At 45.5% G+C, this 288,358-nt stretch overlaps 1 protein-coding gene across 2 annotated transcripts; it reads left to right on the forward strand.

The window, feature by feature from the left end:
- Window positions 1–118,306: 118,306 nt before the first annotated feature.
- Window positions 118,307–234,365, forward strand: PPM1J (protein phosphatase, Mg2+/Mn2+ dependent 1J). 2 transcript variants are annotated; one of them, XM_088475409.1, is made up of 10 exons: window positions 118,307–119,028; window positions 177,184–177,334; window positions 183,041–183,355; window positions 189,713–189,825; window positions 194,070–194,154; window positions 199,680–199,798; window positions 223,841–223,904; window positions 225,006–225,113; window positions 227,944–228,049; window positions 229,337–229,435. In XM_088475409.1, exons 1-10 carry the CDS (start codon window positions 118,772–118,774, stop codon window positions 229,348–229,350), a joined length of 1,332 nt encoding a protein of 443 aa, XP_088331535.1. In that variant the 5' UTR covers window positions 118,307–118,771; the 3' UTR covers window positions 229,351–229,435. The 2 variants fall into 2 exon arrangements, with proteins under 2 accessions (XP_088331535.1, XP_088331534.1); XM_088475408.1 differs by lacking the exon at window positions 227,944–228,049 and adding an exon at window positions 233,104–234,365 and having other exon boundaries at window positions 118,323–119,028; window positions 229,337–229,488.
- Window positions 234,366–288,358: the final 53,993 nt, after the last annotated feature.

Genomic DNA, 288,358 nt, shown 5'->3' on the forward strand with positions numbered 1-288,358 from the left:
CACAGTTGCCAATTGTCCCTAATTTATAGATACAATGCTAGGGGTCTATTTATCATTATTCTCCATTTCCTTAAAGAATGTTTTGCTGCTTTTTGACAATATTTATCAACATTTCATTTGGCATACCTCCCAACATTTATGATGTGCAAGTCAGAACTCTGGCTGGAAAAAGGGGATGTAGCCGTGCAACAATGGGTGTGGCCTTGCAATAAATGGGTGTGGCTTTGCAGTAAATGGGTGTGGCTTTGCAGTAAATGCCATGCCCTGTTGAGTGACACTCCTCCCGTTTTTATCATGCTTAGGACATGCTCAGCGCTCCGGGAGCATACTCCCTGTCCCTCCCTCCACTGAATAGATGCCACACGCATCCACATGCCATCTATTCACCACTTGTTCTGCTAAGCAGAGCAGCCTCCCACCGCAGGACACTGTGGCTCGCTGGTGGGATGGTGACACAGCAGTGATGTGTGCTGAGGTAAATGGCTGGGGAGGCATTGGCTAGCATCAGAGCCAGATTTACAGTTACATATATGAACCCAAGGGTTCATGTGGCCATTATACAAAGGTGTAGCAGCATATAGTGCTGGAAATTTGGTGTCTTTTGATCAGGGAAGAGCGGAAAAGGTAGACAGGGGAGGCAGTGCCTAACCTGCCATACACTTTTTACTCCAGAGTTTTGACCAGTGGCGGATTTTACCTAGGGGCTGCGAGACTGCAGCCCCCTTAGTAAAATCCTCCACTTGTTCAGTGAGCCAGTGCAGTCCTTAGCTGGCTCCCTATTGGAAGCGCCACCTGCCAGTCACGCACAGGACAGGCAGCCCCAGGGGGAGGTGTCTCCTCCCCCTGGTACTGCCAGTCCGGGCTGCCATAAGCAGAGAGGTGCTTCCAGTGGAAGCCACTGCTCTGCCTGTCGGGAAGCCCTACAGCCCTGAGAAGCTAGTCTTGTGTTAAGCGCATGCGCGGTGCTACCGCCACTCATGCGCAAGTCCCGATGCCTGACATTTATTCTGCAGGCACAGGGACCAGAAGCAGTGGCAGCTCCCCTCAGGTAAGAGGGCAGGAGCCACTGCTGGTTTTGACTTTAAAAAGGATTAGAATAATACATTTTTTCTTATAATTTTATAGTCAAAGGTCTGGAGTATACCTAAGTATGACAGGAAAGGCTCTGCTAATCTGCCTCACCTGACCGCACATCACTGCGACACAGTGCATGAAAAGCGGGACTGTTTGGAGGTTAGCGTACAGTCACTTTTCTAACGTTTTGTTTTGGAATTGCGCATCAGAGTCATGCTGATGCAGTCTCCACAATACTCCACTCCAGGCAGCAGGTATCAGTGCATAATGCTGTCCAGTGTTATGTTTCTCAGACAAGTGATTTGTTGCTTATTAAAGCAGCCTATGGGGGCGGTATTTGTATATGAAAATAGAGGCGCCGATGGAGAAATCTGAGCTATCGTCACAGAATGCCTCTTGTTAAATTTTGAGAAGTTTTTACCTGAATGGATGAGGGAGGAGGCAGAAAATTAAGAAAACATGGAGAGACAGACACTTGAGGGTAAATGTACTAAGAATCATGTCTGGCTGAAGTGACTGTGAGCTGCGATTTCTGCTGTAGCACTTCATAGATCAGTCAAATCTGTGCAGTGCTTCTGTGTGTACAGTGTAAAGAAAGGGTTAAAATTTAGAAAAATAATCGGCATGGGGTCCCCCCCCCCCAATAGCATAGCGAGCCCTGGACCCATGTATATTAGAGAAACAGTACGCAGAGATTAATTAATTGTCAGACTCACATATTGTTTTCAAGCTGCACAGTATCCAGAAGGGTGTTGTTGTGTAGCAGGTGGCTAAACAATATTGTCCCAACAGGCAGAGGACAGCTAGAGAGTGGTCAATACCTAGGCACAGGGTCACTAACAATAACAAATTTAACAATTTACAAAAACCCTATTGGCGAGATTAAACATTTTTTATAAATAAATTAGACTAAAATAGGGACACACTCTGCCATTACAGTCCAGGTTTTAAGGATATCGATGTTTGAGTCCAGATGGTTAAATCAAATTGACTGAGGTACTAATTAAGTCACCTGTGCTCTGCGTTAGTGTATTTTACACTGTTTAATGGACACTACCACAAGTTGCATGCTATTTTTAGGCCCAAACTCCAAGATTTACTATTTTGTAATTTGGAGGCTGAAATCGCAAACCACATGTGATGTGTTGTGTGTTTAAAACCCCTATTGCATGTGGTTGAGTAGAGGTCTTTCAGCTCTGAAAACCCCACGCAGCATAAATAGAAAATAAAATAAAAATCTTCACCTATCTGCCCGGGGGTCTCTGGTGGTCTCCACGGCTCGCAGTGGCTTCCCCTCTCTCTTCTTACTGGAGAGGGGGCTGCTGGTAGTCCTGGGGGCTTCAGGGAGGCTCCAGTGGCTGGTGGGGGGGCAAGGGCTGCTGGGAGATGTAGTTTTCCAAGCGCCCATTCCGGGGGCCACACGGACACTACATACCCTCCAACATTTTCCTGTAACAACCCGGTACATGGGGGCGTGGCTGCAGATAAAGGGGCATGGTCATGGATAAAGGGGCGTGTCCATGGGGGCTGCAGGCATCAGGCGCTGGCTGGTTTAGAACTTGCGATAAGTGTTATACTGCATGTTCTGTATGCCGACGCTGGCGACGGTCAGGGCAGAGAAGCATGGAGGCAGAGAAGATCCGGCTGTCACTCAGCAGCGCTGCCGGAGTCCTGTATCCCAGCAGCGCTGCTTAAGAAATCTGGTGAGTGTACTGTGTACCCACCCGGTACAATCGGTACAGCCCCTGTTTGCCGGTACAGACCAATAAAAAACGGTACTGCACCTGCTAAAATGGTATAGTTGGAGGGTATGGCACTAGGGGGGCACACTGGTAGTGGGGGTCACACACAGACTCATACACTCACTCATACACACTTACAAACACCACATATACTGACATACTCACCCTGCTGCAGAAGAGCCGGCTCCTGACTCTGGATGAAGAAGACAGCGCTGCAGAAGGTAAGTAATTATGGACTAATTAAGCTAACTGGAATATTCTAAATGCTTAATTAGTCCTAGGGGGGGGTGCCGCCGCCGGGGTGCCAGACCAAGTCCCACTGATTTTTCCTAAAATTAACGTTTTTAGGAAAAATCAGGCTTGCTCTGGAGGTGCATGAAAAAGACCTCCCAGTGCGCACAAAAAAATAAACACTCACCTACTTGAATATTAAAAAACCCGCACCTGCAGGAAAAACCTCGCAGGTGCGGGTTTTTTGCTATTCTCGCACACAATTGAATATGCCCCATAGCTGTTGAAAAAGAATATAGCTTACTGTTCCAAAATGTTTACTGAGTAATTTACAGTGGTAATCCATGTCCCCTTTCCTAATAAATACCCCCCTCCCCAATGCTTTTTCCTGCTTCTCCCCTATAATACAGACCTTTTTGCCATTTAAAAGTATTCAGTTCTGTGTCTTGGTTGGGTCCTCAGTTTTTTCTGCCTTACTGGAGTCAGACAATGACCACTGCCACTAATACCCCTGTTACACAGATTTGAAAATCTCGGGTTGATGCACATGAGCGGTCTGATCACAGTTCAGACCTGGGATTCAGTGTAAAAGGAGTATCAGTGTCTAAGAAAACAAATTTAGTTTATTTCACTGTTTCAATTTCTCTTACATTTTTTAACAAGATTTATTTCTCTTTGTTTTGTTAGTAGGATGTTGTAAGTTAAAATATATCAGCATCTAAAGTATGATGTAGGTTGCAGGGCACCATGTCTGTGTTGTCTGTGCTACATATAAAATGATTACATATTCCTGCCAAGAAGTAACCAGTTGTGTTAAGACACAAGGATGTGTGTCGTATTTAGGGCCTGATTCAGACCTGGACGCTATTTGTGTCCGCTCGCTGGCTAAAAGGGGCCGGCTATTTAAATCATGTGCTCGCACTGCGTCGCGTAAAGCCGCCCACTAAGTAATAGCGAGCGGCCGCACTATGCGCTCGCACCTGTATATAGACGCCCCTTTGCCACTCGCAACACACGCCATCTCCGGCAGTTGTAGGATTAATCGGGAACATCGAGAGCCATCGGAGCTGCTCGCAGCGCTTGTGGTAGCCTTTTCCCACCACAACATTGCGAGCAGTTCTGGCTAAAATAAAACCCAGTCACGTGTGTAATGACGCTATTTTGCTAATTATGCACACACATTAAACGCCGTTCTGACGGTCGGGCACGCGTACGTTCGCACATCCACACCCCCGTTTTCAAGCACCTTCCCGTTACCACCCACAAACGGCACTATCTGTCACTCAAAATAGCGGCCCGACTGTGGGCTACAGACGAGCACTTTCCCATCGCAATGACTGGTTCACGCACGCGCATTGCGACGCATGCGCAGATTGCTAAAAATCACTCAATGCGAGCGAGCGCAGCATAGCGTCCAGATCTGAATCAGGCACTTAGTGCCCTGAATATGTTGTTCCTTGTCAGGTGAGTGCAGGACTATCAGTGCCAGGTCCATGGAGGTTATTTATGAATTCACTGAGGCGCATCACTTAATATACCTAATGCACAAGTTCTGTGCTAGTCTGTCTTGCAGATATGCCCAGCACGGGATCAGTATGGTTCAAATCCCGACGCCGGAAGATCGGCAGCAGTGAAAATTCTACAGGTAAGTAAATACACTATCGCTAACCCTTTCCCCCCCCTAACCCTCCCTTAGGGGTGCCTAACCCTAACCTTCCCCCCAGTGCCTAACTCTAACCCCCCCCGTAAGTGCGTAAACCTAACCCCCCGTCCCCGCAGCCTGAACCTAGCCCTCCCAGGGGGGTGCCTAACCCTAACCTCCCCCAGGGGTGCCTATGCCTAACCCCCCCTTCCCCTAGCCTAACCCTAACCCTTCCGGGGGGTGCCTAACCCTAAGTTCCCCCCAGGAGCACATAACCCTCCCCCCGCAGCTGTCTGCGCTCGCCGCCTGGCTTACCTTCGTTCGGTATGCCGGGCGTCGGGCTCCCGGCGTAGGGATAATATTAGGCGTCGGAATTCTGACGCCTATCATTAGTCCCCTGTCGGGAAGCCTGCGGTTGGCATTTCGACCGTAGGCTTCCTGACTGCATATCGCCCAGCACACATCATGGTATACACTACACTCAGAAATGGCCTTCGTGAACCTCCTCCCCTTTAGTTCCACCCTAACATTTTATTTTTTGTCCTAACATACTGCCCAGTCTAGCCTTATTCATGACTTAGGTTAAACATGAAATTGAGGAATCATTGTTGCACTATTAAATATATCATTAGAATGGATTGAGGGGGTTTTCACTTTGTATGTGTGTGTGAAGCTTTTTAATACATTGCTTGGAGTGTACCTCAGCTGAAGTGCAGAATGGAGGAAAAAATAGTTTCACCAAAACATCTTTTCACCACTCTATTAAATATGAAGAAAAAAAATATTTTAGAACCTAAACTGACAATGATCCAAATGCTATTGAGAAGAATGAATATTTCCTAATAAAAAAAAAAAGGGAAAGAACAAGAAATCCTGGGTGTGAATTGTTATTATGTAGAAGAAAAACAAGAAAAAAACTTGGCTGTGAATTGTTATCAAAGAGAAAAGACAAAACTAAGAACAACTCTGTGCTTATGAAATATATATTATCTCAAAGGGCGCGGTAGAAAAAGAAATGGACAAATCCCTCAAGATTAGAAAAAGTAATATGCAGCGCTGTAATAGATAGTGAGGTGTCTATTGAAATAGAAATAACATAATAAAAATGTAAACTTGCTCAAGAATCCAAATTTTATTAAGTAAAACACAAAGGGCAAAATTTACTAAGCTGTGGTTTGACGGCAGTTTCTATTCTATTCTAAACCCCGGCGGTTTGGTGGTGGGTTCTATTCTGTTCTAAACCCCGGGGGTTTGGTGGCGGTTTTGCAGCGGTTTCTAAATGAAGAGGGATCAATCACTTACAGGGGTATTCAATATGGGTGCAATAACATCGTTTTTGCATTAATATCGCAGTTTTGATGTCATTATCGCAGGTTTGACTTTTACACCGTATTTAATTTCAAAGACTTATCGCAGTATTGAAAAGTCTTTGATAAAAAACGGTGATAACTTTTCACCATTGAATAGGTGTCGAAAAAAAGTGCAGAATTGGGGTTTAGGGGTGCAGGCTTAAAAAAAATAGCCTGCACCCCTGGGAATGATATTTAAAAATGAACTGTGTCAAAAAAGTTTTTTAAAAGAAAGGGACACCCCAAAAAATGTATTTAAAAATGGGGTGAAAAAAAAAAAATTGGGAAAAAATTGTTTAACAATAGGGAAATAGGTTCAGGGCCATTCTGCAAGTATGCGGCAGATGTTTTCTAGAATAGAATTATAGCGGCAGGTGCACAAATGCAGAATTTTTAAAAACTTACTTTAGGGACATAAAAATATGCTAGTACCCATTTTCATGTACCCCAAATTTGATGGGACCACTTAAAAAAACGAAAAAAAAAATAACTTAAGTGCTCTTCTGCATCACTTCTTCAATGTCGGAAAAAAACACCTGCTGCGGCTATTTAAATCCCGACTTTCAATTAAAAGCTAAAACGGGGGTACCCATAGTGTTCCCCCATGTTTTTACTACTTTAGGGGGGGTCTTACAATTTTTTTTAGGAAAAATTCGTAACTTTACGCAAGTCCAATTCCGGAGTTTCCCGTTTTTGTTAATTTTATATTGAATAAGGGAGCGCGCCCGATACTTTAATGCAGGTAAAAACTCTGATATGAAACGTTAACTTCGACAGTGAAGTTAACGTTTCATATTGAATACCCCTTTTAATGTCTTATGCTTTGCTCTGACAGGCTCCTTTCAGAGAACATGTTATAGCATTTCAGCAATAGACTCAAAAGTAAATCCAAATCACTACAATAAGGAATGTTATTTTTCGAAGCTTGGTCACAATACTTAAATTGTTAATTAGGGTGTGGTACAAAATTTTACATTCACAATTTCGACATGGACATTATTTTGACATTGTGAAAGTCAACAGTCAGCATGTCAACACAGCATATTTGAGCCCCAACCATACCCGAAACGTAACCATAAACCTAAACCTAACACTAGCATGGAATGTTGACAATTGTGCCTGTCAACATTCACAATGTCGACATTATGAACATACAGAGCCAGATTAAGGCCCAACGTGGCCCTAGGCAAGATACTCCTTTGTGGAAGCAGCAGATTATAGAGTGTATTATAATAATATTATTAAGTTTTGGCTATTACAGCCCATTCCCCACCCTTTTTAAAAGATGAGACCTCAGATCTTTCAGGCGACCCTAACAAATAATTAACTCAACCTGACCAGTCCCGCATGGGCGTAACTACCATAGGTGCAAGGGGTGCAGCTGCCATGGGACCAGAGCTGAGGGGGGCCCATCTTCCTTGTCAAAGTTACATTTGTTGTAAACATTTTCCACCATTGGGTGGTTCATGGGGGCTCTTACAAACTTTTGCTATGGGGCCTTCAATTACCTAGTTACACCCCTGGGTCCCGGTTTACGCTGGACTCTCTATCGGAACTTTCTGCAGTGCACACTGATTGATGGATAACTTCCGACGTCCAGCAATTAGTGTGTGGAGTCATCCCAGCACTGTGATTGGTGGTTGTGAGAGACATCCACCAATCAGATACTTCCTAGACCTAGCATCACAGGTGGCTGGGCAAACTCTATATGCCTGCAGCCTGCTGCAGTCAGGAGATAGGCAGAAGAGATGCTGTCCAGTGGGTCTAACTGTATTTATACCAGAATCAGAACTACCCAGGAGCATCCTCTGCCTACTTTCCAGCTGTCAGACAGGCAATAAAGCGAAAAAGATGTACCAGTCTAGGACAGATGCTGCACACGCCACCCCGCCCCCACCAGCTCAGCTCTGCCTTGTCTCTTAGTAATTGTGGAAGTGGCACCAGGTCGTATTCTCCATCCTCTCTGGGGACACCAGGAGATATATAACAAAATATTTGATCGCAATGTTCTAATGCTGGCTGCTGCACCACCAGGCCATAGACGTCCTATATACACTAGAAAGAATAGCAGCGCTGCAATAAATATGTGTAAATAATAGTACATAAATGAACATATAATAAGCACTTTAATGAATCAATAAAATATCAGTTGATTGTAACACTAAAATATAAGCAATAAAATTGAGCAATAAAAAACAATAATATGCAATTTGCCTCTTCCAATGAATCAATGAGTTAGAACAATGCCTGTACCTATAGGCGCTTCCGCATAATAAAGTACGTTTTGGGTCTCAATATGAAAAGGGGATGTCATGTATCCAATACATGTATAGTTACCAAGTCCTAAACACCAATAGAGGGATGGTCCTATTGGCATACAGTCCATATGCTGCACTCGGAGCCCTGAAATGTCCATGGTGTGGATGGTTGTTGATTGCATAGGAATATTTCCAAAGCAGATCCAATTCTATTACCGCAAAGCTGGTCCAGGCTTGTTAGGGTGTCGAATAATAACACAAAGTCACTTGTAGGATAGAGGCACAACCTCTGACGCATTTCGCTGTATAAATGTAGCAGCTTTTTAAAAAAAGGACTGTATGCCAATAGGCCAATCCCTCTATTGGTGTTTAGGACTTGGTAACTATACATGTATTGGACACATGACATCCCCTTTTCATATTGAGACCCAAAACGTACTTTATTATCCGGAAGCGCCTATAGGAACACGCATTGTTCTAACTCATTGATTCATTGGAAGAGGCAAATTGCATATTATTGTTTTTTATTGCTCAATTTTAATGCTTATATTTTAGTGTTACAATCAATTGATATTTTATTGATTCATTAAAGTGTTTATTATATGCTCATTTATGTACTATTATTGACACATATTTATTGCAGCACTGCTATTCTTTCTAGTGTATATATGTTGTTTAAGGTCTGACTAACCCCTTATTTAGCAGCTGCTTAGTCAAATAGACCGTCCCAGCACCTGTATTTCACTCTTTTTCCATTTAGGCCCTAGACATCCGCCTGTGGCCACATCAACTCTCCAGATCTGTGACCATGTCAACATTTTTACGACACTTTGTCCATGTCAACATTCTGGATGTCAACATTCAGACTATGTCGACATTCTGGTGTGTTGACATAATGACAGCATGCCATTCAATAGGTTAAATATACCCTTTGGACTTGCATTGCTGTCCCCCTCACAGCCTATGGAGACGCGATAGTCACAGATTCTCCAAAGAAATGATAGATTTTTTTTTTTTTTTACTGTAGCCCTTGACATGAAACGGATGAAGCGGCTCTTTTTTCATCTGCAAAAACAGAAAAACAGGTTATCTCCACTTTAAAAATAGAGTCCCTGATCACAAAAATAGCTTCAGTATTAGAAAGCCACCAGAACATGAAGTTTGCTTGTAGGATGTTAAATGAGTACAGCTGCCAACACTAAATTATCATAGCCAGCTGTAGTCTTGTGATATGCTATGAAAAGATCAATTGTAAGAATGTCTCTCTCAGAAATATTCTCAAAAGAAAAGCCATGATGTAATGCTCCCACCATCCTCAACATGTGGAAACTTCTGTTCAATAGCAAGCGGTAAATTTACTAAAAGTTAATTGTATTCGTTTTTATTCTATTTAAAATCAATCCAAATCGACGAACATCAATATTGTGCTTCAGGGGCTAAATTGCACATTTACTTATATATGTTTGATGAAGCCCATGTAACACAACATTCAGGTTGATTGATTTTTAATCAAATAAAATTGATTAAATTCAACCTTTAGTAAATTTACCACTATGGGGTACAATCGGCATTGCATGGACATGGGAGATTTATTTCCGTTCAAACACTCAAACTTACTCAGTGTTTCACTGTATTGTGTTTTCCGATGGTGTATCGTATGCAATCGTGTTTCATTGTGTGAGAGTTCAGTCATGTTGGACTGAACTGAATAGACCTGCCTGTCTGCAGCGTGTTTAGCAGAAGCCTGCATATATCAGTGAGATCTGTGCAGGCTTGGGAAGTGGGGATCCCCCAATAAAGGATTCCCTTTTCTTGAGTACACCCCAGGCCTAGGCTGAAGGTGGGATGAGGGTGCAGGGTTGTTGGGTGTAAAGATTAGATTTAAACTAATATTGTCCTTTACAGTAGGACTACAGATCCCAGCAAGTCTGTCCCACTTGCTGGCACTTGGAGAACCACAAGTGCCAGCAAGACCTATAGTCCCCCTGTAAGGGAAACATTAAAATAATGACAGTTAATGCTTTGACCAGGGGACCTCATCAAGTGTGTTCCCTGGTGGTGGCATTACCCTCCACTAGTTAACCTGGTGCTGATTTATGGGAATATGGGGGACCCCATGCATTTTTTTCTATGTATTTCCTGAACCAGGGCCGACTCAAAGAGCCCGGTGTTGGTTTATGGCAATACGGGGGACCCCAGCAAAGTTTTTACCCCATAGTTCCTGAATCAGGGCCTGGTGCTGGTTATGCTTTTGGAGGAAGGACCCCACATAATTTTTTTAAAAATTTAACCATTTAATGCCTGATTTACACACAGAAGTATGCACAGATAACACTTATTTGTAGATGCTTCTGCTATACATGCTGCTGAACTTCTATTTTGTCTCGAGTCTGTGTTGCTGTTGATTGTTTTTTGTTTATTAATGTGAACCTGCACCTTTTTCTCTGCAGTATACTATATTGTTTATCTGTCCAAAAAATACTCTACTGTAACTGCTGCACCAGATGACATCTTTGTTTTGAGTTTTTTTTCCCCCCAGTTATTTATATATAAAAAAATCCTGTTTAAAACAAAAAAATCTGCAGTATTTTCTGATTTATTATAAAAATTATACTGTTCATTTCAAGAAGTGTGTGTTCAGTTCAGATGAGGGATGCAGCATATATTACTGTTCTGTGGGCCTGATTCAACATTGCGCGTATGTGCAATGCTAAACGCAGATTCCCGATTATCAGGAAACTGCGCGTGTGCAGGGCCCATTCTACAAAAGTGCAGAACGGGTCCAGCATGTTTGCACGCAGCCCCTTCTATACCTCTGCCTGATTGACAGACAGAGGCATTTAAGGGGTGGTGCAGGGGCGGGGACGGCTGGCATTCCCGGAAACGGGGGTGTGTAGGTCCCATTTTCCGGGAGTGTCAAGGCCAGGGACTGTGTCTATGGACACAGTTTCCTGGCCTCGCAAGCCGGGCAGCCTGAGTAAGCCTCATCTAACTCAGCTAGCCGGCAGCATAGCACCGCCCACCATCGTGACCATTGACCACCGGTGGTCGCTATGGTGATCCCAGCCTGCGACCTCGGTCGCAGTGCTGGGATCACAAATGCAGCAGGTGGTGTCATACACCTCTCGCTGCATTTGCATATTAGCAAGGACGGAATTGCAGAGCGGTCTGCGTGCAGCTTTGCAATTCTGTCTGAAGCTGAATCACCCCCTGTGTGCGGTGGTTTTTCCCCACCCTTAATATGGACCCCAAAACATTTCTCACAAAGGGCTCTATTTACTACAATCCGCATATTGAATGCGGATTGTAGTGTGATATTACCGAGTGAATTCACATTGCGAATTCAGGTAATATCACAGGGATTTACTATAAATCCCTTGCAGGGACAGAGCTTGCGATAAAGCTCTGTCCCTGCGGATCCCATCCGCACTCTAGTCGCGGTATTTTCGGAAAAAATACCGCGACTAAGAGCACGCGCATGCGCCGACCGACCACCGCTACTACCCCCCACCGACGCTAAGCCCCGCCTCCCGTGATCGCGGACCCCCGCTACCCCCCCTCCCCCCCCCCGCGACCCCCCCTCCCTTCATTACACTTACCTGCATCCTCCTGGCCTCCGGTGGTCTTCTCCGGGCTTCCCGATCAGGTGATCTCCCATACTGCACTGGGGCCCGATCACCTGATGACCGGGCAGCAGTGCACTGTGGGAGACCAGCTGACCGGAGAGGAGCCATCACCGGAGGCCCGATCACCGGTCCCTGGATTCAGGTAAGTGAAAAAAAAAATGTTTAATTTTTTTTTTCTTTTTTTTACAGCAATCAGCTTGTGGTCTCTTTAGACCACATAGCTGATTACTGGTACCGGCTCCCGCCTCTGCTCTCCCCGTTAGAGCAGAGTGGGAGCCCGGTAACCGGGGGAGACCCTGGATAACGCCACCTCCAGGTGGCGTTATTATCACAGGGCTTCCCCCGGTATTTTTTTACAATTTATTTTTAGTAACTTGCACACAGATCACATTTCCCATTACAATTATGGGAAATGCGATCTGCTTTACTAAAAATAAGTGATACTGGGGGTTGGAGTAGAATTTTACTAATTCTACTCCAATTGCCCTGTAATAAATACAGGTGAAACTAAAATAATGTGAAAAGGGTGTGAAAACACCCTTTTTCACTTTATTTTAGTAAAAATAATGTTAATAAATAGAGCCCAAAAGGATTAGTAAAATTCTACTCCAACCCCCAGTATCACTTATTTTTAGTAAAGCAGATCGCATTTCCCATAATTGTAATGGGAAATGTGATCTGTGTGCAAGTTACTAAAAATAAATTGTAAAAAAATACCGGGGGAAGCCCTGTGATAATAACGCCACCTGGAGGTGGCGTTATCCAGGGTCTCCCCCGGTTACCGGGCTCCCACTCTGCTCTAACGGGGAGAGCAGAGGCGGGGGCCGGTACCAGTAATCAGCTATGTGGTCTAAGTAGACCGCAGGCTGATTACTGTAAAAAAAAGAAAAAAAAATTAAACATTTTTTTTTTTCCTTACCTGAATCCAGGGACCGGTGATCGGGCCTCCGGTGATGGCTCCTCTCCGGTCAGCTGGTCTCCCACAGTGCACTGGGGCCCGGTCATCAGGTGATCGGGTCCCAGTGCAGTATGGGAGATCACCTGATCGGGAAGCCCGGAGAAGATCACCGGAGGCCAGGAGGTGCAGGTAAGTGTAATGAAGGGAGGGGGGGTCGCGGGGGGGGGTAGGGGGGGTCGCGGGGTCCGTGATCACGGGGGGTGGGGCTTAGCGCCGGGGGGCGGGGCTTAGCATCGGTGGGGGGGTAGTAGCGACGGTGGGTCGGTGCATGCGCGGGCTCTTAGTCGCGGTAGTTTTTCCGAAAATACCGCGACTAGAGTGCTGATGGGATCCGCAGGGACAGAGCTTTATCGCAAGCTCTGTCCCTGCAAGGGATTTATAGTAAATCCCTGTGATATTGCCTGAATTCGCAATGCGAATTCACTCGGTAATATCACACTACAATCCGCATTCAATATGCGGATTGTAGTAAATAGAGCCCAATGACTTGTTCTTCCAAGTGCTTGGAAACTATCGTCAGTGTTGTCTGTGTCTAAAAAACAAAGACATTAGTGCAAAAAAATGTGCATAGTGTGTCATCCCTCCAGTGTAAGTGATTGTGTGCAGTGGTGTCCCACCCTTAATCTGCACCCCAAAACAATTCTCACAAAGACCTTTTTCTCCAAGTGCATGCAAACAATTGGCAGTGTTGCTTGTTTGTAAAAAACAAACCCATTAGTGCAAACAAAAATTGCATAGTTTGTGTTATCCTTCCGGTGTAAGCGACGGTGTGTGTGGTGGTGGTGTCCCACTCCTGATCTGCTTCCCAAAACAATTCTCAAGTGTATATAAATTATTTCTGGCTGGTGTAAAATATAAATCCAATCATGGATCAATCAATAGAAGAGCAGAAGCAGCAACCAAGAACTTCAACATCTACTAATGGTAGTCACGGGGAAAGAAGGTTTAAGAAAGGGCACCTGAAATCTAAACAATATTTCCCAATGTTAAAGAAAAAAATATCACCTCTAACAACCAGTATGCCATACACTACACGCAGTGGCAAGGAAAGGCTCTGTCCATGGCCTTTCTATGTGTGTGGTGGTCCTGCTACTGCTGTTTCATGCACTAGAATGCCTATTGCAGAAGCAGGGACCAAACACAGTTAGGCATGTTCAGTAACCTCTCATGCACCACCTTCTTGCTCTGGGTCTAGGGGTGTCACCTTTAAAACAGGCAAAACAGTGCACAAATAAACACTAAGGGCCGGATTCAATTAGACGCGAAAAGCCATAACCGGCGAAAAAGTTTCCCCTATTGTCGCTTTTCGCCTGTTTGCGTCTTATCTCCAAATTCAATTCCAGTACGTTTCCGCCTAAGCAGAAACTCAACGCACTGAAATAGGCAGCAAAGTTTCTCCAATGAATGTCAGGCGGAATAGGTTTCTTGGAGGGCTGTATGAATAGGACAGGTGTTTTTAGGATTGCAGGTGCATGCAGCAGGTGGAATTTTCACATTTTTTAAAAGTGCACTTTAGAGACACAAAAATATGCTAGCACCCATTTTCAAGCACCCCAAAAATGACTGGACTAATTATTTTAACCAAAAAATACAGTTTTCTATCATATTTCACCACTTTTACAAATATGCTTTTAGAAAACATTTAACACAACTTAAGGACACAAAGTACATTTATTAGGGCTAATAGTACACATCTGTAATGATTTCCAGTGTCATTGCATCTTATTTTGGGGTACAGACTGATTCCCATTCTGCAATTGAATAGGGCAAAACGCGGGGACCCGCGCACCGCAAATTGGTGTCCCAAACAGACGAATGCGGCAGAAAGTATAACAGGCGAAAACTCCAGGACTTTTCACGGCTAATTTAATACGGGCCTAAGGCTGATAAGAAGGCAAGAATGCAGGCAGAATTTTCCTTATGTCTTCTAAGCACATCTATGGAGTGTCGTGCAGCCGGCCAAGAGCATTCAAATTGTACTGGGCTGTGCAAAGAAAAAGTTAGAGTGCCTTACTGTATATCACTGAAGATATAGGGCCTGATTTAGAGATGCACACTAATGTGATCGCAGCTGCGAAAATATGCTAGAGGCTGCAAAGTTTACCTGAGCATAAGGACATCGCTTACATGCGTAAATATCGGTAACATTCACGCACATCAAGCAGCCATCTTGCCCTTGTGTCAGGTCTGACCTGCCGCAGCCTTGGTAGCTCTTCTGACATGCAGAGCTGCGTTTGCAATCACAGTGGCTAATTTATGCACGCCCATGAAATGGCATTCAAACGGACAGACACACCTGCATTTTTTAAACCACCCACATCACCACCTCCAAACGCTGACAGCTTGTCACTCAGGGGTCTATTTACTAAGCAGTGTTAGGAGACAGAGTGAAAAGTGATAAGGTGCCAGCCAATCAGATCCCAACTGTCATTTTTCAAACACAGCCTGTGAGATAGCAGTTGGGAGCTGATTGGCTGGTACCTTATCACTTTTCACTCTGTCTTCTAACACTGCTTAGTAAATAAATCTCTCACTCTGTGATGGATTCCTTTGTATGTCTGTAGTCGCAAGGCGATTGCTGCCCACTGGCAGTGAGGCTTAAACACATGCGAGATGATAAACAATCACTCGATCTGCCAGGGGCATTTTAAGAGAGGAGGAGGCCCGTGTGCAGCCTCCGTTTGGGCCCCCTCCTCTCTGACGGGGGCTCAGCAACACTGAGCGCTGTAGATTCTGGCTTCATGCCAGAATCTACAGCGCATGCGCGGGTCTCCTGGGAAATGGTGCCTGCGCCTACTTTCCCAGGGACATCTTTTCTGGGCATGCGCAGATCACTGGGAAAATGGCCGCTGCCATTTTCCCAATGAGTGTTTGCTGCTCTACAGGGCCAGTCCGGCGCTGCGGAGCAGCACTTTGGGAATCGTCGGAGAGGTAAGTATAATTACTTATGGGTGCAGGGTGTGCAGTGTGGGCCCCCCTGGACCCGGTGGTCGTATGCCCCGCACACCCTGCACCCATTATAGATATGCCCCTGTGATCTGCGTGCGTAATCGCTTTTGCGTCCAGCTCTGCATCAGACCCACATTTCTTACATTTGCACCTGGACTTCTTTCCAGACAATTTCAGAGCGGTGAGTGATGAGCAGGGCGAATGATTCCATGAAGCTAATTCCACAATGGAGCATCAATATCAAGGGAGATGGAATCCAGCGATAACGGGTTGTTATTATTATTGCTGGGGGGTTTCTTATAAGGGAGGACCACAGTACTCATATGCACATATCAGAACTGTAAGCAGTATATTTTACTTATTTGTTCACCCACCTTTAGTGGGAGATTTTATTATTTATCTATGTGTGTCTTAAACATGCTTTTTTTTCAAATGTGACTGTTTTTCAGTATGATCCCTGCTTTAAGACATTCAGTTAATTTGCATTGGTAAAATAATGAAATTTTTAAAATAAAGAACACAAAACTGTAACATAACTGTAACATAAAAATTATGTGTTACAAACTGCCAAATTCAAGTTCAGCGTGTAAAATGTAGTAAAATATCACCCTATTGCGTTCATGTTGTGAAAAAAAATGGAAATTGTTGACTGGTGTAATTAATTCAAAGCAACGCATCCTGCAAATGTCAAACACAGCTCACCAGAGTAAGGTGCTTAACATTCAGGTTAAATGCGCAAACATGACTATATCGCATATTTGCATAAGTTGCATAATTATTCCCCACCAAAGCAAGGGAAGCCTATTTAACAAGCACAGTGGCAGCGCTTAAAACACTATGACAGCATACTGTATTAATTATTAATTTAGATTATTTAGGGTCTCGGACCAGCACTATAAAATCTCCTCTTACCCATAGTTGTGTTCTTTTTTGAGAACTTGGCAAGTGCCTCTCAATTTATCAGCAGCAGAGTATTTTCATGGACACTCTCTCATTTACTCTCTCAGTGTAGGGGATAACCTAAGTGTGGGTTTACTTTACACCTTCAGCAACTTTTTCTGGTTTTCCTTATGAATTACATAATTCCACTCAGGGGCGTAACTAGAACTTTGTGGGCCTCATAGCAACATTTTTAAGGGGGACTCCACCAACTCATGTCTCAAACAGAGTGAATACATATATAAATGTATATACGTATATATATATATATATATATATATGTATGTATGTATATACAAATATATACAGTGATCGTACAGAACGAAAAAAAAATGTGAGCCCGAGGACCCCTCGCTTTAAAACATTGTGGTCCTACTCCACTATTTCTGGGTCCCACTACATATTATGGAGGGTGAGGGCAGGCAGCAGTTGGGATATGGCTGGGGGCAGATAGCAGTTTGGGTAGAGCTTGGGGGCAAAGGCAGGGAGAAGTTAGGGTAGAGCTGTGGTAGAGGGGAGTAAGAGCAGGTAGTGTTGAGGATAGGGAGGGGGCAAGGGTAGAGACCAGCTGGGTCTGTACTGGGGTGGTCAAGGAGTGGGTTATGGCAGTACAGGGTGTAGAGAGGGGGAATTGGTATAGAGCAGCTGGGACAGTACTGGGGGGCAAGGAGGATTTTAGGGGCAGGCAGTGCTGGGGCTAGGAAGGAGGTAAGGGTAGATAGAAGTGCAGCTTAAAGTAGTAGTAGTAGAGGCAGCTGCCCTCCCCCACAGCACCAAACAGCCAAATTTACTTTATTAAACTTTTGTTAAATTACTTTTTGTACCAGGGCCTACCTCCCGCTGGGTGCTGGGGATTGCCGCTGGGTGTCGGGGACTGCCGCTGGGTGCCGGGGCCTTCCTGCCACCGGGTGCCAGGCCCAGGGGTGTAGCGAGGGTGGTTTCAGTGGAGCATGTGCTCCAGGCACCAGAATGGACAGAGGGAGCCATCCAGGGTTCCGAAATTCATGGGGCGCTACACAGTGTAATGGCCGCCTGTTATTTTTATCTCGGTCTGTTTGCTCTATATCCTAAATAAGTTATGAATCTGAGATCCGTTTCTACATTTCATGCTCCCTCAAGCAGCACAGATTGCCTCCCCTCTGGCCCTCCCTCCTCTGTGATCATCTTCTGTCACCTCCCCTTTACTGTCAGATTGATTACATTCACTTCTCACCGCTTTAATTTCCTCCACTCTCTACCCTGAGATTGGCTCATTGCACCTGTTCACTCCATTCTTATTGGATTATGTCACCTCCACTCTACTTTCCTTTTTTTATTGGCTTCTGTCACTGGCCTTATCTGATCAGCCTTTTGCCCCTCTCCTTTCAAATTGGCCTCTATCATCTCCCCTCTCTGATCGGCACTTTCCTCTCCCCTCTCCTCTTTGATCCCCTCCCTCCTTCTCTCCTCATTCATTCATTCATTGTGCTTCAATGGACTTAATAGTTACACATCTGAGGTAAAATCCTAAACTTCAATTATAAGGTATGAGTAAAAAAAAAAAGTCACTGCTTTGCTATTTAGAGTAATGGAGGTGTTCCCATGTATGGCCACGCAGTGTTATTTGAAAGATCTTTTAAAAACTATTAGGATACCTAAAATAATAATAATGGTGGTAGACAAAACATGATTTAGTAGTACTCACATTAATATAGATAGATGTAATGTATACTTGCAAAGTAGGAGCATAGCTGAGAAGGGAGCTTTCCATAGGAGTTCCCACTCCAGTGAAAGCTGCTTGGGGCAGTAATTGCAGTAATAATCTGTGCACCCTGTGGAATTTCACTCTACCACATGTATTCTGTCAATTTACGTTAAATGATCAGAATATATAATACAATCTCCTCTATTGACTAATAACAATGATTCTAAGGAGATAAAAGTCAGATCCTAGGTGCTATACATAAATAAAATAGTTCCAAAGGAGTTAATCCTTAATATCAGATCCCCCAAATCATTCTATTCCCCCAAATGGACCTCTATGCCCAGCACGATACTGTCACTGTTTGCTGTTTTTCTCTCCACTTCAGTATTCCCCTACAGGCTAGCCATACCCCACTGGCACAGTTCAGTACAGGTGGGGGGGGGGGGGGCGCTATGACATGCACTTTCTCCGGGCACCATGGTTCCACGCTACTCCTCTGGCCAGGCCTACCTCACGCCGGGACTGACCTGCTGCCGGGTGCAGGGGCCAGCCTGCCGCCAGGTGCCATGGCCTGCCTCCTGCCAGACCCGTCCTTACACCGTGTGCTGGGTCCAGCCTGCCGCCGGGTACTGGAAAAGCGGACGCTTGTCCCTGTAGTGCTGGCTGCTCGTGCTGCAGCTTCCATCAAGGAAGGCTAAACTTGGGCTGGCTGACTCCACTTCCTGGGCCAGGGAGGCATCAATCAGTTGATCAGGAGGAGCAAGGGGATTGGCCGCAGCAGTGATGGCAATTTTTAATGGAGATCCAATACACACCTGGACCACCCCGTAGTTTCACCTATGGGTGCAGGGGGTTGATTGCTGGGCCGCCGGACCCCCTAATCCGCCGGGCCCCATAGCAAGCGCACCCCCTGCCCCCTCTATAGTTACACCACGATGCCACTTGCCCAGTATGTTTAATGCCATCATCAAGTTTGTCAAGGCTCCACATCCCCCCCTGCCCTTAAATATATCGCAGTTGCCTGAAAAGAAGTTAGGATATAATATGGCACTGTGCCAGAGTCTGTGCACTCTCTTTGGATGTAATGAGGTCTCATTACCTCTCCTAATTACCACCATAAATATGGTGCCATCTACCACAGTTGGTGTGTAGTGGGTGGCATGGGGCCCACCCCGTAGACTCATGGACCCATGTGCACTGCACACCATGCAGCCATTATAGATAAGTCACTAGACACCAGCATTACATGAAGGAGAAGCAGGCAGCAGCTTATCACATGTGTAAGCAGCTGACAGCTACTCTTCCTTGTCAGTGTTATGCTGGGAGTGTGCGATTGGCTATGACCCTCTAGTTAAGTTCCACAATCCTAGCCTGAGGAACCAAGGATGCCACTGATGTGGTTGGGGAGGTTGTGATCTCTGTTTTGTGAGTCACAAGAATGCTCTGTGTATTGTATGTCAGTCACATCGATGCTGAATGCTACTCCACATGATTTTCATCAAGGCCCATTTATGTATTGCTGGAGCATTAGAAGAACAGCCTGGGGATGCTTTCTTGTGTTTGCCCACAGGCTACAAGTAGTCAACCCTCTCCTGCCTGCTTGAAGTTCCTTCTTCCAAATGAAATACCCGCTTATTATTGTCTGATGATTGCATGTGATTAAATGACGCCCAACGCTACACAAGATATGACACTTTCAACATATGGGTTATATAATTATTATTATTATTATTATTATTATTATTATTATCATTTATTTATATGGCGCCACAAGTGTTCCGCAGTGCCTTACAAAGTACATAAACAAATAAGTGACCAGCGACTTACAATACAATACAATGCAGGACATGGATAATAAACATAGCTATATTAGCGACCTTTACACACACATAAGCAGCCAAGTGTTAGTTGCCCTAGTGGGGAGTAAGAGATAAATGAAATTACAGTAGGGAGAAGCACAAGAGGGTGGAGGTCCCTGCACAAAAGAGCTTACATTCTAAAATGGAGGAGCAGAGAAACAGGACTGACACAGATGGGTTAGGCAGGGAGGAAGCAAGATATAGCAGCAAGTTAGGATGACAGCTGGAAGGCTTTAATGAAGTAGTGGGTCTTGAAAGTTTGTTTGAATGATTGTAGAGAGGTGCAGAGTCTAATGGGGAGAGGGAGGGAGTTCCAAAGGTGGGGAGCAGTGAGGGCAAAATCTTGGAGGCGGGAGTGGGAGGAATTGATCAATTGGCATGAAAGGCGGCAATTACGTGAACGAAGAGGACGGACAGAAGAGTGAAGGGAGAAGAGATCAGAGATGTAAATGGGAGAGGAATGGGCGAGGGCTTTGTAAGTGTAACCCTGGTTAAGGCTTAAAATAAGTACTGTACTCATAAATGATTGTAATATTTATAAATGTACAATTTTTGATGTACAGTATATGTATTTAATTGTATTCATGTACATAACCCTTCTATAATTTATGTATACAGGTATATCTATTTTGTGAATTTACATGGAAGTTTATACGGTACTTCTTTCTTTGGTGGGGATGTGACTCATTGTATGGGATACACACACTAGTAGAAGAGGCGGAATTATCTAGCTGGGATTGGTTAGGTTCCTGTCAGAAAAAGAAGGGCCAGAAGCACTCTCACCCTCTCCAAAACGGCTGGAGGGGTAGCCTTCCCAGACTTGGAACGCTATCATTCAGCTTGTATTCTTAGTCAGGCCAGAGATTGGTTCATAATTGACTGCCCCAAACCCTGGGTACTTATTGAAAGGGAATTTATGCGTCCCTTCCCTCTTTCTGATTTATTCTGGTTGCCCCCCTCTGAAATTTCCTTCAGACCGGGATTTTGTAAAGCAGTTCGGACTACAATAATGTGCTGGCATGCATATGTTTCCTTAGATGAAGAAATTTCCTTGCCTTCTCCTAATCTGTCTCTCCAATCGATAGCTAATTTGATTCCAGATTTGTATTTAGGTTCATGGGTTGGGGCGGGCCTTTCTTCCCTGAGTGACGTATTTACAGAAAATGGTCTTGCCCCATTTGTGTTTCTTCAAACTCAATTTGGACTAATGAAGCAGGACTTTTATAAATACTTACAGTTGAGACATTGGTTGCAAAGCCACCTCCCTTCTCCAATTAAGAAACCTGCCTTCCCAGCGTTGCTGTTGCTTCGTTTCCAATCTCCTAATCATAAAGGAGGTATCTCTTGGTGGTATCAGTGTCAGATAAGAATAAATAAAAAGGGGAAATTACCATGCCAGATCAAATGGGAGAGAGATTTAGCTGTAGATCTTTCTGAAGATTATTGGAATATTATTTTTTGTTCTGGTTTTACAGTATCCAAATGTATTAATCATTCAGAAATGTATTACAAGCTACTTCAGAGAGCATATTTTACACCTGAGAGGCAACATAAAATCTGGCCCTCTGCCTCCCAATATTGTTGCCGAAACTGTGGCTTGGTTGGAGACATTCTCCATGTTTTCTGGTCATGTCCCCTGCTTCGACCCCTATGGAATGCAGTGTTTTCCATGATAAGTAATATAATTCCCGCTGAGCCCCTAACCGCTTTATTTCATTTTTATCCTGGGACATTATCCTGTGGTGAGAGATACATCATGGGACATATTTTAATAGCTACGAAGGCTGCAATTGCTCAGGGGTGGAAGTCTGCTAACTTGCCCAACATCACAATGATAGAAAACAAGGTTCATAAGCACTTTGTTTTTGAAACATTGGATAGCAAATACTCCTCCTCTGCTAACTCCATCCATATGAAATGGTTTCAATGGGGAGAATATAGGGAAAAACAAGGTCATTCCACTATTTATAGGGTTCCTGTTGATTTAGGTGTTCTCTGCTCACCTCATTCAGATTCGGGGTAGTTCTACTCATCATTCCTTTAGTATCCTGTTTCTAATTACTTTTATGTGTATTAAAAGTTCTCTTTTTTTTGTCTATGAATCAAATGTTTGTAAGCTGACCAATGATATTTTGTTTTGTGCTATGCGATATGTCTGGCTTCCCCCTTTTCCCCTTTTTTTTCATTCTGTATCCTCATTTATTTTTCTATACTAAATTTTCAATAAAAACTATTATGGAAAAAAAAAGAAAAAGAAGGGCCGGGACAGAGAGAGATAAGAGGAGCTGCCAGCAGACTGAGAAGGCTGGAGTACTCACCCCCCTGTGTCCCAGGTGACAGCTAAGCGGTGGACAGGCCCCTGGTCACAGGGGGTGAATTCAGAGAGGGAGCATGGAAGCTGGTAGCAGCAATGGTTCCTGCCTTGCCAGAAAGGCGGCTATGTGTGTCAGGAGTGGGTACAGGACAGTGGCACTCTGGCTGGCAGCTCTGAAAAAGCCATCTCCTGGACTGGTGAGCAGTGGCAGTGATGGAAGCTGCTGGCAGTGAGGATGCAGCGGCTGTAGCATCCCGTGACCAGGGGTAGGGAGCTGTAGTTGGAAGGCAGAATAGCTATTTGTCATACAGCTGATTGGCTATCCTATCCGATGAAGGCTCCGGAGGGCTTAAGTAAATGGCTGGACCAGCTCTAAGCAAGGCAGCAGCTAGAAGTAGTGCTGGGGGCAGGTTGGCAGTGGCTGTGGCGCCCTACCACTAGTGAGTGATTTCCTTACACTGCCATCACCCAGGGCTTAGCAGCAGCACAAGTAAGAGTGTGGAGGTATATTGGAATAACAAGGGAAATTACCCTGGGCACAGTTAGAGGAGAAATTGGGGGAGCCCTTTCAGGTTCTCCTCAGTGAATATTAAAAGCAGAAAATACTAACAGATATCTACCTGTAACTAACAGGTAGCGGTTGGAAATAGAGTAAAGCCCCCTTCAGCTGATCAGACAGGTATGTCTTATTGGGCCCCAAACCTACACTAAGGTTACCTTGATCTAATCCCAGAACTTGAGTGGGGGGGACCAAAAAACAATACCCTGTTAGGGGTAAACAGTGTTCTTGCATGCAAAAAGTCTTGTGAATCCTTTTGTGGTAGCTCTAGTGGTAGTGGAATATGGTGTAGCTCCCGGGTGGAAGCGTTGGATGTGGGGTATATGGTGAACCCCCTCTGAGCCTTCTCTCTCCTGCAGTGGTGGCCAGTATACTCCGTACTTCTGGGTTGCCTAGGTAGCGGGTCTGGGACGTGGTCTGCTGTTTCTGTCCCAGCCCTGGCTCCCGTGTCTCTAGTGGCTGTGTCCTCCGATGTATTTTCTGCAGTGGTGGTCAGTGTGTTGCTGGTGTCGGGCTTTCCTGCTGTCAGAGCCAGGACACGCTGGGCTAGCATCTCTCGGCTGTGACTTCCGGGTCAGTCTACCCGAGACTTGCGAGCCCGCGGTCACGTGTGCGCTGGTATGTACCTTCTCTGGTGTGGAGAGGTGTGCCTGTCTGGATACAAGGTGGCGGTCACATGTGTGCTGGTATGTACCTTCTCCGGTGTCAGCATCTATCGGGTGCCGGTGCCGGTGTGCCTTGGGGCCGTATGTGCTGCGAGCGTTACCGCCGGCTCGTGGCTTCTGGGTCTGTGCCCACATGTCCCGCGGTCACGTGTGAATCGGTGCGCTGTCCATTCTCCAGCTGGGGGAGGGATGCGCTGCTACAAAGTATTGCAGTGCAGTACGGACCTCGTACGCACTGGGGTGAGTGCTGGGTATGAAAGTCTTTCCGACGCATTTCAGCACATGCGTGCATTTGTCAAGGATGACTCTCCTCTGATGTGGGTGGGTTCAAACACCTATGGTTGTATGTGAATTGGTCATCTAGCATTGCCTTTAAAATGACAGTTAGAAGCTAATTGGTTGATGTGGGAACAAGGGCGGATTGGCCGTTACCTACAGGTGGGAAGATTCCCGGTGGGCTGATTGGGTTGTGGGGCCGCTTGTCACCTGTGGCCCCGCCCCCTATAACACGTCACCCGCCCAAAGCTTAGTCTCTTCCTTGACAGGCAGCCCGATGCCTGTCACAGCTAGCAGTGCTGAGGCCCGGGCCGCTGATAGTGTAAGAGAAGTGGAGAGACCCCAGGACCGGCAGGAAAGGTCAGTTAAGTAGCAGCAGCACAGGTTCGGTTCATCGCCCTCCCCTCCTCGTGCCCCCCCTTCACTCTGAAGGCCCCCCCAGTCTTTGATCGCAGCTACAGCAGCTGCGATCTGAAATTAATTGAGAAGAATGGTGGAGGCGGAGTCAGAGTAGGGGGCGGAGCTACACGGCACTCTCTGAAGTCAGGGCCAGGAGCAGCATGGATGGGAGCACTGAGAGGAGGAGGAGGAGGAGCAGCAGCAGCTGCAGAGTGTAATGTAAGTGGGACTCTATAGTATTGTCTAATGGTGCATACACACTAGACGATATGCTCCCTGAGCGATATCGTCTAGTGTGTCCCCGGCAGGCTGTGCTCAATGTCGTTCATGACATTGAGCACAGCCGCTGAACGATATCATTAGCGATATCGTTCAGCGCCGGGCTCTCTCACCCATTCCCTGACATGCAGCAACCTGACGAGGTCGTCAGGTTGGCCTGCATGTCAGCCCGATGAACGAGGATGACGAACGACCCGCGGGAACGCGCGTCGTCGTCATCGTTCACCTTTTTGGTGTTAAAAATGGACGATAAAGTGGACGACTGAACGATAACGATATCGTTATCGTTCAGTCGTCCACTTTAATCGCCCAGTGTGTACGCACCATAAGTGTATTTGTGACATGTGTGTGAGACAGTATGTATGTATATGTGTGTGATTGCATGTGTGTGTGACAGTATGTATGTGTATAAATGTGACTGTGTATGTGACTGTGTGTCTGTATATATGTATGTATGAGTATATGTGTGTGATAGTATGTATGTGTACAATATGTGTGTGACAGTATGTATGTGTGACTGCATATGTGGGTGAAAGCATGTGTATGTGTGTGACAGTATGTATGTGTGACTGCATATGTGGGTGACAGTATGTGTATGTGTGTGACAGTATGTATGTGTGACTGCATATGTGGGTGACAGTATATATGTGTGACAGTATGTGGGTGACAGTATGTGTATGTGTGTGACAGTATGTATGTGTACAATATGTGTGTGACGGTATGTATGTGTGACTGCGTATGTGGGTGACAGTATGTGTATGTGTGTGACAGTACATATGTGTACAATATGTGTGTGTGATAGTATGTATGTGTGACTGCATATGTGTGTGACAGTATGTGTATGTGTGTGACAGTACGTATGTGTGTGACAGTATGTATGTGTGACTGCCTATGTGGGTGACAGTATGTGTATGTGTGTGACAGTACGTATGCATGTGACAGTATGTATGTGTGACTGCATATGTGGGTGACAGTATGTATGTGTGTGACTATATAGATGTGTATAAGTGTGACTGTGTCTGTATATATGTATGAGTATATGTGTGACTGCATATGTGTGTGACAGTATCTATGTGTGTGACAGTATATCTATGTGTGTGACAGTATGTATGTTTATGTGTGTGACAGTATGTATGTTCAAGTGTATGGCAGTAGCTATGTGTGTGACAGTATGTATGTTTATGTATGTGACAGTAAGTATGTTTATGTGTGTGACAGTATGTGTGTTTATGCGTGTGACTGCATATGTGTGTGACAGTATGTATATTTATGTGTGTGACTGCATATGTGTGTGACAGTATCTATGTGTGTGACAGTATGTATGTTTGTGTGTGACAGTATGTATGTTTTTGTGTGTGACAGTATGTATGTTTATGTGTGTGACTGCATATGTGTGTGACAGTATCTATGTGTGACAGTATCAATGTGTGTGACAGTATGTATGTTTATGTGTGTGACAGTACGTATGTTTATGCGTGTGACTGCATGTATGTTTGTGTGTGACTGCATATAGGGGGCATATCCATCAGCTAATTAGCGGTGGGCATGCCCCCAGCATAACAAAAATGGGGAGAGTGGCCTTCAGGAATTTCACATAAGGCCACACCCCTTGCTACGCGGCCACACCTACTTTTTCGGTGCACGCACATGGGGCCACTTTCAAACTTTTTTCCAGGGCCACTTTAAATTCCCAATCCGCCCCTGTGTGGGAAGTTACTTTATCTCCCTCTAGGGTAGTATTCAATTGTTTTAGTGCACCCAATCTCCCATCTACAGTGACAGGAGATCGCGGGGCTCTATTCAATTAATGCCTGTTATCACGCTGATGGCGCCCATAGAGGTCGGGTTTAGCTGCGTAAAATGGCTACCCCTGACCAAAGTGCTGGGTGCGATCAACGAAAAGTGCCGCTTGGGAGCCTAAACGGGTCACTTTTTGACAATTTCACCTCGCACCCACCGGTGGGTGCGAGCTGAAATGGTGCGCCGGCAGCTGATCGCACTCGACAGGAGCAACAATTGAATAGCTCCTGACGGGCGAATAGGGGGGCAAAACAATTGAATTCCGTCCTAAGGTTTGATACATCTTCTCCAAAATATTAAAATAGGGAAAGTGGTATATTTTTTCCAAAATTATAATACTTAGCTTAAATCACTATAATTATTTCACAATGTAATTATATTTGCATTTTGAAGCATTTTTTGCTATCTGTACAATTAATAAATAGGAAAATTAACATCAAAACTTATTTATTACGTGGTTCCTTCACCAACTTTTTTCAGTTATAAAATATTCATTTATAAACTTTTAAACTTTTGTCATGATTCCTGAAAAAGTACATTACTGCAATGTGAAATTGGACATCCATTTCTGTGTTGTTTTTTGCTGTAGCTCATTATGGGCCTGATTTAGCAAGGATCGCAACTGAGAGTTACACATGCAATCGGCCGATTGTTACGTTCTGCGTATGTGTATGCATCGCAGTGCACATGCGCATAGTATCCACTGCGATTGGGACTGCGATCGCAGTGACTACACAGACCCATTGCAGAGTGTTTGACAGGAAGTACCGTTTGGGGGGGGTGGTCGGCGAAACACAGGCGTGCCAGTGCGTTCAAACGCCGTTGCATTGGTGTGCATAAATTATCCACTGCAATGCCATTCGCAACTTGTGTACTCACAGCAGCCGACAAGGTTAGCAATTTCTGGGTAAGGTCAGAGCTTGTTACCGATGGTTTCGCAGTCTTGCTAAACATTACGGATGTGTGTAAGGTAAGGTAGACGTCCTTATGTTGTGCTGCGATGGATTAGCATATCATCGCAGTGAGACTGCGTGCTTAATCGCTATTGCATTCACAGTTGCGATCCGTAATGAATCAGGCTCTATGTTAACAGTGGGGCTATATCTTTACCCTTCTTGAAATACATTGTTGTAAGCTGTGAGATATCCTAAAGTCTGTTCTGGAGATTGCAATCAAAGAATAAACATACAGGCGCTAAACCTACTAGGTAAATATATTAGTTAATGGTGCATACAGACGGTCAGATTTTTCATAAGCTTTGAACGATAACGATTTTAAAAATCGTTCAATTGTTCAATCTGATGGAAAAATCGTTCATGTGTGCAACCATGAATGATGGACGATGAACGATGCACGTTCATGTTTGTCTGAGAACGATATCTGACATGTTTGCAGTCAGATTTGTCAGATATCGCTCATAGTTCTTCAGATATCGTTCAAATCGTTCAAATCGTTCATTGATGAACGATGGACGATTTTTTCAAGGTAATCACTCCCCGGGTTCCATTCTGTCTTCAACGCGACGCTGACAGCACACCGACGCTGAAACTTTGGCACCTCAAAATAAGGTAAGTTGTTTTTTTTTATTATTATTTTAACCCAGCATGTCCAAACCGGGCTATGTGGGGAGGTGGCAGTGGCGGGGGCAGGCACCATGGGGGCACATTTTAAAGGTGGTGGCTTGATTGGTTAAAATTGCGGTGGGGGTAATGGAGAGCCCAAGGGGACTATGTTTTGGGGCTCCCCAGCGGTGGTTGGGGGGGGGGCTTGGAGGGAATGGAGACGCCAGCGGGGCCCATGTCTGAGGCCTCACCTCCCCTCCCCTGGGGGCACTGCATATAACTCTGGGGGCACTGCATAAGGGGCCAGCCTGGGGGCACTGCATAAGGGACACTATTAACCCTGGGGGCAGTGCATAAGGGACACTATTAACCCTGGGGGTGCTGCATAAGGGGCCAGCCTGGGGGCACTGCATAAGGGACACTATTAACCCTGGGGGCCCTGCATAAGGGACACTATTAACCCTGGGGGCACTGCATATAACCCTGGGGGCACTGCATAAGGGGCCAGCCTGGGGGTAATGCATAAGGGACACTATTAACCCTGGGGGAAGTGCATAAGGGACACTATTAACCCTGGGGGCACTGCATAAGGGATCAGTCTGGGGGCACTACATTGGGGCACTACTTCAGCCAGGGGGTAATGCATAAGGGCAAAGTTAAACTACAGGGGGCAATGCATAAAGGGCAAAACTACAGGGGGCACTGTATAAAGGGCACAAATACAGGGGCCACTGCATATGGGGATAACTACAGGGGGCACTGTATAATGGGCACTTTTGATTGAGAGCCAGTGGGGGAGCAGCCTAAGACCTGTCAGACTGGATTGGTAAGGGAGATACCCCTTTTCCCAGCGTGCGCATAATTGCGAAGGCCCCCACCTGGCTACTTTTGGATGCCACCCGGGTAGAAAAAATTTCTGGGGAGAACACTGCATGTATATAAATGAAAGCAAAACCTGGCTTGTTTGTATATTTAAATCTGCTATGTTATAGAAAACCTGGCATGTCATACAGAACCTGCCATGCTTATGCAAAACCTGGCTTGTTTGTATTTTTAAATCTGCTATGTTATAGAAAACCTGACATGTCATACAGAACCTGCCATGCTTATGCAAAACCTGGCTGGTTTGTTGTATTTTTGAATCCACTATGTCATAGAAAACTTGGCATGTTATACAGAACCTGCCATGCTTATGCAAAACCTGGCTTGTTTGTATTTTTATTTTTTAAAGTAAATTTTAGTTTCTGTATTTTTAAATGTTTTTTTTATAAACTTTTATATATCAGTCATGGCTGGTAACAAGGAATACTGGACAGGATTTCTGGAGCTGTACCAAGCCAATGAGTGTCTGTGGAATATAAAGATGAAAGAATACTCAGATCGGGGTTTGAAAAACAAGGCATACGCCAAGCTGCTGGAGTATTGCCGGCGCCTGAAGCAAGATGCTACAGTTGCCTGGGTAAAGCAGAAGATAAATAATTTCCGAACAACGTTCATGCGGGAGCACACAAAATATGAGAGTGCCAAATGTTCGGGAGCAAGGGCAGATGAGGTGAAGAAACCAACATTATGGTATTATGACATCCTGTCCTTCGTCCTGGCGAAAGAGCCGGAGACTCGGTCTGTTAGCTCACTGGATAAGAACGTGGAGGTGGTTCCTCCTGCTGAAGTACCGGAGACTCAGGATTCCGTAAGCAGATACACTATTATATTGTATTTTAATCATTTTTAGGACCAGTTAAATTTATTTTACTTATGGTATGTAGTGATGTAGGTACCACTTGAAATGTTTTTTTTGTTAACCGCAAACAACATTTAATCCTGAAAGTTTTTTTTTTTTTAAATAGATAATACTTATTATTTTCTCTCCTAGCTTCATCCAACGGAGAAAGTGGATCCTGGGCCTCCAGCTACTGAGCTAGTGGAACTTGAGGCGAGCATTGTGGAGTCGCCACCATCACCACCACCTCCCCAGCCAACGGCCAAGAAGTGGAGATCGGCAGGCAAGGCGGCGCAAGCCTCAAGTTCCGGATCGGGTCGGACTGAAATTTTTTTAACACGTGCTGAGGAGGTTCTTCAGACGAGTTAAGATGATTTCACAGTTTTTGGTCTCAACATGGGCAATGAGTTGAGGAAGATGAAGCCCCAAACCCAACATCTTTGTAGGCGGCTTATATATGGGGTTATCTATCGTGGTATGGCAGATGAGGTGGATGAAACCACGACGATAAGCCCATACATACCCCTGCAAAGTGTACCCACGGTGACCAGTACCAGTCACCTCCATGCGCCAATTCCCCTGAATCCTCCTCTGCAAATGTCTCCCCGTTCTGCGTCGGGATCCCCTACGTCACCATTCAACCTTCCTGGGCCTTCCTCAATTGGCTTACACTCTGCTGTTAGGAGTGCATCGGCCACCCTTGCCTATGATGATTTTTTTGAGACCTAATTTTTTTAGAGACGTTTTTTGATGGCATGTTTGTTAATTAGTTTTTAGCCCGATTTCTCCTTCTCTTTCGCCAGGATGTTGGACACTTGGTCATAATATCATAATGTTGGACTTTCTTCACCTTTTTTGCCCTTGCTTTAGAATGTGTTGACTTCCGCTGACATTGTTCGGAATATTATTCTATCTTCTGCTTTACTCAATTATGGGTGCATTTGTTTATTGGCCCCTGCAATACTTCAGCAGCAGCTGATGAAGCCTTGTTGCCCCGATCTGAGTATTCTTTTTTAAGGCACTCATTGGCTTGGTACAACCCAGAAGATCCTGTCCAGTATTCCAGGGCTATTTTATTTATAAGAAAAATTATAAAGTTGTTTTTTTTTTTTAAATCTTCAAAAATTGTCTGTCTTTATTTTTTAACATATTTGACTTAAATGTTTTTATGCAAACTATTAATGTACTTGGAATTTAAAACAAAAACATGTTTGAAATCATTGACCAGACAGTGGGCCTGATTCAGACCCGCTTGCAAGCGCACAACACTTGCAAGTAGGTCGATGTTCCCCCACTGTGCATTTGCATGCCGGCGACGGCCACTCCATTGCTCCGGGTCTCACACCAAAACGGGGCTGCTGTCGTCATTGATCGACAGTTTGCGCCATTTTGGAGGCGGGCAGGTGGGGTGGCTGTTCAAATGGAGGTGTTTCTGAAGGAACGCTGGACATTTGGGGGCAGCTACACTGACATCGCGAGTGATGTCATTGGCGAACTTCCGGCTCTATTTGAGCCGAAAGCTCACTGCAGCTTGCAGGAATAAGACCCTACCACAAAAGTTTTGTCGCAAGCCCTGATGGTCGCGATGGTCTTGACCATCATCCTGGCCGCTCGCTAAAGCTGTGGGTGGTCACCCACAGCTTAACGAGCGGACAGGAGGCCTGGTTAAAAAAAATAATATGCCACCCTGATTCAGAGCGAGTGCTCTGAAAGAGCGTCCGTCTCTAAATCAAGGCCAGTGTCCCTGCATGTTCTGGATAGTACATCAAGGAGTTAATGTTGCATTTTGCAATGCAATGAGGAGCGTTACTGGCATGTCCTGATTGCATTTCAAAAACAATTATTTTGAAAAAATGGAGCTCCAAAGTAACATATTGGGTGATAATGGACTGTGCTCCTGTATCTCTCCCCCTCAGTACAGAGGATGTTGGGTCACAGGAACACACCTCTCTCGGGACCTATCCAAATTCATAAAACCCCAATGGTACAATACATTGTACAGAATTGATGTTGAACCCACAGACAGCGATATTTTGTACTTCCCCCGGGGCCTTTTCTTGGCAGCAAAGTTCACGCTGCAGTCGTCTTTCTTTTTCAAAGTCAGTATCATCTCTGTTGCCAATCCCTCACCATTTTATAAAGAATTATATAAAACACAATGCCTCCTCGGGGACACAGTCCTATTGAATTGTCCATTTGATATCTGTGTGTATTTTTCATTAGCATACTTCAAATAGTAGGCCGCAAACACAATTTGGGTTATTTAAAGTTTTAAAAGCATTCAAAAAACAAATCCGTACACCACAAAAAAACAAAAATTTAAATTTGTGGGTGATAAAAAACAATGTTGGGGACAAAGTTAAAAACTAGCCAACTTGACTCTGGGGGGGTTGTCGAAATATGGCCCTGGTCAGTAGCGCACGCAGGGGGGGTTTCTGAGTACCTAGAAACCCCCCCTGCCAGGCCAATCCATCCCAGCAGCGCACAAGTATTTATTTGTTTTTTTTAAGTGAGACAGAGAGCTTTGTCTCTATCTCATCAGGCTGTTCTGTGAGCTCCAACTGGGCAGCTTCCACGTAGCTATGGGGATGGCTGAGAGCAGTACAGGTGAGCTGCTGTGGCTACAGCTCCTCCCTGACAGCTCCCATGTGCCTTTGAGTGCCGGTGATGTCACTTACTGCACTCCTCATCTGCACTCCGGGCAGCATGTAATTAGCACAGCCACAAACATCATCACAGGTACTGTACCTCACAGCTCTGTTTATACCATGGGTGTGGGGGGAGATGGTCTGTAGTCCGAGTGTGTGTAATGTGCAGTGCATGGTGTCTGTGTGTAATGTGCAGTGTATGTCTATTTGTAATCTGCTGAGTTTCTGTGTGTAATGTGCAGTGTAAGTGTCTGTGTGTAATGTGCAGTGTAAGTGTCTGTGTGTAATGTGCAGTGTAAGTGTCTGTGTGTAATGTGCAGTGTGTGTCAGTGTGCAATGTGCAGTGTAAGTGTGTGTAATCTGCAATGTAAATGTCTGTGTGTAATGTGCAGTGTGAGTGTATGTGTGCGGTAGGGGAGGAGGGGGGCATTCCAAATTGGGAATACAACTATTCTTGCACAATACATTGCAAAAATGTAACTATCCATGTGTGACGGGCATGTGGGTGGTATATATATATATATATATATATATGTATACATATATATATATATAATATATATATATTGTGACACAGTCAGATTAGGAGGTCCCTCTCCTGGGTAGGGGACTCCTTCCTTACACACACGGCAGCCGGGAAACAGTACGCCAGACTGGATTCGAGTACAAGCTGGTCGACGCCAGTCTTTATTGTACAATGTCAGAAATAACAAAAAGAAAACATAAACATAAATCCTAGCCCTGTCGGGGCACTAACTTCACAGGTGGTTCCCTCACTACCAGAACCTGGCAAGGCCTAATGCCCTCACCAGCAACAAAGGCACAGCACAACACTCACAGGATAGGTTTTCCCAGTGTCTCTGAGCAAACTCCCTGTCTGCTCTCCCAGGTGAGACACTCAGCCCTAAACACACAAGGCTTATATTGGCCACTCTCAGGTGGGAACCCTAACAAGCCTGTTACCAGGCTGCGAGAACCAAAACCTGGAGTGGCCGTGGGTGGAGCCCTCCCTCTCCTCTCACCCACAACCCCCAGGTCCCAAACCGGCTTTTCAAAAAGCCGAGACTCAAGCCTGCTACACTGCAGACTTTCTCCTGGGGGTTTAGAACACATAAGACAGGAATCTGGGACAAATGTACCTGCCACAGACCACTTTACCAGTGATCCTATCACATATCCCCCCCTTTGTTTCGACCTGTGGGGCGGAACAACTGAAGCCCCCAAACAATGAACGCGTGACAATGCGTCTGCATTGGCCAGCTGGCTTCCTGGCCTGTGTTCCACTGCAAATTTAAAAGTTTGTAACGCCAAGAACCATCTCGTAATTCTCGCATTACTGTCCTTATTTTCGGACATCCACTTCAAAGGGGCATGGTCAGTGATCAATTTGAACTTTCTTCCAACCAAGTAGTACCTGAGAGCCTCTAACGCCCACTTTATGGCCAACGCCTCCTTCTCCACTGTGGCATAGTTTCTCTCATGTACATTCAACTTTCTGCTAAGATAGAAAATAGGGTGTTCCTCACCCTCCTTGTTCTGGGACAGGACCGCTCCTATACCTACTTCTGATGCATCAGTTTGTACTATGAATTCCCTTTCAAAATTAGGAGTCATCAGGACTGGTTGGGAACACAACGCTACTTTCAACTCCTGAAAAGCTTTCTCTGCCTCAGGACTCCATTCTACCATGACTTTTTGTTTGCCTTTGGTCAGGTCAGTCAGTGGGACTGCCATGGTGGCAAAGTTGGGTATAAACCTCCTGTAGTACCCCGTAATTCCCAAGAAGGCTCTCACCTGCTTCTTATTCAGAGGCCGTGGCCAGTTTTGTATGGCATCAACTTTATTGAGCTGAGGCTTTATCAGGCCTCTGCCAATGGTGTATCCCAGATATTTTACTTCCTCCATGCCTAGACAACACTTTTTTGGGTTGGCTGTCAAACCTGCCTTATAGATGGAGTCCAACACTGCTTGTACCCTGGGTAAGTGAGTTTGCCAATCAGGACTATGAACGACCACGTCATCCAGATAAGCAGCCGCATACCGTCTATGGGGCCTTAGAATCCTGTCCATCATTCTTTGGAAGGTAGCAGGTGCCCCATGTAGCCCGAAGGACAACATCTTGTACTGAAACAAGCCCTCTGGCGCTGAAAAAGCTGTCTTTTGTTTGGCGCTCTCGGTTAACGGTACTTGCCAATACCCTTTGGTTAGGTCAAGAGTGGTTAAATACCTTGCCATCCCTAGTCTCTCAATCAGTTCATCCACTCTTGGTATCGGGTAGGCATCGAATTTTGAAACACTGTTCAACTTTCGGAAGTCATTGCAGAAACGCACACTCCCGTCGGGCTTTGGAATCAACACAATGGGACTTGACCATTCACTATGTGATTCTTCAATAACCCCTAACTCTAGCATATTTTTAATTTCTTTCGACACCGATTCTCTTTGTGCTTCTGGTAACCTATAGGGCTTTAGATTAACTTTAACCCCTGGGTCAGTGATGATGTCATGTTTAATGACCGAGGTTTTCCCAGGTACGTCAGAGAACAGCACCCTATTTCTGATCAGAAACTCCTTGACCTCTTGTTGTTGAATTGCCGACAGGGTTTTTGCCACTGTCACTTCGGGAACTAAGGGCCCTGGATTAACTGGAGGGGCTCGGACGGCCGACAGTACCGTTCTATCTTTCCAGGGCTTTAACAGATTTATATGGTATATCTGTTCCGGCTTTCTTTTCCCCGGCTGGTAAACTTTGTAATTGACCTGCCCCACTCTTTCTAAGATTTCAAAGGGCCCTTGCCATTTAGCCAAAAGTTTATTTTCCACAGTGGGAACCAATACTAACACTCTGTCCCCAGGAGCAAAGCTGCGTAACCGAGCATTGCGGTTGTATACCCTCTGCTGTGCCTGTTGAGCCTATTCCAGGTGCTCTCTCACTATCAGCACTACCGCAGCAATTCTCTCCTGCATTTGAGAAACATGCTCAATCACCGTTTTGTAAGGACTAGACTGCCCCTCCCATGTCTCTTTGGCAATGTCTAGTAACCCCCTTGGGTGTCTCCCATACAACAAGTCGAAGGGTGAAAACCCGGTGGAGGACTGGGGAACTTCTCTTATGGGCAACAATAAATACGGCAATAAGTAATCCCAATCCCTACCACCCTTGTCGACCACTTTCCTAAGCATGTGTTTTACCGTCTTGTTAAACCTCTCGACCAGCCCATCGGTTTGGGGGTGATAAACCGAAGTTCTTAACTGTTCGATTTTGAACAGGCGGCATAACTCTTTCATGACTTTTGACATAAACGGTGTACCCTGGTCAGTTAGTATCTCCTTAGGTATACCCAGCCTGCTAAAGACATGAACTAGCTCTCTGGCAATGGTCTTGGTTGATGTATTGCGTAACGGCATCGCTTCCGGGTACCTGGTAGCGTAATCCATTATGACCAGAATATACTGGTGTCCCCTGGCAGACTTCATTAAGGGTCCAACCAAATTCATCGCTATTCTTTCAAACAGCACTTCTATAATAGGCAATGGAACTAGTGGACCCTTAAAATGTGGCCTGGGAGCATGATACTGACACTCAGGGCAGGATGCGCAAAAGTCAGATACCTCTTTATGAAGCCCGGGCCAGAAAAACCTCTGCATTATTCGCTCAGTGGTTTTCTCTACCCCTAGATGGCCTGCCGTTATATGACCATGGGCCAGATCCAACACTGTTCTTCTGTAGGCTTTGGGAACTATTAGTTGTTCCACAACATCTTCCCCCTTCTTAGTCACCTGATATAACAAATCCTGCCACATTGCCATGTGGGGATAGGACAAAGGACTATCAGGGTCTACGGGTTTACCATCAACTACTTTTACATTCTCCCTGGCTTTTACCAAAGTAGGGTCATTCAACTGCTCCACGGCAAAGACCTCTCTTCTGACCTCTAAATCAGGCAGACGATCACCTGGCCCAACAACACTTCCCACCTCAATGGGAGGCACATCAGTTGGCGGGCCACCGTCACGCTCCGCATTCTCTAGTTTGCCAATCATAGTAGAAAAAGGGAATAACTCTGACTCAGAAGAAACTCCCTCCTCCACTACATCGACAACCTTCTCAAATGGATCGGGGTTGTTCACCTCTGGAACAAAACGGCTTTCCCACAACTTCCAGAAGTGAGCAAAGTCTCTCCCCAATATTGCATCGTACATCAGACCATGCACCAAACCCACAGAAACTATAGCAGAACCACATGGTGTCTCGATGTTCACCTCGGCAGTAACATAATATCGAGTATCCCCATGTATGCAGGTCACACCAACAGTTTTCCCCTTACGCCTCAAGGGGTTCACCAGCTCAGCTTTCATCAGTGTCACCAAGCTACCAGAGTCTAACAGTGCCTCTACGCGGTTGCCATCTACAGTGAGTACACACATATGCTTATCAGTCTCAGCCTGCCGGTCAGCCGTACAGGCTGTCTGTGCAAAGAAAGACCCCCTGCGGTAGACATGAGCAGTATCACATTGCATAGGTTCAGTTGTAAGTGAACAATTAGCGGCAATATGGCCGAAGCCACCACATCGGAAACACTGAGTCATATTAATGTCTAGTCGTTTATGGGGCAAGAACCTTCCTGGCCTGACAGGCCTGTCTCCAGGTTCTACACCCTCAGTCTTAGGTACATTCCACCGCCCAGCACCCTTCTCCCCTGGCACAGTCTTACCAGTGTCTGTGGGAGTTCGCCGGTGCGCCATCGGGGCTCGGTGGGGCATACTCATCAGCTCCTCAGCTGCCACGTACCTCTCCACCAGCTCGACCAACTGGTCCGCGGACTTAGGGTCTGCATGGCTCACCCACTTGCGCAGAGTCGCAGGTAATGATCACAGGTACCGGTCCATCACGACCCTTTCCACGATCTGTGGTCCCGTCAGCATCTCGGGCTGTAGCCATTTTGAGAACAGATGGACGAGGTCATGCATCTGTGAACGTGGAGGCTTGTCCATATGGAACTCCCAGCGGAGGACCCGTTGGGCACGAACAAAGGTGGTGACTCCCAAGCGAGTTAGGATCTCCTGTTTTAGTTTTTTATAGTCCTTGGCATCAGCCAGGCATAAGTCGAAATAGGCCTTTTGTGGCTCCCCAGACAAAAAAGGTGCCACCAGACTTGCCCACTGCTCCTTGGGCCAACTCTCCCTTTCGGCCAGTTCTTTCAAATGTGGTGAGGTAGGCCTCCACATCATCACCCGAAGTCATCTTTTGGAGGAAGTGACTGGCTCGTATGGAGTGCGTGGTGGTGGGAGGACCAGTAGTAACATCTCTGGGCTGGGCGACCAGGTGCTGTACCACCTCTTTTATGGCCCAGCTGTTTTCCGCTAAGGCCTTGCTGTTTTCCGCTAAGGCCTGGCGGGTTTCCTCGACGTCGACCTGTTGTTGCCTCTGGGCTGTCTCCAAGGCCAACAGTTGCACCCTGGTGGATTCCTGCTGAACTCTGTCTCCTGCTGAGCTGCTGTAGCTTGGAGCTAGGCCTTAATAATGTCCTCCATTTTGTCCTGGGGTGTAGGTTGGAAGCTGAACCTTGCCTCTCTGAGCATTGGCTGACGCCTCCTCTATGGTACTCCAAGGACACAGTGTTATTTCCTCATTCACCAATTGGGTGTCTGTCCCTTTAATTTTTAAACGGAAAGTTTTCCTCTCGCTGCAACTTCAGTGTGTGTGGGTGCCCGCATTCTCCACCAAATTGTGACACAGTCAGATTAGGAGGTCCCTCTCCTGGGTAGGGGACTCCTTCCTTACACACACGGCAGCCGGGAAACAGTACGCCAGACTGGATTCGAGTACAAGCTGGTCGGCGCCAGTCTTTATTGTACAATGTCAGAAAGAAAACAAACATAAATCCTAGCCCTGTCGGGGCACTAACTTCACAGGTGGTTCCCTCACTACCAGAACCTGGCAAGGCCTAATGCCCTCACCAGCAACAAAGGCACAGCACAACACTCACAGGATAGGTTTTCCCAGTGTCTCTGAGCAAACTCCCTGTCTGCTCTCCCAGGTGAGACACTCAGCCCTAAACACACAAGGCTTATATTGGCCACTCTCAGGTGGGAACCCTAACAAGCCTGTTACCAGGCTGCGAGAACCAAAACCTGGAGTGGCCGTGGGTGGAGCCCTCCCTCTCCTCTCACCCACAACCCCCAGGTCCCAAACCGGCTTTTCAAAAAGCCGAGACTCAAGCCTGCTACACTGCAGACTTTCTCCTGGGGGTTTAGAACACATAAGACAGGAATCTGGGACAAATGTACCTGCCACAGACCACTTTACCAGTGATCCTATCACAATATATATATATATATATATATATATATATATATATATATATATATATATATATATATATATATATATATATATATATATATATATATAGAAACCCCCCCTGCGTTTGCCCCTGCTGGTTTTTTTTATAATTGCATCTGTTTGCAGCAGGGGGGTTTTCCACACTGTTTTCTAAAGACTTTAGCATCTTAAAAAGATACTCATCCCTAATTTCAAGTTCCCCAAATATGATGGGCATAGTTATTTTTCCCTTAATAAAATTAAAAATGCTCTTCTGCTTCACCTTCTTCAAAGCCACATTTATGCACCTGGCGTGGCTATTAGAAACCCTGTCTTCCTTCAAGAGATAAATACGGGGGTACCCTTAGTAATGTCTACACATCTATAGGGGGGTCCCTGCAATATTTCACCAAAATTCCTGTTATGATTAACCAGCAAAAAAAATCTGAATAAAACGTTTGAAATTTAAACAACATAGGGTCAACCCCCCCCCCACCAAAAAAATAGTGTGTTTTGTCCTTATTTAACTATTTATTTTACAGTGGTTACAGGTGCCGCATGTCTGCTGGCACTTGTAGTTCCACAAGTGAAAAATGGCAGGCATGCTGGCACTTGCAGTTCCACTGTACTATACAACAGATTTAGATTATTTGCCCACCCCATTACCCCCACGGCTTACGCTAACTGATTTAGGGTGGTAATGCTTTGGACCTAGAGCCCAGGAGTTTGGGTCTCTAAAGCTTTGGCATTACACCCTGATCTGTTGAATTTGGTAATGTACAAGAACAAAATAAGTAGAGACACGAATTCAAGGCCAACACAGGAAAACTTATAACAAAGTGTTTAATTTACCGTTCCTTGTAATTTCAAATTAAGGACATTTTTACTGATAATAGTTTACAAACTTTTAGGCACGGTCTGCCTGCCAAGGAACGGCACCTTCAGCATTAAAATAAGACAGGTATCGCTCCCTGATTTGCTTTGCCCCTGCTGTGCCACCTTGCGGAAGCTAAGGAGGATTGACAGAGGGCCAGTTTTGAAGTCCAGGTTCACTGGAAACTCCAGTTGTAAAACTGAGTTTTCCTTGGGTTTTACGCAGCAATAGATTATGTAATACACAAGCTGCCAGAACCACCCAATTTATCTTGTCAACATGGAGATTTATAGGTGTGTGGAAAATTCTAAACCTATTACTCATAATCCCGAAGGCGTTCTCCACTGTTCTTCGGTCTCGGGATAGCCGATAGTTAAAAATACGCCTTTCTGGCATCAGTGTCCGTTGGGCAAATGGTTTAAGGACATGTTCATGCAAGGCAAATGCCTCATCAGCAACGAAAACAAATGATAAACCATGGGAACAAACATTAGCAGTAGTAAGATTTAAGGTCTTCTTGTCCATCCTGTCATAAAATGTAGTGTTTTTAAATGATCCACCATTGGACGCTCGACCATTCTTTCCAACATCAATGAAGATAAATTCATACTTGGCTGAAACTATCGCCATTAGCACAATTCTGAAATAGCCATTGTAATTAAAGTACAAGGACCCACTGTTGCTGGGTTGGGTAATCCTGATGTGTTTTCCATCAATGGCACCACCGCAGTTTGGAAAGTCCCATCTCCTCTCAAAATCCGCAGCAATGCTCTGCCAATCAGCAACACTAGCAGGGAACTGAAATTAAAAACAGAAAATATGTGTCAGCAAATTAATTATTAATTTTATGACAAAAAAATTACAGTATTTAAAAGGGTCTATTTACTATGCAGTGTTTACAGAGACAGAGTGAAAAAACAATAAGGTGCCAGCCAATTGGTGTGTTTGTAAAATGACAGTGGGAAACTGTTTGAATGCCATCCTCATATAAGATAAAACTTTGTGGCCAAAATAGTGCATCGTAAAAAAAACACTTAGCAAGGCCGGATTAATGGGGGGGGGTGTAAGAGGAGCGGTTATACATGGGCCCCCAAACACTGAGGTTCCCCAAACTAGCGGCCCATGTCTGCACTTGCCTCTAGTGTCCCCTAGTGTAGACCGCAGGGAGCGCAGGCCCCACAACAAAAAATGACATACACCCAGCCAGCAGCTACCCCACAATCCAGCTTCTCCTGGAGACGGCTAAAATGGGAAAGACGTCATGACATTTCACCCATACTGTAGTGCAAGAGAAGAGTTGAGTCTCGGAGCGGTCATTTACGTTTGTGTCAGGTGCGGGAATTAAGGTTAGTTTTTGTGAACAGTTTTTTTGATGTGTGTGATAGGGGGCAATGTCACTGCATTAGGGGGTGCAAAAACAAGCATCACAGTATAGGGTGGCCACTATAGGGCTGACTGTATAGGGGGACCACTTCATGGGGGCACAGTATAGGAGGGGGGAAAAACTACTGTGGGCACTGCATAGGGGGGACCACTACTGTGGGCACTGCATAGGGGGGACCACTACTGGGGGCACTGCATAGGGATCACTACTACTGGGGACAATGCATACAGTGGACTACTATTGGGGGTTCTATATAGGGGGGAATACTACTGTGGGCACAGCATAGGAGGTACTAATAAAGAAGGCACTACTTATAAGGGTGAAGTAGGGAAATTGCAAAAAAGGGCCACATGTACTGCTGTCTTTACTACTGGAGTTATTCAGGTGATTTTAAATACAACATATTTCTTTTGCGGGTCTGCCGTAAGGCTGCATGGGGGTTCCCTAACATTTCTAAACCCCAAACACAAATACAGCACTTTTTGCATAACTCCATTGATATGCAAAGGAATTAATGCAATTTTTTTGCAAAGATTTACCTCACCACATAATTATCTAAAGACATTAATATGTGAATACATTTTGGCAGTGAAAAATAAGATCACCGACTAAAGTTTTCCACACACAAAAAAAAACAATACTTTGTAAAAAATCAATCACAGTGTGTCATTACATGCAATTAACCCAAGGCCTGATTCAGAGCCAGACGCTCTGACAGAGCGCTCTCTCTGAATCAGGGCCGGCCTTCTGGTTTTTTCGAACGGTCTCCTGGCCGCTCCCATAGCTGTGGGTGACCACCCACAGCTATAGCGAACGGCCATGATGATGGTCGCAATGGTCAAGACCATCGTGACCATCGGGCTTGCGACGAGACCCTTGTGGTAGGGTCTCGTTGCCGCAAGCCCCAGAGAGTTTTCGGCTCTAACAGAGCCGAAAGCTCTCCCACTGACATCACTTGTGATGTCAGTGGGGCCGGCCCCAGACGGTAGGCGTTCCCATGGGAACGCCTCTGTCTGGGCAGCCACGCCCCCGGCCCGCCCACCAGAGGGGGCGTGCTGTCACTCAACATCGACAGCATGCCCCCTTTGGTACGAGACCCGGAGCGACGGTTTGCCCGACGCTATCCGGGCCTCGCACATGCGCACGATGGAGCCGGCTCTGTCGTGCGCATGCGCACTGGGCCATCATCGACCCGCTTGCGAGCGCATAGCGCTCGCAAGCGGGTCTGAATCAGGCCCTCAGTACAAAAAGTACTAATTTAAATTACCTTTAAGTACTGGGACTTGAGGGCCTGGTATATGGCCTTGCACGTCTCCGGTATGATGACGCCTAAAGCCTGTGATGAAATGAGGGAACCAAATTTCAGGTCAGCCAAGGATCTTCTGGTAGCCAAATATCGTAAGGTAACCACCAGCCTCTCCTCAGCCGATATGGCCCTCCTCATATTCGTATCCTGTCGCTGGATAACAGGAGTCACAAGCCGAAGCAACTCCTGAAAGACGACGTTGTCCATCCGCAAGAAATTCCAGTAGTCATCTGGATTAGTCTCACGGATTTCCATCAACAAAGGCATATGGGACATGGTATCCCTTCGCAGTAGCCACTCCTTTATCCAGCAAGAGCAAGGCCTCCTCCTCCTCTTGGCCCTCTCCCTCTCAGACAAAATTGCGACTCCTGCGTAGGCCATCATCATTCGCTGACGAATGGGTTCCATGTCACAATAGCACAATAAACACACTTTGTAAAAGGCAAGCCAAAAACAAAGTGGAGCAAATTGGCAATGCAACGACGTTTAACTGGTATAAACCGAACCAAACTAGCCACAGAGCAAGAAATGCAAAGTTTTAAAATGGCCCCCACCTTTTTATTCCCTCAGAGTAGCCACTCCCACCATATCACACACACACACACACACACACACACACACACACACACACCTGTCAATCATTGTGTTTGGACCATTCATTCTCATTTGTTTTTCCCTCATTTAAATACTGTCAGATTTGTCCAATATCGTTCAAATCGTTGATTGTTCATAAAAATCGTTCAAATCGTTGATAAAATTGTTCAAATCGTTCATCTGACAAATCTGACCGTGTATATGCTCCTTAAGCTGCATACACACACAACGATTTTTTCAACGATTATCGTTAAACAATATCGTTTAACGATAGTCGTTTGAAAAAATCATTCACTTTCTGAGTCAAACGATGAACGATAATCGTTCATGCGCATTCACGTTTGTAGTTCAGTCAGACTTGTCAACTCAACGATTTTCATTAAGGGAAAATGCAAAAATCGTTTGTACAGTAGTTCAAAAAAATTGTTCATTACATTTTAGATAATCTGACAGATAATCTGACAGATATTCTGACAGATATTCTGACAGAAAATCGTTCAGAAAATCATTGGTAACAAAATTGTTGTGTGTGTATGCAGCTTTATATAGTAATGCTAATTAGCATGAACTTACCGACAGCTGCTGTTCTGGAGATTGATTATTCACTTGTGTTAGATGTATTGCCCTGGATATACTGTATTACTTTTATAGCACCTTGGTCTAAAATACAGGACTTACCATTAGTACAGTATACAGTATGTTGAAATACCAGTAAAGTATATCTATCTAATGTGTATTTTGCATTATATTAAATCCCCTTTCACAGTGTATTCTTCACTATTCCACAAATAAATAAACACAGATAAACAAAAATAATATGAGATATGGTAAGAACTTACCCTTGTTATCTCTATTTCTACGAAGTCCATAGGGTTCCACAGGATACCTTGGGGTATAGGTGTGACGTCAGTCGCAGGGCACCAAAGAGTTAAGCTTTCAGCCTCCCAGGATGCACTAGGTCCCCCTCCTATACCCCGCCCCCAGGCCAAGGCACCTCAGTTAGTTACCAAGCCATAGGCCGGAGGAGGAGAAGGAAGAGAGAGAACAAAGATCTGGACACATACAAGAATCACATTCTCACCAGAGGGAGACGGAAAACCGGTGACCACAGCAAAGCCCATCTGCAGCACAGGTGCGACAGGGCGGGAGTCCTGTGGAACCCTATGGACTTCGTAGAAATAGAGATAACAAGGGTAAGTTCTTACCATATCTCATATTTTCTACTTCAGGGTCCATAGGGTATCCACAGGATACCTTGGGGATGTCCCAAAGCAGTATCCTTTAAGGGTGGGGACGCTCCTGTGCAGAAAGGAGAATCCGCCGCCCGAAGGAAGCATCCTGAGAGGCGAAGGTGTCAAACCTGTAATACCTCACGAAGGTATGGACAGAAGACCACGTAGCAGCCTTGCAGATCTGAACTGCCGAGGCACCACGTCAAGCTGCCCACGAAGGACCCACAGACCTAGTGGAATGAGCCTTCAGAGAAGGAGGGACCGTTAGGCCTTCATGAAGATAAGCTTCAGAAATAGCCATACGGATCCAGGCTGCCAAAGTTTGCTTTGAAGCAGGCCAACCCTTTTTACAGAAGCCATAGAGGACAACAAAGCGTCCGACTTCCTAAACAAAGAAGTGCGGTCCACATAAGTCCTTAAGGCCCGCACAACATCCAAAGAGGCCTCACCCACGGAAAGACCCGGTGAGTTAAAGGCCGGAACAACTATTTCCTCGTTAACCTGAAACTGGGAAACAACTTTGGGGAGAAACTCGGGCCGAGTGCGGAGCACTGCCCTGTTCCCATGAAAAAAACCAAGAAAGGGGGTCTACAAGAAAGAGCCCCTAACTCAGAAACACGTCTGGCTGAAGCAACGGCCAGAAGGAAAACAGTCTTAGCTGTTAGCCATTTAATATCCACTGAGCCCAGTGGTTCAAACGGCGGTCCTTGGAGAGTCCTCAGGACCACAGCCAAATCCCAAGGCGCCACAGGTGGAACAAAGGGCGGCTGAATACGGAGAACACCTTGCATAAAGGTGCGCACATCCGGGATTGTAGCAATCCTACGGTGAAACCAGACAGATAGGGCCGAAACCTGTACCTTCAAAGAAGCAAGGCGAAGCCCATGATCTAGTCCCGCTTGCAGGAAGGCGAGAATCCGAGACAGACGAAACTCCCGCGGTGCATAACCTCTCGGTCGACACCACTGGAAGAACGTATGCCACACGCGATGGTATATCCTCGCGGAAGACGGTTTCCGAGCTCGTAACATGGTACACAGCATAGAGCTGGCAAACCCCCAGGACCTCAGCATGGCCGTCTCAACAGCCACGCCGCCAAAGACAGCCGAGTCAGGTCCGGGTGAAGACAAGGACCCTGAGACAGAAGGTCCGGTCGTAGCGGCAACCGCAGAGGACTGTCCACGGACAGACCCTGAAGGTCTGAGAACCAGTGCCGTCTGGGCCACGCGGGAGCTATCAACAGGAGCGTCCCTCCTTCCTGTTTGAATTTCCGGATTACCCGTGGAAGAAGGGAGACCGGAGGGAACAGGTATGCGAACCTGAACGTCCACCGGACGGACAGAGCATCCACCAGAGACGCCCCTTCGTCTCTTGTGCGAGACCCGTACACCGGCAACTTGTTGTTGTGCCGGGACGCCATGAGGTCGATTTCTGGAAGACCCCACCTGTCCACCAGTAGTTGAAAAACGTCCGGGTGCAGGGACCATTCCCCTGGATGAACGTCCTGGCGACTTAGAAAGTCCGCCTCCCAATTTAGCACTCCCGGGATGAAGACCGCTGATATGGCCGGAAGATTGCGCTCCGCCCAAACCAGGATCCGAGAGACCTCTACGAGAGCCGCCCGACTGCGAGTTCCTCCTTGCCTGTTTATGTAGGCCACGGTGGTAGCATTGTCCGACTGGACCTGCACCGGGTGACCCTGGAGAAACCGCTGTGCCTGCAGGAGAGCATTGAAGACCGCACGGAGTTCCAAGATATTTATTGGAAGCTCCGCTTCTGTCGGTGTCCACCTGCCCTGGAACAAGTGTGGACCCGAAACTGCTCCCCAGCCCCGAAGACTGGCGTCCGTTGTCAACAGGACCCAATTTGGAACCCAGAACGGACGTCCCTTGTTGAGGTGGGTCATCTTTAACCACCACGCAAGGGACAGGCGAACCTCCGGGGTGAGCACAATCGTCTGGAACTTCAGAGACTGAGGCAGCCCGTTCCACTTGGACAGGATCAGGTGCTGCAGAGGTCTAGAGTGAAACTGGGCGTATTCCACCATGTCGAACACCGACACCATGGAGCCCAGTAACCTCATCGCCGAGTGTAAGGACACCCGGCGGCTGTGCAGACAACTGCGCACCCTTGACTGTAAAGCAGAGATCTTGTCCTCCGTCACGAAGATCCTTTGCTGTCCCGAGTCCAATAAGGCTCCAAGATGCAGAATCCTCCGAGACGGGATTAGAGTGGACTTCTGCCAGTTAATTAGCCAGCCGTGCCGTTGCAGCAGTGCAATGGTCAGGTCCAAGTGGTGTAACAGGAGCTCTGGAGATCCTGCCACCAATAACAGGTCGTCCAAGTACGGCAACATGCGGACTCCTTGCAGCCGCAGAGAAGCCGCCATGACCGCCATAGCGTCCTGTATGTCCAATGACACCATGTAGTCCCCAGGTTCCAGCGCCAGAATGATGGACCGTAGGGTCTCCATCCGAAACTTCGGGACCCGCAAAGACTTGTTGAGTGCTTTGAGGTTGAGAATCGGACGATATGACCCATTGGGTTTCTGTACCAAAAATAGATTTGAATAGAAACCCTGGCCCCTCTGGGAGAATGGAACAGGCACTATAACTCCAGCCTGGAGCATAGTGTGCAATACCTTCCGCAGCTCCGTAGCCTTGTTCCGGTCTGATGGTAGACCCGTGGTGAAGAATCGAGCCGGGGGTCTGTGCCGGAAGGAGAGGGCGTACCCGTGAGAGACCACCTCCAGAACCCAAGTGTCTGTCGTAGTGAACGACCAACACCGGGAGAACTGCAGCAGGCAGCCTCCCACCCTGGGATCCCCCAAGGGGAGACCCGGACCGTCAGGCCGCAGGCTTGTCATCTGGCTTGGGGGCCGGACGTCTGGTACTCCATGCCTGTTTCCGGGGCTTGCCCGATTTCTTAGGGCCAGCCTGTCGAGGAAACGACTGTGGTTTGGGCCTGCCCTGGGCCCTAGATGACCGAAAGGACGATGGTCCAGAACCAGAAGGAGCAGCGGCCGACGGGAGACAAGCAGATTTGGCTGCCGCCAGCGTGGCCACAATCTTATCCAGATCCGGACCGAAGAGAACTTCTCCGGTAAACGGCAACGCTTCCAGACCTTTCTTGGATCTGCGTCCGCCTTCCAGGATCGCAGCCACAAGGTGCGACGAGCAGCTACCGCTGCTGAAGAAATTCTAGACACCAGAGTACTAATGTCTAGAGCCGCCTCGTTGATGTAGGTGGCCGAATCACGGAGATTGCCAATCAACTCCGCTTGTTCGGCCGGACAGTCGGATTCAAAAGAAGCCTCTAATGAATCCGCCCAGCGCTCCATCGCTCTGGCAACCCAGCAAATGGCCATAGCCGGCCGTGCTGCCCCCCCTGCAAGGGAATAAGCGGACTTCAGGCAGATTTCTACCTTGCGGTCCGTAGCATCCTTAAGGGAGGACATGGATGGCATCGGCAATGTGGCACTACGGACAAGACGGGTCACTTGAGAATCCACCTGTGGAGGGGATTCACACTTAGCAAAATAATTATCCGCGAACGGATAAGCCACCGCCAGGCGTCTCTGCGGCTGGTATCTTTTGCCAGGTTGTTTCCACGCCTCCTCTAAATGGTCCACCAACTGACCCGAAAGAGGAAAGACTGTGGCATCGCCCTTCACATCTTTGAAAAAGGCATACTTAGATTTAGCCGCTGGGGGAACTTCGTCCTCAATCACCAAGGCTGTGCGGACCGCCCGAATAAGTCCAGGAATATATACTTTGGACTTAGCATCAGCGTCCTTAGTATGGAAAGGTTCCTGATCGTAAGGATCCAGAATCTCCCCATCATCAGACGTCCCTTCGTCATCCTCATAAGGAGCGGACAGAGACGCCACCGGCCTTTTATGAGGCCGCATCACAGACTCCCCTTGCAATACATCCGACAAGTGCTGTAAAGAACTCGTCAGGGAGTTAACCCACGCTGGCTCCTGAGAACCCGGGAGCGGGGAAATAGGGAGACTGTGGGGTACCACCAATTGTCGTGGGAACCCCTGCATGGGTGACGACACCACAGACTGCTGGGACAAACCCATCGGAGTAAACGCGGGCTGCGGAGCTAACTGGCCCACTAAAGCTGTTAACGCCTGAGCGAAACAAGCCCAGGGCGGCTCCTGTACCGGTGCTGTAACCGTAATAGGCCGCGCCATGGACAACACTGCCGGCAAAGGCCCTCCGCGCTACCCTCCCCCTCCGCTAACGGTACTTTGCACGTGGTACACTGTAGCCGGAGGGGAAAATCACTTTCAGACATGATGGCACCACGTATGTGACCTCTCTCACCAATTAAGTATTAAATAGGCGAGAGACCACCCTGCAGCACCGCACCGCAAGGGCTTTAGCAGAAAGAACAGGGACAGTAATAAAGCTGACAGTTTAGTGAAGAATAGTTACAGGCAGCGCTAGCACAGTCACATACAATGCAGAGAAATAACAATTCCTGCACTAACAGCGCTGATCACTCAACTACACAGACACAGGGCCTGGTAGGACACAGCGCTGCATACACAGACCTGAGCCACAGCGGAGGAGAGGTATGCGGGGGGACCCAGACCACGATGCTTCCTTCCAGACTTCCAGCAGCGTTCACCATGCGTTGCAGAGAAGATGGCCGCCGAGGAGCAGAGAGAAGCTGGCCTGGGGGAGGAGCGCTGACACAGGACCAGTCAGCACAGTGCAGAGAGGGCTGTGTGCAGCGGGGGAGGCGCCGGCTGTGAGACAGGGAAGGCGCGCTCCCCTGGCATGCATTTAACCCCTGGGACGCCGCAGCGCTACCGCTCTGCTGCGGTCCGCTGTCCCAGGGGGTAGTGGAAGCGCAGGTTGGTCGCCTGGCTCCACGCTGCAGCCAGTCCCCAGGGAGCCCCCTGCCTGGGGACTTAGGACCATGTGATCAGCGGGGACCCACCGCGGGACCCCGCTGCTTACCTCTGTCCCCCTTGAATCCGGCCATGGTCCGGAGCATCTGGGGTCACCGCTAGCTGTGACCCCAGACGCCCACCAGCATCCCCGGATCAGTACCGGCGTTCTGGTACCGGCGGGGTGTAGGGAAGACAGCATGGACGTCAGGACTGACTGTCCATGCTGTTCATCCAGTTGTGCAGCCACAGCTGCATGAAGAATAAGCTTCAGGGGCTCTTCTAGCCCCCACTCCAACAGGTGCACCCGACTCCGGCCGGGCACCAAACTAAACTGAGGTGCCTTGGCCTGGGGGCGGGGTATAGGAGGGGGACCTAGTGCATCCTGGGAGGCTGAAAGCTTAACTCTTTGGTGCCCTGCGACTGACGTCACACCTATACCCCAAGGTATCCTGTGGATACCCTATGGACCCTGAAGTAGAAAAAAGCTATTTTTTTATGATTAATGACTACATATTTTATTTATGACCTGAATCTTAGGAGAATGTTCTAAAGCACAAAGTAAAATAAAGCAAAATCTGTCTCTTCAATCAGATAACATACTGCCAAGTGAATACGCTCTGCAATAAACTAGTAAAAGTTCTTATTCAAACTAGTCAGTTCTAAAAAAAAAAATTGTTGTCCTTTAGGCTATCTAGCGCATTCAGCACAGTAGAAAAAAATAGAACCTTAGTGACACACTGTGGCTACACAAGGAACTTTCACCAGAGTGTGTTGCACTCATCTACAGGCCAGGAAACAAAAAATGAGGTTACAGATTTGTTCATGGGAAGAGCTTTTTATTCCACTGCATGTCCAGCTTCCTCTTAAGCTGGGCACATACTTTGAAGACGGATCAGACTGATCCGCCATCAGAGTGGCCAAATGGTAAGATATACACACTTACCAATGGGACGCTCGATGTGTCTGGGCAGACATCACTACTGGGCAGGCATTTAAATTTGCTCGCCCAGCTGAGATGTCAGTTTCGACGGTCTCTGCAGCAAGTGTACGGGCAGGTGGCAGGTCGCCCACACACACAGCCCGATGCACAGATCGGTATCATCTGTGCTGCAGGGCCAACCTGATAGGCAGGGAATTGAAAGTGGCCCTGGAAAAATCTCTGAAAGTGGCCCCATGTATACTTATTAGCAGTGGCGATTGGGACCTTTGCGCACGTAAGAGATACTACGCGGGCTGCTTTGCTTGCTATGACAGGCGCTGGCAGACTGCCTTTCATGCAAGTGCATCACTACTTGCAGGGCCGGTTCTAGACCAAGTAGAGCCCAGGGTAAAAAGTCCCATTGGTGCCCCAATTAAAAAAAAATCTATACTGTTTTTTGTGTGTATTAAATAAAAAATACACCTTACCTATATTGTGATTTCTCTGAAACTGGGAACCTCTGAGGACATTGATTCTCCCTGGGAAGGCAGTGTCTTCAGTTGGTGTACACTATTCATGTAGGAGATCACATGGTCCCGAAGATGCCTGTTTGTGTAGAAATATATCTAATGTCATCATAATAAAACAGAGGTTTAATCAGACTCCTATGCCAAGTGTCACCTACTGTCCTCCAGCCTCCTGCCCTGTGCTCTCCTCGTGCCCCCTTTGTCACCTCTGGTCTCCTGGGTGTCTCCAACATCGTGTGTCTCTCCATCCTCCTGCCCCATGTGTATTTCCAGTCTCCTGCCCCGTGTCTCTCCAGCCTCCTGCCCCTTGCGACTCCATGCTCAGACATATATATATATATATTTGCCATTCTCATATATTATATCAACAGCACCATTACATGTAACAATACCTTGTGCACAACACTAGTAGTGCCCATACACCTAGGGGTACCCATGTATAAAACAACAGTGCTAACCCCATAACAACAGGGTCCACACATTGTTCTAACACATGTAAAATCTGTGCTAATATCTATGGCTGTACCAGCAGTTCCCATATACATATCAGCAATGCCCATATGGCTATACCAGCAGTGTCCAGATGCATAAAAGCATTGCCAATATACATTCCAGCAGTGCCCATATAAGTACTAGTATAGAAGATCCCCCATCCCCCTTAGGCAGAGCTTCCCCAGTGCAGCCTGGATGCGGTCTGTCAGTCTTTAAGACAATGTCCTGCAGGTGCCGATGACTGTGCTACCTGCAAAGTGCAATCAGCTTTGCTGACGTCCCCCGGCCAGCCCTGATTGTTCATACTCCCCTCTACAGTAATATGATCAATGTGGCAGCTAATGGCGGCCCTGAGAGCTCTTACCTTACTGCCGGACAGGGTCAGATTAAGCCCACGGAGCACTTAAGACAGGGGAGGCCTCCCCCTCTTTTCAGGGCTCCCCCCTGAATTTGCGAGCTGTGTGTGCCTCCCCCCTGCATCTCCATGAGGCAGCATAGGTCCTACCTGCACTCCTGCAATGGGGAGGGGCAGACTCCAGACCCTCCTCTCGGATACTGCGGGACCAATTCTGCACGTCTCCAGCCTCCGCTGCCAGCAGCAGCACAGCAACTGCAGCTGGGAGCGGAGGCTGGAAACAAACAGAAATGTCCCCGGACAGCAGCAGGGCCGGTAACAGAAATCTTTGGGCTACACTGTTTCTTGGGGACTCCCATCCCTCCCCGCTAGTTACAGGCCGGTCGGCTCGAGTCTTTTCTTACTTATATGGTGGTTGCTTTGCAGTGGGAAACCTATGAAGAATCTGATCCTCCCTGGCCAGACGATAGCTTCAGTCTGTATTCACTCTTCATGTAGGCCAGAAAATGCCTATAGTCCGGAAGATGCCTGTTTATGTAGGAATATAACCAGTGTCATCATCATACAACAGAGGATTTTTATTTTTTTTTAATTTGTGTCCTAATAAAGATTTTGTGCCCCAGTCATTTCCTACTAATTGTGAAAGTTGTGGAAAATATCCAGCCCCCATTGTGTCTCTCCAACAGTCTCTTGCCACCGCATATCATCCCGCCACATATCTCCATAATCTCAGCTTCCCCATCTTTTCAGCAGCCTCAGCTCATCCCTACTCCCTCCTATGTCTCTCCATAGCTCCAGAGCACCCTTGTGTCTCTCCAGAAGCTTCAGCACCACCATGTATCTCCATAGCTTCAGCGAGCCCCCCTTCCTTTGTCTCTCCATAGCCTCATTAGTTAAATGCTGTAGAACTACACCTTGTTTGTGATTTTATTTGCAAGTTGATTATGAGTAGTCAGTTATGTGGTACAATGAATATGTTGACATCGAGGGAGTGTAATATAGTCAAGAATTATGGAGCATATAGTATCAGCCCTCTACCCCTGTGTGTCTCTCTATAGTGTCAGCTCACCCCATCTTTCTCTAGAGTCAGACCTCCCCCGTGTGTCTCTTCATAGTGTCATCCCTCCCCTGTGTCTCTATAGTGTTAGCCCACCCCCTTGTGTGTCTCTATAGTGTCAGCCCTCCCCCTGTGTCTCTATAGTGTCAGCTAACCAGGTCTCTCAGTCTATAGTCTCAGCCTCACCCCCCGTGTGTCTCCATAGTGTCCGCCCTCCCCAGTGTGTCCCTAAATTGTCAGCCCTCCCCCTCTGTGTCTCCATAGTGTCAGCCCTCCCCCTCTGTGTCTCCATAGTGGCAGCCCTCCTCCTCTGTGCCTCTACAGTGTCAGCCCTCCCCCTCTGTGTGTGCCTCTACAGTGTCAGCCCTCCCCCTCTGTGTGTACCTCTATAATGTCAGCCCTTCCCCTCTGTGTGCCTCTACAGTGTCAGCCCTCCCCCTCTGTGTGTACCTCTATAATGTCAGCCCTTCCCCTCTGTGTGCCTCTACAGTGTCAGCCCTCCCCCTCTGTGTGTACCTCTATAATGTCAGCCCTTCCCCTCTGTGTACCTCTATAGTGTCAGCCCTTCCCCTCTGTGTACCCTACAGTGTCAGCCCTCCACCTCTGTGTGTACCTCTATAATGTCAGCCCTTCCCCTCTGTGTGCCTCTACAGTGTCAGCCCTCCCCCTCTGTGTGTACCTCTATAATGTCAGCCCTTCCCCTCTGTTTACCCTACAGTGTCAGCCCTCCACCTCTGTGTGTGCCTATACAGTGTCAGCCCTCCCCCTCTGTGTGCCTCTATAGTGTCAGCCCTCCCCCTCTGTGTGCCTCTATAGTATCAGCCCTCCCCCTCTGTGTGCCTCTATAGTGTCAGCCCTCCCCCTCTGTGTGCCCCTATAGTGTCAGCCCTCCCCCTCTGTGTGCCTCTATAGTATCAGCCCTCCCCCTCTGTGTGCCCCTATAGTGTCAGCCCTCCCCCTCTGTGTGCCCCTATAGTGTCAGCCCTCCCCCTCTGTGTGCCCCTATAGTGTCAGCCCTCCCCCTCTGTGTGCCTCTATAGTATCAGCCCTCCCCCTCTGTGTGCCTTTATAGTGGCAGCCCTCCCCCTCTGTGTGCCCCTATAGTGTCAGCCCTCCCCCTCTGTGTGCCCCTATAGTGTCAGCCCTCCCCCTCTGTGTGCCTCTATAGTATCAGCCCTCCCCCTCTGTGTGCCTCTATAGTGTCAGCCCTCCCCCTCTGTGTGCCCCTATAGTGTCAGCCCTCCCCCTCTGTGTGCCTCTATAGTATCAGCCCTCCCCCTCTGTGTGCCCCTATAGTGTCAGCCCTCCCCCTCTGTGTGCCCCTATAGTGTCAGCCCTCCCCCTCTGTGTGCCCCTATAGTGTCAGCCCTCCCCCTCTGTGTGCCTCTATAGTATCAGCCCTCCCCCTCTGTGTGCCTTTATAGTGGCAGCCCTCCCCCTCTGTGTGCCTCTATAGTGGCAGCCCTCTCCGTGTGCCTCTATAGTGGCAGCCCTCTCCCTCTGTGTCTCTCTATAGTGTCAGCTAATCTAGTCTCTCTACAATCTCAGCCTACCCCCCCCCCCCCCCGTGTGTCTCTAGTGTTCGCCCTCCCCCTCTGTGTTTCTAGTCTATACTAGTGTCAGCTCACCATCTGTGTGTCTGCATAATCTTTCCCTCACTGTCTTCCTCACTTACCTGAATCTTCTCTTACTCCTAATGGCGGTTGCAGGCTCCTCACTGACAGTCTCTCTTCTTCAGCGCTCTCACGATGACGTCACGCGCGCGGTGCAGAGTAGGAAGAAAAAAACAACTTTATTGTGCCGGGTCACATGATCCCGGCTGTCTATGCCTGATTACTAGCACAGGGAGGCCTGGCCATAATCAGCACAGTGCGCACTATCCTGACTTCCTGTCATGGGAGGAGGGGAGGCAGCAGCCAGAGCTGAGTTGGAACAGTTTTGGCCGGGAAGCCCCGTCTCCCACCTAATCCAGCTCTGTTGAAGGACATTGTGGACCCGCTCTGCCTCCCACTAGCGTGTGTGCGAACTTGGAGGCCTCATTTCCCGGCCGGATGCTCTGCTTGATGTGACAGCCCTGTCATGCAAAAAAGCTAAGACTGGTGACGCGATAAGGGGGCGGGGCCACATCTGACAACCAGCCCCACAGAGCAATCGACCCACCGGGAATTTTCCTGCTAAAAGTAACGGCCAATCCGCCCCTGCTGATAGGTCTGTGATCAATGATGTTCATAGGCATATCGGGTGTACACACCCACCAATGCACTTGTGAAATATCACAAAGTGTGTACCCAGCATGTGTCACTGCTGATGTGCAGCCATGAATATACTATGCAAGTAGTTGCATGTTGGAAAGATTTTTTTTCTTTAAATCACTTTTAAAATCAATCTACTGTGATATTTTGGGCTATAATAATTTCTACATTTTAATTTTCTATTATGAAATACTGGGCCTGATTCAGAGCCACTCGTAAGCGGCCGCTCGTTCGCTATGAGCGATGTTCGCACAACTGCGCATGCGTATGGGTCATAATGCACATGCGCAAACCAGTCATTGCGGTTGGAAATCGAGCACTCGCAAAACAGCGAGGGGCTGCTAATTTGATTGACAGAATGTACCATTTGTGGGTGGTAACAGGGGAAGGTGCTTGAAAACGGGGGAGTGGAGATCCGAACACAGGCGTGCCTAACAGTAAAAGGGCGTTTAATGGGAGTGCATAATTAGTAAAGGAGCGTCATCGACCACGTCACTTGGTTGTCTTTTAGCCTGAACTGCTCGCAGTGATAGCGGTAAGAAAAACCTACCACAAGCACTGCGAGCAGTTCAGATGCCTTTCGATGTACCCGATTAATCAAATAAATACCGGAGATGACGTGTGATGCGAACGGCAAAGAGGCGTCTTTACAAAATAGGGAGCGCATGTTTCGTTTGCTCGCTCAGACATAGAGGCGTCAACAAACCGCAATAAGCGAGCGCTCATTTTAAATTGCCGGCCCCTTTTTAGGAACGATCATCCGCAAATAGCGTCCTGCTCTGAATCAGGCCCACTGTTCATTTGAGCCTCACTTATCCCTTAACAATGAAATTGCGGTAACATAGAGATTATATTAGACTTGTTTATCCAGTTTAAAATTTATATTACACATGTTTAAAGATGCAAAGACATCCCACACAAAGTACAGGCCAAGGTCTGATCTTCATCACCTTTGAGGACACATAAGGATAAAGTGCTTTTGCAGGGAGAAAAGTATACCTCCCAACTTTGAAGCTTAGGGAAAGGGGACTTTGTCACACATCACAGGGTTGTGGTTACATCACAGTGCGGTGTGCATTGTCAGTGCTGGAGGCGTATCCAACACTTCCAAACCATTTTTCAGGGCCACTTTAAATTTCCACTTTGGTATCACATGTGGTACATATTAGACTTTGCATCAAATAAGACATAACTCCCAACATTTTAGATTCCCGAATCCTTGCATGCGCCAAAGGTGCATGAACTTGAAAGGGGACATTTTCTCAAGTCCACAAGACCACACCCACTGGTTGATGATGTTTTGGGGACATGACTGCTCATCATACCCCCCATTTTTCATCATGCTGCGGCGAGCCCAGCACTTCGACACTCTCCACTTTATCACTTTCCAGAGCTTCATACATCTGCCCCGTGGATAGGTATAGCATGCAGGAGACAAGAGGAACAGATCTCTGAGATCCATTCCAAAGTCTAGTTACGGCTCTGACTTCCACACTCAGTCTGTGCCCACCCCTCTTTCCTCCAATTGGCCAGAAAAGTTGTAGAGGGACAGGGTGATATAGTAATACAAGTAGCACTAAAGCAAAACAATTTTTCTATTGTTCTATGTAAGGTACCCCAGTCTCTATTTTTTTAAGCATTTTATTGAAACACCTCAGGAATTTACAAGGTTGTCAGTGACAGCATATATAGGAGTACATGTGAAACAGATGTAACCTCATATATACTATGAAAACATAAGGTGAATTTTGATGTTATTTTTTTTTTCTTGTTCCCGACATATAACAATATAATATTATCAGCTGAGCTTAACAAATAGATTGAAAATAGGAACAAAGGAGGAGGGAGGTTAGTCTGAGGGGAAAAAGAAAAACAATAACCGGGGTAAAATGAAAATGAAGAACGAAAAAAAAAAATTACATTAGCATTACCCATACTATTAAACCTTAAGGCCAGTCTTTAATTAACACATATGAACGTCTTCTTTTTTATAAGTAATGGGGTGACACTCCAGGACAAAAAGCAATAAATTTGAACCCATGAAAAAGTAGTTCTTAAATGGGGTGCACATAGGTCTTGCATAGATTCAGCACCTTATTTAAAATATAACTTTTATTAATTTGCTTTAATAACCATATCTATATAAATAGACTGGTAGTGTGTATTTAAAATCAGCTAACTAAAATTATAGGTAAAAAAAGGTAAAAATTAAAGTAAGGCTGTGATCTGTCACAGTACCTAATGGTTATTATAACATAACCTTAATCTCCCATTAAATCATTCCAATAATGCTTCTGATTCTGAATTAGGACATAATATGTATCTAAATGTTGGTAACTTGTATTGAAGCAATATAGCATTTGTGTGGTCTTACACACGTCTCTGCAATCTCCTGTGAGATTATTCTACTGAGACTTGTTAAGGAGTTCTAAAACCACACTCCATTTGCTTCTGTTTCTATTCACAGCTACTTCACAAATTTGTTAGTAATGTGTTTCCAGTGTATACAAAATGTATCAAAGGTTCAAATGTATCTCTTCTTAGGCATCTACAATGTCCGTTGAAACATACTAATCATATCTATTTGTGATACTCCAGAGTTACAAATTATCACTTCAATGTCCCCATTGTAGCTGCAGATGTCTGAAACCTTAGGTGTCCTAGGTTACAGGAGAGATAAGTGTGAAACTTGGGAGGAGGTCTTGCAAGAGGATGAAACACAGGTGAATGTAGTTATGAGACGGGAAGCCGCATGGCCGCCAGTCTCACTCAATCCCGTCAGTGTCATCCCGGCAAGGGATTTAACATAGGCATTGAAATACCGACGCCTATGTTAACCCCGACGCCGGAACGCCGAAGGACGCCAGACTGATCATCCTCCTGCTGGGTAAGTATGCACTTAGTCCGGGGATGGGGGAGGGTAGGTTTAGGGACCCCCGGGGGGACTTAGGGTTAGGCACCCCCCTGGGGAAGGTTTTAGTTAGGTTAGAAAAAGGGGGGATAGGGTTAGGCACTAGGGGGAAAGTTAGAGTTAGGCACCCCCCCGGGTGACTTAGGTTTAGGGTGCGTGGAGGGGGGGTTAGGTTTAGGCACCTCTGGGGGTAGGTTAGGGTTAGGCACTAGGGGGGGAGGTTAGGTTTAGGCACCCCTAAGGGAGGATTAGGGTTAGAGGGGGGAGAGGGGAGGGTTAGTATACTTACAGGCGCCCGTCGGGATCTTCAGCCGCCGGTCTCTCACTGTCGGGATTAGAACCGGCGGCTATTAAGCAGTCGGTATTTCAATCACATTCTGGTGAACCAATTCATAGAAGGAACCCACAGAGAAGCCATGAAGACCCAGCTGCATATGCTTTGTTTACAGACTCCAACCAGTTCTTTTTCAGAATTTAAATAAACCGTTATCAGAGTCTTGAAGGTCCAGTCAAGGCCTGGGAGTTTCTTTTCCTGAAATGCCAGGTCACCAAGACAAGAGTTATCTCCCAGACATCAGTTCAAGAGGTGAGATGAACCTTCTTGCACCAATGGAAACTTTCAGCCAGCATGCACAGGCCTCCATGTCTGACCCGATTAATGCTCTGAAAAGCCATCTGAAAAGTTGACCCAGTGCTTGAATGAGATGCACAAGGAGGTTCAAAACCTTCAAAAGCAGAAATCCTAATTTCAAGAAGAAAAATGGTGTTCAGAGAGACCAAAATATGAGAAGATTTTTTTACAGACCAGTATGATGCACAAGAAAGGTCTATATGTATACGCTGCAATAGAAGCAGCCATATTGAAAGGAACTGCAATCAATTAGAGCCTTCCAACACTGAGCATTCAAGGTCAAGGATCAGTCCTCAGAAAGATCAGATAATAGGTCTAGGACAGCAAAGAGATGCAAATCAAAGTACGGTATTGCAGAATCAAATTAGAGTGGCTGTTCCACCAGTTGCAGACACTGATCCTCAAGGCAGTGCAAGAAAAGTTGTATGGTTTAATGTGTATCATGATGATGTCTTCATAAATTAAAATGATACCAAGAGAGATATATTTGTGCACTATACTGCCAACCAATAGAGCAATTCTACAAAGTATATTCAAAGCCTGAGAGAAGAAGAGATGGTCACAGCATCCATTCATCACTGCTATGCTATGCAGAGTAGTGGTAACGGAGTGTCTGCCAATCTCCTGACCACCTGTGGAATACTGAGGCCTGCGGGTGGGACAGTCTCCGAAAAGCAGAACTGTCCCACTGAAATCGGGATGGTTGGGAGGTATAGATAAGACCAATAACATAAGGGTCAAAAACTTTTGGCATGCAAGGATGTTAGGGCTCGCACCTGATGGGACCTCCAACGGGTCAGACACCAATTTCCACCAGTTGCGGGAAGCTGTAGGCGACAAGAGGAACAGATCTCTGAGAGAAAAGATTGCTGGTATATTTTCAGGTGCAACAAGGCATTTCAATGTGACCATATCATAAGGGATTGGCAAGCAAGAATTTACAGCTACAAAAGTAGAAATCATTAAAGCCTGTCTTAAAGTTGGGACTAACATTATAGCCACAAAAATCCAAGATGTTCTTTACGTATGTACCAGAAATGGGAACAAATCTAAAACCCTTAAGTGTCCTAGAACAGAGAGGTCACAGAGATCACTTTGCTAAAGGAAAGTGCATTGTGTGAAACCGAAAAAAGACAATAGTAGCTACAGACAGAAGGTTTCAGCAATTGAACGTCCTTGATACACAGTACTGTTACACAATGATAAAAAAAGAACACAACCCAGCGCTAATAAATTATAATCATAAATGAAATTGTCCACAAGAAAATGAGAATATGGATCAATAAAGTTTTCATTTTAAATTAGCAGCAAAAAGACAAAATGTGCTTGTGGCAGCACACATAAGCACCTGATTTCCAGGTGCATCTAAGAATATAAATAATGTAGATCTTTGTGCTTAATTATATGAAAAGATCGATATAAATGAAGTACAATTGACACAATGTATAAGAATAATTTTACTTTTACTAATAATTGATAGGTTGACCGATCAATAAAAAATAAATAAACAAATATAAAACATTCAAAATAACAATAGTACTATGTAATAGTTATTATGAGACACAATATCTCAATATAAGGATGAATTGCTGAAAGAGGTGGAACCAAAAATGTATATATAAAAAATACAAAATGTTAAAATATATCCAATGAATGTAGTGTATACGATATTCCTAGAAAAGTCCACACCTGCGTATAGTTCTAACGCATTGTTCTCACCAATATAAAAGTGCTTTGGTGCTCAATCAAACCTGCTCCGTAGAGTATTAAATCCTGAGGTAAATCTCATGCAAGAATAGATAAGATTATTAAAGATACGTCCATATCCAAATGTAATGGGAGCGTGCAGGTGTCGGAGGAGGCTGTTGCACCCGGAGAGACAGATAATGCAGTGGCTCACCTTGCGGTGCAGTGATATTGTTCCAGCCATGTCTCGATCCTGGCCTCTACTCCGACTTCCAGCGTGCATCCACCACGATCGCTGAATTGTACTGTTTGGCAGGTGCTCAGGTATTTCCAGGTAATTCCAATGTATTCAAAAAGAGTTCCACTGACGTGTTTCGCTCCACAATTGTGGGGCTTTATCAATTTGATAAAGCCCCAGAATTGTAGAGTGAAACGCACTCCACAAATAAATTGCAGCATGCTCGGTGCTATCCACAGCAAATAGATTCCAGACAAAAGATGGTGGCATTTAGAGTCTTGTAGAAAAAACTGTATTGATGTGTCACGAATAATCCAACGTTTCAGGGCACTAATCCCCATTATCAAAGTGTGAACAAATAAAACAAATAATAAGTGAAATCTTGCCATATATATATAGAGAGAGAGAGAGAGAGAGTTCTTGGTTTGGCACTCAGATAATGAAGTGAGGAGATGGGTGCCTTCCCCGTAGAGATTTAGGTATTTTCTCTTAGGAGCTATGCAAGCCCCAAAGCAAAAGAATGGGCGGCACTCCAAATAGTGAAAAACAATTACATAATACATAATATGTGTCTATGTTTCAAGTCCACGGCAAGTCTTTTCCTCAGGACTCTTGCGATAAGAGCTGACCTTTGCGAAGCAGCCATCGCCGGGTGAGGGGGTCTCCGTTGGACCACATCCACTTCGATCACCGGGATCTTCCTGCTGGTGACCTGTGCAGGAAGGCCCGGGCTCCTCCTCCTCCTTCATGCCCCCGGAAGATTAGGAGGAGGCGAAGGACCCAGGTGGAGCACGGCCAGTGACCATGGAGAGTCAGGTGAGTAAGGGCCATTGCTGGGAAACGGCGGCGCAGTGGCAAAGTGTCAGTTGCAGAAAGAAGCCCATAGGCTTCTATAGGGTAACACCAGGTTTTTCTGGCATTACCCTCCGCACCGATAATAGGGTGGCCAGGGCTATATGGAAATGCGGTAAAAAACCCAAAAACTGTGGTTTTAGCACATTTTGCCTTTAGTACATCCCGCCCCATGTCACTCATTGCTTCCCCCTGATACCTTCTAGCTCACCTTGTCACCCTCTGCCTCTTCGTCATCCTCTACCTCTCTGTCACCCACTGCCTCTCCATATTACCCTCTACCTCGCCATCACTCTCTGCATCTCCTGTCACCCTCTGCCTCGTCCTGTCACCCACTGCCTCTCCTCATCAACCTCTATCTCTCCCTGTCACCCACTGCCTCTCCCTGTCACCCTCTACCTCTCCCTATTACCCACTGCCTCTCCTCGTCACCCTCTATCTCTCCCTTTCACCCACTGCCTCTCCCTGTCAGTCTGCCTATCCGTCACCCTCTACCTCTCCCTGTCACCCATTACCTATATCCTGTCATCCTCTACATTTCCCTATCACCCACTGTCTCTCCTTGTCACTCTTTACCTCTTCCTGACACTACCTTTCCCTGTCACGATCCAGTGCAAGTGTTTCTCTGTGGAGGACGGTGAACCAGGGGGTTCGGGTGACTATGGGAGTGACTGGACTAGGTCTCCTAGTTGCGGCCGAACCCAGGTTTGGCTAGACCTGCCCAGATGCGTGGAGTCTAACTCACTTGGTTGTTTTCTCCAGTGACCCCTCCAATTGGGATTTGGTTTTCCGCTGCACCAAGTGAGCAGGTCGCAGCCCTCTGGACAGGTACCTGGGAATGGCAGAAGACTGAGACTATAATGAATGCTATAATACTGGAGGTGAACGGAATGCTAGAACTCTGGAGATGAATCTGAATGCTAGAAGACAGGCATGGACTGGAAACAGTTAAAAATGTGTGTGCTGATTTGCACAGACAAGACACAGAGCAGAGTGGACAAAGGCAAATACTGGGAGTGCTAGAAATGCTGGTACTGCTTTGCACAGACAAGACACAGAGCAGAATGGACAAAGGCAAATACTGTGAAAGTGCTGGGAGGACCAGCTGAGAGCTAACTAGTGATTAGCACAGTGAGACACTGAGAGAAGTGGACACAGGCACATGTACTGGGAATTGTTACAAAGCTGGTGCAGATTTCCACAGAAATACACAGATGTAGACAGGCATATACTGGGAATGTAAAAAGATGCAGCTGGAAGCTAATTAGTAAAAGCAGGTAATCTGACACCTTAGTAACACAGAAAGCTGCAGTAGAACTAGCAGCACATATACAAAACACACAGACATAGAAAACATGAAAGACTGAATACTGGGAGAGAACTAATCTCTCAGACTGAGAATAGCATGGAAGCTATACTGGAGAACTGTGAGCAGGCTGAAGCAACTCTCCGAAGGAATAGTACAGAGCAACACTGTTATCACAGGCACTGGAACAAAGAAGTTGAACAGCAGTTACTTGTTCCTGGAGTCAGACTAAAATACCCCTGGGTGGCTGATCATTGGATCAGAGGACCAGCTGTGACCACAGGACTATCATTGGGAGAGACTAGTCAGGTGATATAAGCCAACATGGCTGCGCCCATGCCCGGCACCCTGGAAACCAGGACGCATGCATGGAAGCCCTTAGCGGACCCCAGGGAGAATACTCAGTCACCACTCACCTCCACTCCCAGCATCTGGACACCTAAGACCAAGGACACCAGTGCAGAGGTGAGTAGCGGCCGATCCCAGGCCGCATCCTGACACACCCTCTATTTCTCCATGTCACTCTCTCCCTGTAACCCTCTACCTCTCCCTATCACCCATTACCTATATCCTGTCATCCTCTACATCTTCCTGTCACCCACTACCTCCCTGTCACCCTCTATTTCTCCCTGTCACCCTTTCATCCTCTACCTCTCCCTGTCACTCTGTCTCTCCCTCTTACCCTCTACCTCTCCCCTACACTGCCTCTCCCTGTTACCTTCTAACTCTGCTTGTCACCCACTACCTTCCCCTTTCACCCTCTGCCTCTCCCTGTCACCCTTTGCCTCGCCCTGTCACTCATTTCTTCTCCTTGTCACTCACTATCTCACCTTATCACTATCTACCTTTCTCTGTTACCCTCTATTTCTCCCTGTCACCCACTGCCTCTCCCTTTCACCTATCCCTGTCAGCCACTGCCTTTCCATGTCACTCTTTACCTCTCTCTGTCACCTACTGCTTCTCCCTGTCACCCTCTATCTCTCCATGCACTTTTTACCTCCCTGTGACCTACTGCCTCGTATCACTGTTACCTGGCCTATGAGCCATCATTTTTGGTTACAGGTTAAGACATATTAGATCCACCTCACAAATTATGTCCCATTCACTGATGAGTGGATGTTGCTGGGAATCATTCCTCTGGGCAGCGGGTGAGTAGAGGTTGCTGGACATGACTGGAGGCTATATGTGCTGTGAAGCCAGTCCTTCAGTGTTCAAAATAACACCTTTTCACCTCTATAAATAAAAACTGTTTTACTTAATCTGTACAGTATGGAGTGGGTGGATGCCTTATTTCAGAAAGTAAAATGGTTGGAGTTTGGGAAATCACATGGATAGTCTGCCACTCAGTGGGATCATTTTGGTCGGTGACACCCAGTGTAGCCAACATACGACCTAGATATTCTAATATATCAACATTTCATCATTGACATGTTGACATGACGAATGTCAACATATCATACCCAACCCCTAATATACAGTATGGTACTGTAAATTAGACTTAGTTCCAGCCAGTTTTAACTCTTTAAATTAGTATATTTACCAATTTTTTATCTGCATAATATACTTATTACCAGGAATGATTTGTCTTTGCATAATTGGCTTGTCTTGGTATATTTGGCACCTGGCATGGCTCAACATACAACACCTTGAACTGGCTCTTACATTTTGTGCACATTTGTTGACAACTACTTATCTTATATATAAAATTAATTGTCTGTCCAGTTATGCATTCAGACACCCCTGCACCGATTGGGATTAAACCAATGCAAGATGGTCCAGTTTGGATCCTGGACAGGTTTTAGGGGGGTTAGGGTCCCAGGTGGACCTCCTGCTGGTGTACGCTGGGCAGAACTTTGATTCAGGGAACCTGTTCTTGGTCTTCCACTGGATGGATTTGGACAATAACTTTACAGAGGGGAGGCAATTGGTCTGGAATGCCTAATGGAGTGGTAACATTGGATCCCAGAAGACATACTAGGGGTTTGAGGTCCCAGTCAGACCTCCAGGCCTTCCAGTGGATGGTTATGAAAACTTTACAGAGGGGAGGCAATTGGTCTGGGATACCTAATAAAGTGGTTGTGGTCCTGGGCGGACCTCACAGTGGAGTGTGCCTGGCAGAATTTTGACCTAGGGAGCCTGTCCTGGGCCTTCCACTGGATGGATTTGGATGACATCACATAATTTGGATGAAAACTTTACAGAGTGGTAACATTAGATCCCAGAAGACATACTAGGTGGTTGAGGTCCTGGTCAGTCCTTCTGTTGGTGTATGCTGGGCAGAACTTTGACCCAGGGAGCCTGTTCTGGGCCTTCCACTGGAAGGATTTGGATGACATCACATAATTTGGATGAAAACTTTACAGAGTCAGTGGCAAACACAGGATTTTGAAAGGGAGGGTTTCCAAATCCTTGGTTACCGAACCAATGAAAAAACATCTAGCCACAAACAGTGCCCCCAGTAGTGGTCCCCCTATGCAGTGCCCCCAGTAGTGCCCCTTATACAGTGCCCCCAGTAGTGCCTCTTATACAGTGCCCCCAGTAGTGCCCCGTATGCAGTACCCCTAGTAGTGCCCCATATACTGTGCCCCCCTATGTAGTGCTCCCAGTAGTGGTCCCTTTATGCAGTGCTCCCAGTAGTGTCCCTTATACAGTGCCCCCAGTAGTGGTCCCCTATGCAGTGCCACCAGTAGTGCCGCTTATACAGTGCCCCCAGGAGTGCCTCTTATACAATGCCCCCAGTAGTGCCCCTTATGCGGAGTCCCCAGTAGTGCCCCATACACAGTGCCCCTATACATTGCCCCTTATAAAGTACCCCTAGTAGTGATCCTCCCTATGCAGTGCCACCAGTATTGGTCTCCCCCTAAGTAGTGTACCCAGTAGTGGTCCCCCTATGCAGTGCCCCCAGTAGTGGTCCTCCCTATGCAGTGCCCCAGTAATGATCCCCCTATGCAATGCCCCAGTAGTGTCCCTTATGCAGTGCCCCCAGTAGTGGTACCCCTATGCAGTGCCCCCAGTAGTGCCCCTTATACAATGCCCCCAGTAGTAGTCCCCCCTATGCAGTGCCCCCAGTAGTGGTCCCCCCTTTGCAGTGCCCCCAGTAGTGCCCCTTATACAATGCCCCCAGTAGTGGTTTCCCTATGCAGTGCCCCAATAGTGGTTCCCCCGTGCTGTGCCCCATTAGTGCCCCTTATACCTTGCCTTCAGTAGTACCCCTTATACAGTGCTCACAGTAGTGGTCCCCCCCTATGCAGTGCCCCTCATACAGTGCCCCCAGTAGTAGTCCCCCCTATGCAGTACCCCAAGTAGTGCCCCTTCTATAGTGCCCCCAGTAGTAGTCTCACCTATGCAGTGCCCCCACCCCCTATGCAGTGCCCTTTACATATATAGGACAAAGACAAAATAAAACAAAAAACAACACCTGAATCCCTGCACCAGCCGCTGTCTGCTCCTCCCAGCCCACTCTGCACTATGGGAGAGACATCATGACGTCTCTCCCATCACCTACTGCAGGAGCCGGAAGGTGAAGCTCATGAGTGAGCTCCAGGCCGGCACCGGCAGTGGGCACAGCAGCCAATGAGAGCCTGTCTGACTCTCATTGGCTGCCAAGACAAATACACCGCCGCCGGGTAGTACGAGTGTAGTGCAGACCTCACTCACTGTAGTACGCACTACACTAACTGATCAGCGGGCAGGGGAGGTTTCCGAGTACTCAGAAACCCCCCTGCGTGCGCGTATGAGAGTGGTAACATTGGGTCCCAGAAGACATACTAGGGGATTGAGGTCGGACCTCCCGTTGGTGTACGCTGGACAGAACTTTGACGTGGAGAGCCTGTTCTGGGCCTTCCACTGGATGGATTTGGATGAAAACTACACAGAGGGGTGGCAATTGGTCTGGCATGCCTAATGGAGTGGTTGGGGTCCTTCAGCTAGTACTGTATATGTGTGTACTAGCTATTTTTTGAAACAAAGCTGGACCAAGAAGCTGGTGTGCAAACAGATGTAGACAGCCTGGGTTTAGTAAAGGCCGACTCTGTGAGGCATTAGGCATTTGCAAGTATAATTGGCACCAGCACTTTCACTTTTTTTTGCACTTATACCCCTGGTGCTATAACAGTTGTCATCTCAGCAGCAGAATGGCCATGACATTAGTGCAGCTTTACATTTTAACAGAATTCAATAGTTCTCATAAACATTTAGGATTTATACAGTGCAGAAAGAATACACCATGTTCTCATTTATTTCTCATTACATTTAGATGGAGTTCCGTATATTATGCCTCCAATCATCAGGTCAACATAAGAACGTGGACATGGTCATGTCAACATGTTCAGAATGTCAACATTGACAACATTACTTAAGTGTGAACATTGTGTGTTTACTGTGAATCTAACCCTAATGCTAACCCTGAGCATAATGTAAATGTTGACATTTTGACAATGTCAACATTTCATATGTCGACATTCTGTCAAATTTTCCAGGTGTCAACATTTTACCCATGTCCACATCATGAATGTCTACCTTCTGATGACTGCATACTACACTGCAGACTCTCATGCTGTTATTTCCCTTTAACAACACTAGAGGTCTGCACATCTCTTGTTTTTGGGCAAATGTTAAAGTGGCTTAATGACTCGCCTGAATAAAAGAAACAGTAGGATCTAATATCTGTTCTGTGTGCACTCAAATCAGAAAAGGAGGATTTTCTTGGAATCATTATCAACTACTCATAACATTATTCTGGCAACACAAATCATTTTCCAGGTCGTTTATAGGACAATTTTTTGAAAGTTGAAATGATGTATGAAAAAAGTGAAATATTAATAATTAGCTACTATTCCAAAAATAATCCAGCAAAACATTGTTGAATTAAATGAATGAATATATAGAGGGGGTCTAGTCCCTTCCCCCTCCCCCATGTCCAAAGGTCCCCATTGAAACATTAACCTTGATTCCACTTAGTGGCAATATGTTCCCAAGTGGCTTTAACATTAATCCTCCCAATTGTAACAGAGGGCCTGATTCAGAGTCGGACGCTATTTGCGGACGCTCGTTCTAAAAAAGGGTCCAGATATTTAAATTGAGCGCTCGCTCTTTGCGGTGTGTTGATGCCTCTATGTCTGAGTGAGCGTCCAAAAAATGCGCTCGCTATTTTGTAAAGACGCCCCTTTGCTGTTCACATTACACGTCATCTCCGGTATTTATTAGATTAATCGGGAACATCGAAAGGCATCTGAACTGCTCGCAGTGCTTGTGGTAGGATTTTCTTCCCGCTATCACTGCGAGCAGTTCAGGCTAAAAGACAACTTAGTGACATGGTCGATGATGCTCCTTTACTAATTATACACTCCCATTAAACGCCCTTTTGACCGTTTGGCACGCCTGCGTTCGGATCTCCACTCCCCCGTTTTCAAGCACCTTCCCCTGTTACCACCCACAAACGGTACATTCTGTCAATCAAATTAGCAGCCCCTCGCTGTTTTACGAGTGGGGGTCCGGCGCTGTAAAATGACTGGAAAATGGCCGCAGTGGTCATTTTCCCATCGTTTGCGCATGCGCAGTACAGGGAAAATGGCCGCTGCGGCCATTTTCCCGGTGACCTGTGCATACATTATAGACTCTGGGCACACTCTAGTGCCCAGGTCTATAACTCCAGCGCTGGCCAGTCCGCCGTGCGGATAGGAGGGCGCCCGTGTCGGAGACTGCACTTGGGCCCCCTCCTCTCTAGAAACGCCCCTGCCTGCGTGCATCTTTGTAATTCCGTCCTAACCTGAGTCACCACCATAATGTTCAAGAATAGTTTATTTATTTTTTTGTGTATGTGACCAATGGAGATAATGTGACTTGTGTGAGGTCTCAGGAAGCTACGGCTGTTTAGAACAAGAATCTAGAATTCCAATAAGAGATTTAAGTTTTAAAACGAAGGAAAGTCCCCCAGACTTTTAGATTGTAAAATGCAGTAGCTCAATATTAGAAACTAGCTGGGATACCCGGTGTTGCCCGGGTTGAAGTATGGACCTTGAAGTACATCAGCAGCAGGAGGGCAGGTCCGGCAGAGTGCAAGCTCCAGGCGCCAAACAGTTTAGAGGGCACTGGCTGCGGCTGTAGTCTGACACCGGCATCTGACCAATTGAACATAAATGTAAACACAATTTATGTTATAGTAGGGATCGCGCTCTCTTTAGTGAATGTTGTAGATGTTGTAAATTGGATCCCACTTGCAGAAACACTGTGAGTGAAATAATGCAGACTGGATATATACCAAGGGGGATGTACAGAGTAATTTATTGATGTCACTCGCAGTATAGTGAGGACTAACTGTTTAAAATACATGCATGTGGCAGCTAATAATCTGCGTGATTTATGCAGGTGAACATATGCAGGTGGTGGGGAGAGATGGGGGGAGGGGGAATGGACAGGCACTGGACAGATGGATCGTGCAGGGGACAGTCCAGTGACGTGACTAAGTGTGCAGGGGCAGGGCGTCCCGCACCCCACTGCACTGAGCAGCTGATGGTAGTTATCAGCTGTTAGTATCACAAAGTCACGGTTGAAGTATAACAAGTCTGGACACCGGCATCTGTCTAATCACTGTCAGATTGCCAGGTGCTGGGTCCAGGAGCACTGCTTCTGGCAGCGTGGTGCATATAACAAGCGTATGACAACACACGCACAACTAGAGGAGCCCAGACCCGATGTGCGGCGGTTCTCCCTTGCATCCCAATTCCCACCTAGGAGCAAGCGGTGCACCATCAGGTTCCCAGCAGCACCCATCAGGATGTTCCAGACTTCCAGTTGAACTGCTCTACAGTTTTTACATCCCCTTACCGCAGCTGAGTGAGAAACTGCATGGGTTAGGGTTGGTAAGTTATAGCTTCTCTAAATCCCTGAACTGTTATGCTTTGAGAGGAATCTGCAGGTGGCGACAGTCTGACTATGATATTATAAATTATGTGTCCTATAAATGTGTCCTATTATATATTTTCACTTTGTGATATGGGCCATATCACATGGTGAAAACAATTATATATAATAGACATATTTATAGGACACATAAATTATAATTTTATAATCAGACTGTCGCCACCTGCAGATTCCTCTCAAATAATAACAGTTCACAACAAGGTTAGCAACCAATAATCCAGTTGATTTATGATGATTGCTTTTATGATATCTTAAGTAAAAATGAAGTAAAAATCCTGGGTATGTTCTATAACTATGATGTTGCCAAAATCTTTACCATGTACAGTACCTGCACACTTCTTTCACTCTATGGGGTCTGTGTATTAATAATCAATGCACTGCCGCAATTATTAACAATCAGTATTGTGACAGATATTTTAATTTTGAATTAAAATATCTCTGCCATGCACTAAGGAGAAGTCGCAGGGACAGCGGTAGAGCTAACCGTTGTGCCTGCAAGTTACATCTACGGCATCCTCCGGGGAATCTGACACTTCATATGTGCACATTGTCAGTTTCCGGAGCCAGCTGGTCATGCTCACATTAGCAAAATTCAGTAAGGGGGAGGAGGGGTGCCGTAGCATAGGCATGCTCTGGGCAACATGGCTTCACGCTACACCTCTGATCTGCAGCCTTTATTTTTTCCATTCATTGTCCTCACCTATAACCCCATTTCCTTGATCCTGAAATGGACCTCACTGTTTTCTAACATGGTTTTAGCCCTGAAAAGGCCCTATGTATCCATTTATATAGAGTACTTAGACACTGTCACATCAGTGCAGAACAGAAATCATTGCCGAGCAGAAATCTCTGCAGACCAACATTGGAGACCATTGTACAGGTTGTGTCTCCCATATCCAAAATGATTGGGATCAGAAGTATTCTGGATATCAGATTTTTCCGTATTTTTTAATATTTGCATACCATAATGAGATATCTTGGGCATGGGACTCAAGTCTAACACAGAATGCATTTATGTTTTACAGTATATACACCTTATACACACAGCATGTAGGTAATTTTATACAATATTTTAATCATTTTGTGCAATAAACAGCTTGTGTACATAAACAAAAATTCATTTATGTTTCATATACACCTTATACACACAGCCTGATGATAGTTATACAATATTTTTCATAATTTTGTGTAGTAAACAAAGATTGTGTACACTGTACCATCAAAACTGAAATGTGTAACTATTTCAGTCACATTCAAAAAAAATCTGTATTTCGGAATATTTGGATATGGGAGACTCAACCTGTATATGAAATTGTGCTTGGAGCAGTGGTTCCCAAACTTTTTTGAATCACAGCACCCTAGAGTATCGTCATTTGTACCATGGCTCCACTGAGCCAAAAGTTTCTTATTAAGAAATTTAGCAAAATTGTGCTTATATGTCACCGTTAGGTTCAGTTATGTGGTGGCTGACAGGGCTGCGCTTCTTTTTGTCCACATATTTTTGATTGGCAGTCATCAGCACTGGTTTTGCCTATTACACTAACTAAAAACTATTTTAATCGGTACTGGACCACCAACCCGAGGCACCCCTTCAAGTGCCCTGAGGCACCCAAATTTGGGAACCACTGGCTTGGAGTAAATTAGAAACTGTCAGTGCAGGTGCAGTGTGACAGTTGATCCTCCGACACTGCTCTTCTGTTGGAGCTCTTCCTGAACCCCCCACCTACTTAGGGGCCACGACGAACTTCAAACATAGCTAAAAACCTAAATCTAAACCAAATATGGCACCACCATGCCATATTTGGTGGAGCTAGGGCCAAAACTTTGGCCATGCAAAAAGGACAAATACACACGTTCTCGCTTATTATATAGATTTATTCTGGGTAAAGCTCATACTTGCTTACTCGCCTGAAATGGACCGGAGGCTCCTGAAAATTGGGTGGTGCTCCAAGCCGTCTGGAAGAGTGAGCAAGTCTCCTGCAGCCGGCTTGATTGCAAATATCAAATAATCAGTTTACAAATGTCATTGCACTGGGTACAAAAAAATATGGATAAAAAAAAAACATAAGGTAATACTGTACATCCAGATGTACACGGTGCATATTAAAATGAACTAAAATATAATAGTGAGTCAAAGTGTATATAAACTGAAGAACTTATCAGATCCATGGTAAAGAGATAGATAAAAAGTCTGTTGACTGTAGATAATACATGTCTTCCCCTGCCACTTTACTCTGCTCATGGACCGAGATTTTCATCCACACCAATTATGTGCTCCCAATACTGATTACAAGACTTTCTCCTTTCTCATTTTGCACCCACTCCCTCCTTTGTACAACAGGATTTTCCTCTGCCATCTGAGCAGATCCCAGAAAACTCACCTCTTTAGCCAAACTTATCAAATGCTAAGCCATCTTCTTACTTAACCTAGGTTATTCCACCCAATAACCATCACTCTGTACAGTTCACTTAAACTTAAATGTATTCTCCTTTCACACTCAACAAACCTCTGTGATTTATTAAGTACATTTTCCCACTACAATCTGACTGGACCAATATGTAATATATGGCACTTATCCTATGTATAAAACACCAATTTCCCTGTTGATTGTAAGATTGTGAGTAATGCCCTCTTACATATTTTATGTTTTATTACTGTATATGTTCCCAATTATAAAGCACTGTAGAGTATGGTGGTGATGAAAAATAAAAATAAGTGGAGCTCAGATAAAAATAAAGTGAAAAACACTCCACTGTTTTACTTAATATCTTACCAATATATATTTTAAATAATAACATATGCTGGGATGATATTAAAAACTAAACATTAAAGGTTATGGAAGCAAAACTGGCAGAACTGTGGACTTGATTCATAGCCGTTCACTTTGGCGCGTTCGCTCACAGCTGCTTCGAGTGAGAAAATGCAAAACAAGCGATCGCTCGAAACGCACAGCGCAAGTGGGTAGACACCCATCACAATGAAAACACACCTACCGGACCACGTAACAGAACGAGTGACGACTACGCATGCAGTAGTCTGACGGACGCAGCCATCACCCTACGCGGCCATCGCGATTATTTGGCAGAGTCATGTGTTCTCATCTGATCTTTCGATGTACCCTTTAATTGCTTATGATGCTATTGCAGTCAGTGTAAAACCGCACTTTTTTTTTAGTTTTTTCATTTACTGATGCTGGAATTTGCAATTTTAACTTCACCCAACTTTGTATGTCTAATTATATATTCTCTCTCTCTAGATATGTATATATATATATATATATATAAATATATAGATATATATAGATATATTATACATATAGATATATATATAGATATATCTAGATGTATAAGTATATACTATCGACACATATATATCATATATACATATATATATATATGGCATGAATACGATTAATACAGGATGTTTTCTGCGGCCCAAATTGGGCTGTTTTAAATGTTTGAACTGTTTGACCTGTCGTTCATTGACGGTAGGCGATAGTTTTTGCCACCCGTATAGTGGACATAGATTTGCTATACGTCATAGATTGACATGTACCACCTGATTTATTGTTTATGTCATTACTTGTCCCTGTGGGCTTATATACATCGGAAAAACCGACAGAACATTAAGAGAGAGGATGGCTCTGCACCGGTCGGCCATTCGGGCCGCTATTTCATCTGGAGGCAGTGACCATCCGGTGGCACGACATTTTGTTTCCTGTGGCCACAATGTGGCATCACTTAGGTACATGATCATTGACCATATACCTAAATCCCCACGTGGAGGGGATAGATCTCGCAGGTTACTTCAATGCGAAGCTCGCTTGATATTTAAATTAGATGCTTTGGCACCACGAGGCCTTAATGAAAATCTGGGCTTACATTGTTTTCTTTGATACACTTGTGAGTTATAGATTATCAGCATATAATAATGAGGTGATAATATGTGGTAGGTAGAGTTTATATGTGCTTATAGATGTAATTAGCACTGGGTGATCGGAGGTATACATCTATATGTTCTGTGATACTAGGTGTTTTATATACATTTACTATATATACTTTTTATTTTGTATGTATAGGGTAATAATACATGATCATTTTTTGTGTCTATATTATCCATGGGACATACTTCATATGGCCTATAAGATGTGATATATGTTATCTTAAATATTTATATGAATATTTATATGGAGCTGTTTGTGATATTTATGTGTATTTTGGTAAGGTTGTTCTTCTATGTTTTTGTGCCAGGCTACAGTCTCTTTGTAAAGTCCGGACGCTGATCGTCGCCTGGGTGATGAGGATCCAGGCTATGGGCGTCTCCTCTGTCCTAGGATTGACGGGCTGAACGTCGATGCGGGGGACAGGAGTGATGACGTCATCAGCAGGAGACCCGCTCCCGGAAGCAGCACAGGGCGGACTACACGTGGGGACCTGTGAGTATAAATGTTTTGTTATATGTATTTGTAAATGTCTTTACCTTGATGAAGGGACAGGAATAAAGCTCAGAAACATTGGTGATATTCATCACATTCTCCTGTATCATTTGATATTTATCTGAGGGCCACCGATGTGGACTATATATTGTTAAAGCCATCAGCTGCTGGCTTTGACTCGAAGGCACCTGCAAGTTTCTATCAATAAGGGAGTGCCACCCTTGGTGACTTTATATATATATATATATACACACATATTAGATAGATAGATAGATATATATATACATAATATATATATATATATATATATATCTTTCTTTAATTAAAATTAACATATCTACAGATAGATAGAATAAGATAGATAGACTTTATTATTATTTAAGTAATGGAATATCTTAACACATAATAAAAACACAACGCTTTTTTATTTTTTTTATATTTAATTATTCATTTTTTTTCAAAGTGCATTTTGAATGCAGGTAATGGCCTCCAGGATTTGCTGCACAGCTGTGCCAATGATCGCAACCTCCCTCCTTAGTACATTCCGCACTGGCTCCTCTTGTGCAACTGAAATATACATTTTAAACCAATTAATTTATGAAGTATTTGTGAGTAAATCATAACAGTTTTACATAAAACCCACCCACCATAGCCATGAATATTTTGTGTGTATCCCTTCGCTGGCTAATACTGCACAGTGTGGCACATTGGCTACTGTGGTTAATACTACTTTCACATGGCATTATTTGCAGGTTCCTAAATTTCATATAAATTGCATTATGGCATCCGTGACATATGTACCTTCATCTCCTTGGCCCAGCACTTCTTGGGTGGAAGCAGCCCAATTGAGCTCCCAGAGGAGTTGTGTGGGGAGGCAGCTTCAGGGATGGGTGATGAGGAGTGGGGGGGGAGGCAGCTTCAGGGATGGGTGATGAGGAGTGGGGGGGGGAGGCAGCTTCAGGGGAGGGTGATGAGGATTGGGAGGGAGCCAGCTTCAGGGATGGGTGGTTGGATGGATGGGGATTCAGGGGTGGTTGGGGAGGATAGTTGGTGGATGCAGAATCAGGGGTGGTTGGGGAGGATGTTGTGGGGAGCCAGCTTCAAGGGTGGGTGGGGAGGACGGTTGGGGGGAGGCGGCTTCAGGGGTGGGTGGGGAGAATGGTTGGGGGAGGCGGCTTTATGGGTGGGTGGGGATTTGCCACGTCGTGGCCTTTCTCTACATCAACGTAATCCTATGAGATAGTTTAAAAAAATAAAAAAACTTGACATGAATCAGTATACATTTCTGAATGTTGTTGAATTATATTTGTTCATCAGTGTTTTTGTGTTTGGTTAACCCCATCTAAATCCTGACTGCAGAATTACACATGATTTTGGAAACATGATATCCAGATCTCCCTGGTTTAGCAGAGCAAAGGCATGAGCAAGGTCCTTTTTTTTCAAAAAAATTTAAGCCTGAGGATTACATACAGACACTTGTGTCACCCTTGTTACAGTAATGCAGAGACACTGTTGAAACTGTAGCCTGACACTAAAATTGTGAGGCATCTTCTACATTTAAACAGATCTGGCAAAAACCATGATGATTAACAAACACACACACACACACACACATCTAATGTCTACAACTGTTAAGCTACTTTTTAACTCACAGTATTTTATTTAGGACTTTTAAATTGTTTGCAGCCATTTAAAAAAAAATGGCTGCAGACCTTAATATGAAAAAAACAAACAGGCCATTAAAATCAATAAATCTAACATATACACGCACACACACATACAGAAAGGCATACACAACACAAAGCATACACCACGCAATGCATATACAAAGCATTACTTACTTTGGCGGTTGCCCGCACGCAGTTCATCCAGGAGGATCGGGGTCCACCTCTGGAGATCAGACCACCTCCTTTCGAGCTGGACCACCATCCTGCGGAAGCCCATTCTGTGCAGCCTCTTCCGCACCTCCGCGTATGCCCACATTTTTATGCAGTTCGGCACATGCGGGCCTACGGGCCCCAGGCAACGGTCCATTACCTCCGTCAGGACGCGCAGCTCACGCCTGCAAAAGCTGGAAGAATTCATGATGGCAATGACAAATAGTGTGAAAACTTTATACTATGGTGCAGTCTGATTGGTTGGCCATTAAAAAATTGTGGATGGACATAGGACAGTTGTTGATTTACTACATCTATATCAACACAACACCTATCATACAGCATGTGACTCACCTAATCCCACAGCTAGGATATGCCTGTGCGGAATTTACTACACTCCCAACACTCCGCAGCTCCTTGTGAAAGTGAGTTGAAGTTGGAGGGGCGGTTTTATAGGGTGTGTTGGTCACTTGTGCATTGTGTTGTGCACTGCGTGGGAGTGGCGCACAGTAGCAGCGGCGTACGCATATGGCTATAAAGAGTAATGACTGGCTTTTTGGAATTTGCAGTCATGGATTCTCAGGCCAGTGTAGAGGACTACATGGCTTGTGCATGAGCACTGCGAATTATATGCATGCGCACTGAGCAACAATCGCCCGGCAGCGAGCGATCGCGCCTTAGCGAACGGCTCTGAATCAGGTCCTGTGTTTTTGTTCACTACAGCACAAAATAAACTGTGGTAAAACACAAGAACATAGTTCATTTCTTATGTCACCTTTATCCACTATATAGAAAAACTAGGTCACAGATTGGTGCTTAGGCCAATCTTTTGTTATCACATCATATGCATTAAGTATACATGCATTATACTAATTGTTCCTGCAGTTTATATGAGTTCCATTTTCATGCGCATCAAATATAAGTTGATACTTAATGTTTTGCTGTGAACAAGCCAACATAAGGTGAAATACATGTCAGACATATGTGTGATCTAGTCTGTGCGCGGACCATACTACGGAAGCCTACACTGGTATATTTAATTATTTATATGGTGGTTACTAACTACTACTCCTTCTCCTATTTCTGGAGGGACTCTTTTTGGGTCCCTGATTGAGTTCATGCTGCGCTGGTTTTCCCAACAGGATCCACACCCTGGTACTCCCAATAGCAGATCTGTCCTCTCTACCTTTTTTCAACCAGTGTTGGTCTTCTCTCTGCTCTCTCCCCTGTTCAGTGCACAATTGCCCACACGGGAGCAGACACAAAATGATTTTCCTTTATTCCTAAATGTTTCACTTTTATAACATTAATTTCAAAATTAACATTGTTTATGGATGAGGCATAGTAACAGACAGCAATAACCATTTAAGTATAGTTCTCATTAAGATTTGTCTTAAAAATATTTATGGATTATCTATGTCTTTTGTTATATATGTATCACTATTGAATGAGTCAAAGCATATAGGCACATATCTGATACATTGTAATTACACTAAACTGCAACAATTGTGCTGTAGTGTATTTAACAGTTGCAATATCTCTGTGTCTGTAACAGTATGTGGTAACCTTAAAAACACACAGATATAAGGAGTCCTGCTGATACTAAAACACCAATTTCACTGTACTGTTTTACCATAATGTATATTGTATTGTTTATTTGTAAACCAATGTCACAATTAAGGACATAAACAAGAATTTATTGGTTTGTGAGATATACGAGAATATGCTCATACTGCTGGTACGCAATTTGCACCGCTGCTGCATCTTTTCACATCAGCAGCGATGTGAAAAAAAATGCTAATGCCGCAGGAAGCGTCTGAAGGCTAAAAACGGCCACTGCTGGCATAGCAGATCTGAGTGCTGCATCTGAAGACACATCATTGGATAACCATCGTGGCGCCATGGGCCATCTGAGTAAGCCTAAGCTTACTCAGAATGGCTGCTGCAACTCCTCTGCTGGGACCAGTAAATCTGCAGTAGAAGGATGCAAACCCAGGCCTCGATGTGTCTACAAAACGAGGATGACATGCCCCCATTTTGTAAAACGGCCACAGTCGCTACCTCCCATAAGATCCTGAGAGAATAGACAACCATCCTGCATCCTGTCCAGTGCTACAGTGAAGTGGGCAGGACAGGGCAGTGGTCAGGTGATTTTCTGTGAATATCATAGAAATCCTACCTTTCCAATGTAAAATGCTGCAAATGGGGTGATGACACGATTCACCCTGAATTTTCCCCTGGGACCTTTTCCTTCTGGATCCCCACAAAGATAGCAATTATGCCTTGAACCCATTTTATCACTGTGTTCCCAATTGTAAAGCTATTACCAAGTTTTCATTCCAACCAGCCAGATTGGATAGATAGCTTACAGAAAATTGTATAGTGAATGCCCAGCTTTACCTTTAAAACTCACACAGCTTTCAATTTCAGTTTAATTAGGTGCGCCCAATAAGACCCAACCCATAAATGAACCTTGCTATCCCAGTGATCTAGAAAGGGATCACATTGGTCTGTGGCAGCCCTAAAAACACACCACAAAAGGACATTTTTCCCCCCTTCCCTGTAAAAATTATTATTATTATTACCAGTTATTTATATAGCGCACACATATTCCGCAGTGCTTTACAGAGAGAATATTTGGCTATTCACATCAGTCCCTGCCCCAGTGGAGCTTACAATCTATGTTCCCTATCACATGCCCACACACACATACACACTTGGGTTAATTTTGTTGGGAGCCAATTAACCTACCAGAAAAATAGCACAGATAACCCTTCCATTTCTGTAATAAGGGGGGAATGAGACTACATGGGATGGGAGCACAGCAAAATGGGGGAAGGAGAGCACAGCACAGAAAGACCACACCTTCTTCTGTGAGGTCACACCCCTTTTCAGGATCCCACATGGGGGTAAGGATGTCCATCAGAGGGGTGTCCATTGATGGTTACAATCGATGGGTCCATCGGTGGTTACCATCTTTGGCTCACAAACCATCTATGGTGAACCATCTATGGTTTGCACCCCCCAATGGCCACAACTGCGGTGGGAAATGTCGAGCTGCGGACCAATCAAAAACATGGGCGGGACTTAGCAGGCATCGGGGGCAGGGATAAGCTCCATTCTGGCCAGAAAAAAAATATTGGCTCCCACTCGTCCATTGATGGCAAAGAACCATTGGTAAAAGTATTTGAGATTGGCCATAAACTATTGATGATTTTGAATCATCGATGGTCGATGGCCATAGTTACATGGGGGGGCACCAACAAAAATCTTGCCTAGAGCAGTAATTTGGCTAGGGCTGCCTCTGTCTAGCCAGACTAGACTACACACCATCTGGTGCACCACACCAGAGATACCACACCTCCCAAGTGGAGAAATACATCCAACCATAAGAAGCCTCTATCATTAAATATTTGTGGAAAATTCCCAGAAAACACCTCTTTATGGTGGATACCCTCAAATATTAAGTATCCCCTAAATGTATCATGGAGGGATCGTAGCAGATATCTGATGCGGTCCCTCGATTTCCAACAGCAGCAGCAACCCCCTTCGGTTTCTATGGGGTATACAATGCTGTCAGAATTACCAGGCTCCAGAATGGTAAATATTCCAGAGTTTTGCTCCCGCAGCTTACACCATCTAAAGATGGCATTAGCCGCTGTAGCCTATAAGCTACACTTCACAAAATTTACTGGGGGAATGGTCGGTGAACATTTGTGGTCAGTATATTGGGTGGGATACCTTACGCTCACTCACTTGGGTTTCCAAAAGGCAGCAAATTTTTGCAGATGGAGGGACCCCATAGTCCTCCAATCACAATATTCAAATAACAATTATTGCAAATCGCACCAAGAGAATTGTTGTGTGTATATGATATTTGTGCTAATCAATGAGGATGCAATTGGTAAACTTAATGATGGTTTTACTATATAAATGTAACAGGAAAATACATTAAAAAAAATCAATACACACAAAGAAATTATATGATAAAATTAAGCACAAAACAAGATATTCAAATAATAATGTAGTAAGGATGTCTACACTTGCTCTGTGGACAATGCTGCTATTAACAGATAAGCTAATCTTTGACTATAAGTCACAAATGGGCAACAGGGAGGGGGGAGGACAAGAAGGGGGGTAAAATCACAAACAAATAAATGGGTCAGACTAAAGGGGTGATGGCAACGAATTATAGAAGAAAAATTGTATGCCAGCAATGTGGAAAATATGCCTTTAAAAAGTTACAGGTGAAAAAAATGATGAATGATTCCCAAAGTCAATATGAATCACAATATCTGAAGTATTTGGTTGTTAGCGGTGTTCTGTTAGAGAGTGCCATCCCACACCTCTAATACAGAGAGTGTTTATGGTAGTAGTCGATATAGAGGTACCTCAGTCTGCTGATGTTAGGGTAATTGGAGGTTGAAGGTCTTAATTTGGGGTTGTAAGTGTTGGTGTTTTCAGACGAGTAGGACTGCCGTGCAGGGACAGTGGAAAAAGACTCTGGGCTTACTGGTGGTTGGTATGTCAGGTAGCAGTGTTAAGCCACTCATGAACGGCAGTAACCCTGATCCTGAGCTGCCGATTGACCGTGGTAGTCTTGGAGGGGATGACTCTAGTGTATGGCCTTGCTGGGCCAATCATCAGGCTCTCCCTCCTATGGCGTCTTACCTGTGTCCGGTGCGGGCGTCCCGATCCTCATCTGCCTCTCTGTCTTCACAGCAAGCACTGTCCGCTGCTTGCTGCCTTTGCTGTACACTTACTGGTAACTTCTCGAGACTCCAACCACGTGATCACGCTCTCGATGCCAGTGGTTGCAGCTGACTTTGCCTCTCAAATTGCAGATGGGTTAGGGTGTTCAGTCTCAAGTCCCTCTATTTCTTGAGTTTGCTGTGATGTGTTTGTAAGTGCTCCTACGTGGATCAGCCCATTTGGGCCTTCGTCAGGGAGTTAGAGGTGGCCATCTTGGGTGTGATCATTATATTCCCAAAGGGTGTGATGTCACTTAAACGTGATTGTACAGAATTACTGTCTATCATAATTGACTGATTTCTGGCTATAGTCTGTTGTGAATACTAAGTTATTGTTGTTATTGTTGATGTATTTAAAAAATTCTAGGAGTTTTTCTTCCTTCTCGTGCCATATAAAAATCACATCGTCGATATATCTTTGCCAGAGGACCAGGTTTGCCCCAAAGCCATGCTCACCCTAAATGTTCACCTCCTCCCACCTACTCATGAACAGGTTCACATAACTCGGGGCAAACCTGGTCCCCATAGCGGTCCCAGTCGTTTGTATGTAGAATGTATCATAAAACCAGAAATAATTATATTTCAGAATAAACTCTATGCAATTTATGATGAAATCTGCCTGTGTTTTGTCCATATTTGGGTCTTTATTCAAGTAGTGTCGTGTTGCTTCTATCCCTTGTGTTTGGTTTATCACTGAGTACAGCGAGGTGATATTGCTCGTACAAATCCAGTAATCCGCCATCCATTCTAGTGTGATGTCACTTAAATGTGATTGGTCCAGAATTACTGTCTATTTATTTATTACCAGTTATTATAGAGCGCACACATATTCTGCAGCACTTTACAGAGAATATTTGGCCATTCACATGTCCCTGCCCCAGTGGAGTTTACAATCTATATTCCCTAACACATGCTCACAAACATACACACTATGGTCAATTTTGTGTGGAGCCAATTAACCTACCAGTATATTTTTGGAGTGTGGGGGGAAACCGGAGTACCCGGAGGAAACCCATGCAAGCACAGGGAGAATATACAAACTCCACAGTTAGGGCCACAGTGGGAATCGAACCCATGACCTCAGTATTGTGAGGCTGTAACACTAACCATTACACCGCCTGTGCTGTCTATCATAATGACTCATGTCTGTAGAGATTTCTTAAGCACCACTTGATATACAGGGTACTTGAGCTGTCATTAGCTCCTCTGTCATAGATAAAAAGGCAGTAAAAAGTATCCTAATAGCTGAAGTGGAATATTAAGGACATATGAATAATTTATAATGTAAATAAACCACAATGTGTTAATCAAAAGGAGGAGGAAGGGTAAGGCAAGGTCGAATAAAGCACCTAAAACCTACCTACAACCTTACATGAAGACACAAAAAGCGTACATCCAAGATCCGACAGATATAATAAAAACTTTGAGTAGAATAGAATGGACAGAGGATTACTGTATTTGTACGAGCAATATCACCTCGCTGTACTCAGTGATAAACCAAACACAAGGGATAGAAGCAACATGACACTACTTGAATAAAGACCCATATATGGATAAAACACAGGCATATTTCATCATAAATTGCATAAAGTTTATTCTGAAATAAAATTATTTCTGGTTTTATGAGACATTCTACATACAAATGACTGGGACTGCCATGGGGACCAGGTTTGCCCAGAGTTATGCGAACCTGTTCATGAGTAGGTGGGAGGAGGTGAACATTTGGGGTGAGCATGACTTTGGGCAAACCTGGTCCTCTGGCGAAGATATATCGCCGATGTGATTTTTATATGGCACGGGAAGGAAGAAAAACTCCTAGAATGTTTTAAATACATCAACAACAACAACAACTTAGTAGTCACAACAGACTATAGCCAGAAATCAGTCAATTATGGTAGACAGTAATTCTGGACCAATCACGTTTAAGTGACATCACACCCTTTGGGCATATAATGCCCACACCCAAGATGGCCACCACTAACTCCCTGACGAAGGCCCAAATGGGCTGATACGCATAGGAGCACTTACAAACACATCACAGCAAACTCCAGAAATAGAGGGACTTGAGACCAAACACCCTTACCCATCTGCAATTTGAGAGGCAAAGTCAGCGACAACCACTGGCATCGAGAGCGCGATCACGTGGTCGGAGTCTCGAGACCCGGAAGTTACCAGTAAGTGCACAGCAAAGGCAGCAAGCAGCGGACAGTGCTTGCTGTGAAGACAGAGAGGCAGACGAGGATCGGGACGCCCGCACCAGACACAGGTAAGACTCCATAGGAGGGAGAGCCTGGTGATTGGCCCAACAAGGCCATACACTAGAGTCATCCCCTCCATGACTGCCACGGTGGATCGGCAGCTCAGGATCAGGGTTACTGCTGTTCATGAGTGGCTTAACGCTGCTACCTGACATACCAACCACCAGTAAGTCCAGAGTGTTTTTCCACTGTCCCTGCACTGCAGTCCCACTCATCTGAAATACCAACACTTACCAGTGGGCTTTGGAAAAACCCCAAATTAAGACCTTCAACCTATATTCTATATCAACTACTACCATAAACACTCTCTGTATTAGAGGTGTGGGACACCACTCGCTAACAGAATTCCGCTAACAACCAAATACTTCAGGTATTGTGATTCATATTGACTTTGGGAATCATTCATCATTTTTTTCACCTGTAACTTTTTAAAGGCATATTTTCCACATTGCTGGCATACAATTTTACTTCTATAATTCGTTGCCATCACCCCTTTAGTGTGACCCTTATATTTGTGACTTTACCCCCCTTCTTGTCCTCCCCCCTCCCTGTTGCCCATTTGTGACTTATAGCCAGATATTAGCTTATCTGTTAATAGCAGCATTGTCCACAGAGCAAGTGTAGGCATCCTTACTACATTATTATTTGAATATCTTGTTTTGTGCCTAATTTTAATTTTATCATATCATTTCTTTGTGTGTATTGATTTTTTTTAATGTATTTTCCTGTTAAATTTATATAGTAAAACCATCATTAAGTCTACCAATTGCATCCTCATTGATTAGCATGAATATCATATATACCCACACACAACAGTTCTCTTGGCACAATTTGCAATATTTGTTATATGAATATTTGTGGTCAGTAGACCATGCATGCACAGAAGTCCTGATAGAGGAGTGAGCAGACTGCTGATGTGGTCACTTCACTCCGAGCAATTCGCAGGGATATGCTATTTAATACATTCAGGCAGTATTATCGCATACTGCAATGTGATCAGGGGTGCTAATATCATGCCCAGATCACACTAAGTATGTAATTATTTATAAATGGGCCCCCAAGAGAGGAGTGTAGCACCATGGGTTCTCTACAGTACAAGTGGGAGTATAACAGTCTCCTACTGTTATACAAAGAATGCATGCTTCCTGACAGAATCCACCTGAATTTAGCTCTAGAGCACTGTCTCTCTCACTGGTCATACATTTACATCAGATGTGGCAATAAAGAGTTGTCCCCAACTTATGCATTTGTCTCTCATCATTTACACACTCCCAGAAAGACGCATAATTAGGTGTAGTGCTTATACTACCACCCATAATAAAGGAATATATTTGATAGTAAGTGAGGATGAGGGTGTAAAGGGACTTGTATAAAGAAGAGGCACTAAGTATTTGTCATTTGACTTCTTGTCACTCCTGTCATCCAACATAGATAAATTGTAACAGGAAATTCAGTCAACAGGAAGATTTGCACTCGTTAGTAAACAAGAAGCTTTATCGGAAAATAAAACTGCAGTCACCACAATCACTTCCTCTGAGTGACCCACATCACATCATCTCAATATGTTCTTTGTGACTTTCAAAACCGTACTAAATTATTATAGGAAGTTTGTAGTTTCAAGAGTTTGTGTATAACATTAATAATATAATACGAAGTTTTTATACATAAAGCAATTTTTTTATAGTTGATCGCAATTTTTCAGTCTAAACATATATGTTAAGTGGTGGCCATAAAAATGGGCATACTGGATATGCCAGTCATCATCAACATGCATGGCTGCAATTGTTTTTATGGATTCGCAGCTGCGATAATGTGCAAATGCTAGTTTGAGCCTTCCCTTTGTGTACTAGCATGCAGTGCAGGTCCTGAACCACCCATGACACTCCCATAACACGCCCATGACACTCCCATAACATGCCCATGACACTCCCATAACACGCCCATGACACTCCCATGACACTCCCATAACACGCCCATAAGACAGCTTTTTTTGCAATCCCTTCAAGCCGCCTCCCAGTCACCTCCCAGGAATGAACATAGCTTTCCGCCACCAGCTCAAATGGGAGCAATCACATAAGCAACAGTGATCTGTATACAGTCAGGGGTATACGTGTGCCATAGGGGGTTTCCATGACTTTTTCGCACAGTATACACCACGCAGACATCAACACTGCATCCACCTCTGAATCAGGCCCAGTGTTGTTAATAATGTGAAAGCAGCATTTAAAAATATCAAATATAATTAAACATAAAAGTAAATATAAATTAACCACAAACATCTGTTGCTGTCTACTACAAAAATCAAATGGTAAATTACCTTTAAGTCACAGTCAGTATTGAACTATCGATTAAGTATATTGATTAAATGTTGCAAATATACAGTTAAGATACCTCTTAATCATTCCTGTGTAGAAAGTCTAGCTAAGACTAAAGCTGGATACACATTAGCCGATATGTAGACAAAATGTCATTCGATCTGGCAGATTGGGCTGACACATCATCAATATTGGGCAGTCACACTACTAACTACCAAGCGCACTACCATTTGGTCATCAGCCGCATCGTCAGGTCGGCCCAACATGCATCTCAATCTGACAATGTGACTGTCGACCCCATGCAGCGGGATGCAACTGGTACCACATCGTTAAGTGTGTACCCAGCTTAAGACAAAACATGTCGAATATTGCATGCACCAACTCTGCATATATCTGTAAACTGCAGGAGGACCCAATCTGCTACTCACTCTGGGTTGCCAGCTAGGCAACAAACAACAGTGGCATGTACAAGAAACCGACACATGAGTAAACATCTGTGAATGCTGTCTGAGTATCGCACTACTGATTTGGCACATAAACCTCAGACTGCATCTTCTGGACCAAGCCTGGCATGAAGACCACTTTCTATATGGTAAGGAGGACATATTCCCATCAATCTTTGGCCCTCATTCAGAGCCGTACGCTCTGAGCAGAGCGCACGCTCTGAATGAGGGCCGCCCTCCATAATTATGGAGCGTCCTCCTGGACGCTCGTATAGCTGTGGGTCACCACCCACAGCCTATATGAGCGTGCAGTTTGATGGCCGCGATGGTCGTGACCATCGAAACTGCGAGCCGGAGCCTGCGGTTGAGGTTTTCAACCGCAAGGCCCGGAGTGATTTTCTCTCTATCAGAGCCAAAATCACTCCCACTGACATCACTAGTGATGTTAGTGGGCCGGTTTCTGACGGTAGGCGTTCCCTTGGGAACGCCCCTGTCAGGGAGGCACGCCCCCGGCACGCCCACCAAAGGGGGCGTGCTGTCAATCAACATCGACAGCACGCCTCCTTTGATCAGACACAACGAGCGAAGGAAAGTCCTTTGCTCGTCGCGTCTGGCGCATGCGCACGACGGAGCTCCCGCCGTCGTGCGCATGAGCAGTGCACAACATCGACCCACTTGCGAGCGGACAGCCGCTCGCGAGTGGGTCTGAATCAGGGCCTTTGTCCTTACTTTGATCCACAGGGATGTGATTCATTTGGTTGGCCTAAACAACAGGCTGTGCTAATTAGCAAACTTACTAACCCTGACTGTTATTGTACATACTAATTTTAGTAAACAAATTGATCAATATAACTGAGATTTGTATCCTTTGCTATCGAAGGAGGTTATACAGTGCATCCGGAAAGTATTCACAGCGCGTCACTTTTTCCACATTTTGTTATGTAACAGCGGGATTCCAAAATGAAATAAATTCATTTTTGTCTTCAAAATTCTACACACAATACCTCATTATGACAACGTGTAAAAAGTTTTTTTGTACTTTTTGCAAATTTAATTAAAAAAAAAAACACTAAGAAATCACATGTACATAAGTATTCACGGCCTTTCTCATGAATCCTCTTCCACTGATCATCCTTGAGATGTTTCTACAGCTTAACTGGAGTCTATCTGTGGTAAATTCAGTTGTTTGGACATGATTTTGAAAGGCATACGCCTGTCTATATAAGGTCCTACACTTGACAGTGCATGTCAGATCACAAACCAAGCTTGAAGTCCAAGGAATTTTCTGTAGACCTCCAAGACAGGATTGTCTTGAGGCACAAATGTGGGGAAGGGTACAGAAAAATATCTGCTGCTTTGAAGGTCCCAATGAGCGCAGTGGCCTCCATCATCCATAAATGGAAGAAGTTCGGAATCACCAGGACTCTTCCTAGAGTTGGCCAGCCATCTAAACTGAGCGATCGTGGGAGAAGGGCCCTAGTCAGGGAGGTGACCAAGAACCCAATGGTCACTCTGTCAGAACAACAGCATTCCTCTGTGGAGAGACGAGAACCTTCCAGAAGGACAACCATCTCTGCAGCAATCCACCAATCAGGCTTGTATGGCAGAGTGGCCAGATAGAAGCCATTCCTTAGTAAAAAGCACATGGCAGCCCGCCTGGAGTTTGCCAAAATGCACCTGAAGGACTCTCAGACAATGAGAGGCAAAGATTGAACTCTTTGGCATGAATGCCAGGTGGTCTGTTTGGAGGAAAACCAGGCACCGCTCATCACCAGGCCAATACCATCCCTACAGTGAAGCATTGTGGTGACAGCATCATGCTGTGGGGATGTTTTTCAGTGGCAGAAACTGGGATACTAGTCAGGATAGAGGGAAAGATGAATGCAGCAATGTACAGAGACATCCTGGATGAAAACCTGCTCCAGAGTGCTCTTGATCTCAGACTGGGGCGACAGTTAATCTTTCAGCAGGACAACGACCCTAAGCACACAGCCAAGAAATCAAAGGAGTGGCTTCAGGACAACTCTGTGAATGTCCTTGAGTGGCCCTGCCAGAGCCCAGACTTGAATCTGATTGAACATCTCTGGAGAGATCTGAAAATGGCTGTACATCGATGCTTCCCATCCAACCTGTTGGAGCTTGAGAGGTGCTACAAAGAGGAATGGGCGAAACTGCCCAAAGATAGCTGTGCCAAGCTTGTGGCATCATATTCAAAAAGACTTGAGGCTGTAATTACCGCCAATAGTGCATCAACAAAGTATTATTGAGCACAGGCTGTGATACTTATGTTTATACTTATCGTACATGTGATTTCTTAGGTTGTTTTTTTTATTAAATTTGCAAAAATCTAAAAAAAACATTTTACACGTTGTCATTACGGGGTATTGTGTGTAGAATTTTGAGGAGAAAAATGAATTTATTCCATTTTGGAATAAGGCTGTAACATAACAAAATGTGGAAAAAGTGACGCGCTGTGAATACTTTCCGGATGCACTGTACTAATAACTAGCATCTTATCCTAATATTATTATATTAATATTATTATGATAGTCTTCCAGCGGACCTAAAATATTTGAGACATAGGCCTAAGAGACTCTGGATTCTATTTAAATATTTCATTTATTAGAACTGTTAGAACTTTATTGAGGAAGATGACTGACTAACTGACTGACTCAAACCCCAGGATCTAGAAAAAATATGAGCTATGGTAAGAACTTACCCTTATTATCTCTATTTCTACGAATTCCATAGGGTTCCACAGGATTCCTTGGGGTATAGGCGATGGCGGCAGTCATCGGGCACCTCAGAGTTAATTTTCATCTCCCAGGATGCACTGGGGTCCCTCTCCTATACCCCGCCCCCGAGCCAAGGCACCTTCAGTTACGTAACAAGCCCTAGGCCGGAGGAGGAGAACCAAGAGAGAGAAGAAAGTCTGGAAAACACAAGAATCACATTCTAACCAGAAGGAGATGGAAAACCGGTGACCAGAACAAAGCCCACCTGCAGCACAGGTGCGACAGGGCGGGAGTCCTGTGGAACCCTATGGACTTCGTAGAAATAGAGATAACAAGGGTAAGTTCTTACCATATCTCATATTTTCTACTGCAGGGTCCATAGGGTATCCACAGGATACCTTGGGGATGTCCCAAAGTAGAATCCTTTAAGGGTGGGGACACTCCTGTGCAGAAAGGAGAATCCGCTGCCCGAAGGAAGCATACTGAGAGGTGAAGGTATCAAAAGCATAATACCTCACAAAAGGTATGGACAGAAGACCACGTGGCCGCCTTGCAAAGCTGAACAGCCGAGGGGCCACGGCGAGCTGCCCACGAAGGACCCACAGACTGAGTAGAATAAGCAGTAACAGAGGGCGGTACTGGAAGGCCCTCATGATCGTAAGCCTCAGAGATCGCCATGCGAATCCACCTAGCCAATGTTTGTTTGTTGGCAGGCCATCCCTTTTTATGGAAACCATAGAGGACAAACGAGTCCGACTTCTGAAGAGAACTGGTACGGTCCACATAAATCCTTAGAGCACGTACCACATCCAATGAGGCCTCCCCTGCCGACAGGTCTGGAGAGTTAAAGGCCGGCACTATAATTTCCTCATTAATGTAGAAACTAGACACCACCTTAAGAAGAAAGCCAGGGCGAGTCCAAAGCACTGCTCTGTCTTGATGAAAAATTAGAAAAGGAAGGCGACATGAGAGAGCCTCCAAGTCAGACACCCTTCTGGCTGAAGCAATAGCCAGAAGAAACACAGTCTTCGCTGTAAACCATTTGAAATCCACTGAGCTCAGCGGTTCAAAAGGTGGTCCTTGGAGAGCCCTCAGGACCACAGCCAGATTCCAAGGAGCCATTGGAGGGACAAAGGGAGGCTGTATGCAAAGTACACCCTGCATAAAGGTGCGCACATCAGGAAGAGGAGCAATCCTACGCTGAAACCACACCGACAGGACAGAAATGTGCACCTTCAAGGTGGCCAGGCATAGACCCTGATCTAAGCCTGACTTTAGGAAAGCCAGAACCCTGGGGATCGTAACCTTTAGGGCAACACCATTCAAAGTCAATATGCCACACCCTGTGGTAAATACTGGCAGATGCAGGCTTCTGAGAGCTCAGAGCATGGCATTAACCACAGAGCTGGAAAAACCCCTGGACCTCAGGAGGGACGTCTCAAGAGCCACGCCATCAAAGACAGATGACCCAGGTCCAGGTAAAGGCAAGGACCCTGAGACAACAGGTATGGACGTTGAGGTGACAGCAACGGAGTGTCAATGGAGAGACTCTGAAGATCTGAGTACCAGTGATGTCTGGGCCATGCTGGAGCCACCAGCATTATTGTGCCCCCTTCTTGCTTGAACTTCCAAAGAACTCGAGGAAGAAGGGAGAATGGAGGAAACCGGTATGCAAACTGGAAGGTCCACCTTACCGACAGAGCATCTACCAGGAGAGTGCCTGCGTCTCTTGTTCTTGACCCGTACACTGGCAGCTTGTGGTTGTGTCGGGGGGCCATGAGATCTATCTCGGGAAGGCCCCACCTGTCCACTAGGAGTTGAAACACTTCCTGGTGTAGAGACTATTCCCCTGTATGCACGTCTTGACGGCTGTGGAAGTCCGCTTCCCAGTTGAGTACTCCAGGGATGAACACTGCCGAGATGGCTGGGAGATTGCCTTCTGCCCAAGTCAGAATGCGGGACACTTCTACCAGTGCCGCCTGACTTTGAGTTCCTCCTTGGCAATTTATGTAAGCCACCATGGTGGCATTGTCTGACTGGACTTGCACGAGTTTTCCGTGAAGAACGAATCTTGCTCACTGAAGAGCTCTGAATACTGCCCGCAGTTCCAATATGTTGATTGCAGATACTGCTGTCGTCCACCATCCTTGAAACAAGTGTGGACCCGTCACTGCGCCCCAACCTCAGAGACTGGCGTCTGTCATCAGGAGGACCCAGTCCGGGATCCAAAAGGGGCATTCCTTGTCAAGGTGAAAAGTCTGTAGTCACCAAGCCAGAGTCAGACGTACTTCCGGAGAAAACACCATCGTCTGTGTCTTTATCTGATTTGGCAACCCATGCCATCTGGAGAGGATCAACTTCTGCAGAGGTCTGGAATGAAACTGGGCATACTCCACCATGTCTAACATCGACAGCATGGATCCCAGGAACCTCATTGCCGAGTGAATGGACACTCGGCGATTGAGAAGGCAATTGTGTATTCCTGCCTGCAAAAAGATTCTCTGCTGTGGAGAGTCCAACCGTGCACCGAGATGGAGCATCCTCTGAGAAGGAATCAGGGAGGACTCAGCCATCTGTGAGTTCTGCAACACAGATATCATAAGTTGCAGATGGCAGTGAAGCACCTCTGGAGACAGTAGAGGGTCGTCCAGGTAAGGTAACAGGCGGACCCTTGCATCTGCAAGTGGCCCGCCAAAACTGCCCTGACCTAGGTAAACACTCATGGTGCTGTAGAGAAATCTGAGGAAATGCTGGTGAGCTGAAGCCAACGGGACATGCAGGAAGGCATCCTGAATGTCCAAAGACACCATAATATCCCTAGGTTCCATAGCCAATATAATGGAGCACAGGGACACCTTCCTGAACCAAGTTACCCTCAGAAACTTTTTGAGGGACTTGAGATTGAGGATAGGCTGATAAACTCCGTATGAAAAAAAAAAAATCAGAGTAATGACCCATTCCTCCCTGAGTGCACGGGACAGGTACCATGACTCCTGCTAGAAGCAAGGATTGTATTGCTTTCTAGATGTGTAGGGCCTTGTCATAGTGTGACTGAGGGCCTGTGCCGAAAAACTGACGGGGAGGCCCTCTTCGTAAGAAGAGGCCGTACCCGTGAGAGATCGCTTCTCTTACCCAATTGTCTGTGGTGGTCTTGACACCAGCACTGGCCGAATTGAAGAAGGTGGCCTCCCACCCTGGGATCCCCCAAGGGGAGGCCCGTCCCGTCAGGCTGAGGACTTGTCCTTGTACTTTTTGGCCGGAGTTCTTGTACTCGAGGCCCGCTACCTGTCATGACAGTCTGTATAAGGACTGTCTGCCTAGGAAATGGCTGACCCGTAGGCTCAGCTAGGGAACAAAAGGACGAAGTCCAGGACCCAGAAGTTGAATATGCTGAAGGCAGACACGCATATTTAGCTGTTGCCAACATAACAACAATCTTGACCCAGTCCGGACTAAACAAGATATCACCATTATAAGGCAAACACCCTAATCCTTTCTTAGAGCTCTACAAGAGCTCAGCCATAAGGAACGGCTAGCTGACAGCTTCCAGGATTTCGGCTGCTGAGGTAAGAGGCAGTACAAGCAGTGTCATAAATAAATGCGGCTGTATCACAGAGCCTACCCACTAGAGAGACCTGATCTTTGGTAACATCTGAAAGAAGGACTCCACTAGGGAGTCTGCCCAAAACTCCAAAGCATCAGCCAGGAGAATACATCGACATTAGTATTCGTCGTATCTTCTAGGTAAGATATGGACGGTAAAAGTAAAGCAGCACTTTTAAGCAAGCACAGCACATGAGAATCCACCACATTTGAAGGTGGTACAATGTTCCTCCAAACCGGGATAGGTATAAGTCAGGCGCCTTCAAGGCTGGTATTATCGTGCGCTCCACTAGCTGATCAGATAAAGGAAATTCCACAGAAGTAACCGTTATATCCCTGAACAGCGTATGTGTGGGCCGAGTAGCTGGGGTTCAGCCTCCTCTAAAACCAAGGCAGAATGGTAACTTAACTTGGTCTCCACCTCACGTGGAGAGGACTCCAAAATGACTTTGAGGTTAGAAACACTTACCAGGAGGTTTCCACGCCTCCTCCAAATGGTCCACTAACTGGCTAGATAGAGGAATTACAATGGCATCCCCTTTACTATCCTTAAAAGAAATTAAAAAAAGGAATATTTGGACTTAGCCGCAGGAGGGGCTGCATCCTCAATAACCAAGGTCACACGGACAGTCCGTATGAGACCGAGTATATATATATATAATATCCACTGAAACCGGCACTCCACCTATATATAAAATAAATGCTCAGGTGCCTTCCCAAATGAAAATATATAGACCATGGAGCAGGCGACACTCGATGAGACTTCACAATAGGCAAAAAAAACTCAGCAAGACTGTGCTTCTAAAGTCAACGTTTCAGTGTTTCCACTTTTATCAAGACCAAAAAGTGGAAACACTGAAACGTTGACTTTAGAAGCACAGTCTTGCTGAGTTTTTTTGCCTATTGTGAAGTCTCATCGAGTGCCGCCTGCTCCATGGTATATATATATACACATATATATATATATATATATATATCTTAGATCTAGACTCCACCTCCCTGGGAGGGGGCTCAGAATCAGATATCCCGTCATCAGATGTCAGTCATAATGGACATCCTGAGATGACAATAGTGGCCTTTTAGAAGGTTGCAGCGGTGACTCCCCCTATGGAATGTCCATCAAGTTCTGTACCGTGGTGGACAGAGACTCCGAAAATACCTGAGGAGGTGTTGAGGGAGGCACTGAGGTATCATCATCTGCCCGGGGAACCCCTTTTTAAGTGCCTGAGCAAAACAAGCCCAGGGAGGTTCCTGCACAGAGACAGGGACAGGACTCAGTCGTGACATAACATGACACTAAACCCTCATAGACCACATCCCCTTCCCCTATTCTCACCTTACACTTGGTGCAGGATAGGGGGGTAGGGACATCATTATGTGCAGAATCCTCACTCTCAGACATGGCCATGAGAGTATATAGGATGTATGTGACTCCCCACACAGAAAAACAATGTTTGCTGTGAGGCAAATTGCACCCTCACAGTACTGCACCGCAAGGGCTTGTAAAATGAAAAGGACAGGGAGAGTAAAATGGCTGACAGTCAGAATAGAAATACAGTCACACAGCGCTAGCATATAATCACATTCAATGCAGAACATTTCACCTGCACTAATGGCACTATGATCAAATACACAGACCTGGGTCTGGTAGGAAATAGTGCTGCACACTCTGACCTGTTAGTGGAGGAGAGGTATGCAGGGGGACCCGGACTGCGATGCCACCAGAACCAGCGTCTTGCACATTAATTAAAATGGCCGCCGAGGAGCTGAGAGGAGGCAGGTCCGGGGGAGAAGCGCTGTGACAGCCCACCCGACCGCTGTGGAAAGGTGCTGTGAGCAGCGGGGTAGGTGCCGGCTGTGTGACAAGGAAGGCACTCTCCCCTGGCCTGCAATTGACCCCTGGGATGCTGGAGCTTCCGCAACGAGCTCCAGCCCGACGTCCCTGGTGGTCCAGTGGGTGCGCAGGACTCAGTGCCTGGTCCCACTTGGGCCGTCCCCAGGGAGCCCCCCACCCAGGGCCAATTTATACTGTGAATCGGCGGGTCCCCACCGCAGGTACCCGCCGCTTACCTGAACCCACGTAAATCCGGCCACAGTCCAGAATTCCTCCGGGGTTCCTGCTAGCTGAGACCCCAGAATCCCACCAGGATCCCCGGATCAGTACTGGCGCCCTGGTCCGGCGGGGGGGAGGAGCAATAGCACGGACGTCCTACTGGACTGTCCGTGCTATCTGCTCATATTCTGCAGCGTCTGCTGGAGTAGAAAATCTTCAGGGGCTGTGCTAAACAGCCCCCCTCTGAAGAGTGACCCGACTCCGTGCCGGGCACCTACGAAACTGAAGGTGCCTTGGCTCGTATAGGAGAGGGACCCTAGTGCATCCTGGGAGATTAAAATTAACTCTGATAACGCCCGGTGACTACCGTCATCGCCTATAGCCCAAGGTATCCTGTGGATACCCTATGGACTCTGCATTAGAAATTTAATTTGGGGAGTATATGTCTTCCATGACATAAGCACCAACTAAGCAGGGATTTTTTGAAATTCGACTCCTAAAGGGCTAAAATGTTTCCTCCCCCTGTGCAATGTCCTGACTGTCTGACTCATCAACACCTAGCCTAAACCACTTGACCAAGAAACAGGAAAATTCTGGGAATATAGGGCCTGATTCAGAGCCGCTCATAAGCGGCCACTCGTTCGTTCCGAGCAATGTTTGCACAACTGCGCATGCGTACGGATCCTAATACGCATGCGCGAACCAGTCAGTGCGGCCGAAAATCGTTTGTTCGCTAAATAGCGAATGCCTGCTATTTTGAGTGACAGGAGGAGGCGTATGTGGGTGGTAACAGGGGAAGGTGCTTGAAAACGGGGAGTGGAGTTCCGAACGCAGGAGTGCTTAAAGGTCAAAACGGGCGTTTTATGGGTGTGCATAATTAATACAGCAGCGTCATTGACCACGTCACTGGGTTATTTTATAGTCAGAACTGCTCGCAAGATTGCGGTAGGAAAAACCAACCACAAGAATAGCGAGCAGTTCATACGCTGGTCGATGTACTCGATTAATCTAATAAATAGCGGACATGACGTAGGATGCGAGCGGCCAGGGGGCGTAGTTTTCCAAAAAACGACCACAAGTTTTGTTCGCTCGTTCAGACATAGAGGCGTGAACAGACCGCAAAGAGCGAACGGTTCATTTGAATAGCCACCCCTTTTTTCTGAACGAGCGAGCGCAAATAGCGTCCGGCTCTGAATGAGGTCCATATTCCTTCCATGACATGAGCACCCACTAGGCAGAGATTTATTGCCGTTCAACTCCTGAAGGGAGTGAAAAGTGGTAAAATGATTCCTCTTGACCGAGATGATTGGGTGACAAAGCTACATGTCCTAAGTGCTGTGGGAGTACAGGTCTGTGTACTCGGTGGTGCTAATGGATGACGCAGTCCATTACCCCAATGAGTTCCTCAACACCCTCAACCCTCCTGGCCTCCCAGCCCACAAGCTTCTGCTCAAAGTGGGGGTTCCAGTGATGTTGCTGCAGAACCTCAACCCATTCAAACTCTGCAATTGCACCAGGCTGTGAGTGAAGGCCCTCCACAGCAACATGATCGAGGCTACATTGTTCACCGGCTGGACTCAGGGGGAGTCGGTGTTCACATAACTCATACCATCAGAGTACCCCTTCAAGTTCAAGAGGCTGCAGTTCCCCGTCAAGGTCTGCTTTATGACCATCAACAAGTCCCAGGGGCAGTCACTGAAGGTAGCAGGGATTGACTTGAGGGAGAACTGCTTCTCATATGGGCAGTTCTACGTTGCTTGCTCGAGACTGAGCTCACTCAGCAGCCTGGTGATCCTAGCACATGAGGAGAGAACCACCAATGTGGTTTACAAAGAGATCCCTAAGTAGAGAAAAAAAGGTTTACTTATGTCTTATAATAACACACCTTCAATTCATTCATATTATAAAAATGAATAATTCATTAATTTGTTTACATACACTGTATCTGTTGGTGTATTTTCACTAATATCTTTGTATGATGTGTGTTTTACTTTAATGTGAAGTTTACTTATCTTTATTGAACTTGATAGCACGCCTTTGTACAAATGTGCTTCTGGTTTTTTTTTCTTTCTCTTAATGCCCATAAAAATTAGCAAAAAACCCTTAATTTTCTTAATCTTCATACTAGCATGCTCCTTTACACCAAAGGCATAAAATAAACTAGGCATATAAATTAAGACGGTATGAAGGAAATTAAAATATCTAAGATCTACCCAGGTGAAACCGGGTACATCAGCTAGTGTATATATGTATAACCCTATGTGTTGTTCTCTACTAACTTTGCAGTTGGAAGCAGCAATCTTTTAAACAAGCAGCTGAGGTATTGGGCACAGATAGTGCCTCTAGAGCAGGAAGAAGGGAGAGTCAGAAGGTAGGCAGGAGCAGTGGCGTAACAAGGGCAGGGCGAGCGGGGTGCGTGCCCTGGGTGCCGTTGGACCCGCCCACCCTAGTTAGCCAGTGTAGCGCCGACCGCAATGAGTGCGGTCAGCGCTACACATTTACACAGGACCGGCGCTAGGCTTCCAGCGCCGGTCCTGTACTGCACACCTGAGCCAGTTCCCTCCTCCTGAGCGCTTGCCCAATAGAGCTAGGAGGCGGGCTCTGGCTGTGCATAACACACGCATCGCCGCCATGGCGATGCGTGTGTTAAACAGCAGCCAATGAGAGTCAGATAGACTCTCATTGACTGCTGCAGCACCCACTGCAAGAGCCGGGCTTCCGTCCGGCTCCTGCAGTGGGTAATGGGACAGACGTCATGACGTCTGTCCCATAATGCTGAGCGCGCCAGCCCGGGCGGACTGGCGGGCGGCTGCGGCGGGAGTGGCGTCGCGGACCGGAGCAGCAGCAGCGTGGATTCAGATAAGTATATTTTTATATATATATATTTTTTATTTACCTATCTGCACTACTGGGGGCACAACGGGGGAGGGGGGTGGCTACTACTGGGGGGACCTCTACTGGGGGTGGGGGCACAACGGGGGAGGGGTGGCTACTACTGGGGGCACCATTATTGGGAGGACCTCTACTGGGGGGGCTACTACTGGGGGCAGTTAATCAGGAGGGGGAACCTCTACTGGGGACTACTACTGGGGGGGGAACTACCACTGGGGGCATTATAAAAGGGGCCTACTACTAGAGGCACTGCACTGGGGGGACCACTACTGGGGGCAATAATGGGAAGGGCTACTGGATAGGGGGATCACTACTGGGTGCCTGCATAAGGGGCCCACTACTGGGAAAACTGCATGGGGGGGGACTACTGCTGCGGCACTATATAAAGGGCACTGCATAGGGGGGGGACTACTACTGGGGGCACTATATAAAAGGCACTGCATAAGGGGATACTGCTACTGGGCGCACTGCATTGTGGGGACTGCTACTGGGGGCACTGCATAAGGGGGAACACTACATGGGGCACTGCATTTGGGGGGTCACTACTGGGGGTACTGAGTAAGGGGAACTAATTGGGGGCTGTATAAGGGGGACCACTACTGGGGATACTGTATAAGGGGCACTACTATGGGCCTGCATAAGAGGGACCACAACTGCATACTGGGGGTACTGTATAAGGTGCACTACTGGGGTTAAGGTGCATATGGATAGGAATGTTCAGTGTGAAAATAAAGGGGTGTGTCATGTTGACATGCCCCATTTTTAAGTGACCACGCCCATTTTTGCCACGCGCCTTCCGCGCGCACATTGGGGGGGGGCTCCCTTTTCAAATTTGCCCTGGGCTCCAAATACCCTAGTTACGCCACTGGGCAGGAGACACCACAGGGAGGAAGCTGTGGGGTGAAAAGGGTGGGGAGACTATGGGGGAGCTGGGAGGAGGAGGGGAGACAGGAGGAGGTCTGGGAGTAGGCAGCTGCAAGTGGAAGAGAAAAAGGTTATGGATGAGAAAGTTATAGAATGTAGGGAGATAATGTGAGTTTTGGTAGAAAGTGAGGAAAACAGAAAGATGGAAAGGTAGAAGGCATGACAACAAGGTGGGTGGCATAGTCATAGAAAAAGGCGGGAGTGTAGGGATGATGAAGCAGTGAGAGTGGGTAATAGATATGGTGTAGGAAAGGGGATGTAGTGAATTTACCGATGGCCAGGATGCCGGCCGTCGGAATCCCTATGTCGAAATCCTGACTCGGGATTAACGATAGGCGTCGAAATATCAACGCCTATCTTTAGCTGGACGCCAAAATCCTGACAGCCATCACCGAACGAAGGTAAGCGGTGACAGGGTAACGTTAGCTGCGGGGAAGGGGGAGGGTTAGGCTAAGGCATCCCCAGGGGGAAATTAGGGTTAGGTACTCCCCGGGAGGGTTAGGCTCCGGGGAGGAGAGATTAGAGTTAGGCACCTAAGGGGGTTACGGTTAGGAGCCCCCCCAGCAAGGTTAGGTTTAGGGTGAGGTCAGAGGGGGTTAGGTACCACTGGAGGGAGGTTAGGGTTAGGCACCACCAGGGGGAGGTTAGGGTCAGGCATCACTAAGGGAGGGTTAGGGTAGGTAGAGGGGAGGGTTAATAAACTTACGAGCCCCTGTCGGGATTTTGAATCTTCTGGATGCCGCTGTCAGGATATGAACTGGTGGAAATAGGGGGACATGCAATAAAAGCCTAGATGGCAAGATATAAGACTGTAGTAGACGTGGTCAGAGGACATTAAAAGCTAAAGATAAGTGAGAGGAATTAGCAGTTGGGAGTAAAACAGTAGTAGTGAAGTAGTGAAGTATGTCAGTAATAAGACATCAAAATAATAGCAATATTAGTAAATACAACATAATAAATACACCCAGGAGTGTTTTAAGAGAGCGGGGGGCCAGTGTGCAGCCTCCATTTTGGCTCCCTCCTTTCTGTCACCCCACTGAGCGCAGTAGATTCTGGCTTCATGTCAGAATCTACTGTGCATGCACAGGTCTCCGGGAATATGGCGCCCGCTCCTTTTTTCTCTGGACATCTTTTCTGCGCACGCGCTAGTCACCGGGAAAATGGCCATCGCCAGAGCAGCACACCTGAATCTGCGGAAAGGTAAGTATAATTAACTATGGGTTGCAGGGTTTGTGGTGTGGGTCCCCCTGGACCCAGGGGCCCCGTGTGCACCACAAAGCTTGCACCCATTATAAAGACGTCCCTGAATACACCATGACTAGGGAGTAGGCAATACCCAGATGTATCTGTAATACCCCACTATGTGAGTTATTATGTCCAACTTGGCATTACATAGGCAGACAGTTCCCAGCAGTCTCTGCAGCTGCTGAAGAAGTCACATGACCAGTGTCAGGCCAGTGACAGTTGGAAGTAGGCAGCAGTTGATCAGGGCAGTTCGTGAGACAGCTGAGTGGAGACTGGTAGCCCGCAACACCAGCGCTTACCATTAACGACAGCAAAACTCCCTCATTAGCGGGCGGAGTGCAAGGTGGAGGCGGCAGTCACATCTGAAGGCAGTGCAGCCTAAATGTTTCCTCTTCCATCCAGCGGAGACAGGCTGATAGGTGGAGTGGCGGATAAGAAATAAAGCTGGAATGGCTGGTTGAATAACAGGCGGACCGGAGGTGGGACTCCTGGGATAAGAGAGCCAGACACTCACCCTCTCATCTCAGTCTCACATAGACAGCACCCGTGCTTTAATTAACAATACTGCCTCAGTATAACAGTTACCCCTGAGCCTCCATTAGAGACATATTGCTGCCTTATAAAGTGAGAGCCTGATCAGAAGCGGAGACTAGCCCAGAGACTTTAGGTTACCCCTTCATTGGAGGACATATGCCTGTTACTCTCAGAGATTATACGAAAGTATAGAACTGTGGATAAACAGCCTTCAGGTAGATTAAAGTGCCTCCTTCCCTGGACAATCACATTGAGGGATATTGTAGACTATAACAGATTAATTCCCAACAACGAGGGACCTGCTCCAAATAGTGCACACTAACAACCAAAAAGCATTCAACAACCCGGGCAACGAGAAACGCAACTTTACTTAAATTAGACAGCGCTGAACTGTGAACCTTAGTGACAATTAACTAGTAGAACGGGGAATTAAAGCTACTTTAAGGGTATATAAATTAAAAGTTCATAGCATAGGTAAGGTAATGTGTTGTACACTGTACTAGGAATTAATAACAATTGTATAAATTGTATATATGTGCTGATTGTTACCTGATAGATGCTAACCTTTGCAAGCTCATAGATTCCTTCCAGTTATCAGTAGCCGAGTTCCAGTAAAATAAATGATACTCATTACTGTGTGTCTTGACTATAAATGAATTCTATTGATAATATACATTGAATGTAGGAACTATTATTTGTTTTGTTCTAAGCAACCAATAAAATTAATTAGGTGAGAAGATTTTGGAGATCTTATTTGCCTGGGTATTGACCTTTACCCATCTGTGCAATTAATAAAGAACCATAGACCTACACTTTCCCTGTAGTAATTCAAACAACAAAAAGGATTAGTTTATTACATATCCTTTCTTACTGTTGTTTCAGCCATGCCAAATAGCCCCTCTCGGCGTACCAGGTCCCGGCAGCTTGGCCCTGCCGAGCATCTTATCGCTCAACATGTGCATCTTATTCGCACATATATATAGCAACAAAACTACATTGTCTGCTTACACTTATCAATTTGGTGTGCAACATTTGTATATCTGTGTGCGACTGAGTCTAAAAGGGCTCCGATGCAAACGGCCACAGCTTTTCCTCACGCCAAGTTCCAATATGCTTCAAATGCAACTTTGTAAAATTAATTCCTATTCCATTAAAGTCGCAGCCTAGTTTCCCTGGTACAATGTGAGTGGCTCTTTGCTGCATCTGCAATGCGAATTAAATACAAAATGTAAAGTAAAATGCGGTATGCTACTCCTCTCTGAGTGTCTCAGTCACGCCAAGCATCTCACGCCATATGGCATACGGACAACCAATAAGTGAGGACACGTGTATATAATATCACAAACACACTGTATTTAGTGAAAGGTCAGGGGAGATTAGTGTGAAAAGTGAGGGTAGGCAAAATACGACCTGCAAAGCGCCTGGCAATTGGGTCTATACAGTTACCTCTTATCCAACCTGTATATGGTCTGCCAAGTTATTACTATTGGGAAAAGAAGGGTTGATAAGGAACAGCACTGCCTTGGTACTCCCTCTCCTTAGGCTGGGTACACACGTAAAGATTTTCTGTCCAACCATCCAACTACTTGATTGGTTGGAATGAAAATCTGGTAAGGTACGAAAGCAAATGACAATCAGCAATTTGCTCCTAAGCGCCGGAAAGTGGACAAAAACTGTTTGAACAAATTGTTTAGCTCAAACATTTAACAAACTTGTCTGACGACCATTTTCATCTGTTTTCTGGCATTTAGGGGCAAATTGCTGATCAGTTCCTCCCAAAAGTTACCAGATTTTCATTCCAATCAATTAGTTGGATGGTTGGACATAAAATCTTTACATGTGTATCCAGCCTTAGCCTCTATTAGCCTGCTGGAATTAAATGATAAATCGATTTTTCAACCACAAAACATTCAACCATGTGCTACATAGTATATAATATTCCTTGCAGAAAGGAGCGCAATAATATACTACCTGTGATACAAATCACAGTATTACAATTTTAATAAACAAAAACATACAAATTAAATATATTTGAAAACATAGCACACATATCCTGTAACATGAGACCAATGTTAAAGGGAAACTAATGTATGTGTTATATAATCCAATATGAGCCAACAGGCCACCTCTGCCTCTGCCTATAGATTACTTCACGTTAAGGTTAGATGGGAGTAATAAAAGAATCCAATGATTTTTGTAGACCAATCCAAAAAAGATCACTATGATCTGTGCATGCTTCTTAGGATGTTAAAATAGGCTAAATAAAGAAAAAATAGGCATTGGGTCCCCCCGAAATCCATAAAAGCACTGGACCTTTTAGCCTGATCTGGTCATGGAAAATCAGGGTAAAAACCGGCATGGGGTTCCCCCTATTTTCCATTAACAAGCACCAGGCTGAACCAGCCGGGGCTGTATTGCCACAGTATGTGATCCTCCTGCCAAAGCATTAACCAGCCCCAAAATTGCCAGCCCAGGGCTCTTCTCTGCACCCCTGGCCAGTGGATGGGAGGGGTAATGGGTAAATTTAAATAATAATATTGTTTTTGCACAGTGGAACTAATATGGACAGCCAGCCTGCCCTTTGGCACTTGTAAAACTACAAGGGCCAGCATGCCAGTGGCACCTGTATCCTTACTGTGAAAAAAAAAAAATTAAACAAACCACAGTACTCGGACACCGAATATTGTAAGTCTTTATTAAACATCTATTCATTAACTCACCCACTTACCTTCTCACCCGCACTCACACTCATACATACACTATTGCTTCAGTCTCACCAAACACCTTGTGCCAATCGTCTTTTTCACTTCATTTTGCCAGAAAATGTGTCTAAAAAACAAACCGCTTCACAAGACTGCGCTGATTACTTTGATATGCGACGCTTGTATATCAGTGTGTGACTGAGTCTGAATCTGTATACAAAGTGTTCCAATGCAGCAGCAGTGTTTGTTTCCCACGTCAAGTTCCGTTATGATTCGTATAAAGATTCAGACTCAGGTGCACACAGATATACAAGTGTCACATATCGAATTAATCAGTGCAGTCTTGTGAAGTGGTTTGTTGCATCCGATTGCGACTAAGGGCCATATTCAATTAGAGTTGAAAAATCAGAGGTTGGACTTTTTGCCATCATCACCGTTTTTCCAGGGGATAAAGTATCGGGGGCGGGCCCGGCGGAAAGGTAAGTATCGAAAAGTCCTGTCACTTTTGGAGAATTCAGCCTGTCACCCCCCAAAGAATGGTCTGACATGGGGGATCACTATGGGTACCCCCGAATTGGGCAGCTAAAGGTATTTGGGCTTTTTAAACGGTGTTGGCGGGTGCTTTTATGCACCTTTGTAAAGGTGAAGAATAGCACTTAGCTTTATTTTTTTGGGAAAAAAAATAGTCCCATCAAATTAGGGGTACATGAAAATGGGTGCAAGCATATTTTGAAGTCTCTAAAGTGATTTTTTTTAATTCTTCAAAAATCCACCTGCCGCAACCACCCGCATTCTAGAAAATACTTGCCGCATACTTGGGGACCTCCCCTGAGACAATTTCGATAGTTTTTAAGTTTGTCCCCCAACTTTTTTTTTTTTGCCCCAAAATGAAAACACTTTTTTTGGGGTGTGCTATGCTAAGTTTTATATTTTTTTTGACAGATAACTTTTAGGGGACATTCCAAGGGGTGCAGGGTACTTTTATAAGTCTGCACCCCAAAACCCCAATCCTGCACTTTTTTTCGCCACCTATTCAGTGGTGATAAGTTATCCCCGTTTTTTGACACCTGTGAAAAGTCTTTGAAATTGAATATGGGGATAAGTGAAAATGGCGAAAATGACGTCATCGGCGATAAATTATCGCCGATAACAGACTTTTTTCCTCTAATTGAATATGGCCCTAAGACGCTATTTTTTGGGCAAAAATGTTGTAAAAATAATGCTACACCACTCGGCACTGCTCACTCGCACCAGACTTCTCGCGCCACATGGCGTATTGAGGCTAGGTGTATGAGGACACATATGTACACCTCAACATCATGTCACAGAAAATTACATATTACACCTTCCTACAAAACAAGGTTGCAAATCTGTTATTAATGCAGCCATCCTCAACTTTGCTGAGCAAGAAATGCAATTGAAATCAGAAGAATTGTATTTAGAAGCAGAGCAAAAAATGCAACTGAAAGTAGAGAAACACCCCTTAGAGGTAATTATGGAGAAGCTTGCCGCAGAGAAGGAAGCCACAGCTTCCATAGCTGAAGCAGAGTTCTTAGAGGCTGCAGAATACCCTGATATAAAAAGAACCATCAATGTACTTGGTTCAGAGCTTGGATCCCAAGATTTTGTGCAACGCATATCAGAATATGCCTTTCAAGCCTCCAAAACAAGTAGCAATCCTGCACCAGTGCAAGGAATGCAACCAGATTAAATTGGTGAAACAAACCAAACACACTATGCAGTGATACCGCAAGTCAGTGACAAACTGCAAAGTTAGAAACAAGAGAACTCTACAGAAGTTAAATCCATTAATGGACAACACTCCCCCATGCCAGGTGTTTGAGTCTGCAAATGACATTAAAAGCAGCTCCTCCTGCGCACAAAGTGGTATGATACAGGCAGGCTGAACCAGACAATCCTAGCAGGTATGACCACACACCACTTATTTACCATGTTAATAAACCAACACATACCTCCTAACACGGCCTATTCCAAGAGGGACAAAATGCTCTGTTCCAGGACTTCCATCTTAATTTATGATTGCCGTCACCTTTGTCAAACTAGTTAATTGATAAGAACAGTGTTTCAACACATGTGATGGCAATCATAAATTAAGATGGAAGTTGTCACGGCTACAGACACTTGGGACTCCTGAGGACAGGCAGGCTTAATAGGCAGTACAAACTGAGGTGATTAAGGAATGACCTTCTCATGAAATAGCACTGGCACGAAATGTTAAAGGTCAATGGGATTTATTCAAGGACAAAAACTGTGTTGCAAAGTTCAAAATATTCAAACAAAGTCCAAACAAGACAAAGTTCATAATATTACGACCGGCAGGTGCGGGGGTGAGCCCTGTGAAAAACTAGTCCAAACAGTATAAAGTTCATAGTACACAACAGGCATGTGACTGAGATCCGGTATAGGGTTGAGCCCCAAGACGTGACTGAGATCCGGTATTGGGTTGAGCCCCAAGACATGACTGAGATCCGGTATGGGATTGAGCCCCAAGACGTGACTGAGATCCGGTATGGGGTTGAGCTTTTATTATGCAGTTGACAACTGTTGCTTGAGATGAACACAGTAGTGAGACCAAGAATCAGTAGCAGCGCTGGGCTAATAGTGCAGCGAAGAACTAGTAGCAGAGCTGGGCTTTGTAGTGCAGCTGAAAACCAGTAGCAGAGCTGGGATTTGTAGTGCAGCGAAGAACCAGTAGCAGAGCTGGGCTCTGTAGTGCAGCGAAGAACCAGTAGCAGAGCTGGGCTCTGTAGTGCAGCGAAGAACCAGTAGTAAAGCTGAGCCAGGATAAAGCACAAGTGTTGGAAGGACCACAGCATACACTAGGCACAGCGAGGATCTGGCAGGAGTCCACAGGAAAACCTGGAGGTAACGTTAAAATAATAGGGCAATCAGACTCATAATATAGGTGAGTCCACCTTTCACACAATACAAGAATGGTACAAGTCTAAAAATTTAAAGACAAACCAAACACATAGAAATTGGATAAATCAATTTCCGGTGAAAAATGTACCTATACATATGTAGTTCATTCATATGTAGCCACCACCACATTGTTTTGTACTGATTTATCTTTCCATGCTGAACCAGGGAGTTTATATGGTATATGGCTTACTGATAACAATTTTGTTCTATGCTGTAAGTACAAGGAGACCTATGCAATATGAGAATAATATATGTATGCATATGGAGAAGTGCAGATATGTAGGCCAATATCCTTAAGATTTTCCTGGCTGTTAATGAATATATTTAAACTTTGAATTTGGTGGTGGCTACATTTGAATGAAATACAGATGTGCAGTATAGGTAAATTTTTCACCGGAGACTGATTTATGCAATTTCTATTTGTTTGGTTTGTCTTTGAATTTTTAGACTTGTACCATCTTGTATTGTGTGAAGGGTGGACTCACCAATATTATGAATGTGATTGCCCTATTATTTTAGATTAATACGAATACAATTTATATTTTAATATTTATCATATTCCAATTGTCCAGTTTGGTACATCTTTCTTCACAAAAGAGTGCCCCTAAAAAGGAATATTCTTTTTTAGCTTCTTGCTAAAATATTTCTATTACTCAGTCTTGCTTACCCTCATGTTATAACTTGCATAATTGAGATAAATGTTAACATACCATGTTTGATGTAGAAATTATGTACGGTTGTCTGTACTTAGGTTAAAAAGTTATGTGGGCAGTCCTGGTATGGACCCTGGGTGAAATAACAAGCTAACCAGTCGCCAAGACCTGGGTTATGACATTGCTATGGGGTGGGCAGTTTATAACAGTTATGGGAGCCTTTTGTTCTATATAAAATCATGGGGGATAAATTCTGAGTTGAAGCCTGGACCAGTATTTTCCTGCTGTGCCCTCCGGCACAGAATAAGCCGAATACGTGTACGTTTTTTTACCTTTTTACTTTGAAACTGCAACAAACGTTTGTCCATGTAATCTGAAACCCTTTTATTTATATAATTTATATAACTTAAGTATTGTACTTCCTTTGTAAATAAAGTGTTCCTTTATTTGTCTATGTTCATATATGCTCCAGAACCCAGTCTTTCAAGAGGTTGTTAGATCGCTAAGGTCACACTATAACTATTATTTATTGCTAGAAGCAGGGGGAGATCAATTAAGTTGTAGTTTGTGTTGCCCAGCTTGAACAATTGTAATAAAATGTTATGGGACCTGTGGCCCCTTGGTGTATTTACTACTGGCTGTGGCAGTAGAGTGGAGTATGGTATAACAGGGAGAGAGAGAGAATATTCATTGTAGTATATTTGGCTCTCACTACATCAGGACTTGGTGACCTGTGCGATCCCATACCTCCCAACATTTGAACATCTCAAGGAGGGACAGGTCGCGCGTCGTAGGTGCGGGTGAGGCTTATACAAAAATGGGTGGAGCCTATTGAAAACGGGACGGAGCCTCACGGCTTCCACCATTTTCGTCATTTTGGGGGCGTACCCAGCATTCTCCGAGATGCTGGGCAGCCCCCAGGCAGTCCGTATACATGAGAACAGATGCCGTGCGCATGTGAACGGCATCTGTTCTCCTCATGCATACCCGCTGCTCTGCTATGCAGAACAGCGGTTTGCGCTCTCCCCAACTTTCCCCCCACAGCGGGACACTGCGGCCCGCGGGTGGGACAGCGGGACAGTCCCAGAAAAACGGTACTGTCCCGCTGGAGGCAACTTTTAGCCTGGGGGGCAAGTACAAGACAGTGGCCCTGATTTACCAATAATCACTCCACTCCGTAAACATTCGAATCAGGCCCTCTGCTAATATTCTTATGCAGGTCTCCAGTAGTGCCCCCAGTAGTGATCCCCCCTATGCAGTGCTCTCAGTAGTGGTCCCCCCTGTGCAGTGCCCCTTCTGCCCCAGTAGTAAGTCCATTATATAGTGCCCCCAGTAGTAGTCCCCCCCATGCAGTGCCCCCAGCAGTGGTACCCCTATGCAGTGCCCCTTATATAGTGCCCCCAGTAGTAGTCCCCCCCATGCAGTGCCAATAGTGGTACCCCTTATGCAGTCCCCTTTAAATAGTGGCCCCAGTTGTACCCTCCTATGCAGTACCCCCAGTATTGCCCTTCATATAGAGCCCCCAGTAGTGGTCCCCCGATGTAGTGCACCCAGTGGTAGTTCCCCCCTATGCAGTGCCCCCAGTGGTAGCCCCCCTCTATGCAGTGCCCCTAATGGTAGTCCCCCCTTGTAGTGCCCCTAGTAGTAGTCCCCCCCTTGTAGTGCCCCCAGGAGTAGTCCCCCCTTGTAGTGCCCTAGTAGTCCCCCCCTTGTAGTGCCCCCAGGAGTAGTCCCCCTCTTGTATTGCCCCCAGTAGTCCCCCCCTTGTAGTGCCCTAGTAGTAGTCCACCCCTTGTAGTGCCCCTAGTAGTAGTCCTCCCCCTTGTAGTGACCCCAGTGGAGGTCGCCCCCATGCAGTGCCCCTAGTAGTTGCACCCAGTAGTCCCCCACCTTGTAGTGCCCCCAGTAGTAGTCCCCCCTTTAAGTGACCCCAGTAGTAGTCCCCCCCTTGTAGTGACCCCAGTAGTAGTCCCCCCACTTCTAGTGCCAGCAGTAGAGGTCCCCCTTGTAGTGCCTCCAGTAGTGGTGCCCCCCCCCACAGCAGACACACACACACGTAATAAAGTAAATAAAAAAAAACACTTACCTGAATCCACGCTCCAGCCGCCGCCATCCGCTCCTCCGTCTGTTCTCCTCCCAGGCCGGCCCGCTCTGCATTATGGGAGAGACGTCATGACGTCTCTCCCATTACCCACTGCAGGAGCCGGAAGATGGAGCGGCTCTGGCAGTGGGCGCAGCAGCAGTCAGTGAGAGTCTGACAGACTCTCATTGGCTGCTAATTACAACAAACACACAGCTGCCGGTGCCGGCGGCTGTGTGTTTGGCCCTGTGCAGTGCTGACCGAACTCCGTCCGGTCAGCGCTACACACGTGGTGCAGCTGTGTCACAAAGACATAGTATGCCCGCGGCCCGGGATGGTATATGGCGCTGCGGCCCGGGGGGCACATGGCACCCTGCCCCCCGGCTCAGCCCGCCTCTGGTGGGGAACCTTTTTTCTGCCGAGGGCCATTTTGATATATATACCATTATTCGTGGGCCCAATGCCGGCCATGCCCTCTTCGTGTGATGTCACACGTGGGCGGGCCACAATCGCCAGCGATTACTGCAATGCCCAGAGCATCGGAGCTGTAAGGGCAGCGGTGTGACCGTCTGAAGCGTCCTAAGGATGCTCCAGGCGGCACTGCTGCATAGATTCTGGCTGCAGGGTGCCATTCTAGATACCATGCTAGTCAGATTAGACTAGCAGAAAAAAGCTCAGAGGGCCAGACCAAATTATTCCATGGGCCTTATACGGCCCCCGGGACTGAGGTTCCCCATCCCTGCTCTAGAAGCATTAATATGTTGCCAGGGGGCCCACAAAGTTCTAGTTATGCACTTGCCTGGAATAAAGTACTTAGTGCAATTTTAATAACACAGCAATAAATACAATGTTAAAATGAAAATAACAGCAAAAATACAATTAAATAGCAGCAAAACATCACAACACAGCAACCACGTGACCGCTGCAGGATGCTGGACCGCTCCTGTGTTACCATCCACTAGGGCATAGAGGGGGAATAATTATCTGTGGCGAGGGCAGCGAGCCACCGTGCCCAAAGCGTGGCGAGAGTAGCGAGCCCGCGAGGGGACACTTTTGGCCCCCCCATTCTCATACTTGCCCCTCCCCCTTTCAGCGCCTGTCGCGTGGATGTGATGTCACAGGTCCCCTGCATCCCCCTATTCTAGTCATAACCGTAAGGGCAGCAGTGTGACCGTCTGACGCATCACAAGGATGCTCCAGACGGCACTGCTGCATAGAATCTGGCTGCAGGGTGCCAATCTAGGGGCCCCATTTAAAAACGAAATATAACGCCTTTAGCGCTCGCTAAAGGGTTTATACCATCTTGCTGTATTTAGTATACAGCGGTAATCTTAGATTACCGCTGTTTGTACAGCATCGCTATCGCCATCTAAAAGATGGCGAAAGCGATGCGGGCCCCATTGCCGGCAATGGAGACCCGGCGGTGCCTTTCCGGCTTCAACGAAGCCTTCCAGGCACTGCCGGGTCTCCCTGCCATGCACATGCGCAGACGGACCGTCGTACATGCGCATGACACTCGAGCCCCGTCGCTGGCAGCGTTAGGCTGCCAGCAGCCCAGCAGAGGACCTCGTCGAGGACGAGGATTCTGCTGGACTTCGCGGGACCTCGCCGGAGGGGTAAGTATTACTGAATACCAGTGGAATTTTCGTATGTATCACAGTGATACTAATAAAAGCGGAGGATGCCATAATGGCGCCGTAGTCCTGTAGGGGGGAGGGGCGCGAGGTGGCCCGCGGTGCGAAAACGGTGGGGACGGGCTAAGGGGCCCGTCCGTAGTATAACACATAGGAAGGCATACTGACCAGTAGGGGCAGCGTGGTCAGTTTAGGGGGTGGGGAGACAACAGGAGCGATATAAAGGCAGGTAGAAGGGGAGGGGGCAGTGTACTTGTGGGAAGAAGTTACACATGTGCAGATGCACAGGGACAGAGAGGGAACAGACAAGATAAGTATCATTGTGAATTATTACTTTGAATACCTTCTATAGCTATATTTCTTTGTGCTATCCTCATTGTATTGTCCACCTTCATAGTTACTGTATGTATTTACTGTCCCAGTGCTATCCTATTAATGTTAGTTGTTTACCTCTTGCCCTTATCACATTCCCTCAGTGTTGTGTTTCCCCCAGCACTGAGCAACAGCAGTTATAGCTGTAACATCCATCCCTTTACCAGCATCAATATTCCAGATTATGCAGATCAGTAAGTGTAGTGTTTGCAGTATAATTAGGGTATAGGTCAGGGTGTAATATAGGCCAGGGAGAAAATTGCAGCGTATGTATATGTTTTTCAGTTCAGGAGGTAGTATAAATATACAGTATAATACAGATCAGGAATCGCATTGCTGTGTGTACATATTTCAGTGTATGTGGTATAATAGAATAAGATATACAGCATCATACGGATCAGGGATCACATTGCTGTATGAACATATTTCAGTGCATGTGTTATAAAAAAATAAAATATATTACAGTATGATACGGAGCGGGAATTAATTTGCTGGGGGAGAGCAGTTTATAATAAGGTTAATATACAATATACTGCAGATCAGGGAGGGGTTACATGGCTCTGTGTTAATTGATATTACAGGTATAGCAGTAATACAGAATAATACGGAGCAGTGATTACATGGCGGTGTGTATGTATATTAGGGAGTCAGGCATAATAGTGATATAATATACAGTACAAGGCGGTTCAATTGTATGATAGGAGCAGAATAGGCATTAGAAATCATGTCAGTGAGTGTGTGTATATATATATATATTAGGGGTGAGCGGGTTCGGATTTCTGAAATCCGAACCCCCCCGAGCCCCCCCGATCCGAGTCCGATCCGAGTCAGGCTCGACTTTTCCCGCCAGACTCGGATCTGAAATCGAGGCAAAACGTCATCATCCCGCCTTCCGAGTCTCGCGGGTTTTGGATCCTATATAAGGTACCCGCGTTGGCGCCATTTTCTCACTCGGCTGTGGACAGTGAAGAGGGAGGGTGGGAGTTAGGGCTGGCTGGGCTGTGTAGTGTAGTGTAGTGTAGTGCAGAGTAGTGCTGTGCTGTGCTGCGCTGCGCTGCTGTTGTCCACTACTTCAAAGTCCATAGGGGCTGGCTGTGTTGTGCTGTGCTGCTGTTGTTAATAGGGGCTGTATCCACTACTTCAAAGTCCATAGGGGCTGGCTGGACTGTGTTGTGCAGTCAGTTCTCTATAGGGGCTGTGTCCACTCCAAAGTCCTGTGCAGTGTCCCAGTCCTAAAGGGGTGCTGTAGTGTTGTCCAGGGTGTGCTCTGTCCATCAGGGGTGCTCCCCCCAAGTGCTAAAAAAATAATATATTTTCTGTGTTTGTGAATTGTGTGCGCAGTAGCCGCACGTGCATCAACAAAGTAGTGCCAAGCGTGCGCCTGTGTCATAAGTAAAGGGCCGGCTGGCTTGACCGTTAAAGGGTGCTGTAACCCCCAAAGTACACTCCAGTCCAAACCAAAAAAAAAATTATTTTCTGTGTTTGTGAATTGTGTGCGCAGTAGCCGCACGTGCATCAACAAAGTAGTGCCAAGCGTGCGCCTGTGTCATAAGTAAAGGGCCGGCTGGCTTGACCGTTAAAGGGTGCTGTAACCCCCAAAGTACACTCCAGTCCAAACCAAAAAAAAAATTATTTTCTGTGTTTGTGAATTGTGTGCGCAGTAGCCGCACGTGCATCAACAAAGTAGTGCCAAGCGTGCGCCTGTGTCATAAGTAAAGGGCCGGCTGGCTTGACCGTTAAAGGGTGCTGTAACCCCCAAAGTACACTCCAGTCCAAACCAAAAAAAAAATTATTTTCTGTGTTTGTGAATTGTGTGCGCAGTAGCCGCACGTGCATCAACAAAGTAGTGCCAAGCGTGCGCCTGTGTCATAAGTAAAGGGCCGGCTGGCTTGACCGTTAAAGGGTGCTGTAACCCCCCAAGTACACTCCAAACCAAAAAAAAAAATATTTTCTGTGTTTGTGAATTGTGTGGGCTGTAGCTGCACGTGCATCAACAAAGGAGCAGCGCCAAGCGTGCGCCTGTGTCCCATAAGTAAAGAGCCGGCTGGCTCATTTCTTAAAGGGTGGTGTAACCCACAAAGTGCACTACTCTCCAGCAAAAATAAAAAAATATTTTCTGTGTTTGTGTGCGCTTTAGCCGCACGTATATATCAATATAACATAAATGGAGGACCAAACTTTCTCCGATAAAAATAAAATAGGGAAAGATCAAGAACCACTTCCTCCTAGTGCTATTGCTGCTGCTGGGAGTTGTTCATCATCCCAGAGAGGAAGTAGGAACATCACTACTTTTACTAAACAATTGACCCTCCAACAGTCCCTAGCTTTGAGGATGAAGTACGACAGCAGTCATCCTGAAGCAAAACGTATAACTGAGGCCTTGACTGCTATGTTGGTGTTAGACGTGCGTCCGATATCCGCCATTAGTGCAGTGGGATTTAGACAATTGATGGAGGTAGTGTGTCCCCGGTTCCAAATCCCGTCTAGATTCCACCTGCATCCTCAAAGCAGCAGCGACAAGCGTGCGTCTGTCTGTTAAAGGGTGGTGACACCCTCAAAGTGTGCTACATAAACAATAAAAATATTGTTCTTTTTTTTTCTGTCTTTGTGAAATGTGTGGGCTGTAGCCGCACCTGCATCCTTAAAGCAGCAGCGACAAGAGTGCGTCTGTCTGTTAAAGGGTGGTGACACCCTCAAAGTGTGCTACACAAACAATAAAAATATTCTTCTTCTTTTTTCTGTCTTTGTGAATTGTGTGGGCTGTAGCCGCACTTGCATCCTCAAAGCAGCAGCGACAAGCGTGCGTCTGTCTGTTAAAGGGTGGTGTAACCCTCAAAGTGCGCTCCACAAACAATAAAAATATTCTTTTTTTTTTTTCTGTCTTTGTGAATTGTGTGGGCTGTAGCCGCACTTGCATCCTCAAAGCAGCAGTGACAAGCGTGCGTCTGTCTGTTAAAGGATTACATCGGTGACAGCATCCAAGTAGGCATGTCAGACAGTCCGTACCTGTACTGGCAGGAAAAAGAAGCAATTTGGAGGTCCCTGTACAAACTGGCTCTATTTTAACTGAGTTGCCCCCCCTCCAGTGTGTACTCCAAAAGAGTGTTTAGTGCAGCCGGGAACCTTGTCAGCGAAAGGCGTAGGAGGTTGCTTCCACAAAATGTGGAGAAGATGATGTTCATAAAATGAATTATCAACTCTTCCAGGGAGACCAGCCTCCAGAACGTACAGAGGGACCTGTGGTTCCAGCGGGGACGAATTAATACTCTGTGAGGATGAGGATGTACACACTGAAGAGGGTGAGGAATCGGTGGATGAGGATGACATCTTGCCTCCGTAGAGCCAGTTTGTGCAGGGACAGATTAATTGCCAGCTTGTTTTGTGGGGGCCCAAATGAACCAATCATTTCAGCCACAGTTGTGTGGCAGACCCTGGCGCTGAAATGATTGGTTTGTTAAAGTGTGCATGTCCTGTTTATACAACATAAGGGTGGGTGGGAGGGCCCAAGGACAATTCCATCTTGCACCTCTTTTTTTTCTTTGCATTATGTACAGTTTGGGGCCTAGTTTTTCAAACTGCCATCCTGTCTGCCACTGCAGTTTCACACCTAGATGGGTCACGTGTTTGTGCCGCCCACTCGTGTCGCTTAGCATAGTCATCCAGCTACCTCGGTGCAACCTTTTGGACATAAAAACACTATTGTGAGGTGTGAGGTGTTCAGAATAGACTGGAAATGAGTGGAAATTAAGGTTATTGAGGTTAATAATAGCATAGGAGCAGAAAAACCTACAAATTCTGTGATTTTAGCTGTTTTTATGCTTTTTTTCAAAAAAATACAGATCCAAAACACAAAACCCAGAACCCAAAACACGGAAGGGTGGTTTTGGCAAAACCAATCCAGATCCAAAACACGAAGAAAGATCCAGATCCAAAACCAAAACACAAAAAGTGGCCGGTGCACACCCCTAATATATATATATATTGCAGCGCAGGACAGGAGGTAATGTGATATAATAAACACTACAATAAAGATCAGGGAACGTATTGCTCAGGGTGTATAAGCAAATTACTTCAAGGTAAGATTTTCCTCCATAGGTTTTATAATCTAATGGTACATTTGGTGTGTAATAATGTGAAGCCAGGAATACTGGCCTGTGTTTACTCTGTGACACTGCAGGGGGTGAGCTCAGGAACTACCAGATAACATTGTCTCCTCTAGTGGCAATAGAAAGGCCTCAGGGAATCAGCCTCGTTCTGGTGTGACACATTACACCTAAAGAGCCATAGAGGTACATCCTATGGGGAGGCCAGGCACACAAGGACACGTGCTGTAAGTGGATTTCTATTGTTGGTATAGGCAAGTAGATATGTTATATATCCCACACACCATGGAACACCAATGTGAACCACTCAAATGCCAGGACAGGGAAAATGTATAGCATGGTACAGATCAGCGGTTACAGCATATGCTGTATATTGAAAACACGGTGTTATACAGGTTGCGGGCTATGTGTGTATATAATGTATTGCAGTGCATAATGGATAATAGTGTTAAAAGATAGTTTATTACAGTTCAGTGACCACATTGCCAGGTATGTGTACATATATATATATTGCAGTATAGGAATAGGATATACAGGGCAATGCAGGGCAGGGATTACATTGGCATAGGTGTGTCTATTATATTTAGAAGTTCAGTTGTTGTAGAATTCAGTTCAGTGAGTACACTGCTGTGTATATAGGTGGATGGCAGTGTATAATGCATAAAAATAGTATAAGCTATAGCATTTCACAGAACAATGATTACACTACGACATATATACATATATTTGTATAGTTAAAAGATGGGTATGTATGTAGGTGTGTATATATATATATATATATAATATAGATAGATAGGTATTGCTGGGTACGAGGTATAACAGCCTTGTATTGGGAAGTTTGCACGTATCTGATTCCAATGCTGTGTGTATGGGTATATTGCTTGGTATAAGGTAATATAAGGTATAGTAGGATATTAGGTAGTACAGGAGTCATAATAGGGAGACAATGGTCAATGGAATTCAGATAAGTGGTTTCAGGGTTGGGTGTCTGCATTGCAGCTTGGAGGGGTGATAGTAATAATATAGTGTGCAGTAGAGTGCAGATCAGTAATTGCACTGCGGTGGGGATATATTGCGGTGTATAATTGTGATATGAATCAACTGATACATCAGTACCGCGCCAAACACACTAGTCAATGGGCGGTGTAACCGTGGACTTTCAGAGAATAGTAAGTAACCACTTAATCAAATTTGCCTCTCCTGCAAATGTCTGCACTGAGGAGAATTGAATGATAGAATTCGGTTTTCAAAGGTGCATAAATAAAATGTTTTATTATGTTTCTCTTGGATGCAATGATTGGGGTGCGATAACTATTTAGGTCCACCTTGCATTAAGAAATTCATATTGCTTTTTACCAAGTCACTCAGTTAAGGCTGTGCTATCCAATTAAAGTTTTCTTTATCAGTTTGCAGGCTATCAAGGCACAGGAGGCATTGTTGGACAGATCGCTTCGGGAGGCTATATAGTTTCTGAGGAAGGCGCGGTGGGCGCACCATGCAGCAATTACCGTCTCAGAACGGCGGAGTCAGCTATTAGTACACATATGGGTCATATGTACAGAAACAGTTCAGCAGCAGAGGATATGTGGTCTCTGAGGCAAGCAGGGTGGGATACAGCATATAACGTCCCAATACACATACAGCAAAGGTGGCGTCTTTGTCTGCATAGCCGGTGTGCAGGAGTATGGCGGCATGGTCAAGGCCAGCCACAGAAGCAATTCATTAAAGGTTGTTGCCATGGCCAGCACAGCAAAGAACAATTACGCCTATCACTGACGCCATGCCCAGCTCAGAATCATGCTTATTGCTGATGCCATGCCCAGCACAGCAAAGAGCAATCACTCTTATCACTGACGCCATGCCCAGCGCAGAAAAGAACAATCATTCTTATTGCTGATGTCATGCCCAGCACAGCAAAGAGCAATCACTCTTATCACTGACGCCATGCCCAGTGCAGAAAAGAACAATCATGCTTATTGCTGACGCCATGCCCAGCACAGCAAAGAGCAATCACGCCTATCACTGACGCCATGCCCAGTGCAGAAAAGAACAATCATGCTTATTGCTGACGCCATTCCCAGCACAGCAAAGAGCAATCACTCTTATCACTGACGCCATGCCCAGCGCAGTAAAGAACAATCACGCCTATTGCTGACGCCATGTCCAGTGCAGCAAAGGCAGTCTTTATCTATGGGACTCGTCCAGCGGGAGACCTTCAAGTACATTTTGGGATCACACAGGAATGGTGAGATAAAGAATATCAATAGAAGAGTAAAAGGTCAGGTGAGTAAAGTTTGCTACAAGCAAGTTAGGGGTGACACATTTAATAAGGAAATAAGCAGAGGAAGGCTACATGGGGCGTAGGGGGCAGGGTTGGGAAGTGCGGAACAATATTGTTTAGTTACTTAATCTAGTTGTGAAGCGGCAGTAAAACATAAGGGCACATACATTAACCTTTAGGCGGGTGAATTTTAATCACTGTCTGACAGACCAGATGTCATTTGGTTAACTTTGCATAAGGCAGACTCAAGTGAGGGCTGACAACCAGAATCACTGACGGCATTGGCGGTTTCAGGGAGACAAATAGGGACCATTGGCAGGGTGGATGGCGGAAGGGCAGGCAGTTCTGCATCGCAGTGCAGAAGCCTGGGGAGCAGGTTCCACCAGGGTCCTAATAAAGTGTAGTCAGTAAGTTGTTCCACAGTTATAAAGCAAAACGGTCGGCAACCTGAAAGGGAAATGGGAATTGGGGTGTGTGATGCAGCTGCATGCGTTATACTGGGGAGCAGTGATGCCGGGTTGCCGGTCCAGTCGCAAGCCCGTTGCTGTGTCAGAGGCACAAGTCCAAGGTTGGAAATTGAGGCAGATCCAGCTTGGGAAGCTTTCAAACTCAAGGGGCCACCCATGTGCCAGTGAGGGTGTTGCAGAAGTGAAACAAAAAGAAGGGGTTAACTTTCTCATAAGCAGAGAAAGGCCCATCCTAAGCATGTGGTTAGGTCCACTGGACTGGCAGCAGACGTAGATGGTGTCCCTGAGCAAGGAGAGCTGTGCGTTAAGATGAAAAGTTGACAGGTCAAGCTACAGTCACAGGGGCATTGAAGCTACAAGGCAAGACCGGGTAAGCTAAAATCTCTTTGGCCTGCTCAGCTGCATGTGTCAGAGGTGTGATGAGACAGACAGGTTGTGGAGCTGGGCTCAAAATTATATGGATCAACATAATCAGGAGAGTCCCGAGGGGCTAGAGAGGTCTTATATCAAGAGAGCTGGAAACAGTGTCGAGGCAGCAAGGTGGGCCGGCGGCGTCCAGCAAACTGACATTACGGTATGGAGCAGGAGGGTAGGCAGTCCAACAGAGGGCCCCTAGTTAGCAGAGGGATAGGGACCAGGAGGGGAAGGTTTCATTGAAAGCGGAAAAGGGAGTAGAATGGGCCCCGGATGCTTTGGTGATACACCTGGGGGGCAACGAGTTGGGTAAGATAAAGTCCCTAGACCTCCTAAAGAGCATGGGGCGATGGAGTGACCCTCACAATAGAGGGTAAAACATCGTTCCAAGGTTGGCATGTAGAGGGGCAAGGAGTGGGGCTGGTATCGAGAGGGTTGCAGGAGGCATTGGAGCGTCTCAGATGGTAGAGGTCGCTGGGTGGGGCTTCGGTCCCCAGCTAGCAGGGGACCTCGAGTGGCGGGAGGAGATGGTGAGCAAGGTATGTAGGGTGATTTCAGAGGGCTAGGCATACTCGCCAGTAAATAGGCTGCACACCTGGCACCAGCTTGAAACGGCTGGGCCATACGGGAGGCGTGCCAAGCAAAAAGGGGTATGCGCATGGTAGCTGGTCCCCAGGTTGAGAAAGGTGGTGCGGCTTGCTGCGGCCTCCAAGGTGGGGCCGAGCACGCCCCCCGTGAGAAGGGGGTGCGGTTTGTTCCGGCGTAAAAGGTTGGGCCGGACACCCCCCCCCCCGTGCACGTACGGACGTGCAATTTTTAGGCCTTGCTCATCAACTCTCCATGTCCAGTGATCTCTGTTGTGTGTTTTAAGTGTGCCGTGATTTAATAAAAACTGTGACCGTTTGCCCAAAACAAATGCTTGGTCTAAGTTATTGCGTAGCGCAAGGTAAAAGCGGGGCCACCGGATAGTCGGCCTCTCCCCCTTAACGAAAATTCCCGCTGGATTTTCCCTTCGTTTGTAAATGGGGCCCTAGGCACCCTGCTAGCCAGCTAAGGCTAGCAGAAAAAAGCTCAGAGGGCGCCACCAAATGATTCCGGGGGCCTTACACGACCCCTGGGCCTGAGGTTCCCCACCCCTGGTATATACATAGAGTAGGAAGCAAAATCCTAGATTTCAACAGCGGGGGCTTTTACTGGTATACTCCTGCACAAGGAGGACACTAGCACCAGCCGGACAGCGTGAGCAAGTGCAGCGTTAGCTAAACACGACTTTTAGAGACGTCACATTGGAATTGGCAAGCAAATGACTCAGGAATATGTGGAAATGTAATGTGATGTAATGTGCTGTATTGTGCTGCGTCATGTGATGTGCTGAATTGCTGCTAGTGAGCCATAAAGAGCATGGACTCGGGAGTAGCCGCAAGGTGAGCACGAAGACCAGTGACATGATCAGCATAATGACAGTGGGCAGGGCAGAGTCTTGTCTTGTGAACACAACTGGGTGTCACCCAGGCAGGACTCACCCTCATTAGCCCCAAGGAGGAACATATCCGGGTGTCCCAAATGCAGCGGCAGGGTGCATAGGGGCTGAGCCCGTCCATGTGTACATACACCTGCGCATGACCGCAGCTCGGATGCCCTTGCAGATAGCGCCGGCCGCTAGCTGCGTACAGCTGGGTGTTCCACCCGGTCACAGCTGCTGGATGCCACTGACAGCTGCTGGGATCCGGCGTGTCCTCGCCTTCTCCAGGGATGATCAGTAAGGTGAAAGCAGCTGTATCCGGGCTGGTGGGGTCTCTGTCCAGCAAGCACAGCGCCCTGCCTGGCCCCGTGACTCCACCTGAGAAAGAGCCCCCAAGCGCAGTCACCGCCAAGCCGCAGCCCCCCTGCAGACCCGGCTTCCTGACGTTGTCACCGGAGGAATTACAGAAATCGGGTGATCACAATGGCCGGACAGTGCTGAGTCCAAAGACCCCCAGGGAGCTGCACTGGGGTACCGGTTATGCAGAGTGAGTACGCTGTCAGATAATAAAATATTAATATGCTGTATATAACCTGTACTGATACCAACTATACCTAGTGTATTGCTATCTCTGGATTTCATGAAAGTAATTTTAAAAGCCATTATATATACACAATTGTATGAATAATCTTAATATGTAGAACAGTAACTTCAAAATAACTATACATGTCAAATAAGTTTACAATTTTTTATCAACATAACACATCAATAAGGGGTATATTTATTATCATTTGCGGTCAGCCCCGAAAATAAACATTATTTATTGCCGCATTTCACCGCAATAAGGAATCTTTAAGCAGGGACCATTGGGGATCTTGTGAAAGGTAGCCCATAGGCTATTATAGGCTAACGCGGCAATGTCATCATCTCAAGATGGCATTAGTGGCTGGGGCCAAGCTGCTTGGTAAAGAAACCTACAGTCCCTCCTTGTTACATCTTGGGTATACTTAGGGCCCCATGTATTAATGAAGCTTAATACTAGCAGCATATTATGTTTAGTATCGCAGTGATACAAACAGCAGAGTAGCGACGGGCTACTCTATCATATGCATGCGCGACGGTCAGTCTGCGTATGTGCATGACTGATTAACCCGACGGGGACCCAGCCATGCCTGGAAGGCTTCGCTGAAGCCGGAAGGGCTGCTGCCGGGTCCCCATTGCCGGCAATCTAAAGATGGCGAGAGCGATGCAGTGACAAAAAGCGGTAAACTTAGATTACAGCTGTTTGGTAAATACAGAATGAATGACATAACCCCTTTAGCGAGTGCTAAAGGGGTTTTGCATCGTTGTTAAAAGCCCATAATATTTGCAAGTATCCCCCAAAAAGAGGTGTTTTGGGGGATATGCTGCAAATATACTTTGATAAATAAGCCCCAAAGACTGAAGTATCTCCTGAGCCCTTTTGGCTACTTTCAAGTAATATTATTAACCAATATCTAATTTTCAGTAAATTGCTAGTATGTTATAGGAATGTGGAAAGAAATTGGACACCAGAAAAAAATCCACACAACCATTGTGAGAACGGGATGTAGTGAATATACCTACACCCGGCATCCTGGCTGATGAAATCCTGGAGCCGGAATGCCACTACCTGGCCAGAAGACCGGCAGCGCAATACCGACAGTAGTTGTCATGCTGACGCCGGAATCCCGACTGCCCCCTGGGGGTGGGTTAGGGTTAAGCACCACTGGGGTGGGGTTAGGCACTAAGGGGGCAGGGTTAGGTTTAGGCACTAACCGGGAGGGTTAGGGTGCGGGGTGGGGAGGGTTAGTGTTAGTATGTAGGAACAGAGGGTTAGGGGGAGAAGTGGGGAGGGTTACCATACTTACCGGAACCTTGTCGGGATCCTTAGCATCAGGATGCCGCTGTCGGTATATTGACAGTAGGTGTCCTGACTGCCGGGATTTCATACCCATTCCGATGAGAACATACTGTACAAACCACACAGATGGTGCTGTGGTCATAATCAAACCCATGGCTCCAGTAACCACTGTGCCATCCATTGTCCCTTTTTTTATCAGTTTATTATCTGATAATATAAATAAGATTTTTAGGAAAAAAAGCTATTGTTTGTATTGATTCAAAATAATTAAATGTGAAGTGGTATATAAATTATAACAGAACTAAACCCACAACATCCACAAATATTTTGACATCTTGTGGTCCATAAGGTATCAACCGGTCCCTATAGATTTTGAATGCATGTTAGAACAGCCCGTTTCTTCAATCTTAATTTGATCACTGCACATTGTCATATTTTTGTGAAGTAACATAGCACATCCCCAAACCGCTGATTAACAGTAGCAATCTACAAAATCACAGTAAGAACTGATCTAAAGTCAATTATGCCACAGATTTGAGGACTAGGGTGTCTGTTTATTAAGCCTGAAACCATACGGAAACAACTGTTTCCATATGGTATAGGCATATTTCTTAATATTAGAGATATTTAACAAAAGTCTACTGCAGGAGATGTCAGAGGTATCTCCTGTGTAAGTTAAATGAAATCAGAATACAGCAGTCCCCATAATCCTCTATGGGTACTGGTTCAAATGATCAAGCTCAGAAAGCATAGCTTACGCCATCTTAAAATGGCGTTGGCATGTACAGCCTATGGGTTGAATATCGCTGGAGAAGGATCTTCCGATTCCTCAATGGCAGGCTCCATGTTCCTCCGTTGCCTCCTTAAGCTGGGTACACACTATACGATATGGGTACCCAGCGATACATCGAGCGACCTCCACGCCGACGGCCTGACATATCGGGGCGGCCGGTACACAGACGATCCTGTGCCCGACCACCTGATATGTCGGCCCCTGCCACATGGGGTTGTCATTCACGTCGTCAGGTTGAGCTTCATGTAGAGACCACCTGATGATGTGGCTGACAACCAAACGGGAGCGCGCAACAGCCGACATAATATGTACACACTAGACAATTTTGACGATCAGAATTTGGCCTATCGCCTGAGAAACTGTATAGTGTGTACCAGGCTTTACACTCATTTTCTTGTTTGCCCTGTGCATGCACAGTCAATATGTCGGGGCAAGCACATAACAGAAATGAGTTGTTTGATTAAATGAAACATAATTTGTCTCTTTGTGATGTGCAGCAATAAGAATTATGCTTTAAGGGGCAAAATGTGATGTAAATAGACCCCTAGATTGTTCAGTGGTCTTGTTGAACTGCTTATTTGCAAATGGTAATATACTTTGTTGTCATCTGATGACCTCATGCATATTCTGACGCAATCACCACCCAACCCAATTTTTTTGTCCAATACAATTAGATTTAGATTGGACTGGAAGGGCCTTATGTTTATCTTGTGAGATTTATGCACAGGCAGAATATCAGCATTAGCCTGTATTTCTAAAGTATCTATAATTTCAACAGCAAAACCAACTTGCTTTTGCTTTTTACATTATAGTCGTTTAAAAATAGGGTTTAACTTCCTGGAGTCGCACACCTGCCAGAATCCCGCAGGCTATTACCTAAGGCCCAATATCTGTTTTGGAGCTTGCACATCTACAGTATCATCCCAGTCTGTTTGCAAACTGCCAAATTGGCAACAGATTCTTAATATGCTACCAGGATGGCTTTAGATAAATAAACAGTTCTGTTAGTGTAAATTAATGCCATAATAGATGTACGTGTGAGACTAATACTAGCAAAGCATTTCTATAGGTATTGCAGTTTCTTAGTTGTCAGAACAGTATATACAGCAAAGTACTGTCTATTTTCATCACCACATTAAAGATTCCATGTGGAGACCTGGAAAACAAGCACAAAACGAGGCTGTAGAACTACTTGGTAGCCAAATGGTTATGGATTTTATTCCATCTAGGGCCTTATCTAGGTGGTGTTAGTAATACCCCTTTTCGGGAAAAAAAAAAAACTACATCAATCCAGGACACTGAGCATGAGTCGGAGCCTGATTTTACCCCTTTCACATCGGGTTATTTCCCAGGTCCACCGTGCCTGGGTCTTCCAGCGTTACAGTGGACACTTGGAGATTATGGGGTCTATGTACTAAGCAGTGATAAGAGACAGAGTGAAAAGTGACAAGGTGCCAGCCAATCAGCTCCCAACTGCCATCTCACAGGCTGTGTTTGAAAAATGACAGTTGGGAGCTGATTGGCTGGCACCTTATCACTTCCTTATCACTTTTCACTCTGTCTCCTAACACTGCTTAGTAAATAGACCCCTATGTCATCTCCAAGTTTGAGCCATGACCCAGGTCATCGTGACCCGGGTCGCGCCATTTACACTACACCCTTACCTGGGTCCTTACCGGGGTCAACCCTGGTGGCATCAAGGGATGGATTCCTGGGACCCTTTTACACAAATCCACGACACTTGTAGACCTGGCTGGAAAAGGGGTATAAGTTGTCAGCATGTTTGCATCAGTTTCCTCCCATGATCCAAAGACGTAATGGCAGGTTAATTGTCTGTCTGACGTCACTGAGCCTAGTGTTTTCCCTTGTAACATGGAATATACAGTAGATTGTAAGCTCCACTGGGGCACGGACTGATATTAATGATTAAATATTTTCTGTAAAGTGCTGTGTAATATGTAGGTACTATAGAAATAACTGGTAATAATAACTAAACAACTGGATAGTTGCCAACAAATAAAAATAACTTTGTGGTGCTCTTCACTACTTGGTAGATGTATCTGATCATTTATTTATTTATTACCAGTTATTTATATAGCGCACACATATTCCGCAGCGCTTTACAGAGAATATTTTGGCCAGTCACATCAGTCCCTGCCCCAATCTATGGGGGTCATTCAGACCCACTCGCGAGCGGCAGTACGCTCGCAAGTGGGTCGATGGTCCCCACTGCGCATGCGCACGACGGAGGGAGCTCCGTCGTGCGCATGCGCGAGACCTGGCGAGCGAAGGACTTTCCATCGCTCCGGGTCTCGCACCAAAGGGGGCGTGCTGTCGATGTTGATTGACAGCACGCCCCCTTTGGTGGGCATGCCTACCGTCTGAAGCCGGCCCCACTGACATCACTGATAGAGCCAAAATCACTGTGGTGCAAAATCACTCCTGGCCTTGCGGTTGAGAAACCCGACCACAGGGTTTCACTCGCAAGTCCGATGGTCGCGATGGTCAAGACCATCGCGACCATTTTGTTGGACGCTCGTATATGCTGTGGGTGGTGACTCACAGCTATACGAGCGTCCAGGAGGACGCTCCATTTTAATGGAGGTGGGCCCTGATTCAGAGCGAGCGCTCTGGTCAGAGCATCCGGCTCTGAATCAGGGCCTATGTTCCCTATCACATGCTCACACACATACACACTAGGGGTAATTTATGTTTGGAGCCAATTAACCTACCAGTATATTTTTGGAGTGTGAGAGGAAACCGGTGCATCTGCAGGAAACCCACGCAAGCACAGGGAGAATATACAAACTCCACACAGGTAGGGCCGTGGTGGGAATCGAACCAACGACCTCAGTGCTGTGAGGCAGTAACGCTAACCATTACACCGTCTGTGCTGCCGTCATGTGACCTGTGTAGTTTCTGTGCAGTACTGTCTAGATATACCTTTTTGTGGTGCAATTCCTATTATGAGATGTTAGATGAGGTTGACCATGGAATAATTAATTTTTAGTTTGTATACTCCTATTCAATTAATACAGCATATAAAGCATGATAAAAAAAATGATAGATAGAATAGTATATACAGTAGATGCAGCTGGTCAGTATTGAAAATATGTTTTCATGATTTGGGGTTTTAATTCACTATCAATAAAGTGATTTGGAAGTAGTATAAAGCCAAAATAACTCCAGCAACTTTACTATACTATGCATCAGGGATGGGGAACCTCAGGAATCATTTGGTCTGGCCCTCAGAGCTTTTTTCTGCTAGCCTCATCTGGCTAGCAGTATGCCTAGAATGGCACCCTGCAGCCAGAATCTATAGGTAGTCCCGCCTGGACCATCCTTAGGGCGCTTCAGACGGTCACACTGATGCCCTTACAGCTCCCTGGAACATCCTCTGGATGATCTGGGCATTGCTGTAATCACCGGTGACATCACACTGAGGGAACGTGGCCTGCTCCAGGCCCACGAATAATGTTATATAGATCAAAATGGCCCTCAGCAGAAAAAAGGTTCCCCACCCCTGCTATACATAATTGAGGTTATCCTGTTATTGTGATCATAGAAATGATCCTTTTACAAGGGCTTTCCACATCAGATTATTTTAATTTTCTGGTTCATACTGTCCAGCAACTTTTACTAAACACATTTCTTTTCCTTTCAAACTATTTTCTGTTATGTATTAACTTGATTAAGCAGAGTTGTTTGTTTTACCTGCCCCAGGGGATAAACCTGATCTGACCTATCTGCATTGAATACAGTTGTATCCATGGAAAATCATATTGTATATGACTTGATATAAAGACATACCTTAAAACCACATACAGAAGGTAGAAAGAAAAGCAATACAGTTAGTAAAAGTAGCAGGAAGTCATGTACAAAGCAATAAATTAGTGTGGTCTAGCTTGGAAGACCTATTTAAATATATTTTCCCTTGCATCATCATATTTATAGAGACTGCAGAAGTGATTGTTTGCATGTTCATACATGACAGAAAAATGCTATAAGACAAGGGTCTTTATTTATGAAGCAGTGGCTTTTGTAAATGGCTGCTTCCTGGCGGGTTGAAGGTGAAAATTTAACACGGCATCCACAGTCAGTGTAAAGACCGGCGTGACTGTGGGTGCTGTTTTAAATTTTCACCTGCAACCCACCGAGAAACAGCGGGTTGCCTCTTCGTAAATAAAGCCTGTGGTATAAACAGGCAAGAATCTTATACTGGATAGATACTTGTCGATGTATTGTACGTTTGATCAAAGAACAATATATAGTGAATGCATTGCAGGGTGTGTACACCCGATATATCTGTGAACGATGTTGTTCAGACATATCAGGTCGGCCCTGCAGCACAGCCGATGCCATCTGCATGTGTGTACGGGTGACCACCCGTATACTTGCTGCAGGGACAACTGACACTGACATAACAACTGCTCGGTAAAATTGAAATGCTGCCCAGTCGTAATGTCAGCTTAGACATATCGACCAACCGATTGGTGAGATATTTTAGCTTACCAATAGGCCTTCCGGATGCAGATCGGTCTACTGACTGATCATCGTTCTAGTGTGTACCAGCATTTCAAGACGCCGGGCATTTCACCCTCGCCGGGATATGACAGTCGGGAAGCCGGCTGTCGGTATAATGTCAGCCGGCTTCCCGATTGCATCCCGGGATGAGGAATACACTAAATATGTAATGTATATGTAGTGGGGTTAACAGTACCAAAATTTGAACCTGTTTTACTGACATACAGGCCCGTATTCAATTAGGGAGTGAAAAGTCCATGCTGGACTTTTTGCTCCACATCGGAGCTTTTTCTGGGGATAAAGTATCGGTCGTGCGCCCGCTTTATCCCCGTATTCAATTTAAAATGAGCAAAAACGGGACCCGGCGAATTGGGATCTACGAAAAAAACAGGAATTTTTGGGAAATGTGCCTGGGACACCCGCCTAAAGATGTCCAGATGTGGGGGATCGCTATGGGTACCCCCATTTTTACCTGCAGAAGAAAGTCAGATTTTTAAATAGCTGCGGCAGGTGTTTTTTTCCCAACATTGAAGAAGTGATGCAGAAGAGCACTTAGGTTTTTTTTATCGTTTTTTTAAGTGGTCCCATCAAATGTGGGGTACATGAAACTGGGTACTAGCATATTTTTAAGTCCCTAAAATCATTTTTTTAAAATTCAGCAAAAATGCACCTGCCGCTAATAGCCTATTCTAGAAAACACCTGCCGCATACTTACAGAATAGCCCTGAACCTATTTCCCTATTTTTAAACACTTTCCCCCTTTTTTTTTTTTTTTTTTTTTCACCCTAAATTATTTAATTCATTTTTTTGGGGTGTCACTATTTTTTTTTTTTTACTTTTTTTTGACAGTTTATTTTTAATGACATTCCTAGGGGTGCAGGCTATTTTTTTTTTAGCCTGCACCCCTAAACCCCAATTCTGCACTTTTTTTTCGCCATGTAAAACATGAAAAGTTATCCCCGTTTTTTTTTCAAAGACTTTTCGAACCTGCAACAAGTCTTTGAAATTGAATACGGGGATAATTGAAATAGGCGAAAATGATGTCATCGGCGATAAATAATCGCCGATTCCGACTTTTTGCAGCCTAATTGAATATCCCCCATAATGTTCCAGATATAATTTTCACAGGCCAGTTGTATAAACATTTTTTTTTATTTTTTTTTTGCTGCATTCAAAACGACTTTCAATTGATACACATCCAAAATTGATTGTTGTGGAAGCCAGGAGTGCCACTTGGCAGAAGTGCTGCTAAAGCTTTCCATTGTCCTTCAGATTGCAGCAGTGAGCCAAACTATCTCTGAAGCATGATCTTGCAGCAATCCAGAATGCCACAGTGACCCAAAATGTTGCTGGTTACCAGTATGTCACAGAGTGTCAGATAGCAAATGACATGCACTGACATACATTAACATTACTTTTAAAGAGCATGTAAGGCCATTTCTGAAATGATTACATACCAAAGGCTGTGCATTATGGAGCTAAATAGTATTATTTAAATAACCAAATGGCTTATAAAAAAAAAAAAGAATATATTTATCTACAGTAGGCTGCCATATTAGAATACAGTTGCCTTGCTAACAAACAAAGGGCCTGATTCAGACCCACTCGCGAGCGGCTGTCCGCTCGCAAGTGGGTCGATGTTCTGGACTGAGCATGCGCACGACGGAGGGAGCTCCGTCGTGCGCATGCGCCAGACGCGACGAGCGAAGGAAAGTCCTTCGCTCGTTGTGTCTGATCAAAGGGGGCGTGCTGTCGATGTTGATTGACAGCACACCCCCTTTGGTGGGCGTGCCGGGGGCGTGCCTCCCTGACGGGGGCGTTCCCACGGGAACGCCTCCCGTCAGAAGCCGGCCCACTGACATCACTAGTGATGTCAGTGGGAGTGATTTTGGCTCTGATAGAGCCAAAATCACTCCGGAGCTTGCAGTTGAAAGCCTCAACCGCAGGCTCCGGCTCGCAGTTTCGATGGTCGCGATGGTCACGACCATCGCGGCCATCAAACTGCACGCTCGTATAGCCTGTGGGTGGTGACCCACAGCTATACGAGCGTCCAGGAGGACGCTCCATTCTCATGGAGGCCAGCCCTCATTCAGAGCGTGCGTTCTGCTCAGAGCGTACGGCTCTGAATGAGGGCCAAAGAGCGGGATGCATCAAATAACTTTTTCAGAGGTTTGTCCGCTTACCGCATATGTACCAAGCTATTCTGGGGCTTGAATGATATGCCCAGTAGAAGCCTATGGGCTTCTATTCACAAAATGCTGTGAAAGGGATCCCTCCAAGTACCCCCCGCAGCGTGTGTGTCACGTGTCATAAACCCAGAAGTCCTTCTATCGCAAAGGAGAGCTCTTACCGGGAGAGCTGTGCTTTGTGATTTTATACCGGCATTACTTGCACATGCATGTGATGAGTGGCGAGATGCATTGTATGCAAAATCATCATGCATCCCGCTCAAAGTGAGTTACCGTTTGGCAGACGCCATCACCAAACTGTTCTAAAGGTGTGTTAGGGGCTTCAGCTGTCTGTTTTGGAGGGTGTAGGTAATATACTTTTTAACAAAACTGCAGTGGACAGCGAGCTTAACAATTTGTTCTCATTTCATAACAGATTCCTTTTTTTTTTTTATTATTCTTTTTTATTGAATCATAGACATATACGCAAACAATTCAATTCAACAATAGGTCAAAAAAAATGTTTGTGAGTAAAGAACATATATTTTCTATTTGATTTAACAAAATGTCAAGATGTATATAATGCAATACATAAATATCATTATATTAAGAATGTAAATAATATAAATAGTATAAATAATATAGGTAATATAGTTGAAGGGTGCATCGTGTGGGATATCACCACTGAATCACTGGGGGATCATTGTCAAGTAAACGTAAAAGGTACCACGAGCAAGAGGAAAAACATTTAGTGAGAAGTTGTTGAGTAACTAAAGGAAGTGTGGAAATATAGCTCTCCCATAATTCTATCTACCCTGGATTCCTTATCCAAGGAAGTCTCCACCCAATCCATTTGGAACAGATAAAATATCTTCTCTTTAAATAATGAGAAGGGGGGTGTACTTGGCTGATTCCAAACCTGTAAGATGGTTTTCTTGGCGGCAGCGCTGACTGCCAACAGCAATTTGCGGCAACCTTTTGTAATACGTTGATCTTGGGGGAATATACCCAATATTGCCCATAGGGGATCAAATGGCACAAAATTAACTAAGTTATCGATAGCAAATTTGCGAACCCTTAGCCAAAATACTCTGACTAGGGGGCAGGACCACAGACAATGAAAAATATCTGCATTATCCTCCCCACAGCGGCGACATGTGTGTGAAGTCGAAGATCCCATCAGGAAACTACGATGTGGGCTAATATGTTCTGTGGTAGACATTAAGAAATAATTCTGTGATATGAGCTGGCAGAAATAAGTCGACAAGAATCATATAAATTCTTGAGTAGTATATCAGGTGTGAGTTGAGGGAATTGACGTGTCCATAGAGGCAGACCTGTTTGAAGAGTGTCATATTCTAAGCTATCTTGTAAAAATAAATAGTGGTGTGATATCGCTTTACATGTGGGTGGGGGGACAGATAATAATGCATCTAGATTGTTGACCCAATCTTTTTCTGAAAAATATTTTGTGACTTGTCTTATATAGTGTTGTACTTGGAAGTAGGCAAAAGGAAAACAGGATAAAAATGTAAATTTTTCTACCGCCTCATGGAACGTGAGAGGACCCCTAAGATCAGAATCTACCAGACATCGTATAGATTGAACACCCCGGGCTGCCCACATTGAGAAAGGGAAAGTGGCATTCCCGTCTTGAAATTCTGGGTTTCGGTATAGAGATACATACAAAGTTTTATGAGCGTTCAATCCCCTTTTGTATCTTAGTATGTGCCACATCCTACGTGTGGTCCATAAAAGAGGGTTGGCTTTTTGATCTAAGGTAACTTCACAGTCATGAAGATGTAAGAATGAGAGTAAATTATAATTTGTTAAAAAATTTTCTTCCAGGGCTAGTTCAGTGTAAACCGATGTGCCATTCAGCCAATCTCGTAAATGGCGTACTAAAGCGGAATGGTTATAGTGAACAATATTTGGGAAGTTAATTCCTCCGTTAGATTTGCATTGTTGGAGCCGAATCAGGCCAATTCTACTTCTTTTATTATTCCAAATAAATTTAACAAACGCTGTGTTAAGTTTTTTAATGTCTTCTTGAGACAGTAGTAATGGTAGGGATTGGAATAAATAAATTAATCGTGGGATCGCTATCTTTTTTATGCAAATTCGCCCTTCGCAAGTAGGAGAGCCGGAGATGCCCCCAACCATTCAGAACCCCAAACAAATTTTTAATAGCCTTAGATATATTGGTATGATAGATAGATGAGGGATTCTTAGTTATCTGAACTCCCAAATATGTAAAACATCCCTTTGCCCATGCATAACAGATATCTTAACATTTATATTTGGTGGTTTAGCTGTTATGTCATTGTACATTTAGCTTTTACTGGCCCATTGCGAAATAAATATGTTTTATTCAGGGGCGTTTTCTAGAGAGGAGGGGGCCCGTGTGCAGTCTCCGACATGGGCCCCCTCCTCTCCGCCCGGCGGCCGGCAGCGCACTGAGCTGTGCGCAGCTAGCGCCGGAGTTATAGACTCTGGGTACTAGAGTGTGCCCAGAGTCTATAGTGTATGCACAGGTAACCGGGAAAATGGCCCCGGTGGGCATTTTCCCTGTACTGCGCATGCGCAAACGACGGGAAAATGGCCGCCGCGGCCATTTTCCAGTCGTTTTACAGCGCCGGACGCCCGCGCCGACGTGGGACTCCAGAGAGGTAAGTATTATGGGTGCAGGGTGTGCGGTGCGGGGCCCCCCTGGACCCAGGGGCCTGTGTTCCCCGAACACCCTGCACCCATTATAGATACGCCCCTGGTTTTATTCCTGTGTGCTTTAATATGCTTTTTTAAAACATTTTAACAGCTGACGCAACCTTTGGTTCTTAATTGGGGGAAGGTATATATGTACCGTGACATCTAAACTAACAACAACCCTGGAGTTGCTTTTCTTGATTTTATCTAGTGAGACGTCTCGGTCACTTTGCAGAGGAATACAGAGCGAGCCTTAGCAATAGAGGAACAAGTTCAACTGAGAAAGGAATCTGGGCCTCCTAGCCTACAGTCACAAGACAGAATGTGTAATGACTAGTAAAGCAATAGTTTCATCTCCTACCCACAAAGGAAGTCTGACAGAGTTTCTTAGCACGGCATTTACTACACACATTGTTATGGTAGATTGTGTTATTATACATTCTATTTCTTACTTATTTTGTAAGCTTGGCCTTGTAATCTAGGCATATACAATACAATGGCCTCTGTTTAGGTGTCATTTTTATCACATGTTTGGAAACTTTATAAACTATCAAGGCACACATAATGCCAAACCAAACATAATCTAAGTGTCAGTACAGCTAAGGCTGCCGAGAGTCAGTTTGGGCCCCAGTACAACTTCTTCTTGGGGCCCCTTCATATTCCCTCCACAACCAAAGACAGCAAAACTAAAGTTTGACTTGATATTGTGAAGTATAATGGTTAACTTGGAACTCTGTATGTTCTGCATATGGGCTGGTCAGCTCCTTCTCCCATGATACCATAATGACTTGTCTACCACATCATTTCACAAGCCAGTGACATGTGTGACTCATGAATATCACGTGACTCACGTGTGGGCTGCAGCTCATGTCTTGAAATGGCTACCTGACTTCCTGTTTCCCAAAGTAATGATGGGTACACACTACACGATATGCTCCCTGAGCGATATCGTGTAGTGTGTCCCCGGCAGGCTGTGCTCAATGTCGTTTATGACATTGAGCACAGCCGCTGAACGATATCATTAATGATATCGTTCAGCGCCGGGCTCCCTCCCCCATTCTCTGACATGCAGCAACCTGACGAGATCGTCAGGTTGGCCTGCATGTCAGCCCGATGAACGATAATGACGAACGACCCGCGGGAACGCGCGTCGTCGTTATCGTTCATCTTTCTACTTCAGGGTCCATAGGGTATCCACAGGATACCTTGGGGGTATAGGTGTGACGTCAGTCGCAGGGCACCAAAGAGTTAAGCTTTCAGCCTCCCAGGATGCACTAGGTCCCCCTCCTATACCCCGCCCCCGAGCCAAGGCACCTCAGTTTAGTTTGGTGCCCGGCCGGAGTCGGGTGCACCTGTTGGAGTGGGGGCTAGAAGAGCCCCTGAAGCTTTTTCTTCATGCTGCTGTGGCTGCACATCTGGTTGAACAGCATGGACAGTCAGTCCTGACGTCCATGCTGTCTTCCCTACACCCCGCCGGTACCAGAACGCCGGTAATGATCCGGGGATGCTGGTGGGCATCTGGGGTCACAGCTAGCGGTGACCCCAGATGTTCCGGACCATGGCCGGATTCAAGGGGGACAGAGGTAAGCAGCGGGGTCCCGCGGTGGGTTCCCGCTGATCACATGGTCCTAAGTCCCCAGGCAGGGGGCTCCCTGGGGACTGGCTGCAGCGTGGAGCCAGGCGACCAACCTGCGCTTCCACTACCCCCTGGGACAGCGGACCGCAGCAGAGCGGTAGCGCTGCGGCGTCCCAGGGGTTAAATGCATGCCAGGGGAGCGCGCCTTCCCTGTCTCACAGCCGGCGCCTCCCCCACTGCACACAGCCCTCTCTGCACTGTGCTGACTGGCCCTGTGTCAGCGCTCCTCCCCCAGGCCAGCCTTCTCTCTGCTCCTCGGCGGCCATCTTTTCAGAAGCATGGTGAACGCTGCTGGAAGCCTGCATTGGAAGCATCGTGGTCTGGGTCCCCCCGCATACCTCTCCTCCGCTGTGGTCAGGTCTGTGTATGCAGCGCTGTGTCCTACCAGGCCCTGTGTCTGTGTAGTTGAGTGATCAGCGCTGTTAGTGCAGGAATTGATTTTCTTTGCATTGTATGTGACTGTGCTAGCGCTGCTGCCTGTAACTTTTCTTCACAAGACTGTCAGCTTTATTACTGTCCCTGTTCTTTCTGCTAAGCCCTTGCGGTGCGGTGCGGTGCTGCAGGGTGGTCTCTCGCCTATTTAATATATAATTGGTGAGAGAGGTCACATACGTGGTGCCATCATGTCTGAAAGTGATTTTCCCCTCCGGCTACAGTGTACCACGTGTATAGTACCGTTAGCGGAGGGGGAGGGTAGCGCGGAGGGCCTTTGCCGGCAGTGTTTGTCCATGGCGCGGCCTCTTACGGTTACAGCACCGGTACAGGAGCCGCCCTGGGCTTGTTTCGCTCAGGCGCTAACAGCTTTAGTGGGCCAGTTAGCTCCGCAGCCCGCGTTTACTCCGATGGGTTTGTCCCAGCAGTCTGTGGTGTCGTCACCCATGCAGGGTTTCCCACGACAATTGGTGGTACCCCACAGTCTCCCTATTTCCCCGCTCCCGGTTTCTCAGGAGCCAGCGTGGGTTAACTCCCTGACGAGTTCTGTACAGCACTTGTTGGATGTGTTGCAAGGGGAGTCTGTGATGCGGCCTCATAAACGGCCGGTGGCGTCTCTGTCCGCTCCTTATGAGGATGACGAAGGGACGTCTGATGATGTCCAAAGTATATATTCCTGGACTTATTCGGGCGGTCTGCACAGCCTTGGTGATTGAGGACGAAGTTCCCCCAGCGGCTAAGTCTAAGTATGCCTTTTTCAAAGACGTGAAGGGCGATGCCACAGTCTTTCCTCTTTCGGGTCAGTTGGTGGACCATTTAGAGGAGGCGTGGAAACAGCCTGGCAAAAGATACCAGCCGCAGAGACGCCTGGCGGTGGCTTATCCGTTCGCGGATAATATTTTTTTGCTAAGTGGGAATCCCCTCCACAGGTGGATTTTCACGTGACCCGTCTTGTCCGTAGTGCCACATTGCCGATGCCATCCATGTCCTCCCTTAAGGATGCTACGGACCGCAAGGTGGAAATCTGCCTGAAGTCCGCTTATTCCCTTGCAGGGGGGGCAGCACGGCCGGCTATGGCCATTTGCTGGGTTGCCAGAGCGATGGAGCGCTGGGCGGATTCATTAGAGGCTTCTTTTGATTCCGACTGTCCGGCCGAACAGGCGGAGTTGATTGGCAATCTCCGTGATTCGGCCACCTACATCAACGAGGCGGCTCTAGACATTAGTACTCTGGTGTCTAGAATTTCTTCAGCAGCGGTAGCTGCTCGTCGCACCTTGTGGCTGCGATCCTGGAAGGCGGACGCAGATTCCAAAAAGGGTCTGGAAGCGTTGCCATTTACCGGAGAAGTTCTCTTCGGTCCGGATCTGGATAAGATTGTGGCCACGCTGGCGGCAGCCAATTCGGCTTGTCTCCCGTCGGCCGCTGCTCCTTCTGGTTCTGGACCATCGTCCTTTCGGTCATCTAGGGCCCAGGGCAGGCCCAAACCACAGTCGTTTCCTCGTCAGGCTGGCCCTAGGAAATCGGTCAAGCCCCGGAAGCAGGCATGGAGTACCAGACGTCCGGCCCCCAAGCCAGATGACAAGCCTGCGGCCTGACGGTCCGGGCCTCCCTTTGGGGGATCCCAGGGTGGGAGGCCGCCTGCTGCAGTTCGCCCAGTGTTGGTCGGTCACTACGACAGACACTTGGGTTCTGGAGGTGGTCTCCCACGGGTACGCCCTCTCCTTCCGGCACAGACCCCCGGCTCGATTCTTCACCACGGGTCTACCATCAGACCGGAACAAGGCTACGGAGCTGCGGAAGGTATTGCACACTATGCTCCAGGCTGGAGTTATAGTGCCTGTTCCATTCTCCCAGAGGGGCCAGGGTTTCTATTCAAATCTTTTTTTGGTACAGAAACCCAATGGGTCGTATCGTCCGATTCTCAACCTCAAAGCACTCAACAAGTCTTTGCGGGTACCGAAGTTTCGGATGGAGACCCTACGGTCCATCATTCTGGCACTGGAACCTGGGGACTACATGGTGTCATTGGACATACAGGACGCTTACCTGCATGTCCCTATTCTTTTGCGCCACAACAGTTCCTCAGGTTTGCAATCCGCAGCGACCACTTCCAGTTTCGGGCGTTACCTTTTGGCCTGGTGACAGCACCACGTGTTTTCACCAAGGTGATGGCGGTCATGGCGGCTTCTCTGCGGCTGCAGGGAGTCCGCATGTTGCCGTACTTGGACGACCTGTTATTGGTGGCGGGATCTCCAGAGCTCCTGTTATGCCACTTGGACCTGACCATTGCCCTGCTGCAACGGCACGGCTGGCTAATCAACTGGCAGAAGTCCACTCTAATCCCGTCTCGGAGGATTCTGCATCTTGGAGCCTTATTGGACTCGGGACAGCAAAAGATCTTCGTGACGGAGGAAAAGATCTCTGCTTTACAGTCAAGGGTGCGCAGTTGTCTGCACAGCAGCCGGGTGTCTCTACACTCGGCGATGAGGTTACTGGGCTCCATGGTGTCGGTGTTCGACATGGTGGAATATGCCCAGTTTCACTCCAGACCTCTGCAGTACCTGATCCTGTCAAAGTGGAACTGGCTGCCTCAGTCTCTGAAGTCCCAGACGATTGTATTCACCCCGGAGGTTCGCCTGTCCCTTGCTTGGTGGTTACAGACGACCCACCTCAGCGAGGGACGTCCGTTCTGGGTTCCAAATTGGGTCCTGTTGACAACGGACGCCAGTCTTCGGGGCTGGGGAGCAGTACAGGTCCAGTCGGACAACGCTACCACCGTGGCCTACATAAACAGGCAAGGAGGAACCCGAAGCCGGGCGGCTCTCGTAGAGGTGTCTCGGATCCTGGTTTGGGCGGAGCGCAATCTTCCGGCCATATCAGCGGTCTTCATCCCGGGAGTGCTCAATTGGGAGGCGGACTTTCTAAGTCGCCAGGACGTTCATCCGGGGGAATGGTCCCTGCACCCGGACGTTTTTCAACTACTGGTGGACAGATGGGGTCTTCCAGAGATCGACCTCATGGCGTCCCGGCACAACAACAAGTTGCCGGTGTACGGGTCTCGCACAAGAGACGAAGGGGCGTCTCTGGTGGATGCTCTGTCCGTCCGGTGGACGTTCCGGTTCGCATACCTGTTCCCTCCGGTCTCCCTTCTTCCACGGGTAATCCGGAAATTCAAACAGGAAGGAGGGACGCTCCTGTTGATAGCTCCCGCGTGGCCCAGACGGCACTGGTTCTCAGACCTTCAGGGTTTGTCCGTGGACAGTCCTCTGCGGTTGCCGCTACGACCGGACCTCCTGTCTCAGGGTCCTTGTCGTCACCTGGACCTGACTCGGCTGTCTTTGACGGCGTGGCTGTTGAGATTGCCATGCTGAGGTCCCGGGGGTTTTCCAGCTCTGTGGTGCGTACCATGTTGCGAGCTCGGAAACCGTCTTCCGCGAGGATATACCATAGCGTGTGGCATACGTTCTTCCAGTGGTGTCGACCGAGAGGTTATGCACCGTGGGACTTTCGTCTGACTCGGATTCTCGCCTTCCTGCAAGCGGGACTAGATCATGGGCTTCGCCTTGCTTCTTTGAAGGTACAGGTTTCGGCCCTGTCTGTCTGGTTTCACCGTAGGATTGCTACAATCCCGGATGTGCGCACCTTTATGCAAGGTGTTGTCCGCATTCAGCCGCCCTTTGTTCCACCTGTGGCGCCTTGGGATTTGGCTGTGGTCTTGAGGGCTCTCCAAGGACCGCCGTTTGAACCACTGGGATCAGTGGATCTTAAATGGCTAACAGCTAAGACTGTTTTCCTTCTGGCTATTGCTTCGGCCAGACGTGTTTCTGAGTTAGGGGCTCTTTCTTGTAGACCCCCTTTCTTGGTTTTTCATGGGAACAGGGCAGTACTCCGCACTCGGCCCGAGTTTCTTCCCAAAGTTGTTTCCCAGTTTCATGTTAACGAGGAAATCGTTGTTCCGGCCTTTAACTCACTTCCGTGGGTGAGGCCTCTTTGGATGTTGTGCGGGCCTTAAGGACTTATGTTGACCGCACTTCTTCGTTTAGGAAGTCGGACGCTTTGTTTGTCCTCTATGGCTTCCGTAAAAAGGGTTGGCCTGCTTCAAAGCAAACTTTGGCAGCCTGGATCCGTATGGCTATTTCTGAAGCTTATCTTCATGAAGGCCTACCGGTTCCTCCTTCTCTGAAGGCTCATTCCACTAGGTCTGTGGGTCCTTCGTGGGCAGCTCGACGTGGTGCCTCTGCAGTCCAGATCTGCAAGGCTGCTACGTGGTCCTCTGTCCATACCTTCGTGAGGTATTACAGGTTTGACACCTTCGCCTCTCAGGATGCTTCCTTCGGGCGGCGGATTCTCCTTTCTGCACAGGAGCGTCCCCACCCTTAAAGGATACTGCTTTGGGACATCCCCAAGGTATCCTGTGGATACCCTATGGACCCTGAAGTAGAAAATATGAGATATGGTAAGAACTTACCCTTGTTATCTCTATTTCTACGAAGTCCATAGGGTTCCACAGGACTACCGCCCTGTCGCACCTGTGCTGCAGATGGGCTTTGTTCTGGTCACCAGTTTTCCGTCTCCCACTGGTGAGAATGTGATTCTTGTATGTGTCCAGATCTTTGTTCTCTCTCTTCCTTCTCCTCCTCCGGCCTATGGCTTGGTAACTAACTGAGGTGCCTTGGCTCGGGGGCGGGGTATAGGAGGGGGACCTAGTGCATCCTGGGAGGCTGAAAGCTTAACTCTTTGGTGCCCTGCGACTGACGTCACACCTATACCCCCAAGGTATCCTGTGGAACCCTATAGACTTCGTAGAAATAGAAATAACAAGGGTAAGTTCTTACCATATCTCATATTTTTGGGGTTAAAAATGGACGATAAAGTGGACGACTGAACGATAACGATATCGTTATTGTTCAGTCATCCACTTTATCGCCCAGTGTGTACGCACATTATGACTGGGTCCAGGTACTTTTTTTTTTTTTTTTTATTGTGTTTATTTATGAATTTTTTAAGTTGCACCCGAAAAATACAAATTACAATATCATTATTATGTGGAGACATGACCAGTGACAAATAAAAGGCAAAAAAATGAAATAAATAAAAATTGCATAACAGATAATAAATTGTGACAGATCAGACATAAAAAAAGGCTTGCAATATAAAATATTGTATAGAGTAGAGCTTTTAGGTAAACTGGGACAGTAGCAAAGTGTTATCTCACATAATCCAGAAAACTGACACACAATGTAAAATCCCCCATAATATAGTAGTGGTGCAGTGGGAACCCGAAGGCGCCATTCGGGCCCACAAAACATAAGAACAGGAGAATAACAGCTATCATTCCTCTAGAAAAAGGATCAACCCCAGTGTCCATGACCAGACCACACCACTCTAATATCAGCCTGTCAATATCGGGCAAGCATGTACAAAACAAGGATCACACTTTATAAACTAGTAAAATATACACTAGTCATAGTCTCCCAATGCCATTACCTACCACTTCCCAAATCCCGCCACCCTATATGACCATACCCCAACTTATGGCATATCTGGGTCCCCAAACAACCCCCCTACACTATTCTTACCCCCTACCCACCCAACCACCCTTCCCAAAGTATTAGGGGGCAGCTATTCCCGTGTGCCTTAAGGCCATGGTGTATCCAACCAAGGATGAAAAAGGTCACTAGAGGAAACTCCTGAGAATAAAACCCTAACCTAATTATAAACCTAAACAAACAGAATTAGACCCTGGGGGTGTGCAATACTTGATATAATAGAAATGCAACACAGAAGTTCACAGTACAGTTAACAGGATCATGAAAATATAAATGAAGAATAAACATATCAAAACAATATGATATGGCAATATAACAAATACACTTAAATCACAACAGGTCCAGATACTTTGTACCCACTACATCCTCTTGGCACTCCTCAATGCAGCAAGCAAACGATAGACTTGCCCAATTATCCAGGGTAACCTATTACAGCCAATGTCTTTCTACGAATCGAAAAGTGAGAGCTTCTTCTGAAGAGAAGAAAATGAGGCTGGAAACAAAGTCGATCTCAAAGTTGACAGTCATGATGTCAACATTGTTAGCGTTAGGCACTAGGGGGAGGGTTAGGAGTAGGGATAGGGCAGGTATACTTAACGGTAATGGCGCTCCATGGAAGTCACACTCATATGACCACCAGGACCCGGAAAACACCACTGAAGCTGCTGCAGCCATCGTGAGTAGGTAAGTCACCGCTTGCCCACCAGGAATGTTATGTCGACATTCTAACATGTCAACAATTCATCAGTTATGACCATGTTGACTTTCTCATATTGACATTATGACTATCCACATATCATACCATACCCCAGTCACTCAGCCAGTTTGCCAGACTGTGTTAAACTCTTCCCTATGTCTTGTCCAGTGTTCAGTATCCAGTTGTTTTCTTCTTCTGACCTATGTCTTGTCTATTCCTCCACTTTTATACCCTGTGTCTTTCCATGAGCAATCTAGTATGTGGTCTTGTCTTTGCCTCATCTATCTCCTGTCTTGTCTGTAGTTTCTTCCTCATCGATTATCTTGTTTATGCCAGCTCCAAACTAACCTGTGCCTTGGCTCTTCTCACCCCACCCTGATTTGTCTGTGCCCCTTTACCCTTTCTCATGCCTTAACTGTGCCACCTATCACCACATAATTAGCATAGTTTGTGCCATCTTTTCATCTCCTGCTGTAGCATGTATGTCCTCCATCTCCCCAATATTATTTTTTGTGTTCTCTTTTCACTCACCTTGAGTCTTAACTATACTTCTGTCTGTGCCTTCTTTATGACCCATGTTCTCCCTTAATAGCTTGTTGATTTGACAACTTTGGGCCTGATTCAGAGCCGCTCGTAAGCGGCCGCTCGTTCGTTCCGAGCGATGTTAGCCCAACTGCGCATGCGTACGGATCGTTATACGCATGCGCTAACCAGTCAGTGCGGCCGAAATTCATGTGCTCGCAAAATAGCGAATGCCTGCTATTTTGAGTGACAGAAAGAGGCGTATGTGGGTGGTAACAGGGGAAGGTGCTTGAAAATGGGGAGTGGAAATCAGAACGCAGGCGTGCTTAAAGGTCAAAACGGGCGTTTTATGGGTGTGCATATTTAAAACAGCAGCGTCATTGACCACGTCACTGGGTTATTTTATAGTCAGAACTGCTCGCAAAATTGTGGTAGCAAACACCAACCCCAAGAATAGCGAGCAGTTCATACCCTTGTCGATGTACTCGATTAATCTAATAAATAGCGGACATGATGTAGGATGCGAGCGGCCAGGGGGCGTATTTTTCCAAAAAACGAACGCAAGTTTTGTTCGCTCCTTCAGACATAGAGGCGTGAACAGACCGCAAACAGCGAACGGTTCATTTGAATAGCCACCCCTTGTTTTAGAACGAACGACCGCAAATAGCGAGTGGCTCTGAATGAGGGCCATTGTCTCCGTTGGTGACCAATTTCTGAATTAAAAGGACAGTCACCTGTAAGAAAAAAAGTGGTTGCTCATTCACTTTTGAATGCACCGACTCTTCTTTAGAAAGTAACACTTCCATGTACACATGCGCAGATTACCGATAATCACTCAAACTGATTGAACATTGCATCCATATTTGGATCAGGCCCAGTGGTCTAATTAATCATTTATAACTGCCTAGTGATGCCAATTTAACAATATACCTCTGACTGAAATGTTTATTGTCATCCATTACTTGCTTAGAGAATGTCTGTCATACACATGGCAATGTAACCATTAAGGCTGATTAGAACAAATAGGACCTGATTCAGAGCCGCTCGCTAGGATGCGTTTGCTCGTAGCTGGACGATTCTTCGCATTCTGCGTATGCATCGCAGTGCGCGAACCAGTGCTAGAGATCAGGAAGCGTTTGCTCCCTGCGCATGGACAGCCCAGCAGAGTGAGTGACAGGAGAAGCCGTTTGTGGGTGGTGACAGGGACTGTCCATTAACAACGGGGGAGTGGAGGTGCGAACGCAGGCGTGCCTGAGCATCTTTAACGCCGTTTCAGAGGCGTGCATAATTAACAGGCAGGCTTATAGTACACGCCACCTGGTTGTATTTCACACTGAAGTGATCGCAGTGCTTGCGGCAAGGTATAGTCCAACCTCAAGCGCTGCGTTCGCCTCTGATGGTACCCGATGTACCGATGGTTGCATACACTTCCTGGAGATGACGTGCACAAGTGGCGTCAACATACACAAAGCGATCGCACACCAAGACATATTGGGTGTGCTTATGCCTTGCCGTGCGATCGCCTGCCTTGCCGTTACTTAGCCTAACTTGCATACGCTGGGTGCAAGCGTATGCATCTAGCTGGCGACTCTGAATCAGGTCCTTAGTGCAATAATGATAATCAAATAGGGCTAATGCAGTCAGGCTTAAAAAGTGAAATTTTATGTAATACAATATAATTCAGCAATTCCAATGTTGTTGCAACTAGGCATTTCATTACTAATTTGAACATGTTGGTTTCTTCAGAAACATTTGGCAGCTAACAGTGAGCATCTTAATCTATATATTTTAAATTCAGCATGTTATATAAATAATAATTTAGGTTCAATTCAAATTAAGGGCTTGATTCAGACTTGGTCGGTAATGCGATCGCACCTACGATTTTGTACGGAACGCAGCAGCGAAAATATGCTAATGGTCCCAAAGATCACACGAGCATAGGGACACCTACTGCTGCTTTCTTTTCTGCGTACTAAAGCCCTCATTCAGAGCCGTACGCTCTGAGCAGAGCGCACGCTCTGAATGAGGGCCGTCCTCCATTTTCATGGAGCGTCCTCCTGGACGCTCGTATAGCTGTGGGTCACCACCCACAGGCTATACGAGCGTGCATTGTGATGGTCGCGATGGTCGAGACCATCGCGACCATCGAATTTGCGAGCCGGAGCCTGCGGTTGAGGTTTTCAACCGCAAGCTCCGGAGTGATTTTGGCTCTATCAGAGCCAAAATCACTCCCACTGACATCACTAGTGATGTCAGTGGGCCGGCTTCTGACGGGAGGCGTTCCTGTGGGAACGCCCCCGTCAGGGAGGCACGCCCCCGGCACGCCCACCAAAGGGGGCGTGCTGTCAATCAACATTGACAGCACGCCCCCTTTGATCGGACACAACGAGCGAAGGACTTTCCTTCGCTCGTCGCGTCTGGCGCATGCGCACGACGGAGCTCCCTCCGTCGTGCGCATGCTCAGTCCATAACATCGACCCACTTGCGAGCGGACAGCCGCTCGCGAATGGGTCTGAATCAGGCCCTAGGTCGCTTACCTCCGTAAATATCGGTAACATTGACGCATATCGAGCAGCCATCTTGCTCTTGCGGTAGGTCTGGGTAACATCTCCACTTCTAAAAACCCACACTTTAGTAAATTTACCCCTTAATGTGACTCGGCGACCTACTGTAGCAACTGCTTACATTTCTTTTTCAAATGCCAGCTATTACTGATTCCAACAGAACTTCATATTTAGATTAGTAAAATAACCTCCCACAATAAAATGCTCAGAGATTAAAGTATTTATTTTATAATCTTTTGCTCCATTTTCTATTTACAATAAATGTAATTAAATAGTCAAATATTAGCAATGAACGCTAGCTAGCAGGGCTCCTCAGACCCAAGACTGCAACCGGGACTCAAGGGGACCGATGAGACGGATCCCCGCCTGCGGGAACCCACGTCTATGCGCAGTGGTCTCGGGAGCCAGACCGGAGGCGCTGATATGAACACTGGTTCATCCGGGACTCCACTAGACCACCAGAGTATTACAATACTGGTGCAGGGCACAGATTAAGGCCAGGAATCTGGTGGTTGATGTCAGCATAGGGGAGAAGGCGCTTTCCCTGCGGCCTCTCCCTCTGCTCAGGGCGCCATTCCTCTGCGGTCTTGCCGCCCCTGAGTTGCACCTCCCTTACCCTCCGCCCCCTCAGACTCACGGCAGCCATTTTCTGCATTCAGGTCTCCAGGAACGATGGGTCCGGTCTCCCTGTATACCTCTCCCAGAGGCCAGGTTCTACAGCAATATTTCCTACCAGCCACTGCGGTCTGTGTAGTTGAATTTAGTGACCACTGCAGTTATAGTGTATACTCTGCATTGTATGTGACTTGTGCTAGCACTGCTGTATGTTTATTTTTCTCAAACAGTCAGCTTATACCTTTCCCTTTCTTTCATTATAACCCTGGAATACTGAGGTTTAGGGAGTTTATTGTATGTCACATCTACCTATATTTGTGAGGGCTATCACATACTGTATATCTGTGTTGCGCACTACACTGTGCCATATTGTACATATAACTGGGTTGCTCAGTGCACTGTGCCAGATTGTCTGCTACAATTATCCTTGCAAGATTGTGACTACCTTGGCAGCTTCCAAGACGACGTTCCAGCCCTCTGCATCTACTACGAAGCCTCGGATGTCATCCTTTTGGTTCTTTCATCGCCAAGGAAAAGCTAAAGGTCAGTCCTTTCCACGGCATTCGGCATCCACAAAGGCCTCCAAGCCAGGACCAAACAGGCCTGGGCTACTAGACGTCCACCTACCAAATCTGAGGACAAGCCCTCAGCCTGACGGGGCTCCCAGGGTGGGAGGCTGACTTCTTCAGTTCGCCCAGTTCTGGCGTCAGACCACCTCAGACGCCTCGGTAAGAGAAGTAATTTCCCACAGATACGCCCTCTCCTGAGGCAGCCCCCCAAGCAGTTCCTTTGCACAGGACCTCCATCGGACCCAAGTAAAGTCCTGCACTTCCAGAAGGCCATTCAGTCCTTACAACTCTCGGGGGTAATAATTCCGGTCCCCTCATTACAGAGAGGGAAGGGCTATTATTCTACCCTTTTCTTGATTCAAAAGTCCATCGGGTTTCATCGGCCTATCCTCAACGTCAAGTCTCTGAACAAATTTATCAGGGTGCCCAGGTTTTGTATGGAAACCCTTCGCTCTATTGTCCTGGATATGGAGCCTGGGGACTTTATGGTGTCTCTGGGCATTTAGGATGCTTACCTACATGTACCTATAGCGCCTTCTCATTAACAGTATCTCCGGTTTGCTGTACTACAGCAACATTACCAATTTCAAGCACTGCCTTTGGCACTCGAAGTCGGTCAGCAATGACAGAAGTGTCCCACATTCTCACATGGGCTGAACACCATCTCCCAGCCATATCCGCAGTGTTCATCCCTGGGATTCTCAATTGGGAGGCGGATTTCCTCAGCCGTCACGACGTACATGCAGGGGAATGGTCTCAATACAGAAGTTTTTCAGCTTCTGGTGGACAAATGGGGTCTACCGGACGTGGACCTCAAGGCCTCACGACACAACCACAAGCTTCCGGTGTATGGGACGAGGACAAGGGACCCCGACGCAGCCTTCATGGATGCATATCTGTAAAGTGGACCTTCCATTTGGCATACCTCTTTCCTCTAGTCTCCCTTTTGCCTCGAGTTCTTCAGAAGTTCAAGCGGGAAGGGGGAACGGTCCTGTTGGTAGCTCTGGCTTGGCCCAGACGCCATTGGTACTCCGATCTTCAAAGTCTCTCCATAGACGTTCCTCTCCAACTTCCTCTATGACCAGACCTGTTGCCTCAGGGTTCCTGTCTACATCTGGACCTGGCCTGTCTGTATTTGTTTATTTAAAACAGAGTTGCAACAAGAACATAAAAATTATATAAAATCATATAATAAAATATTGTTGCATGTTTTATTTCAAGGATATAACCTCGTTAATATCAACTGTGTTTGTTTAATTCTGTCAAATAGGTGTCTAGTTTAGACCGCCAGCAAGCTGAGTAGGTCACATTTTCTTCACCTTGAACTAGTGGCATGGATAATGATGAAACATTGATCCAGCACATTCTTGGACATGCTATAGAGTTCTCTGAAATATACAGACAAGCATACAAATCAGACAAGCATGATGTGGGCTTCAAAATGAATATTTTTAACTATTGGAGTATGAATGAAGAGGGTTCAGTGATCGCGATGAGCAAAACAATTAGTGGGTCCCAGGGACCCCTCACTTTAAAAAATTGGGGTCCTATCCCTCTTTCTGGCTTCCATCGCATATTATGATACAATGCTGCGGGAAGATAGCAGTTGGGGTATAGGGGGTTACCCCAACTACTGCTATTCTCCGTATTCAATTTGAAAGTAGGCGAAAACGGGACCCGGCGAAACTTGAACAGGCGGAAAGTACTGTCAGATTTGGGGAAATCAGCCTGACACCCCCCAAAAGATGCTCAGACATGGGGGTTAGCGATGGTACCCCCTGATTTGGCTTGCGGAAGGTATTTGGTGTTTTTAAATGGGTTCAATAGCTGCTAAATAGCGTTTTTCTATAAGTGGTATTTTTTGCAGAAAATAAGTTATCCCAGAAAATTTGGGGTACTAGAAAATGGGGGTCAGCATATTTTAAAGTTGCTAAAGTTAAGTTGAAAAAATCGTGCAAAATCCACCTGCCGCAAGCACCTGCAATGAAAAAAAACACATGGGGCATACTTGGGCCCCCCCAGAGTCAAGTTCGCTAGTTATTAACTTTGTCCCCCAACATTTTTTTTTTCACCCCCAAATTCAAAGTGTCCTTACAAAATGTTTTGACACAGTTTACGTTTGGGGGACTGTCTGAAGGCTGCACGGGGGTTCCTGCAACATTGCACCCCAAAACCCTAATTCTGCACTTTTTTCCGCCTGCTATTCATAGGCAAAACTTTTCCGCCTATTACATTGCATTGACTTTCCGCCTAGGCGGAAAGTCTTTCAAATTGAATACGGAGTTAAGTCAAAACAGGCGAAAATGATGTCATCGGCGAAAAAGCATCGCGGAAATGGACTTTTCGCCTCAAATTGAATACAGGCCTTAAATGGAGAAGTTCCCGATAGCAACCAGTCAACTCTCATTTTTCTAGCCAAGTTTATAAAATGACAGTTAGACGCTAGCTGATTGGCTGCTATGGCAACCTCCAATTTCCCTCCCTCTAAGATTTGATAAATCTCCCCCAGATATTGTGAAACTACTAGCCCCACCCTGCTTTTCCGGATAGTTGCTAGATGGCAGGGTATGCTGAGACTTGTAGTTTCACAACACCTAGAGTCACAGGTTGTCCAGACCTGCTTTAGTTAGTTGTTGGGGTTAGTAGTTGGGGTAGAGATAGAGATAGAGGCAGGGAGACGTTTGGGGTTTGGACAGGCAGTGCTGGGGGCAGGGAGGAGGTATGTGCAGACTGCAGTTGGGAAAGTGCTGGGGGGCAAGGATGGAGCTACCGGCAGACAGTGCTAAGGGTAGGGGGTAAGGGTAGAAATCATCTGGGACAGCATTGGAGCAAGGAGGGGGATAGGGGCAGGCAGTACTGGGGACAGGGAGGAGGTAGATAGCAGCTAAGACAGTTCCTCTGGTGCAAGGATTACGTTAGGGGCAGGCACTACGGGGTAGGGAGGGGGCAAGGGTAGATAGAAGCTGGGCAGGACTGAGGGGCAAGGATGGGGTTAGGTTAGGAGTAGGGAAGGGGTAAGGGTAGATAGCAGCTGGGGCAGTACTGGGGAGATGGGGTATGGATGGAGAGTAGCTGGGGCAAGCAGGTGCTTAGGGACAGGCAGTACTGGGGGTAGTACTCTAAGGCACTGCAGGCACAGGGGACACAAACTACTGCCGGGGAGACACATCTACACATACAGGATCATAGCCATAAGCCTAACCATCTCTCCTGGCCTAGATGCAATGCAGGGGAGTGTAGGCAGACAGACCAGACCAAATATCATGGGGCAGTGACAGAGTGCAGCGCTTACCTTTGCGGAGGAGGAGGGTGGCTGCACAGTACTGGGTGAGTCGGGGCAGTCTCTGCGGCGGCTACAGGGAACAGTGCGTCCTGTGGAGGATGCAGAGGCACCGCAGGAGACCGACCTGAGCTGGAGGAAAGAGACCAGCAGATCGACGCGCTGCGCTGGCGGGCTCAGAGAGGGGGAGGAAGACACTGCAGGTTGCAATTGGCTAAAGAGACAAAGCCAGTGATTGGTTGGAGGTGCTGCTGCTGCTTCTCCCGGGGAGTGGGCGGAGCCTGGCTGTCCTGATGCCTGGTCGGAGCTGCCTGGAGATTGGGTGAGTTGCGGGGACAAGATGTAGATGAGGAAACTATGCCGGTGGCTATTGGTTGTGAGGACGCCGCAGCTGGCGATGATTGGCTGCACATAGCGCGTCCTGCGGGACCCACTTGGTTTTAAAAATTGGGTCCCCAACAGCCTGTAGTGCGTATTTTGCGAACCCTGGGGTTTATGGAGGGTGTTTTTGTATGTTTTTAAGCGATACAGGGGTAGATGCAAAGCGCCCCTGTCATTTACCGCCCAGACCCCCAATCATATATCAGGGAGAAGCGGTATCAGCGCACATAACGTGCACTGATACCACTTCATACATCTCCACCCAAAATCCTGTTAGCATTATTGGACATGTGGCAATATATTATACGTCACTTACTGTAATAATTGTACAGTGTATGGGCACTATTCACTTCAATGACACGTGAAACAGACAAAGCACTTAGTAAAATATAAACCAGTTTCACTGTCAGATTACCTACTTTACACACCTACGTCAATCAGATTTCTTAGAAGTGATTAGATGCTAGAAAGTAGCGGTAACACGTTGTGTTCACAAGTTTTCATTGCTATTAAAATAACTATGTTCGTAAGTAGTGGCTAATCCCCTCTTCTAAAGAAAAAAAGCTTCAAACAATGAAGCTCCCGGCCACCTGGAAGATTGGGCAAGTCTCTTCCCGAGTCAGCCGCCATCTGCCCACAAGATGCCCGGTGTAACCGGGATGCAATTTACACTGAATTGTGTCATTGTGCCGCCTCACCCCCCAATTCACAATGCTGTGAACGGCATAATATAGCTGGGGCGGGTGTTCACGCCTCTAACCCCCCCCCCCCATCCCCATGCTTGAGCCGACCTGGCTGCTTTCTTCCCGGATGGGGTGGCCAGGAAGTCGGCAAGTATGTATAACATGTTTGGTGTCTCCCTATAAATTACACAGTGATACAGTGAGTTTGGCTTTTCACCCAACCAGTAAGACAAGTAAAAGTTTACATTTTCCAGTAACCTACAGTGCAAAAGGTTAATCTGTATAGCGCTGATATTGCTCAGTGCTAACACACTAAAGCAGGTCTGGACAATCTGTGACTCTCTAGGTGTTGTGAAACTACAAGTCCCAGCATACCCTGCCATCTAGCAACTATCCGGAAAAGCATGGTGGGGCTAGTAGTTTCACAATATCTGGGGGGAGATTTATCAAATCTTAGAGGGAGGGAAAGTGGAGGTTGCCACAGCAGCCAATCAGCTAGCTTCTGTCATTTTATAAACTTGGCTAGAAAAATGAGAGGAGCTGACTGGTTGCTATCGGGAACGTCTCCATTTAAGGCCCGTATTGAATTTGAAGCAAAAAGTACGTATCTGCGCTACTTTTTCGCCGATGTAATTTTCGCCTATTTTGACTTTACTCCGTATTCAATTTGAAAAACTTTCCGCCTAGATGGAAAGTCAATGCAATGTAATAGGCGGAAAAGTTTTGCCTATGAATAGCAGGCGGAAAAAAGTGCAGAATTGGGGTTTTGGGGTGCAACCTTGCGGGAACCCCCGTGCAGCCTTCAGACAGTCCCCCAATCACTTTGAATTTGGGGGCGAAAAAAGAAAAAGTTGTGGGACAAAGTTAATAACTAGCGAACTTGAGTCTGGGGGGGTCCCCAAGTATGCCCCTTTGGGTTTTTTCTTTGCAGGTGCTTGCGGCAGGTGGATTTTTCACGATTTTTTTTAACTTAACTTTAGCAACTTTAAAATATGCTGGCCCCCATTTTCAAGTACCCCAAATTTGCTGGGATAACTTATTTTCTGCAAAAAATACTCCTGAATACTATTCTGCACCACTTATAGAAAAACGCTATTTAGCAGCTATTGAACCCATTTAAAAACACCAAATACCTTCAGCAAGCCAAATCAGGGGGTACCATAGCTAACCTCCATGTCGGAGCATTTTTTGGGGGGTGTCAGGCTGATTTCCCCAAATCTGACAGTACTTTCCGCCTGTTCAAGTTTCGCCGGGTCCCGTTTTCACCTACTTTCAAATTGAATACGGGGAATATCTGGCACGCACGCAATACTTTTCCGCCTACAAAACTCGCGATGTAGGAGAAAAGTCCGGGAGGCGGAAGAGTACCGCGGGTCCGCTCAAATTGAATACGGCTCCAAGTGGGAAATGTTCATCCCTGCAACACCCGATTCATTGCTCATAGGAAATGTTGTGTGCAACATCTTTAGAACGTAATTGCTCCCATGTGATTAAATAGTTGTTCCCCTTTCACTTCAATGTGTCAGAACAGAGTGATTTGAATGTTATGAATGCTAGCACTTTTTTGCCTGGAAATGGGTTAGAGTTCACCAACATCAATGTAAATGCTGTCGGAACTTTTAGGTTATATGCTTTTCGCAGTCATGAAAAGTGCTTTTGATTATAGGGTTCTAGTCAAGCTTCAGTAGTCAGAATCACTCAGGCAGAAAACCAAGTGTTACTTGTGTGTGTATATGAATACTATATATAGTAAGCCGTTCATCTAGATTAAGCTGAACTAATTTTACAAGACGTTTGTGGTATATTGAAAACATATAGAAATTTCTGCTATGTTATTAAACCTTGCCTCATCGCACAGTGTGGTTAGTGGTTACCACTCTCAGAATAAGTCTCTAATCCAGAAATGTAAAACTGCTATATTTAAACAGTTTATGTAGAATACTATTATTAATAAGCTCTATACTGTATATTATGAGCACCGCAATAAATTCTAAAGCTTCTGTTGGATCCTATGGTCCTTAAGGAGTATATTCTGTTGAAGTGAAATTTATATAGACCTCAGTTGTAAATCAAAACTTTCATCCTTACACTGCTGTTTTCATTCATATTAATGCAATAACTATTATAATTTCCACAGCCCCTAACATTGCTTATTCCATAACTCGTCCTAACAAAGTAGATTAAGCATACCTCACACCACTATTTTGAATTGAGATGGATGCTGTGGATTGGCTGTGTGCACCAGATATTTAGTCATGTTCAGGTCACATACACGGCCAGGGCTGTAGTGAGGCAGGTCGGGCCCTGGTTATTTTTTGGGAGCGTGGGTTAATGGCAGTAGCGTGGGTTAATGCCTTCTTAAAAAAAGTTACCATTTTTTTGTTTTCGCTGCACCGCGAAACAGTGTCCCTGGTCCCATTGCAGCTCAGCAGCGTGTGCTGGGCTGAGGAGTGACACTGCCAGTCACTGACAGGTAAGGAAGATGGGGGGAGGGCGGCGGACCAGGGCCCCCACTGGGCCTTTCCATCAAGCCCAGTACACGCTCCCCCTTCCCGGCACCTAGAATCAGGATTGTCCCTCTTCATTCGGGACAGTTGGGAAGTAAGGAGCAGTACTAGTAAGTTGCCCTGCCTCTTCTCCAGAAGGTAGACAACATATGTCTTTCCTCTGTTCTGTAGTTTACTGATGTAAATACACCCAGCTCCTTGAATGCCGCAGCAGGCCACCCACACATTGAGACAGAGTTCAGTCACTAGCATTGCATTTAGGAGCAGAATTTGTCATAACAGGCCAATTTATCAAAGGCTGAATAAGCACTATTACAACGGAGGGATCTTTATGAATGACCTAAGTCCTGCGGTTCAAATCCCGACGCCGGAAGACCGGCAGCAGTGTAAATCCCGACAGGTAAGTAAATACACTATCACTAAGCCTCCCCCCCCTAACCCTCCCTTAGGGGTGCCTAACCTCCCCCCTAGTGCCTAACCCTAACTTCCCCCCATAAGTACCTAAACCTAACCCTCCCAGTGGGGTGCCTAACCCTAAGTCCCCCACAGGAGCCCCTAACCTAACCCTCTCCTGCGCGGCTGTCCGCACCTGCTGCCCGGTTTACCTTCGTTCGGTATGCCGGGCGTCAGGCTCCCGGCATAGGTGTAATGGTAGGCATCGGGATTTTGACGCCTTTCATTAGTACCCTGTCGGGCTTGCACAGTCGGGAAGCCGGCGGTCGGCATTTCGACCGTCGGCTTCCTGACTGCATACCACAACGGAGATAAGGCTTTACTTTTTATTTTGGCCTCTACAATAAAGGTTTGCAGTTAACAACACCACAGCTAGAAGTTGCCGGAGGCGGTAAGACTTTCATGAGGAAGGCTATTTAACAAGTATTGTGGCAGTACTTCTGAGTTGAGAGCAAAAGCAAAAGAAGCAAGTAACTGCACCTGAACAAATCAAACATTTGTTTTTGCATGCAGGGTAAATACTGGCTGCTTTTGCATATTAACCACAAATGTTGGAAAGCTTTATGTTTACACTGTAATTTTAGATTTGAGCTAAGACACGTCCCTACCAAATCTATAAAGCTTTTTGCATACTTGACTCTCCCCACCAGCAGTGCAGCATGATTTTGCCAAGTTGCAAAGTTACTTGGTATTTTTGCTTTGCTCACAACTGAGCATCGGCCCCTACATGTTTTGTTATACAAATGAAAATCATTAAAGATGCTTTATTCTTCAAATAAACAATTTTTAATGTACGCAGGTGTTTTATTATTCTGTAAATTTTCTTAAAAAAATGTTATCTAGTTTTTACTTTCTTTTTGTATTTTAGTGGAACTGAAACCCAAAATCTGCATTTCAGATAGATGCATGTGTGAGCTGGCTAGCCAACTTACACACATATAGTGGAATATGGGGGTCATTCAGACCCACTCGCGAGCGGCTGTCCGCTCGCAAGTGGGTCGATGGTCCCCACTGCGCATGCGCACGACGGAGGGAGCTCCGTCGTGCGCATGCGCGAGACCCGACGAGCGAAGGACCTTCCTTCGCTCGGAGTGTCTCATCAAAGGGGGCGTGCTGTCGATGGTGACTGACAGCACGCCCCCTTTGGTGGGCGTGCCTGCCAGACGGAGGCGTTCCCTAACGTCTGAAGCCGGCCCCACTGACATCACTAGTGATGTCAGTGGGAGTGATTTTGGCTCTGATAGAGCCAAAATCACTCCTGACCTTGCGGTTGAAAAACCCAACCGCAGGCTTTTACTCGCAGTTCCGATGGTCGCGATGGTCAAGACCATCGCGACCATCATTCTGCACGCTCGTATATGCTGTGGGTGGTGACCCACAGCTATACGAGCGTCCAGGAGGACGCTCCATATTAATGGAGGTGGGCCCTGATTCAGAGCGAGCGCTCTGGTCAGAGCGTCCGCCTCTGAATCAGGGCCTATGTGTGTAAGTTGGCTAGCCAGCTCACACATACATCTATCTGCATACATGCTAGCCAGCTCCCACATGCATCTATCTGCATAGACTGGTTTGGCAAACCATTAGGGCAGGGCTATTTTTCAGGCAGAATTGACCGAAACACCATTCCTGAACAATGAAGTCATCAGGAACGGTGTTCCGGAAACCGTATGTCAGCATGAAACATAGGGATTCAGGTGACAGATCGTGGACCGTCAGCCAGCCAGGCATGGAGATTGAGTTGAGGCATTTTGAATTTGGTGCAGACAGCGAGCCAATCGCAGCTTGCGTACTGGCAGCCAATTGGAGCGGCTGCTGCTTCTCTGCCCTGTGCACCCCCCACTAGTCCAGCCTTCCATGCCCTGTGCCCCCCCCCCCCCAGGTCTAGTCTTCCCTGCCCTGTGCCCTCCCCCATTAAGGTCCAGCCTTCCCCCCACCATCTGTGCCCCCTATATGTCCAGCCCTCCCTTTCCTGCAATCCCCTTAGTCTTGACCTCCCTGCCTTGTACCCCCAAGATCCAGCCCTTCATACCACCTTTGGTCCAGCTCCCCCTGCCCTGTATCCTCCAGGTCCAGTCTTCTCTGTCCTGTGACCCTCCAGTTGCAGCCCTCCCATATCCACACATCCCTGGTCTCCCATATATTGCCCCCACCATCCCCCTGGGCACACACCACCCACCTTTCCCCTGTGCCCTTCACCAACCTTTTTTCCTCTTGCCCTGACCCTCATCCTGCCACCCTCATTTGTCTTCCACTTCTCCCTTATTCATCCCTTACCATCCTCCTCCTACTCTTCTACTGAAGGTTTTGGAGTACTGCTGACGGCAATGTGAAGCGACGTGGAGAAACCTGAGCATGGCAGCTAAGCCTGGCCGTCGGAATGCGGGGGAGGGCAAGGGGGCAGCCTTCCCCCTCCATACATGTAAAAGGAGCGGCGGCCACGGGAGCGGTCAGATGCTGTGCTGTATAGCAATAGGCTGAACGGCCCCTGCACCACATGGAGGAGGAGGTGTAATGTGCGGTATTTATGTTAAAACACTGCACATTGCACTTCCTCCTCCGTGCGGTGCAGGGGCTATGCAGTCTATTGCTATAAAGCATAGCCCCAGCGTTCCGAAGACCCTGCAGGTAAGCACAATCTTCTGATTTAAATAATGTTTTACCTCTAACGCTGCTATCACTGGCGACAACCCTGATGACAGTAAAATTTGCCAGTTTTCTCCAGTAAAGGCTTCCTCATATGAACTGCACATTTTATGTGGCTCTGGTTTTTCCAAATTATTTTATGCGGCTCTGGCTTTTTCAATGTATTTTAGGTGGATCTGGTTTTTTTCAGTGTATTTTATGTAAATCAGGCTTTTTTTTTTTTCAATATAGTCTATTTATTTTTGAAAACAATACAAAATAAATATGTGTGTATATATATATATATATATATATATATATATTATATAATATATATTCAAAACCTAACAAAATGTAATAAAGACATTTTGTTTCCAGAAAGCAGGTTCTCCCAAGTACCAGCATGCGGGGGAGGTTTTCTGGAAACTCTGGTTATCCTGTAAAGGATAATATTATTTTAACTTTTTTTTTTTTTTAACACAATCAATGCCCAAGGGTGCTGCTTATAGTCCCGGGCTATCAGCACAGGCCTGAGGTGCCCTGGAGAGGGGGGACCACTTGATTGGATCCCTGGCCTGCGCTGTCTAGCATGAGGTGATGAATGCTTTGGCCGGGGGACCCCATGAGGCGGGTCCCATGGCTTGCGGCATTACATCTCCATTAGATAGAGCCCAGTGCTGGTTGTGGATAGTATGGGCGACCCCTACTCATTTTGTCCCCCGTACTTCCACAACCGGGACCGGCTCCCTGAGCCTTGTGCTGGTTGTTGAAAATACGGGGGACCCCTACTTCTTTTTTCCTCTCTATTTTCAGAACCAGAACCGGTTCACACAGCACAGTGCTGGTTGTGCCTTTAGGGGGGAACCCCACATAATTTTTACTTTTTATTAAGATTTTACTAGCTTTTACACATAGAAGCGTGCATGGATCTCACTAATGCATGCTTCTGTCAAACTTGCACCTTGTAATGAAAGTCGCATTACAAGGTATGAGTTTACCCGCAGATTAACTTGCATGCCTGTCAAACACATACCCGCAAACTCACACTATGGGCTCGATTGAATTCGGTGCGAATTGCTAGTAGCGAAGTTGTTTCTTTAAACTCGCACACATCGCCGCGAAGTGTGCTCCCGAGAATTCTCCAATCCAATTAAAAATGCCTATTCGCACTACTCGCAGCGGAGGGGTGCAAATTGACTGCCAAATGAGATTTGCGAGAAATGCATGAAAATGTGGGGAGACCATCCTGGAACCCCCAAAATGGATAATTTCGTTAGCAGGACTGTATAGACTGCTGTTCGTGTCCATTAGGAAGTTGCTGTAGGCTTTCAAATGGTGTCAAATAGCTAATTTGTGCTTTTTTTTTTTAAATGCAAGAAAATGATAAAAAACTAACTTTTTTTCGTTTAATCTCAAGCGAATTAAACGAAAAATGCAAAAAGAAGTAGGAAACTGTGATTTTGGGGTACTTTGAGGGTACCTTGAAAAATGGAAAAAAATGATACAATAATTGTTTAGTTGAAAAATAATTGTTTTTAATTGAATTTGGGGTGCCTAAACTAATGAAAAAAATTGATTTTGGGGTAATTTGAGAACATTTTTTTACCCCCAAAAATTACATGGTGTCCAAGGGGTTCAGCACAGTGTCCACACATTTTAACCTTAAAATAAAGATCTTCCTTTCCATCTCTCACCCTCAGGGAGGTGCGAGTGGAAAGTTGCGAATTCAGTCTGACTGATCAGTGCGAGTTGCTGATTGGATTGCAAAATGAATTCGCTATGCAAATTCGAAGTGAAAATTGCATCTCGCAATTCGCACCTAATGGGATTGACCCCTATGTTGCGGGACAAACTCGCACCTTCAAAATGTGCGGGATGGTGCGAGTTTGTTCCCACAAATAATCCTGCACCCTATCATATTCTACACCTTGTGTATAAAGGTGGCAAAGCTAGCATGATATTTTGGGCAATGACCTGAGTTATCTGGTGAGAAATGGTGTCTTTGGCTTGCGAGAGATATGCCCTGTTAATGAATTTAACATGAATTTCCTGTACTTTTGCTGAGCCAACAAGCACTGTGTGTTCCATGGAAGACAAAACGTGTTCAGAGGAGTTAAAATCCGGAAAATCAGTGACCACGCTGTCCACACTTTAGATCACAGTCTCTCAGCATTGTACGGTAGTAGGTCACAGTATAAGCATCACAATTTAAATGTTGTAGACGTACAGAGTGAAAAGAGAGTATGGAAAGGGCAGTGAGTTGCAGGTAGACAGGTGGAGCCAGGGATCAGTTTGCTAAATATGTAATATCTAGTCTGTAAGTAAAGAAAAAATTTCTGGGTTTGGTATAGCATACTTCATTCTGAGCTCTTGAAAAGAATAAATTTGTCCTCCAGGGTTAAACACCTCCCTAATTGCTGCAATTTCCCTCTCCCTCCAGGTATTGTAGTGGGGGATAGGGTGTAAGAGATGGCGGGAAGTCTGGTTTGCTTCATAGGGGTATATATGTGGTACAATATGCGCTTTACAAATGGAATCAACATTAATAGAACAAAACTGGGTAAAAACAGGCAGACAGAGAGGTAAAAAAATATTATTGGTAATTCCTTTAGGAAATTTAGAACACGGTAAATGCAAAAGTGCTATAGGGGAATAAGGGGAAAACAAGGCATTTTCTAGTAATGTGTTAGTAAAATGGTCCAGGCCCAAAGCCCAATCAGAGATGTTTCGAAATGCTGCTACATATGAGAAAGATAGAATGTCCGGGAAGACTAGGCCACCTTTAGCTTTGCTATGAAACAGTCTATTCATAGCAATTTGAGTTTTTTACGATTCCATATAAATTTTTGGAAAGCCTTAATACATAATGTGGCATCAGAATTCGACAAAAATAAAGGGGGCATTTAAATGGAGTAGGCCAACTAGGGAAAAGTGTGCTTTTGATGACTGCTAGTTGTCCCAATAAAGATAAAGGGAGGGAAATCCAGTGCTGAAGTTGTTGGATTTTATTAATAATTTGAGGGAAGTTAGCAAATAATTTAGACATAGAAGGTGTGAAGTTGAAACCTTAGATATCGTAGTTGAGTACGTGATCCCGACAGTCAGAATTCAGAAAGATTTCTGTAAGTATTATAGCCCTTACTCTATCCCTCCCCCAACCCACCCCTCCCATCCCACAGCCTAACCCTCCCCTCCCGCAGCCTAACCCTCCCGACCCACAACCTAACCCTCCCCCCCCGCAGCCTAACCATCCCGACCCACAACCTAACCCTCCCCTCCCGCAACCTAACCTTCCCCCTTGTGCCTAACCCTCCTCCTAACCCTAAGTCTTCCCCTGGCCCTAATACTTACCTCTGCAATCTGTCGGGATTCTGACACTCTGTATGCCGCTGTTGGTATTGTGACCGTCGGCATCCTGACTGTCTGGATGTTGACTTAATCCCAGATTTTTAAGTTTGGTATTGGCAATATGAAATTGAGAGGAGAGGATAAGGCATTGATGACGTAGGTCTGGTTGTGTAAGAGGCAACACTTTAGATTTTAGGAAACTTATTTTATAACCAGCGAAAGAACTGAAACAGGTGATCTTTCCCAGTATAGCTGGAATTGAGGCATTGGGTCGAGCGACAAATAAAAGCTTTTTATCAGTATAAAATAATATTTTAAATAAACATTTCCGACGTATATGTTGCGATAAAAGGTAATATTTATTATTTATTTATTAACAGTTTCTTATATAGCGCAGCATATTCCGTTGCGCTTTACAATTGGAAACATTGATAGAACAAAACAGGGTAATAACAGACAGACATAGAGGTAAGAGGGCCCTGCTTGCAAGCTTACAATCTATAGGGAAACAGGCATTGATACACAAGGATAGGTGCTATATATATTGCAATTTGGTCTGGCCAGAATGCAGAGTTTCTTGGTGATCCAGTCACACAGGAATGTCGGCAAAATGTCAGGAGTATGTGAAAGAAAGACAATATGTGAGGTTATGTGTGGACTGTGAGAGGGGTTGTGATAAGACATGGAAGCTATGAAGGTTATGTGGTCGGTAATATGCATCAGAGATACTGCTAGGGGTACTAGGACTAAGAGAAATAGCAGAGGTGAGTGGGAGCAGCCCTGACGTGTCCCTCTCTGGAAGGTTAACGTGGAGAAATTAAAGTATTGGACATTATTCTGGAGGAAGCAGTAGTATTCAGTGCTTTCATTAAAGATGCTATCTAGAGGGGGAAGCTAAATCTGTTTAGGGTCTTATAGAGATGATCACAAACAATTAAGTCAAACGCTTTTCAGCATCAAGAGACAGGAGAATGTTGAGTTCAGCCTCGTGGATATCCCCTAATTGCTGTAATACCAATAATACTTTTCGGATCTGAAATACTGAGCTGTGACCCTAAATAAATATGGTTTGGTCTCGGTGGACCAATGAGGCTCCTAATGTCAGCGATAATTTTGGTGAATAATTTATAGTCTACATTTAGTAAACAAATTGGGCGATAATAAGTTGGCAATGTGAGGTTCCTACCCGGTTTGGATAGTACCTTATTGATGGCTTGATTAAATCGAGGGGTTAGTTATAAAGGGACGTTAGGGTTGTGATTATAGAGGATTGAAGAAGCTTATAAAATTCTCCAGAGTGGCTGTCAGGAAGGGGGATTTACAAGTTTTGAGGTCTTTAATGGCTTTAAGAACTTCTGTTTCAGTGATTGGTTACTGTTATCTGTTCTGCCGTCAATTGTGGCAGAGAGACAGTACGGAAAAATGCGTCTCTGGAGACCATGTCAATTTTGTCTTTAGAGTAGAGTTCAGAATAGAAGTCAGGCAAAACATCAAGGATGGCCTGATCAGTATATTTTAGAGATCCCCCCCCCCCCCCCACCATCAGTGCACCAATATAGCAGAACTAGGGTGACTTCCTTGTAGCAGATTAGTTAGAAGCCTGCCAGTTTGTTACCATGCATATGTAACCGCACTTTCAGTGTGCGGTGTGGTACAAGGTTCTTTTGGAGTGATGCACCTCCTATTGCCTCAGGCTAGCTCTCCAAGGTGTGGGCAATACCTGAGAATGGGGTCCCTTCCCATGAAGGCTTTATAACAGTCACACATATAAGTATAGACATATGCAGCAACAGTTCTTGTTGAATAACTTGGGCACCAGGCCTTCCTCCTGCACAAATATCGTTACAGCAGCTTTTCTTCTTCCAGCTCACTTGGCATATCAGATGGTATATGACAATCTTATGGATATGGTTACATCACATCTCACTCTTCTTCACTAGCACAGTCTTTAAGCACAGTTACAATAAATGCTTTGCACTCTATACATACAGGTCCACCTGGCCCTACACTGGCTGGTGCTTGTAGTTCTCCCACCTCATACATGCAGGTCAACCTGGGCCTTTGCTGGCTGGTGCCTGTAGTTCTCCACTTCATACATGTAGGTCCACCCTGTCCTATACTGACTGGTGCCTGTAGTTCTTCACTTAATACATGCAGGTCCACCTGGCCCTTTGCTGGCTGGTGCCTGTAGTTCTCCACTTCATACATGCAGGTCCACCTTGCCCTATGCTGACTGGTGCCTGTAGTTTTTCGCTTAATACATGCAGGACCACCTGGCCCTTTGCTGGCTGATGCCTGTAGTTCCACAGCTTCCCACACATCTCACTTAAATTATTTTGCACTCTGTCTCTTCTTTGTCTATTCTTGGACAATATACAGAGTGTCTCATACCCAGTCTGCCTCTCTCTGCTCCCCTTCTCTTTCATATGGGACAGCAATATACAGACTTTTCCATTGCAGCTATCACGCTCTCAGCTGCAGCTCATCCCTCTCCTACAGGGATGGCTCCAATAGCCACAATGCTACCACAGCAACCCCCCCCCCTCTAATGGCTGCTGGGGGGCTTTTATGCATAAGGGACACCTCTGGTACCTTAACAGTAAAGCTCCTGGGAAACTCCTCTGCCCTATACGTCCAACACTGGCATCTCTTACCCCTCATGGATGCTGAAAACGTCACTGGGCTGCTCACGGTGCAAGCTTCCCGCTCTTTCTTTGTGGTCTCTCACAGACTTTATCTCAGGGGTCTCTCTCCTTGGGCGTTAGAAGGGCATCGTAGAAGCCGCCACGACCCCGCCAATCTCCCCCTAGCGGGGGAGCACAAGAGCTACATTCCTGCTTCCCAGCTCTGTCTCTCCCCAAAGATGTCTGCTGCCTTCCAACTTCTCCCTCTCAACTCTTTTGTTCTCTCCCCCCTCCTTTCCCTGCTGTCTCAGCTACACAACCAGTCTTTCTGCCCCGACATGTCTATCTCTCCAACTCCAACAGGCAGCAATATTTAACACTGAGAGGGATGTATTTACAGGGTGTTACACATATGAAATGCATTTTTGTTATTGTTAACCTGACTGTCACCGACCCCCTGCATCAAGGCATCAAATTTGCTCCTACTTGTCTGAAATCTGGTTTTAGCTGTAAGAGAAGGGGAAGAGTGCAGAGTTTAATATGCACAGGTGAGGTCAATTTGGGCCTCGTAGTAGTGTTGTAGTGTTCCTGCTAGGCTCTTTTAAAACAGCCTGCCCTGTGCCTTTCCCACTCACTGGCTGCAGTGACCCTCGGGTGGGGAAAAGTTGAGGTGAGTGATCACCGACGGGTGAATAGATGCCATGCGCATGCCCTGCCTGCGCTCTAGCAGGAACACTAGTGTTGTATGTTGTTTGTTGAGTGGGAGGTATAGGAAATCACATTTCCTCTAAGAACTGCCTTTGTGGTTTGTCAGAAAGAGGGAGTCTCGAAGTGTTGCAAGTTGGAAAAAGCATAGGAGTTCCAAGAGGACTGCAGCATATCTTTAAATGTATTGGAGGAGGCTAGATGGAAAGGGAAACGCCAGACGCAGACATTTCCCGTAAAAAGAGCAGGACAGATCTCAATCTAGATCAGAGCATGGTCAGTAAGGCTTAAGGTATCAATAGTAAAGGATGGGGCATTAATTACCAGCGTGTTGGAAACTAAAATGTACTGTAGTACATTTTATGTGGCCTGAGTAGAAGGTGAAGTATTTATCTAGAGGATGATGTAAGCGTAATCTAGAGATCTGTAAGGAGTAAATGTTCTAAAAAGTATGCAATACCCACTTTACTTTTGGTATGTGTAGTATGAGTAGCGGGTTGGCGGTCCATAAAATGATAGGCTTTGACATTGAAGTCACCTCCACAGCACCAAGGAAATGTTAGGGATAGAGCAGATTGGCAAATGAGTCATAAAAAGAATTATCATATACATTAGTGGCTGGTGCCTGTAGTTCTCCACTTCTTACATGCAGGTCCACCTGGCCCTATGCTGGCTGGTGCCTGTAGTTCTCCACTTAATTAATTAGCACCCTGCACCTGTCACAACTCGTGCCATTCCTCTTTTTTGCCTGGGGTGTTGCTATCTGCTCTGGTGCTTCTAACACAGTCTGGGCCTGATTGACACACACACAGACAAAAAATAGGCGCTGGACTATAACCACCTCAGTGGACCAGGATAAATGTAGGGAGTGTGTAGAGGACCAGGGGATTAATTAGTATAAAGCAGCCGTCATAGAGGTGGAGGAATCTGGACCCTCCCAACAATTACCAAGAAAACGAAAGCACAGATAGACAGGCGCTAAAGATACTAATATTTAATAAGAAGACCACAGTAAATAGTAAAATTAAACACTCAAAAAATTAATAAAAATACATATAGGATAGAAAATGCTAAAATGACATATTAATGGGATAATGAAAAAAAAAAAAAAAATAAAGAGTAAAAATATATATAAATAAATTAGAGAATTACTTCAACTAAGACAATAAAAAATGAATAGGAAAATAAAAGCAATATTTGTTGTAATTGCATACAATCTGCACCAAGCGGAGAATAATAAACCTGCAAGATAAATTGTAAAAATGTAGCAACAATGGCAGTGTACAGTGGCTTGCATATAAACAATCACAAATAACATTAAAGGTGTTAATATTTACATAGCTCTTAGATGGTCCGTGTAGACATATATATATTAATGTCTCTCACACATCTGAGACTGTAGGAGAATGTTAATTAGTACACCATAATAAAGGTATTCCAGCCTATGTGGCACAACGGATTTTTAGGGGGACTGTTGATGTCCAGTGATATTCTGAAAAAAAGTTGGAATATAAATTGAGCCCTTAGGAGCTGGGCTTATAGATTGTTCATCTAGGAGCATTGGCTGTTTCTAACATTTGAAGCCACTCCTAATACGTGTAGACCGCACAGCTGCAGACAGCTCTGTTCAATATATCAGAGAATAAAAATGTTAAAATTTTTTTTAGAATAGTGCACATTCAAGCATGCATGCTTTATAGGGTTTGTCACTCACGATCCAGTTGTGACCATAAGTCATACCGTACTCCCCACTTATCTTTCACATGCAGTGGCCTCACAGTAATCCACGGAGGAGAGGGATCGGCTCCGGTGCAATCACCCGTCGGTGTGCAGCGTTATTGTTCTTCCTCCGTGTAAAGTGGTCAGTATAGAGTGGTCAGTGACTCACTTGCCCGGCTCGCGGTCTCACGTCCCGTCCTTCTCTCTACGCGTTTCTCCGCCTTAGAAACATCGGCGGCCTGATTGAGAGGCGCTCGCAAAAAGCGAGCGCTCTATCTGAATCAGGGCGAGCGCTGGTTTTTTTTAGTTGCGGCCTCCTTGCCGCTCGTATAGCTGTGGGTGACCACCCACAGCTATTGCGAGCGGCCAGGATGATGGTCACGATGGTCAAGACCATCGCGACCATCGGGCTTGCGATGAGACCCTTGTGGTAGGGTCTCGTGGCCGCAAGCCCCAGAGAGCTTCTGGCTGTAATAGAGCCGGAAGCTCTCTCACTGACATCACTGGTGAACGCCTCCGTTTGTGAAGCCACCCCCCCGGCCACGCCTACAAAACGGGGCGAGCTGTCGATCAAATTCGACAGCCGCCCCTTTTGTAGTGAGCCACGGAGCGAGTGCTTTTTGCGCTCGCTCCGGGGCAAGCGTGGCGTGCGCACTGGGCCACTATGCGCTTGCGAGTGGGTCTCAATCAGGCCCTCTGGTCCGTAGCTCAGCAGTTTGTTGCATTAGCTGAATGTGTTAGAAGCACCAGAGCAGAGAGTGTGACACCTCAGGCAGGAAAGAGGAACTGCGCAGCTTGTGACAGGTGCAGGGTGCTAGAATGAACAATATATCAGGGATACCATGCATTTCAACCCTAAGTACAATCTTCCACCTGGGTCAGATATTGTAGGAATAACAGTATATGGGAGTCCTTTTTGAATTAAGATAGCAACGCAGCAGGATTTTGAATTATAGAAGGAGAATGCAACCACTTTGTCACGAATCGTGGTCTTAGCTGCCCATACAGGGTTAAGCATTCATTCATTGCTGTGTCTAAAACCTCCAACAGACTAGCACAGTGATTACCGCTCACCTGGCTGCTCACCTGGTCAGCCTGGCCAATTACCTGTTACCACTCCCTATATATTTCCAGGCCTAGGAAAGACTCATTACCTGAACAACTATGTTCATTCCTAAAGATCGTTCCAGGCTCAGTGTCTTCTGTGTTTCAAGAGCTTTCTCCGTGGATACTTTCCTTGCTCAACGATTACCCACATGTACCATCGCTGTTTGCCTCTCAGTGCTGCAGCTTCCATGCTGCATAAAGATAACCACCAGGACTGTTTACCATCACCGCTGTATACCATCTCAGCACCGCAGCTTCCATGCCACACACAGACTGCTTGCTGTTGTCTGCATTTCATCTACCGCTGTGTATCATCTCTCAGCGCCGCAGCTTTCATGCCGCACACAGACTGATCATCGTTGTCTGCATTCCGTCTACCGCTGTGTACCATCTATCGGCTCCCACGCTGCACACAGACCGCTTCCAACTCCAGTTCTGCCAGTGAACCTGCGGTACATACCATTTGCGGTTGCCACATATCTTATCACCTGCGTGGATTCCACTCTGCGTTGTGCGGACATCATCTTGACTGTGTTGCAAGAATCACTACACTCTGTAGCTACAGTGGGTTACTGTATAATCTATGATGACTACTATGGTTATCCTGTACTGTATGCTCTTGTCTTGGGCTGACAGTCAGCGTTGGGATTCCAGGTCTGGAGGACATGATCGGGTCACAGTCTTTTAGCATCAAGGTGTTCAGTACTGTGTGTGCCTGAAGTGTCTCTCTATCCTGAGTTCCTCTTCCGGATTATGGTCCAGGTCTTGCATAAGAGCTTTACCATGGATATAGCTTCATTAGTTCTTCTATGGTGACATAAGACTCCGATTCCTGGCTTGGTTCCCAGGTCCAGACTGTCAGTACTATATTGTTTTGAGTTCAGGTGGTTCTAGTCATTTGAGTAATTTTCTGGCCTGATTGGTCCTTGGACCATTGAGTGAGAGGCTCCCCGGTGGCTTGGGTTCCTGTTCCAATTCTAGTTTCATTGATTTGATCTGGTCCGTGATTCCTAGTGTCTCTAGCCTGCCAGTACCTGTATTTCCTATAGTTGTGGTATCTTGCAGCCTTCACGTTTCCTGCACTCCTCAGTTAATACCCTGGGCCCCGTGCCATACCAGAACTGTGACACATTTGTTGTTAAAGCATGGAAAGTTTACAATTTTCAGAGTCAATAAGGTGTGCCTCCTGTAAAAATAGAGATTAAAATAGATATATATAGATTAAGATTTAAATAGAATATAATTGTGCTGGTAAATTTATACCCTAGACATCTGGTCCTAAATGCATGATGGGGAAAAAGAAGCAGTTTTCTCCTCAGGCTGTTTTCTGCGGGCGCATCGCCTGGCAGAAACAGCCTGCCACCCGGCACTTTTCCCCGCTGTCCCCCGCTGTGGAACGTGGCCTCTGAAGTGAATGAAAGCTAAAGAAGCCTCCGATCACTTCAGAGGCCAGCGTTCCCAGTGATGCACTGCGCGGGTGACGTCATGACGTCACCCGTGACGTGAGGAGCCTGCCCCGCGCGCCTGCTGGATGTAGTTAGATCCAGTCAGCGCGAGACAGCGGCGAGCGCCCATCAAGTAAAGGTAAGGGCTGGGGCCAGTCTGGGGGCACTGCATAAAGGGGCCAGCCTGGGGGCACTACAGCCAGGGGGCACTGCATAAGGGCAAAGCTAGACTACAGGGGGCAATGCATAAAGGGGAAAACTACAGGGGGCACTGTATAAAAGGCACAAATACAGGGGGCACTGCATAATGGGCACTTTTGACTGAGAGCCAGTGGGGGAGCAGCCTGAGACATGTCGGGCTGGATTGGTCTGGGAGATACCCCTTTTCCCGGCGCGCGCATAATTGCGAAGGCCCCCACCTGGCTACTTTTGGATGCCACCCGGCTGGAAAAAAATTCTGGGGAGAACACTGAGAAGGATAGACATTTGACCTCGAAGAAAGCTTAACCACCCATAAAAATATAAAGAAGTCTAGGTACATCATATATAGAGAATGTGAATAAGAAGAATCAGAAATAGTAGTTGCGATTAAAAGTAGCAATGTGGGAAAGAATGATTCCAAGGGAGTGTAGAAAACAGGAAAAGGGGTAAATATCAACAGCAATTTTAACTGTATCATATAGAGACAATAAGCCATGGGCCTTGCCGCCCATTCGCTCGTGTAAATAAACATGGAAAAGGCCACAACCTAAAGTAAGACATTAATATCAACAACATCATAGATCAAACAGGGCATAGGATATTGTATATTAGGGTCACATATAGCAAAATATAAACAGTAAAGTTATACTCAGCAAGCATGTCGAATAGGCACATCAGATAGTAGAGGTTGTGTATTCCATGACATCTTCTTCTAGGAAAAGACTTAGGGCCTGATTCAGAGCCGGACGCTCTGACCAGAGCGCTCGCTCTGAATCAGGGCCCTCCTCCAATAAAATGGAGCGTCCTCCTGGACGCTCTTATAGCTGTGGGTGACCACCCACAGCATATACGAGCGTCCAAAAAGATGGTCGCGATGGTCTTGACCATCGCGACCATCGGACTTGCGACGGAAACCCTGCGGTAGGGTTTCCCAGCCACAAGTCCTGGAGTGATTTTGGCTCTATCAGAGCCAAAATCACTCCCACTGACATCACTAGTGATGTCAGTGGGGCCGGCTTCAGACGGTAGGCGTTCCCATGGGAACGCCTCCGTCTGCCAGGCACGCCCCCGCACGCCCACCAAAGGGGGCGTGCTGTCAGTCACCATCGACAGCACGCCCCATTTGGTGCGAGACCCGGAGCGACAGCTTGGCTGTTGCAGTCCGGGTCTCGCGCATGCGCACGACGGAGCTCTCTCTGTCGTGCGCATGCGCAGTGGGGAACATCGACCCACTTGCGAGCGTACTGCCGCTTGCGAGTGGGTCTGAATGACCCCTTTAGCGTCTTCAGCAGTGGTAAAATTCTTAGTCAGAGCCATGGAAAATCTTCAGTCTCGCTAGGTATAGAAGAGCAAATTTTCCTTGGACCTGGATCAATCTAGAGCAAATAGTGGTAATTTCCTTACATGCTTGTTGGACTTCAGACTGATAGACCTGACAGGTCAGTAGGCGTGATTCTTCCATTCTACCCGGCCTGACTTTATGGGCGAAATAAAGTCAGCGAAATATCACAGTATGAGGACGAGAGGAATGGTAATATTTGGGATGTCGTCAGCAATGCCCAGAATATAGATCCGTGTGTAGGAAGCTGTTCAAAAAATTTTACATTTCAGGTAGACAGACTATTCTTAAATTATTTTGGTGGGAATGATTCTCTAAGTCGTCTACTTTGTTAAGTAGCTTGTAGTTAGCTTTCTGTTGGGAGGTCACCTGTTGCTATAAGTCAAATATAGCCTGTTCCTGCTCACCAAGCCTGGTTTCATTTGATATATCTTGTAGGTCAGTAGAGACCAACTGCGATTTAGGCCCATATTCAATTAGAAGTGAAAAACCGAGATCCGTGTAAAAGTATCACCGATTGCGACTTTTCGCCAGGCGAAAACTTCTCCATATTCAATTCCATCCGCTTTTCGCGTACGCGGAAAGTCACTGCAATGTAATAGGCGAAAAAGAATCGCCTCTGAATAGCAGGAGAAAATAAGTGCAAAATTTTTGTTTTGGGGTGCACAGGTGGGGAAACCACAGATAACCCTTGGAACAGCCCCTCTGTGGACAACTGCGTCAAAAAAGTCCTAAAAAAAACTTAACACCCAAAAAAGTAATTTGAATTTTGGGGCAAAAAAGCACAAAGTGGGGGTACAAATTCGCAAACTAGCGAAATAAGGTTCTGGGGGTGCACTAAGAAGGGGGTGAAGTGTTTTTGGGATTGCAGGTGCTTTTATGAGGGTGCATGCACTGTAGAGACATTAAAATATGCTAGCATCCATTTTCAGGTACCCCAAATTTGACAGGACTACTTATTTTTTCCAAAACATACTGCTTTATGCTATTCTTCACCACTTGTGCAAAGACACGAATAAGTGGCAATTGTGCGAACTTAAGTACCCCAAACAGTAGTATTAGGGCTAATCAGGCACTGATGTTTCTGCATCTTTTTGGGGGATTCAGGCTGATTTCCCCGATTCTGACATCGTGTGTCGCCGTTTTCGCGTCTTTTGGAATTGATTAGGGAGAATCGTGGGTACGCACACGATAAGTTTCCGCGGCTAAAATACGCAATGTAGGCGAAAAGTCCGGCAGGTGAAACTTTATTGCGTACACAAAACTAATTGAATATGGCCCTTAGTGTCTTTTATGGCTCCAGCAAACTGAGATGCCTGTTTGTTGCATAATAGAAGCCATTGCGGTAGATGTATGATAGTGGCACTTAACGTGCCGCTATAACGCTTCCCGCTTCGCCTCTTTACCGAGGCGAAGCAGGAAGCACTACCGATGAGATGTAAGAACATAATCGGCCGGAGAAGGGGAGCGATAAATCCCCCCTCCTGCGCTACCCGCAAGAGACCACAGCGCATCAGCCTAGTGCTGACGCGCTGTGTCTCTGTCCCGGCCGGCTCCACTGAGCATGCGCGGGATCTTGCAAGTATCGCGAGATCCCTGCTTGCAGCCTGGAGCTGCAAGCGGGGATCTCGAATTTGATCGACAGCTCGCCCCGTTTTGTAGGCGTGGCCGGGGGGTGGCTTCACAAACTGAGGCGTTCACCAGTGATGTCAGTGAGAGAGCTTCCGGCTCTATTAGAGCCAGAAGCTCTCTGGGGCTTGCGGCCACGAGACCCTACCACAAGGGTCTCGTCGCAAGCCCGATGGTCTTGACCATCGTGACCATCATCCTGGCCGCTCGCAATAGCTGTGGGTGGTCACCCACAGCTATACGAGCGGCCAGGAGGCCGCAACTAAAAAAAACAGCGCTCGCCCTCTGAGCGACAAGAGCAGGAGTAGAGAAAGCGTGGATGAGGCGGCAGCATGCAGGGGAGAGAAGGCCGTGACAGGCAGACAGGTAGGGTGCTCCAGACTACACAAAGTATACTGGGCAGCTGATCACAACCTCCCAGGGGGCACTATAATGATGATGAGGCAGGATCACCTGGTGTAGGCAGAGCTGTAAAGGTAATTAGCAGTGGTACCACCGGAGCCTTGCCCCTGTGGATCAGGCTTTTTAAATGTATTTTATGTGGATCTGGCTTTTTCAAAATAACTTATATTTATGTGGATCTGGCTCTTTCAATATTACTATGGATCATGCTTTTCTTATATATGTATTGTGGTGGCTTGATGTTATTTTCCCTATATATTTAGTGTGGATTCTGGTTTTCTGTGGGTGTGAATTTACAGTAGTTTTTCTTTCCTATATTTCTGTATTTGCATAGTTATACTGTATATAATTATATCATAGACTAGCTGTTGCCTGCCGCTTCACCCATGATGAAATAGCTTTTGCCAACATTTGAGGTGTTCAAGTTGTATTGCTTTGCATATGGGCCCTGTCACGGGAGTGGCCCACAAGACCTGCAGCGGTATACAGGCAACAGTTCCTGTACCCACCTCTCACACCAATGTCACTTTGCGCCCTGTGCACAGACTGCTGTGTAGCCTATCCTATTTAAGTGAATGTGGGCCCAAAGCACCTCTCTTCCCACCCCTTTCCATCTACGTGCATGGTGCCACACCGAACTCTTGCATTAATGATGTCAATAAATTTTGTTTGTGTTATTGTTCAGCTGTATCTTGTCGGATCGAGATTAAATAAAGTGCAGGTTATTTCTAGGAGAACTAGCGAACTAGTTGGCTGGTTAGAACAATAATCAGCTAGTGTCTGGAACAAACGATAATCTATTTGCTCCCATACACTTAAAAGAATGGCAGAGAATGGTCTGTCCAATCAAACGTGATGGGGGGGGTCCCCCCTGAATTTGGTGTCCCCAGCACTGGGCATTGCCAGTCTGGGTTGCTGGAACCATAGAGTGGATCACTGCAGCGTGGGGGCCCCACCACCATTATTCTAGACAGCCACTGGCTGGTTGGCACCAGGTTTGGCTTTCCTAGGGGAGTCAGGCCCACAGAAATGCGTGTAGGTCCACTCTTGGGTATAGCTAGTCCTGGTGCCAATTACACCAGGGCTCTTCTCCTTACCCCAGGGTGGCAGGTACGGGGCTAATGAAATAATTTGTGCAAAAATATAATTTGTCTTTGGCAAACTATAGGTCTCAGCATGGCCTGTCACAGCCAGCTGACATTTGTAGAACCGAAAGTGCTAGCTTGCCCTAACACCAGGGCCAGCTGGTACCTGCAGTGGTTCCGTTGTCCTGAAGTAGTCCTCTTTAGCTTCAGTAGGACACCTGTTAAAAAAAAATTACCATAATAAAACACCAGACTGTTTGCAGCAGCCGAAATAGGAGAAATAGTTTCTGCCGGGAGCGGCCAGAACTACTTTGGTATCCTAGTGCTTCAAAGACACCAGACAAGCTTCCCGGAAGTCTGATAACTTTCTCAATTTCCGAATTTTGGCCCTGATTCAGAGCCGGACGCTCTGACCAGAGCGCTCGCTCTGAATCAGGGCCCACCTCCATTAAAATGGAGCGTCCTCCTGGACGCTTGTATAGCTGTGGGTCACCACCCACAGCATATACGAGCGTCCAACAAGATGGTCGCGATGGTCTTGACCATCGCGACCATCGGACTTGCGAGAGAAACCCTGTGGTCGGGTTTCTCAACCGCAAGGCCAGGAGTGATTTTGGCTCTATCACTAGTGATGTCAGTGGGGCCGGCTTCAGACGGTAGGCGTTCCCATAGGAACGCCTCCGTCTGGCAGGCACGCCCCCGGAACGCCCACCAAAGGGGGCGTGCTGTCAATCAACATCGACAGCACGCCCCCTTTGGTGCGAGACCCCGAGCGATGGAAAGTCCTTCGTTCGCCGGGTCTCGCGCATGCGCACGACGGAGCTCCCTCCGTCGTGCGCATGCGCAGTGGGGACCATCGACTCACTTGTGAGCGGACTGCCGCTCGCGAGTGGGTCTGAATGACCCCCTTTATTCTAGAGCATCTTGATTACATTGGTGTAATAATGTAGTAGTATCTTATACAATTTGTATTATTCATATACTGTAATATATTCTCTTTTATAATTTCCTTTATTTTTCCTTCCCCCTGTCCGATCTACTGGCTAATGGTTTTCTTTACCCCATCACACAAATATATAGGGGCGATTCAAATGTTTTCCCAGGGCGCTGTTACTAGTGGGCGCCCGACAGAGCAATTCAATTGTTGCTGGGTTCGGGTGTGAATGCCGTGGGTGCACACATTTCTGCTTGCAGCATCCTGAAGTGGCAAGCCCAAATGTGTGAAAAGTCCGGCACCCAATCCATGTCTTTTTAGCGAGTTTAGCCACTTTACATACGATGAGCGCGTTAATTAATGTGCACCCAAAAACAATTGAATTACGCTGTCAGGTGCCCATTAATAAGCAAGGTGAAAAAAACAATTAAATGACCCCCAGAGAGCCTCATGTCTTGCTTTGGCACTGTTGTATGCTAGGCAGTCTACCAAGGTACATCAACTTGTGCTCCTATTCTCCACTCACAGCAGGGATGCTTCTGCAAACAAGAAGTGCACCTGGGAGCACAGTGCAAAAATATCAACTATGGTACATATCAAAGTCCAACTTCCTACCACTTTACCTCCTCTACTATACCTCCACCCTCATCCAATTAACATTTACATTTTTCTTCTGTATATATTCTTGACTTTGCCTCATTAACAGCTTAATTTACTAATGACGGTAAGGAGACATTTTTATATTACGGTTTTGGTGTGCAAGGCTTTTTATTACAGTACATGGATGTCTTCAAATGTACTTTTCCTGTGAAATGTAGCATGGATTTTCAGATTTAGTTCCATGTAACTCTGCTATGCCAACACTCAGACTAGGCTACTACATGTTAGAGTAATTTTCTGGGGTGGCACTAATTTAGTGGTTCTCAAACTCTGTCCTCTAGGCACCCTAATAGTCCAGGTTTTCAGGATATCCATAACTGATTATACCATCTGTGTACAAGCAACTGGACTGTTAGGGTGCCTTGAGGACCAAGTTTGGGAACCCCTGAATTAATTGCATAAAAGTAACTATAATAAGAATTCTTTGTGATATTGCCAATTTACCCTATCTAATGCCCATAAAATAAATCTATTTAATCTGATATGCTGCCAAATAAAAATGCTGTATCTTCTGGGAAAAAAAACAGCGCTTAGTTATACTTAAGTTATTGTCAGCAAAGCCAAAATAATAAGAAAAGTAAAAAATATCCTTTCACCAAAGTGAAAATAACTTCCATTCATGAAGGGGTTAATCTCCTTCTTGTCCTTGTGCACCAGTTTTAAAGTGTACAGAGAAGTCAGATTATTGTAATTGAGGTAATTGTAAGCAAATCATAAAATTGCCATATTCACAGAAGCACAGAGTGTTTGGGGATGTAGTTAGACCGGCGGACAGGATGACGTGGGTCTAAATCCTGACTGTGCAAGCCTGACACAAAATTTAAGATAGGTGTTGAAATACCGACACCTATCTTAATCCCGATGCTGGAATACAGACAGACGCCATCGCGAAAGAGGTAAGCCGGGGGGGGGTTGGGAGTGTTAGGTTTAGGCAGAATAGTGGGGTTAGGTTTTTTTTGGGGGGGAGTGTTAGGTTTAGGCAGCATAGTGGGGTTAGGTTTTGGGGGGTTAGGTTTAGGCACCCCTAGGAAGGGGGGGGTTAGGGCAATGGACATCTGGGGGGGTTAGGCACTAAGGGGGGAGGGTTAGGTTTAGGCACAAAGGGGAGAGACTTAATGTGTAATGTGCGGGTTGGGAAGGGTTATGGGGGGCATCCACTACAAGATCTGAAAACGACTGCACGATTACGACATCGTAATCGTGCAGTCGTTTGTCAGTCGTGTGATGTGCCTGCACTGAACGAGCAGTCGTTCAGTGCAGGGTAATCCTTCATCAGGAAACATGCTGAGCTTGACGATATCGTCAGGTTGACCAGCATGTTTGCACGATGATAGATGTCTAAAAGACCAAATTTTCAAACGATGTTCGAATGATTATCGAACGATTTTATCGTAATCGTTCACCTTTATCGTCTAGTGGATACCCCCCTTTAGTGTTAGGGAGGGTTGGAGTTGGGAGGGTTGGAGTTAGGGGGAAGGGTTAGTATACTTAACCCAACTCCTGTCAGTATACCAACCATCGGGATGTTGCTGTCAGTATACAGAAAACACAAGACCAAGACAAATACAAACACACAGACCTCAGACCTAAATCTAAGTTCTATCCTCAACACTCGAAGGGTCATCTCATAAGCAGTTTTGAATCCTAAGTCACGAAAGACATAGATCATATACAAAGTCACCATAAGGGTAGAACCATGAACCTCACAAAAGCAGAAAAAGATGCATTACAGGCACTTAGCGACAACCAAGATCTTGTAATAAAACCTGCCGACAAAGGTGGCAGTATAGTCATACTCAACATCTCAGACTATAACCAGGAATCTCAGAGAATACTGAGTGATGGCTCCACATATGAGGTATTAGCTAAGGACCCCACAACACAATTCCATAAAATTCTGAGAGACTTACTGAAGGGAGGTAACGACACAGGGATTCTGACCAAAAGAGAGTACGATTATCTCAATGTAACACACCCGGTAATACCAGTATTTTATTACCTGCCCAAAGTGCATAAAAATATAGATAACCCACCGGGAAGACCGATCATATCGGGGATTAACTCAATATCTGCTAATCTTTCAAGATACATTGACACATATCTGCAACCGCATGTTAACAAACAGAAATCATACATTCAAGACACTACAGATATACTTAATACCTTACAAGAGGTGCAATGGAGGGATGGTCTGTGGCTGTGTACAAGCGACGTCACGTCGCTGTACACAGTCATAGACCATAAACAAGGAACAGAAGCGACAAAACACTACCTCGCACAAGATTGCACCCTAGCAATAGAACAAACCAATTTCATTATCAATGCAATTGATTACATTCTCCAACACAATTATTTTTGGTTTGGGGGGAAATACTACCGCCAGAGAACCGGGACCGCCATGGGAACCAGATTTGCGCCGAGTTATGCCAACCTCTTCATGAGTTTCTGGGAAGACCACAACATCTGGTCAGGGCATAATTTCGGCGCGAATCTGGTCCTATGGCGGCGATACATAGATGATGTCTTCTTTATCTGGAAGGGAGATGAGGAATCACTGACACAATTTCTAGGACATATTAACCAAAACAATCGTAATTTGTTATTCACAACCAATTACAGCCAGTCTAGCGTCAACTTTCTAGACATAACTATATACATAGAGAACCACCAACTCCACACGAGGACATACACCAAACCTGTGGATGTGAACAGCTACATCTTGTCCAGTAGCGGACACCATCAAAACTGGCTTAGAAGCATCCCTATTAGCTAGTTCACTAGATTAAGACGCAATTGCACTAAGATAGATGATTTCAAAACACAAAGCGATGACTTGAAGAAACAATTCCTTCATAAACAGTATGATGTGGAATTAGTAGAGGAAGCATACCAGAAACTGGCAAACACGGAGAGAACCAAATTACTCTTGTATAAAAATAACGAGAGCAACCAATTTAAAATTGCATTTATCACCAGGTTCAGCAGAGACACCCAACATCTTAGGAAAATTTTAACTAAACACTGGCATATTCTGAAAGAAGATGATATCCTTTCGGATCTTCTACCAGACAGACCACAACTAATTTTTAGAAAAGCCCCAGATCTAAAACAAAAATTAGTTAGGAATCACATTAGGACTAAACCTGCAAGACAAACTACTCTAGATAATACGAACATCATGGAAGGATTTTATTTTTGCGGTGCATGTAAGAACTGTAGAGAGGGACACAGCACAACGAAGAGAATTGATCATTTTAAGTCTAACGTCACAAATACAACATACAAAGTACGGCAGCATATCAGCTGTAACAGTACTGGGGTCATTTACTTGATTCAATGTCCCTGCGGCCTCCAATATGTTGGACGGACTAAAAGATTCCTGAAAACACGTATATCAGAACACCGCTGCAACATAAAGAAAGGACTAGAAACACACTGCCTGTCCCTACATTTCAAAGAAGTACATGGACAGGATCCTAAAGGAATGAGATATATGGGTATTGTCCACATAGAAAAGAATTGGAGAGGAGGAAACTTTGAGGGTACACTCAATAGAGAAGAGCTAAAGTGGATATACACACTTAAAACCCTGACACCATATGGCCTCAATGCAGATAATGAAGTGAAGTCCGTTATAACACAATAAACCACCATCAAAATATACCTTTTTCCCCCCTTCCCCTTTCCCCCGATCCTTTATTTTTATATTGAACACGGAGATTGTATACCAACATGGTGTAAATTACCACACCAATAGATTGGTACCATCAATATTTACATGTACGTATAAACAGGGTACATATAGAGTCTGGTACCACGAATACGTATATGGTGACATGTATTTATACATGCAATTAGATGTATATATACACGTGCATAGAGTTTTAGGCACAGTATAGTTTTGACCACTCACCTACGTACGGAGAGTATGGGATAACTAACGTTGATGCCATACATATCTATATGCCCACAAATAAGATGGCCGCTGCCCATACATGACTAATTATACCATAACAAAGATGGCGGCCGCAACAGACTATATAAACCACAACTAAGAGGTCAATCATTAACCCCTGAGGAAGGCACAAGCCGATACGCGTTGGGAACTACACACCGATCACTCCGATTCTATCAGAGACTCATCATCACAGCGGAGTCCCACTCCTTAGTCTCCTCGCGGTGACGAGTCGAGCCGCCGTGCAGTGCCTGCTGAGCCCAGGAGTTGCACAATCTCGCGAGAGTGCATACACCCGGAAGTCTCGCAGACCGCCGGTGGGGACACAGCTCGTCCAACAGCGCGTCCTGACACGCGCTGCTCTACACAGCGGAGCCAAGGACCGGAGGACCACAGACGGGAGAAGAGGATTTCACTAACCCCGGAGGTGAAGAGACAAGCACGTCGAGGGTAAGTTTTGTGCACCTGGGGGATACGGGACGCCGCCCCGCCAGACACAGACTTGGATACCCCGCGTTTAGGACTTCGAATTGACTCACAGCTACACCTTCCATGGTACACTACCCTAGGTAGTATCACTGACTGCCCTGTATCCCAGTTGATACATACCCCCACCATCCTATATATATCCTGCCCCGAATTCCAGTTCCTATACTGAGATTCATCGCCATCTTGCATATACCCTGCCCCGAATCCAGTTCTCCCACTGAGATTCACCACTCTGCAATAAGTTACACACGCAAGGGGCATTGTGACCCCCTATCTTATTAATTAATAAAATAATATTTTTTTACACTTTCATCTACTGTGTCAGTTTTACGTATTACACCAAGTGTAGCGCCGACCTCCTATCCACAATTGCTGTCAGTATTTTGACAGGAGGTATCCCGTCTTCCGCTATTACATACCCATGCCAGTGTTTCAGGACATGGTGTACTGATTTATGGAAAACAGTGACTTGTCATTTTTTTTTTTTCCCCATAAATTTTTCTTTGCATTTCCAAAGAATATAAAAGGGTACAGAAATAAAAAAGAGGGGGGAGAAACACAAAAGGGGAAATGGGTGTACAAATATATGACAAAGTCCTACAATGAAATACATCTCAAATACAGTAATACAAACTAACAGAGCATATAACTGAGTTTACACTAGAATACAATAGATTAAGCATCAGGAGAAAGGGATTGAAGAAGAGTAAGGTCTATATCAGTATTCCTGGAACTGCATGGAGGAGCGTCCCTGCTCTTCCCTATACTCATTCCACCTGAACCACTTTATATGTGGAGACGAAGCAGAAGTGGAATATTTACTATCTGCCGTCTCAAAATCACAGTGCTTTTGGACCATATGCTCAATAACAGTCAAGCTAGGCACAAGTGGATCTCCAAAGCTGTGCAATTAGGATATGACCCATAATATATCTATCTCCCAATGTCATGTAACCAGGGTAAAAATGAAACAAGGCAATTAAAGGATCTGCCTGGATATTCACACCTGTGACTTTGCCAATCGTAACAAAAACTTCAGACCACACTGATTGCAGAAGAGGACATGACCAAAAAACATGGAAAATACTTCCCACACAATCACAATTCCTACAACATTGTTTGGAGATAGTGGGACATATTTTGTGCTGTTTTTCAGGGGTAAAATATATTCAGTGAATCAACTTAATAAACATTTCCGAGTGACTAATACATCAGGACATCTTAAAACACGTATGGAAAATAACCTCCCAGTCCTCCTCCTCAAGCGTCCTAGAAAGATCCTCCTCTAATTCCAGTGGCCTGGGCAATGTATGAACGGTTAGTCCGCCTGAACGTTCCTCCAGCTGCAGCTATGGATATCGACAACTTCAGCTGGCGTTGCCCTATCACCACAGCAGGGACATCGCTGTCCCTGCTGCGGGGCTGCCGACTCCAAGGCTTCACGCGGGATCTTGCGAGGCTTGCGAGATCCCGCACCAGCTCAGTGAAGTAGGCTGGGAGTGAGACACACCACACACTGCGCCTATGCTTAATACTTGCCTCCCTGGAGACCTGCGTTGGCACTGGAGCGCAGCACGAACCTCTGATAAAGTTTGCTTTTTCTCAGAGATCTCGGAGATTTGCGCAAGCGCAGTAGAAAAGTCTCCATTCGCCATGTTACCAGAGATCTGCTCATGTGCTGTAGACTCTGGCGCAATGCCAGAGTCTACAGCACTGCAGAGAGGAGGGGGTCAGCACAAAGTCCGCACACTGGCCCCCTCCTCTCTTTAACCATCCCGCAATGCAATGCCAAATGCGCCAGACCAATTATTGGATCTTTTGGATATGCTGGACGATTTCAACATGACTGACAGACTATACTGCTCGGTTGCAGCAATACACTGTTCAATTATCGGTCTGATTATCGGCAGATCAGACTGATAATTGAACAGTGTATGCCCAGCATAAGGCACCTTTTATCAGGGCCTATATCTCCTATATCCATCTAAATAGCAATCCCCATAATTCTCAGTGGGGACTGCAGTCTTCACCAATTTGTCAAGCTGCAAAAAACAAGCTTTTCAAAGCTTGACCTCAGATAGCTTACACCACTTTCAGATGACTTTAGCAGCCACTGTGACTTTTAGGCAGCCTGGACTGTGCACATGAGCAGAACAAATACCGTCTTTACCGCTAAACAGTGAAGGAACTTTTAATTGAGGTAGTCATCGCCAGGACAGCCTCCTATCAGATGCTCCTCCAGACATGTCTTAAATAATAATCTGCTATGTTAATTAAGCTGTTATTGCTGCGAATAGCAGCATTAACAGATGTAAGTTATGGTGGCAAATATGTGGTCCTTTATAAATAGGCCTCATCCTTACAGAAATGCACTCTTGTACTTCCACACACTTGTACTGAAAGCAGTGGTGCCAAATCTGCCTGTGATTTGTTGATCGATGTTCTTCTGTATTCATTTATTAATTTATTCTTTACTGCAGAGTGATTAATGCTGGAAAAAGTCAGCACAATGAAGACCAAGCAAGTTGTGATTTTGTGGTTGTTGAAGAAAGGGATAACAGACTGAATCACAAATGTAGTGAATTACACACTGAGGAAAGTTTAAACTCTGATTTGCAAACAAGTGACAAGGTGAGTGCTATTTGTGTTGACATCAATTTTTACCACAATTTATAGTCTTTGTTTTTACTATATCTTAAATGGTCAGTAGGAAACATGTTTAGTGCTCACATTACCATACAGCTCAACATTGTGGAGGTTGTGATCGGGACATTGGGCCTGATTCAGACCCGCTCGCAAGCGTGTCAATGGTCGGGCAGTGCGCACACGCGAGTCCCAGAGCGAGTGAAAACTTTACTCGCTCGGGGCTCGCAGCAAAACGGGGCGGCTGTCGATGTTGATCGACAGCTCGCCCCATTTTGTAGACGGGTCGGGGGAGTGGCTGCACAAATGGAGGCGTTCCCGAAGGAACGCCTGGCAGGAAATTCACTGGGGCTTGCGGTGGATGAGACACTACCACAAGGGTCTCGTCGCAAGCCCGATGGTCACACACAGCTATGCGAGTGGCCTAGAGGCGGACTTTAAAAAAAAAAATCTGCCCTGATTCAGGGAGCGCTTGAAATAGTGAGCGCCTCTGAATCGGGACCAGTGTGTGCAAGGAAAAGGGGCGTGGTCTCACGGTCTGGGGGCATGGGCTTGTGATAAGCCCCCCGTTCTTGTCACGCTCGCCCCCAGCGGCTTGGAAAGCACTGGGCATGTTCCAGTCTCCATGCCCCCTTACACACACACACACACACAAAAATGCAACTTACCTGATCCCCGCTCCTGTCGACTACCACCGATGTCCGCTCCTCTGGACCAGCTCTTGCTCTGCACTATGTCACCCGCTGCACACTTGCACCTACCCAATACTATACTCCATACCCCAAAACAGGAGTGCTTTATCTTATGTCCAACTCTGCATAACCCACAGTTTCGGCAGCACACCCTCACTGAACTATGCCTAAGTAAGAACACCTGTTACAACCAAAAAGTCGTAACTGGGTTGTAAGTGCAGTTGTAATCGAGGCGCATATAACTTTGCGTGCACTTAGCTCTGCAATATGTGCACGGAAGATTTGCACCGCAAACAGCATACATTCAACTCTACAACGCCCCAATTTGTGTTATGTTTTATAAGCATATGTGCTTCCATTTTGGGAACAAACCAGGCTTCTAAGAAGTAAAAAATATCCTTTTAATTTAATTGTTTCATCTTTTAAATTAATAGAAGGTCAAAAGAAAATTGTCCTGAATGTAGCAAATACAGCTTGTCTGCCTGCCATGCAGTATTTGCCCTATAGCTGAAGCATGCAATACTGATGTCCAGCTGATCAGGGAGCTGTTGAGCTGAGGTTAGTTAGAAGAACTACACAAACAGCCGAGTATAACATAGAGCAATAATAATGCTATGACTAATACCGGTATGCAGGGGCAGAACTAGTGGCGGTGCAGCTGATGCATTGTACCAGGGCCCGCTGTGGTGCAGGGGCCCATAGCCGCTGGTGTCCCCCGGGCCCCAAGTGTAGAGCAGACCGCAGTGAGTAGCGGTCTACACTACACAGTTTACAAACGCACAGCCGGCGGCAGCTGTGTGTTTGTTATAGCAGCCAATGAGAGTCAGACAGACTCTCATTGGCTGCTGCGTCGTTCACGGAGGGAGCCGACAGGAGCTCATTCATGAGCTCTGCCTTCCGGATCCCACCGCAGCGGGTGATGGGAGAGACGTCATTATGACGTCTCTCCCATCCCATAGTGCAGAACGAGAGCGGGCCCGGAGGAGCGTACAAGAGTGGAGATCAGGTAAGTTGCACTTTTGTGTGTGTGTGTGTGTAAGGGGGCACGGAGACTGGAACAGCATAGGGGGGTGGCGCTACTGGGGGCACTGTATTGGGGGGGGCGCTACTGGGGGAAGTTTAGGGGGGGGCGCTACTGGGGGCACTGTATGGGGATGGGGGCACTGTATAGGGGGGGCCACTACTGGGGGCACTGTATGGGGATGGTGGCCTGCTACTGGGGGCACTGAATGGGGAGGGGGGGGTACTACTGGGGGCGCTGCAAAGGAGGATTACTACTGGGGCAATGCATAGAGGGGACTACTGCAGGGGGCACTGCCTAGGGGGGATTACTACTGGGGGCACTGCCTAGGGGGGATTACTACTGGGTTCACTGCCTAGGGGGGATTACTACTGGGGGCACTGCCTAGGGGGGATTACCACTATGAGCACTGCATAGGGGGATTACTACTATGGACAATGCATAGAGGGGACTACTACTTGGGGCAATGCATAGAGGGGACTACTACTGGGGGCAATGCATAGGGAGACTACTACTGGGGGCACTGCATAGGGAGACTACTACTGGGGGCACTGCCTAGGGGGGATTATTACTGGGGGCACTGCATAGGGGGACCACTACTGGGGCACTGCATAGGGGGTCCCAAAGCATATTCTTGCACCTGGGCCCAACACTCTAGTTCAGCCACTGCCGATATGTGTTTATTTTATACTTATATTATACTTAATCCCTTAATGTATTTGTGGACCTGGTCAGTCTGAAGTTACTCATGCATGTGATTGATTTTATTGGATAGTTTGGATGAGTTTTACGAAATTGTCCTGAAATAAGAGTATGCTTCCATGATCAATGAGAACAATAAAGAAAAAAAGGAGATTTAATTGATCATTTTATGAAAACAGACATTTGATGTCAGTAATATAAGTACATACAGTCTCTTGGAAAAGTATTCACCCCTCTTGGCTTTTTACCTTTTTACAACCTGTAATTTATTTTTTTTAATCTGAAGTTTATGTGATGGATCTGCACAAAATAGTGTAATTTGGTGAAATGAGAAAAATATATATAAAAAAGAATCTTTATAAATAAAATTCTGAAAATTGGTATGTGCATATTATGTAATCATCCCTTTTGCTATGAAGCCCCTCAAAAGTTCTGGTGCAACCAATTACATTCAGAAGTCACATAATTGGTGAAATAAAGTCCACCTGTGTGAATCTAAAGGTGCGTACATACAACGATTTTTTTAACGATTTAACTACAACGACATCGTTATCGTTCAAAGAATCGTTCAGTCCCTGAGTTATAACAATGAACGAAAATCGTTGAAGCACGCTCCCGTTTGCAGTTTGGAGTTCATTTCAGACTGACCAACATAACGATTTTCATTAAGGGAAGGAACATTTTTTTCGTTCATCGTTGTAAAAATCGTTCATTACACTTCAAAAAATCATTCACTTTTCAAGGGAAAATCTGACAGATAATCGTTTGTTACAAAATCGTTCCATTTGTATTTTCCTTTAGTGTCACATGATCTGTCAGTATAAACACACCTTTTCTGAAAGGCTCCAGAGGCTGCAACACCACTAAGCAAGAGGCATCACACCATGAAGACCAAGGAGCTCTCCAAACAAGTTAGGGACAAAGGCCCTCATTCAGAGCCGCTCGTTAACAACAGTACGCTCGTTCCGAGCGAGGTTTGCACATCTGCGCATGCGTACGCTTTTTAGTACGCATGCGCGAACCAGTCAGTGCGGCCGAAAATCCTTTGTACGCTATATAGCGAGTGCCTGCTATTTTGAGTGACAGAATGAGGCGTATGTGGGTGGTAACAGGGGAAGGTGCTTGAAAATGGGGAGTGGAGATCCGAACGCAGGCGTGCTTAAAGGTCAAAACGGGCGTTTTATGGGTGTGTATATTTAAAACAGCAGCGTCATTGACCACGTCACTGGGTTATTTTATAGCCAGAACTGCACGCAAATTTGTGGTAGCAAACACCAACCACAAGAATAGCGAGCAGTTCATACGCTGGTCGATGTACTCGATTAATCTAATAAATAGCGGACATGACGTAGGATGCGTGCGGCCAGGGGGCGTTTTTAACAAATAAACGAGCGTATGTTTTGCTCGTTCGTTCAGACTTAGAGGTGTGAACACACTGCAATGTGCGTACGGATCATTTAAATAGCCACCCCTTGATTTTAAACGAACGACCGCAAATAGCGTGCGGCTCTGAATGAGGGCCAAAGTTGTTGAGAAGTACAATTCTGGGTTGGGTTATAAAAAAAAAAATATCCAAATCTTTGATGATTTCCTGGAGCACCATCAAATTCATCATCATCAAATGGAAAGAACATGGTACCACAACAAACCTGCCGAGAGAGGGCTGCTCACCAAAACTCACAGACCGGGCAAGGAGGGCATTAATCAGAGAGGCAGCACAGAGACCAAAGGTAACCCTGATGGAGCTGCAGAGTTCCACAGCAGAGACTGTTGTATCTGTGCATGTGACCAAAATAAGCCATACACTCCATAGAGCTGGGCTTTATGGAAGAGTGGCCAGAAAAAAGCCATTACTTAGTGATCAAAATTAGAAGACACGATTTGTTTGCCAAAAGGCATGTGGGCGACTCCCCAAATTTATGGAGGAAGGTGCTCTGGTCAGATGAGACTAATGGGCCCCATCCATCTGCGATGGATTGCCGCGATCCCGCGATGCTGCAACCCGGCATCGCAGAAATCCAACATATTGGATTTTCCCGATTTGACGATCGCGATCAAAAAATGATCGCGATCGTCAAATCGCTGACATTTAACATGACAAATATCTGCGATCCGATGACGGATCGCAGAACATCGATGGTGGGCGATCAGAAGTTTCCGATCGCATCCCTGCATCGCGACGATCCGTCGCAGATGTATGGGCACCTTTAAATTGAGCTTTTATGCCACCAAGGAAAACGCTACGTCTGGCGCAAACCCAACACATCCCATCATCCCAAGAACACCATCCCCACAGAGAAAAATGGTGGTGGCAGCATCATGCTGTGTTTTTCAGCAGCAGGGACTGGGAAACTGATTTGAGTCGAGGGAAAGATGGATGGTGCTAAATACAGGGATATTCATGAGGAAAAATTGTTTCAGTCTGCCTGTGATTTGAGACTGGGACGGAGGTTCACCTTCCAGCAGGACAATGACCCGAAGCATACTGCTAAAGCAACACTCGAGTGGTTTAAGGGTAAACATTTAAATGTGTTGGAATGGCCTAGTCAAAGCCCAGATCTCAATCCAATTGAGAATATGTGGTCATACTTGAAGATTGCTGTTCACAAGCGGCAACCATCCAACATGAAGGAGCTGGAGCAGTTTTGCCTTGAGGAATGGGCAAAAATCCCAGGGGCAAGATGTGGCAAGCTCATAGAGACTTATCCAAAGCGACTTGCAGCTGTAATTGCCATAAAAGGTGGCTCAACAAAGTACTGACTTTAGGGGGGTGAATAGTTATGCACGCTGAAGTTTTCTGTTGTCCTAAATGTTGTTTGATTCACAATATTAAAAAAAAACACAACTTCACAGTTGTAGGCATTTTCTGTGAATGAAATGATGCACACCTTAAAAAAATCCATTTTAATTCCAGGTTGTGAGGCAACAAATCATGAAAAATGCAAAGGGGGGGAGGAGGTGAATACTTTTGCAAGGCACTGTATGTGTATGTGTTTGACTGCAATTGCTGGAGTTATCCAATTTGCTTATACACATAATTTCCCCAAATTTACCATATTATGATCATTTAGTGCAAATAGATAAATTCATCTGTGGCCAAATTCATAAAGCACGATGGCAACTCTGACAATTAACAAATCTGGAAAGAAAACATACAGTACACTTTAAGTTCTCTATACAAATCTTTGTGTAGGGAATTCTGGATAGCATTGTATATGCAGTGAAAGCAGATGAGTGCATATGCAGTTAATTATTTACACTTTGGTTCTTACTCTTTAGGTCAATGATAGAATGTGTTTCTATTACTGGGGACTGTTTGATGGTCATGCCGGATATGGATGTGCATTAACTTCATCAAGGCTCCTTCACCTTCATATTTGCGATCAGCTAAGAGACCTTGTACATATCCTGCAGCAGCCTACAGTCGCTGCTCCTCTGTGTCTGTATAACGCCAAGACTGAAAATACTTCATGCACTCCAACTCATGAGAAACCTGAGCCCCCTCTGGAGACCACAATTCGCTTCCACCTTGAGAAACAAGTGTTTCCTGAGAGTCTTGTTATTGGGGCACTGGAAAATGCTTTCAAACAAATGGTAAGTAGAAAAAGGCAACTGTGTGTAGTCTTCCCTGGTGCATTTCATTCTTGTAACTAAATTAAATATTTATTTGTCCACATTAAAGAATAAGTGTATGTTATTTTGGATAGCAAGAACACCCGCACCTTATTTTTCTTTATAAGTTTGGTCAAATATATAACAATCTAATCCTTGGTATGTTGTTTTTTATCATGTGGGTTTATTAATACAGAGAAAAAAAATGTTTTGTTTTTAGTAAACAATTATTTTCAGTCAATGATTCTTGAACGTACACAAACGGGTCAATCCTATTGGTGCGATGATCTCGCGTGTGCAAATTTATGCGAATCTAGGCTCGGGTCGTGTATCTAAGGGTGCGAAATGCAGTGCCATTGCCGGCGTTTAAACGCCGTTGCAACAGCACATCGCATCCTTCGCACCTAATTGGATTGACCCCTTAGTTGCAGTGTGTCTTTCATTCTTTCCCACAGCGTAAACTCCAGAAAGAAGTGGACACAAGTACGGGCAATGCAGACATAAGCTGGGTACACACCGAAACGACCGGCATTCGTGGCGATGTCCAGGGACACCCATGATTGCCGGTACATACTACATCGATTAATGAACGACGGATCAATCATTCGTTCCGACCTTCATTAATGTACATTAGGTCACATGCAATATAGTCAGGTTTGACGTGCAGCATGTCAAACCTGACGACATCGCTAGCGTGTGTAACAAAATGGCAAATCGGCCTGACATCGCTCCTGTGTGTACCCAGCTATTGGGGGAGGTGTATCAAAGCTTGGAGAGAGATACAGTACCAGCCAATCAGCTTATAACTGTCATTTTATAGGTTGTGTTTGAAAAAAAGAGTTGATTGGTTGGTAGTCCAAGGCTTAGTAAATCTCCCTCATAATTATTTCCGTCACACTCCACTTGTAACTAAGTATGCGTATCAGGGTTGTAACCAGCCATATTCTATATATATTAAGGTGGTGTAAACGCAGATGCGGTTTATGCAGAGTCGGTTGGAAGTGTAATTACGTGTGTTTACAGGGGCATTTTTTTGCAGGCTTGTGCAAGTGTGCCTGATGATGGTGACAGCTAATATAGGCAGGGGAGCAGAGTTGGGGGAGGGGAGGGTACTGATTACATGGGCCCAGGCTCATCTGGAAGACGTAGAAGGGGCCTAGGTTATCCATGGATGAGGTGGAATTACACGCTTTTATGAGCACATCACCGCAAAAGCATGGCATTTTAAGTAATAGTTTTAACGAGTTGGTGTGGTCACTTCTACGTATTTGACCACGCCTCCTCTAGCACCTGGGCCCGCCATATGTCTCTGTGGCCCTGAGTATAGGGGACGGTGTGGTACATAGATGCATGCAGCTTCGCGTATGGGCAAATATTTAAAAAAAATTGATTTCACATAAAACGAACATCTGCTGCTGAGTTAAGTCTAAGTGGTAAATTGACTAAGTTTAATAGTATTTAGAAGTGGAGATGTTTCCCATAGCAGCCAATCAGATTCTAGCTATTACCTTCTAGAAGGTGCTAGTTAAATGTTAAGCAGAATCTGATTGGTTGCTATGGGCAACATCTCCACTTCTAAAAGCTCTCATGTTCGTAAATTTACCCCTAACTCTGCATCAGGCCCATGTATGTTTTACAGCAGTCTAGGTATTATAAAGAACATGCAACAAGTTAAAAATTTATAATATTGCTTACAAACATAATAAATGTCATAACAATTTAAAATTTCTCTAATGGTAACAATAATATGAAAATAATACAACATATTGAATAACATGGTAGAAAAATGATACATTGAAAAACTTCCATGATAAAAATTGCAAAAAATAACATTTTGTATCAAATAATATGCTTTCTTGAAATACATTGAAATCAACGTTAAATCCATTGGATAAAAGGTTATTAATTAAAATACAGGAAATCAAAAGATATTTCACGCTTTCCTAAAAGAGCTGAACAGTCACTCCCTGATCACCCAGTGAGATATTTTCAATTCCAAAAATGTTTTAAGTCTGATCTGGCTTGGTAAGGAACTTTGGGCCTGAGGATCGCAGTTGCTAATATGCACGCAATCGAGCAATTGTTGCGTACTGCACATGCCTACGCATCACAGTGCACGAACTGCCCACTGCAATCGGGACTGTGATCATAGCGGCTACGCAGACCTATCGCAGAGTGATTGACAGGAAGTGCCCTTTGTGGGTGGTCCGATCTTAGGTATATCTGTGTGCGACTGAGTCTCTAAATCTAGATACGAAATGGTACAATGTAGCAGCAGCTATTTTCATTCCAAGTTACGTTGTGGTTCATATACAGACTCAGGTGCACACAGATGTATAAGTGTCTCGTATCAAGTAATCAGCACAGTCTGCTGGTGCGTCCTAGTCATTAGACGCATTTTCGGCAAAGAAAAATGCCCATGGCTAGCAGAGTAGCAAGAGACCTGGTGGCTCACTCACACCTGGCAAGTCGCGCTGTGAGGCGTATTGAGGATAGATGTATGAGGACACATCTGTAGACACACAAGTTTCTCATGTAGATTGGAGATAAATTGGGTGGGGAAGTGTTGCAGAAATTGAAGAAAGAAGCTACTCTTAGATCATTAGATTCGGGGTTTTTTTGAGGATTGGTGAGATGGGCACATGTTTAAAGGAGAATGGAAATGTGCCAGTGGAGAGATACAGGTTGCTATACTGAGAATGCTATGGGTTAGAGAGAGTGGAGAAGTTGGGAGTTAGTAGGATCGAGGGGCAGGTTGTAGTTTGCAATGTGTGTAAAGTCTGAATTGTAGTCCTGTAGAGGAAGCAGAGACAATGTGAGAGAATAGGGCTGATGGGTGAGGTTGTAGGATGAGATTATGATAAAAGTGCACAGACTTTGGGTTTAGTTACTGGACAGAATGAATTGAGGGTGGATTAGGTAGTGTAGGAAAAGGTGGGATTAGGAAATTATCATGTCAAATGTTGTTGATTTTCTATTTGAAGTAAGTGGAAAGGTGGTAAGCGAGGAAGAGTTTTTCAGGGGCAGAGAAGACAGATGAAGATGGCAATGAAGTGATGGGGGTTAGAGTTATTGGAACTATTGGATATTACAGAAGTGAAAAATGTTTGCATGACATGTGAAAATGCAGTGTTTATAAATGCGTCCATTTGGTGTACCCATATAGCAGGGGATGTAGTGCCAGGGAAGAAGAGCCAGGTTTATATAAAAGCATGGAGATTGAGGACTCTTCAAAGTAATAGATCATGCACAAGAAAAGGGTGAGGGAAGGTATAGGAGATATGTGGTTAAGGTTGGAGGACAGTTTAAGGGTGGGACAAGGAGCATAAGCAAATAGTAGTTATTGGACAGGGTCCAGGGTCAGAGAATTTGTTTCCAGCATCCATGAGAAGGAGCAGGAGGAGATAAAGGATATACAATGATGGTGTGTGAGTGTGAGGGTAGCAAAGATACGGGCTTGAAGACAGGCTTACCACACATTGGGCCTGATTCAGAGATGTATTACAGACATAACTCAATGGTTATGTTTGTAATATTTATCACTCCCTGTCATGCTCCCCAGCCCCCTTCTATCCTGACATTCTCTGTATGTAATATTTATCACACACAGGCCGGGATGTACTAAATGGAATATACGGTAAAAACACCGTTTTCAGGGTTTCACTGCATTATCCATATGTATCATTGGCTGGCGCTACCCTATAGAAGCCTATGGGCTTCTGCCACATCGCGCTGGTATGAGCCCAGGGATTGGCCGTAGCGGAGCAGTAGCCAGCTCGCATACACCCACTGCGTTGCGCAGAACGCAACAATCGCCCGATTGCGAGCGTATTAGCAACTGTGATACTTGCTGAATCAGGCCCTCTGCTGGATAGACGAATGACAGTGGATTATATTGAAATCATTTGCAAATAAACCATGGCTCTGCCTACGCAATAATTCACGACAAACTAGGATGAAGACAGCGGTGCATTCATGGCTCGCAGCTCAGCCTAAAACATTTTTTAATGAGTGAACACGAAAGCTTGTTGACAGATGGACAAAGTGTATTGAACAGCAAGGCAGATTATGTCGAAAAAGAAAAATTCATTCAAATAAATTCTACTTCAGTAGCGTGAAAGCAAAAATAAACTTCACTGGTGTCACCAGTAATGTTTACTTTTGCTCTCACGCTATTGAAGTCTCCGAGTGCCGCCTCTGTTTGTCTGTGTATATGTGTGTGTATATGTATATATATGTATATATGTGTATATGTATGCATGTATGTATATATATATATATATATATATTATATATATATATATATATACACACACAGACCAACATATATAATACACACATCATCTCCTGATTGTGTATGACTTCTCGCTAGCACTATTGTAATAGAGGAAGTTCGGGTTCTTGCTAATTAGTAATGTATATTGAAATATAGTGATCCTAATCACTGTGGCGCAGGGTATTAACCTGGGTATTTTATCATAATAACTATAGTAATGTGAAAATGTGTGTCGTTCTGATTACTTTTTTGTTTTGACTTGTATATTGAACACCCTCTTTATAACTAGTATGTCTTTATTTATCATTCATAGGTGAATAAAATAACTACCTACAGTGTTGCTAGGCATTTCACCCTGGCCTATATAATCAGAGTGACCAAAGGAATCTGAAACTATTAGGAATAGAACGGATTCCAATAACCATAAAAGTCAGAAATTCTCTGCAAACAGGAGATGTTCTGGATGTGTCAAACTCCTATATTCCCTTAGATTGTAAGCTTGCGAGTGCTGGCCCTGTTCCTTCTCTGTCTGTCTTTTACTACCCAGTTTTGTATTACAATTGTGTTTTATTCCCTATTGAAAAATGCTGCAGTGTACAGTATGCTGATAATATTAATAATAATAACTTTTCTCTATCCTTGCTAGACAGCTTAATGACATTGGGCCTGATTCTGATATTTACGTAAACCCAATGTTTGGGGGTCTGCGTATGTGCAGAACACATCCTGCGTGATAGCTCGCAGTACCGCCTTAGCCACAACATGATTGACGTGCAGCGGCGTTTGGGGGAAAAAGCAGGGATGCTGTTCAGGACCGTTGTACAAAACGGGAGCATGTAGCCCCCATTTTATAGGCATGCCAAGGCCAGTGTCTGCGTCGTCGGACACAGACTTCCCAGACCTGGCTCAGGGGTTCCGTCTGCCAGGCAGGGTTAAGCTTCAGCTTATGCAGCCTGACCAAGGGCAGCGACAGATAGTCGCGATGGTGATCCGAAGATATTTAGAAAGATGTGAGTTGCTGACAGATTTGTTAATTACATTTATTGATTTTGACAAAAGGGATCTGCCGTTCACCAATATGCATATTGCCCATGTAACAATTAATACTCAAATTATACACAGCCTGATTCTGAGATGCACACAAGTCCGAATGTGGACATATTTTCTGACTTTTAGCAAACTGCACATGCGTCACAGTCATTATATGCAACGTAGAGCATGTACAAACAATTCTGAGTCGTACTCATCGCAATCGCTTCTCGCCAGTGGATGAATGGGTGTTACTATTCTGCAATGGGGCGTTTGCATGTACACTAATAGAAGCTTGTTGTGGGCATGTAGATAGAGTTGGGGCCCGTTCTTAATTCCGCATATGCAGAGTGCACAGTATTTTCAGTCGCATCTTCTGCACCAAGCATGGGGTATAAGCGCTGATACTAGTGATGACAGCTGCTCTTATGGCTGTGGGCCGGGGGCAATGCTGATACGGGCAATGATTAACCGATTCATGGCGGCGCCTGTAATTCTATCCGCATTACACATGACTGAAGTACAGTGTGTATAAATCTTATATACACATATTCTGGAAATGTATACAAGTCACACTGCACTGCCAAAAGGAGTGCAAGTGCTTGCGCAGAGGTATTAATGACAGTGCAACTTTATATTTTCTATACTATATCAGCTCTAGAGGGGATTATGGGTACCTGTGATAACTAAGTATATTAAATGAGATACAGTAGAACAGCAAGAAATAGAAAAAGTAGCAGAATCCGGCTTCAAATAGTTTTGTATTATAAAGCTTTTATAAAAAATAGTTTGTTTAGCCGTTATTTGCCTGGCTTCAGTTAACCTTTAACATATACATTAATTTTTTTTGTAGAGCTTCTAATGCAGAAAAACTGAATTTATGTTGATCTGTTACTTCCTGAATATCTTGAAATAACTGTTCCTGCCGATAATATTTTAGAGGAAGTCAGTTTCTGCCATCTTGCACTATGGGTTATCATTATGAACAACATGTTACAGTATCTCAGGACACATGTCTGTCTCTGTGGTTACAGGACGAACAAATTGAAAGAGAACGAACATCGCAAAACATCGATGGAGGCTGCTGTGCCTTAGCGGCTATCTGTCTGATGGGCAAACTGTTTGTAGCCAACGCTGGTGACAGCAGGTACAATTTATCTCTGGAGAACATGATAATTGATAGAGTTGATGTATCAAGCAGTGAAAAGACTGGAGAGGTTGCCTATAGCTACCAATTAGAACAGAGGTAGCATTTATCAGGTGCATTCTATATAATGATAGAAAATGATACCTGATAGCAATTACCTCACTGGTCCACTTCCACGCTCATTTCACTGCTTTATACATTAACCCATAATGTAATGTGATTAACTAGATGTGAGCCACAATATTGCATTCCACCACCATGCCAGCATGTGTTCATTAATCACATGATCAGTTCACTAAGTTCATGATGAGGTGGTACTGTATACACATGATGCCTAAAGGCCCCTAGGTTATGTTAACTTAATCTCTGACACTTGTCTATATATTCTATTGATACATAATTCTTATTCATTGTGTTCTTCATTTGGCTGCAAAATGTTGCACAATTCCATTGTGGAATTTGATCTTAATGGACTAAAAGGATTTGCTTTTCTTACTAAGGGCTCCATTTACTAATGAAATATAACCCCTTTAGCGCCACCTTTCTGCATTTAATAAAAAGCGCTAATCTAAGATTACCGCTGTTTTCACAGCATCGCTCTCACCATCTTTTAGATGGCGAGAATGATGCAGGCCCCATTGCTGGCAAAGGAGACCCGGCGGTGCCTTTCCGGCTTCAGCGAAGCCTTCCAGGCACTGCCTGGTCCCTGTGTCATGCACAGACTGACCGTTGCGCATGCGCATAACACTGGAGCCCCGTTGCTGGCAGCTTTAGGCTGCCAGCAGCCCAGCGCAGGACCTCGCCGGAGTGGGTAAGCATTAATAAATACTAGTGGCATTTTCGTTTGTATCACAATGATACTAAACGAAAATTGCCGCTGGTATTTTCGTTCGTCTATTAATGGGGCCCTAAATATTAAGAGGCCTATTTATCAACGAGTTTTATCAATGAGTGATAAAACTCGTTGCGTATGATAAATGGTGCTCCAGCCATTCCGCTCCCAATTGTCATCTGTTTGAAAACTGACAGTTGGGAGCTGATTGGCTGGAGCACCATTTATCAAAAGGCAACGCGTTCTATCACTCGTGAGTGATAAAACTTGTTGATAAATGAGGCCATAAATTAAATATCTTTATAGAATATTCAAAAATTGGGAAAATGTATCATTTTGTGATAGACTTATTAATGCAGCTCTTCATGATAAAAGAAGTAAAGAACTTGTGATCTTTCAACTCCAGATTGTAATAGGTCAGATTGTAATAGGTCAGATTGTAATAGGTCAGATTGTAATGAGTTGTCCACTGTTTCAGCACATATCTTGGAACCTTGGCCCTCATTCAGAGCCACTCGCTAGCGGCAGTACGCTCGTTCCGAGCGATGTTCGCACATCTGCGCATGCGTACGGTTTTTAGTACGCATGCGCGAACCAGTCAGTGCGGCCGAAAATCGTTGGTACGCAATATAGCGAGGGCCTGCTATTTTGAGTGACAGAATGAGGCATATGTGGGTGGTAACAGGGGAAGGTGCTTGAAAACGGGGAGTGGAGATCCGAACGCAGGCGTGCTTAAAGGTCAAAACGGGCGTTTTAAGGGAGTGCATAATTAATACAGCAGCGTCATTGACCACGTCACTTGGTTTTTTTTAACTCAGAACTGCTCGCAAAATAGCAGTTGAAAACACCAACCACAAGAATAGCGAGCAGTTCATACGCTGTACGATGTACTCGATTAATCTAATAAATAGCGGACATGACGTATGGTGCGTGCGGCCAGGGGGCGTTTTTATAAAAAAAACGAGCGTATGTTTTGCTCGCTCGTTCAGACTTAGAGGTGGGAACAGACTGCAATTTGCGAACGGATCATTTGAATAGCCACCCCTTGTTTTTGAACGAACGACCACAAATAGCGAACGGCTCTGAATCAGGCCCCTTGTTACTTGAAGCCAAGAGCCATGTTGTGCTATTGACCAGAAAGCAGCTTAGGCAGGCTACCCTGTCCTATTCAGTAGATCTGAAGATTTTTTTTTTTTAGTAAGTACCATGGTGTGCCATGGTCCAGGAGAGAATTTACGCATAATTGTCCTGTAGGTGGGGTAGGTCAAAGAAACATGTGTCCATCACTTTACTGTACATGAGGGTAGGGTGTTCAGCACACGGGTTGGGTACAGGATGGCAGCGTTCGCGATCCCGGCAGTCAGCCCTGATGCTGGCATCCTGACTAGGTTACCATCCTGATGGCTATAGGTAAGTATCCTAATCCCTACCCCTAACCCTCCCCGATGCCTAAACCTAACCCCCCCCCCCCAAGTGCCTAAACCTAACCCTCCCCCCTTAGTGCCTAACCCACCCTCCAACCTTTCTAATTACCTTTGGGGTTCCGGCGGTTGGCATGCCGTCTGTGGTATTCCGATAAGTGTCGGTATTCCGGTGTCGGCATTCTGACCGCCATAATTGGCATTCTGACCGCCGGAATCCTTGCTGTCGGGACATTAAACGTATCCCGATCTCGAGCACACACACCTCAGCAGTTTCCTGTCTGGGGAGGAATGCAGGGCAGTCAAGCACACACCGAAATACACATGCAGTGATTCAGGGTGAGAGCTGTCCCAAACACTTCTCTAAGCTTCCTACAGGACGACTGCTGTTATTCAGTTTACCAGCCTCAGTTGTGCTGTTATGCAAGACCTTGGGTATATTTACTTGATTGCGGGTTTTTAGAAGTGGAGAAGTTGCCCATAGCAACCAAACAGATTCTAGCTATTATCTTCGATCTAGAAGGTGCTAGATAAATGTTAAGTAGAATCTGATTGGTTTGTATGGGCAACATCTCCAATTCTAAAAACCCATACTTTAGTAAATATTCCCCTTATGTCTCGGTTTGTGAGGAACTGTGGGCCTGATTCACTACCGAACGCAACTGCAATTATGCACTCAATCAGACGATTGTTGCAATCTGTGCATGCGTATGCAGTGTGCGAACTGGCCACTGCGATCGGGACTGCGATTGCAGTGAACCACGCAGACCCATCGCAGAGTGGTTGACAGGAAGTGCCGTTTGTGGGTGGTGACGGGGAGATAGGTTGGCGAAACACAGGTGTGCCAGTGTGTTTAAACGCTGTTGCAGGGACGTGCATAAATCAGCCACTGCGATGCCGGATGCAGCCTGTGGACTCATAGCGTGCAATGAAGTTATCAATTTCTAAGTAAGGTCAGAGCTTGTGCAAGTGTGCATGAGGCTGCGAAAGTACTCTATTGTACTGTTGCTTTCGCAGTCTTGCTAAACATTACGGATGTGAGTAAGGTAAGGTGGGCGTCCTTATGTTGTGCCTAACCCCCTCCACAAAACCTAACGCTAACCCCGCTATGCTATCTAAACCTAACCTTCCCCTCCCGCAGCTAACACTAAGGGCACCCCGGACTGACCTTGTTCGGGTTGGTGTCCTTCTGTGTTCCGGCGTCGGAATTAAGGTAGGCGTTGGTATTTCGATTCCTATCTTAAGTCCCGTGTCTGACTTTCAGCGTCGGGATTGACCCCGGCGGGATCGTGGCCTCCGGTCTCATAACTACATCCCAAAATAAGTGTAGGAAATTATCAGTAAACTTTAAAATATCATTTTTTTTATACAAAAAATATTATTACAATGATGAAACAGATGGAAAGCCCCTGCAAATCTGTTTCCTCACGTCCTAGGGCCTAGCCACAAATCTAGGCCTGCAGCTATGCGTGTGTAAGACCTGTGCATAATGAAACTCATTGTAGGGATGCATTTTTCCTGGTTTGTAAATGAGGTCGATTAATTTATTGACATCTATAGGTTCCCTTGATTAACCCAGCAAGAAGAGTCCTACAAAGCATGTGTTATTTTAAAGTAAAATATTCCTTTAATGATAAGAGATGTAAATCTCCCAGACTCCCAGCTATCTGAAAGGTGTGAGTGCCACAATCTGGCTGTCTAATTTGATTATTTGTATTCCTATTTATCATCAAATACTTGAAAAATGTCATGTTACACAAGCATATAAGAATCACCTGTGGAGCAGCTGCTGAAAGAATTGTCAAATTATTGCCACTTTTCAGTGCAGAAGTAATATTTTCCTTTTATCAGTCTGAAAGCCGGATATATTTATAAAAAATAAGATAGAAATATGTTTTGATGTTCTTTCAGTATTACTATATACAGTAAGCTTTCTTCAGTGCAGTGCTTTATTTGTGTGACCTTTATTTTCTGATTTTTTTTGATTGCAGAGCTATAATCATCGGACAGGGGAAAACCATTGCGATGTCACATGAGTTCACTCCGGAAACTGAAAGACAGAGGCTGCAGTTCTTGGTAAGAACGCAGGGCCTGATTCAGAGCCGCTTGTAAGCGGCCGCTCGTTCGCTCCGAGCGATGTTCGCACAACTGCGCATGCGTATGGGTTGTAATACGCATGTGCGAACCAGTCATTGCGGTCAGAAATTGTGTGCTCGCAAAATAGCGAATGCCTGCTAATTTGAGTGACAGAATGAGGCGTTTGTGGGTGGTAACAGGGGAAGGTGCTTGAAAACGGGGAGTGGAGATCCGAACGCAGGCATGCCAAAAGGTCAAAACGGGCATGTTATGGGTGTGCATAATTAACAAAGCAGCGTCATCGACCATGTCACTTGGTTGTCTTTTAGCCTGAACTGCTCGCATGATTTCGGTAGGAAAATGCTACCACAAGCACTGCGAGCAGCTCATACGCCTTTCGATGTACTCGATTAATCTAATAAATAGCGGAGATGACGTAGGATGCAAGCGGCCAGGGGGCATTTTTTAAAAAATAGCGAGCGCATGTTTCGTTCGCTCGTTCAGACATAGAGGCGTCAACAGACCGCAAAGCGCGAGCACTCTATTTAAATATCCGGCCCCTTTTTCTGAACGAGCGAGCGCAAATAGCGTCCGGCTCTGAATCAGGCCCACAATGTGCTCACTCACCATTTAAAATCATAATGTTTCATCTCATTAGTGAGCATATCAGTTATGTCATAGTTTCCTAGTTTTACACATTTTTGTACTATTTCTCAAAGCATTAAGGAGCTCATTCAGACCCGCTCACTAGATGCGTTCGCTTGCTCGGTGTATGCAAATTTGTGAAGGCAGACGATCTCACGGCAAGGCATAAGCACGCCCACTATGTCTTGGCGTGCAATCGTTTTGTGTATGCAGACGCCCACCAGCCTGTCTTAAGACACCCACTTGCGCACGTCATCTCCAGGAAGTGTATGCAACCAGCGGTACATCAGATGCGATCACAGCGCTTGTGGCAGACCATACCCTACCGCAAGCATTGCGAGCACTTCAGTGTCAAACAAGTTTAGTGACGTGTACTATGACGCTGCCTCTTAATTATGCACACCTCTGAAACGGTGTTGAGATGGATGCTCAGGCACGCCTGCATTCGCATCTCCCCTCCACCGTCTCTAGCAGCCAGCCCCTGTCACCACCCACAAATGGCTTCTCCTGTCACTCACCCTGCTGGGCAGTCTATGCGCAGCGAGCGAACGCTCCCCGATCTCTCGCTGTGGGTCGCGCACACGGACTGCGATGCATGCGCACAATGCGAACCATCGCCAACTATGAACAAAGCTCATTTTAGCGAGCGGGTCTGATTCAGGTCCTAAGTTTGTCTCAATACAGCAAGACATGTATCTTAAAATAAAAACAAGGCTCTCATATTTTTCAATTACACAGCTATGACTGCAGTCACATGCAAGAGGCAGTAAAGCCTGTTAGTTTTGTTTTCTTTTGTTCTCTAATTTTCATTGAGTACCGATACATAACATACAACTTATTGTCAACAGTGAACATCTCAAGTGGCAAGCCGTAAAGTATGTTAGTCTATGCCAGATTTAGGCAATCTGCAAACTATAAATACCAGCATCATCTGCAACTATATATCTGTCTGTTATTACCCAGTTTTGTTCTGTTAATGTTTACAATTGTAAAGCACAACGGAATATGCTGCGCTATATAAGAAACTGTTAATAAATAAACTAAAGTCCTAAAAAACCTTGCAATCCAGATATTGTGTAAGTTTTAAGAATTGTGTATGGCATGCTGCATCTTTTAGTTGCACAACAGATTGCTAACTATAGGCTGCCCACAACTGTTATAGGTGCATGAGTGAGCAGTCCGCATTCTGTAGCAAAACATTGTAGGCTATGTGAGGCTGCAAGTCTGAATACTTGTATCTAATTGTGTACTAGCAACTATGTTTGGCATTGCTGCCATGAGAAGGGGGTACCCTCTCTCCTCCCATATAACACTCTCCCTCCCCATTTATATATATATATATATATATATATATATATACATATGATTTTCAAAAAAAGTTGTAAATAGCTGGTGCCCTCCTAGGTATCCACAGCAAGGATCCAACATATAGCAGAGAATTGCAGGCGGCACTCAGGAACAATAAACACCAGTACACAGCAGGTTACAAAATGTCAAAGTTTCAAGACTTGAATGGTCTCGTCATCAGGATCCTGATGACGAGACCATTCAAGTCTTGAAACTTTGACATTTTGTAACCAGCTGTGTACTGGTGTTTATTGTTCCTGAGTGCTGCCTGCAATTCTCTGATTATATTATAATATAGAGAGAGAGAGAGATATTGACGGGTTGAATAGATAGATATATATATATCTATCTATTCACCCCGTCACTATATCTTTCTTGCTTTATATATCTATATACAGTCAAGTGCATAAATATTGGGACATTGACAGAATTTTCATATTTTGGCCTCTATTCACCACCACAATGGCTTTGAAATGAAACAAACAAGATGTGCTTTAACTGTAGACTTTCAGATTTAATTTGAGGGTAATTGCATCCAAACCAGGTGAACGGTGTAGGAATTACAACGGTTTCTATATGTGCCTCCCACTTTTTAAGGGGACAAAAGTAATGGGACTATCAACTCAAAAGCTATTTCATGGACAGGTGTGGGCTATTCCCTCGTTATTTCATTATCAATTAAGCAGGTAAAAGGTCTGGAGTTGATTCTCGGTGTGACATTTGCATTTGGAATCAGTTGCCATCGAATCTCAATATGAGATCCAAAGAGCTGTCACTATCAGCGAAGCAAGCCATCATTAGGCTGAAAAATCAAAACAAACCCATCAGAGAGATAGCAAAAACAGTAGGTGTGGCCAAATCAACTGTTTGGAACATTCTTAAAAAGAAAGAACGCATCGGAGAGCTCAGCAACACCAAAAGACCCGGAAGACCACGGAAAACAACTGTGGTGGATGACAGAAGAATTATTTCCCTGGTGAAGAAAAACCCCTTTGCAACAGTTGGCCAAATCAAGAACACTCTCCAGGAGGCAGGTGTATATGTGTCAAAGTCAACAATCAAGAGAAGACTTCACAAGAGTGAATATAGAGGGTTCACCACAAGATGTAAACCATTGGTGAGCCTCAAAAACAGGAAGACCAGATTAGAGTTTGCCAAACAACATCTAAAAAAGCCATTACAGTTCTGGAACAACATCCTATGGACAGATGAGACAAAGATCAACTTGTACCAGAGTGATGGGAAGAGAAGAGTATGGAGAAGGAAAGGAATTGCTCATGATCCAAAACATACCACCTCATCAGTGAAGCATGATGGTGGTAGTGTCATGGCATGGGCATGTATGGCTGCCAATGGAACTGGTTCCCTTGTATTTATTGATGATGTGACTGCTGACAAAAGCAGCCGAATGAATTCTGAAGTGTTTCGGGCAATATTATATGCTCATATTCAGTCAAATGCTTCAGAACTCATTGGACGGCGCTTCACAGTGTAGATGGACAATGACCCGAAGCATACTGCAAAAGCAACCAAAGAGTTTTTTAAGGCTAAAAAGTGGAATGTTATGCAATGGCCAAGTCAAACCCCTGACCTGAATCCGATTGAGCATGCATTTCACTTGATGAAGACAAAACTGAAGGGAAAATGCCCCAAGAACAAGCAGGAACTGAAGACATTTGCAGTAGAGGCCTGGCAGAACATCACCAGGGATGAAACCCAGCGTCTGGTGATGTCTATGCGTTCCAGACTTCAGGCTGTAATTGCCTGCAAAGGATTTGCAACAAAGTATTAAAAAGTGAAAGTTAGATTTAGGATTGTTTAGTTTGTCCCATTACTTTTGGCCCCTTAAAAAGTGGGAGGCACATATAGAAACCGTTGTAATTCCTACACCGTTCACCTGATTTGGATGTAATTGCCCTCAAATTAAATCTGAAAGTTTGCAGTTAAAGCACATCTTGTTTGTTTCATTTCAAAGCCATTGTGGTGGTGAATATAGGCCAAAATATGAAAATTCTGCCAATGTCCCAATATTTATGCGCCTGACTTTATGTATGTGTGTGTGTATATGTATATGTGTGTGTATATATATATATATATATATATATATATATATTTATTATGAAATGGGACACTCACCACCTTTTATTCATCTAGAGAAAATTATCTTTAATCCATAAATACCATATCACAAAAATGTGCGGAGAATAGTCATTGTTTCGGTACTGTTGAAAACTGTCATGACCAGCCTGTTCCCATATACATTAATTTGAACCCACTGTCAGTGTGTTAGACTCAAGTGACTGATGATATGACCTGTGTGGCATGGTTTGATATGAAGTAAATCAAAACAACCTCATTGTCTGTTACACAATCTTACACTTCACACAATGGAGTATATTTACTAAAGTGCAGGTTTTTAAAATTGGAGATGTTGCAACCAATCAGATTCTACTTAACATTTATCTAGTACCTTCTAGATGATGATAGCTAAATTCTGATTGGTTGCTATGGGCAACATCTCCACATTTAAAAACCCCCACTTTAGTAAATATACCCCACTTGTCTGTCTCTCACGATTACTATTCCAAATATCTGCTGACACCAAGCAGTAATTTAGGAGCCCTTCAGTTCTCCTGACTATTCACAGTTAGAATCCAATTATTATTATTCAAACAATATATATGTACCGTGTATTGCTGATCCACAGGCTATGGATCATATAAGAACAACATAGACTAAGCTAATTAAATGAAAGTTTAATTTGAAAAAGATTATTTGCAATGCTTATCAGTTACACAAAATTGTTTAAATAAATTGGACAACCAAGAATTTGCAGCAAATAGATTTTCTATCAAATAAAATAGAGAAAATAGCACATAATCACTTACATCAGATATAATATGAAATTGCAGTGAGGAGATCACAAGAAGGTTCCGTGGAGTAATTCAGCATGCTCTCCAATGCATTGAGACTGTCACTGTATTTTTTGCTCGAAATGGGCAATGACAGCCCCCTTCCTTCCCCTTGGCCACCTATGTCAATGAACACATACATTCTATTGTCCTAGGATTTGGTTTCTACAGGCAAGGGGGTGGGCGGTTACTCATTACTTCAAGGAACTGTTATAAGTTCCCCGTAACTACCTGCAGAGGAAGTTGAGCTGCATTATCAATATGTCAAAGAATATGTGACAGATTGATCTTCAAGAGGGTTTTATTAAAGGACCGACCCCAGGCCAGTGTACAGCTCATAAAATGAGAACTCTGACTTCATGGGCCATACAGTAACTGTTATCATGGTGTGGAGGGGGTTTCCTGACAGATGCTATAGACAAACAATCAGTATATTTCTTTCCTGACCAGATGCTTCATATGGAAATGTGGTCCATAAACTGAGACCTGGTTTTTGGCATTTGCAATCAGAGACAGAGATCTCTGGCTTCAGGGACCATAAATGGTTATCTGCTTCTCCCTGGCCTTTGCTTGGCTTCAGGTAAAGCATACACTAAAATATGTGAAATATTTTCCTTCTAGGCTACCTTGAAGCCAGAGCTATTGGGAAACGAGTTTACTTGCCTTGAGTTCCCACGAAGGATACAGCAGAAAGAACATGGGAAACGAATGTTGTATCGGGACCACACCATGACAGGCTGGTAATATATGATTTATATATTTGGTTTAAGCCTAAAGTGGGAGTATTGTTAAAATGTTAGTTTTTTTTTTTACACTGTATAAAGAAAAAGGACTACTTGACCCACAATTGTAATGTTTTTAAATTAATCCAAAAGGTCAAATAAAGGGGATGATTCAATTAGCTGCAAGGCTTCACAGAAGCCTTGTACGTTATGTTTCTTGGCACATTACCAGCAATTACGGTAACATTTCACTTATTTGAGGTGCAAGCAGAAATGTGTGAAGTGTATCTAGACATCGTGCAGAAACATAACACGTGATGCTACTACCAGGACTTCGCGGTTTAATTAATTATCTTCTAATTATGGATTTTTACTTTTAAATTTCAGCTTCTCCTTTTAATAGACCTCTAAATGTGCCTACACACTAGGCGATATTTTACATGAGTCGTCCGATTTCGACGCATCGGAACGACAAACCGTGTAAAATATGGTCACGTCATGTCACGATGCCGATGCGCGTACCTGCTGGTCGTACATCGCATCTTTAGATCTTGCCTGCTGCAGGTAAGATTTGCCAATCTCGGACACGATTTTGTGCAATAGATAGATTTTGTGCACGATAGAGCTTAAGTCATATTGGACACTTTTTAGCACCATATCGTGTCCCGGACTGCCGGGGAGCTGCTGGGGAGAGTTCAAGGGAAATCGGACACGATATCGCATGGTGAGCACATCGCATAGTGTGTAGGCACCACCTTAAGACAACCTCATACAAAAGCTGAAGGACATCTGCAATAGGACAAAACTGAACTGTCAAAATGTAGAATGTCAGCTACATGTGCTTCCTGTGGGCAGTACCTAATAAGAATGTAGTTTACTGCCCATTTAAAACTTGTATTCAATGTCCTGCCCTCGCTGAACAAGGCTTGGACTATATAAGAAAAACAACATTCCGTGGGTTAAGAAATTAAATTCAAGTTTAAATTTTACAGGGACCCAATTAAGCAACTACAAAGCGCCACAGGGACAAGAATCTATGTACCTTTCCTCATGTGCTGCCGACAGGCAATAAAAATATTTTAGACAGAAATGTCCGTTTTAAGAGAGAGGATTTTAACTTATGGGGGTTCATTTTGCACCTTTCTACAGGTGGGGTGGAACTTGGGAGAACAGGGACAGCCTTGCGTAATCCGAGAACAGTAAGGGACCATGTAGGAGCGGAAGCAGCTATATATATATATATATATATATCCAGCACTAGGGCTGGTAGTACTATAGCAGGAAACCCCAGCAGCGTGGGGTCCCCATGCTGTACTGACAATCCGCGCTAGGCTGGTTAGAGCAGGGCTAGATCCAAAGCATGAAACCAACAGAAAGTCGGTGAAAATGATAAGAGGATAGGGGTTTGAGGCAATAATAAAATCAAGGACATTAACCGCAAAACTACATTTTTGAGGGACAGTTCAGATCTTGTGCTAGCAATGTGGACACAGACTGCTTGATGAGATGCATGGCAACAAAAAAATGGGGGTATTGCTGGAAGTTGGTTGGCATCGCAACACTAAAACTTGTTAATAACTGGATGTGCTATAAGAAATTTTTAGATAGATTTCTAATTATTAAAGATATGAGTTGTAATTTCTCACTGTTTTATAAAATATCTATACTTTCAGCCAGCAGCATTATCTCTTTGTATCATCTAGTATCTGTCTGGTATGTGGTAAATCATATCGTACTGTGGGGATGTACCTATCGGACCGGTGGACGGCATGCCACTGGTCTGAATCCCGACGGGGGAAGCCTGACACGGGACTTAAGATATGCGTCGAAATACCGACGCCTATCTTAATCCCGATGCCGGAATCCAGAAGGACGCCAGCCCGAACAAGGTAAATCCAGGGCGTCTTAGCTGTTAGCCGCAGGGAGGGTTAGGTTTAGGCAGAGTAGCGGGGTTAGCGTTAGGTTTTGGGGGGGTTAGGGTTATTCATCCCTAGGGGGGAGGGTTATGGTTAGGCACCACTGGGGAGGGGTTAGGGTTAGGCACGAAGGGGAGTGTGTTAGGATTAGGCACTAAAGGGGGAGATTTAGGTTTAGGCACTAACTGGGAGGGTTAGGCAACAAGAAGGGGGAGGGTAAGTATACTTACCTGACCCCTGTCGGGATACCAACCATCGGGATGCCATTGTCTGTATTTTGACAGGAGGCATCCCGACAGACGACATTACATACCAATTCCTTACTGTGTATAGATCTTTCATTAAGGTGGGTACACATTAGACGATATGTCGCCTGATCCAGTGGATCGGGCCGACATATCGTCAACATTTGCCAGTGTGTACGCACTATGTCAGACCATGCGAGCACCCGCAGGGTTGTTCATCGCATCGACAGATCTGCCATACATGCTGCTCAATCTGTCAATGTGATGAACTATGCCAGGCAGCTGAGTGGAGCTGGTGCTCCATATCGGGCGGGCGGTTGGACACTGGATCGTGTAATGTGTACCTGCCTCCTGATATGTCGGGCATCGCATCGCTGGGGACACACATCGGTGAATTTGTACCCAGCTTTAGGATTCCAGCTTGCATATGTTAACTCTTTCATTACTTGTAAGTTTGTTGCATTTACATTTTAGTCGCTCTTCATAAATTATATGTATCTTGTTAATTTAAGGTGCCCATACCCACGGTTAGACTTTACTGACTGCAAATCGCAGCATATATTGTCCAGACGTGCCAATGGTATATCCGGATCGCTCTGCATTTAGGCACCTTTCTATGATACAGAAATGCGTTACAAATCTACTTAGATCTATAACAATGTGTCACCTACTGTCATAATATGCAGACCATGCAGGCACCAAACTACACATAGGTAACTGCCTTTTTTTTAAACACAATCTGCTGATTGGTTGGTACTTTATTTCTCTCCACTTTATCTCTCTTCAAGCTTTGATAAATCTCCCCCTGACAAGAAACACAAATATTATCCTGCTCAGGGCAAAAATGTAATTCAATTTATAGACCAGCAATTTAGTACATTTTAATAATTAGTTACCAAATGTTGTATATAGCTGGTGGTGCTGCCTGGAATCGAATATGAAAGTACCCATGGGTGACTATCATATTTCTACTTCAGGGTCCATAGGGTATCCACAGGATACCTTGGGTATAGGTGTGACGTCAGTCGCAGGGCACCAAAGAGTTAAGCTTTCAGCCTCCCAGGATGCACTAGGTCCCCCTCCTATACCCCGCCCCCGGGCCAAGGCACCTCAGTTTAGTTTGGTGCCCGGCCGGAGTCGGGTGCACCTGTTGGAGTGGGGGCTAGAAGAGCCCCTGAAGCTTTTTCTTCATGCAGCTGTGGCTGCACATCTGGATGAACAGCATGGACAGTCAGTCCTGACGTCCATGCTGTCTTCCCTACACCCTGCCGGTACCAGAACGCCGGTACTGATCCGGGGATGCTGGTGGGCGTTTGGGGTCACAGCTAGCGGTGACCCCAGATGCTCCGGACCATGGCCGGATTCAAGGGGGACAAAGGTAAGCAGCGGGGTCCCGCGGTGGGTCCCCGCTGATCACATGGTCCTAAGTCCCCAGGCAGGGGGCTCCCTGGGGACTGGCTGCAGCGTGGAGCCAGGCGACCAACCTGCGCTTCCACTACCCCCTGGGACAGCGGACCGCAGCAGAGCGGTAGCGCTGCGGCGTCCCAGGGGTTAAATGCATGCCAGGGGAGCGTGCCTTCCCTGTCTCACAGCCGGCGCCTCCCCCGCTGCACACAGCCCTCTCTGCATGCTGCCGACTGGTCCTGTGGCAGCGCTCCTCCCCCAGGCCAGCCTCCTCTCTGCTCCTCGGCGGCCATCTTCTCCAGAACGCATGGTGAACGCTGCTGGAAGCGCTGGACGGAAGCATCGTGGTCTGGGTCCCCCCGCATACCTCTCCTCCGCTGTGGCTCAGGTCTGTGTATGCAGCGCTGTGTCCTACCAGGCCCTGTGTCTGTGTAGTTGAGTGATCAGCGCTGTTAGTGCAGGAATTGTTATTTCTCTGCATTGTTACTTTATTACATTTATTAGCTTTATTACTGTCCCTGTTCTTCTGCTAAAGCCCTTGCGGTGCGGTGCTGCAGGGTGGTCTCTCCCCTATTTAATACTTAATTGGTGAGAGAGGTCACATACGTGGTGCCATCATGTCTGAAAGTGATTTTCCCCTCCGGCTACAGTGTACCACGTGCAAAGTACCGTTAGCAGAGGGGGAGGGTAGCGCGGAGGGCCTTTGCCGGCAGTGTTTGTCCATGGCGCGGCCTATTACGGTTACAGCACCGGTACAGGAGCCGCCCTGGGCTTGTTTCGCTCAGGCGTTAACAGCTTTAGTGGGCCAGTTAGCTCCGCAGCCCGCGTTTACTCCGATGGGTTTGTCCCAGCAGTCTGTGGTGTCGTCACCCATGCAGGGGTTCCCACGACAATTGGTGGTACCCCACAGTCTCCCTATTTCCCCGCTCCCGGGTTCTCAGGAGCCAGCGTGGGTTAACTCCCTGACGAGTTCTGTACAGCACTTGTCGGATGTGTTGCAAGGGGAGTCTGTGATGCGGCCTCATAAAAGGCCGGTGGCGTCTCTGTCCGCTCCTTATGAGGATGACGAAGGGACGTCTAATGATGGGGAGATTCTGGATCCTTACGATCAGGAACCTCTCCATACTAAGGACGCTGATGCTAAGTCCAAAGTATATATTCCTGGACTTATTCGGGCGGTCCGCACAGCCTTGGTGATTGAGGACGAAGTTCCCCCAGCGGCTAAATCTAAGTATTCCTTTTTCAAAGATGTGAAGGGCGATGCCACAGTCTTTCCTCTTTCGGGTCAGTTGGTGGACCATTTAGAGGAGGCGTGGAAACAACCTGGCAAAAGATACCAGCCGCAGAGACGCCTGGCGGTGGCTTATCCGTTCGCGGATAATTATTTTGCTAAGTGGGAATCCCCTCCACAGGTGGATTCTCACGTGACCCGTCTTGTCCGTAGTGCCACATTGCCGATGCCATCCATGTCCTCCCTTAAGGATGCTACGGACCGCAAGGTAGAAATCTGCCTGAAGTCCGCTTATTCCCTTGCAGGGGGGGCAGCACGGCCGGCTATGGCCATTTGCTGGGTTGCCAGAGCGATGGAGCGCTGGGCGGATTCATTAGAGGCTTCTTTTGAATCCGACTGTCTGGCCGAACAGGCGGAGTTGATTGGCAATCTCCGTGATTCGGCCACCTACATCAACGAGGCGGCTCTAGACATTAGTACTCTGGTGTCTAGAATTTCTTCAGCAGCGGTAGCTGCTCGTCGCACCTTGTGGCTGCGATCCTGGAAGGCGGACGCAGATTCCAAGAAAGGTCTGGAAGCGTTGCCATTTACCGGAGAAGTTCTCTTCGGTCCGGATCTGGATAAGATTGTGGCCACGCTGGCGGCAGCCAAATCTGCTTGTCTCCCGTCGGCCGCTGCTCCTTCTGGTTCGGGACCATCGTCCTTTCGGTCATCTAGGGCCCAGGACAGGCCCAAACCACAGTCGTTTCCTCGACAGGCTGGCCCTAAGAAATCGGTCAAGCCCCGGAAGCAGGCATGGAGTACCAGACGTCCGGCCCCCAAGCCAGATGACAAGCCTGCGGCCTGACGGTCCGGGCCTCCCTTTGGGGGATCCCAGGGTGGGAGGCCGCCTGCTACAGTTCGCCCAGTGTTGGTCGACCACTACGACAGACACTTGGGTTCTGGAGGTGGTTTCCCACGGATACGCCCTCTCCTTCCGGCACAGACCCCCGGCTCGCTTCTTCACCACGGGTCTCCCATCAGACCGGAACAAGGCTACGGAGCTGCGGAAGGTATTGCACACTATGCTCCAGGCTGGAGTTATAGTGGCTGTTCCATTCTCCCAGAGGGGCCAGGGTTTCTATTCAAATCTATTTTTGGTACAGAAACCCAATGGGTCATATCGTCCGATTCTCAACCTCAAAGCACTCAACAAGTCTTTGCGGGTCCCGAAGTTTCGGATGGAGACCCTACGGTCCATCATTCTGGCGCTGGAACCTGGGGACTACTTGGTGTCATTGGACATACAGGACGCTTACCTGCATGTCCCTATTCTTTTGCGCCATCAACAGTTCCTCAGGTTTGCAATCCGCAGCGACCACTTCCAGTTTCGGGCGTTACCTTTTGGCCTGGCAACAGCACCACGTGTTTTCACCAAGGTGATGGCGGTCATGGCGGCTTTTCTGCTGCTGCAGGGAGTCCGCATGTTGCCGTATTTGGACGACCTGTTATTGGTGGCAGGATCTCCAGAGCTCCTGTTACGCCACTTGGACCTGACCATTGCACTGCTGCAACGGCACGGCTGGCTAATCAACTGGCAGAAGTCCACTCTAATCCCGTCTCGGAGGATTCTGCATCTTGGAGCCTTATTGGACTCGGGACAGCAAAGGATCTTCGTGACGGAGGACAAGATCTCTGCTTTACAGTCAAGGGTGCGCAGTTGCCTGCACAGCCGCCGGGTGTCCTTACACTCGGCGATGAGGTTACTGGGCTCCATGGTGTCGGTGTTCGACATGGTGGAATACGCCCAGTTTCACTCCAGACCTCTGCAGCACCTGATCCTGTCCAAGTGGAACGGGCTGCCTCAGTCTCTGAAGTCCCAGACGATTGTGCTCACCCAGGAGGTTCGCCTGTCCCTTGCGTGGTGGTTACAGACGACCCACCTCAACAAGGGACGTCCGTTCTGGGTTCCAAATTGGGTCCTGTTGACAACGGACGCCAGTCTTCGGGGCTAGGGAGCAGTTTCGGGTCCACACTTGTTCCAGGGCAGGTGGACGCCGACAGAAGCGGAGCTTCCAATAAATATCTTGGAACTCCGTGCAGTCTTCAATGCTCTCCAGCAGGCACAGCGGTTTCTCCAGGGTTGCCCGGTGCAGGTCCAGTCGGACAACGCTACCACCGTGGCCTACATAAACAGGCAAGGAGGAACTCGCAGTCGGGCGGCTCTTGTAGAGGTCTCTCGGATCCTGGTTTGGGCGGAGCGCAATCTTCCGGCCATATCAGCGGTCTTCATCCCGGGAGTGCTAAATTGGGAGGCGGACTTTCTAAGTCGCCAGGACGTTCATCCGGGGGAATGGTCCCTGCACCCGGACGTTTTTCAACTACTGGTGGACAGGTGGGGTCTTCCAGAAATCGACCTCATGGCGTCCCGGCACAACAACAAGTTGCCGGTGTACGGGTCTCGCACAAGAGACGAAGGGGCGTCTCTGGTGGATGCTCTGTCCGTCCGGTGGACGTTCCGGTTCGCATACCTGTTCCCTCCGGTCTCCCTTCTTCCACGGGTAATCCGGAAATTCAAACAGGAAGGAGGGACGCTCCTGTTGATAGCTCCCGCGTGGCCCAGACGGCACTGGTTCTCAGACCTTCAGGGTCTGTCCGTGGACAGTCCTCTGCGGTTGCCGCTACGACCGGACCTTCTGTCTCAGGGTCCTTGCCTTCACCCGGACCTGACTCGGCTGTCTTTGACGGCGTGGCTGTTGAGACGACCATGCTGAGGTCCCGGGGGTTTTCCAGCTCTGTGGTGCGTACCATGTTACGAGCTCGGAAACCGTCTTCCGCGAGGATATACCATCGCGTGTGGCATACGTTCTTCCAGTGGTGTCGACCGAGAGGTTATGCACCGCGGGAGTTTCGTCTGTCTCGGATTCTCGCCTTCCTGCAAGCGGGACTAGATCATGGGCTTCGCCTTGCTTCTTTGAAGATACAGGTTTCGGCCCTATCTGTCTGGTTTCACCGTAGGATTGCTACAATCCCGGATGTGCGCACCTTTATGCAGGGTGTTCTCCGCATTCAGCCGCCCTTTGTTCCACCTGTGGCGCCTTGGGATTTGGCTGTGGTCCTGAGGGCTCTCCAAGGACCGCCGTTTGAACCACTGGGCTCAGTGGATCTTAAATGGCTAACAGCTAAGACTGTTTTCCTTCTGGCCATTGCTTCGGCCAGACGTGTTTCTGAGTTAGGGGCTCTTTCTTGTAGACCCCCTTTCTTGGTTTTTTATGGGAACAGGGCAGTGCTCCGCACTCGGCCCGAGTTTCTTCCCAAAGTTGTTTCCCAGTTTCATGTTAACGAGGAAATAGTTGTTCCGGCCTTTAACTCACCGGGTCTTTCCGTGGGTGAGGCCTCTTTGGATGTTGTGCGGGCCTTAAGGACTTATGTTGACCGCACTTCTTCGTTTAGGAAGTCGGACGCTTTGTTTGTCCTCTATGGCTTCCGTAAAAAGGGTTGGCCTGCTTCAAAGCAAACTTTGGCAGCCTGGATCCGTATGGCTATTTCTGAAGCTTATCTTCATGAAGGCCTACCGGTCCCTCCTCTGAAGGCTCATTCCACTAGGTCTGTGGGTCCTTCGTGGGCAGCTCGACGTGGTGCCTCGGCAGTTCAGATCTGCAAGGCTGCTACGTGGTCTTCTGTCCATACCTTCGTGAGGTATTACAGGTTTGACACCTTCGCCTCTCAGGATGCTTCCTTCGGGCGGCGGATTCTCCTTTCTGCACAGGAGCGTCCCCACCCTTAAAGGATACTGCTTTGGGACATCCCCAAGGTATCCTGTGGATACCCTATGGACCCTGAAGTAGAAAATATGAGATATGGTAAGAACTTACCCTTGTTATCTCTATTTCTACGAAGTCCATAGGGTTCCACAGGACTCCCGCCCTGTCGCACCTGTGCTGCAGATGGGCTTTGCTCTGGTCACCGGTTTTCCGTCTCCCTCTGGTGAGAATGTGATTCTTGTATGTGTCCAGATCTTTGTTCTCTCTCTTCCTTCTCCTCCTCCGGCCTATGGCTTGGTAACTAACTGAGGTGCCTTGGCCCGGGGGCGGGGTATAGGAGGGGGACCTAGTGCATCCTGGGAGGCTGAAAGCTTAACTCTTTGGTGCCCTGCGACTGACGTCACACCTATACCCAAGGTATCCTGTGGAACCCTATGGACTTCGTAGAAATAGAGATAACAAGGGTAAGTTCTTACCATATCTCATATTTTTCATAATCAGAGTCATAATAATTCCCAATTTCTTTTAAAGAAGGATCCGATTAAAAGTTATGTTTTAATTATGTTCATTTTCTGATATCAACTATATAGTATTTATGGGTGTTTATTGATGGGTGACTTGGTTATATTTTCAAACTCAGAGTCAAAATAATCCCCAATCTCTTTAAAGAGGGAACCAATTGAAAGTTATATTGTAATTATGTATATTTCCTGATATCAATTATATCAATTCATTTATTATAAAAGAGTGCCCCACAAAGTAATCACTTGCTGCACATTGGCCATGGCCAATGGAACGGTTTTTTCTTAGTAAATTTCCCCCTGTGTCAGGAGCTCCAGTGACATTAGACTGTGCAGAGGAAGAAAGATTTGATCCATTACAAACAAAAGCATGAGTGTGTAGCATACCCATTAGTCAAGAAGTTACATAGTAGTGATAATACAATGCCCACATCTTCCAGAAGGGTGGAGATAAATATATAGTAGAATATGTACTAGCAATCTGAGTTATTAGTCAGATACACAAGATACTGAGCCATAAACTATTTGACTCCACCTGCAGACCAGATGGCATGCTGCAGGATCAGTACTGTGTAGTGCTGCCACTCAGAGGCAGACACTTACGCGGGTACACACTAGACCATATGTCGTCCCCATATCGGGCACATAGGCCAGTGTGTACCCGCTATGATGTTGACGATGCACGCTCCCGTCAGCTATATAGTCAGCGGGGTCCATGCTGCCGAATGCAGCATGCCCCCCCCCTGCTGTCGCTCCTGGCATTGACAAGCACACCGGGTCCCACCGCACACGACATCGGTGCTAGGTACACATCGCTACCCAGCTTTAGACAAGGCATCATGACAAGGTGTAAAAGAGCTGCTGTGTTGTCTCCAAGGAGACACAATTGGTGCACTGTAATTGTAGTATGAGGCCTCCTTCTGAGTCCCTAAAAATATATAACTTTGCTAACCATTGAGAGATTCCGTCTATATTTGAAGTTATATTTATGATTATTTGTATATTAATAATTGGATTTTTTTCATAGACACTAGTAAATTACACACAACGCAATTAACTGTTTGTACTCAGTTACATGACCTACTGTATTTATAAATTAGAGATAAGCATACACCATATGATGGCACAGTGGTTAGCACTGCTGCATCACAGCGCTGTTATCATGTATTTGATTCTGATCAAGACCATATTTGAGTGGAGTTTGTATGTCCTCCTCTAGGTGCTCCAGTTTAATCCCACATTCAAAACACATCCTGCTAGACTTATTGGCTTCTGGCAAAAATAAAGAATAATTTCTTTCTTATATCCCATCTTACAAATCTGGTCAGACAAATGTACCTAAGAAGGCTTGGAAAGCAGTGACTGACAATAGACTAAATACAAAATGATGCTGCCAGTTCTCTGGAGAAAAATCTACATGGCATATGGTCAATGCTGCCGTGCCCAAGGCAGGTACAATATCTGCTTACGCCTTGGCACATCTCCTGAGCAACGTAGCTGTCTGTGCCTCTGACAAGAATATATGTGACATAAAGCAGAAGATGGGCTACTAAAAATAATTTGGGGCCTGATTCAGAGCCGAACGCTCTGACCAGAGCGCTCGCTCTGAATCAGTGCCCTCCTCCATGAAAATGGAGCGGCCTCCTGGCCGCTCGCATAGCTGTGGGTGACCACCCACAGCATATGCGAGCGTCCATGATGATGGTCGCGATGGTCTTGACCATCGCGACCATCGGGCTTGCGACGGAGACCCTGCGGTAGGGTCTCGCTGCCGCAAGCCCTGGAGTGATTTTGGCTCTATCAGAGCCAAAATCACTCCCACTGACATCACTAGTGATGTCAGTGGGGCCGGCTTCAGACGGTAGGTGTTCCCATGGGAACGCCTCCGTCTGGCAGGTACGCCCACCAAAGGGGGCGTGCTGTCAATCAACATCGACAGCACGCCCCCTTTGGTGCGAGACCCGGAGCGATGGAGAGCCCGTCGCTCGCCGGGTCTCACGCATGCGCACGACGGAGCTCCCTCCGTCGTGCGCATGCGCAGTGGGGGAACATCGACCCGCTTGCGAGCGTCCTGCGCTCGTGAGCGGGTCTGAATGACCCCCTTACTCCCTTTGTAGTTTCCTGACTTTTCTATATCTTCAGTGTTTACGAAAATATATTATCCATACTGTAGGTAACCACTATACTTATAATACTTGCTATGCCTCCAAGTTATTGTACTGGGAGGTGATTATCATCTGACAAGAGTGCAGGGAGGTGCTAAAGGTATTATGGGAAAAAGACAATGACCGCTGTAATTCTCTTTAATCTCCGTTACTGTAGTATAAGGCAATGGTTCTTAAATCCTGCCACACCCTTAAACTACGCATATATTCTACATCTCCAGATGCAATAATAAGTAGCACATACAAATCATTTAGTCCCTAATCAATACACCTGTGCTTCGGAGACCTGAAAAATGTGCACTACATCTATAGCAGATAAATCCCATTTATCCTACCCGATTTAAATGCTTACTAATCAGTTTACTAAAGTCGCTCTAGCCACATTTGTACATTCCTTTTGTATTTATATAATGCAAATATTAAGAGATGAATGTGTAAAATTATTCTTGTAATAGAATTTACCTTGTATCTATGATTGTGCTAGTCAGCTGGCAGAGCTCACTATCCACAAGAGTAGTCATATATCGCCTTCTTTCTCCCTTAATCCCTTTATCTCCAACTAGAGCCCTCCTATTGATGCGCAGTAATCCCCTACCAGTACAAGATCTTGCAGCATGACGTAGTGTGAAGGAATGTGTGGGGCACTCTCTAATGTTAATGAAGGGATTACAATTTGAATTGGATTTAGCAAGACTGATTAAATCTACATAACCTTGCCAACAAGAAGTGTATTTTATTTTAAACTCTTTATCCAGCATACGAGCATATCTCATATTCATCAGCATATCTCATACTCCTCTTAGTGCCATTGATATTGATTGCTCTCTGAAACGGGTTACACGTGTGTTATATATATATATAAGGGATGTGCAAGCTCGGATAGGTTCGAGTTTGCACGTTGAGTTCGAACTCAACGTGCAAACTCGAACCTATCCGAGCCTGCACATCCCTAGTGTGTGTGTGTGTGTGTGTGTAACATGCATGTATATCTCTGCAATCTTGTTCACTTTCCTTTAAACATAGAAACAGGGAAATTTATAAACAATGGCGCATGGGTAAAAGATGCTTAAAGTACACTTCAGGGTATCCAGAGTGGCTTCATTTTACTGAAGCTCTGGCACCTCTGTTTACTAATTGCTCTTAGAGTACCATCAGTTTGGAATCAGTTGCCCCATTAGCAGACTGCTTATTACCATCTTGGTCAACTTTGCTATAAATCAGGGGTCAGAATTTATTTACTCCAGCGGATTTCAGCCTGCACAACTTCAGGTGTTTGTGACTGCTCTCCACTATCTTTGAGTGCGAAACCCTGTCCAATCTTTGAGCTTTACATTTCCTGCCTGAACGAACTTTACCTGCTGCCTCGATTTTGGGTCATCTTTGGGACCCGTGATCATCAGTTGGGTTGTTGGACCCTTCCAGAGTTGATCAGCCTCGGTCGCTCCTCAGTACAATCATGTCCGCCCAAGGACTCCAGCTCCTGCAGCTGCCATCTGCTTGGATCAGCTTACCGACCTACCTTCCTGCAGCTTCACTTATTTTGTTTGCCCTGTGCTGCAGCTGCCACCCTGGTACTGATGAAGATCTCCATGGCTACCATCCCTCATGCTGGTGCCTCTGCCGGTGGCTGCTACTCAAGACAGGGACAAACCCCTCTCCATCTACGCTTGACCAACTGACTTTGGCTCCTGTACCCATTGCCACCATTGGATGGAGCTAAATACTTAGCATTTCCTCCCTTTGATTCCTCACCTAAAGGTTCCAGCTGGATTTGTGCTGCGAGCGGCCATTGAGCTGGGCCGTCCATGCCCTTGCATTGCTTTACTACTCTGCTGGCTGTGTCTCCACCGTTTCTTTCTTCTATAGTTCATTGTTAGCATTGCTCATAGAGTAAAATAGCTTTTTGTGCTGAAGTGATTTTTCCTACACTACATGAACAGTTTCTTTGCACATTATTGTAGATTTTGTCTGAAATGTCTGTAGTTCCTATATTTGTATTTGCACTCCCTATTTATAGAGCTATTACCTCTCCTCCTTTTACGCTACTGTCCCCTTACTGTGATGAAGTGTAACTCCCGTTTCCTTTGAGGGGTGTTCTATTTTATTATCTCCTGTAACCTCTACTTGTTGTAATTTGTAGTGCTGACATTTAGTCCCACGTTGTTGGTGACCATGTATTTTCTGTGACAATTTTCTTTAGGCCCCTAGACCGTTCAAGTATGGAAAAATTCTTTGATAAACCCCTACTCTTTAAATCTTTACATGCACACTCTACTGTTTAGGAGGAAAAGTCTAAGTCAGGTCAAATGGCTCCATAATGCATAGGAAACAGTGGAGCCTGCCGATACTTCCACCAAAGCTCCTTATCTATTAATGAAATGGTGTAATTAATCTTCAGAGTGCTAATTCGCCAATTTGACAAATTACTAGAAAACACAGAAATGAAGATAGAGGCAGCTCTTGCTAGGATAGATGACCATGCAGCTCGTCTAGAGCTAGAGACCAGGCTTATGTGGGGTACACAGTTGGGTGACTGACCACCCTCCGACTGATTTTGGCAAGCATTCACACTTACCAGTCGGCTGCACAATATGTCTAGTCATTTCAATACGCCTGCCCAGTTTTGATTTTGTTTGGAATAGTTCTTGCGGCCATCATAACGTGCAGTCGTTTGGTCAGTTGAACACACTATAAGATGTGAACAATTTACCTGCACAATATATCACATCTGCCGTGCAGCACTGTCGATGCAATACATCTGTGAAATTCTACGTTCCCAGATATATGGTGTGTACACTTGTGCAGATATACTAAACAATATATCGTTCATCAGCTGTACGAAAGAGATATACTGTACAGTGTGTACCCAGCATTCGAGATACTGAAGATAGGGTTCAGGTTATTCAGGACCACACCTCCTCTCAATCCACCACTATTTATTCCTTAGTGGAGAAGGTTCATGACCTTGAAAACAGGCATCACCGGAATAACCTTAAGTTCATAGTGATTCTCAAATCCTACAAGGTTCCCAATTGCTTAGTGTTCTCACTGCAGACCTTCCTTTAGCTTTGGGCATAGCAAATGAGTTACAAACCCCTCAAATAGAAAGAGCCATCGTCTAGGTTCAGAACAACAGGATAATAACAATAAGCCTCACTCTGTCATCGCACAATTCTTGGAGTTTAGAGCTAAGGAAAATATATTAATGGCGTATAATAAGTAAGCTTCTCTTCTGCTCCACACTTATAAGATTTACATTTTTCAGGATTCTTCCACTTTGGTAGCTCAAAAGCAAATCCTTTTCTGATGTTTGCAATTTTCTACATGAAGACAATCACAGATTTGCCCTCCTATACCCAGCAAAGCTCAGAATTTTTGAGGATGGTCATTCAATATTTTATTGAAAATCCTGCCCTAGCTAAAGGTGCGTACACACTAAGCAATATATCAGATGATGTATTGTTCCGATGCGTATCGGAACAATATATTGGCCACATCGTTCAGTGTGTAGGGATATTTCTGCGCTCCCGTGTGTAACTTGTCGCATCTTCTGATTTGCTGTGCATGAACGGCAGATCAGAAGATCCGGCAGCCTACACCATGCCTCGGAATGCGGCAGGGGAACGATCTATTGGGCGGTTGTACACCAGATCGTGCAATGTGTACGGACCGCCCGATATATTGTGCTGTTGCTTCTGCCGTCGTTGGGTACACATCATCTAGTGCAGGAGTAACCAACCTCGGTCCTCGAGAGCTTCTAACAGTTCACTTTTATCAGACCACCTACCAGGTGCACAGGTGTATTCATTACTCACTAACCCATTTCAAAAGCTCCATAGGTGGAGCTAATTATTTCACTTGTGATTCTGTGAGGAGACCTGGAAAACATGCACTGTTGGTAGCTCTCGGGGACCAGGGTTGGCCACTCCTGGTCTAGTGTGTACGCAGCTTAAGGAACACTTAATGACTCTTAGGTCACCTCCCTGATCCCTATTCCTTATTCTGCACCAGTGGCTATCAGTGGCCTCCTTTGTGCATCTGCTCGCCCCCCAGACTCCCATTGGCTAGTCTGGGGGCGGGCAGATACACCAAGAAGGCCACTGATTACTCTGCCTGAGGCTGTGATACATGCCTCTGATCCCTGCGGTGATGTTACCGTTCCTGCATACTTTCAGCAATATGCAGAAGCCTTTACAGGTACAGTTAGTGGCTTGAGTTATCCTGCTCCCCTGTGCTAGTTTTGGACTGCACTGCAGCCCCACCATTGCAACCACCACTGTTTTGTACACTTTTTTTGACCTCTGTCACTGCAGCTCATAGTTTATTGGTTCAAGATCATTTTATCATGTATTAGTTAATTTACTATAACTCTCTCCTACTTTGTGATTATTATTTTTGAATTTACTTATCTTATAGGTTACGTATTTCTCATATTTACAATAAGAGATACCAGTCTCTCCAAAACAATTTTTTTTTTTTAGTTTATTGTTCGGAAACGTGCGGTTTTGAGTAGCACCTGTGTTTTTTTTCATTGGTAGGAAAATAATAAAATTTTATTTTAAGAAGCAAAGCATAACAATTTTTCACTTTTATCGTGTATGTTGTACTTTTTCTATTTTATCCATGCTCCCTGGTATTTTACAGTTTAATGGTTCATCGTCCTGGCACTCACCCATGGCTTCCTTCTTCAAGTTTTCAGAGTCCTGGAGGTTCTATTGTACCTTTTTTTGTTTCTTTTTATTGCGGACTGTCATAGCTATTAATCTTGGCATTGTAGGGGATAGGATGTCCATACCATTAACTACTTCACTTCCTACATACTCCCCAATACATTTACACCTCACTTCTTGAATTATTGGGGGTTTGAACTCACCAATTAAACAAAAAAAAAAGTTCTTTTTTACCTAAAGAAACTATGACTGGACTTTTATTCAAGAAACTCACTGTCGGAGGATGATGGAACTCCCTGGTAAGACTCTTGCAATACAGCATCAGGGTTTGCCATTTACTGTCCTGAATCAAGATAAAAATGGTAGGTTCATTATTTTGGATGTTGAAAATTTCCATTCCCACTACATTCTAGTTAACATTTATGCGCCCAACTCAGACTCCCTGGGCTTTTTTGAATCCATGGTGCGACTGTTTCAGCAACAGAGTTTCCCTCTGATACTGGGAGGCAATTCAACACTGTTCTTGATCCTCAGTTAGATAAACTGCCTCCAGCCGCTAGGCCCTTTTCCTCCACCTGGCATTCTTTTCCCTCCCTTGTTACTGCACTACAACTGATCGACCACTGGCTACTCTGGAATCCCTCTGACAGATCTTACACCCACCTCTCGGCGGATCACGGATCATTACACGCATAGACTACCTCTTATGGGATGCTGTGGTGGCATAGCTAAAGAGACCATGTCCTCACAATATTATGATCTCTGATCATGCTCCCGTTACTTTAGTTTTCAAGTTTCCTACTGTCCCTTACAAGAACTGACTGTGGCGCTTCTCACACAATCTCCTCAGATGACTTTCAGGCTTTCCTTAAGGCTAGGTAGTCTGATTTCATTGATGATAATATAGAACACTTGGACATCTCTGTAGTCTTGTGGAAAACATCTAAAGCAGTGCTTAAGGGCCACCTATTATTATGTGTCGAAACGGAGATGGGAGGCGGAGAATAAATGTAATTTCTTGTGATGCATTTGTCTCTGACTCTAGCGACAGCAACCTCCAACTATATAAACTAGAGATGAGCAGTTTGATTTTAGAGTCGAACCGAGGCATGTCTCAGTTCCTCCTGGCAAATGCGGTTCTCAAAATGAGGCAACATGTATAATATCAGCAGTAACAAGGCATATATATGACGTGAATATTCCAGCTAAAAAGATACATGTACCATGGATGTGTCCGTAAGTATCAACATATAGACACTATAATGTTATGGAGGTATGGAGACAAAATAGTATGGCTCTGAGCGTCCCGGTCCCTTCTGCTTTCTGTGGTCATCCAGGAGCGGACTACAGATAAGAGAGGGTCCTGGGACCGAGCCGATAGAAATCAAAGTAAGGTGCGGGGGTGAAGTATCCGTGTGCAGTGTTATACAGACACATGTTTAACAACTGCACTGTTTGCGATTGCTTATGTAGGTGTATTTTCAAGCAGTATAAATGAGGCTCTGAAATAAGTATATACATAATGACACTGTAGCTGAATTTCCCATTCTTGTTATTTGATTTATGATTGTGTCTATCCATATATGTTATGTGATGAATAAGTGTGTGGGTCTATATACTCACAAACGAATCAACCTTATATATGTGGTTGGCCAATTAACTACGTTTTAAAAAAAAGTATATACTTAGGAACTTTCTTGGATATAACACTATAAATTAAGCCACCAGCATTTTTTGTATATCTGGTCATCAATATGTGCTATATGTGGATTTCTAATTAAGCAACAAATGAATAGATGTGTATAGTGTGCCTATGTTAAGTATCAAACTGCTATATAGACTGAAGAGATTTCACAATTAATGTGTATTCAATTAGCCGCGATAATTTCGCCGCTGACGGCGGAATCTACTTTCCGCCTACATAGTGTATTTTGGCCGTGGAAATTTATCGGGCGTGTCCCAGCTGTTCGCAGTTTTGATTTCCAAAGGACGCGAAAAGTCGGACCAGTGAAACAAATAGGCGGAAAGTGCTGTCAAAAATGGGAATTTCAGCCTGAGGCCCGCCAAAAGATGCACTAACATTGGGGTTCAATTTAGAAGTTCCCGATTAGCCCTACTGAAGCTATGCAGGGTTTTTTTTTGCAGTCATTTGTTTCAATTTAGCATTTTTCCACAAGTGGTTTAGAATAGCATAAAGCAGTATTTTTTTGTGAAAATAAGTAGTCCTGTCAAATTTGGGGTACGTGAAAATGGATGCTAGCATATTTTAAAGTCTCAGAAGTGAAGTTTAAAAAATTGTGAAAAACGCAACAGTTGCAAGCACCTGCAATCAAGAAAACACCTCCCCATACTCGCAGACCCCCAAAAAGTCTTTTTCGCTACTTTTTTAGTTTGTACTCCAACTTTGTACTTTTTCTCCCCCATTTTCAAAGTAGTTTTTTGGTTTGTTCCTTTTTTTTGGGGGGGGGGGGGGGGATTTTTTGATGCAGTTTTCCTTTGGGGGGCTGTCCCAAGGATACAGAGTGGTTTCCCCACTTTTGCACCTAAAAATAGCGATTTTGCACTTCTTTTCGCCACCTATTCATAGGTGAATCTTTTTCGCCTATTACATTGCATTGCGTTTTAGTCATCCGCGATATTTTTACGCGGATTCCGACTTTTTGCCGCTAATTGAAATCAGCCCTAAGAGGGCTATATATATATGTATATATATTATGTCATTCCTGTCACATAACTCATTTTAGATGAATGATTTATGAATATCATCACCATAAGACAATTACTGTCCAATAAACTATTTGAGATCTAATTTTAATCATATTTCTGTTTTTTCTATGAAAATATATGTACATTGTATGTTTGTCCCACATTATAGGGGGTGACTCGGTCATATTTACCTACTAGAGTCTGAAAACCCTATTTATTTTAAAGGGAAGACTAATTAAATGTTATGGTTAATTGAATTTTTATTAACACTGACATTAAAAGAGTGTCCCACGTAGGAATCCCTTGCTGGTGATTAGCCTATGGTGATTACAATGTAATTATTGTTGAGTATTTGGTATACGATTCCTGGGAGCACCTCCAGCATCCCTTAACTACGGTTGTTTTAACCTATGTGCAAAATGCTGGTTATAATACGGATTTGACTCTAATCCTGTGCGGGATATGACTTTGTAATTGGTGAAGCTTAATTTGACCAGCCAGCTCGCTGCAGCCTTTAGAAAACATTGGTGAAAACAATATTGTGAGGAGGTTAAATTTGAGTGGAATTAAATGTCATGTTAATAAGGGGTCTATGTACTAAGCCTGGAGAGAGAGAAAGTGAATGGAGATAAAGTACCATCCAATCAGCTCCTAACTGCCATGTCACAGGCTGTGTTTGAAAACTGACAGGAACTGGTTGGCTGGTACCTTATCTCTGTTCACTTTATCTCCATCCAAGGCTTAGTAAATAGACCCCTAAGTCTGTAGGTAAAAAAGGCCCAAATTACATGATTTTAGCTGTTTTTATAAATTTTTAAAGAAATCCAAAGCATTTGAGGATGGTTATGCCAAAATCAAAACACAACAAAAATTTAGAATAAAACACAGGGTTTGCGCACATCTCTAGAAACAGGCTCAGAAGTTATTGGAAGATTTTCTGCTATCAAGCAAAACACTATTTTGAAATCTCAAAAAATAAGTATTTCTGTTGGGGCAATAAGGCAGGTCGCCTCTTGGCTAACATGGCCAGATCATAGAAACCAAGAAATCATTCTCTGCTGTTGTTTCTCCAACAATGTCCTTACCACTGATCCGCAGGCCATTTTGTCCCTAAAATGATTTATTAAATGAGGCTCACTTGCCTAGACTGACCCAGGAGCAACAAAATTAGTTCTTAGTTTGGATACTTTATTACTGAACAGGAAATCCGTGATACCTTTAAAGACCTCCCCTCCCATAAGGCACCAGGTCTATATAGTGTATCGGGAGATTACTGTAAGATTCTTAAAGACACAATCTCCCCATTTCTCTTGGATTTATTTCACAAAATTAATTTTTCTTCCCCTTCTTAACTGTTCTTTCCATTCTTTCTTCCTTTAATGAATCACATATGATACTTTTGCCCCAACAAAAATGGAAGAATCCAATCCATCTTGGTTCTTACCGTCCTATTACCTTGTTGAATACTGATGACAAACTCCTATTTAAAATTATGGGCAATAGTTTAGACAATTTTGCCGAGCTTATTGACAGAACACCAATAGGTTTGTGAGGAGCCTCCATTTGGTCCAGGGAATTTGCTCCTGATTTTATATGACTTCTTTGCTTTTTTTTTTTACGCTAACCCTTCCACCTTATTGTTAAATGGCTTTTGTTGCACTCCCATAGGGTTGGGATGAAGGGCTTTTACTTTACCCCCACTATTCCTGATGGCTGATGGAGACTCCAGTAACATCACTTTTGTAAAGAAAAAAAATCACCTAGAAAAATGAGGGCATCCTTGCTTGAAATAGGGAACTGAACCAATAGAAGTTATTGCCTGGTGATCACCAGACAGAGAATGAAACGATACACTAATTTCTCTACAGATACGAAGCGATTTAAAGCCCAGAACTCCCTCATCTTGATTCAAGGAAAAAAAGGGGTCACATCATTTTATGCAATAGGTTTTCTAGTTTAAAAATTGGTAGGTCATGTTGGGTTACCATATTATTCATATAGTAAGTAACTAATACAAGATGCCTTTTCATTTTCAAATGAGTTTACTATTTTAGAAAGGTTAGTTAATGCCAAAGCATAAAAAAAAAAATCAGTTTTAAACATAATGAATCCTGGTTTTCCCTCAGGATGGGGGACCCCATTTTTGAGGGGTCCCGAATGTCTGAGGGATTCCATCCCTGGGCTGACCAGTTTGGGGCTGGTTGACGTTATGGCAGAGGGATCCCATGCTGTGCGTCTGCCTGCTATAGTGTAAAACTGTCTCGTTCAGGCCGGAGCTGGTTTTTGGGAAATAGGGGGAACCCCACTCTCTGTTTCCTTCAGATTTTCCAATACCAGGCCAGGTTGAGAGGTCCATGTTTGCTTTTGGTTCACTTTCTTTCATATTCAATAAAAACACACTTTTTTTGGCCAATTAAGTAACTTTTTATTTGAAGTGTTAGAATTAGCAAAAAGACTGATGGTATTTTCTGAAAATTGTAAGGTCTTCTAAAAACAAAATTGTGTGGGTACTGCAGAAAGCAAATTTGTGCATTAATGTTGGAATGTGATGAGCGCAGACGCTCATCACTTTGACCCTTAGCACAGGGTTGAGAAAATCCTCAGCAGCGAAAGGGTTCAGGGAGCTGGGGTTGCATTTAAAAATAGTTATTTCACAAGTCTGAGGGTGTAGACAAGTTTTCATTAGTATTATTATTATTTCATAAATACAGTCTGCAGAATAACCAGGGGTATTTAGCTGTTAAGCCTGAGAAGACATGCATTTAGAGGACAGAAAATGTGTGTCTTACCTGTTTGAGTGATCCAGCTTGCTCAATGTAATTAGTCAAATAGAGCAGCTGTGAAGAACTCCCTTAAGAAGACATGGTGGGCGAGTTGTTTGCCTGTCAATCTGGGAGGGGAGGAGGAGCGAAAGCTTTAAAACACTGTTTGAGGGCATTTATCTGTGTGACCTATGCTGGACAAGCTGGCTGGTGGCTAGAGGGAAGGTCTTCGTTACTTAGTGATAGGGCCATTTGGCAAGTCATTGTATGAACCTGAGAACCTTTGTCAATGGCTCATGTTCGCATGTAATGTTGATTGGTCTATGGTCATCCTGACAAAATAAACCATGGTGCACATACCCAGAATCAGTGTGCGTACTTCGACTATAAAGCTTCCTTACCACAGTTCCTAAAGGAGTTGTAAACTTTTGAACACATCCCATTTTTATGACCTGCTAAATAGCAGTTGTGTTGCCCTGGGCTCTCCAATGTCTATACTCAGGGGCGCCGAGAGGGGTGGGGAGCGGGTACTAATTACCTGGGCTGCTGGAGGTGCCCGGGTCCGGCGCCGCCCCCCTCCCTCTTAAATCACAGCAGCCTGCAGTCTCCTATGCCTGTGGGGGGAGTGATCACGCTGATCGTGCCCCCCCCCCCCCTCGCGTCTTTGCCCCGGACTGAGGGGTTCACAGCTCTTCGCACAGCTCTTCGCACAGCACTGCTGCAAACTTTTTTTTTCTTTAAAATCTTAAGAGGGTGTGGCCACGCCTCCCACAATTAGGCTATGACCCCTTCGCCCAGGCCCGCCCCCACCTCTCTACGCCCCTGTCTACAGTAACCAGTAGTTGGGCCCCTCTAAGGCACTTGATGCAGCGCACAAAGTACCATTCAATCCGTTCAGTCAGTAATACTGAATGATGAGACGTCTCCATTAGTAATTGTAATGACCGCTATAAACCGCTAGATTTGGGTCCTGATTGGTGGTAGGAGGGAAAGCACTCCCCTGTTTATTATGTAGGGCTCAGCACATAAGAAGAGGCAGTTGTCCAAACCTAAACAACCCCTTTAAATTTTTCCTGCCTTGGACTGAAATCAAGTCCAAAAGACAGCTTAATTTTTTTATGATATTTTGCACTATAATATACAATTTAGGTATACTATAATATACAATTTAGGTATACTATAATATACAATTTAGGTATACTATAATATACAATTTAGGTATACTATAAACAAAATCACAAATTAAGCATTCCACAGGCGCTGTCACATTCCACGATTCCTGTCTCTTTCCGCTCCACCTTGTTAAAGAATTTCTGAAGTGAGGAAAGAAATAAACAATTATACTCCAAACAGCAAATAAGTCTTTAATGTGTTGAGGTAATCACCTGAAGGGACTCACCTATGTAAGGTGCCCTATAATCCCATAACAGTTTCTTTTTAATTTCATCTGCCACACATAATCGTATCTCCGCTGGGTATTGTACCAAACAAACCTTCCCACAGGGAATAGACTCACCTGGGATCAGGTATTGATGTTCCCCAAAAGGTTTCTTTAAAGGTTTTCTCTGGTCCCTCAGCACATATGCACAGATGTGTTTGTATGGATTAACCTGAGTTTTCATGCAGAAACCATATTCCAAAATCATTTATTAAGATGAAAAAAACAAAAAAGTACCATACATTTCTCAGCAAATTGCAGGGTTCACCTATAGAGTTCATGATCACTTCATCCGGATTGAAGTGTGACGCCAATCTTAAAATTTTTAGTTCTGAGGTGAATCCAGTAAAGCCAAAAAACAAATAAAATACACCAACGCCTTTTCGACCATATAGGTCCTTCCTCAGGGTGGAAAAAATAATCCCAAATAAAGGCGATACTGTTGACACAGTAATTTAAAAATAATATTCCAAAATGTGCTTTTTAGCTGGTAGAAAATAATGTTTTTCTCGCCCCCAGCTATGGCTGAGGTGAAAATAAATCGGGTACTTATAAGGAGTCCGCTGCTCCTAACAAATGGGGTGATTCAGCTGCAGACACAAGCGCTATCGCAGCTGCTAACATGTTAGCAGCTGCGATAGCACCATTATAGTAATAAAGCAGGAAACATTACGCCTCCTGCATGTATTACTTATCCTAGAATTTGCTATCACATTGGCCAGCTGAGTGACCCATCGGGTCACGCAAGCTGGCCACCGCAGATACATCAAAGAATCCAGGAAATCTCAGTCAGCCGATGGAGGTTCTGGCCTCTTCCTCCTCCACCCCCCCCCCCCCCCCCTCCAACAGCCGCAAAACGCCTCCGTTTTGGGAGATGGAAGCCATCACTATTCCTGACCACAAACAGCAGCAGATGCGCAGTACGGGTTTGGTACCTCCGCAGATTCACGACCATCGGGAATCAGGACCAAAGAACATGACCGAAACATTGCAAACAAAACAAGAAAAAGTGCAACGATTTAATGTACAAAACATTTAGCGAACATGGGTTACAATAAACATTTCATATGCAGTCATAACAGCCTCAAAAGCAGCGTTGGCACCGTTGTTGGCAGGGTGGAGGAGATGATGGTATAAGTGGGCTTAGGAGGAGGGCCCTGCTCTTAAAATCTAAAGAATACGACTCAGAATAATGGAACTCTCTATATATGTCATAATATGTTATAAATAAATAATACTTTAATATTTTTTTTTACCAGGTCTTATAAGGCTATCGAAGAAGATAATATGAAGTTCCCACTTATTTATGGAGAAGGCAAAAAGGTTTGTCTATAAGTACTATCTATATACAGTATCGATTGAGTAAGTATATTTAAACTAAGGATACACATGGTAAAGGGTGACTTTAGTTAGAGCTGCCATGGCTGTTTTTAGCACCTGTTACATGAGAGTACAAATATGACCAACTAACATGGATTTCTGGTCTCAGCAAAGTTTAGGTCACATGAATGTCCTAGTTTTTTGCTTCCTAATTCAGATGTAACATATCGGGGAATCTGTGAAACGGCGTCTGATGTATGGGGCCCTTAAGTTAATAACCGATTCTGTAGTACAGCTGTGTTTCCTGTGATGGATGAGGGTCTTGTTGGCTCCACTTTTCTGGGTGCAGAGGGGAAATGTCACATCCTATTTTACCTTTCAGATCACTTTCCTCTACTAATTTTAACGTTTTTTGTTATGTTCATAAGAACATTCTTGATTTAACCTAATTAAGGTATAAACTAATGAAAACAAGGAGTAATCTTGGCTCTGTAAAATGTTATCTGTGAATCTGGAAATATTACATACTTTGGTATATTAGCTGTATACTAAGGGGTAGATATACTAAAGGTCGATTTTAATTGATTAAAAATCTATCTCAATCGATCAGCATCAAAGTTGTGTTTCATGGGCTAAATCACACATTTACTAACAGACAATTTCTATGTATTGATTTTTAAGTGTTAGTAAATGTGCGATTTAGCCCCTGTAACACAACATCGATTTAGTAAATATACCCCTAAGTTTTAAGTAAATGTTGTGCAAAGTGAGTTTGTCCATTTAGTTCTTTTATATATTCCATGTGCACAGAATTGTTTGCTCCATGCTGAATGCATAAGTCACTGAACAGGTATTGCCCCTATCCCACCATCATGAAGAGAAATTCTGGGCACTTCTGCAAAATTTTGCCTAGAAATGCACAGCATGGGGGCACAAATGTAGGCACAGGCCAATGGAGAGGTGAGATGCAAACAGACACAGCAGTGAGTAAGCAGCTTTGTGCACTATCCGGGTGTAAGTGATCGTCTGACTCCATGCTTTCATAGTATAAACATTTACATCTTTGTCAGTAATGACAGATACCTTTTATTATTATGTGTATAGGCTAGAGTGTTGGCCACCATCGGAGTAACACGGGGGTTTGGAGACCATGATCTTAAGGTGTATAACTCAAACATCTACATCAAGCCGTTTTTATCCTGTGTACCTGGGGTATGTATACCATACAACACTTTGTGTCCTTATATATAATAATCCAAATAATATTTATCCAGTGACATCTGTTATAATTCACATTATAACTGTATACGGTCTCTAGATATGAAATTTCATTGGTATCTCTCTGCATATGCTTGTAAAACCTTTCTCTTTTAGAGCTTATGTCCCAGTTATCTTATGACTGCACAAGCTTTCCAAAATAGATGCTTTATTTCCCAGAATCCAGATGTTTTGTGCCAATAATACCAAAATAGCTGTTAAAGTATATTATAAGCAGGTTTATTAATGATAATCAAGATAGCACAGATAAACGACATCATTCGGCCATTCACTCATGCTTCAATAAGCATTGCTTTTACCCATTTGCTGTTTTGCTCACTCATTGCACTTTACGGCCTGCAAAGTCTCAGGGCTTGATTCAGAGATGGACGGATTTGCAGAGCCGCACACAGGCGGCTGTGTAAATCCGGCCATCTCCGATGCAAATGCGACAGACGTTGCAGGCTGGGATCACCATTGCAACCGATGGTTACTCCTTTGGTCAGGTTGCGGGGGCTGAAGCTTCCCGCTGCCTGGCCGGGTGCTGGTCACGTAAGAGGTCAGGAGTCTGCGTCCGTCGATGCAGACCTTGGCCTCATTCATCCTAGAAAAGGTGACCAGGCACGCCGCACCCCCCAAATGCAGCAGCATGTCAGTCATGCTGCACGGTGGGGATCACAGGACACGTTCCGCACATGTGCAAAATGTGTCCTGCGCAGACCCCTAAAAATTGGACATGTACGTACGCCCAATTGAGAGTCAATAGTTATGCATAAAGAGTACCCATACTTATGAAAAAAATAAATAACTGACGTGACACCACAACCCCAGGGCTGTGCAACTTTTGTTTAAATTGTAAACGGCCACCAATGTTTTATTATAATTAGAAATATGGAAGATATGTTGAGTCTTGAGTTTCATATTTAAAGATTTATTATTAGCACAACAGCTACATTACAGTACTTCTTCCTATGCAAAGCGTATTTAAAGGAGTTAAGACATGACCAGTCACTGACACATGACATGCCACTAGATAAAGGAAGTGCTGAATTTCTAAATTCTTCTATTAGACGTCAGGAGACTGTCACTCTGACACCAGGGTGGAGGGGGATTCATATTTCAAAATGTGTTTGGGTGGCCCTAAAAAAAAAATGTATATACTGTAGCGAGCAGCAGTTGGTATATATACCAGTAAGTATAATTAGAACAATGTTTGTTTTTGACGTGAAGTAATGTGCATCATTACACACAGAGCTGTGCAGTGTTTTTCCACAGGCACAGTTAAGGTGCGTACGCAATAGACAATATTTTACACGATTCGCCCAATTTGACGCGTCGGAACGACAAATCGTGTAAAATGTGTCCACTCACGATGCCGATGCGCGTACCCACTGGTCGTACATCGCATCTTCAGATCTTGCCTACTGCAGGCAAGATTTGCCAATGTCATACACGATTTTGTGCAATAGATAGATTTTGTGCACGATAGATCTTTAGTCAGTTTGGACACTTTTTGGCACCATATCGTGTCCTGGAGAGTCTGGGAACTGCCGGGGAGAGTTCAAGGGAAATCGCTCACGATATTGCATCGTGAGCACATCGTCTAGTGCAGTGGTCGCTAACCTTAATAGGATGTGAGCTACTCGAGAAAAATTAAACTTCCTGGAGAGCTACTAACATTTTTGAAAAAAATCGAAAATCTTGCTAATAACCGAAAAATTAAAGATCATTTAATGAAAAAATGTTTCATAGAACACAACAATGCATTTAATTAATACAGTGATATTGTTGCACATTTCACTTTTAATTACCAGCTCCAAAGCGGTAAGTACAGTAGAGGAACAAAAGATATCGTTAGGGCTGCTGTGTGATTTTTTTTTTTTGGTAGGGCTGGGCAGTTGTCTCTCGCCCCAAATGCAGTCAACTTCCGTGATGTCCAGATGGTGTCAGTCACGTATTGTGTCTCCCTATGGCAATCTGCTGACGCGCTTCGCTGTGGGCAACCCATGGCTTTATCAGAGGTCACTTCCTCCTAGTTGACTCGGCAGTACTGCAGCTAGGAGAGCTAACCAAATTATGGCCGCGTGCTACTGGTTGGAGACCACTGGTCTACTGTGTTTGCACCTTTAGTGTTCGCTTGGGCTGACAACTTAGTATTGCCATTCAAAAAAATAAAAATGTGATATATTCCATTTGGGTGTATTTTATATTAAATGCAGGAAACACAGTATCTGGGTGTGGTATAAATAGTCAACAGTATCAAGGTCAGACATTCTGAAGGTCGATAGTAAAAAGGTCAACGCGGTCATTAGGTTGACCATTATTCTGTAGACATGTATTTAGGTTGACATGGTTAAATGGTTGAGTCAGCCAAAAGGTCGACATTTAACATTTTTTTGTTGTTGTTATTTTTAACCCTAACAATCCTGAAAAACCATGTAGACATATTAGTGTCCTTTTGATTGTGTCAACCATTTAACCCTTTCGACCTAATTACATTTCTATGGAATGATGGTCGACCTAATGACCATATCAACCTTTTTACTGTCGACATTCAGAACATGTTGACATTCTGAATGTCAACTTTTTTACTGTCGACCAATTGACCGGTATCCCAGCATCTATAGCATGTATCAGACTGGTTTAGTGATAGCTGTATCTATCATTGTGTGCTGTGTTTATGTGCAATTACATATTGTATTCAAACACAAAAAAGTTTGATCTTATTTGTTGTACTTACAAGGCTACCATATCCATAGCTTAAATTATTTACTATTTTTTACAGGATGTAGTGAATTTACCTACAATCGGGATGCCAGCAGTCCAAATCCGAATCCCGACATCAGTTCAGATGGTGACGCCAGAATCGACAGCCGGCATCCCGATCAGAAGTATAGCTGGCTGGGTTAGCTGTTAGCTGCGGGGGGGAGCGGTTAGGTTTATGCACCATGGGGGGGTTAGGGTTAGGCTGCGGGAGGGGGGAGGTTAGGGTTAGGCTGCGGCCAGGGGGTTAGGGTCAGGTTTAGGCGCTAAGGGGGAGGGTTCGGATGCAGGAAAGGAGGGTTGGGGGTGAATGGGGAGGGTTAGGATACTTACCTAGCACCTGATGGGATTCTGAGCATTGGGATGCCACTGTCTGTGTTTTAACAGCCGGCATCCCGACTGCCAGTCTCCCATACCCAACCCATTTTTTACAGCTCATACAATTATGCATTGATTGGCCCCTAACATACAGCAAGTCATGCACCACTGTGTATTAACTTTCACATGAAATTATTATTAATCCATATAAAAAAGAATGTCTATGCTTACTGAACGGGGTAGCCGTCGCTCAGGGTCTCGCACCAAAGGGAGCATGCTGTCAATGGTGACTGACAGCATGCCCCCTTTGGTGGGCGTGCCAGGGGCGTGGCTTCCAGATGGAGGCGTTCCCATGGGAACACCTACCGTCTGGGTCCGGCCCCACTGACATCAGTAGTGATGTCAGTGGGAGTGATTTTGGCTCTGATAGAGCCAAAATCACTCCAGGGCTTGCGGCAGCGAGACCCTACCGCAGGGTCTCGTCGCAAGCCCAATGGTCGCGATGGTCTTGACCATCGCGACCATCATCATGGAGGCTCGCATAAGCTGTGGGTGGTAACCCACAGCTATGCGAGAGTCCAAGAGGCCGCTCCAAGTTGAGGTAGGAGGGCCCTGATTCAGAGTGAGCGCTCTGGTCAGAGCGTCCGGCTCTGAGTCAGGCCCATAGCCGGTAAAATGCATGTGTGATTTGTTTTTTTTGTTCCTTTATCTATTATTAGGATTGTTTGTGTGATTTGGCAAAATTGATTTTTAAGAGGTGATCTCAAGCATCCATTATTCATTTTTAAGGGATATCCATTTTGTCTCTAGAAGCATATACGCATGATTTTTATCCATGGGATCCTGCTGTGTGGAATGTTCAACACTCCAACCCTCCAAGACCCCGCATCCTTTGCTAGCTACATAAGAGCATAGAGATTTTCAGTATTACTGGAACGCCTGCACAGTGTTGATTTAAGCTGATTGGACAAGCCTTGCGATCTTTTTTTTTTTTTTTCGTCTCCCTGTGCTTCTCATGTGAGGTTTTCTTATTGTTACCACTAAGTACCTATTTCCCTTTCAATGTGTAATTAATAAATTATGTGTTGCTGCTTTAGGTGAAAGTTTATGACTTGGCAGAATGTGAGCATGGAGCTGATGATGTCATGGTAATGGGTACTGATGGACTGTGGGATGTCATTACTGACAGAGAAGTGGCGGATATTGTTCAGAGAGTGTTTGCTTCCCATGGTATTGACCAACCGAACAGGTAAAATAGACCTTCTCACTGCATATAAAATACTAGTTTGCATACTGGGGCAATGCTTGTATGCAACCCCCAAAACTTGAACCTCTAGAACTGTAGATGATAAGAAAGCTGTAACACATGAAGTAATCTATTATCAGGCATTATGCTTTTTAAACTGACAGTTGTACATCACATTACATTGTTCTTATTTATAAGCACAGAATCAGCAGATCTTATATAAAACACTATACATAAAAGAAAATGTTTGTAGAAAGCTGCATTGTATCGCCTCCTCTTCTTATCATCGTGTTCTTTGCTCTTCTACTAAAAGGCTATATTACAGTACACTACATTACAGATTACTTTGTTATATTTCATTACAGAATGAGTAATTCAACTGAATACTCCAATGATATAATTTTACAGTACATGGATATGATTTTGCAAAGCACAACATATTTGTTAACTAATCACACAATCAGTATTCCCTGTGACAAACTCACAGCAGGCTCTCGCGCGCATGCAGCGTCGCAGTCACAGCAGGCTCTCGCGCGCATGCAGCGTCACAGTCACAGCAAGCTCTCGCGCGCATGCAGCGTCACAGTCGCAGCAAGCTCTCGCGCATTCAGACTTACAAAGCAGGCTCTCAGAGATGCATAGGGTCACAGATTCAGGGCTACAGAGACACATACATACATACATACATACATACATACATACATATAATCAGAGTTGCACAGACTGGGGCACACAATATACAGATGTGTCCACATACATCTAACCTCCTCCTCCTGTGTTAAACAGCCCTTCTAGTTGCGCGTCTCGATAGCACAAAGCGATGTAAATAGGATGCACTCGCAGCTTCTGGTAATTAAAATGATATGCAGCATGCCTATATTCTGTGTGACTATCTGCATGCGAAACGTTACGTTAGTGTTATAGCCGCTGACACAGTAATGTAGCATTTCCCGCATGTAGATATAACCACAGTCGCACACAGAATATAGGCATGCCGCACATCACTAATCAGCATAAGCTCCATGTGCGTCCGAAACGCATTACTTTGCGAATAAGAGGCACCGTAAGGGAAAAAGTCGCACAAAGACTTTCAGCGCTGCAAAGAGACACGCCACTCACGCTTTATGTGCAGTGTGACTTGTAGCGCATGGAGGAAAGATGTACGGTACTGACCACAAGTTTTAGGCAGGTGTGGAATAAATGCTGTAAAGTAAGAATGCTTTAAAAAATAGAAGTGTTAAAAATAAACTTATCAATTAACAAATGCAAAATGAATGAACAGAATTTTAATTTATTTTTTAAATCAAATCAATAGTTGGTGTGACCACCTTATGCCTTAAAAACAGCATCAATTCTTCTAGGTACACTTGCACAGTTTTTGAAGGAACTCGGCAGGGAGGTTGTTTCAAACATCTTGGAGAACTAACCACAGAAGGATTTGAGCAAGCCTAAATGCACAGAAGATCTGTATTTTTATGTAATCCCAAACCGACTCAATGATGTTGACATCAGGGCTCTGTGGGGGCCATATCATCACTTCCAGGACCCCTTGTTCTTCTTTACACTGAAGATAGTTCTTAATGACATTGGCTGTATGGTTGGGGTTGTTGTCCTGCTGCAGAATACATTAGGAGCCAGACGCCTTCCTGATGGTATTGCATGATGGATAAGTTTCTATGTTTTTGTGCATAGTTGAGTCGCTTACCACGTCCAAGGTATGGCTTTTTGGCAATTCTTCTATGAAGACCACTTCTGGCCAGACTTCTCCAGACAGTAGATGGGTTGAACTAGGTCCCACTGCTTTCTGCCAGTTCTAAGCTGATGGAACTGCTGGACATCTTCCGATTATGTAGGGAAAAAAGCATGATGTGTCTGCCATCTGATGCACTAAGTTTCCTTGGCTGACCACTGTTTCTTCAGTCCTTGACTTTGCCCTTTTCTTTTTGCTTCTTAAAAAGAGCTTGAACAGCACTCCTGAACCCCCAGTCTGGTTTGAAATCTTTGCCTGGGAGAGACCTTGCTGATGCATTATAACTACCTTGTGTCTTGTTTCTGTGCTCAGTCTTGCCATGGTCTATGACAGTGTTGGCTAACCTTGACACTCCAGCTGTTATGGAACTACATAAACCCAGCATGCACTGCTACAGTTTTGCTATTAGGGCATGCTAAAACTATGGCAGGGCATGCTGGAATATATAGTTCCACAACAGCTGGAGTGTCAAGGTTAGCCAACACTGGTCTATGACCTGTGAAATGAAACGATCTTCCACAACCTCACCTTTGTAGCAGAGTTTGGCTGTTCCTCACCCAGTTTTAGGCCTCCTATATAGCTGTTTCTGTTTCAGTTAATGACTGTATTTCAACCTACATACTGTATGAAAATGATGATTACCTGTTTTGTATGATTGGTTTATCATACACCTGACTATAATCCTACAAAATCACTGACTTTCTGCAAGTGTACCTTGAAGAATTGATGCTGTTTTGAAGGCAAAGGGTGGTCACATGAAATATTGATTTGATTTAATTTCTCTTGTTCGTTCACTTTGCATTGTGTTAATTGATAATAATAAACTATTAACACTTCTAATTTTGAAAGCATTCCTACTTTGCAGCATTTTGTCTACACCTGCCTAAAACTTTTGCACAGTACTTTATGTGGACACATCTGTAGTGTTCAACCACCCTTTTACCTCACATCACTGGCTGAGTAGTTTCCACTGCATAGAGAATGGACTCCAGCATTGCCACCTCTGCTATCTCTCATGCTGCATATAGGTCAAAAGTCAGGGATCTGGGCTGTATCATGTTCTGTGTAGCTTCAACCCCACCTCCCTCATAGGAGCATGAGATTTGAACATGTGCTAACTATGCATGCACAAAATTATAAAGTAGGAGCACCCAGTGCTGCGGAAGGTCTTTAAGTAAACATCATCTCACGGCAGCCATGCCGTGTACTGTATGCGCAAGATCTCTCAAAGATAATTCCTCGGTGGAGCAAAGTTTTCTTGTAATGCCCCACATCATAACATATTGCTGATCAGATACTTAGTATGTTTAATGTCATTAGTAAACTGCTACAGTATCTGGTGACATACTAAAGGTAATTTACCAGTCACAAATCTATAGACTTACAGGGCACCTACTTGTCCATGAAGCAGGGCTGCCATCAGAAATTGTGCAGCCCAGTAGGTTTTTTATTTTTTTTTATTTTTAGGGGTTGGGGTTAGTACCCATTCAGCTAATAGCAGGGCGTAAGGAACTGATGTCTGCTAATCTCTTCCCAGAATGCTGCCAGGCTTCCTCTGCAGTGTTGTCCATTCAATTTAGATGTGTGTGGGGCCTGGCGGCATTGAAGTGGAGGGCTTTCCCTCACTGTGACCTTACGGTGTCTATGCTCTTTCACCAAACGGACACCTTTTCCTCTAGCACCTGGAACAGATAGCAGGCAGCTGGGGCACTGCCCTGACCGTATTCCAGCAGTTTTTGTGGTTCGTAAATTACCTTAATGTCTTTTTAATTGTAGGTAAGTGAAATCCAACTCTATAAGAATGTGTGTGTATATTATATTATTTATGCATTATGTATACTGTATGTAGTTATGTATTTGTGTTACAGATATAATCTTGCTGCACAAGAACTAGTCCTCCGTACAAGAGGGGTTCGGAAGGAGAGTGGCTGGAGACTAGTAAATGGAAAGCTGGCCTCTCTAGACGACATATCTGTTTTTGTTATTCCATTAGCTGGATATGGGAGCTGAGGACAACAATATGGAAGATGTGTTTATATTATTGGCACAAGGATCGGATGGTACATTACCTCAATGTAATATTTTGGAGGCACAGCAAACGATAAGCACTTTAACAGAAAACACTTTCCTCAAAGACTCCGTGTTTGTAGCATATATTTTTTATTTAAATATAAGTTACAGGTTTGCAAAAGCTTAAAGCCAGTCTGTAATAAAAACACATGTTATGTGACACACTAAAGTCATTCCAAGTTATTTCAAATAACTCTACAAATGAGATAGTACATTACTTGTTACCCTTTCAGGAACATTTCATAAACGGTCACAAATATGGTATTGTGAATTGCTTACATTAGGGGTAAGCAACATGTGGTACTCTACCTCTGTGAAACTACACATTTCAGCATATGCTGCCACAGTTTTAGCATATCATAACAGCAAAACTGTGGTTGGGTATGCTGGGATGTCTAGTTCCGCAGAAGCTGGAGTCCCTCACGTTGCCTACCCCCAGCTTACATGATGCAATTTATGCTATACATATATGCAAGTTCAGTTTAAATACAGGTAAAGGTGTGTACACACAGTACTATATTTATGAACGATAACGTTTAATGATATATCGTTAATTTTTATGCAGTGAACAACCAACGATGCACGTTCCCGCATGAACGATAACGATCTATATGATCGTCCGTACATGCGGCCAACTTGCACGATCTAGTCAACTTTGCCTGTTCAGAGATGTGGCAGGATGATTTCACTGGAAGATAATCTTTCAAGTCGTTGGTGGTACAGATCGTACCGTGTGTATGCAGCTTAAGGGATTTGTACAGGGCAGAGGTCAAGCATAGAGTAGCCCTTTTGTTAGAACTGGACATAAAAAATCTGTGATATACAAAATAAAATCTGATACTGATAAATAAACCCATACAGCAGAGAAGGGATATTGTGCATTTGACAACACACATGGGATAAAAGTAGATACTGTGTATTGTCTATATACAGAGAACACAAAAAGCGATACACAAATTGGGACCAGGATGGTAAAGGCGCCTGATTTGCATAGAAATGTTTTTTGTATTTTATTTTGTATATTAACAATTAATTTTAAATAAACTGGATTATAGCTGAATTATTTGTCTTTTTTTTTAAGATATGATGTAGTTAGGGTGTTAGCTGGATGGAGATCTCCAGTAATGTATGAATAGGAGGACACAAAAGACGTGGCCTATTGTAATAGCAGACTTAAACCTAGGCTTCTGTCCATACATGCAACGTAAGAGTAGATACTGATCAGTAAAGCAGCATACAGAACAAATAGTGTTCAGTTGTCTGTAGCAAAAAAATAAACAATAAGCTAACTAGGACGCTACATTGTCAAGTTTTATCCTATACTACATGTTGAAGAGGTGGCTAAACACCCTACTTAGAAGGGTTGTCTACATGCTAACCCTTCTAAGTAGGGTGTTGAGCCACCTCTTCAACAATCATTGCTGACACATAATACAATCAAACATACAGCCATGTAATTCCCCATGCTCAAACAGCAGTACAATGGGTTGTACTGAAGAGCTCAGTGACTTTTAAATGGTGCGGTCATAGGATCCACCTTTCCTAAAAGTCAGTTTGTGAAATACCTGCCTTGCTAGAGCTGCTTCATCACGTGTTATTATTGTGAGGTGGAAACAGCCAGGAACAATAGCAGCTCATCCGCAAAGTGGGACCACAACAGCTTAGAAAAACAGGACCACCAAGTACTTACTGTGTGTATTGCGACAATTCGTCCGTCATCAGTTGCAACACTCTCTGCTGAGTTTTAAACTGCTTCTGAAAGCAAAGACAGCACAAAAACTGTTTGTTGGGAAGTTCATGGATTGGGTTTGCACATGGCAGATGCACAAAAGCTTCAGATCACCATGTGCATTTGCAAAAATCTGTGCTTTTGCAAGCAAGCCACCATTGAGCTCCAGAGCAGTGGAAATGCATTCTCTGGAGTGACACACACACACAGTCACAGTCTGACAGACAATTCTTGGTTTGTCGGTGCCAGAAGAACATTTAGAGCTCTGTAAGTGTACTGCTGACTGTAAAATTTGGTCAAGGAGGGATTATGGTCTCAGGTTATATTATATGGTTTGGCCAGTGAAGGGGAATCTTAATCAAAGTGCTACAATTACTTTCTAGAGGTTTGCTTCCAACTTTTTGGCAACAGTTTGGGAAGACCCTTTATGTTTCAGCATGACAATGCCCCCACACACAAAATGTCAAGCAAAAAAATATTTCCTACGTTTTGTGTGCAAGAAGCTAACTGGCCTGCATAGAGCACTGCCTCAACACCATTGAACACCTGTGGGTTCACTTGGAATGTCGACTGCAATCCCAGCCTTAACACCCAACATCAGTGCCTGACCTTACTAATGCTCTTGTGACTGAAGGGATGCAAATCCTCACAGCCATGTTACAAACTCTACTACTATAATAGCCTCCATTCTCATGGAAAGGATTTTCATTAAAGGGGGACATAATGCCAACATTTTTGTCATGAGATGTTCAACAAGCACATTCTGGTATAATGTTCAGGAGTTCACATACTTTTGCCCATGTAGTATGTATTCTTAGACCAGCATATGCACTTATTTATAACTAGCTGGGATAAACCGGCATTGTTCAGCTTGAAGACTGGACCTTTTATTTGTTTACATTGTTCTCATCTATAACCCCATTCCATTTATCTTGAAAAGGACACCGCTGTTTGCTAACATGCATGCAGTGATGTAACTACTGTGGGTGCAAGGGGTGTGGTTGCTATAGTGCCCGAGCTGCCTCTGGGGCCCGCCACTCCCCCTGCACCCAGTCATGCACACAAGGCAGGCCAGTCCAGTCAGGGCTGCCAAGGGGGGCCCAGGTGGCAGCGGTGTTGAATTAGTGCCGGCCAGCTGATTACAGCTGGCGCACTGGCAAGCAGACATGGAGAGATAGCGTCACCGGTCGGGAGGCAATCAGAGCTCACGGACCGGAAGCCAATATCTTGCTATGTGGCTCCCAAAGTTATAGTTACACCCTTGCATGCAAACACAGAAAGCTGACTAATATACAGTCAGGTGCATAAATATTGGGACATTGACAGAATTTTCATATTTTGGCCTCTATTCACCACCACAATGGCTTTGAAATGAAACAAACAAGATGTGCTTTAACTGCAGACTTTCAGATTTAATTTGAGGGTAATTACATCCAAATCAAGTGAACGGTGTAGGAATTACAACATATGATCTCTAAAAAAAAAAAAAAAAAAATTGCGATTCAGATAAGCACTATAATTTGTATTTGGTATGGTGTCAACTGGTTATCACTTTTTTTATATATTGGGCCAAATGTAATAGGGTGAGAGTTTAGCAGTAAACAATCACATTGGTTGAGTTTTAGCTTCAAAATGGAAAAACATCTGGATGAGTTTTACGAGTCTAAAAACGTGAGTTTGCATGTTCTCGGACTCTATTACATTGGCAGAGTTTAAAAGTGCGAGTTTGCTGCTATATGCTCACATTTTCTAAACTCTCACCCGATTACATTTGACCCATTCTGTTCACATTGGTGTCCATCTTATATATAAAATTAATTGATCAGCTTGTTTGATTGTCTATCCAGTTATGCATTCGGACAACTCTGCACTGATTTGGATGAAACCAACGTGAGATGTCCAATTGGATCCAGGCCAGGTTTTAGGGGGCTTAGGGTCCTGGTCGGACCTCCCATTGGTGTACTCTGGGCAGAAATTTGATCTATGGAGCCTGTTCTGGGCCTTCCACTGGATGGATTTGTATGAATACTTCTGAGAAGCGGCATTTGATCTAAGATGCCTAAAGGAGTAGTTGGGGTCCCTGTTGGATCTCACAGCAGAGTGCGCCAGGCAGAACACTGACCCTGGGAGCCTGTTCTGGGCCTTCCACTGGATGGGTTTGGACAACATCACATAATAAAACTTAAAGATTTAAACCCAGACAACGCCAGGTACTTCAGCTAGTTGGGAATATTGCACAAGGAGGCAACTATATAATAAATATATATATATATTGTAGGAGAGTTGGGAACTTCCATTCGGTGTCATTCTTGAAGGTGCCACAGAAAATAATAATGTTGTAGAGAACAGCACTCCATGTGTTTGTTACGGCTTACAGCATAGCAGTCATTACACTTGCTATAAAAATCGCTTTCATCAGACTTCTTCCAAATGCCTCCTCTCTAAAAGATCTTTTTGTCACTCCCCATTCATCAACTGTTTTGTTTCCTGCACTCACTGACTCATACAAGCATACAGAAATAATCATGTCCTATTTATTGCCCTGCTCATGGCTCTATTCCTATACCGTATGCAATACCCACTATCTACTCACACTCATTTCACTCCAAAACATCCTATACAACTCATACTTCCAATCTCTTAACCTTATGCTTATCCCTCCACTACCCTGCCCTTTTTCTATGCACTATGGAACACAAGATCAGTTTGAAACAAACATTCATCTACGATATATTCACTTTAAAATCCCTCAACCTCCTTACTAATACAGAAACTTGGCTTACTTCCTCTAACACTACTTTCTCTTCAGCACTCTGCTATAGTGGACTCAGCCAGTCCCATGTACATCCCTACATCCTCCCAAATCCAGTACAAATGACATACCTTCACCTACAATGTCTTAGCAACCTCAAACCTTCAGCTATTTTCATACCTCATCTTGAAATACTCACCTTTCAAATCTAACAGTGATCTGTACCCCACTCTCCAGCCTACATGATTTCCACTGTATTAACAAGCCACTGATGGAACTCGCTACCACACCTGAGCAGAATCTCCCCAGCTTTCAAACCTGAAAATGCCATCTTTATTAGAGGTTACACTACTCTCACCAATACTATTCACAACCTTCACACGTACCCAAATCACTGCACTAAGCCACACTTGCTCCTCTTGTCTCAGCTATGCCATTTCCCCACTAGACTAAGCTCATTTATAAGCAGGGTCCTCCCTATAATTTGTTATTCTGTCTGCATGTATCTTGTCTACCTTGTATATATACTCTGTGTTCACCACTGGCGTCTTATAAATCAAGGAGAATAAAAAAAAAAAGACATCACAACCACATTACTGGTATGAGAAAGAAACTCCAGCTACTACATGCTTTTCCCAGACTGTAAAATGTACTTACTGTAGTCGTTGACCAAACTATGCACCAAGAGAGTCTAACACATTATAGTCTCTTGGGTAACTCCCACGTTGTCATCTATAACACAGCCCAAAAAAAATTGGTTTCTGAATTCAAAAGTTAGTTTTGTTTTGTTTTTTTTTTCATTTGATCTAGTTCTTGAGATAATGGATACCCTCAAGTAATAGGGAACGTAGAAAAGACGTGTGCTTATATGAAAATCTACCGGAACATTCTAGAAGGTGAGACCCGTAAATATTCTAGGTGTACAATCCGCGATCATTCTAGAATGTTCCACCTTCATATATAAGTGATCTGCCACCCAACCAGCAGGCTTGTCTATTGTGTTTTTCTTGTCCATGTATCCAATCTAGCAAAACAGATGTCATGTTTGGAATCAACACCACAAAGTTAGCCCAAAATCTCTTTAATATGATTGGCAATAATAATCATAAGACTCGCTATTACCAATTGTGATACGAGTCTGTAAAATCTAAAAGGTATTTTTCATTTGATAAATATGATTTAATATTTTTCAGAATAAATTACACCAGTGCTACTGGGAGTTAGGCGAGTGTTAAAAGGTTAGGAAAATGGGAATTATTGGTCCATGTGGCCAGTGCCAATTTTGCCTACCATAAAATATGTGGAAAAGCAGAAGTACAGACCTGTCCACCACCACATAACTGAACCAAGGATGATATGTAAACCCAATTTACTTAATTTTATATATTTCTTTCTGAATAGCTCATTAATAAAACTTTATCGCCATGGGGTGCAGCGACAAAAATGCTGGTACTCTAGGGTGCCTGGATTTAAAAAAAAAAAAAAGCTTGGGAACCATTGGTTTAATGTAATTAATTTTCTTTGTTTTCTGGGTCTGATTCAGACCCGGTCGCAAGCGCTGAGCGCTCGCAACCGGGTCAATGGTGGCCCACAGCGCATGACTAAGCCGGCTCCGCCGTGCGCGAGACCCGGCTAGCGACGGGCACTCCGCCGCTCGGGGTCTCGCAACAAAGGGGGAGAGCTGTCGATGTTGAGTGACAGCTCAACACCTTTGGTGGACGGGCCGGGGGTGGGGGGGGGCTGCCCAAAACGGAGGAGTTCCCATGAGAACGCCTGTCGTTTGGGGGCGGCCCCACTGACATCACGAGTGATGTCAGTGGAGAGATTTCGGCTCTGTTAGAGCCGAAATCTCTCTGGGGCTTGCAGCCACGAGACCCTACCACTAGGGTTTCGTTGCAAGCGCGATGGTCTTGACCATCGCGACCATCATCATGGCCACTCGCTGTAGCTGTGGGTGGTCACCCACAGCGATGCGAGCAGCCAGGAGACCGTTCTAAAAGAAAAAAAAATCCCGGCCCTGATTGAGAGCGAGCACTCTGTCAGAGCGACCGGGTCTGTTTCTCTGTTCAGAGTAGAGCAATTTAAAGATTTAGGAAAATGCATGAAGAATGTCCCCCATTTCTGTGAAGACCACCAGGTGCTACTATGAGGGAAAATGTATTTCTAAAGGACATTGCAAGGATCCTTTCTAAGCCTCAAATATCTGGCATCTTACAGTCACATGCACAGCAAATGTATAAATAGATATACTAAGATATGCATCTCTATACTAGTATATGTGCAATGTATCCTTAGCAAATATATCTACAGGTATGAAAACACATTTACAGTTATATATGCATTTATATGTTTTCCCATATATTCCTTGGGTCCTTGTATGGTTTATCACTCACAGTGCAACCTTCGTAGTGGGCCCACCATGGCTGCCTCACCTGGTACACTCGTGGATTGTATGAAAATACATGGACCTGACTATTATGGTGGGACCCTACTCCTAGCGTCAGGATGCTGCAACAACCCATTCTGTGTCTTCTAGGCGTAACCTATTCCACCCAGGGTAATCCTACGTAGTGCACCCAAGACGGCTGCCTCATTTGGTACCTTTGTGGGTGGAATATATAACCCATGGAAGTTATTTCCCTAAATGTCTGCACCAACCCTGTAATATGCTTATTGTGCTCTCTAGGTTTCGGTTGATTTTAATTATCTCTGTGTGGTTTTCTATTTTTTTTTTTGCAACACCAAATCCTTGTACAATGTACCATGTTTTCTGATGTCTGTAAAGCGACTTTGAGTCCTATGGGAGAAAAGTGCTACATAAATAAAATTATTACTGTATTAGGAAAATGTATTTTGTATTAGATCATCCTTTTGTACTGAATAACTTGTGTTATACTGAATATATGTTGTGTAATATAAAAAGGAACAGTAGCACCTTCATATTTTATGTTTGATCAAAACAGTTGCTGAGTAGAAGTCATTTTCTCCCACTTTAGGAGATTGGTACACCCACATAGATTTCTGCATAACCAATGATGACATGTCAATGAACGACAAGTACATAGAATTCAACCACCTGGACATATAAGATCAAATTTAAAGAACTAAATTACTACAAAATGATGTGTCCAAGGTGAGCCTTCGGCTTTCCTTTGACCTGGTTCCATTGACCATGGCTCCAGTTGTGTTTGCTTTCAGTTGCCTCACTCTTATATGCTTTTGTGGTAATCCTTTATAAGATTTCAATGGTCTCTATTGCATCACCTGCTCCTTGTTATGACTATGACCATTCATCTGACACATTCCCCTTTTTGATTCTCTCTTCTTCAGATTGCATTTTCAGCTTTAACAGTTATAGCATGTTACTCTTCTGAGTTACAGATGTGCCCACATAAATTCATCCTCTATGCGCTACACAAGACGTGGGAGCTCCGTGTGACTCTGTAGCGCCGAGCTTCTTTTTACCCTCAAATGTGTCTTATTCGCACAGCAATGCAAATATTTAGCACAAGCTGCTTCTACCGATTAAAATTATATGCAGCAAGCCTATGTTCTTTGTGCGGGTGTATCTGCATATGAAACGCTACGTTACAGTGTTACAGCCACTGACACTAACGTAGCGTTTTGCATGCAGATACACCCGCAGTCGCTCACAGAATATAGGCATGCTGCATATTATTTTAATCAGCGGAGACGGCTTGTGCTAACTATTCGCATTGCTGTGCGAATAAGATGCATTTGAAGGTAAACAGTTGCACTAAAATCCGCTCTGCGCGGCATGGTGTGACTAGAAGGGCTGTTCAGTGTGCAAGGAGGCTAGATGTATGAGGACATCTGTATGTTTTCTTGTCTCCACATTTTGATGTTCTTGGGATATTCTCCAAAATTATATAATCTACTTGACCTGCTCGGTTTTCATTCAATAAAAGCAGTTTAATCAACAGAGCAAACAAAAGCTTTTTGTTTAATCCTATTTGCATTGTATGAACCCTTGACACCGCAGTTTAAGTTTTTGATATTTAATCTACAACCACTAGGAGGTAGCATTGAAACATAAATAAAATTGTTAAAATTATGGCACATAAAAACTGAGGGCAATTTACCAACATTGCTCAAATGTAGCAAATGATTTAGTATACCACCGATGTGACTATCCAATTAGCCCTGAAAGCCGACACTTATCATGGAATGCGTTTCACCTGCCTCATTGCAGGAGAAACTAAATCAGTCCAGTTTTTGTGTCCGTGATCACGAAAACACACAGGTTTCACAGACTGTTTTCTCACGAAAATGTGAAATTTTTCTCACAAAAACCAATAAAAAACCAAAAAAAAAAAAACAGACTTTAATTGGATAGCACGATAATGGCCATCGGTCAAAAAAAAAAAATAAATAAATAATCGGATTAAAAGCCTGTTTTTTGGTGAGAAAAATGTTCGTGGCTAATAGTATATCAGCCAAGTGTTCATTCTAGGACCCTGCACCTGTCACAACCTGTGCAGGGTATATATATTGATTGTCTAACAGACCAGTTGTTCCTATGTCCACTGCCATTTATGAGGCATGCGTTAGCGGTAGGCAACCTGTGTCTATCCAGCTGTTAGATAACGTTAACCCCATGCATGTCTTGCCACCGGAAGCTTGCTTGGACTTGTACAGATGTGTCCAAATACATAAATCCTCCGTGCGTTACATGTCACACCACACAAAGCAGGAGCTCTGTGTGACTCGTTAGCACCAACCGTCTTATCATGCGACATTTTACCTTCAAATGTGTCTTATTCGCAAAGTTATGCAAATAGTTAGCACAAGCAGCTTCTGCTGATTAAAATGACATGCAGCATGCCCATGTTCTCTGTATCTGCATGTGAAATGCTACGTTACAGTGTTACAGCGCTGACACTAATGTAGCTTTTCACGTGCAGATACACCCGCAGTCACACACAGAATATAGGCATGCGGCATATCATTTTAATCAGCAGAAGCTGCTTGTGCTATCTATTCACATTGCTGTGTGAATAAGACGCAATTTGAAGGTAAAAAGTCATACTCTGTGCTACCGGGTCAAGGCACGGTATGGCGTGACTAGAAGGGCTATTTAGCCTGCAAATGAGGCTAGATGTATGTGGAAACGTCTGCAGTTCCACAACAGATGGAAAGGCACATTTTACCAACCTCTGAAATAGGAATATCTGTAAGAAAACCATGTTTAAAAGGAGAGTTAAACCCTTAAAGTCAGAATTGCAAACTAATTAATAACAACATTACCAAAATATAAATCCTGTTACGACATTGAGGTTTACTTAAGTCTTCAAGGAAGAGATGAAATCCGAGGAGGTCCTGCAGAATCTGCCCGCATCTGGCAAGGCAGTAGTTTGTCTAGTTATCTCCATGGGCAAACACCACTGCCCCCTAACTACACAAACTACTACCTCAGTCAGACATGAGTATTGGAAGGTTCCAAGTATATGTTCCAGTTCTGCCCTTAGAGAAGAAAACAAAAATTGAGACAAGTTTATTTTTATCTTTAAACTTGTCCACCCCATCTAAGCTGAGTACACACCATACAATGGGGCGATCTAGCAATGTGGTGACTGATTTAACTAAACAACGCATAATACAGTGTACAACGGCGTAATGTGTCGTTACATGCTGCACGTAGCAGCACCATACTGTTCACTGCAACATTCCATCTGCTGTGCGAACACACTATACGATATATCGTTCCGATCTGCGTCAGAATGCTATATTGTATGATACATCGTATAGTGTGTATCCAGGTATAACTGGCAGAAGCATTTATAATCAGCTGCTGACATCTTGGCGCAGCAGCAAGCAATCTGCGGTTCCTGATACAAGACATTGCATTACATGAAAATGAGCCATTATAGAGGTGATGGGGATAATACCTCCTGGGAGAAGTTAAGCAGGGCTTCAGGCACCAGTTAGTATGGGGTGGAAGAGAGCCACCATATCTAGTGCGGATGGACCTCTCTTAAAATTAATGACAGGAAGTAAAATCCTTGTAACAGACGATTCGCAGCCCATGTAAATCACCCCTTACATTCTTTTGAAAACCAAATACAATTAAGTGACTTACATTTTATAATCCAGATTTTCAGGTTATGGGAAAATTATTTTTCTGTAGAGATTTTCTGAAACTGTACTGAGACAGTCTTGGGAAAACAGACAGGAGCATTATGCAGGTTGTTCTCATCAAATAACCCGCGTTATTGCACATGATCAGGCATTTCAACTCGGGTAATGAGCAGGGTTGAACACGAGTTCAACCCGGCTCGCGGTGCGATGTGAACGGGTAATCTGGCATAGGAAGAGGCGGCGCTTGGAGATGATCTCATCTCCAAGTACCGGCTCAGTAGTGATGGCGGTGACTTCATCAACCCGGCATTATTGCCGGGTCAGGCCGTCAGTCTGAAAGGGTTCCCGGGATGGACACGTGTACAAATCCCGGGTGCAAGCAGCCAATTGCGATGTGAAAGGGGTAGATTAATACAATTGGCATTGTAACCCTTGTGACAGAAATGATGACAGCACGACCTAAAATGGGAGAGAATTATGACAAATGCAGTCAGATTTGTGTCACACTCAAATTGCTAACTATTTACAGGATCAGATCACAGGTAAGTAGCACAATTGTACAGACTCCTAAAGTTACTGTACGGTGAAGATTAAGCATACACACAAAACCAAAATGTTACTGTACAATAAAAGCTTATGCAATAATAAGTGTAAAATATACATTTGCAGATTACTTGTGGTTTTGTTTCCTAAAAATGTAATAAAATTTCAGAACGTCAAACGCAGAAGGATAAGTTTGTTCACTTACAATAGACCAATGAGTGCTGTTATTGCCAGTCAGTCTATAAGAAATAATTAATACTTTAGTATAAAATAATGAACATTAAATACTGTATATGACATCTTGCCCTAACTGCTAAACAATACAAAACATGCATGCAAATCCTGTATTTCCCATATAAGCCCCCTTGTGCTCCATACTGTTCATTACTTCCTATAAATCTTTACGTGGGGGTGGTCTTTTTTTATAACATATTCAGTAAAAATAAAATGTAACAGTACTAAATAGGTTATGCACTAGGTTTGCTAAGATTAATTAAGCTTGTAGATGTGCGAGAAGTTAGAATGTATTTTTTGCAGCTAGATTTGTGTAACTTAATTATGAACAATTTTAAAATGTTAGTACGCTTTAGCGGTGAATAATGTATCCTAAACTGCAATGGGTTAAAAACTCCCTGCTATGCCTCAGCCATCCTTACTGCTAATGGGAAAGGTGTTGCACTGAGAGACTGTCCTTTTAGCCAATGGTTGAGTCTAATGCCTTTAAAATCCAGATGCTTAGCCAATAACATAACTCAGGGCGGAATACGGTTAGGTTAGGTTGTCTCTTGCTCTGCCACGCGTGCACCCATCAGATGACACTGCTGCAGACCAGGCCTGGAAGTACATAGGATTAATGGAAGCGTGTGTTAGTGCGGACACTTAACTGCCTTGTATAGAAAAACAAACAACACTAAGGACACTGTATACACCTATGAATACTTACACATACAATGTGCATTAATGAATAATACAACACACACACACACATATATCATCATATACGCAGGTATATAATAACATTCTACATAATTGTAATCTTACAATAATACTATACTAATAAAATGTATTGTGGAACACATGCAAACTGTACATTGAGAGGTGGATTCACATCTGCTGCAACCTCTGATCTACAACTACTTCTAAGATGGTAACAACTAGGATTCCAGAACCGAATGTGTTCTAGACTAGACTAGAGGGTATAGCAGTCCCTAGAATGCCAATCTACCTGGTCTTTGGAATGTGATCTAGTACAGTTTCAAATTAGATACATACATCTTTTGGAGAGACCCATTTACTGTATGCACTTTAACAGAGGCCCAGCCGTGGTGCTTCCCAGACCTTGGCACCATTATTATTACATATCAGTCCATTTATTAATGCTTCTAAAATGCGCAGTTGCACGTGTCTGCTGCTATTGCCTCTGCGTGTGTTGGAGAAGTGTAAGAAGAACCACGTGTACATATGCGCCTCATACTGGTATATCATTGCCCAGCATGACATCATGTGGAGCTCTGCAGACAGGGAATATCTGAGCTGCCTGTGAGAACACGTGTTAGGACCAGTAGTAGCAGGCAGATGTCAGACATGTGATAATGGTAGGAAGGCACTCACCATCCTCAGTGCTGCAGGCTGGAGCTGGGCTGGGAAAGCAGGCTGCACAGTGTCCTTTGGAATGACCTCTTCTTAGAGCACATTGTTCCCTTCTCGAGACTGTTCAACATCAGGCTCTGGCTTTTGGCTGGCTCAGCTGCACACATGTCACAGCCTGCAGCTCACCATTGGCATGTGAGTGATCACACAGGACAGAGCTGCATTCATAGTGCAGTACAAGCCTAAAGCTATTCTCTCTGACTTCTTACTTATACAGTCTTCTTACACTGTGTCTCTAACCCCCTCCAAAAACATGTTCCTCCCAGCCCTCTGACGCACTGAGGAACTAAGCCAATAGGAACTCGCTTCTTGTTTTACTCTTTTTTTCTTAAAGGGAAAAACAGTTGACAGAGTAGAACATTAGTTATTATAATAATTTTGCCACAAAATTAACTATTATGCTGTATGTATTTATTGCAGGAAAATACATTTTGTGGATCAGATTTTTTTCAATGTTTGTTAAATTGATCAGTTCATCAACTGCCTGGTGGTTTAGGGGCCTAAATTGTGAGAGTTAAAGTGCTAACTAATCAGCTCCTAACTATCATTTTTTAAACAAAGCCTGCAAAATGTAAATTGGAAGCTGATTTTTTAGTACTTTATCTCTCACAATTTTATCACTCTCACAGCTTTGATAGATAGGTCATAGGTTTCTATGGGGGATGCGATGCTGCCAAATGTCCCGCATTCAGCATTCAGCGGGACAGTCCCGTGGTTGGGGGGGAAGTTGGGGGAAGCCTACACCGCTGCTCTGCTATGCAGAGCAGCGGGTATGCAGAGCGAGAATAGATGCTGCGCATGCGCACAGCATCTATTCACAGCACAGGGGGGAAGCCCGGGGGCAGCCCAGCATCTCGGAGATGCTGGGCATGCCCCTTAGTGATGTAAACGGGGGGGGTCACAAGGACACACCTCTTTATGATCAGGCCATGCCCCCTTTTTCGGGCGCACGCAATTCCCGACTCCCCAGTGGAAAAAGTTGGGGAGGTATGCAAATGTACCAATATCCGGAATGCAAAGTATTCCCGATATTGGTCCCAGCAGCTAACGCCATCTGAAGATAGCGTTAGTCACTGTAGCCTATAGGCACTTACCGCATATCAGGGAGAGGAGGGTTCTCCCAGATCCCTCCGCCGGCAATGGGCGCCGCTCATGTGCAGTCCGCGGGACTGCGCATGCGCAGCAGCCCCGAATGCACTCCGGCCACATCGCTGGAACGGGATCCTTTCAGAGCCCGTCACCCTGCATGTGCCGGTTAATACATCCGGCCGCTATGATCGCATTTTGCAATGCGATCATGGGCGGTACTGCATGCCCTGATCGCATTGCAAAATGCGATCATTCATAAATGGGCCTCTTAGAATCCTATACTTTTGTCCCTGTGTTTAAGATGAGTTTAATGTAATAATGTTAAAAGAATAAAAAATCCTTTAACCTAGGCAGTGCAGTTTAACTAAACTACAGTCATTATTTATGGGATACAAGAATGTGTAGCTACATTGCATGCTGCATTCTTGCAGCGCTCACTGGGTAGATTTATAAAATCTTGGAGATAGATAAAGTGCCAACCAAACAGCTCCTAATTGTTATTTTGCAAACACGGGCAGATGTATTAATCCTTGGAGAGAGATAAAATGGATAGAGATAAAGTACCATTCAATCAGCTCCTGTCTTTTTTCAAACACAGCCTGTAAAATAACAGTTAGTAGCTCATTGGTTGGTACTTTAGCCCTCATTCAGACCCGGACGCAAGTGGCCGTTCGTACGTTCAGCGTACGTACAAAAATATGTAAATTCAAGCATTCGCTCGTATTTTCGAACGCAGCCAAACATCCACCCCAAACTCAAGCGACCCCTCCTCTAACTAACGTGCAGGCCAAATAGCGAGCGTACATCCCCGAAATGGCTTGAAGGGAAAGCACGCACAAGTACAACCCAGAAGTGGTACTGTCAGATTTCGATTAACTGCTCGTTTATTCTGCCTACCTCCCTCAATCGTATCATGCCAATCAATATATCAATTAGCTTAATTGTTTGTTTGTTTGTTTTTTTAACACAATGCAATAAACTTTAATCTTGTCCGTGTTTGTGTTTACCCGCAGAATACGTACGGCTTAAACATTCGCTTTTACTTGTGAAAACACGTTAGCCCCAATGAAACAATTGTTCTATTTGTTTTTCTACCCGCATATTTCCCGGGGTTCATTTCTTTATTTAAATTTGCTTACGCATGTCACTGCATCAAGCCTATCATAACTCTCAAGAGATTTCTGGCCCTGTCGAACACATGACTCATACACTAACCAATAGAATTGGTCCTGTTAATTACCCAAATACATTAGCCAATCAAATTTTTTTTTGGCACTTTATTAAAAATGATTTTTAACAAATACACCATTGCCATCATGAGAGCCTCCGCATTCACCAGGCGCGAGCTGCTGGTGCTAACGGAGGTGATGGATAGGCGGATCACCAGCCAGCCTCCACCCATCACCAACCACGAAAAGCGTTCCGCATATGCGGAGGTACGGGGCCGCCTGCGCTCCTTCGGCTCACGCCGCCAGATCGGGCAGCTGGAGCGCAGGTGGTCGGACCTGCAACGGCGGACGCCCCGCTTGCTGGCATGCAGATCGCAAAAAGTAAGTTTTAGGGACTGTGGTTTTCATGTTTGTCTTTGTGGCCCTAACTGCGTGTGCATGTTTTCATGTATATCATATTTATTCATTGTACTCATATCTGCATGGCCATGTTTTCATGTATTTCATATTTATGCATTGTACTCATATCTGCATGGCCATGTTTTCATGTATGTCATATTTATGCATTGTACTCATATCTGCATGGCCATGTTTTTTTTTTTTGGGTCAGAAAATAGTGTTTTTCTCGGATTTGGTTTGAAACTAACCACAATTTGTTTCACATCTTTTAGGGGCACTACGGCGTCATCGTCATCCCAGACGGCGCTCACGCCCACTCTCCCCAACCCCCAGCCAACCCTCCACAACCCCAAATTCCCCTATTTCCCACTCCTCCCCAGCCTTCCAAGACCCTCTGGCGGAAATTTCAGGGCTCCTTCCCCTCCGTCCCAATTCCCCCTCTCCTCCAACCACCCCTCTTCGAATTACCCCCTCCCCGGATTCTGAAATTACCCCGCCCAGATCGTTGGGGAATGGAGGCACCTCCGAGGAGGACGAGGGAGGGCCTTCTGGAGCTGTCGTTTTTTCTACCGGTATGTTTTTGTTTCTTTTTCGCCACAAACTGTTTGTATGTAATCATGTGTCGTTCCCTTTTTTTGAGTTTTTGGGTAGACTTTTGGTGATTTTGCAGATTACCTTTACCTGTTACTGCTGATTTCAACATACACATATCACACCTGTCGGAATTTGTTTATTGGCCTTGTATTTTTGGGCTACACCATTTTGGGGGGATGGGTTTTAATGGTGTAATTATGCTTTGTTTCAAAATATTTGTATTGTTGGTTTGTTTGTTTTGGCTTGTTTTTTAATGTGGTTTCATTATTGTTGTATTAATCCCCACACTTTTCTCACCCACAGAGGAATAGAGGTGTAGGGCTGAATTAGCCACCTGTGTGGCCCGTATGCGGGACAATATAATCGGTCTGCTGGTGGTCCTTGACCATATGTCGGTCCTCCTTAGGGACTAGTTTTTTTTGTTTTTTTTGCTATATGTAAATAAATTAATATTTTCTAATTAACGTTCTGTCTCATTCGTTATTTCAAAATCAGAGATTATTTACCCTGACATAAGTAGACTCTTCCTGCAAGGTTTTGCAATTTTTGTCACTAAGATTGTGTGTTGTATTTGTATGTAAAACAGGCACAAGAAACACCTAACAGTAACGATCTCATTTCCCTTTTTTGGTGTAGTCACAATTAGATATTACTACATTTTACAGGTTCCTAGTTGGGGTGCAAGCTGCTTAGGCCGATATTACGAAGCCAACTGATTGTACAGGATTCCTTTGGGTGTTGGTTTGGACCCTGAAAACAAATTACATTTTAGCTAAACTTGCGTCATTACTGGATTACCCCTTAGGCAAATGTAACGTGTGTGAACCTGGTTACACTTGCTTGTAACGTTCAAAAAAAGGTACAAAATTTCACTCTCAAGACATTTATTCACAACATAACTCCAAAATCAAAGTGGTCACTCACAAACAAAACACACAGTGATAATCACAAATACAACACATACCAAAAAAACAAAAAAAAAACACAACAAATCAAGAACTGGTTGACGAAGGACCATGCCAACATGATTCCACAAATATGGCGTTGCAATATGGGTTCCATAATATATCCCCAAAATTTCCACATACAGGTTTTTTAAGGGTAGCAGGAAGTAGACATCGTTGGAGTGCCAAAGATTATGGAAAAAACCAGAAGATGGAGAAAATGAAAACAATTAATTAGATGTTCTCCAACAAACCGTACCACATTGGGTATAAACACTGTTGTTTTGACAATAATTACCTAAAATATCTGGCCACCACATCATCGCGTATGGCCCCCCCACATACTGACCTCCGACCAACCTCGGGGGGGCCATCCTCAGGTAAGGCATCCTCTGGCTGCATTGGGACACCACTCCTTATGGCGATGTTGTGAAATATCCCACACAGGACCACAATTTTTGAAACCATATCCGGCAAATACATGAGCTCGCCACCAGAGCGGTGGAGGCATCTGAATCGGCCTTTTAAAAGGCCGATACAGCGCTCCACCACTTGCCTGGTGGCTGTAAGTGCAGCATTAAACTCACTTTGTGGCCCTGGTGTGGGAGCCAAATAAGGAGTGAGCAGCCAGGGCGTGCAAGGGTAGCCACTGTCTCCTGTGAAAAAGAATAGACAACATCAGGATCACTCTGTATGAAGCTTAACATTGTTATGTACTAAAGGTCCCCACTTACCCAGAAGCCACGCATCACCAGCTTGTAGGTTGTTTAATTTGTGCCATATCCCTGATTGCCGGATGACGAAGGAGTCATGTGCACTTCCTGGTAATTTTGCATTCAGGGACAGGATCTGGAGGGAGGCATCACATACCACCATTACATTCAGGGAGTGATAGTGTTTCCGGTTTCTAAATATTGCCTCCAGCCGTGCTGGAGGCTGAAGTGGTATGTGAGTACCATCCACAACCCCTATGATGTGTGGGAAGCCAGCTATTTGGTAAAAATTGGCCTTGGCCACACTAAGGGCACCCATATCCAAAGGCATTTGAATAAAATGATGGAGGTGCTTGAAAAGTGCCTCCATCACTGCCCTCAGGATCCGGGAAAAGGAGGATTGTGAGATGCCCGCCACTATTCCCACTGTTGTTTGAAACGATCCTGAGGCACAGAAATGTAACACCGCCATAAATTGCGTAAGTGGTGGTATTGCTGTAGGACTGTCAATTTGCCGCTCAAGATCACTCTCTATTAATGAGAGAGTGTCTATGATGATTTTGGGAGGTAGACGGTAGCATCTTAAAACCTCATCATCGGGCATTCCAAAAAGGGTGACACGTGTTCTATATATCTGGGGCCTTGCACGCCTACGATGCCTATGCCTGGGACGAGATTGAGGTTGGTCGGCTTCCGGGAGCATGGCCAGAACAATCCGACCCAGATCAACCTGAAATGGCAAGATTTGAATGTAAGGCTTTTTAACCCCCCCCCAAAAAAAAAAATAACTTAGCTTGATGATACCATCCATTGATGCTTACATGCCGGGGTATTGTCATGATACGTGCAAACTGGAAATAATCACAACATAAATATACATCATTTTATGCTGGCCATTTCTGTATCAAAATTTTGTGCAAGACAAAACATAAAAGGGGAGAAACACACATTTGCCCAAAGAGCAAAACGACATTGCGCACACTACGTCAAATTGTGGCCAAATGTAAGCAACAAATGCTAAAGAGAAAACACAAACAATTTAACGTGATGAATAAGAATTTCAAAATGCGCTAATTAGTTTGCAAATACAAGTCACAATAGAAACTAATACAAATGCGCAAATTAGTTCGCAAATACAAGTCACAATAGAAACTATTAAAAATGCGCTAATTAGTTCGCAAATACAAGTCACAATAGAAACTAATAAAAATGCGCTAATTAGTTCGCAAAAAAAAGTTAAGAAATACGCAGCTACAAAAAAAAAAAACATAAAACATTTCTGAGTTCGAAAAACAAAGGGTACAAGTGTAAGGCCACCCAAAGTTGCGTAAAGACAAACATGAACATTTACAAAACAATTAAACAAATGAACTTACCAAGAGATAATATATAAGATTCCGGATCAAAAGGTCTTTGGGGCAGAGCCAAAAAAAACCTAAGAGAGATGAAATGACGCCAAAAAAAGTTAGAAAATTCAAAAACAGAAGGAGACACAAATTGAACCAAAGTTAGACTTCCAAAAACTTACCAAAACAAGAAACGCCACAAAGAAATCCCCCCCAAAAAATGTGAACGGAAATAAAAAATGCAAATATATAAAAAATAAACGACTTCCACCAACGCCAACTCCAAAACCCGCCAACAATCAACTCCAACCAACGTAACCTCCAACAATCAAAAAACGTCACCTCGACTCGAGACGCCCCAAGCCATAGTGTTTAGTTTCCCGCACAAATTAAGGAGGGATCATAGGAACGCACAATCAATGATGCATCCGAAAAATAAGGACGCATGTATAAACACGTCACGAGCCAAACCAAACATTCTGGTCTATTTCTTGTTTTGAGCTCAGACATGGCTACAGACCAGGGAAACAATGGCAACAGTCTGGCGGTAAGTATTTCAGGCATTTAGACTCAATGATTAATTAGAAACATAATATTGTGCAAGTTGTGAAGTTGACAATTCTTCAAATTTACACAAATAGGTGAGGAGGATGACATGTAAGAGGCTGCCGGGCCCAGTATTCCGGGCAAAGCTGCCAAAAAGAAAAGGCAGCCACAATTCACAAGAAAGGAGATGGAGGTTTTGATTCAGAAGTGTGTGGACATCCTGCCACAGGCAGACAGGAATATGAGTGCAAGCCAGAAGTGGAGAATGTGGGAAGAGGTAGCCGTTGCTGTCAATAGGGTGGGTGATTATGTCCGTCTAGCCCGGGATGTCAAACGGCGGTAAGTAAAAACTTGACCACCCTAAAACCAAAATAAAATAAAAAATAATGGTTCCTTTTTCACCCACAGATGGCAAGACTTCAAATATTGCCTGAAACAAAAAATGGCGGACAGGGCTAGGCATGCAAGGGGGACAGGTGGGGGTCCCACCCCTGTGTCATTGGAGTTAAATGATTTAGAAGAGCTGGCACAGGGGTGTGTGCAGGCTGTGGAGGTGTTTGGCGTGTCCAACATGGATACGGACATGCCAGACTTTGCGGCTCCTCATGTTGTCCCAGGTAAATATTGTGATGTAACCAACTCTGAAATGTTATTGTGCCAATATGTAGATTATAATGTTCCTCTTTTCTCATTTTCCCAACAGAGACACAGGCGGATGAGTCTGCTCCAGAGGGGAGCCTTGGGCGCAGAATTTCTGCTGGCTCTGCAGGGGAGGAACCAGTACATCCGGCTGAGGACCCTGCAGAAGCCATTCCAGGGCAATCCCCCTCGCAGGCAGTGTCCCTCCTCACAGAACTCAATTTTAAATCGGATTTCCATACGGAGATTCTGCAGAGGATGGACGCCAGTCTGGTACGGGTGGCTGAGGCCCTGGAGCAAAATGCTGTGGCCAACGTGACCATTGGTCAGGCCCTGGCGGAAAATACCAGGGCCAACATCCGCATCGCCAATGCCCTGGAGCAGCTCGTTCGCCAGCACATGGTGGAGCCGACCTCCCTTCCTGCCGAAACATCAGGATCCTCCACCTCTGGCACAACATCAGCCAATCCTCCAAATGTGTCTAGCCCTGTGCCTAGTCCAGAGGCCACAACATCTGCCTCTGGACAGGCCAGCCCGATGACATCCCGGACCTGGTCTGGCGCCCTCCCTCCCCCAGCCAAACGGGCGAAAAAACGTTGACAGCATTGGCTACTTTTCCCACACTCCTTCTGTGCTTGCCTCATATTCCTTTCTGGCCAAAACTTCCCTCTCCTTTCTTGTGAATTGTTTTTAATTTTTTGATTTACGTTTACCAAAAATTTTTTGTTTGCACAATTAATAAATATTGTGGAATGAACACTGCCAAAAATGTTTGTGTAAAATATGTGCATTCATTTTTTTTGGGATAGCAATAAATTTACATCCAATGTACGACTTTGTATTCTGACATTATTGTCAAAATGGGTTACATTTAATCCGGGCCCACAAGGCAACAACGTTCAAAAAAAACATTTTACATTTGAAAAAAAGGGCTCTTTAAGGAACGTTTAAAACATTACCTAAGGATGCAAATTCACCTTGCGAAAACAAAATGAGCCAAAAAACCTAAACATGATGACATTATTGTTACAATAGTCCATAAACCACAAATTGAGGCCAAAATAAACCCCCACAAATGTACGCTAATTGATTGTGTAATCCAGACATTAGCAGCTATGATTTCCACCTGCGTTCGGTTTTGTGCTATCCAAAAAAACTGCTTTCAAAACACATACCATGCCGGTTTTCAATCCAACACTAATTGATTTTCTGACAAGCCGTGATTAATCGATGCAACATCGTGGAGTGCCGGGACGGAGGAGAAGGCCATCGCCAATGTGGTCGAGTTATCCAGACCCTAAAGGCCCCCATACATCAGAGATGGATTGCAGCAATCATGCAATTTGCAATCGATTGTGTATAAAAATCTGCAATGTATGGGCTTCACAGATCGCAGATTGCAACCAAAAAGTGATTGGAATTGTTTAATCAGATTGTCCAACATGTTGGATTTCACAGATGGATGGGCCTTTCAAGATTGCCAGATCTGTGTTTGCTGCAATCGATCTGCAAATCATTGAAAAAGATCTGTAGTGTATGGGCGCAGATTGCTCGATTGGGAAATACTAAGATCGGGCAATAAATCTTCAAATTGTTCAATTGTGGTTTTCAGATTGCTGATGTATGGGGGCCTTAAGCTGTGCGAGCATTTTGAAGGGAAAGAGGATCAGCCAGTGACGTATGAGTTGGAACGAACACATTTGACGTTCGCATTTGTTAATGTATGTACTCCCCAAAAACGCCTCGCCACGCCTGCGTTTTTCCATCTCCTCCCCCTTCAACACCCAAAAACGCCCTGTTCTGTCAATCACATTTGACATGTCACTTCCTGTACGCTATTTGACGAACGAGACAAAAAAAACTCACAATCTGCCGTACGCACATGCGCAGTGTAACACCGACACATGCGCGGTTAGTCAACATCGGAACGCAACGAGCGTACTGCTGTTAACGAACGGCTCTGAATGAGGGCCTTTTTCTCCATCCACTTTATCTCAGCTTGTAAAATGACAGAAGCTGCTTGGTTGGTAACTTTAGCATACCTCCCAACTGTCCCGCTTCGGGACAGTCATGTTTCTCTGGGACTGTCCCGCTATCCCACCCGTGGGCCACAGTGTCCCGCGGTGGGGGGGAAGTGTGCAGGAGGAGAACAGATGTCGTGCGCATGCACATGGCATCTGTTCTCATGTGTACGGGCTGCCCAGCATCTCGGAGAGTGCTGGGCATGCCCCCAAAGTGACGAAAATGGGGGAAGCCGCAAGGCTCCGCCCCCTTTATCATAAGCCATGCTGTCCCTCCTTCCCATCATCAAATGTTGGGAAGTATGCTTTAGGACTATGTAAAGCCGCAAGAGAGCAGGCTGATTGTGGATGTATTAGGTCTTTGAAAGTATAATCATTCTTCCACCAGCAAAGTATTATAGCAGCTATAGAAAACCACATATTGCCGCTATTTACCAATAATACATTGTATGAGCAACTTATACCCCTTTTACACCAGAACTAAAATCCGGGTTATTGCAGGGTTTACCCGGGTAACTTCTTCGTGTAAAAGGGGACAGGGTTGGATTCCCGGGTGGAGCGACCCGGCAATCCAACCCAGGCAACTTGCAGGGTTTAACACGGGAACGACCAGTGAAGCCCTGCAGTGTAAACGGCGCGATCCGGGTCATGATGACTCTGATCGTGCCGCATGCCTGCCGATTGGCCGGCTTCAGTGGCACTTTGAGATGACGTCATCACCAAGTGTCCACTTCAACGCCGGAAAAGCCGGGTCACTGCAGACCCGGCTCTGGTGTGAACGGCGCCAACTCAGGAATATCCTGGGTCAGCGTCGGGGAAATTCCGGGTCTGATCCAGATTGGAACACTGGGCCTGATTCAGATCCGCTCGCGAGCGCATAGCACTCGCAAGCGGGTCGATGGTCGGGGCAGTGCACACGTGTGCACTGCTCGTGCGCGAGCCCTGGAGCGAGTGAGAAATCACTTGCTCTGGGGCTCACTACAAGACGGGGCGGCTGTCGATGCGACAGCTCACCCCATTTTGTAGGCGGGTCAGGGGGGGTGGCTGCACAAACTGAGGCGTTCCCGAAGGAACGCCTGCCGTCTGTGGGCAGCCCTACTGACATCACACGTGAAGTTCACTGGGGCTTTACGGTGGATGAAACCCTATCACAAGGGTCTCGTCGCAAGCCCGATGGTCGCGATAATCGCGACCATTGCCAGGCTGCCCGCACAAGCTGTGGGTGGTCACCCACAGCTATGCGAGCGGCCTGGAGGCGGAATTTTATTTAAAAAATCCGCCCTGATTCAGACCGAGCGCTCGCAAATAGCGAGCGCCTCTGAATCAGGACCCCTGTTCCAACCTCCGAGTCAGACCCTGGAATTTAAGTATAAAAGCAGTATTAATGATCTTCTACTTCCCAGCAATACAAGGTAGAAGGGCCGGCTCCAGCAGGAGCAGCACCCTGTGCAGACAGGGAAGCAGATGCCCCATAACCCTGCGCGCGGCCTAATCACCATAGACCACGGTCCCCAAATGACACTATTTGAGGGCATTCCCATATGGCACACCTCCCATTTTATGTCAGGCTGGGGGCGAGCCAGCACTCCGTCAGTAGCTGGGCTGCCCCCAGCCCTCTCACTGCACTGAAAAGATGTCGTGCTCCATTCCTCTTCTCTGGGGCCGACACCGCCATACAGCTACTTCGGTGGAGGTGCTCAACCTCCCGCCCACCGGCCGTGTAGAACAGTGGGGCAGTGGCCGAAAAAAGGGACTGTCTCGGTGAAATCGGGATGATTGGGAGGGGTGCGCCCTCTATGGGGCGACGCCCCTGTTCAACCGCACTGGTCGAACATGCCTCGAGCCGGCCCTGCTAGGTAGGGGTGATAAGAGTACCTGTTTACCAGTCAGTCTTCCGTGTATCAATGCAACTGTAAACCCTGACTTACATCCAGTTATAGGGCCTGAATCAGACCCACTCGCAAGCGGCTGTCCGCTCGCAAGTGGGTCGATGTTGTGCACTGCGCATGCGCACGACAGCGGGAGCTCCGTCGTGCGCATGCGGAAGATGCGACGAGCGAAGGACTTTCCTTCGCTCGTTGTGTCTGATCAAAGGGGGCGTGCTGTCGATGTTGATTGACAGCACGCCCCCTTTGGTGGGCGTGCCGGGGGCGTGCCTCCCTGACGGGGGCGTTCCCAAGGGAACGCCTACCGTCAGAAGCCGGTATGTCAGTGGGAATGTCAGTGTCAGTGGGAGTGATTTTGGCTCTGATAGAGCCAAAATCACTCCGGGCCTTGCGGTTGAAAAACTCAACCGCAGGCTCCGGCTCGCAGTGGCGATGGTCGCGATGGTCAAGACCATCGCGGCCATCAAACTGCACGCTCGTATAGGCTGTGGGTGGTGACCCACAGCTATACGAGCGTCCAGGAGGACGCTCCATAATTATGGAGGGCGGCCCTCATTCAGAGCGTGCGCTCTGCTCAGAGCGTACGGCTCTGAATGAGGGCCATAGTTCTGAAAAAAAAGAAAATAGTAAAAGATAGATAGATAGATAGATAGATAGATCGATCGATCGATAGTAACACATTCCCCTCCCTCACCTGTGTAGTAACACATTCCCCTCCCTCAATTCTATATACATTCCCCTCTAACTGCTGTTGTAATGCTTGGTACACACTGGCCGACGTATCGCCCGTTCAATTGAACGGCTGATACAGCGTGTGTGCGTCGGCCAGTGTGTACAGACGATATGTCTGTGAACGACGTTGTTCACAGACATATCGCGTCGGGTGTGGAGTACAGCCGATGGCAGATAGTGCTGCATGTATATCTGCACATCCTGCTGTTTGTACGGGTGGTCAGCCGACCACACGTACACTTGCTGCAAAGGCTGCCAGGGAGGGGGTGTGAGGCGACCTACAGCCAGCGGGCAGGGCCGCCATCAGGGGGGGACTGTCGGGACTGGAGGCCCGGGCCCGGACACTTAGCAGCAAGGGGGGGGCTGCTCCTACCCCTGTAGTTTCTAAAAAAATTACGGAGTGCTGCAGCGCTGCAGCTGGCTCCAGTAGATAAGATTGAGCCGGTGGGCACTAGGACCCACCGCGGCTCTAACAGGCCAGGTCCGCCCGGCGGCAATGACTGCGCATGCGCGTCAGTGCCCTGGATGCAGAAGAGATAGACAGCAGTGAGCAGCATGTGTTGTGAGGCCTGTAAGAAATTTTAAACATGCTGCGCTGCGCTGTTCTGTATGAGGGAAGGGAGGTGGACACATAATGGGGCTGGCTGGACACACAAGGGGGCTGGCTGGACACACAAGGGGGCTGGCTGGACACACAAGGGGACTGGCTGCACACACAAGGGGACTGGCTGGACACACAAGGGGGCTGGCTGGACACACAAGGGGGCCTGGCTGGATACATAGAGAAGGGGGGCTGACTGGACACATAAGGGGGGATGGCTGGAGACAGATAAGGGCCGCTAAGCAGCAGCCACAGCAATCTCCTATGCCTGAGAGGGGGAGCAATGATCGTGCCACCCTCTGGCTTTGTGCCGGGCTGAGGGGCTCACAGCGCCCCCGCCCCAGCGCGCGGCACTGCCAAAGTATGGGCTTTTTTTTGTTTTTTCAAGGGGACGTGGCCACGCCTCTCACAATTAGGCCACGCCCCCTCTTTACTGGGGCCCAGCGGCGCTCTCTACACCCCTATGCGCAGCACGGATTCCAGCTGCGGTAAGTTAGTTAGATAGTTATGGAGAGGAGGGATGATGAATTCCTCCGGTAATTAGGTAGAACCATGCTAGTTCTAAACCTAATTACCTCCATCGAATTTTTAGGTATGATGACTAGGCCCCTCAGGCCTTTATTAACTCTTCTCTCTCCAGCACAATATTTGTAATGGTTTTAATCACTACTTCGCCAACTTCTACCTGTACATTTTGTCGAAGCTGGATAATTAGCTGAGACAAGATCAGTTAAAAATTGAATCGCAGCGACGCCATCTTGCGACTGGCCGCAAGACGCCATCTTGGAAATGAAATCGCAAAGATGCCATTTTGCGAATGGCCGCCCCAGGGCCATTTTAGATAAACTCAAAATTAAGTACATATGGCGATATTACTAATAGCATCATGTGATTGCATATTTCATAATTTCTCATATACACATTAATACGCACAATTGCGCTGTTAACTAGTCGCATATTAGCGAATGCATAAGATCCTATATGAAAACGCTGTTTAGTAGCTAAATGCGCACGCATCTGTCCCCAGTTAACTAGCGTCTTTATATCAAACCCCGTATACTCACACATTACATATTCACATACAAGGTTCCATAAGCTTTAAGGTATAAGATTTAAGTTTGTTCATTAAGTATTAATGCTATGAAATAAAGATTGTTTGGTAACTAAGGTTTTATACATGATAAGTAAGCCGTGTTTGGTTTTGTACTGATGCGTACTCTTTCCACAGTATTCCGGTATTATCGGTGGGGAGATCGCATCATGCATTCTCGACTTATGGACCGCAGAGACTTCAAGCAACAAAATGTATATAATATGAACAACTGTTAGGATGTTGCATGTGGCGGGAATCTAGGGACCCTCAGTTGTTGGAGGCTAGGTTGTGTCTATTTGAATCAGCCTGTTAAATGCTCTGCAACAGATGTATCCCCCTTGGGAACCAATGACATCAGCAACAAATATCTCTATTGTTTTGTCTATTCCTGGAGGGTATAAATATGTGTGCTCAAACACTGGGTCTTAGTCTTCGTGCTGAATGCTGATAGACGAGGGGTTTCTTGCTGATGCCTAACATCTGGTCCGGAAGCGCTGCGTATGTATACTGTACTTGGGTCTGTATAATTCCTTTGCGCTGAATTGTGTCTGGATCAATAGCATGTAACTGACTGTACTTTTACCTGAATAATACTTGTGCTTTGGAACCATAGATTCCAGGTCTTAAGTCTTTATTTACTGTATGACTGCGTACGCAAATTAGCGTTATCCTTAGAGGTTTATAGGTAGGATATTAGAAGGTATAGGCAGGGGTATATAGAGGTTCTGATCCAGTATCGTTAATTTCTTCAATAATGGCATATTGCAACATCCTACTCAACTTGCACATGACTCATTGTGGTTGCTACAGACATTGGGTTATGGATTTTTAAACTTTAAGCCAGCATCTTCCGTATAAACATAAATAACAGCATTAATAGCACGTACCTGATGTTTCTGGGTGTAATGGTTCCACAATAGGAGAGTACATTCCATACACTGACAGACATACGGTACACCTTGGGGTAAATTAACTAAAGGTCGGTTTTAGATCGATTTTAAATCAATTTAAAACCAACTGGCATCGACAGCATTTTGGACAGCAAACTTTGCATATTTATCATCTGCCGGGTTTCAACTTCAATTGAAGCCTGACATCGATGTAAGTAGATTTTGCACTTGTAAATGCCATCGGTTTCGAACTTTCAGTTCAGTTTCGTCTGCAATTAAAAGTTTAAACATGATGACAAACCTGTCCAAAAAAGAAGCACTAATCTGTGCAGTCTTCTTAGGCTTAAAAGCAATTAAATAATTAAATAGATTAATCCATAGCCAGCCCTGGAACAGCCTTATCTGATACAGGAAAATCAGCGGGGAAAACTGCGTGGGGTTCTCCCTCTTTCCTAAAGCCAGCACCGGGCTAAACCAGCCAGGGGGTTTACACTATAGCAGGGAGACACACAGAGTGGGGTTCCCCTGCCATAATGTAAATCCAGCCCCAAACAGGTCAGCACCAGGCTGGTAATTTTTGTAACGTGGGGACCCCAAAAATGGTCCCACTCCTGAGGATTAACCAGCTATTCCCTGTTCCCCTGGTGGCGGTGGATGCTGGATTAATGTGTCAAAGATATACTGTAAATATTATTGTTCTTTAAAGTGGGACTACAGGTCCCAGCAAGCCTGCCATGGCATGTGGCCCCAAGTGCCTACAGGCCAGGGCAGTAAGTTGCAGCTGGCACCTGTACCCCCACTGTAATTTAAATTTAAAGAAAAAGACAAGACTCACACACCGAATGATTTAACCCTTTGCTATATTTATTAGTTGGTTATCATGGTACTGATCTCCCTGTGGTGGCTGCCATGTTGGCAATCTCCCTGCTCCATCACTGCAGCTCCCCAGGGCTTGACATGTGGCTGGCCTGCAAACCTAGCCATTTGCCTGGGACTGCAGCTATTCTGGGTTCTCCTGGTCTGTGTCCCCTCCTGGATTGCTTGGAATTGTAGCTGAAGGGTCCCTTCTTCCCTGATTCCACTCGACTCCAGGTATGTGGTTCTCCTGGACATTGCTAGCCTGCTTCCCACTGCCTCAGATGATTGTTTCCTAGTCCACTCTTATTAGTCTTTCTACCTGCCAAATTGTTTTGCTTGTGACTCAGAATGCAATCCTCTCTTCTTCTATTCTACAGCTCCCTGGACTGACTGGTGCTAGCCTCACTATGACTATCACTACCTTTTGCACTTCCCAGCCATATTATACTCTGCCTGATGTTCTGTGATGCATCTCCAGATAAAACCTTCTAAGCCTGCACTCATTGACTCTCTGTCCACCATGCCTCCAAAAAAGGATCACGGAAAAGGGAAAGATATGACCTCTTCTCAAAACATGAATATTTGATTGTTGGAGGAGGCTAAGGAGAACCTGCAGGAGCTAGTCAACAAATTACATGAGTTGTTTGCGACTCAGTCCATGGAGATGAGGTCCCTGCAGACCAAATTAGACAAACTTGATAATAGAAGCCACCGCGATACCAGCCACCAATACCAAAAGACATTCCCCTGCAGAATATTATCAATGTTTTCATTCAGAATTTCATCAAGTTTCTGTCTATCCTCACACCCTTATTCTATTTGACAGAGCCCACAGAGCATTACACCCCAAGGGTTTTCTTTCAGACACTCTAAGACAGGGGTCTTCAACCTTTGGTCCTCCAGCTGCTGTGCAACTACACATCCCAGCATACCCTGCCACCATTTTGATATAACATCATGCTAAAACTGTGGCAGGGCATTGTGGGATCTGTAGTTCCACAGCAGCTGGAGGGCCAAAGGTTGAAGACCCATGCTCTAAGAGTGTCACGACCCTGTCTAGTTTTCACCCTTTTGCCTGTAGACTTACCCCTGCCAGCTGTCTCATGGATCTGTGTTTGTAAATTGCCTGGGAGATCATGCTGGGAATGCATTCCTTTCCACAGTGACTATTCACCTGGGCCCCCTCTGTCTGTGAGCACTGCTGGCCTTGATTGGAGTCGCAGGTGTGGTTCTGACTCTCAGTACTGCAGAGAAGATCTCTCCCTCTGCATGTTGTGCTCTCCACCACTCAGAGTGCTACTACCAGACCACCTGTCCTTATCCACCAATTGCTGCCAGACCCAGGGTATAAACATCCTCCTCTGATAGTATTCTGGGCCTGAACATCTTGTTACTTCCTGTGGTGTATGGTTTGTGCTGATTCTGTGTACAAGTGTATCCCTGGCTGCTGCTGACAGCAACCCCTGGTGCATTCAGAAAACCTGCTGGTTCCCAGACAAGTTCTTCTCCCCTGGTGCATCCAGAAACCCTGCTACAGCAATACCTGGCAATCCAGAAAATCTGCTACAGCAATACCTGGCAATCCAGAAAACCTACTACAGCAATACCTGGCAATCCAGAAAACCTGCTGCAGCAATACCTGGCAATCCAGAAAACCTGCTACAGCAATACATGGCAATCCAGAAATCCTGCTAGTTCCCAGGCCAGTGCAACTACTGCATTTCAGCATCAGCTATAAGTGAGTTCCAGTGCTCCTGACCTTAGTCTTGTGCTCTGCTGCTAGCCCTACTCCTGGTTGGTCCCTGGCACCCTGCAAACCTGCACTGTGTTACCCTGCCTTGCTTCCTGCTGTGGATCAACTCCTGCTCCTTCTACCTTGAGCCCTCAAAATCCAAAACCTACCCATTCCTTCCTGAACCTGTTATTCCCAATTACCCAATCCAGCCTGCACCTGAGTTCCAGCCTTTGTCACAGCATGTCTGGATTACCCTGTTTAGCCCTCGTCTCAGCATTACCTGATTTCCCTTCAGCCATTGTCATGTTATTCCAGTCCAGAGTCAAGCTCCAAGTTCATCAGTCCAATCCACGTTATACCAGTCCTGAGTCAAGTTCCAAGTTCTTCAGTTCAATCCACGTTATTCCAGTCCAGAGTCAAGTTCCAAGTTCATCAGTTCAATACATGTTATTCCAGTCCAGAGTCAAGATCCAAGTTCACCAGTTCAAATCCACGTTACTCCAGTCTGGAGTGAAGTTCCAAGTTCACCAGTTTAACTCAGCAAGTCTTCCTGCCGGTCCCAGTCCGGTTCCTCCAAGTTTCCTACTGGTTCCAAGTTCCTGTTATCTATCATCAAAGGCAGTTCTCACTGCCACATAAATCTTGCAATAGAGCTATTTACGTAATCTGTGGTTCCATTCATGCCGGCCTCCGTTGAATCCAACTCATCACCTGAGACCTGTAACTCACAGACACCAATCGTGACAAAGAGATGTTATATGCAGGCTCCACTATAATTTTACTGTTAAGGAGGCAATATTGTCAAAGGCTCACCATTGGGAAGACATTGATTTTAAGAGCAGCAAGGTACAGATTTTCCTGAACCTCTTGTGGAATTCCCTCCAACAGCCCTGGCTCCTTAAGTGCCGAATTGTCTTCAAGTACCTCAGGAAGGAAATATTTTGTCTCTGAGGGTAGCAGAAGATACTCCTTCTGTAACTCTGTTGCCATTCCTAAGGTGGCTGTCTCTGGATGGTCCTTCTTTTGCTCCAAATTGGATGTTCTTCCACTTCTTCTTTTGCAGGAGAAATGGCAAATGGTGTCCAAGTACTGTACTTCTCCAAGGGACAACCGTGTGGGGCCCTCATCTGAAGATATGAACGATGTGGGCTGACTTGCTTCATATTGGGTACTTGCTCCTCGCCATTTGCCTACTGTGTTTTAAGCCCTGTAGCCCTAACATAGTTTTGAGAACTGTCTGTGTTATTACATCCCCCTCCCATGTTCTCCATGAGGGGCTCCAGTCATCCCTCTTACTCTGGGATGTTAAGAACTTTCTGCCCCCACCTTTCCCTAGTTCCCCCACCCCTCTCACAGTCCTTTAGTGTACTGAGTTTAACCCCCCTGATCCATGTTCTCCTCTACCTCTGTTCATGTGGGGGGGTGATTTATCTGGAGGGCAATAAGTTATGTGGTGCAATGTGCCTTATTGCATTTTTTTCACATGTTATTTTTGGCCAATTTCAGGTCTATTGTAATTTTTGTGTTCTTGTTTTTTTTCCTTGGTGTCTTCACCATCCCCACGTGGAGGCCATTTTTGCTGCTGCCTTTTTTCCTAGTTGTGGGTTGGCTGGTTACCTCATGTTTGCTAGGGTAGCAATGTATTGCTATGCTTGTTACTAGCCTAGATGTTGTACTCCATATTATTTAATTGTCTGGTGGTAATGTTTTGTCTGTTGTTTCCCCCCTCTTCACTTTCCCCATCCTTATTTGTTCATAGACCTTACATAGTGACACTCTCTCCCTCGACCCTGATAGGTCCACATGGCTTCTGTAGAGGTACCCTGAAAGTTTTTTTAACTGTAAATTTGAAGGGCCTTAATGTACTGGAGAAGAGTTTACAGACTCTGTGCTCCTCCCGTTCTATAAAAACTGATGTGGTGTTTCTGCAGGAGACTAATTTCAGAGCCAACTCTGTTCCCAAGTGTAGTGGCTATTATTTTCCTCATGTATTTTTTATTAATAACCATTTGGCTCAAACTAAAGGGTTGGCTATTCTGTTTTCGCGCATACTTTGAATAAGTCATTTCCATATTCTCGAAGAGGGCAGGGTATTACTGCTTACTTTGAACTTTGTTTGTTTTATGGATAAATAAGAGTCTATGGATTCGAAAATAGATAGTGTGGGCCAAAGGTCTTGATAAATTGTGCAGGTTTTTGAAATAATCCATACATTTCTTTACAAATCTCTGGTTTCACTAACCAGACTGTGAGTCTTTTGTCTTAATTTACTAGTCAGTTTTTAGTGCTAGCCTTATAAGATTTGTCGAGAAACAACTGCTAGATATTAGCAGACTTTTGTAATAGTAGGGTATTCAGCTGTATTGTGAGGGGCTAAATAGTGTGAAAATGTGTCCAACTTAGAAAGCTATTTGTTGAGCTGCAACTATCCAGGCTGACTCAAATTGTGGCCTTAGGGCCTCCCATATTCTGGTTTCTCTTCTTCTGGTGAGTTAAGGTCAAAGTAATTATTCCAGTTTCAATCTAATCAAGGTAGAGACATTCAGTATTTAAATAACATGGTGCCTGATTCAGAGTTGTACCTGAATCTGAGCGGATGGACAGTAGTAACGGGAGAGTATACGAGCATGACATACTGCACCCAGAACCAAATGCTCCAGAGCCTTGATGAAAAAACACCAAATGTGAGAGAAAACTGCTAAACTCTCACATTTTCTAAACCCTCACCCTATTATATTTGTCCCTTCATGTTTAAATGAGGGACCCATATCTCTTGAACTTCTGCATTATGAATAGACAACATGGGCTGCTGTCAATCATTATACTTTGAATAGAACCTGGAGTATTCCTGCAGATTTTGACACATTTAAGTTTGTCTTGTTACATCAGGTACTTACCCACTTGGAGACAAGGGATTCTCTTGTAATAATCCTATTTGTGGATTACAGTTCGGCATTTAACACTGACGTACCGGTGTATTTAGTTATTAAATTGTCAGAAATGGGCCTAGATATTTTTGTTTGTAAATCAATTCTGGATTTCTTAACAAATAGGCCACAGGTTGTTAGAATGCACAATTCCCTGTCGAGTTAAATTGTGATAAGTGCCGGGGATGTGCCAGGGATGTGTGCTGAGTCTGTTATGCGTCCTGTTCACCTATGATTGTGCCTCTGGCTCCGATTCAGTCCACATAATTAATTTGTGGATGATATAGCTATTATTGGTAAAATTAGATATAATGATGAGACTGAATATAAATCTGAGGTTTCCAGGTTGGAGCTACAACAGGCATTTCATTTTGAATGTAAAAAAACTAAAGAAATTATAGTAGATTTTAGAAAATCAAACAAGCAGGTACATTGCCCTTTATTCCTGAATGGACAGAATGTGGAGGTGGTGGATTCTTTTACATTTTTAGGTATTAATATTACAAAGGATTTGCCCCAGAGTGTTCGTATTTGTTGTAGTGAAAAAGACCCAGCAAGCTGTGTTGATTATTATTTTTTTTTTTTTTAAAGAAAAATACATGCAGTAGGGATGTGTAGGGAAATTTTAGTGATGTGTTACTCCTGTATTATTGAAAGTGTTTTAACTTATGGAATTGCTGTGTGGTTTAGTAGCTATATTGCAGTTGAGTGTTAGGGGTAAATTTACTAAGATTCGAGTTTGGTCGAGTTAGATTTTTATTAAACTCTATTTGCATCGATGAAACTCGGGTGAGTTTCCCATTTTTAAACTCTCAAATTTACTAAGTGAGTTTAGCTGAAAGTGAGTTGCTGGATGGTGAAGCAGATCGAGATTTCTCCCCCGAGTTGCAAGTTTTGAAGGAGATTACTCACCCGAGATTGCAGTGTCTTCTCTCTGCCTAACTCTCCCGAATAAGCAGCCTGCATATATCGTGGGATATGTGAAGGCTGCTTGTATTGTACCTGTGAAAAATGGGTTAAAAATGTTTAAAAAAAATTACGTAGGGTCCCCCCCAAAAGCATAACCAGCCCCAGACTGTTTAGCCAGTTCTGGTTCCTAAAATCATGGGGGGGAGAACGTGTAGGGTTCCCCTGTAATTTAGGAACCAGCACCTGGCTGCAGGGCCAGTCCTGGTTTTAAATATAGGGGGGAAAAATGCATAGGGGTCCCCCTATATTTAAAACCAGCACTGGACCCACACCGACCGGGGTGTAATGCCACAGCCAGGAGACCCTATCACCGGGTCACCACAGCCAAAGCATTCACATCCCAAGCCATTCAGGCCAAGCCAGTGATCTCAGGGGAGGTCAGGACGCTCCAAGAAGGGGTCCCCCCTCTCCTGAAACCCCAGGCTTAGTCTGAAGCCTGGGGCTCTTCCTCGCACCCCTTGGCTGTGGGTATGGGGGTAATAATGGGGGAAACAGATCAAAACTACAAGTGCCAGCAGGCGGCCGGCACCTGTACCCCCATTGTAAAATAAATAGTTAAATAACCACAGTACACACACCGTATACAGTATAACTTTAATACATACAGAAGTGGAGAAGTGGACATGAACAGCTGGCAGCAGGTAAGTATGTGTGAGTGTAAAATACAATAGTTTTGAACTATTTCCCCCATTATTACCCCCGTACCCACAGCCCAGAGGTGCGAGGAAGAGCCTCGGGCTTCAGACTAAGCCTGGGGTTTCAGGAGAGGGGGGACCCCTTCTTTTCGGGTCCCCACCTCCCCTGAGATCACCGGCTTGGCCTGACCAGCTTGGGGTGTTAATGCTTTGGCCATGGAACCCCGGTGATAGAGTCTCCTAGATGTGGCATTACACCCCGGTCGGTTTGGGTCCAGTGCTGGTTTTAAATATAGGGGGACCTCTATGCATTTTTTTTCCCCTATATTTAAATCCAGGACTGGCCCTGCAGCCAGGTGCTGGTTCCTAAATTACGGGGGAACCCTACTCGTATTCTTTCCCCATAATTTTAGGAACCAGGACTGGCTGAGCAGCCTGGGGCTGGTTATGTTTTTGGGAGTTTGCTACAATCTCACCCGAGATTGTAAACTCGATTCTTTGTAAATTCCTGAGTTGCATCTTTTTCATGAAAAGTACTTCCGAGTTTGGACGTTGGTGAGTTGGTTCGAGTTTGCGATCTCACCCAAGTTTTAACAGTGAAAAGAGAGAAATATCTCCCAAACTCACCCAAGTTTATCTTTAGTATATTTGCAAGTTGAAAAAAATGGCTAAACTCACCTGGGATTGCAATCTCGACCAAACTTTAATCTTAGTAAATTTACCCCCCAAGTCTCTTGAGAGGGTTGTCAAGTCAGCGGGTAAAGTGATTACACTTACCAAGTATTCAAGAGGTATATGAAAAAAGCTTTCTAATACAGTAAAAAGTATATTAGCAAATTTGTTCCTTCCGAATCATGGAGCATTTGCTTTGTTGCCATTAAATAAATGATACAGATCTATTTTATGTCATACTAGTCGACTAAAAGGTAGCTTTTCCCCAACAGAGATAATTATGTAAAATTTTACTCATGGTACTTGAGGAGGTTTTTAGGCGATGAAGTTCTTTTCTGTTGACTACACATTTAACTTTTTTCGGTCACTGTTCATATGTGAAATGATTATGACAGTAAAGTTTGGAATTGGAATTGAGAATTCCTGCTGAAATGATACACATTTTAATAGTAGAACAAGTAAATAAGATGTGATCTTTAAAAGACAATATATTTCACATGGAGTTGAGGCCACTGACAAGCACACAGCATGTCTCAATAGACATCTAATTATATTATATCAGACAGGATGGGTATGAGATGCCGGTGGTCAGAATCCCAATGCCAGCATCCTGACATGGTTAGAATACCAACACTTGTCGGTCAGTATTCTAACCCTCTCCCTAACCTAACCCTACCCCTCCTTCCCCGGTGCCTTACCCTAACCTCCCTTCCTTGTGCCTAAACCTAACCTCCCCCTTCCCCGCACCCTAAACCTAACCCTCCTCCCTTAGTGCCTAAGCCTAACCCTCCCCTAGTGCCTAACCCTAACCCCTAAAACTAACCCTCCCCCCAATCACGCTACTTACCTTCAGGATTCCAGCGGTTGGAATGCCGGCGACGGGATTCTGACAAGTATTGGGATTTGGCGCCGGCATTCTGAGCACCAGAATCAGTGGCGTAACTTCATCCCAGACACCAAGAGGCATGTTATAATTTGGTGCCCCCCTGTCACAGCCGCTGACACTAATGTGGCATTTCGCATGTAGATACACCCACAGTAGCACACAGAATATAGGCATGCTGCTTATCATTTTAATCAGCAGAAGCTGCTTGTGCTTCCTAATAGCATCGCTGTGCGAGTAAGACGCATTTGAAGGGAAAAATTCTCACAAAAGGATGCTCGGTGCTAACGAGTCACTGCGCTCTTGCGTTATGTGTCACATGGAGGATAGATGTATGTGGACACATCTGTATGCATTAGTCACAGATAAGATAGTGATCTGTATGGTGCAATTAGCATGAGGCTCAGACTCCTCCTGATGGGGGGAAAACCACCTAATGTGGTGGCTTTGAGGACTGAGTTTAAGTCAAGATACTGTAAGACTGCCACTGTGGTGGGACTACAAATTACAAAATGCCCAGTCTACTGCCGACTGTATCACATGCTGGGAAGTTACTCCACCAAAGATCTGCCCCCCAGACTCAGTCGCTGGTGCCCCAGGCCCCCGCCTCCTATGCTCTCTTACCCACAGCTCCGTTTGATGAATCCTTGTAGACATCCAGCTCCCGGAAGCAGATCTGCAGCCATGCTTATCCTCAGGCCAGCCACTCAGGACTGCTGCACGGGTCTGTGACTAGGGTTGCCATCAGGGAGGAGCGGGACGGAGAGTTGTGGGTGTGGGGGGCACCGGGACTGCTGCACAGATCCACGGCTAGGGCTGTCCCCAACAAAGAGTGGGACGGCAACTTGGTGGTGAGGGGATGCGCCGGGACTGCTGCAGGGATCCAAGTGGCTAGGGCAGTCACCGGGGAGGAATGGGATGGAGAGTTGTGGGTGTGGGGGGTACCAGGGCTGCTGCGTGGGTCAGAGTAGCTAGGGCTGCCACCAAGGAGGAGTGGGACCGGGAGTTGTGGGTGAGGGGGGACAGGCTATAGATAGACAGAGGTGGCAGCTGATGGTCTGACACAGAGCTTTCAACGAAAGTATGGTGGCTTCTCAGGTGCGGGGAAGACGTGCCATGTATTGTGTGGCTGTGACGGTACACTTCGGGTACATAGTTACAGCCCTAAGTTGTGAGAATACATTGTGGACAGTGGAGGAGGTGCCCCTTCAGTGCTGGCACCCGGCGGCAGGCCATTGTCTCCCATAGTTCTGCCTGTGGCCGGAATCCCCGCGGTCAGGATATTGACCGCATCCCTTTCAGACATGCGCTGCCAAGTAAAACACATGCCTTTCAATTCTACTTTAAAGATCAAATCACACAGAAAAAAATGAACAATGGCATATGATGTGTAATAGGGAGTATCCTGTAAATAACATTACATACGTACAGAAAGCTCCAAAAAGAGACAAGCCCATCCAGAGAATATACTTTATAATAAATCAAATTTTTATGTCTTTCTATTAGAGGTGATTTAATGTTTATTCAAATCTTTATCACTTACGTGTTCTATGAGTCAGGATTTGAACATTTTAATTCTGAATTAAAGATAAACGCTGTAGTTACTCAATAATGTGATATGACATCATTTGTTTGGTTTTGGTTAAGAAATATATATTGCACAATTTGTTTAGAGCAGTGTATTGTTCTTGTTCTTTCAGTGTGAAAGACTGTAAATAACATGGGGAAGTGGAAGTTCCATAAAGCAGCTAGAAGTTGCAAATGAACCTAAAATCCTTTAAATCAGCAATTCTCAAAATCTGAGGGCTCTATTTACTACAATCCGCATATTGAATGCAGATTGTAGTGTTATATTATCGACTGAATTCGCATTGCGAATTCAGGCAATATCACAGGGATTTACTACAAATCCCTTGCAGGGACAGAGCTTGCGATAAAGCTCTGTCCCTGTGAATCCCCTCCGCACACTAGTCACGGTATTTTCGCAAAAAAATACCGTGACAAAGTGCCCGCGCCCCCCCCACGACCCCCCTCTCCCTTCCCTGCATGCTTCGGGCCTCCGGTGATGTCCTCCATGCCTCCAATCAGGTGATCTCCCATACTGCACTGGGACCCGATCACCTGATGACCGGGCCGCAGTGCACTATGGGAGTCCAGCTGACCGGAGGGGAGTCATCACCGGAGGCCCGATCACCGGTCCATGGAGTCAGGTAAGTAAAAAAAAATTTTGACAATATTTTTAATTTTTTTTACAGTAATCAGCTTGCGGTTTGTTTAGACCACACAGCTGATTACTGGGACCGACTCCGTGCTCTGATCTGCCCGTTAGAGCAGAGTAGGAACCCGGTAACCTGGGGGAGACCCTGGATAACGCCACCTCCAGGTGGCGTTATTATCACAGGGCTTTCCCCGATATTTTTTTACAATTTATTTTTAGTAACTTTGGTCGGATCACATTTCCCATTACAATTATGGGAAATGCGATCTGCTTACTAAAAATAAGTGATACTTAGGGGTTTTAGTAGAATTTTACGAATTCTACTCCAATTGCCCTTTAGTAACTGTAGGTGATACTAAAATAATGTGAAAAGGGTGTGAAAAAACCCTTTTTCACTTTATTTTAGTAGAAATAATGTTAATAAATAGAGCCCTGAGTCTTGGTTTTAATCCAAGACCCAGCTGCTGTAGATGGTGATACACAGGCTATAAAGAAGAACTAAAGAAACGCTGAATATAGAAAGGCATGATTTACACTTTCGAGCTTTAGTACTGAAATATACTATATAATTATATTTTTTTTATATGTTTATGAGTGCAGTACATTAAATTGAGTTTCCTACCTAATTTTACCTTTTGCAGATTAGATTTACCAAATTATTACAGATTTCCGATTGTCCCAAACCATAACCATCGCTGCTGCTTTCAATTCCTGATAGCTCTTCTTTTTGAAAGACTAGGACAATCATTGGCAGGGCCGTAGATAGGGTAGTGCAGCCGGTGCCATTGCACAGGACACCACAGGTCAGGGGGCGCTGTTTGGGCCTGTAAAATATCTGTTTATTATCATTCTTGCTTGTAACTTCCTCTTATTTCATCCCCAGCATCTCCTGGCCTCCCCAATCTCTTCCCTGGCCCTTCCCCATGAAGCCATGGCCCTTTTTGGGTGCATTATGTTCCTTTGAAAAATGAGGGGGGCACCTATGCTCTTTCTGGCACAGGGCACCAAAAAGTCTAGTTACGGCTCTGGTCATTGGTCCATCAGTGGTAGGAAGAGAAGCTCACTAAAACTGACTTATTTATTGTTTTACTTGTTCTTTCCCAGTGTTTTCTCTGAGCTGAAAATCTAAGTTATTACCTTTAAATCACCAATCATTTTCAGTTCACCTCAGGATAACAACACATCCTTTTATGAATACCTTAAAATCGCTAGAGAGAAATAATCGCTGTCCAGACAATAATTGTGTTTCCAACGCACAAAAGTTCTTATTGTAATAAAAGAAAGTTACACGCTTTCATCTAGCACAATTAGCGCAAAGGCAATGTAAATACAAAGGTACAAACCGATACTTATGCATGCACACTAGCCCAGTATGCAGCAGTTCAATCCTGAATCTGCGGTCACCGTCACCCAAGGATATGGAGGAAAATGACTGCTTCTGCCCCAGCTCACAAGCCTATATTCGGTATAGGTTTCAGAGACAACAAAGGCACAGAATAACAGATGCTCATTGGTTCTTGCTTGAGGTCACTCCGTTCAGTGGTTAGTTCATATGGTGTCATCAGAGGTATGGATTAGCTTTCCAACTGCTTCTTTGTGTAGGTTTCCTCTGAAGAACTAATAAAAAGGACACTACATACAGAGATACATTCTAACCTATAATTCATATCTTGCAGACGCATGATGTGATTTCCTTGTGGTTGGAACCAATGATCTGCAAATAAACAGGGATTTAGAATGGTACTAAACATGACATGTCCAATAGTTCTGTACCTTAAATATCATATACATACATTTCACAACATAATTATATGCTAATAAAACCTCTAATATCACGTTTACTGTGAAGGAACCTTTTTATAAGTACTTTTTATAATTCGCTAGTATGCGTTGTGTGTATATGTGGGTGCATGCGCACTCAAAGGTGCGTGCATATAATTACACATACGAGATGTGTAACCATGTAAGTCTAAGTGTGTGCTATGTAATTCAGTGTATTTGTGATGGATTAATATATATATATATATATATATATATATAAAACCCTAGCTTTATCTATTTACTGGCATTATTTTACTGTTTAGACATTGCCTGAACCAAATTCTAAATTGTAAATAAAGGTTTATTTCTAAGCAGGGGGAGACACCCAGCTGTCTGCCGTGGCCACCTCATCTGATAGCTAATTCAAAGGTTTTCCTCTGCCTATTCAAAGTCTAAATGCCAGTTCCTTTGAACCAAAACAGTACAAAACAAAAAGGCACACAATTGCTAATGATTTGCAGGCCTCCAACAATTATTCCCAACCTTGCATTCAGACTGTGTTACATTTTTAATTATTTTTTACAGGCATACTGTATCAGTATGCGGAGTCTCTCAAAACATATGCAAACACCCACAGACGTACACATTAAACCTGTCTTCCACACTCTGACCAAACCCTGTAGTTATATAAATATATATTTGTGCATATCGGAATTGCGCTGATGCAGAGCAGCATCCAAGCAATTTGTCATCAGACCATAGACAACTAAATCGTCAGATAATAATTGCAAGCGATCATATCCAATTATCCAACTTCGACACTTTATATATTCAGAAACAATCCAGAAGGCAGAAACCAAGGTTTCTTAGCCCAACTGTCAGTCACTTCCAGAGTCGGATCCTGCTGATCTCTTACCGGGTCTGACAGTTGCCGCTTAGATCCTCCTTCTGCTTCTTCTGTGCAGGCCAAACACACTATGACAGTGGGCGCATGACTCTGCCATCTACTTAAAGGGGTGATCATGTGGTCACCAAAGGCACCAGATTTCAAATTGCTCTGGCTATATAAGACATTCTGTGTGCAGATTTAAGAAATATATGAATAAGGCATTTCTGTATTCTTAAATCCCATATTTTGGTAGATTTGCCCTGAGTTTAATGATAAAGTGCATTATTCTAGCATTTCAGACCCAGAGTAGTGACCATTGGAGATCTTCATATTTAGATGTCACACTAATTGGATTTTGTTATTAAATTGTTGTTTTTGTCTTACATGTGAGAACATACATTTTATCTGCATAATAATAAAAGTTATGGCCCTGATTCAGAGCCGGACGCTCTGACCAGAGAGCTCGCTCTGTATCAGGGCCCACCTCCATTAAAATGGAGCGTCCTCCTGGACGCTCGTATAGCTGTGGGTCACCACCCACAGCATATACGAGCGTCCAACAAGATGGTCGCGATTGTCTTGACCATCGCGACCATCGGACTTGCGAGTGAAACCCTGTGGTCGGGTTTCTCAACCGCAAGCCCTGGAGTGATTTTGGCTCTATCAGAGCCAAAATCACTCCCACTGACATCACTAGTGATGTCAGTGGGGCCGGCTTCAGATGGTAGGCGTTCCCATAGGAACGCCTCCGTCTGGCAGGCATGCCCCCGGCACGCCCACCAAAGGGGGCGTGCTGTCAATCAACATCGACAGCACACCCCCTTTGGTGCGAGACCTGGAGTGATGGAAAGTCCTTCGCTCGCCGGGTCTCGCGCATGCGCTCGATGGAGCTCCCTCCGTCGTGCGCATGCGCAGTGGGGAACATCGACCAACTTGCGAGCGTACTGCCGCTCGCGAGTGGGTCTGAATGACCCCCTATGTTTTAAATTGTACTCATAATTTATGATTGGTGGATTAGTGCCCAAAAAAAGAGAGTATCTTTTCTCTTGTGACCGCCTTGTACAGCGAGTGAGCCGGCACTGCACAGTGTTGCCCCCGGGGGCAGTCCGCACCTCCAGGACCCCTTCGGTGTAATTACAATGGGGGTTCAGGCCGCAAGGCCACGTCCCCTACTCGTGAGGCCATGTCTCCTTACAGCCCTCCCTGCACCAGGTATCACAGCGAAAAAGGACACCACTGCCTGGGACACATACCCGTCTGCACACCACTAGTTGTACGCATGCAAGCATACACCACTCCCAAATATCTATGCACATTTTAAATCTGCTCCATCTGCAGTATAACGTGGTTTTGCCAAGGTACAAAGTGGCTACTTTTTTTTGCTTTGCTCCCAACTCTGACTCAAAGCGGATTTGTAAATTTGCAACTTCTCAGATAAGGATATTGTAGCTTTAAAATCTGTACATTTGGTGAGTACGAGCATACCTCCCAGCTTTAATGAACTGATGGTTGAGACTTTCCTGTGCTCTTAAGGTGCACAGGGGCGAAAAGGGGGCATGGTCTCATGGCAGAGGACATGGCCTCTCTGGAAACGCCGCCCATTTTTATGACACTGTGGGCATTCCCATGACTCTGGGAGCTGCTAGGCACCTGTACCTCTCCAGTGAATAGATGCTGCACACATGTGCACTGCATCTATCGACCACTTGCTCTGCTAATCATAGCAGTGGGTGACAGGAGGACTCCCAACCATCCCCATCCCCGAAAACCCAAAATGCGGGAACTGCTGCCCGCAGGTGGGATGGCGGGACAGTGCCCAAAATGCGGGACTGTCCTGCCAAAATTGTGACGGTTGGGAGGTACTGTATGAGGTATGACTCTATAGGACTAGCTATGCAGTGATATTTTAGAGCACAGTCACTATATAAACATTCAAAAGTCCACATGCACAAGGAAAAAAAAGCACTCTCTATTTCTCTTACACACTTCCGATAAATAGTGTAACTTGCTTCCTTGAAAATAATTTCTTCCTTGTTAGCAATCTTCTACTATATAATCTTTAAGCCATATAGTTTTATTATTTATATATTTAAAACCAACCAAGTTTAACACAGTGTATTTATTGGTGGTCTATTGTATGCCTTCCTTCATGGAACACATTTCCATAATGGCTAGGGGTCTCTTACTGTAGAATGGCTGCATACATTTTAAATAGTCTCTTTGTGTTGCTATGTACATAATACATAATATACATAATAATATTATACATAATTTTTTTATTGTATGAATATCCTTAGTAGAGTGTTCTAATGGCACCAGGAGAAAATTATGCAATTTTATTAATATTGCCTTTATGCAGGGAAGACACTATAGATCTCTTGGGCAGGGGCATATCTATAATGGGTGCGGGGCACACGGGCCTCTGGGGGCCCCCGCACCGCATACCCTGCACCCATAGTATTACTTACCTCTCCAGAGTCCCACGTCGGCACGGGGGTCTGGCGCTGTAAAAACGACAGGAAAATGGCCGCCGTGGCCATTTTCCCGGTGACCAGCACATACTCTATAGATTCTGGGCGCACTCTAGTGTCCAGAGTCTATAACTCCGGCGTTGGCCGCGCACAGCTCAGTGAGCAGCCAGCTGCCGGACAGAGAGGAGGGGTCCCGTGTCGGAGACTGCACATGGGCCCCCTCCTCTCTAGAAATTAACTGCTCTTGGGGCTCTATTTATTAACATTATTTTTACTAAAATAAAGTGAAAAAGGGTGTTTTCACACCCTTTTCACATTATTTTAGTTTCACCTAAAGTTACTAAATGGCAATTGGAGTAGAATTCATAAAATTCTACTCCAACCCCTAATTAACACATATTTGTAGTAAGCAGATCGCATTTCCCATAATTGTAATGGAGGTGGCATTATCGAGGGTTTCCCCCGGTTACCAGAATCCTTGGGGGTGTAGCGTTGGCCGTTCAGCGCATGTGCGGCATCTCGTCACTATATTTTCCTAGATAAATACAGTGATAAGGCTGCGGAGGGGATTCGCAGGGACAGAGCTTTATCACAAGCTCTGTCCAGGCTGCAAGGGATTTTTAATAAATCCCTGTGATATTGCCTGAATTCGTAATGCGAATTCAGTTGGTAATATCACACTACAATCTGCATTTTAAATGTGGATTGTAGTAAATAGAGCCCTGAGTCTGAAGGGAAAAGGAAATACGGGACTCTGGACTGTAGTTGAAAAGAGTTGATAGATGATATGCTTGCAATGCTCTTGGTAGTGCCCTGTTGCTTCCCTCCTACAGCTCCTCTCCTACTGCTCGGGCTGTTTGCATTGGGCACATATGCAAATATGCCATCAGACTCCCCCACATGCCCTTTATATAACATGAGGCCCCCTACATGTTCCTTATAGGCCATCAGACACCTCCACATATCCCATAATTGCGATCAATTCCCACCACATGCACCTTATGTTTCATCAGTCCCCTTCACTTGCCCCTTTTGCGCCATCAGGCTTATCCACATGCCCCCTTATGTGCCATCAGACCCTTCCATATGCCTCTTATGTGACATCAGTCCCCTCTACAAGCCTCTTTGTACGCAGCTTAACTTAAAAAATACCCCCATGCCTGTAATATTGTCTTAGGCCCTGATTCAGATCCGGACGCTCTGACAGAGCGCTCGCTCTGAATCAGGGCCGTCCCTCTGAATTTAAGAGCGGCCTCCTGGCCGCTCGCATAGCTATGGGTGACCACCCACAGCTATAGCGAGTGGCCAAAATGATGGTCGCGATGGTCAAGACCATCGCGACCATCGGGCTTGCGACGAGACCCTTGTTGTAAGGTCTCGTCTGCCGCAAGCCCTGGAGTGCTTTTGGCTCTATCAGAGCCAAAAGCACTCCCACTGACATCACTAGTGATGTCAGTGGGGCCGGCCCCAGACGATAGGCGTTCCCATGGGAATGCCTCCGTCTGGGCAGCCACGCCCCCGGCACGTCCACCAAAGGGGGCGTGCTGTCAATCACCATCGACAGCACGCCCCCTTTGGTGTGAAACCCATAACGACGGCTTGGCCGTCGTTATTCGTGTCTCGCGCATGCGCACGGCGGAGCCGCCTCCATCGTGCGCATGCGCACTTGGCCAACATCGACTCGCTTGCGAGCGCTCAGCGCTCGCGAGCGGGTCTGAATCAGGCCCTAAGTGTGTTAGACAGTCTGAACATTAGCACAGATTATAAGAATATTGATTTACCCACACAGAGAATATTTTTTTCTTCTAAACATATCACCTGATCTGTGTTAGCATAATCTGAACACATCTCTTATTTGTTTATCAGTCCACCTGGTAGGGAAAACAGCGAGTCAGAGCTATCATGTAGTTCATTTTAAACATTTAAATATTTTATAAATATATTTACAAGTATATTTTTGTCCCGGCCAGGAGATACGGGGCATTGCTCTCGCTTGCCCATTGTGCTAAAATGTTTAACCACGGCTCTGGTCCACGACTTGAGACTTCAGAACTATAGCATGGCAAACTGGAGGTCAAGAAGACAATAGGTAATTGTAAATTGTACTGCTCCACTACAGAAAATATTAAGCAACAAAAATCTAAAAAATAAAATGAGTACACGTCTGTCACTCTGGGCCTGATTCAGAGCCGGACGCTATTTGCGCTCGCTCGTTCAGAAAAAGGGGTCGGCTATTTAAATTGAGCGCTCGCTCTTTGCGGTCTGTTGACGCCTCTATGTCTGAACGAGCGAACGAAACATGCGCTCGCTATTTTGTAAAGACGCCCCCTAGACGTTCGCATCCTACGTCATCTCCGCTATTTATTAGATTAATCGAGTACATCGAAAGGCGTCTGAACTGCTCGCAGTGCTTGTGGTTGGATTTTCCTACCGCAATCATGCGAACAGTTCAGGCTAAGAAACAACCAAGTTACGTGGTCGATGACGCTGCTTTGTTAATTATGCACACCCTTAAAACGCCCGTTTTGACCTTTCAGCACGCCTGCGTTCGGATTTCCACTCCCCGTTTTCAAGCACCTTCCCCTGTTACCACCCACAAACGCCTCATCCTGTCACTCTAATTAGCAGGCATTCGCTATTTTGCGAGCACACAATTTCCAACCGCAATGAATGGTTCGCGCATGCGTATTACAACCCATACGCATGCGCAGTTGTGCGAACATCGCTCGGAGCGAATGAGCGGCCGCTTACGAGCGGCTCTGAATCAGGCCCTCTGTTCATATTCATAAATGTATCAGCAAAACAGAGCACAGTTATTTTTTACAATTTGTATAGAGAGCACAGTTATTTTTAGAAAAAAAGGGGGAACAATTATTATACATTTAATTAAGTATTTTAATTTTCATTATTTACTTTTTTAGCATTTAAAAGGCAAGATATCTGAAACGTCATGTGACCTGAGCTAAAGCCTGGTCAGATTCACAATTTTTTTTGTAGTTTTGCAAACTATGGGCCTGATTCAGAGCCGCTCGTAAGCGGCCGCTCGTTCGTTTCTACCGATGTTCGCAAAACTGCGCATGCATACGGATTTTAATACGCATGCGTGAACCAGTCAGTGCGGCCGAAAATCGTGTGCTCGCTAAATAGCGAATGCCTGCTATTTTGAGTGACAGAATGAGGCGTTTGTGGGTGGTAACAGGGGAAGGTGCTTGAAAACGGGGAGTGGAGATCCGAACGCAGGCGTGCTGAAAGGTCAAAACGGGTGTTTTAAGGGTGTGCATAATTAACAAAGCAGCATCATTGACCACGTCACTTGGTTGTTTTATAGTCTGAACTGCTCGCATGATTGTGGTAGGAAAAACCAACCACAAGAATAGCGAGCAGTTCAGACACCTTTCGATGTACTCGATTAATCTAAAAAATAGCGGACATGACGTATGATGCGAGCGGCCAGGGGGCGTTTTTTTCAAAATTACGTTCGCATGTTTTGTTCGCTCGTTCAGACATAGAGGCGTGAACAGACCGTAAAGAGCGAACGGTTCATTTAAATAGCCAGCCCCTTTTTCTGAACGAGCGAGCGCAAATAGCGTCCGGTTCTGAATCAGGCCCTATGTACATAAACATGCATGCACAGAATATATGCGTACATGCATATGTATGCAAAGTTGTACAGTACATAGGGGCGGTTGCATCATAAGCCATGTGTTACCAGGGTTCGTTACCAGTAGTGGCGTAACTAAGGTATTTGGTATTTGGAGCCCAGGGCAAATTTGAAAAGGGAGCCCCCCACATCCCGATATGTGCACGCGCCTTCGTCACGCACGGAAAAAAAATGGGCGTGGTCACTTAAAAATGGGGTGTGTCAACATGACACACCCCTTTATTTTCAAACTGAACATTCCTATCCATATGCACCTTAACCTCAGTAGTACCCCTTATACAGTACCCCCAGTATGCAGTTGTGGTCCCTCTTATGCAGGCCCATAGTAGTGCCCCTTATACAGTATCCCCAGTAGTGGTCCCCCTTATACAGCCCCCAATTAGTTCCCCTTACTCAGTGCCCCCAGTAGTGTTCCCCCCAAATGCAGTGCCCTATGTAGTGTTCCCCCTTATGCAGTGCCCCCAGTAGCAGTCCCCACAATGCAGTGCACTCAGTAGTGGTATCCCCTTATGCAGTGCCCTTTATATAGTGCCCCCAGTAGTAGTCCCCCCCTATGCAGTGCCCTTTATATAGTGTCCCCAGTAGTAGTCCCCCCCCTATGCAGTGCCCTTTATATAGTGCCCCCAGCAGTAGTACCCCCCCATGCAGTTTTCCCAGTAGTGGTCCCCCTTATGCAGGCACCCAGTAGTGATTCCCCCCCTGTCTAGTGCCCCCTGTAGTTGTCCCCGCAGTGCCCCTAGCAGTAAGCCCCTTATATAGTGCCCCCAGCAGTAGTTCCACTCCCTCCCATGCAGTGTCCCCAGTAGTGGTCCCCCTGATGCAGGCCCCCAGTAGCGACCCCCCCTATCCAGTGTTCCCTGTAGTGGTCCTTCCTGTTATTGCCCCCAGTTGTGGTCCCCCCAGTGCAGTGCCCCTAGTAGTAGGCCCCTTTTATAATGCCCCCTGTAGTAGTTCCCCCCCCCAAGTAGTGGTCCCCAGTTGAGGTTCCCCCTCCCGATTAAGTGTCCCCTGTAATAGCCCCCCCAGTAGATGTCCTCCCAATAATGGTGCCCCCAGTAATAGCCCCCCCCAGTAGAGGTCCTCCCAATAATGGTGCCCCCAGTAGTAGCCCCCCCCCGTTGTGCCTCCACCCCAGTAGAGGTCCCCCCAGTGGTAGCCACCCCCCTCCCCCGTTGTGCCCCCAGTAGTGCTGACAGGTTTTTTAAAAAAATATAAAAACATACTTACCTGAATATACGCTGCTGCTCCGGACCACAACACCGCTCCCGCCGCCGCCGTCCGCCAGTCCTCCTGGGCTGGCGCGCTCAGCATAATGGGAGAGACGTCATGACGTCTGTCCCATTACCCACTGCAGGACTCTTGCAGTGGGTGCTGCAGCAGTCAATGAGAGTCTATCTGACTCTCATTGGCTGCTGTTTAACACACGCATCGCTGCCAGCGCTGGCGGCGATGCATGTGTTATGCACAGCCTGAGCCCGCCTCCTAGTGCTATTGGGCAAGCACTTAGGGGGAGGGAACGGGCTGAGGTGTGCAGCACAGGACCGGCGCTTGAAGCCTAGCGCCGGTCCTGTGTAAATGTGTAGCGCTGACCGCACTCACTGCGGTCAGCGCTACACATTTACACAGTTATGCATGCCATGCACTGCTTGCATTATAGCCAACCTCTGCAATACCCTTATTATTGTACAGTATGCATGGGGTGGAGGCACTGAAGGGGGACCTGTACCCATCTCAGCTGGCAGTGTCACTGCAGGTTTCAAGGTGCCTTTACCCCATTTTCCAGCATTGCCTGAGTGATATGGCCGGGCATGGCTCTGTCTCTTTCCTGTCTGCCTGTCACTCCTTTCTCAGAGCCTGATTCAGTAGTGATCGCAACTGCAAATTACGCACGCAATATGACGATTGTTGCGTTCAGCACATGTATCGCAGTGCGCACGCGCGAGCACTCCACTGCGATCAGGATTGAGATCACAGTGACTACGCAGACCCATCACAGAGTGATTGACAGGAAGTACCGTTTGGGGGTGGTGACTGGGGGGTGGTCAGCGAACAGCAGTTGCAGGGGTGTGCATAAATTAACCATTGCGATGCCATAAGCAGCTTGGGCTGTCACTGAGGGCCTGATTCAGACCCACTCGTGAGCGATGAGAGCTCGCAAGCGGGTCGATGTTTCCCTCGTGCGCATGCGCACGAAGAAGGCGGCTCCATCGTGCGCATGCACGAGACCCGAATAACGACAGCCAAGCCATCGTTATGGGTCCCGCACCAAAGGGGCGTGCTGTCGATGGTGATTGACAGCACGTCCCCTTTGGTGGGCGTGCCGGGGGCGTGGCTGCCCAGACGGAGGCGTTCCCATAGGAACGCCTACCGTCTGGGCCGGCCCCACTGACATCACTAGTGATGTCAGTGGGAGTGCTTTTGGCTCTGATAGAGCCAAAAGCACTCCAGGGCTTGAGGCAGCGAGACCCTACCGCAGGGTCCCATCATTTTGGCCGCTCGTTATTGCTGTGGGTGGTCACCCACAGCTATGCGAGCGGCCAGGAGGCCGCTCTAAAAAGGAGAACGCACTCAGGGCCTGATTCAGAGCCGAACGCTCTGACCAGAGCGCTCGCTCCGAATCAGGGCCCTCCTCCATGAAAATGGAGCGGCCTCCTGGCCGCTCGCATAGCTGTGGGTGACCACCCACAGCATATGCGAGCGTCCATGACAGGGGCGGATTGGGCCACCGGGACGCAGGGCTAGTTCCCGCTGGGCTGGTCCCCTTGGTGGCTTGTGGCCGACCAGCCCACCCCTCACCCTTCAATGACTGTCCCCCCTCCAGCCCTCCCTCATCGCGCTGCCGCGATCGGAGCTTAGCTTTGATCTGGCAGCTGAACTGCACAGCAGCACAGCCCCCCTCCCGCGGTCTCCTCTTCCCCGGCCGTCCTGCTGCCGCGATCAAGTAGCTGTGCTGTACCGTGTGTGCACAGCTTCTGCACACTGTCACTGACTGACTAGTTGAAAAAAAAAAAATGGCCGACGGGGGAGCTGCTGCGCATGCCCAGCCGCAGCAGCTCCTCCCATAAGCCTTTGCAGAGCCCGGGTCCGTCAGTGAACACTGATGGCCCCGCCTCCAGCCCCTCCGCAGCAGCCCGCCTTCAGCCTCATACACGCCGGGCGCAGACGCTAACTTCACTGTGTGCAGTGTCCCCTCCCTCAGCCCCCATTGCCTGCCGTCGGGCCTCTCTTTTTCTTTGGGCCATCCTGTCTTGTTCCCTGGGGCTGCAGAAGCTGTTCCTGGGATGGAGAGGAGCGGGACATGGACATGGCAGGGCTTTCCCAACACACTTTGGAGGTCAGCTACAGCATGAGCAACGGCGGAGAGAGAACAACGGCGGTGAGCTGAGAGGACCCTGGAGTGGAGGTAATTCTTGTTCAGCTTCTTTCACTCCTAACCAGCCCGCTTATTCCCACCACTACTCCCATTCAGCCCCATGCTCCAAACTACTACACCTATCCTGCCCCCTGTTCCACACTACTACTCCCATCCTGCCCCCTGCTCCACACTACTACTACCATCCTGCTCCACACTACTACTCCCATCCTGCCCTCTGCTCCACACTACTACTCCCATCCTGATCCACACTACTACTCCCATCCTGCTCCACACTACTACTCCTATCCTGCCCCCTGCTAAACACTACTACTACCATCCTGCTCCACACTACTACTCCTATCCTGCCCCTGCTCCACACTACTACTACCATCCTGCTCCACACTACTGCTCCCATCCTGCCCCCTGCTCCACACTACTACTCCCATCCTGCTCCACACTACTACTCCTATCCTGCCCCCTGCTCCACACTACTACTACCATCCTGCTCCACACTACTACTCCCATCCTGCCCCCTGTTCCACACTACTACTACCATCCTGCTCCACACTACTACTCCCATCCTGCCCCCTGTTCCACACTACTACTCCCATCCTGCCCCCTGTTCCACACTACTACCATCCTGCTCCACACTACTACACCCATCCTGCCCCCTGTTCTGAACTACTACCATCCTGCTCCACACTACTACTACTCCAAGCCTGCACCTGCTCTGCCATTACTACTACTACTCCCATTCAACCCCCTGCTTCCCACTAATACTACTTCCATCCTGTCCCATATGTCCCACTTCTATTACTATTCCCATCCTGTCCCATGTGTCCCACTACTTTTACTACTCCCATCCTATTCCCACTACTGCTACTCCCATCCCGACCCCAGCGGTGGCGAAGTTTATGACGTTTGTGCTCCAGGTGCTAGTTCTGGTGGGGACGTACACTGCGCACCCTATTTTTGGGGGCCAATGTTTGTTTTCTGTAAGGGCCAATGTATTTGTTTTTTTCTGTGGGAGCTGGTGTGTGTTTTATTTGGTTCTTGTTGAGGCTAATGTGTTATTCATTTTTTCATGCAAGGGCCAATGTGTTTTATTCTTTCCGTAGAGGCTATGTGTTTTTTTTTATTTTCTGTCAGGTGTCATTGTGTGTATTTTTTTCATGCAGGGGCCAATGTGTTTTATTCTTTTCCGTGGAGGCTATGTGTTGTTTTTTTCTGTCAGGTGTCATTGTGTGTATTTTTTTTTACTGTGGGGGTCAATGTGTTTCTTTGTTTTGTGAGGGCCAATATGTTTTTATTATTTTCCTGTGGGGACCAATGTGTTTTATTTTTTCCATCTAAGTATGGCCTCCAATGTGAGCAATTCAGCGTCTCTATAGCCAACCCCCTGTAACCACCTAGGTACACCTAACGCATGTCTAATACACTACTTGGTGCATGCATCTGAACCTGCACTGCCACTCAGTCACATGTGCATTGTTTTTGATCTGCTCATGTGTCTCATGGAGCTCTCTCCATCGAGTGCATGCGCAGTGGGGGAACATCGACCCGCTTGTGAGCGTCCTACACTCGCGAGTGGGTCTGAATGACCCCCTGTGTGCGCTGTAGCCACACGTGCATCAACAAAGTAGTACTAGGTGATCACTGTGTGGAAGAGCAGCAGCAGCGGCTCTGGTAGCCGCCACCACCGCTGCTGCTCTGTATCCGGGCCGCCAGCGGGACATGCTCCCGCTGCAGCTCCGGAACTACAGTGATCACTAGCTGATCACTGTGTAGAAGAAGCAGCAGCGGCGCCGCTGCTGCTTTGTATCCGGGCCACTAGTGGGACACGCTTCCGCTGTGGTTCCGGAACTACAATGTACAGGAAGCAGCAGCAGCAACTCTAGCTGCTGCTTCTTCTATGTACCCAGGTAGCCCAGCAGTGCCCCGCACACTCCCTCCTCGGCCTCAGCTCCTCCCCCTCCTCCTCCCCCATGATGCCCGTTTTGATAAGGGCCACAATAGTTATATATATATATATATATATATATATATATAATGTCTATATATACAGTCAGGTGCATAAATATTGGGACATTGACAGAATTTTCATATTTTGGCCTCTATTCACCACCACAATGGCTTTGAAATGAAACAAACAAGATGTGCTTTAACTGCAGACTTTCAGATTTAATTTGAGGGTAATTACATCCAAATCAGGTGAACGGTGTAGGAATTACAACGGTTTCTATTTGTGCCTCCCACTGTTTAAGGGGACAAAAGTAATGGGACAAACTAAACAATCCTAAATCTAACTTTCACTTTTTAATACTTTGTTGCAAATCCTTTGCAGGCAATTACAGCCTGAAGTCTGGAACACATAGACATCACCAGACACTGGGTTTCATCCCTGGTGATGCTCTGCCAGGCCTCTACTGCAAATGTCTTCAGTTCCTGCTTGTCCTTGGGGCATTTTCCCTTCAGTTTTGTCTTCATCAAGTGAAATGCATGCTTAATCGGATTCAGGTCAGGGGATTGACTTGGCCATTGCTTAACATTCCACTTTTAGCCTTAAAAAACTATTTGGTTGCACTGTGAAGCGCCGTCCAATGAGTTCTGAAGCATTTGACTGAATATGAGCATATAATATTGCTCGAAACACTTCAGAATTAATTCTGCTGCTTTTGTCAGCAGTCACATCATCAATAAATACAAGGGAACCAGTTCCATTGGCAGCCATACATGCCCACGCCATGACACTACCACCACCATGCTTCACTGATGAGGTGGTATGTTTTGGATAATGAGCAGTTCCTTTCCTTCTCCATACTCTTCTCTTCCCATCACTCTGGTACAAGTTGATCTTTGTCTCATCTGTCCATAGGATGTTGTTCCAGAACTGTAATGGCTTTTTTAGATGTTGTTTGGCAAACTCTAATTTGGTCTTCCTGTTTTTGTGGCTCACCAATGGTTTACATCTTGTGGTGAACCCTCTATATTCACTCTTGTGAAGTCTTCTCTTGATTGTTGACTTTGACACATATACACCTACCTCCTGGAGAGTGTTCTTGATTTGGCCAACTGTTGTGAAGGGGTTTTTCTTCACCAAGGAAATAATTCTTCTGTCACCCACCACAGTTGTTTTCCGTGGTCTTCTGGGTCTTTTGGTGTTGCTGAGCTCTCCGATGCGTTCTTTCTTTTTAAGAATGTTCCAAACAGTTAATTTGGCCACACCTAATGTTTTTGCTATCTCTCTGATGGGTTTGTTTAGATTTTTCAGCCTAATAATGGCTTGCTTCACTGATAGTGACAGCTCTTTGGATCTCATATTGAGAGTCGACAGCAACTGATTCCAAATGCAAATGTCACACCTAGAATCAACTCCAGACCTTTTACCTGCTTAATTGATAATGAAATAATGAGGGAATAGCCCACACCTGTCCATGAAATAGCTTTTGAGTTGATAGTCCCATAACTTTTTGGCCCCTTAAAAAGTGGGAGGCACATATAGAAACCGTTGTAATTCCTACACCGTTCACCTGATTTGGATGTAATTATTTGTTTCATTTCAAAGACATTGTGGTGGTGAATAGAGGCCAAAATATGAAAATTCTGTCAATGTCCCAATATATATGGACCTGACTGTATATGTATGTATATATATATATATACATAAAGTCCAGTATTAGTCCACACTCACGTCTGAAAATCCAATTGCTGGGGTAGCCACCCAAATGGGATCACCTGTATCCCTGCATACAAAAAATGAACAAAGGGGGTGCACTCACCAGTCTTCTAAAATGAGTTTTTATTTCATCTTTTTAAAAAAAATTTACAGCATCATAGTAAAGCTCCGACGTTTCGGTCCTAGCCATGGACCTTTGTCAAGGTACAATTCCAAGTAGTACGTTGCATCAATATATACCTGAGTCCAATTAAGAGACTCCTCCCTCACAATCATGTGAGTACAAACTATACAAACATATAGAGACATGAAGACATCATTTCTAATTGTGCAATAATGCCAATCCAAGACTAACACTAAAAAATGAAAAGTAATTAAAAAAAAAACATGTTAACAGACACATATACAAAAACAAACCTTACAGGTATAATCGAGCTGCATCCCCCGCTAGCGTGTGTGTCAACTCCCCAAACTTCCTGCCAAGTGGAACGCAAGCCGGTACCATTTCCTGTCAAGTGGCACGCAAGCTAATACAGCAGTCATGACAACCGCTGTTAATGCTTCCTGCACTTCATCTGTCGATGCTAGCGCCTGGAGCAATCAAATCACAAAGTAATATACAAGAACACTAGGGACCCGGTGACGCAGACAAACAAGTATACGTCACAATATAACCCATTAATTTAAATGAAGATGTAACTAACAGAGTTTTCATATATTGACTCATTAATCTAATATCAATCGGGCAGTCGACATGCACGCCCATCAAAAAGACGCAGCCTGTAAGCAAACCAATGATAAACACTTCCTCATAGATAATATAATGATAGGACAATGTCTATCCATCTGGATTGAATTACATATGCCTAAATTATAATGTATGCAAAAACATGGTTAATTCGACTCAG

The sequence above is a fragment of the Taudactylus pleione genome, unplaced genomic scaffold (genome assembly GCF_031769625.1).
Source record: "Taudactylus pleione unplaced genomic scaffold, aTauple2 ptg000172l, whole genome shotgun sequence".
NCBI classification, from domain to species: Eukaryota; Metazoa; Chordata; class Amphibia; order Anura; family Myobatrachidae; genus Taudactylus; species Taudactylus pleione.

Excerpts from the sequence above, each read along its gene's own strand:
- PPM1J (XM_088475408.1), top strand. The coding sequence starts at position 118,772 with ATGATCAGTAAGGTGAAAGCAGCTGTATCCGGGCTGGTGGGGTCTCTG. Across the intron at positions 223,905-225,005 it reads TTTATGGAGAAGGCAAAAAG|GCTAGAGTGTTGGCCACCAT; the intron begins GTTTGTCTATAA and ends TTATGTGTATAG. Across the intron at positions 225,114-229,336 it reads TTTTATCCTGTGTACCTGGG|GTGAAAGTTTATGACTTGGC; the intron begins GTATGTATACCA and ends TTGCTGCTTTAG.